At 32.1% G+C, this 288,358-nt stretch overlaps 7 protein-coding genes and 1 long non-coding RNA gene across 10 annotated transcripts in view; all 8 read left to right on the top strand.

The window, feature by feature from the left end:
• LOC143077031 (microfibril-associated glycoprotein 4-like) overlaps nt 1–3,853 on the top strand; it is a 17,363-nt gene extending 13,510 nt beyond the window's left edge. Inside the window, exons 4-5 of the mRNA XM_076252918.1 lie at nt 29–193; nt 3,594–3,853. Coding sequence (XP_076109033.1) covers nt 29–193; nt 3,594–3,853 — 425 coding nt within the window. The remainder of the gene's footprint in view (nt 1–28; nt 194–3,593) is intronic.
• An 11,734-nt stretch (nt 3,854–15,587) lies between these two features.
• LOC143075391 (microfibril-associated glycoprotein 4-like) lies at nt 15,588–36,496 on the top strand. Its single transcript, XM_076250784.1, has 5 exons — nt 15,588–16,053; nt 19,062–19,213; nt 23,748–23,844; nt 27,989–28,153; nt 35,500–36,496. Exons 1-5 carry the CDS (start codon nt 15,624–15,626, stop codon nt 35,781–35,783), a joined length of 1,128 nt encoding a protein of 375 aa, XP_076106899.1. The 5' UTR covers nt 15,588–15,623; the 3' UTR covers nt 35,784–36,496.
• Nucleotides 36,497–45,251: 8,755 nt separating this feature from the next.
• Nucleotides 45,252–64,489, top strand: LOC143075389 (microfibril-associated glycoprotein 4-like). Its single transcript, XM_076250781.1, has 5 exons — nt 45,252–45,896; nt 47,948–48,096; nt 49,540–49,636; nt 51,093–51,257; nt 64,165–64,489. Exons 1-5 carry the CDS (start codon nt 45,344–45,346, stop codon nt 64,422–64,424), a joined length of 1,224 nt encoding a protein of 407 aa, XP_076106896.1. The 5' UTR covers nt 45,252–45,343; the 3' UTR covers nt 64,425–64,489.
• A 28,881-nt stretch (nt 64,490–93,370) lies between these two features.
• LOC143075393 (microfibril-associated glycoprotein 4-like) lies at nt 93,371–120,644 on the top strand. The gene is made up of 6 exons (XM_076250786.1): nt 93,371–93,481; nt 93,684–93,803; nt 94,815–94,960; nt 104,816–104,912; nt 110,244–110,408; nt 120,325–120,644. The coding sequence occupies exons 1-6, from the start codon at nt 93,400–93,402 to the stop codon at nt 120,609–120,611; spliced, it is 897 nt and encodes a 298-aa protein (XP_076106901.1). The 5' UTR covers nt 93,371–93,399; the 3' UTR covers nt 120,612–120,644.
• Nucleotides 120,645–128,066: 7,422 nt separating this feature from the next.
• On the top strand, nt 128,067–249,787 carry LOC143075388 (microfibril-associated glycoprotein 4-like). Of its 3 annotated transcripts, none has more exons than XM_076250780.1 (5): nt 128,067–128,719; nt 130,634–130,791; nt 132,368–132,464; nt 133,924–134,088; nt 248,306–249,787. In XM_076250780.1, exons 1-5 carry the CDS (start codon nt 128,167–128,169, stop codon nt 248,563–248,565), a joined length of 1,233 nt encoding a protein of 410 aa, XP_076106895.1. In that variant the 5' UTR covers nt 128,067–128,166; the 3' UTR covers nt 248,566–249,787. The 3 variants fall into 3 exon arrangements, with proteins under 3 accessions (XP_076106895.1, XP_076106894.1, XP_076106892.1); XM_076250779.1 differs by lacking the exon at nt 248,306–249,787 and adding an exon at nt 197,328–198,171 and having other exon boundaries at nt 128,080–128,719; XM_076250777.1 differs by lacking the exon at nt 248,306–249,787 and adding an exon at nt 163,128–163,441 and having other exon boundaries at nt 128,088–128,719.
• Nucleotides 166,362–171,282, top strand: LOC143075397 (uncharacterized). Its single transcript, XR_012978303.1, has 3 exons — nt 166,362–166,506; nt 169,725–169,821; nt 171,124–171,282. It is a non-coding gene; the product is annotated as an uncharacterized LOC143075397 (long non-coding RNA).
• Nucleotides 210,968–227,089, top strand: LOC143075392 (microfibril-associated glycoprotein 4-like). The gene is made up of 5 exons (XM_076250785.1): nt 210,968–211,443; nt 218,098–218,246; nt 219,660–219,756; nt 225,449–225,613; nt 226,782–227,089. The coding sequence occupies exons 1-5, from the start codon at nt 211,080–211,082 to the stop codon at nt 227,027–227,029; spliced, it is 1,023 nt and encodes a 340-aa protein (XP_076106900.1). The 5' UTR covers nt 210,968–211,079; the 3' UTR covers nt 227,030–227,089.
• A 15,090-nt stretch (nt 249,788–264,877) lies between the features above and the next one.
• LOC143075395 (microfibril-associated glycoprotein 4-like) lies at nt 264,878–280,007 on the top strand. The gene is made up of 6 exons (XM_076250788.1): nt 264,878–264,985; nt 265,203–265,322; nt 268,520–268,665; nt 270,204–270,300; nt 275,742–275,906; nt 279,688–280,007. The coding sequence occupies exons 1-6, from the start codon at nt 264,907–264,909 to the stop codon at nt 279,945–279,947; spliced, it is 867 nt and encodes a 288-aa protein (XP_076106903.1). The 5' UTR covers nt 264,878–264,906; the 3' UTR covers nt 279,948–280,007.
• Nucleotides 280,008–288,358: the final 8,351 nt, after the last annotated feature.

Raw genomic sequence — 288,358 nt, 5'->3', positions numbered from 1 at the left:
ACAACTCTCATTTAGTGATCTGTTTTAGGCAACCAAAAGATACATACATTGACTAAGCAGGCCAATTATGAACTAAGAGTAGACATATCCGATTTTGATGGTTACAAAGCTTATGCCAGATATGTAACGTTTTCTATTGGTGATGCCTCCACCAACTATAGACTAACTGTTTCTGGTTACAGTGGGAATGCTGGTAAGTAATGATTTATTACGAAAAAATAGCAATAAAAAAAAATTCAAAATGGATTACCCGGAACCGCCATGACAACATCCTTATGTGCTTAACCAAAGATACATTTTTATTTCAATGTGTACGAAGTACATAAAAATGTGTAAAATATACAGTGTAAGCTATTCATTTGTTATCAAACATTTTGTGAGTTGAAATTACCCCAATTTGGCTACTACTTAAAATTGATAGTCCCTATAATACAAATAGATCGTATTTGTGTTTTGCATCAATTCTATGAACCATTATTTTTATTATCGATGCCTGTGCAAAATTCATGTTTTCCCTTAGTGGTCGTTATCAGGTATGCTCAGGTAAACAGGTAAGAGTAGCCATTCACGTAGTGGTTTGTAAAATCAAATGTAAATGAGAATTTTGTCTGCAGTTTGATAATGTTAAGTGGAACCGTGTGAGTAATTTCTACTTCTGCCATGCAGCTACGATTTTTGGCGATAGTTTGAAATTTTAAAATACTCATTTTACACTATATTTGTATTATTTGTGTACAATTGTTTGTCTGTTTGTCTTTTTCCTTTTTAGCAATGGCTTTGTCAGTTTACTTTCAATGTAAGAAATGCAATGTCCCTCTGGTTATTTTCGCTCCTCTTTTACAACACTCATTTTACACGGACACACTGTGTATGTCTTCTAATAAAGCGAAACCTCTTATATTTTATCTTAAATTTGATTTGTGTTTTCTGGCGTGTCAGCAATATTTACATCTGCCGTGTATCGACTTCCTGTTTGCTGAAATTTGACACAACACTTTGTACATGGACTTGATTTCCGACAACTATTCTTTGATTATGATAAGGGCGAAAACTTTTAAATTTGATCTGAAGCTTGTTAAATATAGATTCTTATATTGATACCAGTGGATTATCGGATTTATCCAATCGAGATTGTTTAAATATCTATTTTAAAGTCCGAGCCTCGGCGAGGACTTTAAGATTTATGATTTAACTATCGAGAATGGATAAATCCGATAATCCACGAGTAACTATGTAAGAATCTGTTTCTCTAATGATTAAAAATGAATTTTCTTTTTTTGTTAAAGGAAAATCCCATTCGAGTGCTTTTCACATTCCACAAAGTTATCAATTTCATTAACACCTGTAAGAATATTTTGATTCATCCAGGTAGCTAAAAAGTTTATGACCCTTAAAATCATCCAATGATCTTTTGAGATCACCGGCAACCACTCGTTGATTATTTGTTTTATACAATGGGTTTGGAAAGGGATTAAGTTCGGTAAGCGCCATATTGGCCCCAATTATAAAGTTCATGGTTACAAGACAATAATTGTTTTAAGGTGCCTTAGAGACATGTGAGAAAGTTAAACAGAGCTGTTTTTGTCAAAGTTTAATTCTAACACGTTGATTTTTACATCCCAAAAAGATCAAGATAAGGGATTTTGGTGAAATTTGACAAAATCAGCTGGATTTCAACCAAATAAAGGACCAGGAAACATAGAGCGCAGGCGTCGACAAGCTTAATATTCAAATAAAACATGTTAAATGTCTTCACAAACATTATTTTAAAAGATCTTTGTTGTCGACGTATGCGCTCTGTGTTTCCTGTCAAATAATCTTTGGAAATTTACCCATTTTCATTGATTTTTTCGTGAAAAATCAATATGAGTACAACTTGTGACGTCATAATGAAACGCAGAGACGTAAAATTTTCAACAAAATGGCTTATATCCTATCTAGTCAATGTATTAGCTATAATTTATCGTGATATTGGTCAATAAATTCGAATTTGAAATTTACGCTAAAAAAGGGGGCCATTTTAGGACCTTATCGAACATACTCTTTTCCATAGAATTAGAGAAATTGAGTTTATATGGTCATAGTGTTTATGCATTTTTAAATCCGCCATGCATCTACTGCACGTTTGTCTATAGTTCTTTAACACTCTTTGCGCGAGGAAAATGTGGCAAAGTTTTTTTTTGTCTTCAATAAAAGGGCAAGATTGATATTTAGACTAAAGCTTGATGATGTGTTACCTTATAACATGACCTTTGACCCACAATGCCGTTAGGCGAACTACATTTTATTCAATTTGACTTATGATTAGGTATATTTAAACTTATAACATTATTTCTTCAAAAACACGGCATGTACATGTATACATATCATAAAACTAGCAAGATGCCATACAGTTGGAAAACAAGTTGCCGTACTGTAAATATGTCAACAGTAGCAAGTTGCCTTACCCTATGTTTGATTCATTTTTACCGATATTCTTTAGAAAACGTCTTTTTGAGAGCAATTTTTAGTAATATGAAGTCACATTACCATAATAAAAAGATTTGTCAGGAAAAAGAATGAAAATCTGTGGAGCAATTTGCAGGAGGGCGATTGAAATCTTATTGTACCAAGTGCACCGTTTCGGAGTATTACACAAAAACTTGTCTTTGTTTGCTACTTGTTCACTGGTATGAAAAATTAAAGCTTTATACATCAGTAAATCGTTTCAGAAGCGATAACGATAGAAATGGTCTAAACTAAAGGAATTCTCTATTTGTTTATTGATTTGTTTCTTCCTCTCCGCTTCGTTGGTACCCAATTTCCGGTGGCAATGATATACACAGTGACTAACATTTATTATTTTACACAGCTCACCATGTTTGCATTTATTTATTCTGAAAATAGACGCACTCGATTCGTTATTTTACTGGAAAATATCCATTGATTAGATTCTTCAAATATCTATGTAACTTATTTTTATATCTTCATGTTAAAATAATAATTGGTTAAAGTCAGATACTAAGTATCAGAAATTTTTATTTCTGTTTATATTTATCTTGTTTACGTATGTATTTGTGAAGACGTTACTAAATTGAAAAACTTGTGTTTATAGATATAGGAAGATGTGGTGTGAGTGCCAATGAGACAACTCTCCATACAAATAACAATTTAAAAAATAAACCATTATAGGTTAAAGTACGGCCTTCAACACGGAGCCTTAGCTCACACCGAACAACAAACTATAAAGGGCCCCAAAATTACTAGTGTAAAACCATAAGTTCATTTGTCCTTTTTGAACAATTAAATACGTTTAAACGAATTTAAAGAGCAATCAGTGAATATTAATGTAACCCTCTTTGATGAAATATAATAAAACTCTTCTTTAGATACACTCTGGAAACGAAGGGTAATATGATTAATTCGTAAAATCCAAAAATGTTTTGTTCACGACGATAACATGATGCTTTTGTCATATTTCATTTCATCTAATATGAAAATACTATACCATGTTTAGCTATTTCAAAACTTTAATCTGAAGAAATGATTTACAGTTTTGTCTGACCTTATTGAAGTAATGTATTATTTATATCTGGTTCTTATAATTACAACAGGAGATAGCCTCGATTACCAAAATGGTCAAGCTTTTACTACCAAAGATAGGGACAATGATCCATGGACAGATATCAGTTACAAAAATAATTGTGGAATATACAAACAGGGCGGTTGGTGGTATAACACATGTGCACAATCCAACCTGAATGGGGTATACATGGAAGGAGGAAAGATTAGTCATAGTGGAATGCATTGGTCTCATTGGAAGAATAAGCAATATTCACTGAAATCTTCTTCAATGATGATTAGGAGACTGTAATAGCATAATTAACGTAAAATAGTATTTATGTTATTAAAAAAAATCTTTGAAATAGTTCATATTGCATTAAATGATCTTTTTTTGTTACTTAACAGGATATCATTGCAACTTCTTTGCATTTTGAGTATAAATTTGTCTATTTTGACGATCTTAATTCCAGTAAGAAATTTCCTAATTGTCTCGTTCATGTTATATTACGTAATACATGCCAAATCTGTCAAAACAGTATCATCTTGATATCTTGTCATATATATTTAGATATGAGCAATCACGTTTCCGTAAAAGGTTTATGGTACAAAATGTATTCCACAAATATATGATTTGTGTAATGTATTTTTAGGTGAACGCTGTTGCCCATATACATGTTGAAAACAATTGTATGTTAACTAGATGGTTAAGGTAAATTATGTACATTTGGACGTGTATGCCGTCAAATTGACATCACACGTGATCCTTTTGGAGTGAAGTGTCCAAACATGTTCATTTATCAATACCACTGAAATAATTTTTGCCAAATTTTTAAACTACTTTTTAATTTCATAGACAAAAATGGCGGTTCTAGTACCTTTTCGATTTTTTAATAAAAAGGGCACATTTTTTCGTCTATAGGGTTTTTGTGTCATAGCTGATGACCATAAAAGGTCTAAATACAGTGGCTATATTTGATAATTGAAAGTTGTGGTCACGGGTGTTTTTTTTTACATTCGTTTAGTGTTACAAAGGGTGCTGTTACATATCTGTAATAGCTGTATGTTGATTACGTGTCAAAGAGGGACGAACGCGAACGATACCATAGGGACAGTCAAACTCATAGATCGAAAATTATCTGACAACGCCATGGCTAAAAATGAAAAAAAGACATACAGACAAATAATAGTACACATGACACAACATAGAAAACTAAAGACTAAGCAAAATGAACACCACCAAGAACTGGGGGTGATGTCAGGTGCTCCGGAAGGGTAAGCACATCCTGCTCCACATGTGGCACCCGTCGTTATGCTCATGTTATTACAAAACCGGTAAATATTCAGTAGGTCACATTTATGAAAGGGAAGGGGATTGTAGTTACGACGTAAGGAACATATCCGATATCATTAATGGAACGGTTATTCAATAACGGTCAACCAACTCGTGATGGCTTCCGTACCATTTACGAAGGGATGATTTCAACATCACCATTTGGAACTCTTGGTTTAAAAGCTTCCTTGAGCAGCATCCCTCTATCAGGAAAATCATAAAAGGAAATACAAGCACGGCAATATCTTATAAATTAGAAGATATTTACTCCGTATGCAGGTGCTACTGCAGTTGCTACTTATAAACGGAAAGTTCACAATAGGGAAGCTGTAATCATCTCTTTTGTCGTTAAGTTTTGCTTCAACCGACCCTCATTGTCAATTTCTAGATGTAAGTCAAGATATGAGGCCGACTTAACTGTATCTGTTGTATCCTTTATCTCTAGTGCGATGGTATAGATGCGTTCAACATAGTCACAAAATTTTGAATTATTTAGTGAGAGAATATCATCTATATAGCGGAAAGTAAAGTAAAAGGATATTGCTAACTTTTTATTTTTCTTCCTAAGAAGTTCCTGTATGAAGTCAGCCTCATTATAATAAAGGAAGAAGGCGGCAAGAAGAGTGGGACAATTGGTTCCCATTGGAATGCCGACGGTCTGTTGAAAAATACGTCCTCCAAACGTAACAAATATGTTGTCAATCAAGAAAATCAACCTGTCTGTGGTCTTGGCTTTGTTTCCTATAAATATGTTGAGTACAGGATGCAGCTTGAGGATATTTTCAAAGGGATATTGCGTAAATTATAATGTTAGATCATTACAAGTCGCTCTACTCGCATATGCTGGAATAACAAAAAAGAAAGGATATGAGGCATTTATGCATAACACAAAATCAGTTAACGCACAACAAAAAACTCATAAAAACCCCAACAACGCTTATATTTCTGTTCTTCATCACAAAGTATAATCTGGTATGGCTGTAAATTCAGGCGTCTGAAGTAAATTTTTTGATTGAAACTTTATAAGGAACGCTCATAAACAAATATTTAAAAAAGTGAAGGATGTACAAATAGTTGACAACCTAGGGTTTTACCAAACGTATTAGTAATTGATACATAAAACAAGTGTAGCAAAATGTATTTTAAATAAACCTTTTTCTTTTATTTTAATGACCTAGAAATGCCTAAAAAGGTGAATGGGCTTTTTCAGAAAAGTATGTTCAAATTCAAGTAAATGATTGACTTTGTATCGGCTAGCAAAGTTAGGTCTGGTGTCACACTTGAACTGATTTGGTCGTCAATGTTGAATATGAAATATGTTTTGTTTGTTTCTTCGACTGTATGTTTCAGTTCTGAATTCGAAACTGTCTTCTCCTTTGCACTTCTGCACCTTTTTCTACCGTATATGATACAATTCCAGTCAATTAAAATATTGACCGAAATCAATTTTATACATACCGATAAAATATTGTCAACCGTTTCAAGTTCAATTCACACGCTTGAACGTTATGAAGTTACGTATTTCTTTCCGTGTCAATTTCGGTTAACGCAATGTAAAATTGAGTCTCCAGGAGCTTATAAATTTTATTAGTAATTAAATACAGTGCGTTACAGTATATTATAGTAAGTATGTCTTTGCAAACGTTTAGGAATCTTTTCTTCTAAAAGGCAAAGTTTGTTTGAATAAGTAAACAAATAGCGTTCAAAGGGTCAATTACATGGAAACAAGTGTTGTGTTGTTGATTATGATGAACACCAGTAATGTCCATGATATTCCTAAATTTTCATGATGCTAAGTTGTAATATGTAGACCACTGTCAGTGGGATACTCAATGTCTTGTATATTTAGCTGTTGACATGTGAATCACCTCGGGTCATTTTGTCATTACAATCACACTAATAGAAAACAGGGGGCATCTTTCCCCATTCCTAACCTAACAGAGACATGTAAGATCTTTGATAATATAATCACGTTGCTCTTTGCCTTTCTTGGTAAAGTACAAAAAAGTCATTCCAACAATCTCTGGAATTCTTTCGTTGTATTAGATTAACCGGTGTTATTAAGGATTTTTGTCGAGAGGTTTCTTATATATTTTTATCTGATTCAGCATAATTTGTTTTATTGACTGCTGTTTGACATTTTATCTCTAAATCAACGATAATATTGTCTCGCAATTTTATAATCTTGTTTGTGTTAGGGTTTATTTATAAACAATATCTGACGTTGTTCCCCGTTTTACTATGATAAATGCCAAATGTAGTCTTTGTATTTCTTCAAATAAATGCAATGCAATTTATGTATCCTTTTACTTTTCCCCTGCGTGGTTAAAAGTGGACAAAATTTCCTAACATATTTGTGACTTGTACCTATACATATATCAAAATTGTGCGAATTTTACCCTACTTATATCTATGACTTTAAATGTTTCTTTTAATCCTCTGAATATAATTAATGTATTTAGTTTTAGTAACAAATCATTGAAAATTTAATCGAAATATTTCTACTTTGTTAAATTGATTGAATTTAAAACAATATACCATGAATCAGATATTTAGGATTTTTTAAATTCACAACGCTAAAGAATGACACGGAATCTTTTTCTTTTGTTTATCTATAGAATTTTAGGAAAATTTTCAAACTTAGAGGATATAAAATTGAGAATGGAAAAGGGGAATGTGTCAAAGAGACAACAACCCGACCAAATAAAAAACAACAGCAGAGATTCACCAACAGGTCTTCAATGTAGCGAGAAATCCCCGCACCTGGAGGCGTCCTTCAGCTGGCCCCTGAACAAATATATACTAGTCCAGTGATAATGAACGCCATACTAATTTGCAAATTGTACACAAGAAACTAAAATTAAAATAATACAAGACTAACAAAGGCCAGAGGCTCCTGACTTGGGACAGGCGCAAAAATGCGGCGGGGTTAAACATGTTTGAGAGATCTCAACCCTCCCCCTATACCTATAACCAATGTAGAAAAGTAAACGTATAACAATACGCACATTAAAATTCAGTTCAAAAGAAGTCCGAGTCTGATGTCAGAAGATGTAACCAAAGAAAATAAACAAAATGACAATAATACATAAATAACAACAGACTACTAGCAGTTAACTGACATGCCAGCTCCAGACTTCAATTAAACTGACTGAAAGATTATGATTTCATCATATGAACATCAGGCACAATCCTTCCCGTTAGGGGTTTAGTATTATACCATCATAACATATATGAGAAGAACATAACCCGTGTCATGCCAACAACTGTTTTTAGAATAAATGTGTTTAGTTCCGATGCAAAGACCTTATCAGTGATTCAATATTAACGCCAAAATATGCAATCTTTAATGACTTGACAACAGTATCGTAATTATATCCCTTCTTAATAAGTCTATTCAAAGGTTTTGTAAGTTTCTGAGGTGAATACTGACACCTTTGTGCTTTATAAAGAATATTTCCATAAAAAATTGGATGTGAAATACCTGAACGTATTAGAAGTCTGCATGTTGAACTATATTTACGAATGATGTCTTTATACAGATGATAAAATTTAGTAAATGTTTTGACTAGTTTGTGATATCGAAAACCCTGATGTAATAATTTTTCAGTAATACATAAATTTCTCTAGTTAAAATCTAAAACATTGTTACATACACGAGCGAATCGTACAAGTTGAGATTAAAACACCGTAAGATGGTGGCAAGGGAACGTCACCATCTAAAAACGGATAATTAACGATAGGAAATGAAAAATCATCCCTTTTATCATAAATTTTAGTATTCAGCTTTCCATTAGAGAAAAGGGCAGTGGTCATTGTTAGTATTAGCTTTATTTAAAGTAAGTTCAACAGGATAAATTTCATTAATATACATACTGAAGTCGTCATTATTGAGAGCCAAAATATCATCCAAATATCTAAAAGTATTATTAAATTTGTTTATCAGATGTTGTTTCGATGGGTCTTTGCTTATTTTTGTAATAAATTGTAACTCATAACAATACAAAAACAGGTCCGCAATAAGTGGTGCACAGTTAGTCCCCATTGGAATTCCGATAATCTGACGATATACGGAATCCCCAAATCGAACAAAAATGTTATCTAGTAAAAATTCAAGGGCATATATAGTATCAAAGCATGTCCAATTAACATAGTTTTTTTTGTTTATTGCTACTAAAAAATGAGTTTGAACATATATATTCACATTCTGATTTTTTGAATGCCCATTTAATTAGGTGTGTGAATTTTTTCTTAATGAGAATGTGAGGCAATGTGGTATACAGGGTAGAAAAATCAAAACTTTGAACAGATTCAAAATCACCAATATAAGCATGCAATTTATCAAGTTCTTCCAACGAGTTCTTGACACTCCAAAAGTAATTTATTCCACTATTTTCGAAGGCCTTATTTGAACAATTTATTATCAGGTTTTTAATTGTACCAAGTGTGCTGGTAAGAAGAATAGACAATTTAGTAGTTGAACAATTGCTTGAAGGCGAAATAAATCTATATTTGTAAGGGGTTTTGTGTAGCTTCGGAAGCCAATACATAGTTGGGACTTTCATTGTATTTGGCTCTGCTTGTAAAGCGGTGGCTAAAAGTTTATGTTTGTTACAGATTTCGTTTTCTGAAAATGGAGTCAGTTGGAATGTTGGTGAATTGGTGATTTCCTTTTTCAGAACCTCAATGTAAAATTTACGTCAAACAATAATAATATTATTAGCAGCTTTATCGGCCGGGACAAAAACAAATTCCTTGGCTAGTTCTTTTAGTTTATGTTGGATACGAGAAATAGGTTTATTGTGGTTATTGTTTATAGTAAAATGTTCTTTAAAATGTTGAATACGTATATCAACTATCTTCATTACTGAATTAAAAAAAGAGTCCAAAGATTTTTTGTCAGCTTTTTCCCGTTTTATCTATTTCATACAGTAAGTATGGAGTGAGTCGTGGATGATATTACGACACTCATTCCAATTAATAATTGACGGGGGACGATATTTAGGTCCTTTACTAAGGAATGATTTTAACTCTCGGTCTTGAACGATGTTAAGATCTCCTGTTATAACATGGGAAATGGGTCCATAAATATATTCGGATATACCTTGAATACTATATAAATAAACGTTGTTTAATTATAAGTATGCATAAAAATGGAAATGCATTATTTGGATTATGTTGTTATCCTCTTACGTTATAACTTTATATAACATAATGAAAAACTATATGTCTCTGACCAAATCGAAATATTTAAGACTTATGTTAAGATATGTAATGAGTGAACGTGAAGATTTTGTATGACATTATAAACGAATAACATCTTGAATTAACTTGATTTTTTTTTTAAAGATTTATGTATAATTGAAATAATTTGATTAAAATCTAAGTTGATTTGAAAAAGATGAAAAAATTGTTAAAGGTGACTATCTGCATTTAGTCTGAACTGGAATTTAAGCTTTATTTTACCTAACAATCAAAAAATATAATTTTTGAAAGAAATAAATCAAACTACCAAACAACCTAGCATTCTGTAAGATCAATGAGATTATTCTATAATTTATGAAAATTCAAGTTGATTTTGAATAATTATAACAATAATTAAAGGTGATTATCTGAATTTGGTCCGAACTGAAAATTCTATCATATTTGCCTTATCAATTGAATCATTAAATTTGACAGCAATATCCCCAAACGAGCAAATAATCTGGCAATCTGCAAGTTGAATACATAATTGAGATAGCTCTATAGTTTTATGAAAATCCAAATATTGGGAAAAGTTATCAATAAACTAAAGGTGACCGTCAGCTGAATTTAGTCTGAACTGAAATTCTAGCTTCTTTTTTTTACATATTACTTAAAGCCTAAAATTTGACAGCAATAACTCAAATTACCAAACAACTTTGCATTATCTAAACTGAGATAGCTGTAATGTTTAAAACATCCAAGTTGATTGACAAAAAAAGAAATAGTTAAAATTGACTATCTGAATTTAATTATACTGAAAAATTCTAGTTTTTGTACGCATTAATAAATCCTTTAATTTGACAGCAATGAATAAAACTACAAAATAACCTTGAATTTTGAAAGATCAATATATAATTGTGTTAGTTCAGACTGAGTCGAGACTAATTGAGACAATTTCAGACTTTATCATGATAATGAAGTACTAAATCAGACATGTCAAGACAAAAGTCGAGTACAGTTAAGTACTGTCGATATTACGTCGAGTCGTATTAAGTAAAATTGATCTATTTTAATGGTCGAGCACAAAATATGATCTTTTCAGACTCTGAGCTGGTTATAGTGTATATAATTTGTCATATTACTCATTATCCCGAATCTACGAAAGTAAAAAAATCAAAAAAATCCGGACTATCAACGAGATATGTATTTCGCTCCCCTGCCAATATAGATACATATCTTTTGCTGACCTGTTTGAAAAATGTAAATGATTTCGCAAACATGATGTCATAATAAAGAATTCAAACATATATGCAGTAATTTCTAAGTCTAATAGATATAAGAAGATGTGGTATGATTTCCAATAAGACAACTGTGCATCCAAGTCACCATCTGTAAAAATAAACAGTATACATGGTATAGTTCAAAGTACGGCCTTCAACACGGAGCATTGGCTGCGTTAAAACATCAAGATATAAAAGGCCCAACAAATGTCTAGTATAAAACCATTCAAACTGGAAAACAAACGGTATAACGTAACATAATAAACAAGAAACAAGAAACGAAAAAACTTATGAACCAAATCAACAACCGACAACCATAAGAAAATAGGTTCCTGACTAAGGACAGGTGATACAAATGCAGCGGGTTTAAAGCCTTGAACAGGCGGACCATGCACCCTAACGTGAAATAATAGATGTGTAACATCACAACATATAAAGACAAACAATAAAATATCAATTGAAATGGTTAGATTTGATAAAAAGACAAGAAAATCTACACTAAACGAATAAAATAATATAAACGTGTACATAAAAGTAATGTTGTTGTAAGGAGTACATGGAATACTAAATATCTTGTACAAAATATGCTAGAACTGATATATCAGAACTGTGAAATCTGCTACTGCTTTTCGAAAAGAAAAAAAAAAGAAACAGGGATATTCAAACATCAAACAGGGTCTTTCAGGTAAAGAACTTTCTCAATTCATAACACTTTTTATAGGTGAGGGAACAATATATTTTAGTTGCTATCACCGTTGAATAAGCAATCATTACTTCTCGCCTCTGTCATACAAGCGATAAAAAAAGTCTTCGTATTAGGGATCCAGCGGGACTAGCTCACAAGTGAAACCGTTAACTGGTACACCATGTATATTCTATATGAATTAAAGTAAATTAAAAGAAAACATCAATTATTGAAATACAATTAGATGTGAACATTCATAAAAATTTATACGTATATTTAAACAAAATATATAGTAAGGTTTCCAGACAATAGACAATTGACAAACATGTACATAGTATATTGAAGCCAGATAAGTTGGTTGCATGATAATCATCAATTGAATTGGTTTGAAAACTTGACTTTCAGGCGCGTAGCTACGTTTACGTCAAAACGCCCGGGCGTACACTTGAATTTTGATAACAAAAAAATGTAATCTAAAGAAAAAAAAAACTTGTAAGAAGCACATCAGCTTTATAATTGTTTCTTCATTGGCTTGTAATTGCGGATCTAATTGACGAAATTTATGTTTCACCAAATTAGTATCATATTATTCATTTGTTCATTTTCTGTCAAGTCTGAATCTATTCTGTGAGTTCTATACTCACTTCCCATTTGTTTAAAGCAATTCATTATCTGCTGAGATTGGTTTTGTGGTTTACAGTTTTGTCGAGCCGGTGACATATCTATAACGCCATAGCGAGACATTGCAATCCTATGTTTCGTCGGCGGCATATAACGTTCAGTATGTTGTTCAACTTTTTTTTTAAATAACAATAACTTTGCCAAACCTTTGTGAAATTTTATGGATGTTGAACTGAAACTGTTTTTAAGTCAAAAGAGTAAACTGACTGAGAGCATAATATTGAAACTGTATGCAGTTAGTTTTCCCCATGTTTTACGGACAAAATTATAAACAGGACTGGTACTAATAGATACAGTTTGCATGGGGTTTACATTTTTTACACAACAATTTCTTTATCAAAATTTCATCGAATTGAATGAAACGTTAGCAGAATCCAAGCAATTTTTACATTTTTCGTCTGAAGCAAAATTTTGAAACTAAAATTGAGAATGGTAATGGGGTATGTGTTAAAGAGACAACAACCCGACCTAAGAGCAGACAACAGCCGAAGGCCACCAATAGGTCTTCAATGCAGCGAGAAACTCCCGAACCCGAAAAATGTATACTACCTCAGTGATAATGGACGTCATACTAAACTCCGAAATATACACAAGAAACTAATTTAAATTAAAATCATGCAAGACTAATAAAGGCCAGAGGCTCCTGACTTGGGACCAATCTGTTTGTTCATTTTTCAGTATTAAACTAACAAACTGTATGGCTTTAAATAATTAATGCATAAAGCTTCATAGATTGTCATGAATATTTGGCCGAAATTAATATTCCAGATCAAGGAAAAATATCTTAAGAAAATGTTTTTTTTTTCAATTCCTGTAATGGACTGGTAAATGGATTCACTTAGTGCGGGGGAAATCTTAGAATAGAACCAGGGTTTCACCGAACAATTTACGATATTTAATATTGCACCTGAACATCTCTAAAGATTAATTATTTCATGTTCATTTACGAAATTTGGACATAAAAAAGGATTTTTTGTTGGTTGAGTGCCCCCACGGCTCTCTATAAGCATATTCTAAAGTTACTGGTTTTGACATTTTCTCTAAATACAATGACCATTATATTTCAAATTAACAAAATGAATAATTTAATATAACAAATAAACAATTTAGATTCTAAAGTATGTTGCAACTGATAATTCTTTAAGGACAGGAATGGTATTCATTCTCGATAACTCGTAAACTTCCGGGGTTCGCTCCATAGCTCTAACCCATCACCAGCAATTGTTTGACATGGACCCGTTTGGGGTCCTTGAGCCCCTCGCTAAGCCATGATTCGGGCGTACACGTAAACATGACCTAGCTACGCCACTGACTTTTACATGGACAGTTATCTTTATAACCATAGGAAGATTGGTATAACTGCAATATACAGAAATATTGAAATACCACATCCCAGTCTTTAAACTTTAGTGTAGTCAATGCAGAAAAAAGGAATGAGTTTATGTATAACTTGTATAAAATACATAAGATTCTCAAAACAAGCCGATGTATTTGAGACTTACGATTTTCTACTCACACACCGTCAGATGTCCTATATTTACTACATAAATGACACGAATCAAATTGAAAATTTAAATTATTTTCCTGTGACTTTATTTTCTTTTCACCAGAGATAACAGTCACATATATATTATATATTTTTAATTGTAAATGTTGTTGTAACTAGTACACTTAAAATAGATATTTACGAGTTTTTTACACATCTGTTTCCTAGTAGACGAATATTGCACTTATTGAGCAAAACATAAATACATATATATGCTTGTAAATCAAAACCATGGAAAATATTTTGATCTTAAATGGAAAGCGTTATTAATTTGGCAAATTCAAATGACCATGAAATAGTACGGAGATGTAATATAAATATTAAGAACAGCACACAAATAATTATTAAAGAATTTTTATCAAGTCATGTTGCCTTTGCCATGCTGGAATGGACTTGAAACGCATCGGAAACACAAATTTAACAGATTTGTATTTTATCCGTATTTACCTTCAGTACTGCATTTGAATAAAAAAATGTCATTTTTTTATTAAGCTGCCCTGATAATGAACATTCATTATTCTTCTTTGCCATATGATAAACAAGGTAAGTAGTGGTCAATAATCTATGCAGAAATGGGAAGTGATAATTTTTACTTTCGTTAAACTTTGAAAAAAATGTTGCACTTAAATCGATTCTGCATTGGCGCTAAAACTTCAATTGTTTCCTCTTTGAAATATCCCCAACAGAGTATTTGAAGGCACATTTGAATAAACTTACTACTTAACTGATGTAAAACAAATGCATATTAAGTGCGTCATTTACCATGATATGATTCCTACCCAGATATAATTTCTTAAAATAGCTAAAACATGTGCAAATTAAAAACAAATATTACTCGATTCTATTTTTAAAAAATTATCTCAAACTCACTGAAATTCAGATGATACAAATGTAAATGACAACTTTATATGTAATGAAAAAAAGCTATTACTAATTTCATATAACTTCAGATGATAGAAGGTACTGGTCAAAAATATTTCTATTGATGTCTTATAATTATTTGATTTGTTTGATTGATTTCCCTTTGATGTGTACCACATAATCCGTTTCAAACATAAATTAGCATTCGAGTATCATTAAAATATTAATTAAAAAAGGAAAACGTTATTCACATCATAAACTATATCAAATAATTTCATCTTCCTGTTCAAAATTCAAAAGTTTAAACGACACATTAGATGCCTAGTATCTATGTAAAAGGAAATAGTCTATTGAAATTACAGCTGGCTTTAATAAAAGTACGTACAAAGAAAAACTTGACATACTTACAAAACTTGAGGTTTGAGAATAAATATAAGTATATGACGTAGATATTGTCAAAGCTAGGATATCAGTCACTTGGACTACATTTAATTTTACCAAGGGAAAATAAAAATGTTTAAATCATTGAGTAATGTATTCAGATTGTTTGCGCTGGTATCAACGGCTACATTGAATTCTAGTGATCAGCATGTAGAGGTTCGGTTACTTGATAATCAAAATGCTCCTTTATTAGCTACCCTGGACATGTCGAATGCAAACGAACGTGTGAAGCAGTTTGTAAGTGACACAATTGAAGAAAAAATGAAAACCATAAAGGAGTCTGTGCAATCCAAGTTATTTGTTGATGATGCAATTGAAGCAAAAATGAAAAACATAGAAGAAACTGTGAAATCTAAGCAATTTGTAAGTGATGCACTTGATACAAAAATTAAAGTTGTGGAAGTAAATTTAAAATCACAAATTGCTAATTTTGAACAGAACTTGACTGATCAGTTAACCAATTATATTTATGAAATGGTCGGCAAGTTATATGAAGAAAACGGTAAGAAATATACATTTATTGTCAAGGTGTTTGTCCTCAAGCATTTTATTACATATTTTTGTCAAAAAAAACTCCTAATTGATGCACATTATGAAATTAAATGTGAGGTATAAATCAGTGCAAAGGCAACCCAACAACAAACATTTAACAACAGTCATCTAAATGGTCGTATAAGTTCTCACAATGAAGCTAGGCGACCAATATTTTTAAATGGGTAAGATGAAATCAACCCTTTGTTAATTCTATTGACGCCATGACGAGTTGGTTGACCTTTTTGGAATATCCGTTTAACAGATGACAACGGATATGTACCAATTGTCGTCATTACAATCTCGTCCCCTTTTCTTTAAACGTAACCTAAGATACCTTCATCGGGTCTCTGGTAACTTGTATAACACGACGGATGACACATTTTAACAGGATCTACTAACGCTTCCGGAACACCTGAGATAATCCGTAGTTTTTCTGTTTAAGCCATGGCGTTGTTAGTTATTTTCTCGACTTTGAATTTCCCTTTGGTATTTTTCGCCTCTCTTCAACATAGGGTACTGAAATTTTATTGTAATCACTCTGTTGGATCTTCTTGTAAATAAAATGATTACACAAAACGTATTTATTATTTAAACATAACATAACAAGAGTTGTCATTTATTTGATTGACTTTCGACTCCAAGCATCTGTCAGAAACTACTGGCTATATCCATTTTTTTTTGGAAATACAAATTGACCAAAATCTTAGATTTTTGTTTCATAACTGAATTGAGTGATAATAAGGCTACTATTGTATGCAGGAAGCGAGTTGTGTGCTCGTACAAGGGCCGACTCTCTACTTTTTAATTGCAAGGGGTCACCTACTTCAATTCTTAAGGTGCAAGGAGCTTGGCATTATCCCTTCATGATGCATAACATTTGTGCCGAAATTTTGAAAGGAATGTTTGATCTGAAACATGTGAAATTATAATTAAGACGTGTTTCGTGCAGTAGGTCCAAATCTTTGCCGTGACACAAACTCAAGTCGAAGTTACACCCAATTGTTTATTGAGCGATCAAATAGCTTAACATCCCCAATGTGTATCTTTTAATCAAAAACATTCACCTTTAGTCAATTCTGCTGTCAGATAATAACTCAAATTTAGCTGGAAATCGTGTTAATGATACAGGAAAAAGTCAAAATATGTATTGATGTTCATGATTGGTTTTTAAAGGAGACAACTGATAGGCTAATGAAGATGATATCATGTGTATTTAACAAAGAATTTTAAACAAATTACAATATTCCAATATGTAAAGTAATTATATATGTACAGTCATACACCAAAAGCCGTTGAGAGTGAACATTGATATCTTTTCTCAGTTTATAAGATGGCAAACTAAAGTTATAAATCTGGCACATGATCTGATTTAGCGCCAGGTTATCTTATGTTCAAATTAAAAAAGAAAACATTATATTCTCAATTTTATACTGATTTTCACTCGCAGACAGAAAAACATCTACATAAGCTGATAAGACAACTTATATAGGTCATTTCAGACAAAAACCTTACTCACTATTTACCAATGAACAATTGAAATGAGTTATTATTAGTCATGTAACATAACTTTTGGTGACTGGCTGACCATTTATACCGCAAATTGGTGTATAGACCATGCAAAACTTGTTTTTTAAGGTGAATTATTTATCGAGAAATCTCAAAACAAACTAACTGGAATGCACGCTTTGTCGAGCTTACACTATTCTCACTAGACTAAAGGAAGAGTAGTGATAAGTGATGTAATTGTTATCAACGTTGCAAAAGTGTTCTGTCGCTGTTATTACAAACGGGAATCGGACAATATTTATGTTAAGTAGGTGTCCAGTGAGTGCAGATCACAAGTAACACCCACAAAGGGACACGTAATGCAAATCCTTGATATACTAAGGAATATTAAAAATTTAATTTAAAGAAAATGAAATAAGTGTGAACAGTTATGGTAAATATAACTTAATCATTACAATCAAATTAATGTGCATAGTATCAGTTTATGATGAAGTTGGTAATCACTGAAGACAAAGTTTGCAACCCCAAAATAATTTTGAAAAATACACTAATTGTGTTATATAATATGTATAATGTATATGGAAAAAAGTATGAAAAAAGGTTCATCTTTTTTAGATTTAAAATTTTGGACAAAGAAAAATATAAACGTGCATTATACTGTATTTTGACTGCTTCATAATAGAGATGTTATAAAATACCAATTATTTTGCAACATGAATTTTCTAAATTTTTAGATATTCATTACATCCTCAAGGTTATCCCATTTAAGGTAGCACAATACAAAGATTTTTCATCCCCAATCAGACATCTTTAAACTGATGTAATTCCACTCATCCTTCTTTCAATTTAATAAATGAGGTACCAAAAGAAAGAAGAATGATTAATCTTTCAAATTGTGATAATTTCATTATGACATAATTATTACATAATTAATTGTTATGTAATAAGTTGCTATATTGTGATGTACATACTTGAATGAATTTAGCTTCTTTGTAAAAAATATTTTATAGATTCTTACACAACACAGCTTGACCTCCAAAACTGTCTCTCAGATTTTTTTCCTATTGTATTTTATTCTCTCATAAATCTTCAATGAAGTTTGCAACATCAATTCATAAGAGATCACTAAATTCAATGTGGTATAAAATTTGTACCTATTGATGTTTTTGGAAATCTGAGACACAGTTTTGGAGGTCAAGCTGTGTTGTGCAAGAATCTATAAAATATTTTTAGTGAAAAAAGAAATTCTGCATATACTTTCATTGACATAGTAAATGATCACTTCCTGTTCTAAAGTCTTATCAGATTAAACAACACATATATATAAATATAAGCAATGTGTTGATTTGGAAGATTTTTTTCTCACTTTTTTCATTGATATAATAACGAGAGGGGGTATATATCTAAAGTTGTTATTATTCGAAAGAGGATAAAAAAAAACTCCAATACAATCATTATTTTTGCCTCCAGAAAAACCACAGGAGCCAAAACCACGTCCGATTGATTGCGAACATGTCAAAACCAAAAGAAAAAGAAACGGAATCTACAAGATATATCCCAAACATTCAGTCATTGGATTTGACGTCTACTGTGACTTTGAGATTGACAACACCGGATGGACGGTAATTATTATCATTGAGAGTTTAATCTAGTTTTGAACTCAAAATGTTTTACTTAATAATAACACATTTTTAGATGTATGATTTACTTAGTTGTTCTTGTCTTTGAACTACTAGTAGCTGTCAGTATCTGTAATTACTGTCAGATCTGTATTAAGTGTCTTTTTGATGTTTGAATGTATAAGAACCCGTCCACTTCCACTCTGTTAAACTATGTGTATCCGTTTGATGAGTGAAGCCTTTTTCTACTGTTAGCATGTATAGTTAGTTCTTATGTTATTCTTTTACACCACTGTTTCAGGTTAGGGTAAAGTAAGCGCCTTCAACCCTTTAACCCTGCTATATTTTATATGTATCTGTTAAAAGTTAGGAATTGAGTTGTTGTTGGTGTTGTTGTTTATTGCTGTTTAACGTATTTGCTTTTCTTTTAATGTTTTGGATACTGTGGTCTTACGACGCTGTTCAAGATTAGGGGGAGAGTTTTGCTGCATCTAACTAGTTTAACCTCTCTCTGTTTCTTGGCAGGAGCCCGTTATACAGTGGTTGTCGTTTGTTGCTGTGTTACATATCTGTCTTTGGTGCAGTATGTTTACATAGACTAGATCATTAGTTTTTTCTCGTTTGAATTGTGTTTTTTAAAATTTTTTAATTTTGGGGCCTCTTAAAGCTGACTTTGCGGTATGGATTTTGTTGATTGTTTGAGACCGAACAGTGACCTATAGCGGTTAATTTCTGTGTCATTTGGTCTTCTGTTGAGAGTTGCCTAATTGACAATCATACCATATATATATATATATATAATGTTATAAAACCCCTCACTCAGGCTCGTTCGGAAAGAATACACAAGAAAATAGTACATATTTTTAACAAATACAGCCTACGAATAGCTATAATGTTGTCAATACGTGAGATATAAGGGGAAATTGTTTGTATCGAACGAAAGCTAAAGGTTTGGTTCACTGAGTAGAACCATTGTTGAATAATCCAAAAAATAAAAATAATTATTATAGGAGAATGGAAATGAGCAATGTGTCAAAGTTGTTTATAGAAGAGTACATTTACTATGTTGTTCAGGTCAGACGTACCAGTGTTTGCACTTTTAAACTTCCGGGAACCAGTGTGGTCTAATGTGCAACTAATAAGGGTATTATGCTTTTTTCTACACCAGTCAGGATAAGCTACAGTTTTGATATGATTTGAACTGAGAAAGAGTAGCCATGAAGGCCTCATATTGCAGAATTCAACAGAGTATGAAAACGAAGAGTCAATGGTTCAAGTCATTAAACTTGGCATTGATAAGTGTATGACTCAACGAGCTGAATACAAATATCCGTATTTGACCATGTAATACATGTAATAAGAATCGAAATAGGTCCACTTACTTCGATAATTTTGAAGGGGTTAGCTGCATGAATACGTCGCTATTTCATGCTTGATAAAATAGGACAGATAACTGAAGATACACAACAGCTTTAGATGAATATTTCAGTTGCTCGGCCCTACCACAGAATAACTGGAGTGTCCTTTCTCTCATGAATGATAAGAGGTTATTTGTATGACTTGTTTCCTAATTAAGGGACAATAATCTCTGTAACGATGTAGCTATATAAGAAGGAAAAAACTTGTGTGTTATATTTTAGTTTTTAGCTTTTTTTCATCTAATTTAATTTTTGTATAGAGTTCACATTTTAAATACAAATAATTCAAAACCGGGGTGGGAGGGAGGGAGTGGAGCGGTATTTATTATCATAGATATTTTTGTTTCTTAACCTACTGGTTCTTACATATGATCTCTATGTGTTTCATCTCATAGAGAAATAGTTTGGAATTCCTCCAGTTTTAATAACGTGGATAAAGAAAAAAATAAATTATGATGCAGATCAAAATTCATAGTGAAAATAGGGGTAGTACATACTTTCAGTATAAGTATAAACTCTTACTAGTTTCAGGCATATAAATGTTGAAAATATCATTATGTTTTGACCTTTAAAATCAAAATAGTACATTTGATCATTCCATTCAGGATATGTTTTTAACAAAATTGAGTTCATAGTAAATAAAGGCAACTGTAGTATACTGCTGCTCGAAATTCATTAATCGATTGAGAAAAAAACAAATCCGGGTAACAAAATAAAACTGAGGGAAACACATCAAATATAAGAGAACTACTACACAACAGAAAAACAACATTAAAATGTAACACAAACTTAAACGAAATATAATATAACAATGACCATTTTCCTGACTTGGTACAGGACATTTTGATTAAAAAAAATGGTGGACTGAACCTGGTTATGTGGCATGCCAAACCTCCCGCTTTTATGGCAATGTTAAATATAACATTAAATTGACATCATTACATGATAGGACTGCAATACAAATAAATGGGAAAACATGAGAGACAGAGAAACACACGAATAATAGCTAACAAAAGGTGCCAGGTTTAAAATTTAATACGCAAGACGGGCGTTTAGTCCACACAAAACTAACCAGTGACGCTCTAATGAAAAAACTTCGAAAGTCAAAACAAAGGTACAAAGCTGAAGAGCATTGAGGACCAAAAGTTCCAAAAAGCTGTGCACAATACGACCAGGGTTTTCTGCCTGGGATAAGAACATCCTTATTATTCAGAATAAATCATACTTTTCCAAACAGTAAACTTTTATGAAATGACTAATAATATATAATAGATATATTTATATTGATAAAACCAGTGGCTTTTGACTTTTGACTTTTGAATTTCTAAAAATTTCCCAAAAATAAGATAGAATTAGGAGAGAATTCAAGATTAGGTTTGTAGTATTGATATAACATTTATTATTAACAATGAAAATGACAATACTAATTATTATCATATACTTAGACTAAATAACATATGATTTTTACCGTATGATAAAAGCATTAAATTAAAGTATTTTCCATATTTTTCGAATTGGTGCTTAGCGGGCTGATATGAAAAGTTTATCACATGCTTCGATTGTTATCACATGCCTTTCCGTAACGTTATCACATGGCATTCCGGTGATACTCGGCAAATTCCGGAAATTACACCTCAATGCTACGTTTTCAGTGAAAAACATTACAAAGTAGTGTACAAAACAATTATTTGAATACTAGAAAGTGTATTGTATAAAATAATTAAATTAAATAAAAAAAAAATTATTAAATAAATGCATTTTTTAAGTTTGTCTGAAACATAATTTAGAAAGTTCGGTTTAAAAAGTTGAATTTTCCAAACAATGTTCATTATGTATATTGTTGAATTATTTTTTTTTGTCGATTCGTCCATATATTAAAATGTGTTTTTTTTTCTCTGTTGAGGCATATGATAGAAAGATTTCATATTGAATGCATTAAATTTGGGGTCCGACGTCCGTGAACTTTTTACTCTTTCAACTTCTTTTCGGGAACCACGTAAAAGGATCAATATATGAATCTATTATTTTTCTCTACTGTTGAAGCATATGATAAAAAGATCATAACATGTCATTTTTCATATCGCATGTATTATCAGCCCTCGGTCAATATCAGCCCTCGAGCCATGCGGCTCTTGGGCTGATATTGAACCTAGGGCTGATAATACATGCGATATGAAAAATGCCATGTAATAATCTGATAATATCAAATTGTGGAAGTAATAAGATAATTATTTTTTATCTTGCTATGTCGGTATTTCTTCTAAATCAAACTGTTAACCGAATGTATCGTATCAATTTAGTAGAACCATACTAAAATCTAATAAATGAAATGGATGATTAATTATCTATACCACAACACACGAATACAACAGACTATAAGATATATAACTACAAACGATAAGACATTTGACAAAATCGAATTAGAATAACAAATATTACATCAAAACAAAAAACATGAATTTCGGATATAAAACTACCGTAACACGTCTAATAGCAATGCCAATTCACAATCTGCAAAACAGTCACAATCGGGAATAAGTCACGGTCGGTAATTAAAAGATCAGACGACGTTATGACAAACCACAATTAAACACGTTGTAAAAATTAACTTAGTTAGTGTGGACAAAGACTCATCGTATGGATCAACCAAAGTGGCACGGTTTTAGGCTTTAAAAAAGATTATATTGGGGATTGCATTGTCTAATTTTACAGAAGTGCAACCTTTGTAAAAATTTAAACAACATAAGATGTCGAATGCAGTCACTTATTTTTTTGTTTAAATGATAATACAGACTAAGAATTAGTTAATGACTTTAACATGTGTGTACCCTGTATATTAAGTATGTTATGTGTGTACCCTGTAAATTAAGTATGTTATGTGTGTACCCTGTGTTCTATCCAATTTGATAAACAGAGATCGTATAATGCGGATTACAACTATAAATGTTGATTAGTTTTATATTGCAAATAATGATGAATAACTTACACAACAACAAGAAATTACTTACCGTTTAACTTTTCTGAGATTAGTTTTGAAACACATTTGTTCTCTGTGTTTATCGTATGCATTTTTTTAAAAAGACGATTCTTACTGTTTTCATAATATTCTGTTTTGTTAGGTTATTCAGAGAAGATTTAACGGGAAGACAGATTTTTACAGAGGTTGGGAAACGTATGAAATTGGATTTGGAAATTTGGAAGCGGAATTTTGGTTAGGTACATATGTTTTCAATTTTTATAACTATGAATGACTTACAAAAATTGGAAAATAAGGTTAAGGAGTAACATATTAAACATATTGTTGTGTCAACAGCTTAAATATATATAAGAATATGTGGTATAAAAATAAAATCATAGATACCAGGATTGAGTTTTGTATTTGCGCCAGACGCGCGTTTCGTCTACAAACGACTGAGTGTCAATGAGACAACTCTCCATAAAAGTCTCAAAAATCGTTTTAGGTGAAAGTACGTTCTTCAACACTGAGCCTTGGGTCACACAGAACAGTAAGATGTAAAGGGCCCCAAAAAATACTAGTGTAAAACCATTCAAACGGGAAAATCAACGGTCTATATAAAAAAAAAAAGAGAAACGAAAAACACTTATGAACCACATCAACAAACGACTACTTCTGAAAAAAAGGTCCCTGACTTAGGACGGTTGCAAACAAATGTAGCGGGTTTTAAAGTTTTGATAGGTACGAACCTTTACCCTTACCTGAAATAAAAGTGTAACATCACAACATAGAAAGACACTATGAAATATCAATTGAAAGACATATAAAGACAAGGGAACATTCACTGAACGAGTAAATTGAATATATGACAATATGTAAATACAAAATCAATAAAATAAGGGGTGAATGAATAAAGACAACAGTTGTATACAACTTTGAAATGTTAAATAATTACAGAAAGTAAACTATAACCTTGAACAAATAACCTTACCGCCAAATAGCATCCTATAAACAGGTAAAATAAAATTAATTTTGTTGTAAGGTGCACAGTATAAATAGAGAATGGAAATAGTTTTTACAAAATGAATAATTTTGTTATTCATAGTACGAACACAGAAGTGAAAATTTATAGTAATACTAAACACTTATCAAAGCTGGTATATATTTAAAAAGAGATACATTAAATAACAAAAAAACATTTACAATTTTATCAACAGGTCAAATTAATATGAGAGTACGATTTGAGAGTACTCGCAGTTACTAAAACCTAGTTATAATACAAAGTCAATTTATAATAGATAAAAAAAAAATAATATACCAGAGACTAAAATCAACTAAAACACATCCTAGGGATTTAGTATTTTAACGTCATGGACAGTCAAAGATGACATGACTTGTGCAATGCCAAACATCAGAGTTGTTGATATGAAGCATGCAGTACTGTCCTGAGATTAAAACTTTTCATATTACTCAGGTCGCGTCATTGTCTTTTATCAAATAAAATCCAGTGATTAATGTCATGGAAAACTATCCTGGACTCTTTAAATGAAGAAAACATGACAAGTTAGGTACTTGATTTTAATTCAGAAATAAACTTTATGGTTAAGTATCCCCGGACAGAATCTTAACAGGATAATATGGAGAACATTATGAACAATTTTATATTGTAATAGACAAAATGTGAATACTTATATTGAATAAATATATTTGGGGCATTTTCATCCTTATTATCATTTTCATATATATATATATATATATATATATATATATATATATATATATATATATATATATATATATATATATATAGAATTAAAGGACTTTAAGAGCATCTTGAAATTTAATTTTATATATATATATATGCGAAAGCAAATTTACAGATCTAACATTGTTGGGTTGATGTTTAGACGAGTTGTATATACATTATGTACACAGCCATGTATCACCATCATTGATGGCGATCCGATGGATACATCTGTTGTAGGGTTGTCACTGACTCAGATGTACTTATGAATATAATTATTTTCTGTGACTGTATCTTACATTAATTTGTAGGATCCTTTACTATAGATAATTTAGCTGATCTGTAACCATAACATCTTCATGCCTTATATATCATGTACTGTAGTACGCCGCTAGATTAAAACTGACGTGGAAAGGTAACACATGGCCAGCGAAAGCTCTTTTTTTGAGAGCCCAGGTGGTCGTGTGGTCTAGCGGGACGGCTGCAGTGCAGGCGATTTGGTGTCACGATATCACAGTAGCATGGGTTCGAATCCCGGCGAGGGAAGAACCAAAAATTTGCGAAAGCAAATTTACAGATCTAACATTGTTGGGTTGATGTTTAGACGAGTTGTATATATATATCGCCGGGATTCGAATATATACTCGCTCGGGAAAGATTTTGGATAAGAAAATAAACAACTTTGGCACCAAATGGGATAAATGAAAAGATGTAGTTCGACTCCGTGTAGTGCTTCACATTTAGGTTATATTACTTATTATTACAGTCTCTGTTTCTTTTTTTTAACCTTTTTCATTTATTAAATAAATTTGTTGAAGATACCAATTTAAATTGCTTAATTTTTTTAGGAAGTATAAGTACCAAGCCACGTTCTTCTAGTTATACTTAGTCAAAAATTATCATTACATTTTAACGGCCGTTTGTTCGCCATGTTTAAATATTCAGACTATGTTGTAGCTACTTTACTCTGTCAATTTCAAATATTTAGATCGTTCAGTGCTGTCTATTTGGTAATTTTACAGACGTTATCATGCTTATACATGTTATACCATCATAATTGTCGTCCTGATAAAGTTTTTGGAATTGTGCTAGTTCAAATCGCACATTAGTATTTATATTTAAAGCATATATGTGAGCTCTCTGTTGTTATAAGCCATATAACCTATGTCATGTTTAACATTTTTTTAGAATGGTGCAAGCGTCTTAACTGATGTTCGGTTTGACTTTTTTATTGTATAAATTTCAAGATTTAGTAAAAGTTTAATCTAAGAAGACTTAAAGATGATTCATTTAACATCAGAATCTGACTGACGAAGGATATCTGTTATCCGAAATATTTATAAATAATTACATTTATATTTACCGTTTTTTGTATTTGGAGTTGTTGTGTACACTTTTTTAGGCGTTTATATAATTTATTTATTGTGTACAGGTATCGTTACTCGTAACGATCCAGCGCCCTCGTGGGGAAAATCGTTGATTTCTATTTAGACGTTATATATATCATTATACAACTCGTCTAAACATCAACCCAACAATGTTATAACATCTTCATGCCTTATATATCATGTACTGTAGTACGCCGCTAGATTTAAACTGACGAGGAAAGGTAACACACGGCCAGCGAAAGCTCTTCTTTATATTTATAAGTACGTCTGAGTCAGTGACAACTCTACAACAGATGTATCCATCGGATCGCCATCAATGATGGTGATACATGGCTGTGTACATAATGTATATACAACTCGTCTAAACATCAACCCAACAATGTTAGATCTGTAAATTTGCTTTTGCAAATATTTGGTTCTTCCCTCGCCGGGATTTGAACCCATGTTACTGTGATATCGTGACACCAAATCGCCTGCACTGCAGCCGTCCCGCTAGACCACACGACCACCTGGGCTCTCAAAAAAAGAGCTTTCGCTGGCCGTGTGTTACCTTTCCTCGTCAGTTTTAATCTAGCAGCGTACTACAGTACATGATATATAAGGCATGAAGATGTTATTGTTACAGATCAGCTAAAATATCTATAGTAAAGGATCCTATAAATTAATGTAATATACAGTCACAGAAAATAATTATATTTATAAGTACGTCTGAGTCAGTGATAACTCTACAACAGATGTATCCATCGGATCGCCATCAATGCTGGTGATACATGGCTGTGTACATAATGTATATACAACTCGTCTAAACATCAACCCAACAATGTTAGATCTGTAAATTTGCTTATACATATCTGTCTCTGTTGCAATTGTTAATCAGGAAAAAAATATAAATTCTACTGGTGGCAACCCTGGCCTGCCAACTTTGGGGAAATGAGTTGGACCGCCTCCTCAAAGTGAGTTGGGTTTGACTCGGATCATAATTGACAAGAAATGCCAGTTTTCCTAGCTGCCAAAGTAAATGGTGTTCTAACAGGATACATCCGCTTATATCACCAATAGAATTTTGAAAGTGTTAGATCAATCAGTGGTGCTCTGGTAAAAAAATTTAAACGACCAAATATAGGACGATCTTCTAGAGCATTTGAAATGAAAACCATCTAAAATAATATATGAACCAGGCCTGCCTATGCTGTAGTGTTTCTTACTTTTCAGTTCAAAATGTATACATCACATATATTGCAATCATATTTATAAATCTATTTTTTCTTTTAGGTAATCAAAATATACATACAATAACTAAGCAGGGAACCTACGAATTAAGAGTGGACATATCAGATTTTAATGGTGCTAAAGCTTATGCAAGGTATTCAACATTTTCCGTTGGTGATTCCTCTACAAACTATAGACTTAATGTTGCTGGTTACAGTGGGAATGCTGGTGAGTTAAACAATAACAATAGAAAAGTCCTTAGTTTATTTTAAACTTTGAATTGGGAAACAAGTTATTGCAAAACATTAATCCCTTTCCATGTTGCGGGTGCGAGTGCTGCCTTGTAGCGGCAATAGCCTGTTCTTTTTCGAGATCTTCAAAGGTGTTTTTACGTGCAAGAGATATGGCTCTCTCTTAACACGGGTCAGCCATTTATCATCCCCTTCCAATGGACTGTCATCGTTTTCTCAAGACGATACTCACAAATGGTGTCAATGAAGAGCCAAAAATTCACTCCCTGAAATTTTCACCCTGAAACGGGGATCGAATCATGAACCTTTGTGTTAGTAGTACGATTCGCTCACCACTTCACCACGGCTCTAGAAAATCCCTTACAGAACACATATGAAAATGAATTACCCGGAACCTTCATCATAACGATATTATTGATTGTAACGTTAACGGTTTATATTTTGGAATTCCTTAACATTATGGCTGTTTATTTGTATAAAGAGTCATTTGTTTCTGAATGTGAAACAATCGCAAAAAAATGTGAAACAATCGCATAAAATGTGAAACAATCGCATCAAAATGTGCACCATATACAGTGTAAACTTAATGTTTTGAAATAGGCATATTCCTCATTGTGTTAATTACACATGTACCTGAGTTTTGTATTCGTTTCATGTTTTTTTTCATTTACTGTCAGAACAAATAATATATTTCATACTAATCATCTGGTATCTTCTGGAGCAAGCTTAACGATGAAAATTTCGACAAGAAAAGCTTTATGGGAAATTAGGGAATGTTTGTTTAGTGGTACACAGCTACTTTTGCATAGGTACTATTTCTGTTCTGATAATCTGTAGTACTGAAAATTTACTTTTGATATTTAGTACTATGTCTGTACTTTAGAATTATTGTACTATATACGTACCTGTATTTTACAGTACTTGATTGTACTTGAAATTATGGTACAGAAATAATACAAAAAGCGACCACAATATTCCATGTTTGAAAATCATAATTTTTAAAGATTTGAAATAGACATTCTTTCAAAATGCTGAAAATGTAACGTTGTAACCAAAATTATGTAGTACTTAAATATTCAAGTACAAATTAAGTACTGAGAAATACAGGTACCTAAATATAACAATAATTTTGAAGTAACAAAATAGTACTGAATATTAAAAGTAGATTTCCAGTACTACAGATTTTTGGTGCAGAAATAGTACCTACAGTACGGGTAAGGACTTATTTTTATGGATGTCTTAATGCGTCTAGGCGGATATGAATAATCCGACATTTTTATGGTAGGTAGTATGGTCATTAATCAACAGATCCAGGTTTGAATGGTCCTTTCATCTTAATCCGTGTTGCTAGAATTACGGTTCACTGATTTCAGAATCAGGTTACCTGTAATTTTAACCTCTCAGTAACTTTATTGATTATATTAGTTCTACATCGTATTTGACATAAAATATTTTTACAGGTGAAGTACTGGAGAAAACTTTGTTTTAATAAACGACCAAATATAGGACGATCTTCTAGAGGGTGACTGGGGTATAGAAATATGGTCACTTGGTCTTCTCCCGACCGGCAGTAAAACGCTTGCCGAAGTGGGGCGTCCGTTTGGCTGTGCGGGATGTATCAAGTTCGCAGTCACGTCCGGTCAGAAGGGGGACGTTAAATCCGATGCCTCGTGTAAGGAGAGTGCCACGCTCTTTGCACGTTAAGAACCCTTGCAACAACTCTTTGAGGGGTCCGTAGGTGGCCTGTTGCAAGGCAAAATTTCTGTCCCTATCCAATATACCCTCCTTTTCCGGTGGCAGTCCAAATTTCCCCGACCATCATACCAGATGGCCTCTATTTTACAACCTACCTATTGTATTTATTGTGAACTTGTTCTCGTCCTGAATATGCATGAAATATTTGCCACTGGACGTTAAGCAACCAACAATCAATCATCAATGTTTTAATAAAAATAGCCTATTTTTGTTAATTATGGTTTTTATATTTCAACTGCTATTTATTTTCTTTGTTCCTAAAAATTATTTTTATTTTATGTTCCTTTTCGTTTGGTTTTTTTTTTTTTGTATCTTTTTCTTATTTGATTGCATACATTTTTTAAACATATATATTTTTACATGTATTCTATTTCTTGAAGTTTACGGTTATTTTTTTTTTTACTGATTTATTTTCCACGTAAATCCATTGATTAGCAGAATGCTGTCTCAAGTGCTGCTGCATACGTTTTAGTTTGACGCGGTCACATGCAAAATATTTCTATAATTTGTATTTAATATTCAGTCTGTGTTGGGTCAGTTCCGAGATAAAAATAATTACAGTGAGCAATACTTGTATATTATTAGTAGCTTGATGATTCTTTGTAGTTTTTACTTTTTACTGTAAACAAATATTGTCCGAAAGTTGGAGATGTATAACTAAAATAGAACGCAAATAATTACACTAGAAGAAAATATTGATTCTTCCAGGGCATATTAAGTTTATTTTAAGATTTCCGTGTTTGTTCATAATGCTAAATTAATATAATTGATCTGCATTTGGGGGTAGGGGGTAAAAGTGGTCCGGATCTCGAAATCCCGGGCTTAAAAATTAAAAACACGAAGTCCCAAGGTCCCGAATTTAAATAAATCTAAATCCCGACATCGCGAAAAAAAGAATTCCCAGATCCCGAAAGGGTTAGTCCCAAAATCCCGAACTTAATTGCATAATATTAATTTACGCACAATCCATGTAAAAAAGGAATTAAACTTGTATGTTATATTTTTTATAGCAATCTAAAAGAAAAAATTGCCGTGAAAAGACAATTCCATGATACACATATTAGTGATCAACAGCGTGTGCACGTGGTTGAACTTTAACTTGACTCCACTCACAATAATACTGAATGCTAAGAAAAGATATTAAAGATCGATTTTGTCCACTGCACGAAATTTTTATATGGCGGGAAATGTTGTAACAGTAAACAGAGGTGACCTTACTGAACGACCGTGGGAAAATCCATTCATGATTAAATTTGATGTGGAATGATTGACAGTATTGTGCTTTAGTTTTGAGGCTCTTGATCGATTTACCAGAATAGAAATTTAATCGATTTACATACATGTATAATCAAAACACGATTTAGTCTTCTTTAACTTTTTTTTGTTTTATTTTTATCAGTCATTTCCCGGATTCCCATTTAAATAATCTATTTGGAGACCTCCTTTAAACTTCGGAAATAATACAACATCGATTTAAAAAATCATACTGACTGCACGAGTTTAGAATGACTAGAAGTACGACGAAAAATTAAAGACAGCTGATCACGACTAGTACGACTAGCCTTCAACCCAATTGGGGTATAAATGTGCATTTATTCAATAAACTATATAAAGTTAAACTATGATATCGTGTATCGATTTGATACAATTTGTAAAATATATTTATAACACCGGCGATTTTCATAAAAAATTTCAGACATGAAAATAGAAAGGCATTATCTCGAGTGTCAACAATTTTTACAAAAATTTAAAAAGATAGGAATCGAAATATGATCTCGGCGTTATACATATTGTATTAAAAGAAACCAATTGTTTGACTTTCAAAGAGATTAACGGGAAATATGTCAAAATAGAAAGCACGAGTGATCTGTCTGACCATAATGTTTCACTTGCGAGAAATGATTGACAGGTGTGAATAGATGTAGAGGCTCCGACTGGGAAAGTTGTATCAAAAGGAAAAAAACTTAATTCACAATGCCTATACATATTTTATAAATACTATATGTTGGCCTTATACTTAAAATTGAGTTTCTAATAATAACATATAAAGGAACAGGAACTTAAAAGGGGGAAATAATATAACCATCAACGAAAACTCGTATAATTTACGGGATTGAAGTCTCAACAATTTGATTTAAACTTCTATTGAAAACAGTCTTGGTTGTTATTAGGCTTATTATTTTGAATTAGATGAAATATTTACGGTTTACAAATACAAATACAAAATAGTTTATTGGCACAAAACTATTGAAATAATTGGCAACACAATGTATAGTTAAAAATCGTCTTTATTTCATTTTCAAATTATAAAAAAAAAAAAATTATATTTAATTTTAATTTTAATTTTTATATTTAATTTTAATTTTATTTCTTATATTTAATTTTAATTTTAATTCTTTCTCTTTGAATACAAAACACTATTTTACATTTATCTATCCTCCATAAATACTAATATATCTGTACAGGTAAAATTTAATTCTAATCAAGCTGGTACAGATTGATTTACGACCTTCCACTTGGATATTGCACAGCAGGTGTTTATTACACTGGGACAACTGTCCGACCAGTCTGACATCTAGACGGATTAAGACATCCATAAAAATAAGTCCCTACCCGTACTGTATGCAAAAGTAGCTGTGTAAGTAATATTAACACAGGAGCCTATTTCCGTCCGAATTTCATTATTGTTTCAAGTTCTCATTTTCAGATTTGGTTGGGTAAAACAGTTTAAGGAGCCAAATGCAAAGAAGTTCATTATCATAAAATTCATATTTTTTTACTTCTGAGTTTGAACTTCCTTCGGGTATCCTACGCCTCTCTCTTCAGATAAAAAATAAGGCACTTTACCCTACGAATCTAAAAAAAATGATAACAGTTGCATTTGATAATTTTTTTTAAATTTCAAAGATATATTCCAAGATCTGCACATTGTGTATCCAAGTGGAGGATATAGAAATAATAAAACTTCATTCAAAGGATCTAGTGCATTTGAAATACAAAGATTTGCTTCAAATGCAAACAATACAAATGAATGTTTGATTCCAGATTTTTTGTGGATTATTTCAATTCTATTGAAGGATAATCTAATAACTTGGACCTTATGAACGTTTTTGCTGGGCTATTGATATCAATGATTATTAACTAGCAAAAGGACAACAGCCCATGTTTAGACCTGATGACAAAATGTTTATGATCAATTTAGCGTTGTATCGTTCTCATATAGAACGCACGTACTCCCCCATCTATCCGTTAAGACCCTTCGTGAAATAATTACCCCGTTTTACCATCATCTTACATGTAATACATGAAAATGTGTTTTTTTTTTCAAATAATAAAGCAAATATTTAAACCAAACATTGATTTTCATTTTTAACCGTACAAAAGATGCAACATGTGATGTGTTCATTGATGGAATAATTTTTAAACATTTTGAGAATATTTTAAAACAGTGTGGATTGATATCATCTCCCATTTCATTTTTCCCCCAAACGTGTTAGATTTGTACCTCTTAAAACTCAAAAAGGTGATATCAAATTTTAATTTGAGAAATTTGTAAATTTTATAAGCAATAAGAGTCCAAGAACCTTACATTTAGTTATGAAAGCGGTGTAATAAAAACATCTAAGTATATCTGTTAAAGTTTCTAGAGCATTAGAATTAAAAAGATGTACTTCAAATGAAAACTCTAATACAATTAATCAATATTGAATAGATGAAGATCATGCTTCATGCTAATAATTGGCACCCTAATACATGTACTATAATCATCGTCATTTTAAAGTTTTGATTAGTCCGAAACAAAAAGTAAATAAGTCACACATTCCGATTGAAACATATCAAACTGTTTTATATCAGAAATTTATTTTTATATGTATAATCAGTGTAATTGAACAAATTAAAAAAACTAAACATTCGTTAAAAAAATACTAAAGACGATATTGTAAAAACTAGTTCATATTGCAATTAAGTAGATCGATCATTTATATAAAACATTTATTATATATCGGAAATTGACAATACGGACAACATTTCCATATACAATGTTGCAGTCTGATTAAAACCAAACCTCTCAGCGCTCCCGTTTTCTGATATGGTAGCCCATTAAAAGCGTCGTAGTGTTATATGTCCACTTTTGATAAAAACAAAAAGCGATAGCTGTATATTGGATATTCAGGTGCAATGGTCTAATTCCTTATTCAACTATAAACTTGTAAAATACGAGATTTCTAAACGTTGCACTCATTCTATGCGTAATTCTAAGCAAAGCTACACGTATAAGATGTCGATAAAACGCAAACGCGTGAATAACAATTTTGTCATCAGGTACAAAAATTTTCATAAGTTGCAAGCTATTAGAGTGTCCATCAATAACATTGAAAAATTCCACACCAATTCTTGAATTAAACAATCAGATATTTCAAAACTTTAACCATTTTATTGAATTGATCTTTTTGTTACTTTTGTAATGATAATCAAATTGGTCGGTTTTAAGACCTCGATTATGGCACAATCGGAATAAGAAATCGAGAGGCAAAAGCAAAAAAGCCTTATAGAAACTAACTATGGAATCCTGGAAAGATCAAGTGCATGTTAGGGTCTTGCCTGATGATTATTATCTTTATCACCATCGATGTGATGATTTCAAATCAGATATAACAGTAGAAAACAATCGTAGCCACTGAAATACAGGGTCCCCAATTTTGACAGGCGCATACACAAGACACAATGCGCCTGGATCAAATATGGGTTTGTGAGCATTCGATCATCCCCTTACCTTGACCAATGATGTTATAACATACATGTGAACTGACCCGTATCCAATTAGAAATTGCTAGGCTTTTCAAATCGGCATTAAGTATAAAAGCATCTAGCATAAAAACAAGCAACACATAGGTACTGATCTAAAAGAACATGGTTACTGAATGGTAGTGAAAAGACGTCATCTACAGTCCGAGAAAAGCATTGCTTTGTGCAATATCAAAATATAAGTTCATGAAATCGACAGGGTTAAGGACCTTAGCTTTTCATAAATTTAAAGCAATGCATATTTAGTTATATTCTATTATTTGACCACAAAGACACTCATCAAAATCGATACTTGTACAAATAAAATCATGTCCAATTATCTTTATACGGTGTTAAAATGATATTTTCAAAGAATTAAGTTTAATCAAAGGATACATACGTTTACATATATATCTTATTATAATGTACGTACTTTATGAACATCATTACCGTAAAATTTGGATGTGATATCCCGATATTTTTTTAAAGAATTAAATAGACACACGCGACCTTCAAAACAAAATCTCTGTATAGGAATACGCTTTTCAAATTTGAAACGTGCTAGCTCACAATATTTAACCCGCTGTTTATCGTTCAATCAAACAAACAAATTGTCTCCGTGATACATAGAGCGTACTTGAAACCAACAACAAGTTTGACAAAAATAAAATATTGTACCCTTCTTGTATTTCAATCAGTGTTAGATCACATTTTAGTTAAAGTAAGTTTTACAGTTTTACCTTACCCCATTTATAGTAATGTTTGAAATCTTCATTGTTATAGGAGATAGCCTGGATTACCATAATGGTCAAGCGTTTACTACCAAAGACAGGGACAACGATCAATTGAAAAGCGTTAAACTGAAAAATAATTGTGGAATATACAGACAGGGGGCTGGGTGGTATAAAGCTTGTGCATATTCCAACCTGAATGGTTTATATATTGAAGGAGGACAGGAGAATAATGTAAAAGAAATTGTTTGGAATCAGTGGAAGGGAAGCCAATATTCAATGAAGTCTTCTTCAATGATGATCAGGAGACTGTTATTGCATAAGTCAGTCATATAATATTACATGTACTGCTATAATGAAAGACTTATTTTGAAACATTTCGTTTTGCATTGTATGATTTTATTGACTTAGCAGGATATCATTGCAAGTTCGTTGAATTTTAGTATGAATTTGTCTATTTTGACGATCTTAATTTTTGTATGAAACTTGCTCATGTTACATCTTATAATGTCTTTTAGTAACACAGTATTTCTTCTAATTCAAAATCAAAATCATTCACAATCTTTATCACAATCAACTTGTGTTGCCTTCATTACTTAATATTTTCCCTATAAGGAGGTACAGTACAAGTTGCTACTATCGATACTTGCAATAGGACTAGTAGTCCAGCTAAGTCCAATATTTTGGGACAATTGATCACTTTATGGTAAAAGCATGAAAATTTGCACAGTGTTAGTAATGATGCTTATAAACATTTTTGGATATGGAGCCATCAAAAAAAAATTCCACAATGTCCGCCAATTTCAAAATGGCCGCCAACAGTCATGAACAAATATAGTACAATTTATCATTTGAAAAAAAAGCACAAAACTTTGCATACTTCTGGTAATGACAGTAATTAATATTTTCTGAATATGGAAAAAATAAAAAATAATTCCTTAATGGCCGCCAATTTCAAAATGGCCGCCCACAGTCATGAGGCAGAGTCCAAAAATAAGGTATAATAAATCAATTGAAAATGAAAGCACAACACTTTGCATATTGCAAGTTATGATACTTACTAGTCTTTTATGAATATCGATCAATCAAAAACAATTCCATAATGGCTGACAAATTCAAAATGGCCGCCAACAGTCATGAGGATGAGTCCAAAAAAAATGGTATAATTGATCATTTGAAAATATAACCACAAAACTTTGCCTCTTGCTAGTTATGATGCTAAATAAACTTTTCGGAATATGGAACAATTAAAAATAATTCCATAATGGCCGACAAATTCAAAATGGCCGCCAAAAGTCTTATTTTCAGAAACTATATCGTGTATATCCAGAAATCTATTAACAATCAAAACATATTTGTGCTTTGCAAAACTTTCAGGATTTTAGGTTATCACATCTTCAATAACATACTTTTTGTTTGTCTTTTAATCTTTTTCGATTCAAGCGTCACTTATACGTCATTTGTAGACGAAACACGCGTCTGCCATACAGAAGTTATCCACAAGGAATATATATACCAACTTACGATCTTAGTTCTTACAACATGGCTACTGAAAAGACGTTCAGGGTATCAAGTGTAGAATATTACTAACCAAATAAATCAAACAATATTGATTGGACAAATTGCGTCCTATGCCAAGAAATTATAGATGAAAAACGTATATGCTCATTAGATTCTAAACGTCTCAATGTTGGGGCTGGTTATCAATCTTTAGCTGACAATATTAAGAAGTTTCATGGATTACGATTGATGCCTTAATGTGTACATTGAAAACTTAGATGAGGGATCTGGAATAGCACAGTCTTTCATTGACCAAAAAGCATGTTGGCACACATCTTGCAACTTAAAACTGAACAGGACAAAGTTGAATAGAGCAGAGAAACGAACATCGAATGAGAGAATAAATGATAAAGCAACCATATCTAAAAATAAATCTAGACATAGCTTTTCCGTCAAGTTCACTAGTAACCCGTCTGTGTGCTTTTTCTGTAATGAAAATGGCCAAGAAGCACTTCACGAGTCCTCAATGTTTGGACAAGATACACGTGTGAGAGAATGTGTGGTAAAATTAAATGGCACATTATTGCTTGCAAAATTAAGCGCTAGTGATCTAATTACATAGGAAGCAAAGTACCACTCTTAATTTTTAGTTTCCTTATATATGATAATCGTGCATCTCGAATTGAAATGAAAAATGATAAAGTTGAATCTAAGAAGGAAAGGCAAATCCATGGGATTGCATTTTCAGAACTAGTCTCTTATATAAATAAAACAAGATAAGACCATAAGTGTTTACAAATTGTCAGATCTATGTAAACTTTATACGGAAAGAATAACATATCGAGGTGCATCTCGAGTTAATAGTTCACGACTAAATGACAGATATGTATCTAATTTCCCTGACTTGGATGCTAACAAACAAGGCCGTGAAAACATTCTTGCTTTCAAAGATAACATTGGTCCTGCATTGAAGAGATTCTGCTTAGAAGACTTTGATAATGAGTTTTCCAACATATCAACAGCAGTTACGTTTGTTATTAAAGATATTTTCGCATCAAATTCAGAATTTAAAAGAACCTTCCCAAATGGGTGTCAGGAAGCTTCTATACCCCAGTCATTGCTTTTTTTGGTCAGTATGATTCAGTTTGGACCCAACATTCAGTTTGTTTCTATTTTAGTTGACATTAACAATAGCACAGCTTCTGATGTATAGTTGTACACATAATCTATCCAACCGTCACATGAAATAGCATGAACCTCCAGTGTGTGCTTATTTGGGAATCATGATCCACTGTTTGACTAGAAAACGTGATCTAGTAGATACTTTCTTCAAACTTGGAATGTCTGTCTCCTACGACCGAATGTTAGAAATTTTTACTTCCATGGCCAATGATTCTTGTCGTCGTTTTGTCCAAGAAGATATTGTTTGCCCTACCAATTTACTGCAACATGTATTTACTTCATCTGCAGTAAACAACATTGATCACAATCCAAGCAGTATATCGTCAAAAGATTCATTCATTGGTACAGGTATATCTTTATTCCAACATATTTCAGATGATGTTCAAGGCATTGTTCAAACATTTGACTAATCTGAACCTATGTTGAAATGCCAGGCAAAGAGTACTAAGATTCAACGAACCAGATATCCCATTAGTTGAAGGAGAACTTTCAATTGATATGTTCTCATTCCCAGCTGCATTAAAAGGGGAATTCAAATGTCTTAAACATGTTGCAGATAATTCAAGTGTTAGGGTTAAAGTGGGTACAAGTATTTCATGGTCCGCCTATCATGCTGCAGTACTGCCAGATGGGAATAAATTACCAGCAGTGTCTGCCCTTCAACCTTTGTTTCCTGAGCAAGCAAAATCTGTTGCAATGATACGACACTAATTGAATATTATTCGTAGCGCTGTAAGAAATCTAAATCCAGGCCAAACTCCAGCTGTTGCTTTTGACCAACCCCTTTTTACAGTAGCAAAACTAATACAAGTGGACTCGCCTCAGAAGTATGGTGAGGATCACTTTTTTTTTATGGCGGCCTACACATAGAACTGGCTGCGTTCAAAGCACTTGGTAGTTGGCTTGAAGATAGTGGATCCATGTTCCATGCCTTTACCGGTTGTGACACAGTCACAGCTTTATCTAGGAAAGGTAAGAAATCAGTTTGGACACATGGTCCGTATATGAGGAGCCATCAGATGCATTTTTGCAGATTATTGAGAATACAAATGAAGCGAAAATTTTAAAAATGTTAAAAGTAATAGAACGGTATGTTGTGCTTTTGTATGATCGGTCTATTACAGCTGATAAGGCGAATGAGTTGAGAAAACAGTTATTCACACAAAAGACAAGAACAATTGAGAATATTTCTCCAACCCGAGATGCACTTCTTCAACATACGAAACGTGCAGCTTACCAAGGTAGTGTTATTTGGGGGAAATTATTCAGTTGAAAATCCAAGTATGCCATCACCAGATTTATTTGGTTGACGAAAACTTGATGGTTCTTGGTACAAATCTGGTCTGTGATTGCTGATGCTTTAATGTCAAGCCAATAGCTCATCCACTATGGCTGTAAGAAAGGATGTCGAGGAGCATATAAATGCTTGAGAGCAGCATTTAAATGCACAGCATTGTGCAACTGCTAGACGAACTGTGAAAGAGAAACTGATTGAGACTGTGTTTTATTTTGATTTTTCTGCATTTGGATCATATTTTAATTATAATTTAAATCTGTTGTTATATGTTAAGTAGTTACTTGTGAGTTTTTTTTTAAATTTTATTTCTTACCTAATTTCTAAAAAGAAATACTCTTTGTACGATTTGATACTGCATATGTTTTGGTCTTTCATTTCAGGAAAATTGTGAAATTTTCTAAGGTAAAAAATAAGAACTCGTCAAAGACGCCATTTTGAGTTGTGTCGGATATTTTTATTTCATAGTTAATGTCACCTGCTGCATTAACAAATAATAAGTTTGTATATACGTGCTTGTATTGAAATAAAGTATCCATTATGTTTTAATCATTTTTATACCATATTAAAAAACAAAGTCAAATTTTCACATGTTAAACGGCGCCATTTTGAATATTGCCGCCATTTTGAAAATATCATTAATGTACCTAGGTATTAATTATACATTTTAGGCTTTTGTCTATATCAATTGATCAGTTTCACAGCTTTAGTAACTTGCTATCACACAATGGTGGTGTATACATACGAATACTCTCAAACTTAGACATTTTGACGCGCCATTTTGAAGTTGGACGCCATTTTGATGATTTCTGTACTATAAGGTTCAAAAAAATAATAAATGACATATATCTTAATTGTATTTCCTTACGTTTGTGATATCTTCTGAACTCATTAGAATTGGCAGACTTCATCAAGTGAATGATGTTATACTTGTGTCGGCCATCTTGAATTTGTCGGCCATATTCGATTTTTTTTCGAGGCTCCATATCTGAATTTTGTCTTTACCCTTTAATCTTTCACTATGCCAAGTTGCATGCTTTGACCATAAAATGATCAATTATTCTGATATCCGCTGGACTATAGGAATACACAAACAGATGACCAATTCTTACGTCAAAATGGTTTAAATTGTTAAAATAAAAACGCTTGGTAGTGTTATGAGGAAAACTTGAAATTTGTGTCTTTAAATTTGATATCAGTGGTCTGTCCTCAAAAGCTTGACATATATTCCTCATAACAAAAGAAGGATACTCAATGTACATGTACTAACGTTGGTTCAATCGGAACATGATTAAGAAAAATGAACCAGTCCATTCTCCATTTGAGATAAAAAAAAAAAAAAAAAAAAAAAATCACAGCAAAGCTACATATTCTAGAACAAGTTTAATGTGGATATTATTAATTTTTCCTGCCAATAGGCGCTATACAAAACAATTCTTACAAATAGAATACTAATTAACGTAAACATGTAATATACACGTTCACACATTGTTCTGATCCCCGCACATATATCTACATTCACAGATGATGCGTACTTGTTTATGTCATACCAATGTTGGAGATCAAGTTTAAGAAAGTGATAGAGAATTTTAAGTGTTATGTATGAAGCCTATACGACAATTATTCAATAAACAAATGATAAACACGTTGTTTAAGTTTTGATGAATATACACATTACAATAAGTACCCCTTTATGTCAGAACCTCACAAATAAACTGAGCGTAGACATCCAAGGTCTGCCGATAGATGACGGTCAGGACATGTTCTGTACACATCTAGATCTTTTTTCCATATTCTTTATATTTTTGCTCCATCATTCTCTATTCTTTATATTTTATGTCAATTTTATTCTTTATTTGTTTTTGTCCTTTATTTTGCACTTTTTTTACTATTCTTTGTTCTGTAAACCCCACTTAGACCCTTATACATGTAGATTCACATGATAAATATACGCATTGGTTCAATAAAATAACGATAGAAAATTATACAAAACACGACGTGATAATTCAAGGAATATAAAACAAATAACTCAGTTGAACTTGTTAGAAATCAATTTACTAATTGAATGATTGTACGTGTTTGCAAAATCATATCTGGCCTTTTTTTTTAAGAAGAATAAAACTGAAGTTTCCTGTAAGAACGACCAACCATCGTCCAAAAGTGAAATACCAAATGAATAATACATAAATCGGTACGAGCAAGGTTCTATCTCACAACCCCTGTGTTAGTGATCAATGAAGATAAACTACGGCTGATGAAAAATCAACGAGAAATAGTTTAATATTTCATCGTTTAATTTCTTTGCTTAAATCCAATCTTTCGAAAAATGCAGAATTACTAGAAAGAAAATTAGCTAAAAAGATGAGTGGACACATTGCTCATAATATACCGAAAAAGAATTCTCAAATGAATCTAAAATCAAATTTTTCTGAAGGAGTTGTAACCTTAGATTCCTTGTAATTTTTAAATGTACAGACGTAGAATTTCAGAAAAGTTTGTTATAAATTTTTTCAACTGAAACATTCAAATGTGTTGACATTGTGTGTTATCGTGTTACAATTGAATTAAGGTAATCGATGTTGAATCAACACATGTTTTGTTCGGTTATTCGCCTTTGTCCTATTTCAAAAGAGGGACGAAAGATACCAAAGGGACAGTCAAACTCATGAATCTTAAATAAACTGACAACGCCATGGCTTAAAATGAAAAAGACAAACAATAGTACACATGACATAACATAGAACACTAAAGAATAAACAACACCAACCCCACCAAAAAATAGGGGTGATCTCAGATGCTCCGGAAGGGTAAGCAGATCCTGCTCCACATGTGGCACCCGTCGTCTTGCTTATATGATAACCGGTTAAATCCGGTAAATAGTCGGTAGCTCACATTCATGAAAGGGAAGGGGATTGTAGTTACGACGTAAGGAACATATCCAATATCATTTGTGAAACGGTTATTCCATAACGGTCAACCAACTCGTGATGGCGTCCGTAAAATTTACGAAGGGGTAGTTTTAACTTCACCATCTGGAACTCTTGGTTTAATAGCTTCCTTGTGAGCAGCAACCCTATATCAAGAAAATCATGATAGGAAATGCAAAATGCATTCATATATCTTCTCCTTTAAATTTTCGCAGTCCAGTAGTCAGCACTTCTATGTTGACTTGAGTTATCATTGATTTGTTCATTATTATGAATTAACTGTTAACAAAACTTTGAATTTTTTAAAAACTAACTAAAGGCTTTTATTCCTCAGGAATAGATTACCTTACCTGTTTTGGCAAAATTTTTATGAGTTTTTGAAAAACTAAGGCTTTTATTTCTCAGGAATAGATTACCTTACCTGTTTTTGGTAAAGTTTTATGAATTTTTGGTCCTCAATGGTCTTAAACATCAGGCTTTATTTGGCCTTTGTCACAGCTTTTATTCGAGTGTCACTGATGATTCTTGTGTAGTCAAAACGCGCGTCTGGCGTCAATATAAAATTTCAGTCCTGGTATCAATTTTTTGAAATTTTTGAAATTTTTACCGGAGCAATCTTAATACATTACTATAACATTAAGCCCGTAATATTAATTTCAATTTATTTACTATAACATAAAGCCCGTATTATTAATTTCAATTTATTTTTGTATAACTCATTATAATTGAGTCTGTGGAACCCTTCTCAGGAACAACACTACTGGCAATTAATTTGTAATTGAATGCAGTGCATTACAGCGTACTAGCATGAAATTTATGATAATTGTTGAGGAATCCATTTGTTGAAGAACGCATAAATTGGTATACACAAATCGTACAACTGGTCAGTTACAAGAAAGAAGGTATACATTTGTTTTATGGGACATGTGTGGTTTACACCAATAATGTCCATGCAATTCTGGAATTATGCTGATGTACAGATGTTGAGTGTAGTTCTTTGTCTGTGTGGTATCCATTTCTAGAAACAGTACGTAATACATCAATGTGAATTACCCGGGGGTCATTTTGACATCACAATTACACCGATTAAAACCTGGATCTTTGGAATAATCGTACAACATCGGGAGTCTAATGTTCAGTGGTTGTCTTTGTTGTTGTTTGCTATAGTTGATTTTCAGTTATTGTTTTAAGCATAAAATTTTCTTATTAATTGTTTCATTTTTGGCATGCCGGGGTAATATGACACTTTTCACACTGTATTGGTTTTACTTGTTTAAGACCGTATGGTATAGTTGTTTCCATTTTCGTCATTTGATTTCAGATAGCTATTTTTCAAATTGGCCGTGATATCACATCTATAAATGTTCAGAAATCACAGTATAAGACTGGAAGGAATAAAGGCAACAGTGGTATTCCGCTGTTCGAAATTCATAAATCGATTGAGAAAAAAACAAATCAGGGTTACAATGTACAAACTAAACCTGAGGGAAACACATCAAATAAAAGAGGAGACGTACGACAGAAAAACAACATTAAAATGTAACACGCACAGACACGAACTATAATATAACGATTGCCATGTTCATGACTTGGTACAGGACATTTTAAGAAAAAAACGGTGGGTTGAACCTGGTTTTTAGGAAACGTCAATTATGAATTTTGTCAACTTTATGAAATCTAAGCTATAGAAATATGTGTAATATACATAAACCTTTATTAAAGTCAATTATGATATTTGACAAATATAACAAATAACTAAAAAGAAATATTATTGTGTTTTCAACATATCTAGAGTACATTTTTCGTGACAATACCTTTTCTCCCTTTCTTTCTTTTTTTTTATATAAATGCACTCGTTTTAAAAATTTCAAAATTTCTTGGCAATTTTGTCATTATTTTTTGGAAACATCACAATATAAACACAGATATAGATTACATCATCAGACAAGGTAAAATGAACAGGAGTTTATAAGTGATAGAATTGAAATACAAATGAAAAAATTAGAAATAATAAGAAAATCTTTATGCTAATGATGCAATCAAAACAAATTTGAAAATATAGAAGATACTGTGCAATCTAAGTAGTTTTTAAGTGATGAGCTTAATGCGATAAAGAGAGAACAAGAAGTGAATTTGAAATGAATAGAGACACATTAATAAATTGATAAATTCTCATTTTGATAAAATGGGCAACAAATTTGACAAAAAATCGGTCACTGACTCACACATTTTTTGAAAAGAAAAAATTCCACTCTGTCAGAGAACATTTAAGCAAATTGCTCAATTATTTCCAAATAAATGTTTGTTACTCAATTCTTTTTTGGAACATGACTCTTCATAACTTTAACGGTACACATTTTGCATTTAGACAATACATCTATTTAAGTTGATGATCTTGACTAATATATTTAAAAATCCATATTGTGTTAATATTAAGATATGTATGTGCTTTTAAAAAAAGAGATTAAAGTAAAGCCAAATTATGCTAACTGAAATTTCTATGTCTTTGTGTTGAAGGATGGCAAGAACTGATGACATATACATATAACCTCAGATGACATATAGGCTGTGACATAATTTCTTTTGATTATTTTTGTCGTTAGGTTGCTTCCTCGTTTACGTATACCTTTCATCCTTTTTATTCATCATCAAGCATTTTGTCGTAAAAGGAATACAAATATTATTAAATTATAAATATTATTGAAGGTAAAAGAAAGATACTTTACTAAAACCTTTAATAAATACTTTATTCTTCCGACACAAGTAAGAAAAAAACATAAAGTACAAGCATATCACAAGCACCTATCGCTGGAAAAGTAAACATTATATTACAAAAAAAACAGCTGGTTGTAGTTATCTATGAAAAAAAACAAAGTACTTGACATACTTACAAAACGTGAGATTTTAGAATAAACATAATTATAAGAAGTAGATATTTCAATGCTAGGATAACTCACATGTGACACTTGTAACTTCACGGAGGAGAAGTAACAATGTTTAAAATTTGGATACATGGATTCTTATTGTTTGTGCTAGCATCAACGACTACATCAAACTCTAGTGAGGACGTAGAGGTTCGGTTACTTGACAATCAAAATGCTCCTTTAGTGGCCACTCTTGACATGTCAAAAGCAGACGAACGTATTAAGAAATTTGTTAGTCATGCAATTGAAGCAAAAATTAAAAGCATAGAAGAAACAGTAAAATCTAAGAAACTTGTAAGTGATGCACTGGAAGTTAGAATGAGAAATATAGAGGAGACTGTGAAATCTAAGCAGTTTGTGAGTGATGCAATTGAAGTAAGAATGAAAAATATAGAAGACACGGTTAAATCTAAGCAGTTTCTTAATGATGATATTGAAGCAAAAATGAAAAATATAGAGGATACTGTGCAATCTATGCAATTTATAAGTGACTCACTCGATACAAAAATAAAAGATCTGGAAGTTAATTTGAAATCACAAATTGCTAATTTTGAAAGGAACTTGACAGATCAGTTAACTGATAACATTAATGAAACGGTCTGCAAGAAAGCAGAAGAAAACGGTAAGACATGTACATCCATTTTCAAGATGTTTCTCTTTACGCATTTTATCGATATATGTTGTGTCGATTAAAGGTCACAATTTATTCACATACACCAATCACTCACAAGTATACCCGTACCAATCCTCGGACACAATTATATTTTTAGTTATAAGTGATATTCCCACAGTTCGTCCAATGCAAAATCAAAGAAATTATTATAAAACAAATAAATATTTCATCAAATAAATATAATATGATGTGAATGATCATAATTACAATAATTTTAATCTGTAAACATTATATGAGGTGCATCATGTCAGTATATGATTAAAATTTTGAGAAATTTATAATTAATTCTAATTATAGGATTAATTCTAATTATAGGATTAGGGGAGAATATTGGATACAAAATTTAAAGTCGCCTATGCAAGTTTTTTTCTCTCGATATGTTCGGTTAAAGAAAACAAATAGGTGCAGAACGCACAGAAAACAAATCATTTGGAAATGCAAAATTTCTTTAATTATCATGACAGTTCCATAAATTCTATGCGGTGTAAATGTTGGTATGTATGTGTGTATGACCGACAATTGCCCATCTATATTTAATTCATAATGATAATTTCAAAATGAAGAAAGTAAATTAATATAAGAATAGAAAAACTACCGTGCAGAATTGTCACATGTTATTTCTGCATCTTTGGATATTAATTAACTGAACCCTAAACATGTCTCATAAATTGCCTATCAAACTGTACATTAAGCATTCAGATGATTGATGGTTTTAGCTTGCTAAATTTACATTGAAAAAATATTCATGCATTTTTTTAATTGATAACAAATTATCACTTTAATATAATATAGATAGATAGTGTTACTATGGATAGGAAAGCAATATGGACAGCCAATGGAAAATTCATGTAAATTGGAAACATTGATTAGAACAAAGAATATGCATGACAAACTTTGTGTTTGCAAATACATGTATATGTAAATTTTTAACTACTTAAACATGTTTGTCTAATTTTCACTTTCAATGTCTTATCCTTTTTTATAATCAACGTATAACCATAAATCAGTTACATTGAGGTATTTTCAAGATTATTTTCAATATTAGGCTTTCCAAGCCGGATCGTAACGTTACATCGAAAAGAAACACACAAATTATATATGTATGAAAATAAAAATAGAAAGCAAAACCAACAAATTAAAGTAAATTAGGGATTTTGCAGTTGGAATATTAATGGAATGTTTTTAATCACATTGGAAGATGAAGAAAAATGTGACTGAATCATGAAAAGAAATTTCGAGGTTAATACAAACAGTTTGTTTTAAGAAACCATAAATTTAAAGTTATAAAAATATATTCTGATTGCAATGAAATAATAACGATCTACTACTTTTAGACATATTAAAGGCACAAAGAAATTGCATAATGAAATAGAAACATGTCGTAATACAAAAGTAATCATATTTACTATGTACACTCTGGTTTATGAAACTGTAATGTGTAATGAGTTGTGTTGTAATGAACAGCTTTAATTTTTCAACTTAACGTCAGCTGATAACATAAGATAAAAATAGGTTTGTCCTCTAAACATAAGTATAGGGTTGTTACGAAATGTATTATCATGACTTGGTTAATTTTACTACCTACGATAAAGAAGCATGTGTGCATAATACAAATGTAAAAATTATTTATTATGTTTTTAAACTTCATATAAATAGTTGTGTCCTCTAAAACATATAAGTATAGGTTTGATAATAAATGTGTTATAAATAGACTTGGTTAATGATAATTTCTTGAATTACATTCAGATTAATTACCAAAATTTCTAGATATTGTAAGTGTCTTTGATATTCCGAACTCTGATACCCGAGATTGTTCTTGTTAAACATTTCTGAAGGGTACGATCGTTTCGCGACAATATTGACCGTAATGACAATTTTAACACTTAACATTTGTATATACACATTTTTTTTATCAATATGAACTGTGATGCATGTAGATAGTTGATATTTTTCGAAAATGGAAAAAACAACTTTAATGAAATTATTGCTTTTATTCCCAGAAAAAACAGAAAAGCCTAATCAACGCCCAATTGATTGCAAAGATGTCAAATTGCATAAAGGAAACGGAGTTTATAAGATATATCCTGATCCTTTAGAACCAGGATTTGATGTCTATTGTGACTTTGAAACTGACAATGGCGGATGGACGGTAATTAATTTTATTGAGAGTTCATTCAATTTAATACCAAATATATATTAAGTTAAATGATGATGATACCTTGGTGTTATACATTCAGTGTCAATGAGAATATATGAGTTTGATATAATTGAATAATATGAAAGATGACCCCGGTTTGAGTCATTGGTCATGCAGTTTTTATACCTATTCATAGTTCAATTTAGCCTTGATTCAAGGCATGTCGTAGTTAAACATGGCATTTGCATATGTTGAATCTAAGATAAAAAGCGAGAATTGATTTGTGATAAAATACTTAATAAGAATATGACGGCTTCAAAGTCGATTTCGTCACCCCTAGCGCAAAGTCTACTTTTCAAATCCGTTACTGACCTATCATTAACAATGCACTTACATTAGTTGTTTTCCTTAACTTAGGATGAAATAAATTTGCATTGACTATGTAGAGCTAACGGAAAAGAGCAAATTTGTCAGTGCGTAATGTTTGTTATCTTCGATTTGTTTTTTTAAATTACATTCGGAAACGTTTAATATCGGTATTTTTTTTTATATCATATATGATTAAAATGCCTATATATAATGTGCAACTTATCATGCTTTGCATGGACAGCGGCCAATTTTGTCTGCTTTAAACCTGTCTGACAATTGTCCTGATAGTTAAAAACTCTGCTCTAGTCGGACTTTCTTATGAATGCAGATATGTCATTGTATTGTAAAATTCCGCTGAGTGCCTTCAAAAGGGCTTAAATGCATTGGAATCATATTGTGATACCTGGTGCTCAAATGTTATCTTAAAAAAAAAATAAAGTTTTAATTTTTGATAAAAGTGGACGTCACATAAAAGAACCATTCTATTTTAAGAATGAATGAATTTAAACTGTTTTCAAATATAAATACCTTGGAGTTATATTCTAGTCAAGTGGCATGTTCAATTATGCAAAAGAGATATATTGCATAAATCTTTAAAAGCTTCAAATGAACTTAATAGATATTTGTCTGGCTCATCTGCTAGTACTAAAACAAATTTACTTCTGTTAAACCATGCCTATAATTCTATCATTTTGTATGGCTCAGAGATATGGTGAATATTCAAAACTGACTTGCATCTTGCAAAAACAGATGCTACAAATAAACTTGAAAAAATATACCAGAATAATGTTGCTTATAACATTTGTATAAAATGAACTTAAAGTTATGTAATCATATTAAAGTACACATGTTGCTGTACAGGGTTATGAAGATTATCTATATATCTATGATAACCTATTCGCAAAGATTGCATCATTTTTACTCATAATTTTTGAAAGAAGCCTGTATATGTATCCAGAATATGCTGGAAGATAGCACTATGACATGGTATTCCTGTATTGAATTCATACTAAAAAAAACTTGAATCGAAAGACACAAATTGTATTGATTATTCAATTGATAGATTAAAACAATTTATTATTTCAGGTGTTTCAGAGAAGATTAAACGGACAGACAGATTTTTACAGAGGATGGGAAGCTTATAAAATTGGATTTGGAGATTTAGAGGCGGAGTTTTGGTTAGGTAGATATGTTTAAAATTTGTAAATACTAAGTATGACTTACTATAATTGGTTTTCAAAATAAAGAAAGCAGTCTCACGTAGAAACGAATGGATTGATATAAAATAATTAATCTGTTCAGTTACGATCAATGCTTTATGGACGTAAAAAAAAGAGATATTAGAACATTTAGCTTATTTGACTAAATCAAGTAAAAAAGAATTCGTTTAAAAATTTATTATGCTAGTATTCCCTTTTCATTTATATCAATGATTAGTTTAGTACATATTTATAAATATTTGTTAATTTATGAGTAAATATTTACAAGCATATTAATGCCAACAATTTTTGATACAGATAATTCATATGAATAATCAATAATATGTTATAAAGCATTTATTGACATGGTTAATGTAATAAAACATCGTTCGATTACTATTGTACATCTTCGCTAGCCAAGGGTTACGATACAATTCTCTCCTCTTTACACTTTGCTGATAAAGAGAGAACTTCGGAGACACAAGATAATGATTTGCATTGGTTGCAGTCGTATCTAGCTGCATACAATCAAAGAGCACATACAACATAAACACGTGTTAATGTAGAAAATGTAGGTAAAAAATTGACATGTGCAGATTGTGCAACAAGTCTTTACACCACAAAACATACAACGATATTTAGTGACAATTTAAATGTTCTTAATCAACTAATAGAAGTTCCTTTGTATGATTCTTGCACCAATGTTGAAATGTCACCGTATATTTTCGTTTCGGAATTGACGTGACTTTAATCAACCGATAGATGACGCAACATTGTTATCACAAATGTTGGCTTAATTTGCCAAAGATGGAGAGGGGATGGATCGTAAGCCTTGGCTATCGTAGATGACGATTGCAATAATGATCAATTTCAATATTAACAAATGCGAGTCGAACATTCAAAAGTTATCCGAGTTTGTGTTCTTTTTCTGCATCTTGTTTAACAAACAGATAAAAAGACAAATTACCAAGTTCTTTACTGGTTTTAGACTACGAAATAATAACTGAAGACAAATATGGCCGGAGAGAAATTTGATCCATCACTGTTTCTTAATGTTAGTGAAAACAAGTATTTTAATCAGCGAGTTTCAGATAATCGAAATGGGTAATAAGCTTATGTTAAAGTTCCGTAAAACAGAACGTTGTTGACGTCTTAAATGTTTCCATCAAAGACTCAACTTAAATTATGACAACGCTGACGCAGACAACAGCATGTAGGATAGCTAGTTCTTTAATGCTTTCGTCGTGGGTAAGACAATAACGCACTGTTGAATATCTGATAACGCAATATCCAAAGCATTTATTTAACTAACAATCTGATTCAAATAACATGCAAACAAATGCTTATCTCTATACTAAAATAAGGCAAGTAATTTACTTCATGTAATACATTAAATATGTTTCGAGAAAATTTATTAATCTTATCTGGAAATCTTATTAGGTAACCAACGGATACATACATTGACTGCAGCTGGAAAAAGCGAATTAAGAGTAGATATGTCACACTTTGATGGTAACAGGGCTTACGCAAAATATTCAACGTTCGCTGTTGGTGATGCGGTGACTAACTATAAACTAACTGTTGCTGGCTACAGTGGGAATGCTGGTGAGTTATAATCTATATAAACAGAAAAAAAAAATGGCTAAAAAAGAAAAAAACAGACAAATAATAGACCACATTACACACCATACAAAACTAACTATAAATCTTGATATGGAAATATACAAAAAGGAAACCACAAAGATAACTTATGGCAGAGAATTCATTTACGGTTTAAAGTTTCTGATTCAAGAGTATTATGCATTGTGTTTGACATTTCTTTGCGTATCAAGTGCATTAACTTATGTAAAATATACTATGCAGGCGTAAAATAATATTTTAGAAAGTGGTCAATCCCATCAAGATTACTACTGGAGTTTCGTAAATTATTACTCGCTGAAATAGAAATTAATCTTAAATTTTTATTGCAGCGATTAGTGATCTATTACTAATATTAGACTTTTTACTTTATGAACATAATAAATGATTTCATACTACCAATCTGGCCTCACCATGAGCATGTTAAATAAGAAACATTCAGACAAATAATGCCTTTTTGGTAACTAAGTTCAGGTTTTGCCAGTGATTTTTAATAATAAATCAGGACATTGCTGTAAGTGCGAATGTCCTGTTTATTCAAATACTGAGATGTTCTAGGGTAGAACAGCTTGAGTGGACAAATGTTTATTAGATTTTAAACATAAATTCACAGGGAAGGTTCTCCAGAAAAATGGAATGATTTCATATTTGGTCTGTTGCTTGATGTTTATAATTTTATTTTGTTGCGTGTAATGAATTGTACATACGTGCCATACAGCAACGTTCTGTTTGTCGATAGTTTGAAATTATACAATAGATATAGAAAGATGTGGTATGAGTGCCAATGAGATAACTCTCTATCCAAGTCACAATTATAAAAGTAAACTATTATCGGTCAAGGTACGGTCTGCTTTTACACAGAAACTTTCTGTTAAACTTTTCCTGGCTTCCATGGATAGGAATAGGTTTATATTTGGACTGATTCTTGAGTTGTTAGTAATATTACCATCTGCCGTTCATCAATTTCTTGTTTGATGATATGTTGATATTTTACACTTCTCATTGTAGACGGAATTGTTTTCTTGACATCTATGGATATAGTTGATTTTATGTTTGTTCTGACGATTGATGATTTAAGTTTTCAAGGTTGTATCGTATAAATGTTTACAACCGCCCCGAATCTACTTCCTATGTGTCGATAGTTAGATTTTTCAATTACAAACACGTTTTGCATGATCTCAATATTGACGACTTCAAGTCTAAACCTCCCGATTGCACTTGTGCTAGTTCCCAATTCACATATAATCTGGCTTGGCACGTTATTATCGTTGACCTCGATATTGTAAATAACACTTCTCTGCGAAATGTGTTATCGAAAGGTCCGAAATATCGTGAGCCTAAATCCATCAATTGGAAATACAACCTTAAAATTTTGATGGATTCAGTCGAGGATTATGCCAGGCAATGGGCTAAGCGCGAGAGGGAAGACGTAAACACTCTTTCCGAATGGATCAAGGCGGTGAGGTCGTTGATACAAATCAGAATTAAGAAACTGAATGGGTCTATCAATGCCCATGCTACGTCAGTCTTTAAAGACCAAAATGTTGCAAAACACTTATCTTACCTCCATGACAAATATGTTGTTGTCCCCGCAGATAAAGCCCCAAACAACATCGTTTTTGTGTGTAAAACTCATTACATTAACTGCTTGATAAACGAATTAGGTATTGACAATTCACTTGGAAACTCAACATATACCCTCACGACACTTACCAAAGAGGAAATACTGGATAGTTATAGGTCTGTTCTATGTTCCTTTGGAATTTCAACCAATGTTGAAGAACTGGATCTTCCATCACTGTATTGGATACCTAAACTACATAAGTGTCCTTACAAACAACGGTATATTGCTGGGTCTTCCAAGTGCTCCACGAAACCTATTTCAAAATTATTAACATCTATTTTATCAGCAATCAAAGACGGGCTTCAAAGTAATTGTGAAACTGCTTATTCTAGAGGTGGCGTGAATCAGATGTGGATACTTAAAAATTCCAAAGATCTTTTAGAGTACATACAATCTAACTCACTTTTATCTTGCAATAGTATTAAAACATTTGACTTTTCTACACTTTACAACTTTACACAAGTATTCCACATTCAAAACTAAAAAGACAAATTGAAAGAGTTGGTATTGCTTTGATTCATAAAAAAAAGGATGGCCAACGTAGATACAAGTATCTTGTCTTAGGGAGGGATACATCCTACTTTGTAAAGGATCACCCTGATTCAAACAAAAAATTCTTTAAAACTGACATTATCAAGATGCTTGATTTTTTTATTCATTCATTCATATCTTTATTTCCTCTTTATAGAGATTACATGCATTAAATTATCATGAACAATACATTAATACATTAATAACAGAAAATAGAATAATAAAGTTATGAACAATGCGTAGTATTTACATATAAATGAAAATGTTAATATATATTGCAAGCCTTACTGTAAAAGAGTTTATGTTGCGAGCTGTTGATATTACATGTGCTAACACTATACTATATAGTTCAATTGCTGATTGTATTCGGATGCAGATTTTATTACATGGACGTAGCAATGTCGCTTAAATGAATCTAAGTCGGAGTCACTGAGCGCAGTTGAAGGGTCTTTTCCTAGACAAATTATGAATAACGATTCATCACTACATTCACTGAGTTCAACATAGAGATCGAGAGAAAAGTTTTCTATTATCAAGTCTAGCCCAAGTACTGTACATATTTGATGTGCACGTACAGCCAAAGAATGCATGTACAAAAACGTCAGTGAATAGACGGTCGCAAATTTCACAAGATTTGGAATCGTGGTTTGGAGCGGTATATATAAGTTTTCCGATAAACAGTGCAGTGCGAATTTCGAAGTTGTTCGTCGGGAATTTCCATACATGAGCTACAGATATGGATTAATGTATATATTTGAACCTCTTGAAGTCATTGTCCGAATTAATGCGAATTAGCCAGTCATTATCATGTTTTGATTCAACTTCATTCACAACAATACGTTTCCATTGAAGCTTTTCAGGAAAGTTGCAATCACTAATGTAGGTAATAAGAAATTCATTCAGTTTGTATTTACTTAGAATGTCCAATATGTCATGAATGAATCCAAGAAGTTAGCAATATCCTTATACTCTACTTTCCGCTATATAGATGACGTTCTTTCACTAAATAATTCAAAATTTGGTGACTATGTTGAACGCATCAATCCCATCGAACTAGAGAAAAAGGATACAACAGATACAGTTGAGTCGTCCTCATATCTGGACTTAAATCTAGAAATTGACAATGAGGGTTGGTTTAAAACAAAACTTTACGACAAAAGAGATGATTTCAGCTTTCCAATTGAGAACTTGCCATTTCTAAGTAGCAACATTCCAGCATACTTGCATAAGGGGAATATATCTCCCAATTGATACGATATTCCCGTGCTTGTATTTCCTATCATGATTTTCTTGATAGAGGGTTGTTGCTCACAAGGAAGCTATTAAACTAAGAGTTTTAAATGGTGAAGTTGAAATCATCCCTTCGTAAATTTTACGGACGCCATCACGAGTTGATTGACCGTTATGGAATAACCGTTTCACAAATGATATCGGATATGTTCCTTACGTCGTTACAACAATACCATTTCCTTTCATGAATGTGACGTACCGAAGTAGACTATTTACCGGATTTGTTATAACATAAGCAACACGACGGGTTCAACATGTGGAGCAGGATCTGCTTACCCTTCCGGGCCACCTGAGATCACCCCTAGTTTTTGGTGGGGTTCGTGTTGCTTATTCTTTAGTTCACTCTGTTGTGTCATGTGTTCTATTGTTTGTCCGTTTGTCTTTTTCATTTTTAGACAGGCGTTGTCAGTTTATTTTCGATTTATGAGTTTGACTGTCCCTCTGGTATCTTTCGTCCCTCTTTTAGAAATTCTATAACTCTGGTAATTTGTCAAAGTATTCTTGGTTTAAATGAAAGAGAATAATTTTTATTGGGACTGCAGCTGGATAACTTACTTCCTCAATTTTTTTTTTGCAGTAACGCAGAGCAATATCTTGTATTGGTTTTGTTCAGTATGTTAAGGTATACTTGGAAAAGCATTAACGACAGTTTTATTAATTATTTAAACTAATGTCGGTTGATGAAATTTTATTGGAATCTCGTAAGAAGGTTGATAATATGTTACTACTATCATTTGCCTGCAACAATGCACGTTTAGACCAGGTATCGATCTTGTTTCACTATGTTGAGGTACATTTGGAAAAGTTATAATGACGGAGTACTTTGTTACTGATGCAGACAAGTGCAAGTTGCTACTTTCATATTTATCGGATTTTGTATTAAGGTTTTCAGTTGTTAACCTCCAGCTGCTATTTTGTTTTGCTGTAGTATGATTAATATTACGTGTATCGCTACAAAGCATCAGGAACTTGCAAGTCCTGTGAATTTGATCTTACTAATTTTATTGATTCCAATTGTTTCTTTAAACTGTAAATTTTAATCTGAAAGGGCCAGAAAGGACGATTTCTTACAACAATTTTACTATCTAAAGGCATGTGGTTGATAACCAGCTGCAGTCCACATGAAACTTTTAAAACTGTTTTACCCTTTTTGTTAAAAATAAACCGCGAAAGCACTTATCTTGGATTGATTTGGACTTATTCCAAAGTATATCTCTGACTCAAACAAACATTCAGTTTTAACTCTGCGATAAAATATGTTAAAATGATATATAAACCTTCAATTTATTGATTAAATGTTTACAATGCAACACAACATTTAAAAATCAATCCTTTAAGAAAGCTCAATCTCATATATAGAAAATCTCACCAATCCTAAAAATACAAAACATGCCCAAAACGTTGCTTGAAAATTCATTGAACGCAAGTTGATTAAACCAAACAATAAGTTTATTGAAGTAAACTCAAATCAATGATTTGTTGTAAATCAGAATTTTACTCTATAAATACTGAGTCGTGGAAATTTACTACCTTAAGTCAAGTATGACGTTCTGACAAATTACTTTCCATGAAGAACGTGATATTCTATTCAGTGAAATATTTTAGAAACAAGTGCAATTAGGTTAATAATAATAGGGATATCTTAAGTTTCATATACCATTCTAGCACGCCTATTGCAAAAGTTCATTTTAATAATATCATGAGATAAGCTTTTTTTTTTTTTAACTTAGGCGATATCATATCTGTCTTTTTGCTTGAAATCGGAAGTCAAGCATGTATGGTGTTTCATAATAAAATTCAAACACAAGACTGAGTAGTCATTAGGCCAAAATTAATCATTTTTTGGAATTTGAAAACTCAACTTAAGATTATTTGTGTTAAAATTAAGCGATCGTGAATATTGAAAACAAACGATTTACTGTTTCCATTGACAGTTCTCATCATTGTAATCAACTGTCACACTTTTAATCAACAATTATTAAAAGTCCATTTCCTCAGACTTTTTACTTTGGTTGCGTTTCCATATGGTTTTCTGGTTCAGAGCCTGTTAGTATGTATACTTATTGACTGAGTATGACTTGAATTGTAAGTTTAGTGTCTTCGAGGTGCAACTATTGTTCTAATGCGTACTATTTCACGAATATCCATCCAGTAAGTGTTTATTATATCGAAAAAGACACCAGAGAATATGGCGGTGATTAATCAACTATCTAGCTACATATTGAATTAAAAAGCAGAAACCCTACCATAATGTTTACCAAAATAAATATTTTGAAATGCTAAGGCTACGTTTTGCACTGACGTCAATCCTAGATAAAATAGATAAAACGCGACGTCGTTACTCCCGCGGTAATTTCAAAATCCTCAAATTTCGTAGCTGCATTGAAATTTTCCGTGAAAAACAATGACGCTTGTGGTCAAATAGTTTCATCGAAGTCCAATAATTCAACGCTTGCAATTTGAAAAAAAAATGGTAAAAATATTGTGTACTTATTTTATATAGAAAATGTTAAGTGAGGCATACTAATTATATTTGTTATATTAATACCACTGGCAGTTAAGCAGCCATCAAGTAATATTTTTTATTCAAACTATTTGTGACTACCGACTTGCATATTCTGTACCTTGACATCAAATTCTACTATTTTTTAACTCGCAAAATGGAGAGAAAATACTATGATTTTACTTTTCGTAACTCTTTAATAAGTTCAACGCCGTTGTGTGCATATTTCAGGAGAACTTAATTCGTTAAAAATATCTTTTAAGATTGAGTTGAAGAATATGTAAAAGATTAAAAATGACACTTTATAAATGTTTTGCACCCGAAATGCTTTTTCTTTGGATAATAGATGAATCAATTTTTCGTTTTTTTCTGAGCAATTTCTTTTTTCAGTAATAACTAAACCCAACAGATTAGCTATGTACAACCCAGTTAATAACGTAATCATCACTAATACATTTGATCTAGTGATGCTTGCATTTTAGCTGGTCTAATTGGCTCATGTTTTATATTCATTTCACGTATGGCTTGTTGCTTAAGTTTCATTAAATGTATCTTATAATTGAGTTCCATCTTTTTTCATATGTGAAGAATCGGTATTTTATTCAGCACAAACGTGATCATTGACTTGCAATATTCTGGGTTTTTGAGCATTCTTGTGAAGAACATCGCCAAATGATGACAGCGTTTTTTTCATCATGTATATTTAATATTGAAAATAAACCATTTTCCAAAAAGAAATTAATTTGAATCTGAGTGAAAATCTAGAGACAACTTCCCTTAAACTATAATACTATGATACTGGTAATTATTGTCAATTTCAAAAGAATTTGGGATTAAGGACGTCTTCATCTAGTTGTAATTGGTCCCATAAACATTCGATTACCTCATGCGATGGTATTCTTACATGTATGAAAAAATATTAGATTATGACCACAAATAATAAAAGGGATATCACAATTGATTTCGAGGGTACCAAGTCAAAATTCCTTGTAAATTTTGCTTAAAATAGGTATCCCTATTTAAAATCAAATATTTCATAATATTACATGTCGTGGAGCATTCTCCGGTTTTCATTTGATACTACAATTACGTGTTTCAAATAATATTTCATGTATCGGTTTCTATTTATACGTATACTGACGGTCAATATTTTAAATCTGTGACGTCACACATAACGATTCTGGCAGAGTACGAAAATAAAAAAAAAGACTGATTTGTGTAATTTTTTTTTGCTAAAAATAGAAAAAAAAACAATGTTGTGTTTTTGTTTACAATTAAAACAAGTTAATCTTATTTTTTAAAAGTTCAATAGCATGCTAAAAATCTTGCAAAATCAAATTTAAAACTACACAAAAAAAAACACACATTGATTTTCATTTTTCTACTACATCATTTACATATGTAATATATGAATAAATGACTTTAATTAGTCAATACTTCGTTCTCGGTCATTTTAATCTTTACAGGTCTATATATAACTTATTGACCTCGTCCAAATAAAGGCAACAGTAGTATACCGCTGTTCAAAACTCATGAATCCATGGACAAAACACTAAATCGGGGTAACAAACTGAAACTGATGGAAACTCATTAAATATAAGAGGAGAACAACGAAACAACATTAAAATGTAACACACACAGAAACGAACTAAGCAAAGTCCATAATTTATTAATATATAACAACATAACCTTACCTAACAAAATGTGTTAACATATAACAAAAAGGAACATCTGAATAAATGTTGAAGTAATTAGTTTTTGGGTAGTTACTAAAGTCTCTAAAATAGAGTTGTGTACGACAATAGTACTGTCCGAAATAATAGCCAGAAAAAACCCACAAGAACACGGTACAGTAAAAGGGCTATGCGACCGACAGAGTTGCATTCATTCATTTTTTTAATCATTCAAATATTACTGATTCAGTTCTTTAAAAAAAAAAGTGAACATTTGAATAGAAAACATTTCACTTTTATAAATTGTGACTTGTACGGAGATTTGTCTCATTGACACTAATACCCCATCTTATTATATCTACATAAAATTGGCTAAACTCTTTTTTAATTGGTCTAAAAGTCATCACATCAATAGATGTTCCTTGTAAAAAGTAGACGTTGTTGATACATAGATTTCCGTCATATTGATGTAAAATTACAATCAGGTCATCGATTTAATTTTTACGGTTAAATTTATTCAAAGTTGTGTTGAAAGAAAAAAAAAACGTCGAAATAAGTGTTACGTTCTCGCGTTGTAAGCCGAAATATAGCTGGTCTAAATACATTGTTTTGGTACGTTTTTACAGTACAGATGGATGCAGTCCTAACCTGTACAGCAAGTTAACTTGATAACCAGTCATTTGGACTGGTCAAAGTTAACCTGTGACCGGACTTAGGACTGCTCTGACCAGTCCTAGGACCAAAATCTAGTTAACTTGAAAAGCGGACTTGGTCCTAGGACTGTTTTTATATCTGCCAAAAAGTTAACTTCGAAACAGGTCCGCTATTGATATAAGTTAACTTCGAACCAGTCCTGCCGTAAAGTTAACATAAGTTAACTTCAAAACCAGTCCTGCCATAAAGTTAACATAAGTTAACTTCGAGACCAGTCCTGCCACAAAGTTAACATAAGTTAACTTTTGCTTTGACAAATCCGATCGAAACCAGACCTGTTCCCGAGTTAACTTTTGACTGGTCTGCTCAACACTAAGTTAACTTGTAACCAGGACCGCTCTACATCGATTTTTTAAAAATATTTTTTAAAATCTTTGTTTCGTAGTATAAACATCGAAAATAAAGTAAAACTAATACTTCCGTTATATAAACAAATACAAATATTTGAAAATAAAGTACGCATAAAACGTTGCTTGTAACACAAATTTATCTGTGATCTGCGATTTATAAATTAAAAAACGATCTTGGTTACAATGATAACGGGCACTGAATATATATTGCAATACCTATCAAATTCAACCATATTTGCACTTTATTTATATGTATATCTATGAAAGGACGTAATTTACAGGAAAGCATCATTTTAACACATGACTACATATTTTTGTTCGCATAAATTTAAGGTGCCAGCATGTCCTCCTTTTATTCAAATTATTAATGCGTAAAAAAATTTAGGTACATTTTGATACCTCATGCTGACTTGTACAACAAAATTATTTGACCGCGTTGACCAAAACTGACCATGTGTGCACTTTTATTTATGAATCTATATACCTGCATAGTAAATCAGCCATATTTTTTCAAATTTTTGGTCGCATAAATTTAGGGTACCAGCATGTCCTCCTTTGATTAAAAATTTTGATACATAACAAAATTTCAGTAGTTTTGATACCTCATACTGACTTGTACAACAAAATTATTTGACTGCATCAACTAAAACTGACCATATGCAATATGTGCACTTTAATTTGTAAATCTATATACCAGCTGCATAGTAAATCAGCCATATTTGTTATTTCAGGATTCAATGTATATTACAATGGACAGCTATATTGCAATACAATAACAACATGAACAACACATTTTTGTTCGCATAAATTTAGGGTGCCAGCATGTCCTCCTTTTATTCAAAATATTGATACGTATCCAAATTTCAGTAGTTTTGATAATTTAAAATGCAATTTTTTTTCTGCATACATCATGTACATTGAGAATGTCAGCGCTTCATCTCTGTATTCATAATATTGAACAGTCACTAGGGTGTGTAAAACGAAACTATTAGGCCGCATCATCCAAGTACATGTACCAACACTGACATGTCTGAATTCATTTGTGCTTTTTAATAAAAAATGTGTTTGAGGTTCTCTTCTGGTAATAGTATACTGTTAATCTGTTATGTCGGTTGATTGATTTTGTTTGTAGTTAAACGTCAAGTGATACATTGAGAATGTCAGCGTTTCATCTCTGTATTCATAATATTGAACAGTCACTAGGGTGTGTAAAACGAAACTATTAGGCCGCATCATCCAAGTACATGTACCAACACTGACATGTCTGAATTCATTTGTGCTTTTTAATAAAAAATGTGTTTGAGGTTCTCTTCTGGTAATAGTATACTGTTAATCTGTTATGTCGGTTGATTGATTTTGTTTGTAGTTAAACGTCAAGTGACAACTATTTCATTCATGTGCACAAATCTCTCGACAAATCTGACGAATTTGACGAGATTGTTGGTAGTTTTACCACATCGTACATATCCGGACACTGTACAATTTTCGTTAGAATATTCTGCGGAAAAAGAATAGTAAATCCAATCCAAACAAGTAGAATAACAATGAAATATCCATGCATGTATAAATGCGCAAAGTAAAAATTATGAAGGGACAGGTAAAAAACGGGGAACGAAGTAACGTCGACAAAGATGTTGATATCCCATGATATACGAATGTTGTTCCGATGCGTTGGATAACCCTAATTTCTATCCGCCTTCTAATTAAAAAAATATGATAGCTCTATGTAATTGACTAATGTTTATAAGAATATATAAAATAAAAAAAAAGAAAGAATTGTGTTGTTATGAATAATGTCTAGAAGAGTATAGCGAGTAAAGAAATTTGCTATCAGAGGCCTTCTTGGGAAGAACAATGCGAATTTTGTTTGTACATATTTTAATAAAGCTCAAGTCTGATATGAAAAGTCGCAAAAACGATAACATTTCATAAGCAGACATGTCCCCAGGTCTGGTCAATAGCAGACTTGTCCACAGGTCTGGTCAAAAGCAGACCTGTCCACAGGTCTGGTCAGGAGCAGACCTGTCCAGAGGTCTGGTCAGGAGCAGACCTGTCCACAGGTCTGGTCTGGGGCAGTCCTGTCCCCAGGACTGGTCAAAAGCAGACTTGTCCACAGGTCTGGTCTGGAACAGACCCGTCGATAGGTCTGCAGCAGTCATAAAAAAGCGGACCGTAGGTCTGGTCCACCGTAGACGAAGTTAACTTGCTGGTCTGCTTAAAAATTCTCAAGTTAACTTAAAAAGCAGTCAACAAGTTAACTCTAAGTTAACTTTTGTCAAGGTTAGGACCGCACCCATCTGTACCTACTATTTTATCACATTGGCTAATACACCAACAGTGAAGTGACAATATAATATCATTACAGCAGATTGTATGACGACGGACTTGGAATTTTGGATTTGATTATTTTAAGAAAAAATGAAGAACGAATTACGCAGATTTATATGCTTTCGATAAACATGTTGAACATATTTTGAAACAAGTCAATCAGGAAGGAGAAATGTCAAGAAACAACTTTCGATCAGTTTATTTACTGGCATTATTTTATTATTGATTTTCTCGAGTTTTCTATAATACAAGCGAATTTTCTATTTAACTCATTCACTAGATATCTAACCGACCCGCTGTTACTCAAATTTTAAGATTTAAAAAGCAATAATTAAATGAGTCAACAATAAAGCAATGTATGATAGCCATTTTAAATCAATGTGTTTATATGATATGGGTAATATATGTGTATCACCTGAATTTCATTAGTTATTTCAGAAATTAAAATAATTGATTGAGATGGCAACCAAATAGATTTATACGTAAATCGATATCCTTTTGACTTATGTTTATTCTATAGTGTGTGATAACATTGTGTGAGGGAATTCGACGTTTGTTGTACCACTGTTCACTCCAGCGCAATTTATGACAATACCACTGTATTAATCAGAATTATTTTTTTTGCAGTGTTTTAAGAAATGATTTTACTTTGATGTCGCGTATTATTTGTGATACATTCAATGTTTTAAAAAGGCGAATTTTCTGTATAAAGTCAATGATTATGTTGACTTTTGAAGGCCAAACTTTTTACAGCCTTAAATACGCAAATAAAAGATCCAAAAACTATACCAATACAGAATGACATGTTTATGAAATTATAGCAAATCTATTGGATAACAAATTTTTATTCGTTGTTGCAAAATAATGAACTTAAAATATCTGACATTTTCTCCCTACCCAGTTTACCCCTATACATTTTTATGATGTGGACTGGTCATTGTTATTGAATCGTAGGCAATTTGATTGGATTAAGTTGTTATTAGTTTACCTACAAACTTGTTTATGCTTTTCATACATGACTATTGATTAATTAGAACGTGCATGAATGTGTACGGTAACTAAAATGACCTTCAAACTGGACACTGGACGAGTCAATATTATCTTTTATCAATGAAAGTTAAGGTATGAAAGGTAAGAATTGCCACTTCTTCTATTTTCACAAAATTTTCTGAATACACAGTTGAAAGATTATTTTTTAAAAGCCTATTGTGGAGATAAAAGAGAAAGTTTACAAATAAGACGTTTTGTTCCATTAAACAAGTCATTTTTTAAGAGAAATGCCCAAATATATTTTACGCACGACTACGGCAGGTAAAATTATTATTTATCATAACAAAAAAAAAGCATTTTTCAGTCTCATTGGAATATGTTAATTACAATTAATCACAAACTTAAGAAGTAAGTAAATAAAGTCAAAATATGTCCGATCTGCCTATTTCTGGACATCAAAAGTCAATACGATCGTTTTAAAGTCAATTTCGTCTACCTCACAAAATCTTGTTAGGCACTATAGTGGTAAATATGTTTGTCGGTCGCTAAATAAAGAAAAATATGTGTTAAAACATTAATATCACCTTATCTAATAACATATAAAAAAATCTTTATTCTCATATACCCGCCTTAAACGAAGGGGAACGCGATGGATTAAATAATTTATTAGTAATTAATGTCCCTCGGTAAATAAATAATGTATGTTTGTTCACGACAGTCACATGGTACATATGTCATAAACTATATTTATTAATCTTATATTTAAAAGCCCATTATGTTTTGCGATTTCAAATTATTAATCTAGGAAAAGTTTGATCTGAAGTTGTTAAAATAATGTTTTTGTAACGTCTGGTTCTTATACATATAACAGGAGATAGCCTTGATTACAGTAATGGTCAAGCGTTTACTACCAAAGACAGGGACAATGATCCATGGACATCCAGCAATTTCAAAAATAATTGTGGAAAATATCACCAGGGCGCTTGGTGGTATCGACAATGTGCACTTTCCAACCTGAATGGGTTATATATTGAAGGAGGAAAAACAAGAAGGGAAGGAATGTTTTGGTTTCATTGGAAGAATAGCCGGTATTCAATGAAGTCTTCTTCAATGATGATTAGGAGACTGTAATATCATAAGCAAGTCAATTAATATTACAGCTACGTTTGTGTAAATTAAAAGATTATTGCATTGTATGATAATTTTTGTTCCTGCATTTCCTGTATGAATTTGTCTATTTTGATGATCTTTTTTCTAGTATGTAACTTGCTGTGAAAATTCCTAAACCTCGTGCTCATACTATATACATGTATCTTATAATATAACATATGGTGTAGCATTCTCCTGTTTTCAATGGATATAATGATCATCTGTTTTAAAGTTTATTTTATGTATCCGTATCCTTGTTTATTGACGATAAGATTCTATTTATATATATATATTGATGGTCAATATACAAAATCTTGCTAAATTTAAATTTATGACGTCATTACCGTCACACATAATACACATACAAAACGCGCAGCAGCAGACGAAAAATAATTTGCAAGTATATCAGAATTTCATGTAAAATGCAGAAGCCAGTCAATAGGTGATATATGGACCTGTTAGATTATATTGACACTCAGATTTCGTCCTCGGTCAATATAATTTGAACAGGTCTGCATATAGCGTATTGACCTCGTCAAAAGTACATATATGATATATGTCTGTAAGTTACACACCAGTTTAAACTAAGCTTGCATATTATCTTACTCAGCTAGTAAATGTTAAAATAAATATTGTGTAACATATCTTTTCGGGTAAAGCTATTGCTCACATATTTTTGACCGTGGAGAATGGCTACTAAATTTGAACGTTTATAACATCAAAATCACATGAAAATGGATCTTTCTGCACTGACGTGGGCACAACTATTCATTTGTTGAAAATATTAACATTATTTTGAAAGATTTGAATAAGTTTACTATATTGCAATTGTATGGGCAAAATATGTAGCACTTTTTCTTACCTCCGTTTCGATTTTTAAACAATTTATTGCTTAATTGTCGTCAAAAGGGTTTTATACGTCCAAAATGAGAATCTCAATAAGAAGGCTATTCTTGATAGAGAAAAAATGCCAATCACGAACGTGGAGGTATAATGTAAATAAGTATGGTGTACTCTGTTCGTATATGCTAGTATGGCTGCTTCTTTGGATATTCATATGTCGGATAGTCTGTAAAAAAAGGCCGGTTAAATTATTCTTCAAAAATTTGTGTATTGTCTGTCAACATTAATATAACTACTCATAATTTTCTAAAATGTTTACTTTCATGAAATACATCAAATTTCCATTTGTTCAATCAATAAAGGCAACAGTATTATATAAACTCAGCATAGATTCCAGGATTAAATTTTGTATTTACGCCAGATGCGCGTTTCATCAGTGACGCTCGAATCCAAAAAAGACAAAAATTCTTACTCAAGTACGAAGTTGAAGAGCATTGAGTACCAAAATTCCTAAAAGTTTTGCCGAACACAGCTAAGGTAATCTATTCCTGAGGTATACAGCCTTAGTATTTCAAGACCTCAAAAGTTTTGTGAACAGTTAACTTATAAATATGACCATATCAATGATAATTCATATCATCACAGATGTAAGCACATACCTGTGTTCAAAAGTCATAAATCGATTGAGAGAAAACAAATCCGGATTATCAACCAGAACCGAGGGTAACACATCAACTATAAGAGTAAAACATAGGGACAACAGGATCAACGAAGTACAACAAAACAAACGCCACCCATATAGAAACAAACTATTTGATAACAACTGCCATATTCCTGTCTTGTTACAGGACATTTTAAGAAAAGAATGATGGGTGGAACCTGATTTAATGGCTAGCCAAACCTTCGGCTTTATGACAATGCTAAAAACTATCTCTAAAATTACAACCCTTAATGTAAATATGAAAGATATATAGCACAAAAACACACAAGAACTTTCATTACAGAGAAACGCACAAACGAATAGCAGAAGATTTGACACAATATGCAAACTGCAGAACAACAACGAACATATCCCAGTAACGACAAACACTACAGCATACCGTGACAATAGTGTTATGGAAAGGCAGTTTAATAAGTATTTGGACTACGAAAAATAAAACATAACAGATTATCTAACCGAAACCATATAATGAAACATCAAACATAAATACATGAATACAATGTATTGGATGTACAAAATACCGAACACGTGCATCATTGCAAATTGACACTCGGTATAACAGTCATATTCTGGAATATGATAATGATTGTATTGAAAGACAATTTTACAATTATTTGTACAACAAACGATAAGACCTAAAACATTATTCAAACGAAACCATTACAGAAACATCAAAAACACAATGCATGAATGTTTTCTCTTATTTTTGAGATATTGAGATCAGACGTGGCACGATACTTGTCTATCCCTAATTCATGTATTTGGTTTTCATGTTATATTTGTTATTCTCGTGGTGTTTTGTCTGATGCTTGGTCCGTTTCTGTGTGTGTTACGTTTCGGTGTTATGTCGTTGTTCTCCTCTTATATTTAATGCGTTTCCCTCGGTTTTAGTTTGTTACCCCGATTTTGTTTTTTGTCCCTGGATTTATGAGTTTTGAACAGCGGTATACTACTGTTGCCTTTATTTGGATATATAATATATACAAAATAAATCATTTCTTATAACATAAAGTCCATTATCAATTACAAAAGTAGCAATCAATAAAAGTTTCTCGTCAGTATCATCCGGACGAAAATTTATAGTTTCTTACATCTTGAATATCTTGTTTGACCTTTTGCTTAAATGTTTGATAATCAGAATTAGTTGGTCGAACTTCTTCCACTTTGTCACTTTGTTTCGCAATAAATTTATCGTGCAACAGTCTACTTTTCTTGATCACCGTTTTCGAAATAATTTCATCAACTGCGACTAGTTTTTTCACTATCATCCTCCTCCTCCTCTACCTCATCATCATCATCATTTTCATCATCATCACTATCATCATTACTGTTTTTGTGTTTCTTTGTTACATATTTCTTTGCTTTTATAGAAATTAAGATTATTACACAATGTTCAACTGAGTTCACTTTTTGACATATTTACCTGTTATGTATGTTTGTTTTGTTCACACATCGTGATCAATATACTGCATCGTAATGCGATTGTCAAGTGAGAGGTTTAGCTATCCAAATAAAAAACAGGTTTTATCCACCATTTTCTACATAAAAAATCACCAAGTCAGAAATACGACATTTGTCATCCATTCGTTTGATGTGTTTGAGCTTTAATCTTGCCATTTGAATATGGACTTTCTGTTTAAGTCCGGCTAATTGGTGCAGATATGGAGCAGATTTGCTCACTTAATGAGGAAAGCATGAGCTTTTGCACAGTAGTTCTTGGTTGTATACCCTTTGATATCAGCTATTGACCCACTCAGAAAAATCCAATATGGCTGTTATTTTCAAGATGTCGGAAAACCGTTATATATACCACGATTGTTGGAAGGTATTCTAAATATTTTCGGAAATGAAAGTAATGATTCTTCAAAAATAGTCTTCATGTTCTTGAATTTGTTATCAATTAATTTTGAAATATAAATAAAATAGTTTGGTTATTTGTAGAGCGCATACATTTGCAAATATGACTGCATATACAAAAACAAATAGTGAAAATCAAAATGTTAATCAATATGTAGCATGTTATTGTAATTGTTCTTTAATCGCTTTCCGTTTTAATGGTTGGAATGAAATAGGTTGAAGTGAGCCGATTGAACGTTGATATAGGTCGGTTAAATGTGGTGGCATGTAAGGTAACTTATCAGAACTTTTAGGCAGTGCCGAGGGCACATTGTCTCGTTTCTCTTTAATGCCATGTCTTACGTCACTTATCGGGTTTTCATCTGCCGTACCCACTATATCGTCAAAATATTATATGTAACCAAGATAGGTGTACCTTTCTTCGGGCATGGTTCTTAAATGAACTCCTGGTCAGCACTTTTATTAGTTTTAATGGTAATTGTCATTTCAGAGTTTGGCGGAACTGTGATTGTTTGTTTTATGCAAACTTAATTGCTGATTTGAATTCTCACATCCACTAGTGACTGTTGTTTGAAATAACCGAGATGTCTGGAGTTTGTCTGAGCAGATGCTGACCGTTGTCCTTAGGGACCATATCATCTCTGGCTTGGTGGGGTCTTGCTGGTCGATAGGCATTACACTTGGATGTTTCTATTTGGCGATCTACCGCGATTATATTGCAATGGGGATCTTCCACGTGTATAATGATCAGGTGATCTTCCATTGATCTGGTGATCTTCCACGATTTTATTGATCAGAAGGCCCAATGTTATATTGATCGGCAAATCCACGGTTACGCTGATTACTTGAAAGCATAACACTAGCTACATGTAGTTTTGTGACAATTCGAGTGAGGATTCGCACCTCATTTTCCAAAGGACTGCTCATATTCCCGTTATAGGTCGGTGATACTGCCCCATTAGCAAAGAAAACTTGCCGAGGGGCATAATTGGCACTTTTTGATCCATAGATCGCCATCTGGTTGGCTATTGAGGTTTTCAATTGTTTTAACGCCTTGTTGATCGTTTTTGGGTTCCTCTTTATTACATGCCTTGTAGAATCTTTATCTTTATGCAAATGTAGATCTAAAAAGTTCGTTCTAGTCTTATGCTGAAGCAGCTTCTCCTAGGGACCAATCGTCAAATGACCAGTCGGTAAGTGAAGTTGAACTAATCTTCATCTTGGAACAAGACTTATTTGGGACTAGTAACTCCTCACCAGATCAGTACCTCACTCATCTCGAGCTATACAGAGCTATTGAACATCTTGTAGGCCCCAGTCACTTGAAAGCTTTACAAAGGGTTAGGGGATTATGGAGATTATATTTTGACAATCATGAAGATCGGGATAAAACACTTACAAATGGTATTGTTATTAGAAAAAAGCTTATACAAACATATGCTAGAAATCCAAAAACTGCTGAAAATGAAAATCCTAACACTGTTCGTGTAAGAATAAAAAATATACCTTGCTCAGCAGATGACGGTCAAATTCAAAGAGCCCTTGAGGTTAGTCACTGTGTTGTACATACATTATTTCGTGAAAGGCTATGAATTGATGGACGTGTGACAAATTGTCAGACTGGCGATCGCATTTCGATATGCGACCCAATACCAAATCCTTTGCCAAAAACTTTATTTATAGGTAAATACAAAGCAGTAGTACTCCATCGAGGTCAGGTTGATATCCGTACAAACATTACATGTAATAAATGGCTACAAGAGGGACATAAATCTTATGAATGCCCAAATGATTGGGTGTGTTGAATATGGGGTGGCAGCAGTCATAAAGCAAGCTATTGCACTACTTGCCCAGGTGATTGGGTATGTCAGACATGCGGGAAATCTGGTCATACGGCAAAATACTGCTATGCAGACTCTGAATACTTTAGTGAAGATAGCCAATCAGAATCAGAGTCAGATTCAGACATTTCCACCCATCCAGAAAGCTGTCAAAAGGATGTGTCAAAAACAACCCAAGCAGCTGATGCAGAACATAAAATGCCAAGCTTCACCTTCAAATGTAAAACAGTTCAAACGAAAAAAAATAACGGCTTAATAAATGTACAACAAAATGAACTAAAAACAAATATGTAACACCAAAAACAACAACCTCTCAACTACAGGAACACACATACAGAATGTAGCGGGATTAATCATGTAAGCGGGATCCCACCCCTCCCCTCTAACCTCTGACATTGATGTAACAGTACAACAGTGGTAAAATTAGTTAAAAAATATCTTAACTCATCAAATAAAAATACATCTAACGAAAATACAGAGTAACTGTTCTGTCCGATCCCAGGGGTGACAGTTAGTTTAACCGGTTGATTCCAAATATGCATAGAAAAAGCACAAAGTTCTTCAATCACATCTTTATTGGATGTCAAAAGGTAAAAACTACAAAAGATAAAATAAAAACAACCTTAAGTAATTTTACAAACAGATACGTAGTCAAAAATACAATGTCAAAAAATTGTTTACAAATATTTATGACACAAATGGCGTTCCATACAAAAATTTAATCGAAAAGGGGGACACTTTACAAAGCAAAAAATACAAATTTTAGAGGGCGATACAGGCCAAATACTTACACAAAAAGGGGATTGGACTACTATAAAATGTATTTAACTTTCTTAAATGCCCGAAAAATGATACAATGTATGATAATCAAATCTGATGTTTGCAAAGGCTTTTACGTGAAATTACTTCAAATCGTCATAGAAATCATTATGGAACTAGCGGTACATATAAAAATATACATAATAATACAAAAATAGCATAACTTACAGTGTGGTGGATAATAATACGCCAAAAATTGATTCAAAGTTCTGAAGCGACCATACACGAGTTGTGTTGATAAAAGGAGATAATCACATAAAAGTATCTATAGAAAGCATGTAAAAATGTTACAGAACACTCCTCACCTGATATTAATATATAATATCACTATATTAAACATATACTAATCAAAAGGTTATGAACTATGAATGAACAAACATCTTATCCCTAGCATATTTTGCAAATGGACAACAGAATAATGTTTGATAAAGTCATTGTTCAAAGTCTACACTCTCAGCAACAGCACCATTTCGGAAATAGGTCTGGTGTAAGTTGAACCATTTCTTGAGACTCGGACTTCTGCCTTTCTAACTCGTCCATCATGACCTGGTAGAGGATTAACGATAATGCATGTTGTCCACGCATTTCTCGAAACGTTTTTGTCCTTAATTAACACTATATCTCCTTGTTTCACATTCGGAGAAGAATCTGTCCATTTACGACGTGTTTGTAGAGTTTGAAGATACTTTTTGTTCCATCGTTGCCAGAAAATATCTGCCAAATGTTGCACTCGTTTCCATTGTGCTTTATACAGATCCTTTGTATCAAATGTTCCAATAGGTGCAGGGTAACAACCGGCTTTCTGAGTGAGTAACATTGCCGGACTAAGTATTAAAGGCGATTCCGGGTCAGAAGATACCGGAACGATCGGTCTACCATTTACAATGGCGCACACCTCTGCCAAAAAGGTAGTTAACACTTAATGTGTTAGATTTTTCGATTGTACTTCCAAAATCATAGAATCCAGAATTTTTCGGGTTATGCCAATCATGCGTTCCCACACTCCTCCCATATGTGAGGAATGTGGGGGTTGAAAATCCATACTGTCTGTTTATCTTCAAGACATTTATGAACTGGCCCTTCTTCTACATTAATTGAAGCAATGTTCAAATTGACTACTGAACCCACAAAATTGGCTCCTCGGTCTGAGCGAATTTCCTTAATACTTCCTCGTAAGGCAATGAATCTACGTAGAGCATTAATGAATGATGACAAACTTAGTTCTTCGATAACTTCGATGTGTATAGCCCTTGTTGACAAACACGTGAATAATAAAGCCCAACGTTTACTGTTGGCTTGACCACCTCTTGTTTTTCTTGTCACTATCGACCACGGTCCGAATGTATCTATTCCCACTGATGAGAACGGTGGACTTTGAGATCTGCAGGTAAATCAGATATCAGTTGTTGTTCCTGTTTGCCACGTAACTTACGGCAAATAACGCACTTATGTAGCAGTTATTTCCTGGAATAATAAGAGGATGTTTTAGTTTGAAATCAATGTCTGCTTTACTAATTCGACCACCCAAACGCAACATTCCAATATCATCGATGAACGGATTTAAGTTTCGAATACGGCTAGTCTTCGGTAAAGGTAACTTGTTCCTAATGCAATTAATTTCTATCGAAAACACTTCGCTCTGGATATTACTTATAACAAAGTTTTCGGTAGCATTGTATGATGTTGATAAATCATCGGTTTTGTCTTTCTGAAATGTCTTAGCAAAGATTTTCAAACGTCTGAATGTGTTAACTAGAATTTTCCAAACAGAAAACCTCTCAATACGATAAGTAAGTGCAAGCTTACTCTCCTGTAGACCTGTTTTCATAACTTGTACGTTCGGTCGAATTTCTTTGTCCTGCTCTGTGTTCAATAACGGAAAGTCGGTATCAACTAAATCCTTTGATGTTTCATTAAGCGTCGGTGGACCATTTAACCACATGCTGTCTTGTAGTTTGTCTGGCGGAACGGATCTGGTAGCTGCATCTGCAGGATTTAATTCAGTAGGTATGTATGACCACTGGTTGGGTTTTGACAACTTCCTTATTCTTGACACACGGTTCGTAACATACATATAGAACCTCCTCGTAGTAATGTGAATGTAACCAAGCACCACTTTGCTATCGCTGACGAAACGAAACAAATTCCTATCAATATCTAGCTCAGTACACACAGTTTCAGATATATGAACCGCAAACACGGCAGCACAAAGTTCCAATCTGGGAATACTATGTCCGTGCAATGGTGCAACCTTAGCCTTGCCCATGATATATCCAACGCGAACCTTACCTTCTGAGTCTGTAGCTTAAGAAAGGCAACAGTAGCGATTGCTTTCTCCGATGCATCACAATAAACGTATACTTCTCTTTGACTCATGTCTCTCCATGAAAAAGTTGCATAAGAGCGTGGAATTGACAACTGATGTAGTCCTTGTAAAGAATCTTTCCAGCGTTCCCATTTATCACGCATAAGTTCTGGAAGAGGCTCGTCCCAATTCTTTGTACTTGTCATTAATTCACGAAGGAGTAACTTTCCCAAAATCACAACTGGAGCAATGAAACCTAACGGATCATAGAGGCTGTTAACGACGGATAAGATTCCTCGCTTGCTGAACGGCTTCTCCTCTAAAGACACACGGTAGGTAAATGAGTCATTTTGCAAGTTCCAGTACAGCCTAGACTACGCTGCATAGGAGCCTCAGAAACACCAAGATCAATGTCCTTTAAATGGCTTGCTATGTCATCCTGAGAAAAGGCATCCATGACGTCCTGATTGTTAGATGCTATTTTATGTAATCGCAAGTTTCCTTCTTTCATCAATGTTTCCTGTTTTCTTTTTATGAGATCAATAGCTTCAGAAGCTGTCGGTAGTGACATAAGTCCATCATCAACATAGAAATTTCTGTTAACGAAATCTAAAACATCGGATCCATAAATTTCTTCACCAGATTGTGCGGTTTTCCTTAGTCCGTATGAAGCTACTGCCGGGGATGGACTGTTCCCAAAGACGTGCACTCGCATACGATATTCGATAAGTTCATTTTGTGGGTCGTTATCCTTATACCAAAAGAAACGCAAGAAATTACTGTGTTTTTCACTCACAACAAAGCAATAGAACATCTGCTGGATATCAGCGGTGATAGCAACAAGATCTTTGCGGAAACGTAACAGAACACCCACAAGACTGTTAACTAAATCTGGACCAGTAATGAGAACATCGTTCAATGAAGTATTGTCATATTTGGCCGATGAATCGAAAACTACTCTGATTTGTGTGGGTTTCTTGGGATGATATGCCCCGAAAATAGGTAAGTACCAGCTTTCTTCTCCATCTGACAAGGCAGGCGCGATTTCAGCATGGTTGTTGTCGAAGATCTTTTTCATGAATACTAAAAAGTGTTCTCTTTTAACATCATTCTTTCGAAGTGTGAAGTCTAGGGACTTTGCTCGTCGCAGCACTTGAAGTCGATTATTCGGAAGCTTCGGCTTTGGTGAACGAAAAGGTAGGGGTGCTTCCCAATAACCTTGTGCATCTTTAGAAACGGTTTGATCCATAATTTGTAGAAATTCCTTATCTTCGATAGACATTCCAATGGTATCATCATCATTCGTCCTTGCGAATATTTCTGACTCTGACTCGGAGATGTAACAATTTGTGTCAAATGAATCTGCTGATAAGTTCTCCTTAATTTCAAAATTATTTGGACACGGCTTACAAATTGACGATCTACCATTGCGTAACAGGTAAGTTAATTAACGGTAACTGTATCAGGACGATGAAACTGGTTAAGACATGTTTCACCAACTATCACCCATCCTAAACGTAGTTTCTGTGCGTAGGGAGAGTAAGTAGGACCTGTAAGCTGCTCTATCACATGATGTGCTTCTGGTAAGTCACGACCAATCAATAGTAAGATAGGAGCGGTGTCATCAATTTCAGGTATGTAATCGGCGATTCCCCGGAGGTGATCGTGGTGCCGTGCTACAGCTGGAGATGGGATCTCCTCTCTGATGTTCGGTATGTCGCTTTCAATCAAAGTTGGAAGCTGAAGGCTTGTGCTCCCATCTAATGATTCTATAACTAGGCCAGTTGCCCGTCTACCAAACGTGTTTATAGTTCCTGCACAAGATGTAAGTTTATATTCTGACGAGTTTCCTTTCAAGTGTAACAATGAGAATAGTTCAGGTCCTGCTAATGACCTATTACTTTGATCATCAAGAATAATGTAGGCCATAATCGCCTTGCCCGGGTGATTCTGTTTATACACCTTAGCAAGAATGGTCTTTGAACATGACTTGCCGTTGAAGTCCACTACACATACTTTAGTACAAATACTTGAAACTTCAGGTGTATGGTTCTCCTCACCGTTATTTGTCGGGTTACTTTGTTTAACTAAATGCAATGCAGACGGATGAGAATCACTTCCACATTCACCACACACAATTTTCTCCTTACAGTCTCTAATCTTGTGATCGGTTGAAGAGCAACAACGGAAGCATAGTGCATTATCTCGGATAAATTTCCTACGTTCGTCTAGCGGTTTTGATCTGAAAGCTCTGCAGTTGTTCAAGCTGTGATTAGTCTTGTGTAAAGGACAACGATTATCTTGCGATGCTTTCGAGTCATTGTTCGGTTTAAACTCGGTTTTCTTAGCTGAAATTCCGGGTTAATTCCAGTTATCACGGTTACCAAAATTCTTTGAGAATGACTTTGATGATGTATTTGCTGACGGTGTCTCGTACAAGAAGCTCGGATCATTCTTGACACGACTGACTTCACGGATGAACTCAACGAAACAGCTGAAAGGAGGAAATGTAACATCGTGTTGTTTCTTGTACTTCACGGCATGATTTGTCCATTTCTCCTGAATACCATGTGGTAGTTTCTTAACAATTGGTAGTATGCCAGATGATGAATCGTAGAATGATAAAAGTTGCTGAAATTGCAGATCTTCTTTTATTGCCTCGATTTCATACAGAATGTCACATAGCTCATAGAGTTTTTTTATTGTCTTTAACTGTCAGTTTAGGAAAGTTTTCAATTTTATTCCGAAGTGCTGCGTCTATCATTTCCGGACAACCATACCTCTCAAACAATTTTTCCAAAAGTCTAGAGAGTCCCTTAGTAGGAGTATATGCGTTTGCTGATCTTATACTGTGTGTATACGAAGATGATTCCGGACCTAAGTATTTCACTAAGAGATCAAGTTCCTCGGAAGGATTAACTTCGAGCTCTGACATTATGCTTTTGAAACAAGCCTTCCAGCTGCAGAAAGACTCCGGATTATCGTTAAATACGGTAAGTCTTGAAAGACGCAAATTTTTCTTCAAAAAAAAAAAACGGGTTAAGTCTGAGGCAAAGTTTTGCGACGGTTGATTTTCTGGTTTATTTGTTTTACTAGGATCGAATGGCGCTGTTGTAGGATTTAACGTGTGCACATTCATGTTGATCTGAGGTTTTACAGGGCCCTGCTGTTTTACCTCCTCTATATTACTTGTATCCTTCAATTGCCATTGTTGATTTACAAATTTTTGCCGTTTTTTCCACAAGATCTATTTTTCCATTTAGCTTTAATTTCTCTGGGGTAAGATCAGACTCATCAGATTCAGTGTCTATTTCACTTTCTAAAACTCTATATTTTGCCTCAGTCACTTCCGCCTCTTTCTGATGTTGTAAAAGTTTAATGTTTGCCTCTGTTTCAACCTTCTTACGTTCTAACGAAGCGTTTGCTTTAGCATTAACGAGCTTTTGTTCTTCTTCCAATAGAGCATTTTGTTTTGCGTAACTCTGACTCTTTTTGTGCAAATTCCATGCAAACTCTAGCTGCTGCAGCTTTTGCTTTTAATTTCAAAACTTCAGATGATATAGAATCGTAACTAGAATGAGTTCTCACTGTTCCTTTAGAAGACGAAGATCCGATAATACTGCGAGATTTAGACTTTTTCTTAATTTTAGCACTTTGATGAGATTCAGATTCTAGTAATGACTGTTCAATGGAATCAATATTTGCGAATGTGTCCTTTACCGCTTTGACCCGTTGGTCAATAATAAGTCCAAGCTTATCAAAGTCTTCTTTACTTTGTGCAGTGTTTGTTCTTACAATGAAGTCTGAAATTTTATACAATATCTCATATTGTCTAGAAAGTTCTTTTCTTGCGTTAGAAATGTCCTTCTGTTCATTTTTCTGTAAAGCGGTATTCATACTGTTGTCTACACGCTTCCATGAATCTTCGAGAGAAATGATGTACTTATCTCGTGTTGTTTCGTACATTTCTGCTCCCTGTTTTGTATGAGTCCGGAGACGTTTTCCCGAATCAGCCATGTCGATGTATTTTATCGTCACACTTTTTTACTGTTCTGTCCCATCCCAGGGGTGACAGTTAGTTTAAACGGTTGATTCCAAATATGCATAGAAAAAGCACAAAGTTCTTCAATCACATCTTTATTGGATGTCAAAAGGTAAAAACTACAAAATAAAATAAAAACAACCTTAAATAATTTTACAAACAGATACGTAGTCAAAAATACAATTTTCAATACAATGTCAAAAAATTGTTTACAAATATTTATGACACAAATGGCGTTCCATACAAAAATTTAATCGAAAAGGGGGACACTTTACAAAGCAAAATTTACAAATTTTAGAGGACGATACAGGCCAAATACTTACACAAAAAGGGGATTGGACTACTATAAAATGTATTTAACTTTCTTAAATGCCCGAAAAAAGATACAATGTATGATAATCAAATCTGATGTTTGCAAAGGCTTTTACGTGAAATTACTTCAAATCGTCATAGAAATCATTATGGAACTAGCGGTACATATAAAAATATACATAATAATACAAAAATAGCATAACTTACAGTGTGGTGGACAATAATACGCCAAAAATTGATTCAAAGTTCTGAAGCGACCATACACGAGTTGTGTTGATAAAGGGAGAAAATCACATAAAAGTATCTATAGAAAGCATGTAAAAATGTTACAGAACAGTAACCGTGGCCGGATACTTGATCAACCTAACAACAAAAAAGACATTAAGTACAGATCTGAGAGTACACACAGTCACTGACAGCTAGTTTAATAACAACTAATAAAAAGAATCATGCATCTTAGATATTGAATTATGTAAAGGTTTCCTTTAGTTATACAACTGTTAAATTTATATTATAATCTTTGGCTCTGGTCATTCCTTGCGAAAGGAAGACGCTTCGAACGCAAACAACATTTAAAATGGCTTTTTGTTGTTTTAAAGCATTGCATATCAAAAGAAGGAGCAGTGATTTGTTTAAACTTTGAACTTAATATTTGAATAGTGTCACAGTCAATTGGATTTTGACGATTTCATATTTCCATTTGATCTCTAGAAGTGACTTTTCCAGCAATTCAAAGATAATTTTATATCATCATCATCAAGAGCTTACGTTTGCGCTCTTTTTTTACATTGATTTTTTGTTTGAATTTTACAATATCTTTCAATTTGTGATAGTTATCATTAAATTTAGAAGCAACAATTGTAACTGGCAATGCGATTAATAGAAGACCACACACATCGTATGCGACTACTATCACTTTTCCTCATGGTAACAACAGACCACCATAGACCAGAAAACGCTGACGGAAATGTGGTTGGGTCTTTGTAATCCGCATGGAATATTCAACTTGCTATCAGTGTAGCCAAAAGTATGAAGCTGACAAATAAAAGCAAAATCTGCTGCTCTGTTTCAAGGTCAGAAGGAGGATGCGTAGCTCTGAATACTAACTATTTACACGCAGGAATCGAATAATTTTTAACAAAACCATACAATAGGATGAGACCCAAACCCAAATTATCACGTCATAGGATGTCGTAAACATCTTTCATAAGTTCTTTTTTTAAGTTCTATATCAAATCTTATCCACATTGATATATTTAAAACAACATCCAAAATATTTAACCGACATTTGGCGAATGTCTGTTTTGATGGACAGAATATGAATCGCAGAAAAAATTCTAATGTAAAAAATCCCTATAAGGCAAAATCTAACTGATACCACCACTTTGGCATTCTCGTTGTTGTAAATAAAACTTCTTTGGAACTGTTCGCGTTGAAAGCTTCTTCAGCAAAGGTTGATTTTGATTCGTGGATTAGTGTATCAAGATCAAAAACCTTTTCCAGGATCTCATGAACGGTATACAAAAAGTCATGACAACTGAAAGTAGAACTATTAGCAAGTACACTATACTGTAAGCCTGAAATAAAAAAAAAATGTATTTATATCAAAACATCTTATATATTTAATATTTTAGTTACCTTCATTGTAAAAGTTTTATAGTAGACTTATACATTTCTATTCGTCTTCATATGAACAACGATGACGTTTAATTGTAAAACTGTCTAGGGCTGTTTCTTGCTCTATGGTCGAATTGTTGTCTCTTTGATACATTCCTCGTTTCCATTCTCAATTTTTTCTAGAAACAAAATCATTGTAACTAGTTTATAATGCATTTTGATAGACAAATAATGAATTCTGCTTACTATGTATTTCAATTTCTGAAAATTATCTGAAAAATCAGAAATTACACTGTTTATAATACTCTCCTTTGCAAGCAGTTTGAGATATCGACCTCGTTCTATTATAAATTAGAAAGTACTTTGAACGACAAACGACAAAATTATTTTATTAGCGTAGTGGTATTAACCAATTGTGGATTCTTAGAAATTCTGAAGAACTTGTGGACAATTTTTAATCTCGGTCTATTAACCCTGAATGCCAACATTCCCCATGTGAAATTATAAAATTGTTTTGTATTAACATTGAACGACAAAATTTCTTCCTATGTGACGTATAAATTTTCTGACGTCAGACACGCGAAGCAATGAATGTGTTTTTAATTTGATAGATGCTTTTGTGCTTTTTTGTAAAATTGTTTGTTTTAAAATTGTAACACAGGGATGACTGCTGTGCCCATATTTTTACTATTTTATTTATTATGTCTGTTTTGTTTACGCATCGTTGTAAATATAACGGAATTTAAAGAGAATGTCGTACAAGTGAGAGGTTTAGCGCTATAAAACCAGGTTCAATCCACCATTTTCTACATTTGAAATTGCCTGTACCAAGTCAGGAATATGACAGTTGTTGTCCACTCGTTTGATGTGTTTTGTCATTTGATTTTGCCATGTGATAAGGGACTTTCCGATCTAATTTTCTTTGGAGTTCAGTATTTATGTGATTTTACTTTTTCATTATACAGATTACTATTATTAATTCTTATTTTAACAAATGTAAATTGTTTGTCAATATCTGTTAATAAACATTTTTCTCTGAAAAAGCTTATTTTACAATTACGGACACTTTCATAAACGACTCAAATAGTACTGCTTTGTTTTGCTGCGGATCATTGTCTTTTGAACTACCATGTTGAAACCCGACGTGAGGGGCTAATACATAGCAAGGTTCATATCTATATGATATTAACATTTTCTCGTCCTCGGTGATAAAATTGAGAAATTGGAATGGGGAATGTGTCAAAGAGACAACAACCTGGCCAAAGAGTTAAAAAAAACCAACGAAGGCAACCAATAGGTTTTCAACACAGCGATAAGAATATGCATGTAGTACTAGCTATTCAACATTGAAGAAGCATAGATCCGTCTTTTCTTACCTTCAGAGAACACGTTGAAGCCATTATTATAGGTAACATATCTTACCTTGGCAGCTCTAGATGACAACGGTTCATTACACAACAACCACACTTTTTGTAGACCACACTGTGTGTAACTGTTCGTATTATCCTCTTTCAGAGTGTTATTGTCAGTTCCGAATACTTAATGTATCTTCCAAGACGTCTCGAGTTCATTATCGGAATTCAGAAACTAAGATCTGCAACATTCAGCTATATGTAGGCATGGAATCCTCCAGAATTCTAGCTCTGCTTGAATAAGGGCACTACAAAGACAAGAAGATATATAGGTGAACGGTATCTTTTCGGTAAAAATCTAGTATTATATTGAATAGTTCAGGATTTCTCTCAAAATAAAAGAATCCTCTTTCCACAAAGTATTCTTCAGATTGGAAATTGAGTAATCCAAGCCGTGTTTCTGGATATTTTTTTAGAATGGACTTTCGGACCAAAACTGTCGTACGTCCTATGTTTATTTCTAATAAATTATACATACTAAATGATAGAAATTGTGTTTGTTAATGTTGAAATTTCTTTGCTTGCTATTTATAAATGCAGGTAATAAACTACTTGATACCATGTTCTTGTTCACGAGTAGATATAATACCTGCATATGTACATAATAAGTACCAAATACTTTATAATATGTAAAAATCTCTTTAGTTATTAGTTAATATTGGAAATACAAATGAAACATACTGAAAAATCAGATAAAAGAAATTAAATTGCTATCGTCTATTGTGACATAATCATGCTTTTAAATTTAATGCACACGTGAGAATTATCCCATCATGATTTAACAATTCATATTGTTTTGATATAGAACGTATTTGTGCTGATCAATTTGGTTTACTTACAAAAGGTATTAAAAAAATCATCATCAAATAAACAATTCCAAAACGATAATTTTTTCATTGTATCTTGTTTATTGGTTTGTATAAAAATTTGCCCTTTATTCTAAAATATGTCATTAGTATAAAATTTTACGTAAAACTTTTTTTGAAAATAGATAAAGGCAATAGTAGTATACCGCTGTTCAAAAGTAATAAATTGAGAAATTTATGTATTACTGAAAAATTATTACACCAGGGTTTTCGATATCACAAACTAGTCAAAACATTTACTAAATTTTATCATCGGTATAAAGACATCATTCGTAAATATAGCTCAACATGCAGACTTCTAATACGTTCAGGTATTTCACATCCAATGTTTTATGGAAATATTCTTTATAAAGCACAAAGGTGTCAGTATTCACCTCAGGAACTTACAAAACCTTTGAATAGACTTATTAAGAAGGGATATAATTACGATACTGTTGTCAAGTCATTAAAGATTGCATATTTTGGCGTTAATATTGAGTCACTGATAAGGTCTTTGCATCGGAACTAAACACATTTATTCTAAAAACAGTTGTTGGCATGACACAGGTTATGTTCTTCTCATATATGTTATGATGGTATGATACTAAACCCCTAACGGGAAGGATTGTGCCTGATGTTCATATGATGAAATCATAATCTTTTAGTCAGTTTAATTGAAGTCTGGAGCTGGCATGTCAGTTAACTGCTAGTAGTCTGTTGTTATTTATTTTATTTTTTATTTTTGTTATTTATGTATTATTGTCATTTTGTTTATTTTCTTTGGTTACATCTTCTGACATCAGACTCGGACTTCTCTTGAACTGAATTTTAATGTGCGTATTGTTATGCGTTTACTTTTCTACATTGGTTAGAGGTATAGGGGGAGGGTTGAGATCTCACAAACATGTTTAACCCCGCCGCATTTTTGCGCCTGTCCCAAGTCAGGAGCCTCTGGCCTTTGTTAGTCTTGTATTATTTTAATTTTAGTTTCTTGTGTACAATTTGGAAATTAGTATGGCGTTCATTATCACTGGACTAGTATATATTTGTTTAGGGGCCAGCTGAAGGACGCCTCCGGGTGCGGGAATTTCTCGCTACATTGAAGACCTGTTGGTGACCCTCTGCTGTTGTTTTTTATTTGGTCGGGTTGTTGTCTCTTTGACACATTCCCCATTTTCAATTTTATTGAGAGAAAACAAATCCGGGTTACAAACTAAAACTGAGGGAAACACATCAAATATAAGAGGAAATCAACGAAACAACAGAAACACTAAAGTGCAATAGAAAACCAAACGATATTGCAACACACACACACACACAGAAACGACCTATAAGATAACAATTGCCATTTTCCTGACTTGGTACAGGATATTTGAGAAAAACATAACGGGTTTTAACACTCAAATGACAACATTACATGACAAGAATACAGAAGAAAGAATATAATTGATATATGTCAATACCGAAGTGGTGACTAACTACAAAATGAAAACTAACACGTAAAACAACCTAGATCAGCACATAAAACAGCACTGCCGAAACACACATTGTATGTCACCCGACTAGATCGACGCACAAAAGTGACATCACAGATTCAAATCAATTCCCCAAAATAAGTTCAAGATTAGGTTTGTAATAATGAAATTCGATGTATTTAAAAACAATGGAAATGACAATACTGTTAATATAAAATCGTGTTAGTAATTACATAATTTTAAAATTGCATTATGTAGCTTTGGCGGTATTTGTTCTAAATCAAATTTTAAACCAAATACATCGTGTAAGTTTAATTGCCACAAATTAAGATCTTATGAATTAACTTGGAGATTAATTATCTCTACCCTCACACACGAACAGAACATAAAAAAGTTGGGACTACGACTACAAACGATAAGACATTTAACAATATCCGATCAGTAAACAAATACAACATCAAAACTAAAAACATGAATGTTGGATAACAAAATACAGTGATAGGTCTAAAAGCAATGCAAATTCACACTCATCAAAACAGTTACAATCGGGAATAGGCCATGTTCGGTACTCAAAAGACCAAACGACTTAACAGCAAACCACAATCTAAGATATGGTAAAAATGTCCTTAGTTAGTTTAAAAAAAGACACATTGTATGGATCAACCAATTCGTGATGGTGTCTATAAAATTTACGGACTATTTTATCTTTCCTCCTCATATATTTGTTGGAGCAGTTTCTGGGTAGGAGCACACTCCTATATATGAAGTCTGTATAGTGTGAGCATACACGAGCGTGACGTATCAACTGAGATATGTTAACACCATACGAAGGGGAGGATGGTATGTTACTACTGAGAAATGGGAAATTGATAATTGGAAGTTGAAAAATATAGAAAATTCTTAAGTAGAATAACTGAAACAATACAAATCTATTTGTAATGCGTTTACTTTTCTACATTAACCAGATGTATAGGGGGAGAGTTGAGATCTAAAAAAAAAACAGTTTAACCCCGCCGCATTTTTGCGCCTGTCCATAGTCAGGCGCCTCTGACCTTTAATAGTCTGGTATGATTTTTAATTTTAGTTTTATGTGTATAATTTGGACTTTAGTATGGCGTCCATTAGCACTGAACTAGTATAAATATTTGTTTAGAGGCTAGCCGAAAGACAGCTCCGGGTGCGGGAGTTTCATGCTGCATTGAAGACCTATTGGTGATCTTCTGCTGTTGTCTGTTCTATGGTCGGGTTGTTGTCGCTTTGACACTTTCCCATTTCCATTCTCAATTATATGTACAATAAGAAATAATTTGGCTCCTGCATTGGAAGAAATTTGATTATTGGTTGACTCAGATAATCCTGCATGAACAATTGCAATGTACTCGTATAAACCATTTTAATTTTGCTATAACGTATACACTCATCACACAAAGATATAACGACAATAAATTTTGAATCAAAAAAAAAAAAAGAGGCGAATTCAGGTTTTAATATTTAATATCAAAGTACCAAAGTACTGAACATCAGATGACCGCAAATTCTTATGAATGGTCATAAGCACTGGCCTCAGAAAACAAATTCACATCTCACACCTGAAAGTGACGTTAATGTACAGAGATATGTTTTTTTCTGAGACCAGTTCTTGCATGGATGATGAATTGCATTTTGTAATGTGAGAGAATTTAGCCTCACTGTAATAACTATTATATTTAGTGATACGAATCAGTATAATCTGTTGTATTTTATATTAATATTTGTGTATAACAGTAACATATATATATATATATATATATATATATATATATATAATTTTCATCCATTTATATCATTATATTCTACTATTTTAATAATAGTGCATGGTGGACACTCTTCTGTAATAATTCGACTTTTACATCGCGATGACCGATATATTGTTGCCGACGAGATTGTTTTCTTCTGTAACTTATGTGTTTATCTGGTAACCGATCTATTTACGCAGACATTATCAAATAGCATTCACTATCGTTTGTTACCTTATCCGTATTTGGCACAACTTTTTGGAATTTTGGATCCTCAATGCTCTTCAACTTTGTACTTGTTTGGTTATATAAATATTTAGATATGAGCGTCACTGATGAGTCTTATGTAGACGAAACGCGCGTCTGGCGTACTAAATTATAATCCTGGTACCTTTGATAACTATAAATTTAACTAATTTCTTCAATTAATACTCATAAAATATTTTTGTTTAGAACATAAATTAAAAATGAAAAATGTTTTGTCATTAGAAGTATATTCATAAGTAAAAATATAATTGATAATATTCATGCACACGTACAGATAAATTGTATTAACGCTTACGGAAGAATATCTGTTCTGTTTTGTTCATGTGAGACAATATCTGCAAAAGTCTAATTTCCATGTCCCGCACTTCACCAGCTATTATTTTTTTATCCAACCATGTTTTTTGAAACTTTTAAGTTTCAGTATATCAAACTAAATTATATAATGCACCAACTCCTGCCAATTAAACACTTCGTTCTTATATTTCTTCCAATAAAATATTGTAATCTAAATGTTCAACCCCCCTAAAATCATGTTGTCCCCTGTGTTTTTCTGAAAACTAAATCATTCAAATGATATCCAAATTAATTAAACAGGCGTCCGATTCTCATATATATGATATATCATATAATAAACTTGCCCCTAATTTGTCTTTTTATATTATAACTATAGCATGTAATAAAATTTTGCAAATTTTAAGAGAAAAAAAAATTGTCCCCAGGGGTCATTTCCTTACTGTTACCGCTGTTTTTTTACCTGTGGAAACATTTACAAGACCAAGAGTTATTTCCCATTATGTATTGCGAAGAACATCGTTTCCTGAATGCATTAGTACAAAGAAATAGTCGGAAAGGCGACCAGGTTTGAAAATTCAAGCCCATCCAAGGTAGGAATTTATAGAAAAATACTTATTGGTGTTCTATCCTGTTACAGCCTTTTCTTACACTTTCTGAGAATATTTTTAAGTGTGCACCACAACTTAGTGTGTTTTTATATCATTCTTTTAAAAGTTATATGTCACAAGAAATACACTTACATTTAATGTGATAAAAAGGACAAAAACTATCGCGTAATTCCTTTCTGTTACATTCTGTCATGTTACCTGATGAAAAGTAACAGCATAACCATCATCAGTAACAGGAAGGATATTCAAGACAATTTCAATGAAAAATCGAAAAGTTAATCTTCTATATGCCAACCATTTCCTTTAATATAAGTTGTCACCACCATATCAAATACATTTCAAAACTTTAGTAACATACAGTATATTGAATGAAAAAATAGGTTTGTTGCTTTTGATAACAGCAGAGAACATTGTACAATTCTAGTATTGTAGATAGTTACAGAAAGGAATTTATTTTAGAATTTTTCATTACCTAGGCATATTTTTCATCTTCCAAATACAGTTTCAAGGGATATATGACATTGTTTGCTGTTATCTTCCAATTGTGACCAATCTAAAATGATGTATTTTTCTTAAACTTTAAAATAAAGCAGAAAAATCCTTTGCTGTTACCAACTCTGTCCTGTTACCGTTGTTCTGTTACTCAAAATTCTTTCATGTTACCGACGTACCTGACTATTTTAAGTATATTTCTAAACCTTTTGTATTGCAAATGGTAAAATCAATAATTGGCATTTGATAAACTATTGCAGGATATACTAGTAAACCACAAATAGTGTCTTAAACTTATTCCTTATTCCCATTACAAACTGTTTAAAATTGATTCACTTTGGTAACAGGAAAGAACTGGATTTTTTTTTGTACCATTTTAAAAATTTCCTTATTAAACAATTGTTTGAATTACACACAACAGTTCCTAGATCCCCAATGTGTGTTCTTTGATTTGTGCTCTTAAAATACCGGGTTGAAAGAATTTTTATTTAGTTCTTATTGCAAAAAATTAGACTTTTTCAGATATTGTCTCATGTATTTACCTCCGTTAATATTCAGGGCACTCGACTTATCGGATGAGCAATTTAAAAATTATCATTTACTTAACCGAAAAAGTGGATATTTTTATATTTGCCAGTGTTGGTCTTCGACTGTTGTATGCTCTTTGGTCGGGTTGTTGTCTTTTTGAAACAGTTCCATTTTTCATTCACAATTTTACTTGTCGACAAAACACAGCATGGAAAAACTTGAAATCTCGGTAACGCTACCCTTAACAAATAATGAGGCAATCTCATTTATTTCAGAAGGTTAAACTGATCTTGCACAAACGATGGCACTAGTTTATAATAACACATTTTTTCTCTAATTATGTGATTTGACATACGGTTCGACAGATAATATTTGTAAACACATCTTAATAAATGTAAAAATAAAACAATTTTCTATGTTAAACGTCTTCTGATTGACTGAAAGTTTTTTTTATTATCAGCTCATAGACATAAAAAGTAAAATCACAAAACAAACTGAACTCTGAGGACAATTCAAAACGGAAAGTCCCTAATCAAATGGCAAAATCAAATGATAAAACACATCAAACGGATGGACAACATATTCCTGACTTGGTACAGGCATTTTTTAAATGTAGAAAATTGTGGTCATTGAATCAATATTCCAAAAGATGTTTCTTTGCGTTGAAAGTACATACAATCTTGACTTAATTATCGACCATTATGATCAAATGGAAAGGTAATGTTAATGTGGCAACCCTTGAAACAAAATAAAATTCAAATCAAAGAACAGTCGCGTGCATTTACCTAGATATAAAATGATGTACATGTGATGGCTTACACTGAGCAGCAAGTTATAAAAGTCCCCCAAAATGACTAGTGCAAAACCGTACAAACAGTAAAACATTATTATCTATATAAAAAGGAGATACGAAAAACACTTATGATTCACATCACCAAGGGCAACCACTGAACATCAGGTTGCTGACTTAGGATAGGTTCAAACACATTCAGCGGGTTTAAACGTTTTAATAGGCACCAACCTCCCCTAACCTGGAAAAAAATAGTGTAACGTCACAACATAGAAAGACACAGTATAAATAAATAGCAACTGTAGTATACCGGTGTTCAAAAGTTAAAAATCGATTGCGAGAAAACAAATTGGGTTACCAGCAAAAACTGACAGAAACCTATCAACAATAAGTGGAAATCTTTCATTGTTTTTGTCGAAATGCGTACTATCTGGCGCAGTCAAATTTGTACTGTTGATATTTTTTCTTCTACTAGGCCGATACCTTTACTGGAAGACTGTTAGTCCCTAGTGGTATAATTAAACTGGTCCCACAGTACGGAAATTGTGTTACTGAAATTTGTTGTTACAATATTTTGAAAAATATTTTAAATTAAGGAGTGTATCTACAGCAGGTCTAGTTCCTTGTACGGCTTCGGTTATACTGTTTGTCGGAGTTTAATTTAAAAAGGTTTTCAATTTATAAATATGTCTGCGTGTTTTATAAATTTGGATCAAGTACCTTAAATGACAGAGGAAAAATGTAAAATGTTCAAAGTTATAAAGAGGTAAAGCTTAAGAACGGTGCTGACATTCTGCCCAAATTTAAACTTAAAGTTTGTCTGTGTGTTGTGGTTTTTGGCATTGCGTACATGTATGACCTTTTTGAAGATTTGAATGAGAAAATCATAAGTTAGAGTGCGGAAACTGAAAAATATTGCTATTTGTTTTAAAATGCATAACTTTAGACAAGAACGATAAATGGCTAACGGCTCAAAATGATAATCTGTCTGCGTATTGTTGTTCTTAACTATGCGTTTAATTTTTATAAAATATGTAACTAAAGAGAGAGTGCGGAAAATAAGGCATTAGCAAATTGTTAAGTTATAATGGTTGAAAATATACTACCAAAACTAAACTCTGTCTGCTAAAAGACGAACAGGGTAACAGCCATTTATTGTCTCTATACATCGGAAATCAGTTCATTTTATACAAAAGAGCAAGTATGTTAAGCTTAGTTTTACTTATGTCAGTTGATCTTACTTTAACATGTACCAGAATTTCTACCTGCATAGAAGGTAAAATTTCGAAATAGATTTATTCCCAAGTCACAAGTCGATAGTATAAAAATGGTCAATTTATTTAGTTTATTGAGTTCGCAAACTCTTACAACAAAGGAAATTTCAGGATTTACGTGAATTTAATTAGCGTTTGTTTACTGTTCCAGATAGATATTGTACATTTTTGCTTTAGGGTAAGCGGTACTCGATGAAGTGCCCACAAATATTCTTCTTTCGAAAGCATCTAAACTTAAAGGTCTAACAATACCAAATGTGTTAACAGTATCTATAAACGAAATGAGTTCTCCTTTATGATTTAGAATATGTAAGCTGTTGTTAAGTGGATCGTATGCAATTAAGTTTCCCCAAATTATTTCTGTGACATCAGTCGGCGAGAACGTCCTCTCTTGACTCTCTGTTCCCGTTCGTCCTCCATAGTACTATTGCAGTTCACTATTTGGATCAGATTTAACGGCACAAATACACCCTTCAGTATCGTCTTCCCTATCCCTTTTCATTACAACTGTAACATTTCCTCTTGAGCATGCTATAGCCTTAACTGGCACGAAGGATGTCTCCAAATGAATTTCTGCAACGAGAAGTATTTCTAGAGGTTTCGTGTCAGTAAGTACAGAGATCCTATTTATTCTGTTGCCATCGATTTTTTGTGTGGTTGCAATATAAATATTTCCGTAAACCTTCGACGTGTGAAGCGCAGTGGGAATCTGAGAATCGCAAAAAGTAAAGATATTTTTAATTTTCCATGACTTGGATATCTTCAAAGTGTCGACAACTTTTAGTGAATAAATATTACAGTCTCCCTCTGCTATTGCAAGTATACGTCCCGCGTTGACCATTGCAAGCAAAAGTATTCTTTTCCCGGGTAAATCTTTAATCTTTCTGCTCTTTCCATCTCCATAATACTTCATTATACTGTTTTCAGATGAGGAAACTACATAAAAACTTGATTTTTCATCTTTACTGTCATAGACAATCGATGTTACTGAACATAAGGAAGTTTGAATTGTATCAATTATTTCAAATGATATTTTATTTTTAGAGGAGTTGATAGAACCTGCGTTTTCCCTTTCTTCGCGGGAATGCAGAAAAGACTGTTGACAAGGATGCGCATATTCCAAATTTCCGACTAAATCAGATGTGATCTCGTGTGCAACATATTCTGGTAAAGAAGCTGTAAGCGATGCATGCTCATTTGTAATACTTTCAGTGATAGTCAGGCCTACTACATGAGCAGTTTCACATATTTCTACAATATCACTTTTATGCAACACGTCCTCAATATTTTCCTTTATTTGTACCATTTCAGATCTTTTATGTGTAAGTCTTGATGTTAAATTTGAAGTTTCCTCTTGAATTGCTCCCCAATTTTGTTGCAAGTCTGACTCGATGCCGTCAATCTTCTGTATCAGTGTATTCTTAAATGATGCAATCTTTCTTTTTTGTTTGGTGAATTGTTCCTGTCTAATAGCAAGTGTATTTTGAAGTTCATTTTCTTTTGTAACCAGGTGATTAATATTGTCGTCGTAAGGCCTACAGTATGTTTCAAGTTCATCTCTTTTGTCTGACATTGCTGAAGTAAGCGTTATAAATCGGTGTCCTTTGTGTTCCTCTTGCAAGCATACCTGACAAACTAGTTCTTGGCATCCTTGACAATAAAGACGACAACGGTCATTGTTATGGTTTCTGCAAAAAGCATACGTATCGGTCATTTCTGATGATCTCTAATATATCTTTTCAAATCAACTTGAATATCAATCATTACAGTCCTATCCTTTTAGGAGAGACAGGGAACTGTCTCACGGTTAAGGAACTATTTTAGTTCTTGCTTTGACATTAAGTTCATGTGAAATATTATAATCCTTGTCCATAAAACAAATCAATTGCGTAATAAGCATGGTAAAACCAAAAAGAGTTCCTTATGATACTCGTTTAATATATTAAAACGATAATAAATTCGAGATGGCAAACCATAAATAATGTATGAACTGTCTTTAAAAAGTATGAAGTATTCTTAAGTGCAATAAATGACTAAAATGATATAATTATGATTTTATTGAAACTTCACCGTACTAGTATATAATTTATTGTCTTAAATTATGCTATTTTATTTGTTGATGGCTCCCTTTTTTTGCAACGATCGTTTTTATTGTGAGTTCAATAATCATATAGAACCGAAATCAAACTCCTGTTTTCTCAAGTTGACAACGTCGTCACATTGTCCTATAAAATAAACAAAAAATATATTGTCATACAATCGTCGGAGCAAAACTAATAAATACAGCTAAACAAAAGTTTTACCCTCCTTTAAAAACAATGAACAATAATTCAGGTTGCTCATAGTAAAAAACAGCTGATTCACAAACCAAGCCCCTTTTGGGGATATTTAATATTTATAGATATGTTAATCTACCAGTTCACAGATATAATCGCAATGTTTCAGCTCTTGGAGACACATTTCGGAATTTTACCAATAGAAATTCGTACGGATAGCGGACAGTTAAATTCTCGGGAAGACTCAAAGTAAGAGAAGGGTAGTACATATGTTTTCACCATTTAGAAGTTCAAGTCATATTCATGTTGAAGACATGCTTCACAAAACTATGTTTTGACATTTTCCAAAAAAATTGTGCATATGAATCTTCATTTTAGGATATGATTTTTTCATGCAACTTCATATTAAAAGAGGTATAGCTTGCGTCATTAAAAGGGTTCCTATAGGAAATTGCATTGTATTTATTCGCAAAAATGAAACCTCTATTGGCTGAAAAAAGGGAATATGTAGAGTCTTACCGAATCAGTTTTATTTTAAGAGAGTTAATCAGATCTTATATTTGATGTGTTTCCCACAGTTTTAGTTTGTTTTTATGACTTTCGATTATGACTAGAGACAGTGTACGATTACATAATTTATATAAACTAAAAATTTCAGAGTCTTATGTAGACGAAACGCGCGTCTGGCGTACTAAATTATAATCCTGGTACCTTTCATAATTTTAAACATGATAAAGCCAAGAACGTATAAATAAGGGTGCTTAATTTTCATTGCATATCAGCACATTCAAAAAATATTGAGAAGTACTTTCAAATTTGTAAATAAAAAGCTCCTAACATTTTTAGGTATTTATACGTTCATGGTTATAGCTATAGTTATCAAAGGTACCAGGATTATGATTTAGTACGCCAGACGCGCGTTTCGTCTACATAAGACTCCCCCTATATAGGATTATACTTAATATTAAAACACAGGGTGCTTTAATTTTTATTGACTACTGGGCTGGTGATACCCTCAGGAGTTATGTTTATGAGTTCCTGATAAATATGAATTAGAAGGGCGCATCAGATGCACTTAACGTATTATTTGTTGTTTTCATAAACTGCCAAGTTGTTGATTTTGTTTTACATTTATATGTATGTTCATCTTTTACATTTATTCTCCCATTATTCAAATATCGTATAAATAGTTTCAATGGAGGTATACAATGTGTATATAACCTATCATTTTTCAATTAATAGGAACATGAAATTTCAAATACTTTAAATGCGCGCGAAATTACATTAATAAAAATCGACGAAACATTCATATATAACTAATTGTTTTATATGTGTAGTCAAATGTGTAGGTTTAATGAAGTTAATGCATATTATATAGTGATATATCATATACATTATAATATCACCGTATTTTACTGCATGTACAATAAAATGTAAAGGAAAATTCATATTCTATCATCTCTGTCTTGGTGATTTGATATTTTTTTGAACATTTAATTGTGACAAACAAAAAAGACATAGGTTGCTGTCTTCCATATCTATATATCGTTTATTGTTTTAAAGAAAAATCAGGCCGTCGCCTTTTGCTTTTGAATCATTTCAGATTTCATCATGCTGGAATGTTTTATAGCTAAATTTATGGTAATCGTTTTACTCATTGTCGAAGGTACCAGTCTTGTAATACAACGCCAGTTTCCGGTGCATGTCAAAACATGAAGGGAAACAAAATAGTGCATTTTTTCTGAATTGTTTTCTGAACTCAATTTTTTTCTGTTTGATTATAGGTTAATGCTGAATTGAAACATATATATATAGACTTTAACAAAATATTGCATATTTTGGGGGATATCAATCCAGGAAAGAGGAAGGATATCATGTATACTGGAAGTGGTGCGGCCTAGTAAAAACAGTAAACAGAAAGTAGAAAATAAATGTTTTGACTTCAGGTTTACGTAACTTTTTATTATTCGTGGAATGACCCACTTTTTTCTCGATTAAATCACAATTTCCCATTAGTACATACATGATATGAACATGAAAACAAAATTCTTTTGTAGCATTTTTTTTTTATTTTCAAAAATCAGCTGTTTTGCATGTAAGCCTATGGAGCAGTCAATTATAAGACTGCAACCTGAAGGTTTAACAGAGGCCCATATTTGTTTATATTCCCGCAGATTTGTCCCAATTGCAAAGGAAGTGTTTTGTTCTCGTCATTCTATATTATCTGCGTAACATTATTTATTTGATTGATATTTCAAAGGTATAATTCATCATACTCACATGAATTTACATTTCACATTGATTAAATACAATATTATGAATTTCATTTTAATATTCTCTTGTTGGTTTGAAGAATTTTGATAATCATGCATTATAAGCACTCTAGTAAACAACAACAGCAGCTTACACGATCAAATTTGAAAGTTTATATGACACAATAAAAAAACACCAAAACGTCACGCTATTTTGTTGTTACCTTGTAAATAATAATTGAAATATCAATTTTTATATATAAATTAATATCAATACATGTTAGCCAAGTCAAAGTTATCTGAAATAGTATCATGTTCAAATCACAGGTTCTGCTTAATTTGTCTGTTATAATATTTTTTGTATTTGCAGAAAAAATACAGGTGGCAGAAAAAAGTAAGTAAACAAATTTGAATATTTGATATGGAAATATGTGTGTCGATTATTTTGAATTTTTATGTCATGTTACATATACGCAGTTGAGCAAATTATGTTAATGCATACTGACTTCTAAAATTCCTTTTTATTATATCAATGTCTTAAATGTGTCATAACTCTGGTATTCAATATAATTAGCATGTGCTATTTTATTGTCTAGGTGTTTGTTTTCATGGTGAAAAAGCCGACTGGATTTTAAAACTTGTTGGTGAAAAGAAAGCACACACAAGCTGTTGTGAAAAGTTACACAACGCAGAGAAGGAATTGAAAACATGTAAAGGTATAATAATATTTATGTCAGTAAATGAACGTGTGAAAGCATGACAATGTATCATTCATAAGAAGTTCCTATGTACTTTGGTAATTTAATACCATTTTTTTTTTCGATTTGTGCTTAACTCTCAATTTTTTTTAACAATTATACAGACATAGGATTGTTAGCTTTTAAATTGAAGGTCGACAGATTTCACCGGGTACTCCAGCTTCCTTCAACAATAAAAAGTGACCGCTACGAAATAGCCATATAGACGGAGCTTGAAAGTGGTGTTAAAACACAGACGTTGAATCAAACTATACATAGTGATCGAACTATCGATATATTTAATACTAGCAGCTTCGATCTACTGTGTATGAACTAGTAAGTTAATATATGTGATTGTTGTAGAAAAAATGATACTATTAGAAGATAAAGGACCAAAAGAAAGATTTTCGTCCTTAAAAGTAAAATTAACAATCAGGAATAAACAATCTGCATAGAGTTTCCCTTGTGAAAAAGAAATATTTAAATCTAAAGAGTTCAATTATTGCTGTTTACAATAGCTATCCATTGGTAAGTGTTCTGAAATTAACTATTACTATTTCTTGCATTAAATTGTAGTAAGAACCATTTCGAAATGTAAATGATGCTTCAAATACGATTGTTTGGTCTACCAATGATTCCTATAATATATTCGATATCGTCATTTATACGAATATATATAGTTATAAAAAGGTACCATATATCATAAATACCCCAGACGCGGGTTTCGTCTACACAAGACTTACCAGTGACGCTCAGATAAAAATAATCATATAGTCAAACAAGTACAAAGTTAAAGAAAATCTAAGACCCGAAATTCCAAAAAGTTATGACATAAACGGCTAAGATAATCTATACTTGGGATAAAGGAATCCGGGGGGTTTATATTTGGTTTGCATCATGTAGTACTTTTTATTCACAAATACTGCACATCACAACGACTTTGCATAGATTGATGATTTCTATTGTAATTTTGTTTTTATGTTTGTGCAGAAAACGAGAAAAAGCCAAAGCAACGTCCTATCGATTGCAAAGATATCAAATCGAAAAGAGGAAACGGCATTTATAAGATCTATCCAAAACACTCTCAAGGATTTGATGTTTATTGTGATTTCGAGACCGACAAGGGAGGATGGACGGTAATTAAATGTACTGATAATTAACTTAACTAAAAATACAGCAGTAAAAGTTATTAGAAAACATATATTCATTTATATTAAAAGATACCAGTCATAATCGAATTGAGAACATGCAACTCTTCACTTGATTTAAACCATCTCCTCATCAGGAATCGTTCGTTTGCAAATTATTGCTAAATCAAAAGATAGCTACTATCAATCTTGATTATGGTTGCTTTGAATCCTGGAAATGTGTCCAGTTTTAAACTATTCAATCTATTAATTTACAAACTACTAGAGCACACCCGCGAAATTGCGGGCATATACAGCTTGTGAACTGTTGAAGAATGATGTTTTGTAAAAGAAATTATGTATGGAGAATTTGATAAAAGGTAGCCCTCTCCCTTTTTCCAAAGTCTGATTTTTGTTTCCTTTCTGTTAAATTCAATTATTTTCGTGTTTCTGGCCTTATACCACAATTATTCTTCTCCTTTGCTACAATGCATCTTTTGGTAAAAGTCAAATTAATTAAAAATTTTGCACCGCTTCAAACGTGAAATAAATGTAACTGCTTATATATAGACCATTATTAGTCTAATCAAATATGCTTCTAGGACAACCCATCAGTGCTTTTTCTTTTGAGAGCCTTATTAGCATGCCAATGGTAGTATATGAATCTTGTATAAATGACTAAGATCGACTAAGGCTAATTTGAGGGGTCTCTGGTCCTAATCCCGAAATCCCGGGCTTAAAAGCATGAAATACCGAGATGGAGAATTTAAAGAAATTTATATCCCGGAACCGAAAAATATTCCCGGATCCCGTAAGGATCAATCCCCAAAACCCGAGTTTAAAAACACCCGAACCCTACGTCCCGAAAAAGGTCCTGCCTCCCTCTTATCTCTACCCTTCTTAAAAAGATGGAAACTAGAAAACATCATGCCCAATAAATGGATTTTAGTCAAATCACTTCTTTCATTTTCAACAATAAACCTGTATGCCCCATTCATGGGCATGATGTTTTCTAGTTTGTGCATCCGTTCCTTCGTTCGTTCGTTCGTCCGTCTGTCCCGCTTCAGGTTAAAAGTTTTTGGTCGAGGTAGTTTTTGATGAACTTAAAGTCCAATCAACTCGAAACTTAGTAAATACAGTGCCGATGTGGCATCCGTGTACTAGGACATTTTCTTGTTTCCACATGTTTTACTTATTTTAATATACATATGCAACTGGTATGACCCCTTAAATAGTAAACATTTCAAAGAAAACAGTAGACAGAATACAAAGAGTCTCTATATATTAAAGTAGTATAATCGTAATTTACATGTAGATAAACGCGAAAAATAATTGTCCTCTCTAAGGAGGTATAATAGTTCTGGTTCTTGCGATTTAAACACCATGATATGGAGAATGCTCTGATTGGCTTATTTATTTTTCATTTTTGTTATCTATCATACGATTGGTTGTACTTCTGCATGTTTCAAACCGGAAGTCTTATCTATGACTAAAAGTCAGTCTGATGACGGAATCAATATCCGGACTCCTTTTTTGTCGTTTTTCTCCAAAAATAATTCAATCTGAATAATCATAAGAATGGATGACAAATGCGACTATGCATGTTACCTATAGAACACAGATGCATGATGATTAATTTATCGTGGAGAGAAGAGAAGCGACACACAAAATGAGGTCTTCTCGTTTAATTGTATAGATACCATGCAAACGATATATGATTTTCTTGCGTAAAAATTAAGCAATGACTATGTGGTGTTTGCTTTGCTTTGTATTGTCTATAAAAAATTTACATGCACACCTATAGTGAAGTAGAGAAGAAAATACTGTATAGGAGATTTCCAAAAAAAAGCAGGTTATAAAAATGATGATATTTTTTGCATTTGTCACTAAGTACTCAACATCATAGGTTGAAATAACCATCATTCCGAATTAACAATGAACACAATTGTGTTATGGTATATAGATATAGGAAGATGTGGTGTGAGTGCCAATGAGACAGCTCTCCATCCAAATAATTTATAGAAGTAATATGCCTTTTTTTGCCTCTTTGTTACATATTTGTTCATTTTAATGGTGATTCAGATTATAGCAGAATGTTTGTTGACTGCTGTACCCCCTTTTTTTTACACTTTAACCTAATATGTCTGTTTGTTTTGTTCACACATCGTTGTCAATATTAGTGAATTTGAAAAGACTGTCAAACAAGTAAGAGGTTGAGCTACCTATAAAACCAGGTTTATATCACATTTTCTTCATAAGAACTTGCATGTCCAAATCAGAAATATGACGGTTGTTATTAATTTTGTTTGATGTGTTTGAGCTTTGAAATTGCCATTTGATTAAAGACTTTCCTTATTGAAACTCATCAGAGATGAGTATTTTAGTGATTTTACTTTTGAGTCCATAAATTACAAATATATTAAAATAATTCAATCCCTTTGAAATTATGTTAGTGTTGTTGACAACTTGACAGATTGCTAAAATCTGGACTCTTTAGTGCACTAAAACTGCTTGTAATGTCTCCATGCATGTTTTCAAAAATATTTCTTAATTGACATATTTGCACTAATTAGAAAAGTCATGTGCAAATAGTGTTTATGGACTATTTCAAAGAAAGATATGAGCCCATGCCTTACCCAAGAAGATACTTTATACACATTTGTTCCTTTATTTAATACATAATAAAATATCTAAACATGAATGAAAAGATTTCCAAATGTTTTTTTGCTTTTCTATAGTTTTTCACTGAATTCCAGAAGTGTAAAGCCTGAATGCAAATACATAATATGTAAACCACACTTTAAACATGTATGTACATGTATGTGCCTGTCCCAATTCAGGAGCCTATAATTCAGTGGTTGTTGTTTGTTTCTGTGTTACATAATTTTTTTTCTTTCATTTTTTGTACATAAATAAGGCCGTTAGTTTTCTCGCTTGAATTGTTTTTACATTGTCATTTCGGGCCCTTCTATACTGACTATGCGGTATGGGCTTTTCTCATTGTTGAAAGCCGAACGATGACCAATAGTTGTTTTAAATGTCTGTGCCATTGTAGTCTCTTGTGGAGAGTTGTCTCATTGGCAATCATATCACATCTTCTTTTTATATATTCAAAGTATAGATATTGATGTCGGACAGACTATTGTCTTTTGAAGATGCGACGGATATTATTTGAAGATTCCCTTGTTTTCGAATTCAAAGCAATGAAAACAATATTTTATAATACCTTATCAATATCGACATACAGAAAAATAAAATTCTTCCATTATCTTCAGAACAACAATCATAGAGTACTAACAATGTTAACAGAAGCGCACATGGTTAAACATATCATACTTTCCTGAGGTATCGCATTGTGAAGAAATTGCATTTGTTTCTTTCTCTAGAATTAGAGGGATAGTAATTACACTTTTCATTTGCTGTCGCATTTAGCTTTGACCTATACTGAATCGTGTAAGCATATTATTGTAAACTTTTCAAAAAGTTGTGTCCTATTCACGGTGGGTATGGTTGTCCTGCGAGAGAACGTTCTGTGCTGGTGATTTGGTCCTGTCAGGTGCTGGTGGGTCCCGATTCTGTGCTGGTGGGTTTGTTTACATTGTATCAGAACGGCAATAAAACGACTGCTTTGTTGCTTAATTTTTCTCTGATGCGTCATAAGTACCATGCAAAGTATATTACAACAATATTATATTGCAAAAGTCATGCAAGTTCGTTAAACGGAATAGTCCTGACGCTGTGCTGGTGATAAGAAAAACGGTCCTGGTTCTGTGCTCCTATGCCCTGGTTCTGTGCCTTTATATTTTAGTTAAAAGTGGCATATATTCAAGATCATTGATGCTGTACTGTTATTGACTAATTAACTGTTGTCTGCTTTCTTGAAATTGACATTGTTGTGAATCTGTTTACTGTTATTATGAGAGAAAAAATACCCCTATTTTTTTATTTTTTTTAAAATTAACTGTAATCTTATTTATTGGCCTGTTAATGGAACCCTTTTGCCCCCTTTTAAGATAAGAAAATATGTTTACGATTTTCGGGATTACGATCATTTTGCAAGATCACCAAAATACGTTGTAATTTATACAATACTTATATAAAGTAGATGATGTGGTATGTTTGTTGTCAATGGACAAATTTTCATAAGAAACCAAAGGAAGTATGTGTTAACAACCAGACGTCGTCTTCGTACGACTTTCAACAATAACCCATAAAAATAAAAATGTAAAAGGTTTTGCATAAAAATGGAGAGCAAAAATATAGAACAAAGGACTTTCTAAGCGTTTGAATCATATGTCTTTAGCAGCTTAAAACACACTTGTTTGTGAATTTGAGTGCTGACTATAAGAATGACAATAGTATTGCGGGTTTGTTTGTTTGGGTTTTTTTGGGGGGGGAGGGGGGTGGGGGTAAGTTAGAGCGAGGTTACAGTGAAAGTTTTAAGCTTGGAATAGTTTCCCGTAAGATTTAAAAGTTGTATTTTAAAAGAAAAATGTATCTTATAGCTATTAAGAATCACTTGCTGTATCTGTAAGATTTTTTCAACATATTTTTTTTGTCTGAACGGTTATCAGGTATTTTTTTTTCGAAAGTTCGATAGAACACTAAAAAAAAATCACTATTTTATGAAAGGGCAGACTAGAATATGTCAGAGAATGAAGACCAGATAACCTAGAGAACACTAACAAAACTAAGATTTCTTAGCTTTTTCATTTCAAATTCCAAAATAAATAAATATTTTTGATAAAGAATTACGGGGGAGGAAGTGAACAATGTGTCCTACTTTTCTATTTTTAAATGTTTTTATGAATAAAAATCAAATGTGCCTTAATTATAATTGAAAATGAGTAAATGGAAAAAATACCCAACTAAAATACACTTTTATTTTAATATTGATAATATCACTAAGCTTTTAAGTTTTGTGTGTCAAACACACCATCTCTGTAGTAATGACTCCTTACTAAGATATTTCACTTCATCCATTTTTTTTTCTGCATGTTTTTATATTGTGAATTCTAAGTATTATTATATTAAAATGTAGCCTTAATTTATATTTAAAAAAACTGAATCTAAAGCCATATATATCAAACATTTTTGTTTCCATCTATCCGTTTTCAGGACTTTAACAATCAACGTAAACACACCTGAAAAGTAAAATGCGTACTCGGCTGTCTGTAATCGACCATTTTTAGACACCCTCCTAAAAAAACAAGCCGGGGATGGGGGTTCAGAGATGTAAATTAAGTACTTAGATCAATATTTTATCCCTTGACGCCATTGGCGAGTATGGTCTTGAGGAAACGATGATAGTCCGTCGGAAGGGGACGATAAATGGCTGACCCGTGTTAAGAGAGAGCCACATCTCTTGCACGTTAAAGACACCCTTGTAGATTTCGAAAAAGAGTAGGCTAATGCCGCTACAAGGCAGCACTCGCACCCGCCAAGTGGAAAGGGATTAATATAAGTTGCAAAACTTGTTTCCCAATCCACTATGAATAAATATGTTTAAACTAATATTTTATCTTTTTGTGTATGGTTTATGACCCCTTCTGTGGCCTGAACAGTTTAAAACAATACAAATCTACACACACAAAAAACTGGCTTAATTTCAACTAGTTATCAACCCGAATCGCTATAAGATCATATATAAGCTCACCTGTGTCGAGGGGTCGTGTGAGGTTCATTTATTGTCTTGGCGTCAGCAATTACAAAAAGATCTTTTCTGAAATTACTTGACCAAATGTTACCAAATGATTTATCAAGAGTGAATCTAGGAAATACAATATTCATCAACAAACATGACCACTGTCTGTTAAAATGTATTCGAGTTTTTAGTTACAGCCGATTCCATTGAGTATGTAGGCAAAGGTAATATCTTTGGTTAGCTTGCTTGTTAGCTAAACCATGAAGTCATTGTTAGGTAAGGTATACTACCCTCCTTTCGAAGTAGCCTGGTCCTACAGATAGAATTAAAGATGTGTCATTTGTCGGACTAGTCTACTCTTAAAGTAGGGTAGTTTACATAACCTAACAATGACTTTTCTGTTCAGCAAGCAAGATAACCAAAGATATTCCCTTCGTCTTCACACTCATTGAAATCGGCTTTAATATTGCAAAAGTTCAAGCAATTAGGGCAAAACTTACCGAGTAAAAAAAATCAAAATGTCTTTCTACCTTGCACATTTCAGAAAATTCAGATCAGATAACGAAACTGGGTCCAGCAACATTTATAAGCAATTTAAGATTTTGACCCTCACAGTTTCCATTCACCACAAATATTCTCGTTACAACGAATCATTTTTTAAAAATACAAAAATACCAGCTGCAGCCTTTTGTTTATCTATTAATATATGTATACGGATAAAGTTATGAAAAGCAGGGTCACCAGGGTGAGGAGTCCATGTCATCTGAAATAAATGCTAAGCATAGATCTAGAAAGCGACAGATAATCATGACATTAAAAAAACTTTCTTCTTTTCGACTTTTTTCGAACAAATTGACACATAAAATGAATTATATGGTATTGTGGAATTTTTAACTTGTGTTCAATTCATTGTGTTGAAAATGCGGCTTTGAACTAGCTTTCAGTACCTGCGAGCATTCGTTGTTCAATAATGTGTGTCTTTGAGTTATTATTTTATGTGATAAATTGTTGTGTTAGTACACTACTGTAACAATGAAGGAGGAAATGAGAAGGGTTGGTTGGGTAAAAGTGGGGAGGGGTATGCGGAGCGCTAACAAACATGTCTATGCGGCATGGGCTTTGATCATTGTTGAAGCATCAATGTAAGGGCATTTAATATCTTAATAAAACTATTCTTATTTTAGATACTGTCATGTTGTAAAAATGCATGAAATTGTGAAATTTTGCATTTGATTCTTTTTAAGTCATGTTTGGTATCAAAAGTCAATATTTCTTATGAGTAATTCAGTTTCAATGTTTTTATTACGCTAGAAGTGCATTTTATTCAGAAAACAAGATTTTGAACTTTTTTTCAATAATTTTATAAAAGACATGTATTAGTCGTGTTAGCGTTACTATAAAATATTTATGGATTAAGATTAAGATTATGTCGTGAGAATACTTTTTGACAACAATGGTCATCAATGTAATTTATTTGTCAACACCTAAACTGTATATAGAGTGAATAATGTCAATTAACACTAAGTCTTAATTTAATCTGCTTTTAAAATGTTTCATTGTTTGGAAACTATTTGTTTATTAATACCTTTTTCTATTTTCATTGGTCAAAACGTTTCCATGATCATGTTTTATAAAAGTGACTTTTTAAACGAAAAAGAAAAAAAGATAGAGAGAACCATGTGACGCTCCGGTTCGCCCCGCTCTCGATCTACGAGCAGCGGCGGGTAAATGTATTTTGCCATGATTACTGTTTTGTAAATATTGTTTATGAACTGTGACTGTATATATGTTGGATGGAAAAAATAAAGTATGTGAACGTTCATGTATCCAGTATCGTGTATTGGTTTATAACAACTTTCCAGGATGGACCTTCTATCATCAAAAACCGGGCCTAAATTGTTTGGATTGTAAAATACTGTTATTCATTTCCGACGGACTATAGAGTTAACAAAAACGAAACACACCAACAAAACAACCACATGTACAATCGACAATTCAAATTATGACAAACTAGGATTTTCTATCACGTCAAATAATAAGGAAATTCTAAATGTGTCAAATTCAAAATCTTGTTTTCTGAATAAAATGCACTTCTAGCGTAATAAAAACATTGAAACTGAATTACTCATAAGAAATATTGACTTTTGATACCAAACATGACTTAAAAAGAATCAAATGCAAAATTTCACAATTTCATGCATTTTTACAACATGACAACTCTTCCAACATCCTTCTAGCTTCGGACCCCGAAGCTGCATGTATAAATTTTGACATCAATATCTATACATATATATGACATGAACCTCTCTAAATTTTCAGAATTTTGCGTATTAATTTTGAAAAAAAATTATATATCATTCGGACGAACCTCTACTTCGTAAAGGTACATTCGGACGAACCTCTACTTCGTAAACGTAAGTGAAAACCATTTACACGAAAATAAAAACCAAGTAATATACAACAATAAAACATCGTCTATTTAATGCTAGTTTCTGGTCCGTTGAGGTTCGAAATTCATCTAAGGCAGGCCCCTTATAACCTCCTTAAAATTTCAACCCGGACAGAATATCGGTTGTACTTTCAATAGAACAATATCTTGGTCAAAGTTACCAGAATGCCTTCCTTAGCTTTCGATAACCTGTCAATTGCCTTAATTAGCTTTGTGACAAATACCAACGATATCCAGTTTTTTGTTTTTGTAAATTACAAGGTGTGTGACCATGGGTTTTAAATCGCTCGTCTTCATGAATTAAAATTAAAAAAATATAAGTTGCTTTCACAATTCTGTTGATTTTGACTGAGCTTTCAAAATTCTTGTAGTTGTTCCGACTACGTTTAGCACTACAAACATCAACATCCGCAACAAACAAGCGAAATTCACACTCTGTCAATACTATATATTGTTATCTGATATTGCACGAAAGATGTTGCCCTTTTATGTAATTATGTAATACAAGTTACGATCATTTGAAAACATATACTAAACAGCCAAATGAATGCACAAGAGCTAAAATAGGAGTCATAGATCCTATTGACAACAATTATCTGCCCAATTTTATTGATTTTGTAACATTTGTTTCAAATATGACCAACTTCTTATCCAAAATCACCAGCACCATATCAGGACCCACCAGCACAATGACAGGACCCACCAGCACAGTATCAGGACATGAATAAATTGAGAAAATGCTGAATTTTAATAAATTGCAATGTTTTTTCACAAAATAGTTTTGTCGTGTGGATTGCGGTATAGAAAGCGGACTCTATGAGCATTTTTGTTTAATTTTTTCAGTTCGAGATTATATGAAAATGAGCATTTTTGTGTTACGCTTACTGAAACAGTTTAGAGGGTCAACTTTTTAATGGTTTACATAGGAACCCATAAGAAACAAAATTGAAAAATCTCAACTGTTTTCTTCCATTTGTTATGAGTGAAAACGTCAAAAATCATCATTTTCGTCTTTGTTTACATTTTTTCATTGATCACCAGCACCCGTCAGGACCGAATCACCAGCACAGAACGTTCTCTCGCAGGACAACCATACCCACCATTTGTGATTACTCTAACTCACTTAAAATTTCTTGAAATTCTACTGAACTTTTTGGTTGGGCAGGGTACAGTTATCTTCTCTCTCTGTACATAGACTGTCTTATGGACTTCAAGTAATTTTTCTGTAGATGTTCCTCATCATGATGGAATAGCTCCGAACATATGATCTTAGCTGGTCTTTCGGATATATTTTCTTTAATATGTACGATCAATATGTGTTCAGGTAAATTGGCGCAAATGAGTTCCGAAAACTGGCGCAATTGATACATTTGAAGAAAAAAAATTAGGCGCAAATGATACCCCTGAAAAACAGTAATTGGCGCAAAAGGAGTGTTGCCGTGAATAGTACCCGATATCAGAGAAAATTCTTTATTTTGATTTAGATATGAACAAACAAAATCGAAAAAAATCTTAAACTTCTGTAACCTTCATATGATTTTTACCTTTTTGATACGCAATTCGAGGAATTGTGATATTTGTATTAATTAATGATGTAATATTTTGTGTCAACATTTTAATTTAAAAAAAATCCGAATGAAGTTGTTCCTCAACCCCGACCCAATAATCTTACCCTTTTCATTGCTTATCTATTATTGCTTTTAAGCTGATGGTCTCTATGCATTGCCACATTTAAATAAATATTTTGACGTATAATCATTTATATATTCAGGTGTTTCAGAGAAGAATAAACGGTAAGACTGACTTTTACAGAGGTTGGGAAGCGTATAAAAATGGATTTGGAAATTTAGAGGCCGAATTCTGGTTAGGTAAATATATCTTATTCATGTCATTTTCTTTATAATCAACTACAACGAATTTCTAAATCATGACAAGCAGTAGAGTAAAGGAGTAATACTACGAAAAGAGGATGTATAATATGAGGCAGGCATTACCTGTGAATGGGGACGAAGTATGTATGAATTAATTTTTTTGTAACTAAATATTTGTTAAAAAAAAGAAACGGAAATACGTAACGTAACGTTTCCGATTTTGGTTGTGTTGTTAGGGATGTACTTGTGACGTTATTTAAGTTATGACGTCATGTTCAATGTTAACAAAGAAACACAATGCATCAGGTAACGTTTATTCATATCAAAGACAAAGAATTATTAAAAATGAAATATTAGTATTGTGTTTTTTTTCCCGTTAATTTCTTTTTTTTTGTGCTGCACCTCTACCTATGTCCTTAATTACGAGACAACGAGTTTGGGCGTCCGTGTTTATGTTGAACCTCGCCACATTGAGTCCCAAGTCAGGATCCTGTAATTCATCGTTAGTTTTATAGTTTGAAATTTGTTTACATTTGTAATATCGGGGCTTTTAATAGCTAGCTATGCAATATGGTTTTTGCTCATTATTGAATGCTGCATGATGAGCTACGTAACTTCTACTTGATTGGTTTCCGATTGGAAGTTGTCTCCTAGGCAATCATTCCACATTTTCCATTTTCATAAAAAGTCATTCGTTGTCCCTTGAAATTTAGTATTCTTTTTATTTTGTAGCGAGTAACTTTAAGTTCTTCGATTATTGTAAATAATTCATACCTGTGATCTGTGACTTTGTTATCATGGTTATGGGATCGCAGGCAGACTGTGTTTTTATTTTCATTCAACTTATGAGTTGTGTATGTTCCATTTGTATCTACCGCCTTTTCAAAAATAACTTTGAATCAGTATAGTCACTGAAGTAAATAAACATCTAAGTGCTTTTCATTTCTAACAAGACTTCTTTACTATTGATTTCTGATAGTAGGGATTTCCACCAAACGTTTCTAGAAATTTGGAAATATTTTAAATTAAGTTAGCCAGACGCTCGTCTTAATATGTATCATTATTACGCTATTAGTAGTCCAAGTCGTGATATAATCGTAAAAAATAATAAAATTCGTGTTACTAATTTAACCATGAAAGAACGACTGTACGACTGTTTAGAACTGTATCTTTTGTACATTTATTCCTTCCAATTGAGCATGTCATTGTTTAAATTTGTAACGTCTTTCGTCATTTTCAGCAAAGTTTCAAATTTGGAAGGGCAGTTCGTGTGTATATATTGGTTCTGATTTTAAAACATATTGCAATTAAAAAGTGAAATAAAAGGATGATTCTGATTGGCTGAAATTCTTATTATCAACCTCTAGTCGAATTATTTCTCCTAGTTATCAAAACTGAAACTGGATATCTATTCATTGATTATCTTTTGGACTTTAAGATTTTCACTTTTACGCCCTTTTTTATCACATAAATCTTAAACTTTCGGTTTTATTTATATATAATCGGATTTTAAATATTTTGGCTTTGAGTTCCCGATTAAAGTTAATCTAGAAAATTTTAAACCTTGGACGCATGATATTTATAACGTGTTGATTTAATTGTTTTAATGAAATATTTGTCAGGTCCATTCGGCAATTGTGTTTCTAACCTAGTTATTCCCTTGTAAAAAGAGTTTTTGTAATATAACCACGCTACACGAAAAAAACGAATATCAGCTTTTGAATAATAGGATATAGGTTGCAATTCTGTAAATATTGACTAGCCATTTTTAATAAGAACTCCCTTTGCGGCTAAATCTGTTGCACTTTTACCATGAAGTTTTGAGAAAAATTATATCCCAGAACGGAAATTTATATGCACAGCACAGCAAAAAGCAAATTGCACGGTTATTTTAAGAATATCTAAAAACCGACATAATTTGTGACGTCATGTAATGAATTTCATGATATTGTTGAAAGTTTTATCCAACAAAATTTATGATCGATATAAAAAAAATCTTCAAATACATAAGGTGTAAAAAAAAAGTATTAGAATGTAAATGAAATAACAACAAATATATTTTGTTTATGTTTGTTATTGTCTAGGGGACAATATGATATCTATAAAATTCCAACAACATCAAATGATACCAATTATAACCTATTTATGAGGTCAAAACAGGATATATCGACCTAAAAAAGTATATCGACCTCGGACTTTGTCGTCAGTCAATATACTTCTTTCAATCCAATATATCCTTGTATCGACCTCATACAAAGGCTACAATTGTATACTATTTTCTTCAAAGGTCAAAACCTAGGGCTCTGCGGATTAATTTGAACATTTATATGCCCTGATTTTTTAAAACTTTAAACTTATACTATTATCCTATACTACCTCTACCTCAACCTAAGGACCTCGTAAGAATTACATTTTTAGAATGGTTTATATACTGGTAACATTCTCAAGTTACTAGTATGACTCTATGAGAAGAAATACAGAGATTGTATCTTGGAACCAGTACGTTCACAAAATAATATATCTATGAATATTACATATCTCCCAAAAAGAGGCGTGGCTTGTGAAACAGATTTATTTGCAAAGTGCAACCTATAAGATTTTTTTTATAATAAGAATGTTCTTATCCCAAGCCGAAAACCTTAGCCGTATTGGTCACAAATTTTTGGAACTTTTTGGTCCTCAATGCTCTTCAATTGTTTACTTTTTTGGCTTTCTAACTTTTTCATCTAAGCTTCAGTCGTTAGTCTTGTGTGGACGAAACACACGTCTGGCGTATTAATTTGTTTACCTGGTACCTTTTGTTAACTATTGGTCGTGTGTTTTTCTGTCCTATATGTTCTTCCAATAATTTGAATTGTAGTCTCATCATGTAATGTTGTAATTTAATGTTATATTTAACATTGCGATAAAAGCGGGAGGTATGATATGCTACAAAACTAGGTTCAACCCACCATTGTTGTCTTAACATGCCTTTTACCAAGTCAGAAAAATTGCCATTGTTATATTATAGTTTGTTTCTGTGTATATTTCATTTTAATGTTGTATTTCTGTTGTGTCGTAGTTCTCTTAAATTTGATGCGTCTCCCTCAGTTTCAATTTGTATATCGGATTTGTTCTTTTTCTCAATCAAATTATGAATTTCGAACAGCGGTATACTACAGTTGCCTTTATTTTGTAGTGCATATACACTTATCATATACATTTTATGATCTACTGTTTAGTGTTATCCTACAGTCCATTTTAACACGCAGTGCATTGATTAAAGAATGTTTTTCTACAGTCATAAAGTGTGTATTGACATTCAAATAGGTAGAAGAAAGTGTCCATGTGATCTTTTAGAATGCTTACTCGTTGGGTCTATATAGAGGAGTGGGACCTTACCTATTTTATGTTATACATTGTTGCACACATTTCACATCCATTCTAATATATGTACTTGTTGCTAATGTAAAGCCTCGGTCACACCTTACCGGATAGCACGAACGAACGCCTATAGCTAACGGATGAAAATAAAAGTTGTCCGTTGACAAAATTGTTATCCGTTGGGAGTCCGTTGATGTACTGATTAAATGAAACAGACGCATAACGAATGCATAACAGACATACACCGGATAAGCAACGTTCGAGAAACGGAAACGTACCGGACATAACGGACGTCGAACGTACATCTAACGGATGAATACTGCATAAAACGGACAACTATCGGAAGCGTACCGGATGAAACGGATGAACATGATAAACGAAAAAATTAAAGGAGAAAATAATAATACATGTAAATCGCGTAAACATTCAAAAGTTTCTGTGTAACTGGTTTTTGTTTGTTCTTCAAAATGCCACCAAAGGGCAATGTCTGGCCTGAATAAGAGCTGCTTAATTGTGAAAAACGTGCCCTGTTCATTCGTTTTTGATGTGTTTTGTCATTTGATTATGCCCTGAGGTTATGGACTTTCCGATTTGATTTTCCTCTGAGTTCAGAATTTTTGTGATTTTTCTTTTTACGCATGGTTACAGTAGTGAAATGTAAAGCATTTTCTGTATAAGACGAGTCATGCAAAAAGTAAAATAACTAGAGGCTCTAAAGAGCCTGTGTCGTTCACCTTGGTCTATGTGCATATCATAAACGAAGGACACAGATGGATTCATGACAAAATTGTGTTCTAGTGATGGTGATGTGTTTGTAGATCTTACTGTACTGAACATTCTTGCTGCTTACAATTATCTCTATCTATAACAAACTTGGCTCAGTAGTTAAAACATTCTGTAGAAATTTACAAAATTTACAAAATTTATGAAAATTGTTAAAAAAATACTATAAAGGGCAATGACTCCTTCAGGGGTCAATTGGACCTTTTGCTAATGTTAACTTTTTTGTAGTTTGCTGAACATTACTGATGTTTACAGTTTATCTATATCTATAATAATATTCAAGATAATAACCAAAAGCGGCAACATTTTCTAAAAAAAATACTAATTCAGGGGCAGCCACCCTACAACGGGTTATCCGATTCATCTAAAAATTTCAGGGCAGATAGATCTTGACCTAATAAACCATTTTACTTCGTGTCAGATTTGCTCTAAATGACTTGGTTTCAAAGATATGAGCCAAAATCTACATTTTACCCCTATGTTCCATTTTAAGCCTTGACGGCCTTCTTGGTTGGTTGGAAGGGTAACCGGACACACTTTTTAAACTAGATACCCCAATGGTGATTGTGGCCAAATTTGTTTAAATTTGTTTAAATTTGGCCCAGTAGTTTCAGAGGAGAATATTTTTGTAAAAGTTAAAGACGACGGACTACGGTCGACGGACGACGGACACCAAGTGATGAGAAAAAGCTCATTTCGCCCTTTTACCAGGTGAGCTAACAAAAATACCGAACTCCGAGGAAACTTGTAAACGGAGAGTTAATTAACAAATGGCGATTTCAAAAACCTGAATATATCAAACGAATGCATAACAACTATCATATTCCTGACTTGACACAGACAGTTTCTTATGTAGAAAATGATAATTAAACATCTTTACTAAGCTAGCTAAACATCTTACTAATATGACTGTAGCATACACATCCATTATATTGTCAACAATGTTTGAACCAAACAAACAGACATAATAGGTAAAAAATAGAAAAATAGGGATACAGCAGTTATTTTCTTAATCACGACAAAAACAGGCAAATATGTGAACAATAACAAACAACTGATTATTTAGATCAGTGATTTATTTGTGTTTTGGATCATTATTTTTTCTTTTAAAAACATTATTAAAAAAGGCCCATGATATTTGTTGACAATACATTTATTAAGTTTTAGAATTATAAATTGTAGGTAATCGAAGAATAAATAAACTGACTGCACAGGGAAAGTACGAATTAAGAGTTGACATATCCGATTTCAATGGTAACAAAGCTTATGCCGAATATTCAAAATTCGCTGTTGGTGATGCGTCTACCAACTATAGACTAACTGTTGCTGGTTACAGTGGGAATGCAGGTAAGTTATAATTAATTGATATCAAATAAATAATAAATAACTTCAAGAAAATGCCAGCAAAAGAGGAATGAAGTTATTTACCTCTAAAACAAAAGTAATGTGGGTAAACACCACAAATAACAATCCCGTGAAGTTAAATGAGAAAGACCTAGAGTATGTTGATACCTTTACTTACCTGGGAGGAATTATAACAACAAAAGGTTGCTGTGACAATGAAAAGGACAACAGATTGAAGAAAGCTTAAAGACAATTTAGCAGGCTTAGAAAAATATGGAGATCATTGGTACTGTTATTTAAAACACAGGTCGGGTTATTTTACAGCTATGTTATATCAGTCCTACTGTATGGATGTAAAACCTGAAAAACAAAAAGAAAAAGAGTGACTTCCGGTCCCAAGATGGCGGCATAATGATGAAAATGTCAATTTTATCATTTCTATTAACTTAACAAGAGATATTACTGACTTTTTTAAAGTTCAAACGCATATATAGTTTGTTTAGAAAGACAGGTGTCTTATCTTATAATTATCTGACAGTTACCAATATACAAACATGTACACGGAAGGCCTGAACGGTAGCATTTATAGTTATCAACACAGCTGAATTTCTGGCATCCGCATTTAAAAAACTCATGACACGAGGATCAGCGGCCAGCAAAGAAGTCCATTTTGGTTTCCAATTATCATTGTTTTTTTTCTTTAACCCAACTCCTGTGGTCATGACTTGGTACATGAACCTGTCGAAATGCATAAATAGTTATCAAAGGTACCAGGATTGTAATTTAGTACGCAAGACGCGCGTTTCGTCTACATAAGACTCATCAGTGACGCTCAAATCAAAATATTTATAAAACCAAACAAGTACAAAGTTGAAGAGCATTGAGGATCCAAAATTCCAAAAAGTTGTGCCAAATACGGCTAAGGTAATCTATGCCTGGGATAAGAAAATCCTTAGTTTTTCGAAAAATTGAAAGTTTTGTAAACAGGAAATTTATAAAAATGACCACATTATTGATATTCATGTCAACACCGAAGTATCCAGACGAGGCCAAACATGTCCACCTTGATATATGTTTCTCCTTTGATGTGCAACAGAAGATTAAAATCGTTTGCAAGGAAGCAGCGGCCTTATGATGCAATTCCGCCTACCACAGGTAATGATAATAATTGTATGGTAGGCGGAATAGCATAATAAGGCCGCTGCTTACTTGCAAATGATTTTAATCGTACCTCCTTAACAGCAAACGGTGATGATTCCGTACATGATGCAAACAAATACTTCCTGTCGATGTCTGTGTCTTCATACAAAATCGGGCAAACATGTCTGTTACATCTGAGAATACTTCCAATGTCTGCCAAGCTGACCTTTTCACTTTTCGATGAAATGCTTACTCAGTGTCACACCCAGTAAATGCATGGAAGCGAGGAAAAGCTGCTACACGAGGACCAAACGCATTTGGTATGACATGTACAGGAAGCAGTCGAAAGTATTTATTCCTTCAAAAACCTATCCAACATTTTTCCACATCTAATCTTGCGAGCACTGCAATTCCTAATACTACGACATATATGTCAGTAAACAACAAATCGATGTCTACTCTTGGATACTTATCGAAGGAAGATTTATGTAAGGCAGTATGATATCATTTACATAATCATCAGATATGTTTGCCCCAAGTGGTGACAATAAATTAACCATTGCTGCCCAACCAACGATAAATGCGTCATAATTTGGATCATGCAGTTGATGGCAAATCGCAGAATGTTTCGAGTATACCAATTTGATGCGATTTAATACCCCATCCTGCCACATAGACGGAGGAGCAGTTTGATTTTAATGGCTAAAGAAGAAATAAAAGATCTAGAAAAGAGATCGCAATCAGTGTTCAGGTTCTCTAGCTTTGTTTTTTGACAAAGAAGTTTTCAGTTTCCTTTTACTGCTCTTATATGAAAATATTCTTTTTCATCCTGTTAAAAAAAGCAGATTCTCTTTCGTTTCGCAAAAGATCAAAAGATCGTGCTGTTTGAATCTAATATCTTGGAGTTTATATACATATCTTAACTACTTCTGAATCAATAACTTCCTTAAAAGAGCAAAATTTGTACAAATCTCACGACTCTTCTAGAAATGGATTTTTAAACTTGTTCATCACTTTAGAAAGCCTTTAACGTTTTCCGAAGAAATCCTTTTGTGTTTTCGTAGAGTCTTCATGACGTCGTTCTTCTGTTGTAGAATGACTCAAACCACTAAATCTTTCAAATTCATCTACCAGTCTACTGACTTCTGGTTCAGCTACCATCTATCGTCTCGAAGGGATCTTCGATTAAACGTATGGTACCAACATCGCCGTTCACCACTTATTATTCTGTGTTTGTGTCTGATCAATTGTAATATAAGAAATCAACTTGTTGGTCTTACGTACAGTTAAAATTACTATTTGCAAATTTCATTGCCACGTGTGGATGATGTTGTTGAAGGGAAACCATATCTTGGAGATGGATGGGTAACCATCGAGCATGATTTACACGATCAAGACAAACATTGGTAGCATGCTTGATATGGTCTGTTTGTAATTTAGATATTTGATTTGTGAAATGAGCGTACTGCCAGAAATTAAACCGTGGTCGATATGACTATCTTTCCTTACACCCGTTGATCACAGTCATACTTGAACGTCACAGAGTCATGAACTATATGTTCTGTGTTAACGATTTCATAACGACTGGCATTATCAATATAAGAAAACCACATACTAGTATGCAGTTATCTGATGCGCTTGTCTATTCCTAATTATATTTGAACATACATGAAAAGCATCTGGTATTCTAGGTGTTGCCTTATCGGCTTCAGTGGAACACATGTCTATCCACTATCACGCAATATATCACTCAGAATTTTAAAATAGTCACCAAAGGCACCAGAATTATTATTTTATACGCCAAACAAGCCATTTTAATGTACAATCCACAAAACATGACGATAAACGTACGTTCTTTGTACAAGTCTGGCCATTCCAACTGTTTGCCTGATATTTAGAAAGTTAACCACCTTTTTCATCTTATCCATCGAATGCTTGATCATTGCAACTGAAAGGGCGTGTTTTCAAACAGTGGCATTAAAAGCAACATTTTTTACTCAAATAGAACCTAGATGCTTAGAGGAATGAAGGACGATCAAAATATGTTTAAGGAATTCAAATCCTCATCTGTTAGATGAACTACGATTTCCATCATTGTGCCTTTGCAGTGCGTGTAATTCGTACTTTACTAATAAATAGTTTGTGCATGCGCAAAATTGTTAAACGTAGGTGTATCATAACCTTAAAAAATGTCATCAAACAAGTTCATAACATCATCAAAATTTAAAAAACGGTAATCATGTAATAAATAATCCAAACGTTTGTGTGTGAATTTCGTAACATTTTCACGCATGCGCGAACCAAGAAAATGTCAAACATTTATTTCTAGTATAAATGTCACATGTTAAGAAGGTTTCAACCAAACCTGGTAATATTTTGTACTCAGAAAAGATCAACTAAAACGTTTTCCAGAAAAACAAGTATTTAAATCTTGAAAAAATCAGCCATTTTAGAAAAGGTGGTGGCCGTCTTGAAAAAATGAAATTTTCTTATGGCCAACAGTTTTTTCTTAAAAAGGATATAATAATGATGCTTCGTGCTAATTTTCATGCTTGTATCATCATTTGCACAATTCCCTTGATTTTGCTTGCTAATATCTTCTCCACTATATAAACAATACATATGTAAACCAACATTCTTCAAATATACCATTTCGATCCGTAATAGATCTAGAACACGATTGGAAACATTTGGTAGCAAATGCAAAATAGTTTGTAAACATTAAATTTAGATGAAAAGTTTTTTGTGAAAGGGAATGATTTCATATTTGGCCTGCAACTTGATAATTGTGAGTGAGCTGTAGGTGTTACATCTGCCAAACAGTACCATCCTGTTTGCCAAGCAGATATATAAATTTTACAAAACAATTCATAGTTTCTGACTCACATATTCTAAGCCTTAACATATACATTCTATTACTTTCTGAACTCATAAACGACAGAGAAAGGAAATATAATTTTCCTTCTAGTAACTCTTAAATAAAGTTCAAAGTCATTTCATTTCAGAAAAAAAATTGCACATATAAGTATTTTGTTAAAAATGGTTCTTAGAAATTGAGCTCAAAAATTTGTAAAAGATTGAAAATAACACTGTAAATTTATTGCATCTGAATAGCGTTTCATTATAGGTAAAGAATGAACATATACTGTCCCTTTCTCAGCAATTTTTTTTTCTCGATGATATTTTAAATTAACCCATAAGCTGCGTACAAACCAGTGAATATAACAGATTGTGACTAAAACTGGGCTTTTAAATGCTTACTCAAAAGTTAAATTTTCAAGTATACTTATTGGTTGACATTTACTTACGTATGGCTTGTACCTCAAGTTACATAGAATGTATTAACATTCCCGCATTTAATTGAGTAACACTATTTTTGCATATGTGAGGCTTCTGGTTATTTATTCAGCGCATTAGTGATAATCAAGTACATATTTTGTATGTTTGAACATGTCATATGCATTATTGGCTTACAACTTCGTATGTTTTGAACGTCCTTGATGAAGGCAAATCAGGAAATGTTCATGGTTAGCAAAACATTAATTTGTATTCGGGTGACAAAATGAAGTTTAATATACTTTTGTTTTGTTGATAAATTCAATACTAGTAGTTTTCATAGATTACATTACATTACATATATGTTGAAAATATATGAATATATGGTAAGACATTACGAAGGGACGGTCCCTGTTGATATTGAGGTTACCAAGTCAATGGTCCTGGTTAAAATTACTAAAATAGGTCTCCTGATGCAAAATCATGCTCTTTTTTCAAGGATTACAACCTCACCTAACCTAAATAACATAAATTGTTCAAAAACATATGCGTATTTCGACAGGGCTATGAATCAATCAAATTAAGGTCATCACTCAAGAAATTTTACGGTCGCCATCATGAGCTGATTGGCCATTATGAAAAAAAGTGTAGAAAAAATCATATCTGATATTTGCCCTCAGTCATAATAACCTTCAATCATTACCGAACTGAACAAAGAAATAACATGACGGGTGCCGTATACGGTGCAGGAAATGCTTACCATTCCAGAGCACCTGATTTTACTTCCGGTTTTTAGTGGAGTTCTTGTTGTTTCTTATTTATTATTTATAACTGTTCGTGTAAATGTTCTTTGGTTTTTGTAGTCTTTGTTTACTCCTTGGTTTTGATTGTTATTATCTTCGACAATTAATGTACGTCTTCAGTAATGCTCACAAAATATTTGAAAATTCAAAGCTTATCTAATAGATGAAAGGCTATCAACCAAAATGGACAAAAAAAGAACTGACAAAGACGGGCTTTGCAAGAGGGAAATATAGTCCCTAAAATGATTTAAAAAATTTTTGTAACAGCAAATTTTAATTGCACAAAATTCGTATTTTTATATCACAACTTTGCTGGCTTCTTGGCTGGTGATACCCTCGTGAACTACAAGTCCACTAGCAGGGGCATCGACCTAGTGATAGTAATACCCTAGCCCAAAATATTTGAAAATCCAAAGCCTATGAAGATGAAACCATGAAAAAAAAATCATTGACTGAATGTGTTCACACTCAAAAATGAGAAAATGAAAAACAGAAAAAGGGGTATGTCAAAAATGTGGCTCTCAAATAATAAAAATAAAAATCGAAAAATTACGCATTTATTTAATTTTTTTTTATACACTGAAATATTAATGATTTTTTTCTTTCAAAAAAGATGTTCGTTTGTATAACGTATGTATATGAAATCGATGGAAAACGACCTAAACTTTGTCTACAAAACAAATACAAAAGGTCGGAAGAAGCTTAAACTCATACGTTGTTTTTGTATGTTTTGCGAAAGTATAAACATAAGGTTATTTGATTCCACTTAAGCGGAAATGTATATATCAATATACATGCAGTTTCAAAATCATCTACGAATTTGGGATTTGATTGTTTTAAGACAAATCGAAGAGTTTATAGCAGATTTATGTGCTTTCTATACAAATGTGGAACCTATTTTAAAAAAGTTCAATCAGCAATCAGTTTTGAGAAACAACTTTTAATCAGAGTTGTCACCGGCATTGTTTTAGTACTGAATTTTCCACTGTTCGCATTCAGTAGATGTCCAACTGACCCACTTTAAATTAAATATAATGACTTTAAGGATTCTACTTTGTAAATACAGCTGTTTCGTAAACCAGGACTCTTTTGGGGAGATATAAAATATTCATAGAAAATTAATTATGTTTACGTACTAATTCCCTTACATGCTCTATATGTTTCATCTCGTAGAGACATAATTTGGAAATGTTACCAGTAAATATGCATTTGCATTTTTGTCAAATTGAAATCCATGGGAACCATTTTAGGTAAGGGTAGGACATGATTTAAGTGTAAGTTTAAACTCCTAGAAGTTCAGGGCATAGACATGTTGAAAATATGTCACACAGCACTATCGGAAAAAATAGTAGTGTATGTGAATTTTCCATTCTAGGATATAATTTTTTTTAAAACTTCATAGAAAAGTGGTACAATTTGAGCCTTAAAAGAAATTCCTATGGGAAATTGCATTGTCGATATAAACAGAAATGCAACCTAAAGGCGATAATTGAATGGATCAAAAATGAATAAGTGTTTTGTAGCCATTTAAATCGATTTATGTTAGCGTGAATATTTGAAATTAAACATAAAGCTTAATTTCTAGGCAACAAACTAATGACTAGGGATTACGTTATTGCCCAAAATTTCCAGGCATATAGTTTTTGTCCTGAATTTGATGATGATTATTCAGCCTATTGCCGGACATAATTTTAGGCAATAAGTAAACTCTGGAATTTTTGCATATTTGGTGATAGAGTCTTCATATTAAGTCGGATCTTATTTATATTTCTAATATTACATAACATAAATTCTTTTGACAAATCTTCAAATTTAGAAAGTTTATTTTGTAATTATAGCTGTTAAAAAAACCCAGAATTCATGTTTTCAAATATTACAAAATATTTCAAAGTTAAAAAAAGATGTTATTGTGTCCATTTTAAAAAAAGGGGGAGATTCTATAGAATAATTATAATATTCATTTGAAAATTTGTACATTTTCACTAGTCGAACCCTTAAAATTAAGACATGATTTTTTGCTCACAACATTTTCCAATTTTTGTTAATGAATAAGTAAATTTTCTTGGTTGTAAATTCCACTTGTGATAAAAAAAATGATTTAAACACACATTTATATCCAGTTTTAATGTTTTAAAATTATTATTTGATGCCTTCACATTCTTATATAAAAAACATATTTCATTAATGATTTTATTTCCGGTCTCTTGATCTTCTTTTTTTATATTTAGGTTGAAACTAGGCCTTGAGTTTTGCATCGGATTCAGCTCTTTCAAAGCATATAATGATTTTATCGATTATATATTTAATGTAACCTATTTACAATTCTAACATGACGTCCTTCAAATGCTTTGAGTACACACTCGTGGTAAAATATGAATATATTGTCAGGGCTGTTCCAATCGTACTCCCACGTTATATGATTTTTATGAATGAGATATCGCTCAGGGTAAAATATGTGACATAAAGGGCCAACCCGTGGTAAAATCACGATATATTCAAGCCCCCATGAATTATTTCTTAATGAGTTTGTTTAATTCTAATATAAAACGTAGTTACTGTTTATGCCCCACCTACGATAGTAGAGGGGCATTATGTTTTCTGGTCTGTGGTTCCGTTCGTCTGTGCGTCCGTCCGTTCAGGTTAAAGTTTTTGGTCAAGGTAGTTTTTGATGAAGCTGAAGTCCAATCAACTTGAAACTTAGTAAACTTGTTGCTTATGATAACCCCAATTTCACGGTCCACTGAACATAGAAAATGAAAGTGGGAGTTTCAGGTTAAAGTTTTTAGTCAAGGTAGTTTTTGATGAAGCTGAAGTCCAATCAACTTGAAACGTAGTAAACTTGTTGCTTATGATATAATCTTTTTAATTTTGAAGCCAAATTAGACTTTTGACCCCCATTTCACGGTCTACTAAACATAGAAAATGAAAGTGGGAGTTTCAGGTTAAAGTTTTTGGTCAAGGTAGTTTTTGATAAAATTGAAGCCCAATCAACTTGAAACTTAGTACATATGTTCCCTATAGTATAATCTTTCAAATTTTAATACCAAATTAGATTATTGCCCAATTTCACGGTCCATGAAACATGGAAAAGGATAGTGCGAGTGGGGCATCCGTGTACTTTGGACACATTCTTGTTTACTTATGTTTTGTTTCAAAGAGTTTAATGTGCAATTATTAAATCAAAATTATTTATTACTCTTTAATTTAAAACTAATAATTATTTTTTAATAATTAATCGGGTTTAAAGTTAAGGTTGTTGGTTAAATTTGATACAATATTTAATTTTTTCATTTGCTATTTCCTTGTACTCCAATACTTAGGACAGTAGTTATGACATCCTAGCTAAGGTAATCATATGATAGCTTAAATGGGCTTGCTGAGACATGTCGTAAGTCGGTCCCAACTTTATCATAATTACTGTCCTAAGAATATATTATAGGACCAATCTTTGGACAGTTTTGATAAACAGGCTCCAGTTGTCATAATGTTATTATGTAACAAATATTTTTATATTTGAATGAATAAATGTCTTTTATTTACTCGCATATATATATTTTAGGCATTAAGCTTAATACCAACACATATTCTTCAGGATTTAACCTTAAATGCCTAATTTAACTAACTGCTGCTAACATATATTTATTACATATGGTTAGTATCTACAGCTCACATGAATTTAGCCAATACTTCAAATGTCATTGTTTATTTCAGAAATAATCATAATATTATTTGATTGATATTTAAACCAAAAAGAATGATATATAAATTGATATCCATTTTTTTTATTTATTTATTCTAGTGAAAAGAATATGAATATATTCATTAGAAACATAATTAAGAAAGATAAGTTAATATTAACATCATCCCATTTGGGAACAGATTACAAAATCTTTATCTTTCGATATACGCCGTAAACGAAGGGCAACAATATATAAATAACACATAGCTGAGAGGGTGATAGAGCAGATTGGTATCCAGAGAAAACATTGTCAACCGCGGCGAAGCCAAGGTTGACAATGCTTTTTTCGAGGGGTGCCAATCTGCTCTATCACCCTCTCAGCGATGTGTTATTTTATTTATAATACTTTATTTTCTGTTATTACTGTCGATTAAATTTCAAATTCAAAGTAATATACTATGACGTCTTGTACATTACAACCATCCGTATTTAATAAAGCGAACACTTGAGCAAGCGTCTCCGTGAAGGGTAATAGAGTATTTGCCATCGGATAGAGTCGTATTTAATAAAGCGCAAACTTGATCAAGCCTCTCCGTGAAGGGTAATAGAGTATTTGCCATCGGATAGAGTCGTATTTAATAAAGCGCAAACTTGATCAAGCCTCTCCGTGAAGGGTTATAGAGTATTTGCCATAGGATAGAGTCGTATTTAATAAAGCGCACACTTGATTAATGTCTCCATGAAGCTTAAGGGTAATAGAGTACATTAACACCCTTGTATTGCCAATCAAAATCTGGCATTTTGACATGAAGTATAATAATATCAATTAAATGAAATGATTATTTAATTAAGACAATTGAAATACAATGTTTACTCACGATAACAATATGATTAAGTCGTTTCATCTTACGTAAAATGCTTTTATATTTCAAAACTTTATTCTTATGTAAAAAAAAATCAGTTTTATCTGACACCGTTAAAATAATATTTTTCTAATGACTAGTTCTTCTACTTATAACAGGAAATAGCCTTGATTATCATAATGGTCAAGCTTTTACTACCATGGACAGGGACAACGATCCATGGACAAGCACTAAATACAAAAATAATTGTGGAACATACACCCATGGTGCTTGGTGGTATAAAACATGTGCATATTCCAACTTGAATGGGTTATATATGGGAGAAGGACAGACAAGTGCACAAGCAATATTTTGGTATTTTTTTAAAGAGAAGAACAACCTATATTCCCTGAAGTCTTCTTCAATGATGATAAGGAGACTGCAATATCATAAGCATGTAAAATAATAGTACTGCTATGATAAAAGATTACTTTTCAAACATTTCGTTTTGCATTGCATGATTTTATTTTCTTACCATTGCAAGTTATTTGAACTTTGAGTAGAAATCGTCTATTTTGACGATCTTAATTCTAGTATGAATGTTGTTAATCGTCTCATGCATGTTACATCTGATAACGCCTTTTAATCGCATATTATTTTGAATATAGTTTGCTTTTTATCTCACACAGCTAGTTATATAAAAAAAAAACGAATTGGTATTTAACAAGAATCATAGACTTATAAATATCGATAGTAAAGATAAGTTATCGTAAAATAGTGATGATATCAATTACCATGTAATGAGATGGAAGGTATAATAAGGCCACGATTAAAATCACCATCAATTGTTTATACGACACTTGTCTGTCAGATATTGATATTCATAATTGTGAATTCTACCTTACATAAGGGCTTCAAATTTTTTCAATTTGGTGCAAAATCTACTATACTAGCCTCATTTACCAATCTTACAGGTAGAGTCTTTTGCGTAAAAACATTTTTGACAAAGATACCAGTGATAATCTGTGTAAAATATCTTTTCGGGTAAAACTGTTGCTCATATATATATATATTGATAAAAATGCTATTCATATCCTGGCTACTTATGTTTATGACAATAAAGTGACATCACAAGGGATCTTTCTACACTAAGTGACCAAACTAGTTCATTTAACATAGATTCAAACAAATTTTGAGAGCTTTGCATATGCTTACTATGGCCAAACAATGGCTCTTATCTAACTTAAAAAAAAAAGATTTTATAGCAACTAAAGGTCCATTTGTCGTCAATCGTGTTTTATATTTTACAGCTGATGGCCAGATTGTGAGATTAAGATAAGATAGCTATATTTGATAGAAAAAACTGGCATGTCACGAATGTGTTTTCTACGTTGACATATGTTAGTATTTTAAGGTGTGTTTTGTCAGGAAAAGATATCTGTTTTTTTTTTCAAATTGATACTGTACGAAGTATAATGTTAGATTATAACGGTTTGCACTGCTCGTATATTCTTGTATGACTGTTGCCATGGACATGTGTTTTGTTTTGTGTTGTTCAGCTATACAAAATAACAGGTTTAATCATTCTCCAATATTTATTTTTAATGTTTGTCGTCTGTCCTATATTTCTGTTCAATTTCCTTTAATGAAATATCAATTTCTTCAATCAACATGATCCCGTTAACATTGTTTCTTATTTGCTGAAAATGTTGTGTCATTAGCAAATACTTCATATCTTTATAGTTTTATATAGGTAGCTGTTATTCGACTTCTTATTCCCGAATGTCTATTTAGTATTTGTTTCCCTTTTTTATATGTTCATTATACTATTTCTTCCAATTCAAAATCAAAATCATTCACAATCTTTATCACAATCAATTTGTGTTGCCTTCATTACTTCATATTTTCCATATAAGGAGGTACAGTACAAGTTGCTACTATCGATACTTGCAATAGGACTAGGAATACACAAACAGATGACAAATTCTTACGTCAAAATGGTTTAAATTGTTAAAATAAAAACGCTTGATAGTGTTATGAGAAACACTTGAAATTTGTGTCTTTAACTTTGATATCAGTGGTCTGTCCTCAAAAGCTTGACATATATTCCTCATAACGAAAGAAGGATACTCAATGTACATGTACTAACGATGGTTCAAACTAAATATGATTCAGAAAAATGAACCAGTCCATTCTCCATTTGAGATAAAAAAAAAAAAATAAAAAAATCGCAGCAAAGCTACATATTCTAGAACAAGTGCAATGTGGATATTATTATTTTTTCCAAAAGACCCTGCCCATAGGTGCCATACAAAATAATTCTTACAAAAAATACTAATTATCATAAACATGTAAAATACACGTTCACATTGTTCTGATCCCCGCACAGATATCTACATTCACAGATGATGCGTACTTGTTTATGTCATACCAATGTTTGTAATCAATTTTTATAAAGTGCTAGAGGAATTTTTAAGTGTTATGTATGCAGCCTATACGACAATAATTAAATAAACACGTTGTTTAAGTTTTGATGAATATACACATTACAATAAGTACCTCTTGATGTCAGAACCTCACAAATAAAATGAGCGTAGACATCCAAGGTCTGCCGATAGATGACGGTCAGGACATGTTCTGTACATATCTAGATCTTTTTTCCATATTCTTTATATTTTTGTTCCATCATTCTCTATTCTTTATACTTTATGTCAATTTTATTCTTTATTTGTTTTTGTCCTTTATTTTGCACGTTTTGACTATTCTTTGTTCTGTAAACCCCACTCAGACCCTTATACATGTAGATTCACATGATAAATATACGCATTGGTTCGATAAAATAACGATAGAAAATTATACAAAACACGACGCGATAATTTAAGAAATATAAAACGAAATAACTCAGTAGAACTTGTAGAAATCAATTTACTAATTGATTGATTGTCCGTGTTAGTAAAATCATGTCTGCATTTTATTTTTAAGGAGAATAAAACTGAAGTTTCCTGTAAGAACGACCAACCATCGTCCAAAAGTGAAACATTATATGAATAATACATAAATTGGTACGAGCAAGGTTCCATCTCACAACCCCTGTGTTAGTGATCAATGAAGATATACAACGGCTAATGAAAAATCAACGAGAAATCGTTTAAGTTCTTTGCTTAAATCCAATCTTTCAAAAATGAAGAATTACTAGAAAGAAAATTAGCTGAATACATGAGTGGACACATTGCTCATAATATACCGAAAAAGAATTCTCAAATGAATATAAGATCATATTTTTCTGAAGGAGTTGTAACCTTAGATTCCTAGTTATTTTCAAATGTACAGACGTAGAATTTCAAAACAGTTTGTTATACATTTTGTCAACTGAAAACTTCAAATGAGTTGACATTGTGTGTAATCGTGTAACAATTGAATTAAGGTAGTCCATGTTGAATTAAAACATGTTTTGTTCTTTTATTCGCCTTTGTCTGAATTCAAAATGCATTCAAATATCTTCTCCTTTGAATTATTGCAGCCCAGTAGTCAGCACTTCTGTGTTGACTTAAGTTATCATTGATTTGTTCATTATTATAAATTAACTTTAAATTTTTAAAATACTAAGGCTTTTCTTCCTCAGGAATATATTACCTTACCTGTTTTTGGCAACATTTTTGTGATTTTTTGGTCCTCAATGTTCTTCAACATCGGGCGTTACTTGGCCTTTGTAACAAATTTTATTCGAGTGTCACTGATGAGTCTTATTTAATATAAAATGTTAGTCCTGATATCTATGATGAGTTTACTTGCAACACTAAAGGATATCAATCCAGATTTTGACATTTTTACCCGAGCAATCTTAAAACATTACTATAACATAAAGCCCGTATTATAAATTTCAATTTATATTCGTATAAATCATTATAATTGAGTCTGTAGAAGCCTTCTTATGAACAACACTACTGACATTCAATTTGTAATTGAATGCAGTGCATTACAGCGTACTAGCATAAATTTCATAATAATAATTGTCGAGGAATCAATTTGTATAACAAGGCAGGCATGAATGGGTATACACATATCGTGCAAATGGTCAATTACAAGGAAGAAGGTATAAATTTATTGTATGTGGTTTACACCAATAATGTCAATGAGGTTCAGGAATTCTGGTGATGTGAAAATGTTGAGTGTAGATCATTATTTGTGTGGTATTCAAGTCAACTAAAGTACTTAATACATCAATGTGAAACACCGGTGGTCATTTAGACAACGCAATTATCACACCGATTAAAACCTGGATCTTTGTAATGATCGTAAAATATTGGGAGTCTATTGATCAGTGGTTGTCTTTGTTGCTGTCTGCAATTGTTGATTTTCATTTATTGTTTTGAGTATAAACCAAATTGTCGGATTTTTCTTATTAAATTTTTTCACGTTTTGGCAAGCCAAGGTAATATGACACTTTTCAAACTGTATTGAATTTTAAGTATGGTTTTAGTCCGTACGGTATAGTTTTTTTTTATTCTCGTCATTTGGTTTCTGGTGAATATTTTTCAAATTGGCAGTGATACCACATCTCCCTATTCATGTAATTTTTAAATAAACAAGCTTCTTTGACTAAATATCACCGTTCAAGGTACTTTCGTTGAACGATTTAGCACAAGTTTCTCATTTGTGCGATTTTTCCTAACATTAGAGATATGATAGCAGATTCGACACGTTTACAATAGAGGGTATCTAAACATAAGAAACATAGTATGGATATGTTAAATATGTTATCATTTGTAAATTACAAATCATACAGATTTTTTTTCCATTTACTAATTAAGCTTATTGCCCTTTAATTTTCGTTCCAAAACAAAGAAATTTCAATGTTATCTTTCCAATGAATTTAGACCAAGAATCGAAGCTATTTTCCTTATTGGGTAGACGGATGATGGTGTTAGCTTGTGCCGCACTAATTCCTATCTGACTAAAACAAATGAATTGTCATACATAAGGGAAGGAAATCCTAAGATGTTGGATAAGACAGTATTAATGGTTGAAATTAAAAAGATTAAAAGATTTATACTGCTTCTTATCTTGGTAGACTATCTTAAATCTCAGATCGGGAAATCGTCAAACAAATCTATCTCGGTCTATTATGATGTGAAAATATGGCAGCTAATTAATTGTCGTGTTTTGAAGCCGTAGTTTACCGATTGTCCCATTAGTAAACAATCAACAAAGGAACATGTATAATGAGCACGTGTATAACATGTACAATAAGATAAACGGACTGATCCATGCGTCACATTTGCCAGATTTTTACGAGAAAGTTCATGTTGAGTTAATCGGCGAATTGGTTACTGGAATCAAAATATTAAAAAAATGGTAAATTTCTTCTTCATTTGGACAAATTATAGAAATTTCTTGAGAAAAACGTATATAAGCATATCTTTTATAATAAAAACTAGCCATTTAATTATAAAAAAAAACATATGCATAATGTTTTAAATGTGAAGTTTCGTATGATATTTGAGGAACATTGTCTATCGTTATATGTTCCTCATCTTTTATTTCGTTTGAAAAGGCATGGCCATTTATGTTCTACAGTGGATAATATAATGAGATGAAGGTAGGTTATGTTACTCTAATTAACACATCTCTCGACATTTCCGTGAAATTTTGTTTCTACAGCTCTATACAAAATTTCTAAAGGTACAAGCATAGTCAGATATATTTATTTTTTCTTCGAGTTAATACAATTTCATTTGAGACAATTTCTGTCTTTTGTTTTCAAATACATTTGATTTGCAAATAATAACACATTGTGAAATGCAGAATATTGTTGGTATTTAATAAAGCATTATGTAAACCTTAAATAGATAATACAGTGTGCCCAAACTTTGAAACATTATACAACAATTTTGTGAAAATATCAATATATACAAAGAAATCTTTGAAAAAACTTATTAGGAAAAATGCTTGAACAAACTTAAACAACATCATCAGAATATACACAAGTTTTATCAAAGAAAAATATGTAGCATCTACAAATCTAGATCTATTGTGATAGTTCATACATTTGATACCAATAAAAACACAAATTACTATGCATTACAAACTTCTGTAGTTCTATGCACATAATAGATGGAAAAACAATTTGAATATATGTTCATAATGTGAGTTATACTAGTTCCTACGTTTTACGATTTGGCACGATTGTTAATTGGGATCCCTGGCTTCCATTACTAGAATCATGTACACTTGAGCAACTTAGCATTACCCTATTTAATGTTACTTTGTACATTGTTTTAGCCTCCTCTACACCACCATATATATGTTTTATATAATATACTGTTATATGTTGTTTATTGTTTTTTGCTCTTGTTTTGTGCCTAAAATAGCATGTAAATTTGTTAATATCTGTTTTGTGTTTCTTTGAATTTTTTACAATGGAAAAGCAACTTCGCCAAATTTTATTCAATGTTGTATGTTAAGACAAAAATACTGCTGCCAAAAAATGCACATTTCAAAGATTTATCTCCTTATTTTTTATGGTTTTTTTTGTTATTTTTTTGTTTTTTGTTTGTTTGTTTGTTTGTTTGTTTGTTTTTTATTTATTGATTATTTTCCCTTCTCTTCTCTTCTCTCTTTCTCCTTGAAATAAAATTCTCCGTTTTTTTTAACAATATGGAAATAATGGACACATAATAATATATTGTAAATATGTTATGATTTAAAATACTAACAATTACTAACTAGTTTTCTATATAGATATATAATCTAATGATTTATAAGGCCGGGATAAGGTACCGGTACTTTCTCAAGCAAACTAACAAATGTGAAAGTTTTCAATAAAGTATGTATAATTAAAAAAATAATAAAAAACAAAATAAAACAATAAAAACAAAATACATTATTAACTAAAATGATTTCAACAAAAGTTTTCATGCTATAGTTAATGACGACTAATAACACAAAAAGCATTTTGAAAAGGGACCAATGAGGACCTCTATCTTCAAGGTCCACCATTTAAAACAAATCTAAAACTAAGTAACCCCATCCAGCTACCACTGATATTCATTTTTTTAATGTTATAGAAGATGTGGATGAAGCAATGAACAAAGAAGTACAATGTATTGTAATGGTAAATCAGGTTATAATTCAGATGAAAAACCAAAAGTAAAAGGTATCTATTTGCAAATTTACAAATATTTTACTGAACTCTATTTAAAATATTCATATACACATCATTAAATGAAATGCAAAAAAAAAAATGAAAAATAATCAGAGGGAAATTCAAACTCATCATTCGAAAATAAACTGACAACGCCATGGATAAAACGACACACAGACAAACAATAGTTCACAAAACACAACATAGAAATCTAAAGATTGAGAAACACTAACCCTACCATTAACTTGGGTTGATACCAATGGTATTGCATCAGATGTTTATCTCGACATACATATCCCTTCATTGATGCGAGAGGCCAAACTATTGGAAAAACCAAAACTTATTCAAACAACTAAGAGCTTATAAAGGACTAAAACTATAGTCAAATTCAGCTGATTGCAATTCAGGAGAACACGTCAAATTTTAGTAGGAGAAGTCAGGTACTGATTAAATATCACTTCGGATAATAAAAGCCACAAACACACGTCCTGCTTGTGTCGATTTATTATTTTTGTTGTTGGGTTGTTTAACCTTTTGACGAATAACAAACATCTCATGTTTTCATAGATTAAAAGATGGATACTTATATCAATTAACTTCAAATATATATACATGAAAGAAGAGAGAAATACTTTTACTAAAAACTTTGATACGAAACATTAACTTAATTCATATTAGAACTATTCATATCAGAGAAAATAAACATTCGATTGAAAAAGACAGCTGGCTTTCACTACGCTATGAAACATGAATAAGAACGTACTTGGCAAACCTACAAAAAGATTTGAGAAGAAATATAAGAAGAAGAAGTAGATATTTTCAATGATAAAAATTCAGTTCTATTTGCTGCGTGCAACTTAACCAAGGAGAAATAATAATGTTCAAAATTTGGATATATGGATTCTCATTTTTTGTGCTAGCATCAACGACCACATCTAATTCTAGTAAGGAGGTAGAGGTTCGGTTACTTGACAATCAAAATGCTCCATTAGTGGCCACTCTTGACATGTCGAAGGCAGACGAACGTATTAAGCAGTTTGTAAGTGATGCAATTGAAGAAAAAATGAAAACTTTAGAAGAAACTCTGAAATCAAAGCAGCTGTTAAGTGGTGCACTAGAAGTAAGAATGAGAAATATAGAGAAGACTGTGATATCTAAGAAGTTTGAAAGTGATACAATTGAAACAAAATTGAAAAATATAGAGGAAACTGTGAATTCTAAGCAGTTTCTTAATGATGCAGTTGAAGCAAAAATCAAAAATATAGAAGATACTGTGCAATCTATGCAATTTGTAAGTGACTCACTCGATACAAAAATAAAAGATCTGGAAGATATTTTGAAATCCCAAATTGCTAATTTTGAAAGGAACTTGACAGATCAGTTAACTGATTACATTAATGAAATGGTCGGCAAGATAGCAGAAGAAAACGGTAAGACATGTACATTCATTTTCAAGATGTTTCTCTTTACGCATTCTATTAATATTTGTTGTGTCGATTAAAGGTCAGAATTAATTCACAAACACCAATCACTCACAAGTATACCCGTACCAATCCTTGATCCATTATATTTTAATTATAAGTGACACCCCCACAGTTCGTCCAATGGAAAATCAATGAAATTATTATAAAATAAATAAATATTTAATCAAATAAATAAAATAGGATGTGAATGATCATAATTACAATAATTTTAATCTATAAACATAATATAAGGTGCATCATGTTAGTATATGTTCGGTTAAAGAAAACAAATAGGTGCAGAATGCACAGAAAACAAATCATTTGGAAATGCAAAATTTCTTTATTTATCATGACAGTTCCATAAATTCTATGCGGTGTAAATGTTGGTATGTATGTGTGTATGACCGACAATTGCCCATCTATATTTAATTGACAATGATGGTTTCAAAATGAAGAAAGTAAGTTAATATAAGAATAGAAAAACTACCATTTAGAATTGTCACATGTTATTTCTGCATCTTTGGATATTAATTAACTTAACCCTAAACATGTCTCATAAATTACCTATCAAACTGTACATTAAGCATTCAGATGATTGATGGTTTTTGCTTGCTTAATTTACATTGAAAAAATGTTCATGCTTTTTTTTAATTGATAATGAATTATCAATTTAATATTATACAGATAGATAGTGTTACTATGGATAGGAAAGCAATTAGGACAGCCAATGCAAAATTCTTGTAAATTGGAAACATTGATTAGAACAAAGAATATGCATGACAAACTTTTTGTTTGCTAATACATGTACATGAAAATTTTTAACTACTTTAACATGTTTATCTAATTTCCCCTTTAATATCTTATCCTTCGTTTTATAATCCACGTAGAACCATAAATCAGTTACATTGAGGTACTTTCAAGTTTATTTTCCATATTAGGCTTTCCAAGCCGGATCGTAACGTTACATCGAAAAGAAACACACACATTATATATATATATATATGAAAATACAAATAGAAAGCAAAACCAACGAATTAAAGTATATTAGGGATTTTGCAGTTGTAATAGTAATGGAATGTTTTTAATCACATTGGAAGATGTAGAAAATTTTACTGAATCATGAAAAGAAATTTCGAGGTAGATACAAACAGTTTGTTTTAAGAAAACATAAATTAAAAGTTAGAAAAATATATTCTGATTGCAATGAAATAATAACGATCTACTACCTTTAGACATAAAAGCACCAATCAATTGCACAATGAAATAGAAACATGTCGTAATGCAAAAGTAATCATATTTACTATGTAAACTCTGGTTTATAAAACTGTAATGTGTAATGAGTTGTGTTGTTATGAACAGCTTTAATTTTTCAACTTAACGTCAGCTGATAACATAAGATATAAATAGCTGTGTCCTCTAAACATAAGTATAGGGTTGTTACGAACTGTATTATCATTGACTTGGTTAATTTTACTACCTACGATAAAGAAGCATGTGAGCATAATGCAAATGTTAAAATTATTTATTATGTTTTTAAACTTCATATAAATAGTTGTGTCCTCTAAAACATATAAGTATAGGTCTGATAATAAATGTGTTATGATAGACTTTGTTAATGATAATTTCTTGAATTACATTCGGATTAATTGTATTGTAAGTGTCTTTGATATTCCGAACTCTGATACCCGAGATTGTTCTTGTTAAACATTTCTGAAGGGTACGATCGTTTTGCGACAATATTGACCGTAATGACAATTTTAACACTCAACATTTGTATATACACATTTTTTTTATCAATATGAACTGTGATGCATGTAGATAGTTGATATTTTTCGAAAATGGAAAAAACAACTTTAATGAAATTATTGCTTTTATTCCCAGAAAAAACAGAAGAGCCTAATCAACGTCCAATTGATTGCAAAGATGTCAAATTGCATAAAGCATGTAAAGGAAACGGAGTTTATAAGATATATCCTGATCCTTTAGAACCAGGATTTGATGTCTATTGTGACTTTGAAACTGACAATGGTGGATGGACGGTAATTAATTTTATTGAGAGTTCATTCAATTTGATACCAAATATATATTAAGTTAAATGATGATGATACCTTGGTGTTATACATTCAGTGTCAATGAGAATATATGAGTTTGATATAATTATGAAAGATGACCCCGGTTTGAGTCATTTTCTAAAGCGGTCATGCAGTTTTTATACCTATTCGTAGTTCAATTTAGCCTTGGTTCAATGCATGTCGTAGTTAAACATGGCATTTGCATATGTTTGATCTAAGATAAAAAGCGAGAATTGTTTTGTGATAAAATACTTAATAAGAATATGACGGCTTCAAAGTCGATTTCGTCACCCCTAGCGCAAAGTCTATTTTTCAAATCCGTTACTGACCTATCATTAACAATGCACTTACATTAGTTGTTTTACTTAACTTAGGATGAAATAAATTTGCATTGACAATGTAGAGCTAACGGGAAAGAGCAAATTTGTCAGTGCGTAATGTTTGTAATCTTCAATATTTTTTAAATTACATTCGGAAACGTTTAATATCGGTATTTTTTTTATACATTAAATATGATTAAAATGCCTATATATCATGTGCAACTTATCATGCTTTGCATGGACAGCGGCCAATTTTGTCTGCTTTAAACCTGTCTGACAACTGTCCTGATAGTTTAAAATTCTTCACTAGTCGCATTGACTTTCTTATGAATGCAGATGATGTCATTGTATTGTCAAATTCCGCTGAGTGCCTTCAAAAGGGGTTAAATGCATTGGAATCATATTGTGATTACTGGTGCTCAAATGTTATCTTAAACAAAAATAAAGTTTTAATTTTTGATAAAAGTAGACGTCACATAAAAGAACCATTCTTTTTTAAGAATGAATGAATTGAAACTGTTTTCAAATATAAATACTTTGGAGTTATATGATAGTCAAGTGGCATGTTCAATTATGCAAAAAGAGATATATTTAATAAATCTTTAAAAGCTTCAAATGAACTTAATAGATATTTTTCTGGCTCATCTGCTAGTACTAAAACAAACTTACCTCTGTTAAACCATGCCTATAATTCTATCATTTTGTATGGCTCAGAGATATGGTGAATATTCAAAACTGACTTTGCATCTTGCAAAAACAGATGCTACAAATAAACTTGAAAAAACATACCAGACTAATGTTGCTTATAACATTTGTATAAAATGAACTTAAAGTTATGTAATCATATCAAAGTACACATGTTGCTGTACCATCAGGGTTATGAAGATTATCTATATATCTATGATAACCTATTCGCAAAGATTGCTTCATTTTTACTCATTATTTTTGAAAGAAGCCTGTATATGTATCCAGAATATGCTGGAAGATAGCACTATGACATGGTATTCCTGTATTGAATTCATACTAAAAAAAACTTGAATCGAAAGACACAAATTGTATTGATTATTCAATTGATAGATTAAAACAATTTATTATGAAAGATTTAAAGACATTGATTTTGATTGTGTAAGCATGGTACAATGGTACAGATAATGGTACTGGAAAGCTGATACATATTTTTTCAAAGACTATTCTACTGTTTTCATAATAATTGTTTGTTTCAGGTGTTTCAGAGAAGATTAAACGGACAGACAGATTTTTACAGAGGATGGGAAGCTTATAAAATTGGATTTGGAGATTTAGAGGCGGAGTTTTGGTTAGGTAGATATGTTTAAAATTTGTAAATACTAAGTATGACTTACTATAATTGATTTTCAAAATAAAGAAAGCAGTCTCACGTAGAAACGAATGGATTGATATAAAATAATTAATCTGTTGTTCAGTTACGATCAATGCTTTATGGACGTAAGAAAAAGAGATATTAGAACATTTAGCTTATTTGACTAAATCAAGTAAAAAAGAATTCGTTTAAAAAATTATTATGCTAGTATTCCCTTTTCATTTATATCAATGACTAGTTTAGTACATATTTATAAATATTTGTTAATTTATGAGTAAATATTTACAAGCATATTAATGCCAACAATTATTGATACAGATAATTCATATGAATAATCAATAATATGTTATAAAGCATTTATTGACATGGTTAATGTAATAAAACATCGTTCGATTACTAATGTACATCTTCGCTAGCCAAGGGTTACGATACAATTCTCTCCTCTCTACACTTTGCTGATTAAGAAAGAACTTCGGAGACACAAGATAATGATTTGCATTGGTTGCAGTCGTATCTAGCTGCATACAACCAAAGAGGACATACAACATAAACACGTGTTAATGTAGAAAATGTAGGTAAACAATTGACACGTGCTGATTGTGCAACAAGTCTTTACACCACAAAACATACAACGATATTTAGTGACAATTTAAATGTTCTTAATCAACTAATAGAAGTTCCTGTGTATGATTCTTGCACCAATGTTGAAATGTCACCGTATATTTTCGTTTCGGAATGGACGTGACTTTAATCAACCGATAGATGACGCAACATTGTTATCACAAATGTTGGCTTAATTTGCCAAAGATGGAGAGGGGATGGATCGTAAGCCTTGGCTATCGTAGATGACTATTGCAATAATGATCAATTTCAATATTAACAAATGCGAGTCGAACATTCAAAAATTATCCCAGTTTGTGTTCTTTTTCTGCAACTTGTTTAACAAACAGATAAAAAGACAAATTACCAAGTTCTTTCCTGGTTTTAGACTACGAAATAATAACTGAAGAGAAATATGGCCGGAGAGAAATTTGATCCATCACTGTTTCGTAATGTTAGTGAAAACAAGTCTTTTAATCAGCGAGTTTCAGATAATCGAAATGGGTAACAAGCTTATGTTAAAGTTCCGTAAAACAGAACGTTGGTGACGTCTTAAATGTTTCCATCAAAGACTCAACTTAAATTATGACAACGCTGACGTAGACAACAGCATGTAGGATAGCTAGTTCTTTAATGCTTTCGTCGTGGGTAAGACAATAACGCACTGTTGAATATCTGATAACGCAATATCCAAAGCATTTATTTAACTAACAATCTGATTCAAATAACATGCAAACAAATGCTTATCTCTATACTAAAATAAGGCAAGTAATTTACTTCATGTAATACATTAAATATTTTTAGAGAAAATCTATTAATCTTATCTGGAAATCTTATTAGGTAACCAACGGATACATACATTGACTGCAGCTGGAAAAAGCGAATTAAGAGTAGATATGTCCGACTTTTATGGTAACAGGGCTTACGCAAAATATTCCACGTTCGCTGTTGGTGATGTGGTGACTAACTATAAACTAACTGTTGCTGGCTACAGTGGGAATGCTGGTGAGTTATAATTTATAGAAACAGAAAAGCAATAACAAAAAAAAAAGAGGAGCGAAAGATACCAGATGGACAGTCAACTCATATATCGGAACTAACTGACAACGCCATGGCTAAAAAAGAGAAAGACACGCAGATAAATAATACACACCATAGAAAGCTAAAAATAAATCATGATATGGAATTATCAAAAAAAGGGAACCACAAAGATAACTTATGGAATAGAATTCGTTTTCGGTTTAAAGATTCTGATTCCCGAATATTATGCATTGTGTTTGAAATTTTTTGACATTTGTAACATATCCTATTCATGCGTAAAATAACATTTTATAAAGTAGTCAATCCAATCATGATTACTACTGGAGTTTTGTTATTTGCGACTAGCTGAAATACAAAATAATCTTATTGTTTATTGTAGACATTTAATATAGAAGTGCTTGGGTGGCAAAATGCGTAATAGTTTGTTTACATAAATTCACAGCTTGATAATTTAATATGGCGTTGGCTTTGGTTACATAGAAATGTGTAACAATAATAAAAAAAGGGTTACATTGGAGACTAATTGCCGGAATGCAGGGTTGGGTAAGGAACTAAATAAATTCAAATGTAATGATAATATTTGTGTCATTGTTATGCTAATGCATTTCAGTGCGTTCTTGCACTAGTAATATTTATGGAAATATAACATGAAAAGTTTAATTGGAATTTACCAATATTGCATACAATTTTTATTTTTTTCCATTTACAATAAACGTTTTGAAACATCCAGTATGTTGTTTTGGGAGCAGGTTTAAGTCAAACAAAATTTTTGTGATACCACTCTATGCAGACTCAAAAACGATTAATGCAGTAAGGGTTATGTCGGTTCTACAGACTTAACAATTAAACTCCTTTTTTGAAGTTCTAGAAAATTTCAATGTCAACATCATATAAATGGCTTTCAACTTCGGGTGAAAAATCATTTTTCACTCTTGCAGTATGTTTATATTTTCTACCAAAATTTTTGTTGGAAATATGTCGGCGAAAAACTTTCTTAAACTTCTCTAAAAGTCATTAAATCAAATCAATAGATTTTCCTTGTAAAAACTACATATTTTTGATACATAGATTTCCGTCATCATGATGTTGATATAGATTAAAATAAACAATTAATTTCCCCATAGGCGACAATGGTAGCCTTTTTCGAGATACAGACTTTAGAAAGTTGATTTTCTTAACGAAACCTTGCCAGAATCAAAGAAAAATTATTAGGACAGTATTTTTTGGTCCAAAAAATATAGGTTCGCGTTGCTTTTCTTAGCGTATTTTGTACTTATCTCCCATGCCTATTAATTTTGCCCTTAAAAATATGTGTCTTGTCCTAGCGTTGAAAAGTCATCTCAGTGCCTTTAGGGCTACGGAATAATTTTTATTTTGCCTTTTGTATAAAGCAGAGTGCACGAAGTCTCTAATAATAAAAAATAACGGGCGCACATATCGACCAATCAGGATTAGCCATACTCTTAATTCTGAATACCATGTTATGCTCATAAAATGGCTGCGCCCATAAAATTTAATGGTGTATTGTAACCTATACGGTATTTAATACTTTCTTGTATCGTGCAATTCATAGTGCGTTAGATGCACAAATATATATGCCACAAATAAATCATCTTTAAAACATTCTGGCAATCTTCTCTGAATTTTCACAATTTTTTATCGGAGGTGACCCCAGTCGAAAAATGTGAAGAAAAAAAATCTCTTTTTTTGAGTAAATGCGGTACTGCTAAAAAGGGCCTGAAGATTATGCCTACTTTCTCCAATGATTCTTTATATATCATCAAGTACTGATTATATTGATACCAAAACCAATCCAATATGTAACTACTACGGTGAATTTCGAACAACAGTTTTAAATGAAACCATTTTCGGAAAAAAGTACATTTTTGAAACAGACTATAGCATTTCAAAATATGGAATATGTGTAAAAATTTGTGTTTTAACATCGATAACTGTTTGTTAACTACAATATGGCATGCCTATTCTTATTCTTTTATTTGTTATTCGTGTGAACATTTCAATGTTCGAAGGGGATCATTTCCGTACATTTTCGCTGAATTTGGTAATTTCGATAACAGCATTTGGGTCGAGATTGTTATGTTTAAAAATCGATTTATATTCGCAAACTCTAGATGTGTACTTGCTCTTTTCGAACAAATCAACAGAACTTCAAAAAATGACATATTCGCTCCACAGTAAGTCAAAAGTCGAGCCCACCCTTGTTTCTAAGGTAAAACGCAATACAAATATGAAACAGACTATAGCTTAAAAACAAGATAATGAATATTTCATTTGTCACCAAAAAATACGGTTTCACATCAAATGTCAAGTAATATGGCTGTTTTTGACACTTTTTGAGCACTATGATAAAGAAATGTCGATGCTGTATACGGTATTTAATACTTTCTTGTATCGTGCAATTCATAGTGCGTTAGATGCACAAATATATATGCCACAAATAAATCATCTTTAAAACATTCTGGCAATCTTCTCTGAATTTTCACAATTTTTTATCGGAGGTGACCCCAGTCGAAAAATGTGAAGAAAAAAAATCTCTTTTTTTGAGTAAATGCGGTACTGCTAAAAAGGGCCTGAAGATTATGCCTACTTTCTCCAATGATTCTTTATATATCATCAAGTACTGATTATATTGATACCAAAACCAATCCAATATGTAACTACTACGGTGAATTTCGAACAACAGTTTTAAATGAAACCATTTTCGGAAAAAAGTACATTTTTGAAACAGACTATAGCATTTCAAAATATGGAATATGTGTAAAAATTTGTGTTTTAACATCGATAACTGTTTGTTAACTACAATATGGCATGCCTATTCTTATTCTTTTATTTGTTATTCGTGTGAACATTTCAATGTTCGAAGGGGATCATTTCCGTACATTTTCGCTGAATTTGGTAATTTCGATAACAGCATTTGGGTCGAGATTGTTATGTTTAAAAATCGATTTATATTCGCAAACTCTAGATGTGTACTTGCTCTTTTCGAACAAATCAACAGAACTTCAAAAAATGACATATTCGCTCCACAGTAAGTCAAAAGTCGAGCCCACCCTTGTTTCTAAGGTAAAACGCAATACAAATATGAAACAGACTATAGCTGAAAAACAAGATAAAGAATATTTCATTTGTCACCAAAAAATACGGTTTCACATCAAATGTCAAGTAATATGGCTGTTTTTGACACTTTTTGAGCACTATGATAAAGAAATGTCGATGCTGTATACGGTATTTAATACTTTCTTGTATCGTGCAATTCATAGTGCGTTAGATGCACAAATATATATGCCACAAATAAATCATCTTTAAAACATTCTGGCAATCTTCTCTGAATTTTCACAATTTTTTATCGGAGGTGACCCCAGTCGAAAAATGTGAAGAAAAAAAATCTCTTTTTTTGAGTAAATGCGGTACTGCTAAAAAGGGCCTGAAGATTATGCCTACTTTCTCCAATGATTCTTTATATATCATCAAGTACTGATTATATTGATACCAAAACCAATCCAATATGTAACTACTACGGTGAATTTCGAACAACAGTTTTAAATGAAACCATTTTCGGAAAAAAGTACATTTTTGAAACAGACTATAGCATTTCAAAATATGGAATATGTGTAAAAATTTGTGTTTTAACATCGATAACTGTTTGTTAACTACAATATGGCATGCCTATTCTTATTCTTTTATTTGTTATTCGTGTGAACATTTCAATGTTCGAAGGGGATCATTTCCGTACATTTTCGCTGAATTTGGTAATTTCGATAACAGCATTTGGGTCGAGATTGTTATGTTTAAAAATCGATTTATATTCGCAAACTCTAGATGTGTACTTGCTCTTTTCGAACAAATCAACAGAACTTAAAAAAATGACATATTCGCTCCACAGTAAGTCAAAAGTCGAGCCCACCCTTGTTTCTAAGGTAAAACGCAATACAAATATGAAACAGACTATAGCTTAAAAACAAGATAATGAATATTTCATTTGTCACCAAAAAATACGGTTTCACATCAAATGTCAAGTAATATGGCTGTTTTTGACACTTTTTGAGCACTATGATAAAGAAATGTCGATGCTGTATAGATTAAAATAAACAATTAATTTCCCCATAGGCGACAATGGTAGCCTTTTTCGAGATACAGACTTTAGAAAGTTGATTTTCTTAACGAAACCTTGCCAGAATCAAAGAAAAATTATTAGGACAGTATTTTTTGGTCCAAAAAATATAGGTTCGCGTTGCTTTTCTTAGCGTATTTTGTACTTATCTCCCATGCCTATTAATTTTGCCCTTAAAAATATGTGTCTTGTCCTAGCGTTGAAAAGTCATCTCAGTGCCTTTAGGGCTACGGAATAATTTTTATTTTGCCTTTTGTATAAAGCAGAGTGCACGAAGTCTCTAATAATAAAAAATAACGGGCGCACATATCGACCAATCAGGATTAGCCATACTCTTAATTCTGAATACCATGTTATGCTCATAAAATGGCTGCGCCCATAAAATTTAATGGTGTATTGTAACCTATACGGTATTTAATACTTTCTTGTATCGTGCAATTCATAGTGCGTTAGATGCACAAATATATATGCCACAAATAAATCATCTTTAAAACATTCTGGCAATCTTCTCTGAATTTTCACAATTTTTTATCGGAGGTGACCCCAGTCGAAAAATGTGAAGAAAAAAAATCTCTTTTTTTGAGTAAATGCGGTACTGCTAAAAAGGGCCTGAAGATTATGCCTACTTTCTCCAATGATTCTTTATATATCATCAAGTACTGATTATATTAATACAAAAACCAATCCAATATGTAACTACTACGGTGAATTTCGAACAACAGTTTTAAATGAAACCATTTTCGGAAAAAAGTACATTTTTGAAACAGACTATAGCATTTCAAAATATGGAATATGTGTAAAAATTTGTGTTTTAACATCGATAACTGTTTGTTAACTACAATATGGCATGCCTATTCTTATTCTTTTATTTGTTATTCGTGTGAACATTTCAATGTTCGAAGGGGATCATTTCCGTACATTTTCGCTGAATTTGGTAATTTCGATAACAGCATTTGGGTCGAGATTGTTATGTTTAAAAATCGATTTATATTCGCAAACTCTAGATGTGTACTTGCTCTTTTCGAACAAATCAACAGAACTTCAAAAAATGACATATTCGCTCCACAGTAAGTCAAAAGTCGAGCCCACCCTTGTTTCTAAGGTAAAACGCAATACAAATATGAAACAGACTATAGCTTAAAAACAAGATAATGAATATTTCATTTGTCACCAAAAAATACGGTTTCACATCAAATGTCAAGTAATATGGCTGTTTTTGACACTTTTTGAGCACTATGATAAAGAAATGTCGATGCTGTATACGGTATTTAATACTTTCTTGTATCGTGCAATTCATAGTGCGTTAGATGCACAAATATATATGCCACAAATAAATCATCTTTAAAACATTCTGGCAATCTTCTCTGAATTTTCACAATTTTTTATCGGAGGTGACCCCAGTCGAAAAATGTGAAGAAAAAAAATCTCTTTTTTTGAGTAAATGCGGTACTGCTAAAAAGGGCCTGAAGATTATGCCTACTTTCTCCAATGATTCTTTATATATCATCAAGTACTGATTATATTGATACCAAAACCAATCCAATATGTAACTACTACGGTGAATTTCGAACAACAGTTTTAAATGAAACCATTTTCGGAAAAAAGTACATTTTTGAAACAGACTATAGCATTTCAAAATATGGAATATGTGTAAAAATTTGTGTTTTAACATCGATAACTGTTTGTTAACTACAATATGGCATGCCTATTCTTATTCTTTTATTTGTTATTCGTGTGAACATTTCAATGTTCGAAGGGGATCATTTCCGTACATTTTCGCTGAATTTGGTAATTTCGATAACAGCATTTGGGTCGAGATTGTTATGTTTAAAAATCGATTTATATTCGCAAACTCTAGATGTGTACTTGCTCTTTTCGAACAAATCAACAGAACTTCAAAAAATGACATATTCGCTCCACAGTAAGTCAAAAGTCGAGCCCACCCTTGTTTCTAAGGTAAAACGCAATACAAATATGAAACAGACTATAGCTTAAAAACAAGATAATGAATATTTCATTTGTCACCAAAAAATACGGTTTCACATCAAATGTCAAGTAATATGGCTGTTTTTGACACTTTTTGAGCACTATGATAAAGAAATGTCGATGCTGTATAGATTAAAATAAACAATTAATTTCCCCATAGGCGACAATGGTAGCCTTTTTCGAGATACAGACTTTAGAAAGTTGATTTTCTTAACGAAACCTTGCCAGAATCAAAGAAAAATTATTAGGACAGTATTTTTTGGTCCAAAAAATATAGGTTCGCGTTGCTTTTCTTAGCGTATTTTGTACTTATCTCCCATGCCTATTAATTTTGCCCTTAAAAATATGTGTCTTGTCCTAGCGTTGAAAAGTCATCTCAGTGCCTTTAGGGCTACGGAATAATTTTTATTTTGCCTTTTGTATAAAGCAGAGTGCACGAAGTCTCTAATAATAAAAAATAACGGGCGCACATATCGACCAATCAGGATTAGCCATACTCTTAATTCTGAATACCATGTTATGCTCATAAAATGGCTGCGCCCATAAAATTTAATGGTGTATTGTAACCTATACGGTATTTAATACTTTCTTGTATCGTGCAATTCATAGTGCGTTAGATGCACAAATATATATGCCACAAATAAATCATCTTTAAAACATTCTGGCAATCTTCTCTGAATTTTCACAATTTTTTATCGGAGGTGACCCCAGTCGAAAAATGTGAAGAAAAAAAATCTCTTTTTTTGAGTAAATGCGGTACTGCTAAAAAGGGCCTGAAGATTATGCCTACTTTCTCCAATGATTCTTTATATATCATCAAGTACTGATTATATTGATACCAAAACCAATCCAATATGTAACTACTACGGTGAATTTCGAACAACAGTTTTAAATGAAACCATTTTCGGAAAAAAGTACATTTTTGAAACAGACTATAGCATTTCAAAATATGGAATATGTGTAAAAATTTGTGTTTTAACATCGATAACTGTTTGTTAACTACAATATGGCATGCCTATTCTTATTCTTTTATTTGTTATTCGTGTGAACATTTCAATGTTCGAAGGGGATCATTTCCGTACATTTTCGCTGAATTTGGTAATTTCGATAACAGCATTTGGGTCGAGATTGTTATGTTTAAAAATCGATTTATATTCGCAAACTCTAGATGTGTACTTGCTCTTTTCGAACAAATCAACAGAACTTCAAAAAATGACATATTCGCTCCACAGTAAGTCAAAAGTCGAGCCCACCCTTGTTTCTAAGGTAAAACGCAATACAAATATGAAACAGACTATAGCTTAAAAACAAGATAATGAATATTTCATTTGTCACCAAAAAATACGGTTTCACATCAAATGTCAAGTAATATGGCTGTTTTTGACACTTTTTGAGCACTATGATAAAGAAATGTCGATGCTGTATACGGTATTTAATACTTTCTTGTATCGTGCAATTCATAGTGCGTTAGATGCACAAATATATATGCCACAAATAAATCATCTTTAAAACATTCTGGCAATCTTCTCTGAATTTTCACAATTTTTTATCGGAGGTGACCCCAGTCGAAAAATGTGAAGAAAAAAAATCTCTTTTTTTGAGTAAATGCGGTACTGCTAAAAAGGGCCTGAAGATTATGCCTACTTTCTCCAATGATTCTTTATATATCATCAAGTACTGATTATATTGATACCAAAACCAATCCAATATGTAACTACTACGGTGAATTTCGAACAACAGTTTTAAATGAAACCATTTTCGGAAAAAAGTACATTTTTGAAACAGACTATAGCATTTCAAAATATGGAATATGTGTAAAAATTTGTGTTTTAACATCGATAACTGTTTGTTAACTACAATATGGCATGCCTATTCTTATTCTTTTATTTGTTATTCGTGTGAACATTTCAATGTTCGAAGGGGATCATTTCCGTACATTTTCGCTGAATTTGGTAATTTCGATAACAGCATTTGGGTCGAGATTGTTATGTTTAAAAATCGATTTATATTCGCAAACTCTAGATGTGTACTTGCTCTTTTCGAACAAATCAACAGAACTTCAAAAAATGACATATTCGCTCCACAGTAAGTCAAAAGTCGAGCCCACCCTTGTTTCTAAGGTAAAACGCAATACAAATATGAAACAGACTATAGCTTAAAAACAAGATAATGAATATTTCATTTGTCACCAAAAAATACGGTTTCACATCAAATGTCAAGTAATATGGCTGTTTTTGACACTTTTTGAGCACTATGATAAAGAAATGTCGATGCTGTATACGGTATTTAATACTTTCTTGTATCGTGCAATTCATAGTGCGTTAGATGCACAAATATATATGCCACAAATAAATCATCTTTAAAACATTCTGGCAATCTTCTCTGAATTTTCACAATTTTTTATCGGAGGTGACCCCAGTCGAAAAATGTGAAGAAAAAAAATCTCTTTTTTTGAGTAAATGCGGTACTGCTAAAAAGGGCCTGAAGATTATGCCTACTTTCTCCAATGATTCTTTATATATCATCAAGTACTGATTATATTGATACCAAAACCAATCCAATATGTAACTACTACGGTGAATTTCGAACAACAGTTTTAAATGAAACCATTTTCGGAAAAAAGTACATTTTTGAAACAGACTATAGCATTTCAAAATATGGAATATGTGTAAAAATTTGTGTTTTAACATCGATAACTGTTTGTTAACTACAATATGGCATGCCTATTCTTATTCTTTTATTTGTTATTCGTGTGAACATTTCAATGTTCGAAGGGGATCATTTCCGTACATTTTCGCTGAATTTGGTAATTTCGATAACAGCATTTGGGTCGAGATTGTTAAGTTTAAAAATCGATTTATATTCGCAAACTCTAGATGTGTACTTGCTCTTTTCGAACAAATCAACAGAACTTCAACAAATGACATATTCGCTCCACAGTAAGTCAAAAGTCGAGCCCACCCTTGTTTCTAAGGTAAAACGCAATACAAATATGAAACAGACTATAGCTTAAAAACAAGATAATGAATATTTCATTTGTCACCAAAAAATACGGTTTCACATCAAATGTCAAGTAATATGGCTGTTTTTGACACTTTTTGAGCACTATGATAAAGAAATGTCGATGCTGTATAGATTAAAATAAACAATTAATTTCCCCATAGGCGACAATGGTAGCCTTTTTCGAGATACAGACTTTAGAAAGTTGATTTTCTTAACGAAACCTTGCCAGAATCAAAGAAAAATTATTAGGACAGTATTTTTTGGTCCAAAAAATATAGGTTCGCGTTGCTTTTCTTAGCGTATTTTGTACTTATCTCCCATGCCTATTAATTTTGCCCTTAAAAATATGTGTCTTGTCCTAGCGTTGAAAAGTCATCTCAGTGCCTTTAGGGCTACGGAATAATTTTTATTTTGCCTTTTGTATAAAGCAGAGTGCACGAAGTCTCTAATAATAAAAAATAACGGGCGCACATATCGACCAATCAGGATTAGCCATACTCTTAATTCTGAATACCATGTTATGCTCATAAAATGGCTGCGCCCATAAAATTTAATGGTGTATTGTAACCTATACGGTATTTAATACTTTCTTGTATCGTGCAATTCATAGTGCGTTAGATGCACAAATATATATGCCACAAATAAATCATCTTTAAAACATTCTGGCAATCTTCTCTGAATTTTCACAATTTTTTATCGGAGGTGACCCCAGTCGAAAAATGTGAAGAAAAAAAATCTCTTTTTTTGAGTAAATGCGGTACTGCTAAAAAGGGCCTGAAGATTATGCCTACTTTCTCCAATGATTCTTTATATATCATCAAGTACTGATTATATTGATACCAAAACCAATCCAATATGTAACTACTACGGTGAATTTCGAACAACAGTTTTAAATGAAACCATTTTCGGAAAAAAGTACATTTTTGAAACAGACTATAGCATTTCAAAATATGGAATATGTGTAAAAATTTGTGTTTTAACATCGATAACTGTTTGTTAACTACAATATGGCATGCCTATTCTTATTCTTTTATTTGTTATTCGTGTGAACATTTCAATGTTCGAAGGGGATCATTTCCGTACATTTTCGCTGAATTTGGTAATTTCGATAACAGCATTTGGGTCGAGATTGTTATGTTTAAAAATCGATTTATATTCGCAAACTCTAGATGTGTACTTGCTCTTTTCGAACAAATCAACAGAACTTCAAAAAATGACATATTCGCTCCACAGTAAGTCAAAAGTCGAGCCCACCCTTGTTTCTAAGGTAAAACGCAATACAAATATGAAACAGACTATAGCTTAAAAACAAGATAATGAATATTTCATTTGTCACCAAAAAATACGGTTTCACATCAAATGTCAAGTAATATGGCTGTTTTTGACACTTTTTGAGCACTATGATAAAGAAATGTCGATGCTGTATACGGTATTTAATACTTTCTTGTATCGTGCAATTCATAGTGCGTTAGATGCACAAATATATATGCCACAAATAAATCATCTTTAAAACATTCTGGCAATCTTCTCTGAATTTTCACAATTTTTTATCGGAGGTGACCCCAGTCGAAAAATGTGAAGAAAAAAAATCTCTTTTTTTGAGTAAATGCGGTACTGCTAAAAAGGGCCTGAAGATTATGCCTACTTTCTCCAATGATTCTTTATATATCATCAAGTACTGATTATATTGATACCAAAACCAATCCAATATGTAACTACTACGGTGAATTTCGAACAACAGTTTTAAATGAAACCATTTTCGGAAAAAAGTACATTTTTGAAACAGACTATAGCATTTCAAAATATGGAATATGTGTAAAAATTTGTGTTTTAACATCGATAACTGTTTGTTAACTACAATATGGCATGCCTATTCTTATTCTTTTATTTGTTATTCGTGTGAACATTTCAATGTTCGAAGGGGATCATTTCCGTACATTTTCGCTGAATTTGGTAATTTCGATAACAGCATTTGGGTCGAGATTGTTAAGTTTAAAAATCGATTTATATTCGCAAACTCTAGATGTGTACTTGCTCTTTTCGAACAAATCAACAGAACTTCAAAAAATGAAATATTCGCTCCACAGTAAGTCAAAAGTCGAGCCCACCCTTGTTTCTAAGGTAAAACGCAATACAAATATGAAACAGACTATAGCTTAAAAACAAGATAATGAATATTTCATTTGTCACCAAAAAATACGGTTTCACATCAAATGTCAAGTAATATGGCTGTTTTTGACACTTTTTGAGCACTATGATAAAGAAATGTCGATGCTGTATACGGTATTTAATACTTTCTTGTATCGTGCAATTCATAGTGCGTTAGATGCACAAATATATATGCCACAAATAAATCATCTTTAAAACATTCTGGCAATCTTCTCTGAATTTTCACAATTTTTTATCGGAGGTGACCCCAGTCGAAAAATGTGAAGAAAAAAAATCTCTTTTTTTGAGTAAATGCGGTACTGCTAAAAAGGGCCTGAAGATTATGCCTACTTTCTCCAATGATTCTTTATATATCATCAAGTACTGATTATATTGATACCAAAACCAATCCAATATGTAACTACTACGGTGAATTTCGAACAACAGTTTTAAATGAAACCATTTTCGGAAAAAAGTACATTTTTGAAACAGACTATAGCATTTCAAAATATGGAATATGTGTAAAAATTTGTGTTTTAACATCGATAACTGTTTGTTAACTACAATATGGCATGCCTATTCTTATTCTTTTATTTGTTATTCGTGTGAACATTTCAATGTTCGAAGGGGATCATTTCCGTACATTTTCGCTGAATTTGGTAATTTCGATAACAGCATTTGGGTCGAGATTGTTATGTTTAAAAATCGATTTATATTCGCAAACTCTAGATGTGTACTTGCTCTTTTCGAACAAATCAACAGAACTTCAAAAAATGACATATTCGCTCCACAGTAAGTCAAAAGTCGAGCCCACCCTTGTTTCTAAGGTAAAACGCAATACAAATATGAAACAGACTATAGCTTAAAAACAAGATAATGAATATTTCATTTGTCACCAAAAAATACGGTTTCACATCAAATGTCAAGTAATATGGCTGTTTTTGACACTTTTTGAGCACTATGATAAAGAAATGTCGATGCTGTATACGGTATTTAATACTTTCTTGTATCGTGCAATTCATAGTGCGTTAGATGCACAAATATATATGCCACAAATAAATCATCTTTAAAACATTCTGGCAATCTTCTCTGAATTTTCACAATTTTTTATCGGAGGTGACCCCAGTCGAAAAATGTGAAGAAAAAAAATCTCTTTTTTTGAGTAAATGCGGTACTGCTAAAAAGGGCCTGAAGATTATGCCTACTTTCTCCAATGATTCTTTATATATCATCAAGTACTGATTATATTGATACCAAAACCAATCCAATATGTAACTACTACGGTGAATTTCGAACAACAGTTTTAAATGAAACCATTTTCGGAAAAAAGTACATTTTTGAAACAGACTATAGCATTTCAAAATATGGAATATGTGTAAAAATTTGTGTTTTAACATCGATAACTGTTTGTTAACTACAATATGGCATGCCTATTCTTATTCTTTTATTTGTTATTCGTGTGAACATTTCAATGTTCGAAGGGGATCATTTCCGTACATTTTCGCTGAATTTGGTAATTTCGATAACAGCATTTGGGTCGAGATTGTTATGTTTAAAAATCGATTTATATTCGCAAACTCTAGATGTGTACTTGCTCTTTTCGAACAAATCAACAGAACTTCAAAAAATGACATATTCGCTCCACAGTAAGTCAAAAGTCGAGCCCACCCTTGTTTCTAAGGTAAAACGCAATACAAATATGAAACAGACTATAGCTGAAAAACAAGATAATGAATATTTCATTTGTCACCAAAAAATACGGTTTCACATCAAATGTCAAGTAATATGGCTGTTTTTGACACTTTTTGAGCACTATGATAAAGAAATGTCGATGCTGTATACGGTATTTAATACTTTCTTGTATCGTGCAATTCATAGTGCGTTAGATGCACAAATATATATGCCACAAATAAATCATCTTTAAAACATTCTGGCAATCTTCTCTGAATTTTCACAATTTTTTATCGGAGGTGACCCCAGTCGAAAAATGTGAAGAAAAAAAATCTCTTTTTTTGAGTAAATGCGGTACTGCTAAAAAGGGCCTGAAGATTATGCCTACTTTCTCCAATGATTCTTTATATATCATCAAGTACTGATTATATTGATACCAAAACCAATCCAATATGTAACTACTACGGTGAATTTCGAACAACAGTTTTAAATGAAACCATTTTCGGAAAAAAGTACATTTTTGAAACAGACTATAGCATTTCAAAATATGGAATATGTGTAAAAATTTGTGTTTTAACATCGATAACTGTTTGTTAACTACAATATGGCATGCCTATTCTTATTCTTTTATTTGTTATTCGTGTGAACATTTCAATGTTCGAAGGGGATCATTTCCGTACATTTTCGCTGAATTTGGTAATTTCGATAACAGCATTTGGGTCGAGATTGTTATGTTTAAAAATCGATTTATATTCGCAAACTCTAGATGTGTACTTGCTCTTTTCGAACAAATCAACAGAACTTCAAAAAATGACATATTCGCTCCACAGTAAGTCAAAAGTCGAGCCCACCCTTGTTTCTAAGGTAAAACGCAATACAAATATGAAACAGACTATAGCTTAAAAACAAGATAATGAATATTTCATTTGTCACCAAAAAATACGGTTTCACATCAAATGTCAAGTAATATGGCTGTTTTTGACACTTTTTGAGCACTATGATAAAGAAATGTCGATGCTGTATAGATTAAAATAAACAATTAATTTCCCCATAGGCGACAATGGTAGCCTTTTTCGAGATACAGACTTTAGAAAGTTGATTTTCTTAACGAAACCTTGCCAGAATCAAAGAAAAATTATTAGGACAGTATTTTTTGGTCCAAAAAATATAGGTTCGCGTTGCTTTTCTTAGCGTATTTTGTACTTATCTCCCATGCCTATTAATTTTGCCCTTAAAAATATGTGTCTTGTCCTAGCGTTGAAAAGTCATCTCAGTGCCTTTAGGGCTACGGAATAATTTTTATTTTGCCTTTTGTATAAAGCAGAGTGCACGAAGTCTCTAATAATAAAAAATAACGGGCGCACATATCGACCAATCAGGATTAGCCATACTCTTAATTCTGAATACCATGTTATGCTCATAAAATGGCTGCGCCCATAAAATTTAATGGTGTATTGTAACCTATACGGTATTTAATACTTTCTTGTATCGTGCAATTCATAGTGCGTTAGATGCACAAATATATATGCCACAAATAAATCATCTTTAAAACATTCTGGCAATCTTCTCTGAATTTTCACAATTTTTTATCGGAGGTGACCCCAGTCGAAAAATGTGAAGAAAAAAAATCTCTTTTTTTGAGTAAATGCGGTACTGCTAAAAAGGGCCTGAAGATTATGCCTACTTTCTCCAATGATTCTTTATATATCATCAAGTACTGATTATATTAATACAAAAACCAATCCAATATGTAACTACTACGGTGAATTTCGAACAACAGTTTTAAATGAAACCATTTTCGGAAAAAAGTACATTTTTGAAACAGACTATAGCATTTCAAAATATGGAATATGTGTAAAAATTTGTGTTTTAACATCGATAACTGTTTGTTAACTACAATATGGCATGCCTATTCTTATTCTTTTATTTGTTATTCGTGTGAACATTTCAATGTTCGAAGGGGATCATTTCCGTACATTTTCGCTGAATTTGGTAATTTCGATAACAGCATTTGGGTCGAGATTGTTATGTTTAAAAATCGATTTGTATTCGCAAACTCTAGATGTGTACTTGCTCTTTTCGAACAAATCAACAGAACTTCAAAAAATGACATATTCGCTCCACAGTAAGTCAAAAGTCGAGCCCACCCTTGTTTCTAAGGTAAAACGCAATACAAATATGAAACAGACTATAGCTGAAAAACAAGATAATGAATATTTCATTTGTCACCAAAAAATACGGTTTCACATCAAATGTCAAGTAATATGGCTGTTTTTGACACTTTTTGAGCACTATGATAAAGAAATGTCGATGCTGTATACGGTATTTAATACTTTCTTGTATCGTGCAATTCATAGTGCGTTAGATGCACAAATATATATGCCACAAATAAATCATCTTTAAAACATTCTGGCAATCTTCTCTGAATTTTCACAATTTTTTATCGGAGGTGACCCCAGTCGAAAAATGTGAAGAAAAAAAATCTCTTTTTTTGAGTAAATGCGGTACTGCTAAAAAGGGCCTGAAGATTATGCCTACTTTCTCCAATGATTCTTTATATATCATCAAGTACTGATTATATTGATACCAAAACCAATCCAATATGTAACTACTACGGTGAATTTCGAACAACAGTTTTAAATGAAACCATTTTCGGAAAAAAGTACATTTTTGAAACAGACTATAGCATTTCAAAATATGGAATATGTGTAAAAATTTGTGTTTTAACATCGATAACTGTTTGTTAACTACAATATGGCATGCCTATTCTTATTCTTTTATTTGTTATTCGTGTGAACATTTCAATGTTCGAAGGGGATCATTTCCGTACATTTTCGCTGAATTTGGTAATTTCGATAACAGCATTTGGGTCGAGATTGTTATGTTTAAAAATCGATTTATATTCGCAAACTCTAGATGTGTACTTGCTCTTTTCGAACAAATCAACAGAACTTCAAAAAATGACATATTCGCTCCACAGTAAGTCAAAAGTCGAGCCCACCCTTGTTTCTAAGGTAAAACGCAATACAAATATGAAACAGACTATAGCTTAAAAACAAGATAATGAATATTTCATTTGTCACCAAAAAATACGGTTTCACATCAAATGTCAAGTAATATGGCTGTTTTTGACACTTTTTGAGCACTATGATAAAGAAATGTCGATGCTGTATAGATTAAAATAAACAATTAATTTCCCCATAGGCGACAATGGTAGCCTTTTTCGAGATACAGACTTTAGAAAGTTGATTTTCTTAACGAAACCTTGCCAGAATCAAAGAAAAATTATTAGGACAGTATTTTTTGGTCCAAAAAATATAGGTTCGCGTTGCTTTTCTTAGCGTATTTTGTACTTATCTCCCATGCCTATTAATTTTGCCCTTAAAAATATGTGTCTTGTCCTAGCGTTGAAAAGTCATCTCAGTGCCTTTAGGGCTACGGAATAATTTTTATTTTGCCTTTTGTATAAAGCAGAGTGCACGAAGTCTCTAATAATAAAAAATAACGGGCGCACATATCGACCAATCAGGATTAGCCATACTCTTAATTCTGAATACCATGTTATGCTCATAAAATGGCTGCGCCCATAAAATTTAATGGTGTATTGTAACCTATACGGTATTTAATACTTTCTTGTATCGTGCAATTCATAGTGCGTTAGATGCACAAATATATATGCCACAAATAAATCATCTTTAAAACATTCTGGCAATCTTCTCTGAATTTTCACAATTTTTTATCGGAGGTGACCCCAGTCGAAAAATGTGAAGAAAAAAAATCTCTTTTTTTGAGTAAATGCGGTACTGCTAAAAAGGGCCTGAAGATTATGCCTACTTTCTCCAATGATTCTTTATATATCATCAAGTACTGATTATATTGATACCAAAACCAATCCAATATGTAACTACTACGGTGAATTTCGAACAACAGTTTTAAATGAAACCATTTTCGGAAAAAAGTACATTTTTGAAACAGACTATAGCATTTCAAAATATGGAATATGTGTAAAAATTTGTGTTTTAACATCGATAACTGTTTGTTAACTACAATATGGCATGCCTATTCTTATTCTTTTATTTGTTATTCGTGTGAACATTTCAATGTTCGAAGGGGATCATTTCCGTACATTTTCGCTGAATTTGGTAATTTCGATAACAGCATTTGGGTCGAGATTGTTATGTTTAAAAATCGATTTATATTCGCAAACTCTAGATGTGTACTTGCTCTTTTCGAACAAATCAACAGAACTTCAAAAAATGACATATTCGCTCCACAGTAAGTCAAAAGTCGAGCCCACCCTTGTTTCTAAGGTAAAACGCAATACAAATATGAAACAGACTATAGCTTAAAAACAAGATAATGAATATTTCATTTGTCACCAAAAAATACGGTTTCACATCAAATGTCAAGTAATATGGCTGTTTTTGACACTTTTTGAGCACTATGATAAAGAAATGTCGATGCTGTATAGATTAAAATAAACAATTAATTTCCCCATAGGCGACAATGGTAGCCTTTTTCGAGATACAGACTTTAGAAAGTTGATTTTCTTAACGAAACCTTGCCAGAATCAAAGAAAAATTATTAGGACAGTATTTTTTGGTCCAAAAAATATAGGTTCGCGTTGCTTTTCTTAGCGTATTTTGTACTTATCTCCCATGCCTATTAATTTTGCCCTTAAAAATATGTGTCTTGTCCTAGCGTTGAAAAGTCATCTCAGTGCCTTTAGGGCTACGGAATAATTTTTATTTTGCCTTTTGTATAAAGCAGAGTGCACGAAGTCTCTAATAATAAAAAATAACGGGCGCACATATCGACCAATCAGGATTAGCCATACTCTTAATTCTGAATACCATGTTATGCTCATAAAATGGCTGCGCCCATAAAATTTAATGGTGTATTGTAACCTATACGGTATTTAATACTTTCTTGTATCGTGCAATTCATAGTGCGTTAGATGCACAAATATATATGCCACAAATAAATCATCTTTAAAACATTCTGGCAATCTTCTCTGAATTTTCACAATTTTTTATCGGAGGTGACCCCAGTCGAAAAATGTGAAGAAAAAAAATCTCTTTTTTTGAGTAAATGCGGTACTGCTAAAAAGGGCCTGAAGATTATGCCTACTTTCTCCAATGATTCTTTATATATCATCAAGTACTGATTATATTGATACCAAAACCAATCCAATATGTAACTACTACGGTGAATTTCGAACAACAGTTTTAAATGAAACCATTTTCGGAAAAAAGTACATTTTTGAAACAGACTATAGCATTTCAAAATATGGAATATGTGTAAAAATTTGTGTTTTAACATCGATAACTGTTTGTTAACTACAATATGGCATGCCTATTCTTATTCTTTTATTTGTTATTCGTGTGAACATTTCAATGTTCGAAGGGGATCATTTCCGTACATTTTCGCTGAATTTGGTAATTTCGATAACAGCATTTGGGTCGAGATTGTTATGTTTAAAAATCGATTTATATTCGCAAACTCTAGATGTGTACTTGCTCTTTTCGAACAAATCAACAGAACTTCAAAAAATGACATATTCGCTCCACAGTAAGTCAAAAGTCGAGCCCACCCTTGTTTCTAAGGTAAAACGCAATACAAATATGAAACAGACTATAGCTTAAAAACAAGATAATGAATATTTCATTTGTCACCAAAAAATACGGTTTCACATCAAATGTCAAGTAATATGGCTGTTTTTGACACTTTTTGAGCACTATGATAAAGAAATGTCGATGCTGTATAGATTAAAATAAACAATTAATTTCCCCATAGGCGACAATGGTAGCCTTTTTCGAGATACAGACTTTAGAAAGTTGATTTTCTTAACGAAACCTTGCCAGAATCAAAGAAAAATTATTAGGACAGTATTTTTTGGTCCAAAAAATATAGGTTCGCGTTGCTTTTCTTAGCGTATTTTGTACTTATCTCCCATGCCTATTAATTTTGCCCTTAAAAATATGTGTCTTGTCCTAGCGTTGAAAAGTCATCTCAGTGCCTTTAGGGCTACGGAATAATTTTTATTTTGCCTTTTGTATAAAGCAGAGTGCACGAAGTCTCTAATAATAAAAAATAACGGGCGCACATATCGACCAATCAGGATTAGCCATACTCTTAATTCTGAATACCATGTTATGCTCATAAAATGGCTGCGCCCATAAAATTTAATGGTGTATTGTAACCTATACGGTATTTAATACTTTCTTGTATCGTGCAATTCATAGTGCGTTAGATGCACAAATATATATGCCACAAATAAATCATCTTTAAAACATTCTGGCAATCTTCTCTGAATTTTCACAATTTTTTATCGGAGGTGACCCCAGTCGAAAAATGTGAAGAAAAAAAATCTCTTTTTTTGAGTAAATGCGGTACTGCTAAAAAGGGCCTGAAGATTATGCCTACTTTCTCCAATGATTCTTTATATATCATCAAGTACTGATTATATTGATACCAAAACCAATCCAATATGTAACTACTACGGTGAATTTCGAACAACAGTTTTAAATGAAACCATTTTCGGAAAAAAGTACATTTTTGAAACAGACTATAGCATTTCAAAATATGGAATATGTGTAAAAATTTGTGTTTTAACATCGATAACTGTTTGTTAACTACAATATGGCATGCCTATTCTTATTCTTTTATTTGTTATTCGTGTGAACATTTCAATGTTCGAAGGGGATCATTTCCGTACATTTTCGCTGAATTTGGTAATTTCGATAACAGCATTTGGGTCGAGATTGTTATGTTTAAAAATCGATTTATATTCGCAAACTCTAGATGTGTACTTGCTCTTTTCGAACAAATCAACAGAACTTCAAAAAATGACATATTCGCTCCACAGTAAGTCAAAAGTCGAGCCCACCCTTGTTTCTAAGGTAAAACGCAATACAAATATGAAACAGACTATAGCTTAAAAACAAGATAATGAATATTTCATTTGTCACCAAAAAATACGGTTTCACATCAAATGTCAAGTAATATGGCTGTTTTTGACACTTTTTGAGCACTATGATAAAGAAATGTCGATGCTGTATACGGTATTTAATACTTTCTTGTATCGTGCAATTCATAGTGCGTTAGATGCACAAATATATATGCCACAAATAAATCATCTTTAAAACATTCTGGCAATCTTCTCTGAATTTTCACAATTTTTTATCGGAGGTGACCCCAGTCGAAAAATGTGAAGAAAAAAAATCTCTTTTTTTGAGTAAATGCGGTACTGCTAAAAAGGGCCTGAAGATTATGCCTACTTTCTCCAATGATTCTTTATATATCATCAAGTACTGATTATATTGATACCAAAACCAATCCAATATGTAACTACTACGGTGAATTTCGAACAACAGTTTTAAATGAAACCATTTTCGGAAAAAAGTACATTTTTGAAACAGACTATAGCATTTCAAAATATGGAATATGTGTAAAAATTTGTGTTTTAACATCGATAACTGTTTGTTAACTACAATATGGCATGCCTATTCTTATTCTTTTATTTGTTATTCGTGTGAACATTTCAATGTTCGAAGGGGATCATTTCCGTACATTTTCGCTGAATTTGGTAATTTCGATAACAGCATTTGGGTCGAGATTGTTAAGTTTAAAAATCGATTTATATTCGCAAACTCTAGATGTGTACTTGCTCTTTTCGAACAAATCAACAGAACTTCAAAAAATGACATATTCGCTCCACAGTAAGTCAAAAGTCGAGCCCACCCTTGTTTCTAAGGTAAAACGCAATACAAATATGAAACAGACTATAGCTTAAAAACAAGATAATGAATATTTCATTTGTCACCAAAAAATACGGTTTCACATCAAATGTCAAGTAATATGGCTGTTTTTGACACTTTTTGAGCACTATGATAAAGAAATGTCGATGCTGTATAGATTAAAATAAACAATTAATTTCCCCATAGGCGACAATGGTAGCCTTTTTCGAGATACAGACTTTAGAAAGTTGATTTTCTTAACGAAACCTTGCCAGAATCAAAGAAAAATTATTAGGACAGTATTTTTTGGTCCAAAAAATATAGGTTCGCGTTGCTTTTCTTAGCGTATTTTGTACTTATCTCCCATGCCTATTAATTTTGCCCTTAAAAATATGTGTCTTGTCCTAGCGTTGAAAAGTCATCTCAGTGCCTTTAGGGCTACGGAATAATTTTTATTTTGCCTTTTGTATAAAGCAGAGTGCACGAAGTCTCTAATAATAAAAAATAACGGGCGCACATATCGACCAATCAGGATTAGCCATACTCTTAATTCTGAATACCATGTTATGCTCATAAAATGGCTGCGCCCATAAAATTTAATGGTGTATTGTAACCTATACGGTATTTAATACTTTCTTGTATCGTGCAATTCATAGTGCGTTAGATGCACAAATATATATGCCACAAATAAATCATCTTTAAAACATTCTGGCAATCTTCTCTGAATTTTCACAATTTTTTATCGGAGGTGACCCCAGTCGAAAAATGTGAAGAAAAAAAATCTCTTTTTTTGAGTAAATGCGGTACTGCTAAAAAGGGCCTGAAGATTATGCCTACTTTCTCCAATGATTCTTTATATATCATCAAGTACTGATTATATTGATACCAAAACCAATCCAATATGTAACTACTACGGTGAATTTCGAACAACAGTTTTAAATGAAACCATTTTCGGAAAAAAGTACATTTTTGAAACAGACTATAGCATTTCAAAATATGGAATATGTGTAAAAATTTGTGTTTTAACATCGATAACTGTTTGTTAACTACAATATGGCATGCCTATTCTTATTCTTTTATTTGTTATTCGTGTGAACATTTCAATGTTCGAAGGGGATCATTTCCGTACATTTTCGCTGAATTTGGTAATTTCGATAACAGCATTTGGGTCGAGATTGTTATGTTTAAAAATCGATTTATATTCGCAAACTCTAGATGTGTACTTGCTCTTTTCGAACAAATCAACAGAACTTCAAAAAATGACATATTCGCTCCACAGTAAGTCAAAAGTCGAGCCCACCCTTGTTTCTAAGGTAAAACGCAATACAAATATGAAACAGACTATAGCTTAAAAACAAGATAATGAATATTTCATTTGTCACCAAAAAATACGGTTTCACATCAAATGTCAAGTAATATGGCTGTTTTTGACACTTTTTGAGCACTATGATAAAGAAATGTCGATGCTGTATACGGTATTTAATACTTTCTTGTATCGTGCAATTCATAGTGCGTTAGATGCACAAATATATATGCCACAAATAAATCATCTTTAAAACATTCTGGCAATCTTCTCTGAATTTTCACAATTTTTTATCGGAGGTGACCCCAGTCGAAAAATGTGAAGAAAAAAAATCTCTTTTTTTGAGTAAATGCGGTACTGCTAAAAAGGGCCTGAAGATTATGCCTACTTTCTCCAATGATTCTTTATATATCATCAAGTACTGATTATATTGATACCAAAACCAATCCAATATGTAACTACTACGGTGAATTTCGAACAACAGTTTTAAATGAAACCATTTTCGGAAAAAAGTACATTTTTGAAACAGACTATAGCATTTCAAAATATGGAATATGTGTAAAAATTTGTGTTTTAACATCGATAACTGTTTGTTAACTACAATATGGCATGCCTATTCTTATTCTTTTATTTGTTATTCGTGTGAACATTTCAATGTTCGAAGGGGATCATTTCCGTACATTTTCGCTGAATTTGGTAATTTCGATAACAGCATTTGGGTCGAGATTGTTAAGTTTAAAAATCGATTTATATTCGCAAACTCTAGATGTGTACTTGCTCTTTTCGAACAAATCAACAGAACTTCAAAAAATGACATATTCGCTCCACAGTAAGTCAAAAGTCGAGCCCACCCTTGTTTCTAAGGTAAAACGCAATACAAATATGAAACAGACTATAGCTTAAAAACAAGATAATGAATATTTCATTTGTCACCAAAAAATACGGTTTCACATCAAATGTCAAGTAATATGGCTGTTTTTGACACTTTTTGAGCACTATGATAAAGAAATGTCGATGCTGTATAGATTAAAATAAACAATTAATTTCCCCATAGGCGACAATGGTAGCCTTTTTCGAGATACAGACTTTAGAAAGTTGATTTTCTTAACGAAACCTTGCCAGAATCAAAGAAAAATTATTAGGACAGTATTTTTTGGTCCAAAAAATATAGGTTCGCGTTGCTTTTCTTAGCGTATTTTGTACTTATCTCCCATGCCTATTAATTTTGCCCTTAAAAATATGTGTCTTGTCCTAGCGTTGAAAAGTCATCTCAGTGCCTTTAGGGCTACGGAATAATTTTTATTTTGCCTTTTGTATAAAGCAGAGTGCACGAAGTCTCTAATAATAAAAAATAACGGGCGCACATATCGACCAATCAGGATTAGCCATACTCTTAATTCTGAATACCATGTTATGCTCATAAAATGGCTGCGCCCATAAAATTTAATGGTGTATTGTAACCTATACGGTATTTAATACTTTCTTGTATCGTGCAATTCATAGTGCGTTAGATGCACAAATATATATGCCACAAATAAATCATCTTTAAAACATTCTGGCAATCTTCTCTGAATTTTCACAATTTTTTATCGGAGGTGACCCCAGTCGAAAAATGTGAAGAAAAAAAATCTCTTTTTTTGAGTAAATGCGGTACTGCTAAAAAGGGCCTGAAGATTATGCCTACTTTCTCCAATGATTCTTTATATATCATCAAGTACTGATTATATTGATACCAAAACCAATCCAATATGTAACTACTACGGTGAATTTCGAACAACAGTTTTAAATGAAACCATTTTCGGAAAAAAGTACATTTTTGAAACAGACTATAGCATTTCAAAATATGGAATATGTGTAAAAATTTGTGTTTTAACATCGATAACTGTTTGTTAACTACAATATGGCATGCCTATTCTTATTCTTTTATTTGTTATTCGTGTGAACATTTCAATGTTCGAAGGGGATCATTTCCGTACATTTTCGCTGAATTTGGTAATTTCGATAACAGCATTTGGGTCGAGATTGTTATGTTTAAAAATCGATTTATATTCGCAAACTCTAGATGTGTACTTGCTCTTTTCGAACAAATCAACAGAACTTCAAAAAATGACATATTCGCTCCACAGTAAGTCAAAAGTCGAGCCCACCCTTGTTTCTAAGGTAAAACGCAATACAAATATGAAACAGACTATAGCTTAAAAACAAGATAATGAATATTTCATTTGTCACCAAAAAATACGGTTTCACATCAAATGTCAAGTAATATGGCTGTTTTTGACACTTTTTGAGCACTATGATAAAGAAATGTCGATGCTGTATAGATTAAAATAAACAATTAATTTCCCCATAGGCGACAATGGTAGCCTTTTTCGAGATACAGACTTTAGAAAGTTGATTTTCTTAACGAAACCTTGCCAGAATCAAAGAAAAATTATTAGGACAGTATTTTTTGGTCCAAAAAATATAGGTTCGCGTTGCTTTTCTTAGCGTATTTTGTACTTATCTCCCATGCCTATTAATTTTGCCCTTAAAAATATGTGTCTTGTCCTAGCGTTGAAAAGTCATCTCAGTGCCTTTAGGGCTACGGAATAATTTTTATTTTGCCTTTTGTATAAAGCAGAGTGCACGAAGTCTCTAATAATAAAAAATAACGGGCGCACATATCGACCAATCAGGATTAGCCATACTCTTAATTTTAATACCATGTTATGCTCATAAAATGGCTGCGCCCATAAAATTTAATGGTGTATTGTAACCTATACGGTATTTAATACTTTCTTGTATCGTGCAATTCATAGTGCGTTAGATGCACAAATATATATGCCACAAATAAATCATCTTTAAAACATTCTGGCATCTTCTCTGAATTTTCACAATTTTTTATCGGAGGTGACCCCAGTCGAAAAATGTGAAGAAAAAAAATCTCTTTTTTTGAGTAAATGCGGTACTGCTAAAAAGGGCCTGAAGATTATGCCTACTTTCTCCAATGATTCTTTATATATCATCAAGTACTGATTATATTGATACCAAAACCAATCCAATATGTAACTACTACGGTGAATTTCGAACAACAGTTTTAAATGAAACCATTTTCGGAAAAAAGTACATTTTTGAAACAGACTATAGCATTTCAAAATATGGAATATGTGTAAAAATTTGTGTTTTAACATCGATAACTGTTTGTTAACTACAATATGGCATGCCTATTCTTATTCTTTTATTTGTTATTCGTGTGAACATTTCAATGTTCGAAGGGGATCATTTCCGTACATTTTCGCTGAATTTGGTAATTTCGATAACAGCATTTGGGTCGAGATTGTTATGTTTAAAAATCGATTTATATTCGCAAACTCTAGATGTGTACTTGCTCTTTTCGAACAAATCAACAGAACTTCAAAAAATGACATATTCGCTCCACAGTAAGTCAAAAGTCGAGCCCACCCTTGTTTCTAAGGTAAAACGCAATACAAATATGAAACAGACTATAGCTTAAAAACAAGATAATGAATATTTCATTTGTCACCAAAAAATACGGTTTCACATCAAATGTCAAGTAATATGGCTGTTTTTGACACTTTTTGAGCACTATGATAAAGAAATGTCGATGCTGTATAGATTAAAATAAACAATTAATTTCCCCATAGGCGACAATGGTAGCCTTTTTCGAGATACAGACTTTAGAAAGTTGATTTTCTTAACGAAACCTTGCCAGAATCAAAGAAAAATTATTAGGACAGTATTTTTTGGTCCAAAAAATATAGGTTCGCGTTGCTTTTCTTAGCGTATTTTGTACTTATCTCCCATGCCTATTAATTTTGCCCTTAAAAATATGTGTCTTGTCCTAGCGTTGAAAAGTCATCTCAGTGCCTTTAGGGCTACGGAATAATTTTTATTTTGCCTTTTGTATAAAGCAGAGTGCACGAAGTCTCTAATAATAAAAAATAACGGGCGCACATATCGACCAATCAGGATTAGCCATACTCTTAATTCTGAATACCATGTTATGCTCATAAAATGGCTGCGCCCATAAAATTTAATGGTGTATTGTAACCTATAGATTCCATCACTACAGCAAATGTGTTACGATATTTCTCCACTAGAGACAGTTAAATTTTAATATTAAAAGCTCGAGGCTTAAAATAATTAAAATTTAACTGGTGAGATCGAAAACATATTGTGATACACGAGTAATAGTAGTGGAGTGTTTTTAAAATGATACTTATCATTCTTTTTTAAAGATTTTCGAAAAAATTGTGTTCTGTATGTGTGACGTAATCAGGCACCGACGCCTTTTTAATGACGTCACAATAGCAAACTCAGATGAAATTAAGAAAATTTTCGGGAAAGCCACAAAACCAGGTTAAACCCACCATTTTTCTTAAAATGTCCTGTACCAAGTGAGGAAAATGGCAGTTGTTATCTTATAGTTCGTTTTTGAATGTGTTACATTGTATTGTTTTTCTTGTTGCACTTTAGTGTTTCTGTTGTTTTGTTGTTTCCTCTTAAAGGTGATGTGTTTCTCTCGGTTTAAGTTTGTAATCCGAATTTGTTTTCTCTTAATCGATTTATGACCTTCGAACAGCGGTATACTACTGTTGCCTTTATTCAATGTCATTATTAACTTCGACCAATCATTTGCTGGGAACAGATATTTCACATGTGATGTGAAGTATTTTTCTTACACAGCTCAAAAAAATGTGAAAATAGCACAACATTAGAGAAAATATTAAACGGTTAACTTTTTTAAAAGTGGTGTTGAAAAAAAAAAACATTAAGGCGTAACGTTTTAGCGTTGTAAGCCGAAAAAATCTTTTTGGTACGTTTTTACAGGACCTACTAGTTAACAGATTGGCTAATACACAAAAAGCGAAGTCGGTGAACATATGATATTCAATGTCATTACAACAAAAATAGATGTCGACAGATATGAGATATGAGATTTGAGATTTGATTACTTTATGACAAATCGATTAATGTACTTTCTATACAAATTTTGAACATCCTCGAGCAAAGTTGACTTTAGATTAATTTGGCTATTTATTTGAAGTACTTGTGACGTATAGCGCTTCAACGGTTTCGGTACTTATACATCATCGGATTTTAAATGTTTGGCTTTGAGCGTTCCTGATGAAGGTAAATCCAGAAAAGCGCTTCGGACGCATGCAATTATTAAACGTGTTGTTTTCAATTTTGAAACTATTTTTAAAGAATTAAATCAGTAATGAGAATTGTTACGAAAGAACTTTTGATTAGTGTCTCTTTTGGCCATGATTTTATAAAAATATTGATTTTCTCGACTTTTTCACACACGAATAAATTTTCTAATGAACTCATTCACTAGATGTCCAACTGTAAAACTGTAATTTTAGGGCGACAATTGGATGTGCCAAACATGTAGGAATATCTCATAGCCATTTTAAATAATAGTTTATAAGAGATGGTTAATACATGTAGCTATAGATCACCTGAATTAAGCATATACTGCAATTTTTATTGATTATCTCTAAAGTTTATATATTTGATTGATATGGCAACCAAATAGGTTCATACTTAAATCGATATTCATTTTTTTTCTCATAGTGAAAAAGATATAAATATGCGTTTACTTTTCTATATTGGCTAGAGGTATAGGGGAGGGTAGAGATCTCATAAACATGTTTAACCCCGCCGCATTTTTGCGCCTGTCCCAAGTCAGGAGCCTCTGGCCTTTGTTAGTATTATTTTAATTTTGGTTTCTTGTGTACAATTTGGAAATTAGTATGGCGTTCATTGTCACTGAACTAGTATATATTTGTTTGGGGGCCAGCAGAAGGACGCCTCCGGGTGCGGGAATTTCTCGCTACATTGAAGACCTGTTGGTGACCTTATGCTGTTGTTTTTTCTATGGTCGGGTTGTTGTCTCTTTGTCACATTTCCCATTTCCATTTTCAATTTTATTATAAGTCACTAAATACAAAAATCAAAATTGATATCACCTTATTTAATAACCCATCGCCGTAAATGAAGGGCAACGCGATTGATTGAATAATTGATTAGTAGTGACCATCGAATTTATGTTTGTTCACGACGGTTACCTGACGCTTATGTCAAAAGGTATATTTACTACATCGAATATTGAAATAATCATGTTTTCCACCATTTTCCACCATGTTTTCCTAGTTCAAAACATTAATCTTAAGGATGTATTCTTCTGACTTTTCAGTCTCGTTAAGTCTCGTTGAAATCTCGTTCTTTAATTATTTCCAAAACATGATACAAGTTGAAAATATCAATGAATTTTAAAAATATTATAATCAAAGATAACTCGGTGAAAAAACTGTATTTACAATGAATGGTTTTTGAGTAATCCAGTTTTCAAATTTTACGACCAATCAAGTCAGTATTTTAAGCCAAAATTTTGAGAAAATGGTTGAGGGATACAAAAAACTATTTTACAAGAATCGTGTACATCCCATATCATTTCGGTCTTTTCAAATTACTTAGATATGTATTTTTTCAATCATTTTTAACCAAAAAAAAAATGAAATAATATGCATTTTGTTCTTAAAACTTCGAAAAATCACAAAAATACAAAATTGACAGCATGGTAAATTTTACACAAAAAAGCGTCAAAATATGATACAACTTTCTTATATTAACACCTACCTTTTTAAGTAAAATTTATTCAGATTGGTCCACTTCATCTTTATAGAAAGTATGAAAAAAAGTTTAATTGTGGAACTGTTATTTTGTTCAAGATAATAACCCAAAAATAGGTAAAAATCGATGAAAACTATAAAAATCATCAAAATTGGACATTTTCAAAGGGCCGTAGCAAAAAAAAGTGCACCACCATATGAGTTTTTCTTCACCAATCATTTTGTTACAGTCTTATAAACTCAAAAATCAGGTAAAGAAAACAGTTTAATTCTTGAAATTTTTGGCTCCTCAGAGGTGTACATCCTTAAGAAAGGTTTTACAGTTTTACCTGACACCGTTAAACTAATCTTTTTTTAATTTTTGTATCTTATACTTATAACAGGAGAGAGCCTGAATTACCAAAATGGTCAAGCATTTACTACCAAAGACAAGGACAACGATCCATGGACAAACGGTAAATACGAAAACAATTGTGGAATTTTAAGGCATGGTGCTTGGTGGTATAAAGATTGTACATATTCTAACCTAAATGGGTTATATATTGAAGGAGGAAAGATCAATCAGAGCGGAATGTATTGGTATCGTTGGAAATATAACCACTATTCAGTGAAGTCTTCTTCAATGATGATAAGAAGATTGTAATAACATACGTATGTCAATTATTATTACTGCTTTAAATAAAGAATTAGTCTAAAACATTTCGTTTTGCATTGTATGATTTTATTTAATTAGCAGGATATCATTGCAAGTTTTTGATGCATTTTGAATAAGAATTTGTCTATTTTACCGATCTAAGTTTTAGTATCCAACTTGCTGTGGAAATTCCTAATCGTCTCGCTCACGTAATATCTAACAATGTCTTTTAGTAACAAACAGTTTGAATATAGCTTGCATTTTAACTCACTCAGCTAGTAAAAGTAAGTTTGTATTTAACAAGGATCATAGACATACATGTATAGATATCGATAGAAAAGATGGATTATAGTAAAACAGGTGATGATATCAATTATCAAGTAATACAGAAATACATTTGACCATTCCACGTTTTTCGCCCAATTAATTTGCATTTAAAAAAATTTAAGTATTACAAACCGCCAGATAACCTACTTCAAATGTTTACAAGACATTTGTCTGTTGGATGTTAGTATTTGTTTTATTTATTTTTTTATTATCTTTTATATTAGCATAAGCGCTTCAAACTTAATTACGTGCTAGATACCAAAATCTGTAAAAACAGTCTCATTTTAATATCAAGTCATTGATATTCAGATATGAGCAACAACATCGCAGTAAAAATATGTGTTACAAAATGTATTTCACAAAGATGTCAGCATGATTTGTTAAAAATATACTATCGCTATTTTGTTCATTTTTCCTTTGATATTTTATTGTGAAAATTTTTCATATCATGCTACTCGCTGCACATGGAAAATTATCGCTAGAAACTAAGGAGGCACGTGGTGTTGCTAATGAAATAAACATACACATCTTTTCAGGGATGCTCGAGGTACAACTATCTGAAAAACCAAGACTTGTTAAACAATATAAACCTTATTATTTGAATACTAATATAGTCAAATTAAGTTTATTGAGATTCAGGAAATAAATAAAACCTGTTTGTTGTAAGGAAATTAGCAGGGGGTGTACTAATTAGATATTACTTCGGATTATAAAAAAGCCCCCAAACATACTTATTAGGTCACATTGATGTCTTTTTGTATTTTTTGTTGTTGGTTATTTTACCCACCATTTTTTCATAAAATGCCCTGAACCAAGTTAGGAAAATGGCCATGGTTACATTATAGTTCGTTTCTGTGTGTGTTACATTTCGGTGTTGTATCTCTGTTGTGTCGTAGTTCTCTTATATTTGATACGTTTTCCTCAGTTTTAGTTTGTAACCCAGATTTGTGTTTTCTCTATCGATTTATGAATTTTAAACAGCGGTATACTACTGTTGTCTTTATTTACCTATGACGTATAACTCACATTCTATGCATGTATAGATTAAAAAATGGAAACACATATAATTTAACTCCAAATATACACGAAGAAGGAGAAACATACTTTACCATAAAGTTTGAAAAATACTTTATTGTTCCGATCCATACTTAAGAAATTTAAACGAAACATAAACTGCATTTACATCACAACTATTTATAACAGAGAAAGTACATATTGGATTGAAAAAGACAGCTGACTTTAATAACGCTATGAAACTAGAAAAAGAAGTACTCTGCAAATTTACAAACATATTTGGAATGAAACTAAGGAATAAGAAATATATAGTATCAATGCTAAAAATCCCGTAAAATTTACCGCAAGCAACACAACCAAGAAAAAATTATATTGTTGAAAGTCTTTATTTATGCATTTTCAGTGTTTGTGTTGTGCCATCAACAACTACATCTTACTGTAATGATGATGTAGAGGTTCGATTGCTTGATAATCAAAATGCTCGACTAGTAGCGACCTCTGACGTGTCGAAAGCAAACAAACGTGTTAAGCAGTTTGTAAGTAATAGAATTGAAGCACAAATGAAAAAAAGTAGAGAATATTATGAAATCTTAATGTAAATGGTGCAATTAAAGCAAACTTAAAAAATATAGAAGATACTGTGCAATCGAAGTAGTTGTTAAGTGATGCACTTAAAGCGACAAAGAGAGAACAAGAAGTGAATTTGAAATGAAAAGTGACACATTTATAAATTGATAAACTTTCATTTTGATAAAATGGACCACAATTTTGCAACAAAATAGGTCACTGACTCACAAACTTTACATATCAGCACTGTGGACTTTCAATAAGAGTTTGAGTTAGTCGCCCTTTGTTTACATATTAATAACCGCAAAAATAAAATGTGTTTAATCAGACATTATGTGTGTGTATAAAACAAAAATCCACGCAGAGAACATTTCAGCAAATTTCTCAATTATTTGCAATTAAACGATTGGCACTCCGTTTTTTAACGTTCTTCTTCATAACATTAACTGTACAACTTCCTTTGCTCTAGGCTAATATACTTGAAGATCTTAATTTTGTTAAGATAAGATTTAATGCAATTATAAAGAAAAAAAAGAAGATAAAAGTATAGCAAAATTATGCTAACTGAAATTCCTATGTCTTTATGTTGAAAGAAGGCAAGAACTGCTGACATATAACCTCAGATTATATATAGGCTGTGACATAATGTCTTTTGATTGTTTTTGTCGTTAGGTTGCTTTCCGTTGACATTTACCTTACATTCTGTTTTATTCATCATCAAGCATTTTGTGATAGAAGGAATACAAATATTATTAAATTATAAATATTCTTACAGGAAAAAGAAAGATCTTTTACTAAACACTTTGATAAAAACTTTATTCTTCCGACACAAGTAAGAAAGAAAACATAAACTGCAAGCATATCACAAGTATCTATCGCTGAGAAAGTAAACATTATATTATAAAAAAGTGTAGATAAGCTAGGACACAAAAACAAAGTACTTGACATACCTACAAAACGTGAGATTTTAGAATAAATATAAGTATAAGAAGTAGATATTTCAATGCTAGGATAACATTCACAATTGCCACATGCAACTTAAAGAAGGAGAAATAATAATGTTCAAAATGTGGATTTATGTACTCATTTTGTTTGTGCTGACATCAACGGCCACATCAAATTCTGCTGAGAATGTAGAGGTTCGGTTACTTGATAATCAGAATGCTCCATTAGTGGCCACCTTAGACATGACAAAAGCAGACGAACGTATTAAGCAGTTTGTAAGTGATGCAATTGAAGCAAAAATGAAAAAGTTGGAAGTAAACAGGAATAATTTGAAATCACAAATGGCTTATTTTGAAACGAACTTGACAGATCAGTCAACTGATTACATTAATGAAATGGTCGGCAAGGTGGCAAAACAACGGGGTAAGCGATGTACATTCATTTGAAAATATGTTTTCCTAATCCAAGCATTCTAGTTATACGTGTTTTGTCGATTAAAGATCACAGTTCATTCACAAATGATACCCACGGGTCCTCCAATACAAAATTCTGATATCATTGAGAAAACAAATAATAAATTCATTAAACAAATATGATAGGATGTAAATTATGATAATTACAATAATCTATAAACATAATATGATGATATGATATGCATCATGTCAGTATATGATTAAAATCCTTGGAAATGTTTTATGCATTCTAATTATAGGGTTGAGGAAGAATATTGGATAACAAATTTGTAGTCGACTATGCGGGAGTTTATTTCGATATTTTCGGTTAAAGAAACCAAATTGGTGCATATGAATCATTTTGAAATGTAACATTTCGTTAACCAAGATCATGAAAGTTTCATCAATTTTATACGTTGCCAAATGTTGATACCTATTGGCGTATGACCGTTGGATAATAGTTCATGCATTTTCTTGATTGATAACAAATAATCAATTTATTTAAAAAAAAGATATATATGGTGTTAGTATAGATAGGCAAACAATTTGGACAGCAACTTAACAGTTCGTGTATAGTCGAAACATAGATTGAAACTAATAAAATGCATGATAAACTTTAACCTAAATAGTACATATTAGTTTTAAATTACGTATACATATTTGTCTAATTTGCACCTTCAATATCTTATCCTTTGTTTTTTTTTTATTCATGGATAACCATAAATCGGTTACATTTAGGTATTTTGGAGTAAATTTTGCGTATTAGGTTTTCCAAGCCGGATCGTAACCAAATATCGAAGAAAAACGTCCACATCATATAGGTGAATACAAAAGGGAAAGCAAAACCAACGAATAAAAAGATAAAAAGACACCCCTTCCATACAATGAAAAAATAATTCTGAAAACCACTGAGGAAAATAATGATTTTTGAAGATGGAATTGTTCTTTCCCAGATTAAAAGGTAATCATTTTCTCAATCAAGAAAAGAAATGTCGACGTTGATACAAACAGTTTGTTATAAGAAGTTATTAATTAATAGTTAGACAAATATATTCTGATCGAAAAGAAGTTATTTTTAAGGCTGAGAACATATATGCGACACGGTGAGTGAATGCGTTTTCAACTATCATCCAGTCCCCCGTTGAAAACAAAAACGATGCATCTGTCCTCGTCGACTTGTTTGCATTTACATGAGGCAACCGTAATTGGAGCAGTGGTGTCATGTTAACGAAAGAACTATCCACTTTGGTTCATAAACTGTAACGTGTAATGCGTTGCATTTTATAAAAAGCTTTACTTCTTCAACGTAACGAAAGCTCACTTCATATAATTCATTTATTATGTTTTTAAACTGCATTTAGATAGTTGTGTCCTCTAAAACATAGAGGTATAGGGTTTTTATTAAATGTGTTATTATTGATTTGATTAATGATAATTTCTTTAATTTATACACTCAGATCAATAACAAAAATGACTAATTAATGTAAATATATTAAATATTCCGTAAACTTACACCCGCGAATGGGTTTGTTAAAAAATTACGAGGGGTGCAAAAAGAGGGACGAAAGATACCAAAGGGACGGTCAATCGTTTCGCGACAATATTGACTGTAATGACAATTTAAAAACATTTTTACATACATTTTGTTGAATGTTATGAACAAGGACGCATGTAGATTGTTGATATTTTTCAAAAATGATAAAAAGAACCCTTTATTCGGATTATTGCGTTTATTTCAAGAAAAACAGTAGATCCCAATCAACGTTCAATTGATTGCAAAGATTTCAAATTGCATAAAAGAAACGGAGTTTATAAGATATATCCCAAACATTTAGAACCTGGATTTGATGTATATTGTGACTTTGAAACCGACAACGGCGGATGGACGGTAATGATCTTATTGAGAGTTCGGTTAAATTAACACGAAAAACATATTTAGTTAGATAGTGATAATATCTTGGTGTTAAACTTACATTGTCAATAACATATCAACGGAGAATATATTAGTGCGATATCAACATGAAAACTGATCCTGGTTTTAGTCAGTTTCCTAAGCATAAAAAAAGAGTGGGTAAATGTTATATATTTTTTATTGTTCTACTTAGATGTTTGGGATTCTTTAGCCTTACATCAATTCCAGGCATGTGGTGCGTAAAGCATGGCATTTTTGTTAAATTAATAACGTGAATTGGTTTGTGATACAATAATAAATAAGCATATGACACCTTCAACTTCGACCTGTCACCCATAGCAACAAGTTTGATTTGTCCAATCAGCTAACCTGTCATTATTTATGCATATCTAACCTTAGGATAAACAAAATTTGCAACACAAGGACAATATAGAACTAACAGTAAAATAGCAAAATAATCAGTGCATAATATGTGTTATCTGTTTTTTTTCTATTTCATTCAAAAACTTTCAATATCGATAGTTATTTTTTAAAAAGAAAAACAACTCGTGTAAAAAGTGTAAAAAACAATATCAAATTGGTAATTGGCAAATTGAGAGTCTTGTGTGAAGGACATTGTGGAAAAAATCCATGGATAAAAGTACTTTATAGTTTCAAAAGAATTATAATTTGCCTGACATTTGGATTTTTTTAACAATGTTAACACAGGCTGGGTTTTTTAAAAAGAATTGTTTCCAAATTATTTATCCTAGTAATGATTGTTCGATTATTTATGCAAAATGAGCTGTTGAACGGTAGATATTATTCTTAGACATTTATCAAGTGAGCAAAGTAGCAACTGAAAGATTACTTAAAAATGGGTGTACCGAGTGTGTGATGTTTCCCTTTAATCTTATGATATTGGGAAAGACGGATAAAAAAAAAATTCAGTTGTTTATTGCAAAATGTTTCCTTCTAATTTGTAGAATTAACCTTTTTTCACACACACAATTTTTTTTCATCAAATTGCTGTTTTATAAACAATTAAGATGATCTGAAAACGATTTTGATACGTAATAATTCTCTATTAATATGTACATTATATCATACAAATTATTCTACTGTTTTCATAATATATTTGTGTTTTTAGGTGTTTCAGAAAAGATTAAATGGAAAGACAGATTTTTACAGAGGATGGGAGGCGTATGAGAATGGATTTGGGAGTTTTGAGGCTGAATTTTGGTTAGGTAAATGCTCTAAATTTGTTAAAATACAAAGTATAACTTACCATAATTGAAGTATTCCAAAATAGTGAGAGCAGGCTTACGACGGATTGATACAAACAATAATCCTTTTTTCACTTACGGTAATTGTTATTTACGTACATCGAAATGGAACAGTACAAAATTTACAACCCTTTATCATCAGAGATCATTTGAATATGACGAGAAAGTCGAATTGTAATAAATCATGTTATGAGAATCCATTTGAAAATTTATAATACTAGTAGTCCTAATTTCATTCATACCATTTATTATTTAATTTCGTTTTTATCATTATTTTTCTCTATTGCTTAAACGATTTATCATTTCCTGACCTGCAGATGACTTTAGTTTAAACATCGCGTGGTTCGTTTGATATTGATTCTTCAGTGGTCAAAACTCAATCATGACACAACATTTTCTTGATTCCTCTGAAATTTTATATTGTCATAAGATATGCAACCATGTCTGTTGCGTCATATACAAAGAACACATATTTTTGCAGATCATGTGAAAAGAAGGATTTAACTTGTCTGAATATCGTTTAAAAATAATAAGAGAAACAGATTACCCCACCAAATATTGTGAAACATGATATGTATCCACTCTCGACAGGTAAATTGTAAACCCCTGAAATACTCGGCGAGCATTGCATTTTAAATTTGAAGAATAAACTGTCTCGAATGTATGAATATCGTATCATATTCGATACTACGAAGTTTTTAACTACCAAACTACCTTGATTTGCTATACATACCTTGTATGGTCGGTAGTCAATACTGGTTTGATTCTCTCGGTTAAATATTCAGTATGTCTTCGAAATCTGCAAATAATAAGTTTGTCAATTACGACCGGGTACAAGTCTAACTCGATACAGTGGTAGAATCGATATGTATTTACATGTGAGTAAATATTTATAAGCATATTGATTGAACAAAATATTGATATCAATAATTCATTCGAATACTTTATAACATTCAACACAACTTTGCATTTGTGTATTTGTCTAACACACAGGTTTACAGAAAAAAACTAGTACTGTTTCTTAATGTAAATGACATAAATTAAATCGATCAGAAAGATTTTGGAAATCGGAATTGTCGCTGCGTATTGGTCATGAACAAGCTTATGTTAAAATTCGATGACCTTTAGTCAAATGTTTGACTCAATTGACATGCAAAAAAATGCATATCGTTTTACTTAAATAAGGAAAGTACTTCAGTTCAAAATACATACATCAAATGTGTTTCGAGCAAATTTATTAATCTTATCTAGGAATCATTATAGGTAACCAACGGATACATACATTGACTGCAGCTGGAAAAGGCGAATTACGAATAGATATAACCGACTTTTATGGTGACAAGGCTTACGCAGAATATTCCACATTCGCTATTGGTGGTGCCTCTACTATCTATAGACTAACTGCTGCTGGATACAGCGGAAATGCTGTTGAGTTGTAATTTATAAAAAAGAAAAGCAATTACAAATAAATCATAACATGAAAAATATGAAAAAGCGGAAACCGGAACCACCAAGATAACTTATGAAATAAGATTCGTTAACGGTTAAAAGTTTCTGATTCCCGAATATTATGCATTGTGTTTGACATTTCTTTGAAATCATGTGCGTTGACATTTGTATCATATACTATTCATTTTTTTTTAAACGTATCGATATCTTTATTGCATATTTGCTGTAAAAATTTACTAATTAGTTTACAGCTGATAACTTAGTATCCCTCATGTTAGATTACCTAATAGTTTAGGGAAGCACTATTTGGTAAGATATAACTGATTCATAATATTAGTATCAATAATATATACTAAAAAGGGCATCTTCAGGCAAAATCGTGTTTCATATTATATCACCTTACCTAACTGAATGTTTTTACATATAACGGAATCAATTTTGAAGTCCTTAGTTTTTAGGTCGTGACTAATTTCTCTAAAATAGAGTTGGTTGGGCACGACAATATTACTGTCTGAAATCATAGCCAAAAAAAAACATATCTCAAGATCAAAGTTAGGAAGTTCTAAATAAATTAAGAAAAGTTAACGTCATAATTAACTTCGACCAATCATTTGCGTGGGAATAGAATTTTCACTGATGATTTGAGGCATTTTCATTACACCACTAAAGAAATGTGAAAATAGAACAAAAGAAGAGAAAATAATAATAAAGTCATCAATTTGGTTTTTACGTTCTAAAATAATTCTAAAAGTCACCAAATCAATAGATTTTTGTTGGTAAAAACTAGATGGTGTTGATACATAAATTTCGGTCATTATGATGTAAAATTATAATAAGGTCATCGATATGGGTTTTTCCGGTTAACTTTATTCAAATTGGTGTTGAAAATTAAAAAAAAAACGCATCCCAAACGTCGAAATAGGCGTAAAGTTTTCGCGTTGCAAGCCAAAAACGTCGTTTTGATACGATTTGGTTGTTTTACTTATAACAGGGAATAGCCTAGATTACCAAAATGGACAAGCCTTAACTTTTTGGAATTTTGGATCCTCAATGCTCTTCAACTTTGTACTTCTTTGGCTTTATAAATATTTTGATATGAGCGTCACTGATGAGTCTTATGTAGACGAGGCGCGCGTCTGGCGTGCTAAATTATAATCCTGGTACATTTGATGACTCTTTACTACCAATGACAGAGATAATGATCCATGGACACATAGCAGTTACAAAAAAAATGTGGAATACTCAAACAGGGTGCTTGGTGGTATACCAATTGTGGACTTTCCAACCTGAATGGTTTATATATAGTAGGAGGAAAGATTAGTGAAAAAGGCGTTTATTGGTATCATTGGAAAAATAAACTGTATTCAATAAAGTCTTCTTCAATGATGCTTAGGAGACTGTAATTGCATAAGTAAGCCAATTGATATTACTGCTATAATAAAAGATTAATTTGAGTCATTTTATATTGCGTTGTATGATCCTGTTTTGCTACAGGATATCATTGCAAGTTCGTTGAATTTTGTGTATGAATTTGCCTTTTTTGACGATCTTAATGTTAGTATGAAACTTGCTAATCGTCTCGTCTCGCTCATGTTACATCTTGTAAGTCTTTTAGTGACACATCAGTTTAAAGCTAGCTTGCATTTCATCTCACTCAGCTAGTCATATTAAAAAAAACTAATTTGTATTTAACAAGAATCATAGACATATAAATATCGGGTAATAAGGGAGGAGCTTTGACCAGTCGACGTTTTTGGCCCTAGTCTAAATAACCTACTACAGATGTTCATATGACAATAGTCTATTACATATTAGTCATGTTAGTATTTCATTTTTTTATGTAAGCATTGGGGCTTCAAACTTCTAAAATTACGTGTTAAATGCCAAATCTAATTGTAATATCTCGTTATTGATATCTAGATATAAACAAAGCTTTACCGTTAAAGGTCTATGGTACAAAATTTATTTGACAAAAATATGATTTATGTAAAATGTATTTCTAGGTGAAAGCTGCTTCCAATATATATTTTGAAATTATATTAATTAAACGTGTTTTGCCGTCAAAGTGACATCATGAGTGCTCTTTTTGCAGTTATGTGTCCAAACCTGTTCATTTTTAAATACAATTAAGATAAATTTGACAGTTTGCATAAGTTAACTATTTTGCAATTTCATAGATTAAAATGGCTGTTAAATTACCTCTATTTCGATTGTTTTAATGTCGCCATCATGAGCTGATTGGCCATTATGACAAAAACGTGTCAGAAATCATATCTGATATTCTTCCTCAGTCATAAAAACCTTCCATCATTACCGAACTGAACAAAGAAATAACACAACGGGTGCCGTATACGGCGCAGCAAATGCTTACCTTTCCGAAGCACTTATTTCACTCCCGGTTTGTATTGGAATTCGTGTTGTTTCTTATTTATTATTTATACCTGTTGATGGAAATGTCCTTTAATTTTGTGAGTCTTTGTTTACTCCTTGGTTTTGATTGTTTTTGTCGTTTAATATATAAGGCCAATTTAGTAGGTAGCTAAACTTGATAAGAGGAAATATGCGGTCACAAGTGTGATTCTTGAAGATGACATTAGTTTAGTGTTATAAAGGGTGTAATAAAATACTGATAAGAGCTGTATGTTGATAAATGGGTCAACATGTCTGTGAATTTGTTTTTTTCACTCTTACTTGTGTTGAATGAAGGATGCAGCTTGAGGACACTTACAAAGTGAAATTGCCTAAAGTACAATGTTAGATTATTACGAATTGCTCTGCTATATATGCTGGTATAGCAGAAAAGAAATTATATGGGATATCAATATATGACAACAACTCAGTATGTGCACTGCATATCACAACAAAAAAAAACCCAAAGAAACATAGCTTGTATTACTGTTTGTCATCTTAGAGTATCAATTGATATGATTATTTTATGGACATGCATTTTGTCTTTGGTTCATCTATATTTAACCTATTTCTCTGACGTCAGTTTAGTGTTCTTACAGTTGATTATTTTTTAATAATCCACTGACCACAGTATTAACTTAAGATGACTTATATATCATAATTTTAAACCCTTAACTTACGATTTGCTATCCGCTCAAAAACGAGTGACAGATGAAAGGTTTAACTCGAGCGTATTTTTGTCCGTAAAGTCTGCAGTCTATGCATAATACCACTAGACCACGAGTGCTGACCTGATTTAATATTAACATTACACTCTTAAAAAGTATTTCTGCCAATACATGTAACAAAATAGATTTTTTTATCAAATAGAATATGTAAACACTATAGAATCAAGGAATTGTATATATTACTTATTAGTACAATTCCTTGATAAAATCAACATTCATATACACATATCACATGTCACTTATAACGTTGAAGGACTTTTTCTTTTCATCATGACAAATGCTTACTTTTGATTTTAGGATTAAAATGATATCATACAATCAATATGTTTTTTTGTTTGGTTATATATGGTCCAAATATACATCGACATTGAACGGACTTTAATTTGAATAAACTGTGATAAGCTACGAATGTCGAACTACTTCATTGAATGTAAAACCAGAAAAAAAATCATCAACTTTTAAAGAACAATGAAATACAAAAAACATGTATGTAATACCTCTAATATTAAAACACTATTTTGGTCGAGAAAAAAAAATACATTAAAAAAATCATTCCGGCTACTGAGTTTGAACTTGGCACTGTTAATATCACAGCCAATTCTTTCGGTGCTAACGACAAGACGATCGCGGCTATAAAAAGCTTGCATGTAAAACATAAAAATGGACATAATTATATATTGCACATTTGTATGAAGATCAAGATTCACAACGTGTACCACAAATAATACTAGTTTATTGACTGATTGATAATGGATATCAAATGTAATAACGTTAAAATAATCTTAGCATAATGAATGTAAAACAGTTTACACAAAATGTATGTATATTTGTTCAAATAGAGCAATAGTTTTATTTATTTCATCATCAACTGGAGCTTAATGAAATGGTTGTATTGAGGCATTTACACTTCATTACTTTGAAAGACTAAGTATTTTTCATCATTGTATATATCTTGTACAACAAACAATATTTTTTATCTTGTACAGACAATTTTTTTGTATATCATTATTGTACAGACAAATGAATTGAAGTGTTTATGACCTTCACTGGGCTTTACAGCCGTTGTACGGTCATATGTTAAAGTCATAAGAAACCTCAAATTAAAAACAAATATGCATATGTTTTTTTATAACTAAATGGATAGTTTTCATTATACAACCTATGTACATATACTTTTTTCTGAGGAACATTCTTTAATTTGTCCACATTTAGAAGAAGTTTACTTATTTTCAATTGCTTCCTTCCAGGAAGCAATTCGCCGACATATTTTCCGTATGTATAGTGAGTGACCTGAGCGTATTCCTCCTCGTAAAAATCCGGTGGTCGCAATACGCATGGATCAGTCATTAAAATAAACAATTTTCTGATTGTACATGTTAAACACGTGCTCAATACCCATGCTTGTTGTTATTTGTTCACTATAAGGTGACAATAGGTAAACTACGGCTTCAAAACACGGCATTTAATGAGCAGCCATATTTGTTAAATCAAAACATATAGAAAAAAAAATTGACGATTAAACGATATATTTGCGTAAAAAATGAGAAATTCGTGCACAGAGGTCTAAGTTAATGATATATATGTTACAGTAAATAGGTGAAATTAGGAATTACACGTAATTACTAAACATTTCAGTAAATACCTGTATTTACTAGCCAATTTAGTAAATACATGTATTTACTAGTTGTTTCAGGGATTACTGGTAATTACTGATTTTTTTTGTCATTTTTACAGCTATTTACTAACTTGATGTTTTTGTTTTAAAATGAAAAACATAATTCAAGATACCAAATAAGAAAGTAAAGGGTAGGGATTTTAAGGGAGCTTACTTAAGGATGTAGGAATATAAGGCACATCAAAAGTGCATACTCTTTAGTGTTTGTGAATTGAATCTGGAAAATGGTTGTTTTATAGGTCTTGTAACTACGTCACTATATGCATTTATATATGCAAGACAATGATATCAATCCAAAATTGATTTTATAATTTTGTTAAACTAAAATCTCAATCATGTACTGTAGTTTAAAACTTTAAAATAACTTTCTCCAAATATCCTGGATTTCTACCCAATTTTGACAGAAGCTTCTTATAGTACTTAAGTCAAAAGATAGTATCTAGAGGAAAATTTTAATATTTTTTCCTCATTTCTGTTGAGCCTGCGATTAACAACAAAAGTAGGCGAGACTATTTGTTCTGCAAAACTCTTACAATTGTAATAGCTTAATACATCGATAACCCATCTCCAGCTAGGGGTTGAATTGAAGGTCACATGAATACGTATTCAATGAGGTCCAAATATTCACTAGCAAGTGCACAACTCATCAACCTTGTTTCGCAGCTAATTTAACAAAATAGAACCAGATTGGCTGCTAACAGTGAATTATAATTTCACTATATCATTTTTATTAATGATTTAACAATAAAACAAGAATGTGTCCATAGTACACGGATGTCCCACTCGCACTATAATTTTCCATGTTCAGTGGACCGTGAAATTGGGATAAAAACTTTAATTTGGAATTAAAATTAGAAAGATCATATCATAAGGAACATGTGTACTAATTTTCAAGTAGTTGTGACTCTAACTTCATCAAAAACTACCTTGACCAAAAACTTTAACCTGAACTTCGCTCTTTCATTTTCTATGTTCAGTTGACCATGAAATGGGGGTCAAAACTATAATTTGGCATTAAAATTAGAAAGATCATATCATGGGGAACATGTGTACTAAGTTTCAAGTGGATTGGACTTCAACTTCATCAAAAACTACCTTGACCAAAAACTTTAACCTGAAGTCGGACGAACGAACGAACGAACGGACGAACGAACGGAGGCACAGACCAGAAAACATAATGCCCCTCTACTATCGTAGGTGGGGCATAACAATATATATATATATTTTTATATCTGGAAGCTAATGCACATAACAGTTCATTCCAGTTCTTAACCTACATAACGTTATCTTATCTTTATAAGTTAATAAGTCTAAATATTCTAAATTTAAAAAAAAGTTAAAACATAATGCTTTTGGAGAATTTTCCATTTCTGATTTCCATGTCTGCTGAAATTGGTAAAAAATTCTCTGTTTAATGCTCATCTTTAACCATTTTGGATTAAAACTAAAGCTACTCTGATTTAACCAAATATTTGAAAGTCCATATTTATTCAAGATATTTTTAATACAAATCAACTATTCAATATTTTAAACGTACTAACTGATCTTCTAGTTAGTATTACCATATAACTTTTGATCATCTGACCATAATACAACATTGTTTTAACAGTCAGTAAATAGGTGTAATAATTCATTTTAAAATTAGTAATTACTGGTAATAACTGGGCCGTTTAAGGAATTACTTGTATTAACTAAGTGCATCGGGAATTACCTGTAATTCCTAAATTTTAGTAATTACATGTAATTCCTAATTTCACCTATTTACTGTAACATATACATGCATTGGTTCAAGAATTGGATAAAAAAAATTTCACCACTCACTCGTTTCATATGACTTTAAATTTTGGTAATTAAATTTTTGTTACTTTAGAAAAAAAAAAGATAAAAAATTCTATATATCAATCATGTCAATTAATGTCTTTTTGAATAAATCATAAATACCAAAATCTATTTAATTTATATAATTTGTGATGATTAAACATTAAATAAAGTATTTATATACAAATATAAAATGTAGCATCAAAAAGGGGAAATAACAACCTATTAAAGTTAAATTGAACTTATGTTAAGTTTAATATGAATGTGAACTGTGTGGATCTAAGCATTTCCAGTTATTATAGAATACAAATAGACAAAAAACGAAATTATTTTCATTAAATTCCGTTGATTCATTGTCAAATCATTAAACAGATTAATAGTCTTTTTACTAGAAATGGGTTAAGCTAGAGTATTGATATGAAGTTGTGGATTTGTAATCGATAATCAACTCGAGACTAAAGTCGCTCCGATGATTTTCGTTTACGAATCCACTACTACAGAATGACAGATATAAGCATTTTTATTGTCTGTTACCTGTGATTTCACTCTATCAAATTTTGCTTTCATACATAAATCCGAGTTTGCAGAAGCCGGTTATAATACCACCAAAATTATATAAGTGATTGATTGCAGTGCGTTACATTGTACTCGTTAGAATTTCATACTTGTTCATGTTGTTAAAGAGTCAATATGTCTAGCACACGAAGCTTGTTTGAATGGGTATACACACAATGTTTAACTGGTCAATTACAAGGAGGAAGGTCTACGTGTATTTAGTGTGTTATACACCAATGATGTCTGTGAAACTAATGAATTTTGTGAAATAAAGATGTAAAGTTTGAACATTGTCAATGTGATACTCCACTTTAACTATAGTACGTAATAGGTCAATGTGAATTGGTCATTTTGACATCGTAATCATACCGACTAAAACATGGATACTATGATCGATCATGCAAAAGCAGACGCCCTTTATCAGAGGTTGTCGTTTGTTTTCTGCCACAGTTATTGGTTTTCTCTGATGAATTGTTTTACATTTGCATCATGAAGCTTTCCACATGGTAACGTATTGGTTTTAATTATTGTTTAGGGACGTACGATACTCAAACGTTGTTTAGCGCTTCGGATGCTTGAAATGTATACAACGTTTTGTATTCATTTATTACATCACTGGATCGATAACTGTGCTGGAAGACTATCAGCTACCGCGGGTATCATCATTTTAGTAATCAGTTCTAAAGTTGTCCGTTTATAAATTGTTAAAAAACCTAAGGTTTGAATTACGTCAGGCAGTTGGCCTCACATGGATTTGGATATTTTATGAGTTACGTTTGGTCATATAACTCTTCAATTGTTAAGATTCTTATAAATCTTAGGCTTAAAAATATTTTGTTTCAGCGTTCCATTGATTGAGGTAAATTCAGAAAAGCGCTTCAAACGCATACAATTTATTCAAAGTGTTGTTTTCATTGTTTACATTCTCGTCTTTAGTTTCCGGTAAATATGTTTTTTTTTCAAATTGAAAATTATACCACATCCCCTTAGTTTTAGATGAACAGGTTTATTTTGCCAAAACCTCACCGTTTATTGTAATCTTCTAATATTACCCTAAAAAAGTGTCTTGTTTTAACGGTTCGTCTTAACGTTTGAGATGATGAAGCAGACAAGGTTTGCTAGATCTAGTAGTAATGTTTAATACATATATATCAACAATAAACAATAGTGGGTCTCACATCACCTAGTATGAACAGTTTTAATATATTGTAATCTGTATTGACAAATCAAACAGAAAAAAATGTATTTACTAGTTAAGTTGTTTCACTTTATATTTCCTGCCAAAACATGATGAAAATGCATAACACTGGTAATGAAAGTCATTCTTTCCACTCACGACTATATCGTAGAGGTCAGTGTTTTTGATGGCAGAAGCTGGATTACCTTGTTAAAATCACTGTCAATCGCCAGAAAGACTGAAAATCATAGTCAATTAAAATCGAAATCACCTGGGTTGAGCTAGGGGTTTAACTCATAACCCCAGTGTTGATATTCTAGAGATGAACTATGTAGACCATTGCGCTACGGATGCACCTAGAACACTATTATAAGGAAAGCTGAAGGGATGTAAGAAAAGGTCAGCCCTCTGAATATTTATTTTCTTTACACTATATCAATTTAAATCTTTAAAAACACTTCCCTTTTCCCTTTGAAAATGCTCCATCCCTACGCATCTTTTAAACGTTTTCTAAATGAGGGAGGCTAACCATCTTTCATGAAGTGCAAACAAACGTATTTATTTCCGCTTCAAACCATTGTTTCACTACTAAATGGTCTGTTCTTCTTACTAGTACACTTGGTACAATCAAAAACCTGATAATAAATTGTTCAAATAAGGCCTTTGAAAATAGAAGGATTAATTACTTTTAAAGTGTCAAAAACTCGTTGGAAGTACTTGATAAATTGCATGCATAAATTGGTGTTTTTGAATCTGTTTAAAGTTTTTATTTTCTACCATAAATACCACTTTACCCCACATTCTCATAAAAGAACAAATCACACCCCTAATTAAATGGGAAGTTGGAAAGTCAGTATGCGAATACATATCTTCAAACTCGTTTAGGTATTTTTTTAGTAGCAATAAACAAAAGAACTATGTCAATTAGACGTGCTTTGATACTATATCTGCCCTTGAATATTTAATAGATAACATTTTTGTTCGCTTTGGAAATTCCGTATATCGTCAATATACAGCATTCGTAAATATAACTCAACATGCAGACATCTTATACGTTCAGGTATTTCACATCCAATATTTTATGGTAATATGCTTTACAAAGCACAAAAATGTCAGTATTCACCTCAGAACCTAACAAAACCTTGCCTTTTAACAGACTTATTAAGGATATAGTTATGATACTGTTGTCAGGTCATTTAAGATTGCATATTTTGGCTTTAACATTGATTCACCTATAGGGTCTTTGCATCGGAATTAAACACATTTATTTTAAAACCAGTTGTTGGCATGACACGAATTATGTTCTTCTCATATATAATATAATGGTACTTACTAACTTACTAACGGGTTGGATTGTGCCTGATATTCAAATGATGAAGATATGCTTTTTCAATCAGTTTAATGGAGGTCTGTAGTCTGTTATTTATGTATTATTGTCATTTTGTTTATTTTCTTTTGTTGCCTCTTCTGTCAACGGACTCGGACTTCTCTTGAACTGAGTTTTACTGTGCGTATTGTTATGCGTGTATTTTTCTACATTATCTAGAGGTTTAGGGGGAGGGTTGAGATCTCAAAAAACATGTTTAGCCCCGCCGCATTTTTTGCGCCTATCCCAAGTCCGGAGCCTCTTGCCTTTGTTAGTTTTGTTTTATTTTTAAATTTAGTTTCTTTCATATAATTCGGAAATTAGTATGACGTCCATTATCACTTAGCTGGTGTAGATATTTGTTTAGGGGCCAGCTAAAGAACACCGCCGGGTGCGGGAGTTTCTCGCTATATTAAAGACCCATTGGTGACCTTCTGCTGTTCTATGTCTATGGTCGGGTTGTTGTCTCTTTGACACATTCCCCATTTTCATTCTTAATTTTAATTTTACATTTAAACAAAATCTATTTATGGAACTATAAATGTTCAGAAATTACAGAATTATACTAGAAGTAGAGTACAATGCAAATTATGTATTTTGTCAATTACTAGAGGAAAGCTAAGCCCAATAAATTAATATAACATACATATACAACGGTTAAAGTTCAAGTGAAATAAGAATGAAATTTGAAATATAACCAATAATTGAAGAAAAAAAACATTATTCTGTTATGGAACTATAAATGTTCAGAAATTACAGAATTATACTAGAAGTAGAGTGCAATGCAAATTATGTATTTTGTCAATTACTAGAGGAAAGCTAAGCCCAATAAATTAATATAACATACATATACAACGGTTAAAGTTCAAGTGAAATAAGAATGAAATTTGAAATATAACCAATAATTGAAGAAAAAAAACATTATTCTGTTTTCCACATCTCTAGAGAACCTTTGTTATGATATGTTTTATAACTTTCTAGTTTTTAATATTATTGCACTCGTTTTAATGTGTTTTTATGTGAATTTTATCGTTATTTTTGAACATCATAAAATCAATTCAAAAGGTCAAGTAGATATTAAAATGTTTTACCATAACAATTAGTTATAACAAAGCAGTGAACGAAGCGCCTAGCAATACCTAAACCTTGAATACATAAAAATACAATGATCCCAAACTTTGGAAAATAATACAAAAATTTGTTAAATCAAAAAATAGAAATTTATACAAAGAAATCTTTAAGATCAAAACTAATCAAGAAAACATGCTTTGACAAACTAAACATTCATTAACTGAATTACCTATACAATAGATACACGTTTTATTTAATAAACATGTGTAGCATCTACAAATCTATTGTGATAATTTATATATTGGAAAACAGTAATAACTCAATTAATTTTTCATCATACAATTCTTCTGTCCAATACACATTACAGATCAATAAAATTTTAAAATGTGAAAAAAGTTTGAATAATCTGAGTTATATTAAGACCTACGTTTTCTGATTTGGCAAAATTGTCAATTAAAGTGATTTTTAATCCTGGTATCTGTGATGAGTTTATTTGTCGTAGAATATTCTTCGAGCATTAGTTAATAAAGACACATAACCCAAAACGTATTTTGTAAAAGGGATTAAAAAGGACCTTTATCTTCGATGTTCAATATTTTAACAAATTTAAAACTTAGTACTCCATGTTTAAATGTTTTACGAGAAGATGTGGCTAATGCATTGAACAAAGAAAAACCTCTTTTTGTAATGGAAAATCAATTGATCATTCAGATGAAAAAAACATAATTAAATGGTAAATGTTATATGTTTGCAAATTTACAAATTTGTACTGAACTCTATTTGAAACATTCATATAAACATCATTAAATGAAGGACAACAGATACCAGAAGGAAATTCAAATTCATCAATCGAAAATAAACTCACAATGCCATGGCTAAAACGGACAAACAGACGAACAAAAGTACACAAAACACAACAAAGAACATTAAAGCTTAAGCAACACGAACCCTACTAAAAACTGAGGATGATACCAAATGTATTGCACCAGATGCGTATTTCGACATACATATCCCTTCATTGATGCTCGAGGCCAAACTATTTGACAAACCAAAATGTTTTAAAACAACAATGAACTTATAAAGGACTTTAACTATAATTAAATTCAGCTGATTGCAATTCAGGAGAAAAACGTCAACATTCAGTAGGAGAAGACAGTTACAGATAAAATATAACTTCGGATAACAAAAAGCCCCAAACATACGTCCTGTTTGTTTCGTTTCATTATTTTTGTTGTTGGGTTGTTTTACCTTTGACAAATAACTCACATCTAATGTGTTCATAGATTAAAAGACGGATACTTATATCAATTAACTTCAAATATATATACCTGAAAGAAGAGAGAAATAATTTTACTAGAAACTTTGATAATTCCTTATTTTCTTATCCATGATTTAGAACTTAGAACGAGACAAAAACTTCATTCATATCAGAACTATTTATATCAGAGAAAATAAACATTCGATTGAAAAAAGACAGCTGGCGTTAACTACGCTTTGAAACATGAAAAAGAACGTAGTTGGCAAACCTACAAAAAGATTTGAGAAGAAATATAAGTAGAAGAAGAAGATATTATCAATGATAAAAATTCAGTTAAATTTGCCGCATGCAACTTAACCAGGGAGAAATAATAATGTTCAAAATTTGGATATATGGATTCTCATGTTTTGTGCTGGCATCAACGACCACATCTAATTCTAATAAGGATGTAGAGGTTCGGTTACTTGACAATCAAAATGCTCCTTTAGTGGCCACTCTTGACATGTCGAAAGCAGACGAACGTATTAAGGAGTTTGTAGGTGATGCAATTGAAGAAAAAATGAAAACTATAGAAGAAACTGTAAAATCCAAGCAATTTTTAAGTGATGCACTTAAGGCGATAATGAGAGAGCAGAAAGGGAATTTTAAATCACAAATTTCTGACTTTGAAAGGAACTTGACTGATCAGTTAACAGATTACATTGATGAAAAAGTCGGCAAGATAAACAAAGAAAATGGTAAGAAAAATACTGTTATTTTCTTTAAATCTTTCTATTACATTTTTTCGTCGACAAAGATTCCCCATTTATTCACATTCCATGAACACACAAGAAAAACAGTCCCAATCGTAGGCCACACGTTAAGTTTTGTATAAATAAAAAGTGATGTGAGTTATACGTTACTGCGAATGCTACCAAACAATAAATGTAAAAACAGAATTCTAAACGGAAATACATGTATCGTATTTACAAATAAACTGCTTACAGCTTTTCAGGACATTTGAAAGAAACGGGCAGAAGTTTCGTACACTTCCAATTTTTGCCTTTTAAAAGTAATGATTCAACAAGCAAAATACCCACGGGGACCCCATTCAAAATGCATGACATATTAATAAAAAAAATAGAGAAAAAAAAATCATATGAGAAAATAAACTAAGATATGGACCATCATAATAGGCATCATTGGTGCCTAATACAAATTTTGCTGGATATATAATATGAAGATATCATTAAAATCATATGAATGTTGTAAAATACTTTCAATGGTACCCACAAATACGAAAATGTACTGTTATTCTCTAAGATATACTACGATATTGTTTGCTTAAATGGTAGTTTTTTTTATTTTTAAGACACATAGTACATGTAGTACATTGTATTAAGAAATTCCACAGTGATAAAACATCTCAATGCTTCTTTTATTTCGATTGACGGCCTCCTTTCGCAGAAATCATCATTGTCAATTCTTTGTAAAATATAAAATTTCATAATCTTCAAAACAAGACTGAAAAGATAATTTTGTGTTTGTTTCAACTTTACAAATATTATAAGATGGTCTTGATGTATAGATTATAGGTGCTGAAGAAAGAATCTTATTGTTTTACTTTTTATTTTTGTCGTTCTATTTTTGTCATGACTCGGTATTTTTTCATTTCCCCCTAATTGTATCTTTTTATCTTTTGACATTTCTGATGTGCATTTTAGACAAACCCGCCTCCTGTTTGTTTCCCCTTTTTTTACATTTACTTCATTTTAACTCTATCGAGAATTTGTTCATCATATACGGCACTTACTATAAACACTTTTTTGTGACGTCATTGTTTTTGATGAGTCTTTTAGTGCCGAAACTAGAGTCTGGTGTACACACGTTTTGTCCTGTAATCTATGATGAGATATTTACTCAACCATAATTATTGGCATCTTTATATGTCTGTTATGTATGTTTACAAAGTTTTGACTTCTGGATACAAACAATTGTCATATTAACCTTGCATGTCTGTTATGGAATTATAGAAGAAAATGTTATACTAGTTTAGCTATCTATAAAACAAGGTTTAACCTTCCCTTTTCCTCAATACATCGCGGAATAAAGTCAAGAAAATTGCAGTAACTGTCAGTTGACATTCATTACATTGATTGATATCGTTTGATTTTGTCTGTTTTGATTAGACTCCCGTTTTGAAAATATGACTTGGCGTTTAGTATTTTTGTACACTATTCAGTTACTCGATTGCATATGAAACATTTATCTAAATAGCAATAACGGGTCACTTTTTGACGGAATATGTTTTTTCAGTGATGCTCAAGTCAAACATGTTTGAAGAACCAAAACTAATCCAAAACATATAAAAATTATAAACCATTAACAACTAAAAAAATAGGTAAATTCAGCCAATTGAAATTCATAAGATAGATGATAACTTTTTTGTGTTGAACATGTTGCAAAAATGCAGATATTTCTAAACATGTTAGATACGTTATGTATTCATGAAAGAGATGAGTAATACTTTACTAAAACTTTGATTAATACTTCCCAAAATTTAGATATCACTGACAAACTTCAATTAATTGTATATCATGCATATCAAACGTATCTATCACTCTGAAAGATATGATAGAAAAAGGCAGCTGGCTTTAATTTTGCTATAAAACAGGAACAACAAAGTACTTAAAATATATAACATAAGAGATAAGGAATAACATTTAAAGAGGTTAGGCATTCAGATACATAAATTACTTAATGCATCAATTATCATAAAAAAATGTGTTCTGCCTTTTAGTAGTTTTAGAGAAAATACATACAAGTGACAGACCGATCAATTCACATTACGATTTATTTTCGACTTCCTTCTATAAAATAAAGTGGTTCAAGTCATAAGAAATAGACTAGTTACACTGTCAACTGTAATTTGTCTTAATCTTTGAATATCTTTGATCCCTTAAATTCATGCCATTAAAATGTTTATTCAACATCCTATTCAGCAATCAGAACATTGATAATTAAAACTTTAATGCAATAGATAAATACGGTGATATGAAAAAATAGTAAACCATTTGGACAGCAACTGGAAATATGGAAATATATTTGACAAATTGTTTTAAAAAAATACAATGCTAGATACTCTGACAAATTCATGAAAGTTTTGAATTAATAGCGCATGTTAGTATTTTTTACCCTCTTGGTATCTTTTGGCTTTTGACATTTTTTTATATATCTATTTTACACCACACATCTTTAACTAAAGGTATTTTTCAGGATTAAGGTGCTTATAATGCTTACCAAGTAGGATGGGGATCATAATTTCTTGGCCAACTTGATAAACAATATTCGAGCATTACAAAAGAAGAATAACAAAAACAAAATGAAATATTTCACGTCAACTTTTTTTTCGGACTATTTGCCACTGGACGTTAAGCAACCAACAATCAATCAATCATTTTTTTTGGACTAGAAACCATCGTTGGTGTACATTAGTTCTTTGATAGATTGAAAGTTCAACGATTTATATGTACCATTGAGTATATTTGGAGGATTATCAAATTTCGTGGTACTTAGCATCCTTAATTGATATCATTGAAAATGTTTCTTTCTGTAAAAATATTACCCATCCTACTTTACAAAGTTATTGACAAAATTATTTGAAATCCATTTAATATTACAACATTAAATTTGTTCCAACAGAAAAAAAACTTAGCAACCATACCACCTAAAAACACACAAACCCATACGTATCTCTTTTATTTTGTTTTTTTGCTATTCTTCGTTTTAAATGTAGGATATTGGTTTGATAGAAATAGACAAGTATCTTACTTACATGAAAGTCAGTATATGTAAGTCACATAAAGGTCTTCAACAGTGAGCACAACTCATACCGTGATATTAGCGAAAAAAGGCCCCAACACGATAACCTGTGAATATTGCAAACAGAAAACCAACGATCTGATTTACCATACACCATTGAACAAACATATTTATATATGCTTATCGTCTGAACCAGAGGTAAATCTACGACATATTCTATCCGTCCGTGATGTCGATGGTGAAACAAAGCTAAATAAAGGCAACAGTAGTATACCGCTGTTCAAAACTCGTAAATCTATGGACAAAAAACAAAATCGGGGTAACAAACTAAAACTGAGGGAAACACATTAAACATAAGAAGAGAACAACGACGCAACATTAAAATGTAACAGACATAGAAACGGACTATGCATTATACAAAATCTGATGAGAATATCAAATATAACATCAAAACCAAATACATGAATTTGGGATAGAAAAGTACCGTGACACGTATTATAGTAATGTGAATTCACACTCAAATATAAGAGAAAATAAACGACACAACGGAAACACAACGTTTAAATGTTACACACACAGAAACGAACTATAATATAACAATGGCAATTTTCCTGACTTAGTACAGGACATTTTTAAAGAAAAAAAAGTTTAAAGAAAAAAAAAACACATTCTGTATATATTATTCGTCGAAATAACAGACCAACAATCGTAAATTTGCAGCGGCCATTTGTTTTCTTCCCTGGCCGGGATTTGAACTCATGCAACTGAGATATCATTGATATCGTGGCACCAAATCGCTTTCACTATGCCCTGCGTGCTAGACCATACACTCGACCACATATATACTCGACAAAATTCAAGCTTTTGGTGTTCGGGTGTTACATTTCCACCTCAGTTTTATCCTGCTAACTGCACCGTTATAACGATATTTTTAAAATAACTATAAGGCCAAACAAAACAAAGTATGCCATTCATATATTGGGGGTGGGGTTGGGGTTGGAACTAAATCTATGATTGATAGTTTTCTAGTTGTCTAAAGAAGAAGAAAAAAGATTTCCTACATAAATCTTGGTTTTTTTTTTCTCTCAGAAAAAACAGGTGACCCCAAACAACGTCTGATTGATTGCGGGGATGTCGACTCGAATAAGGGAAGCGGAATTTTCAAGATATACCCAAAACATTCAAACCTTGGATTTGACGTCTACTGTGACTTTCAGATTGACAACACCGGATGGACAGTAGGTACTTTTATTGAAAATAAAATCAAGTTGACTAAAGCAATATTTTCTAACCTTTACAACAAATGTTAATAACTATATAAAAAGATTTATGTGATATGAGAATGTAAGCTGATTCCAGTTTAACTTATTTCTAAAATCAACAAAGGAGGGAATGAGATATGCAGTTTTTGAAATTGTTATCGCTCAACCGAAATGTGTGCTGAGATTTTATTCAAACAATTTCTTCAAAGCAGTGTAATGCAAGTTTTACGTTATAAAGACATGACATAAATTAGCGTGCTTTTGTTACAAAAAAAGTGAATAATATCAGTTTCATTTTAACTGTTTAAAATTTCTAAAATTGGACAAAAGAAAGCATTATATGCAATTTAAAAGTACCAAAAATAAATGAAATCCACTACGGAACATACAGAATTTGGTAGCTTGTTATAAGCAGAGTTTATTCTTTACAAATGTTGTAAAGTCATAACTAGCTATGACCGTTGATAATCCTGATTAAAAATGTCGTTACCCAAATAAAGATTTGCATTAACATTGGCTTAAATCAACTATAATGATCAATATTTCATTCCTTTAACGCGAACAGTTACTAACAATTGCGATTCTAAGAATAACAGTTAACTTGGTAAGCTCAGTTTGTGGTGAAATTAGTGAAAAGAGAGCGTTTGTCCACCCTATTAGATAAATCCATCAGCTAGAACTAAATAAGGAAGATCAACATTTTTTGGTTAAGAAAAATTTATACGCTGAAATAGGTCAATACTATTGATAGTATTAACTTTGAATGCTTATATGAAAGTCAGTAACTGTCCAGGTACAATAAAGCATTCAGGTAAAATATTGAATCAGGTTATTCTTTAAATGTGTATTTCATCATCTATTTTGCATCTGTTGTAACTCTTTATCATGTAGTTCAGTATTTTTGGGAATTTACTTTTTACTTGATAATTTGTCTATATCAGGAATGTTTAGTACTGTTAGTACTGGCTGTTTTATTTCTGCAATATAACAAAAACAAATAGGTTATCAAGGAAATATACAACTTTAGTTTTCTCTGTAGCAATTATTTAAAAGTTAACTTTTTTATATTTCGATTCAATTTTCTATACTTTTTAATTTACTTTTATTTCCATGAAAACCGACTTCCTTGCATAATACCAAATGTGTCAATATAATAACCAGTTCATTGATATATATTATGCAATTTATATTTGAAAATAGCACGATATGAACAATATCAATATTTCAATCGACAAAAATTCAGTCATTGTTTGTATAAACTTCAAACTGATTTAGATACGTTAAAACATGTAAAAATACTTGTCAGAAGGAAAGTTTACTTGTCGTTAAATTGTTCTACACGTAGAAGCTGATAAAAAATAATGAAATAAAAAGTCTAATTTATGAAGCCTTTTACTTTTGGCACAGTGGATACACCTACTATGGTATAACAGGAATAAAAAAAATGTAAATTTGACTATTATGTCGCTTTTATGCTCATTTGAAATACACATTTTGATTCTGAAATTGACTTTGTCTTAGTTAAAGTTAAATGATCAGAGAACAGTTTAAATGCACGTATGTACTCTATAAGTCAGCTACATTATATTACAAAGACAATGTAACTGTTTATAATGAAATGTTTTGTTAGGTATTTCAGAGAAGAATAAACGGGAAGACAGATTTTTACAGAGGATGGGAAACGTACGAAAATGGATTTGGAGATTTGGAGGCGGAATTTTGGTTAGGTAGATATGTTCTCTTATTTTTATAACTAAGAATGACTGACATTAGATTCTGAACTTAGTATAAACAGTAGCATATCACAAATAATGGTTTGTAAACGGCTCAAGACCAAGTTGTATGATCATATGCTATCTGTCACCATGTCCTGTTTCTGATATTTCTTTAGTACCATACAGGTTCTCTAGAAAAGCTTTTCTATTTGAGTGTGAATTCACATTACTATAAGACGTGTCACGGTACTTTTCTATGCTAAATTAATGTATTTAGTTTTGATGTTATATCTGTTATTCTCATCGGATTTTGTCTAATGCTTAGTCCGTTTCTGTGTGTGTTACATTTTAATGTTGAGTCGTTGTTCTCCTCTTATTTTTAATGCGTTTCCCTCAGTTTTAGTTTGTAACCCGGATTTGTTTTTTTCGAACAACGGTATACTACATGTACTACCGTTGCCTTTATTTATTAATTTCGATATTTCCCTAATCATTAATCTTTAGTTATCAACCTTTATTTTTATATTTTTTAGTCCTCGATACGTTATATTTGTATTGTTTTCTGATAAAGTCATGTTGATTATAAAGAAAGAAAATCACACGTTATAAATTTCAGGCAGCATTCTATATTTACCTTCATCACACTCAAAGCATATATTTGAAAGACAAGGTTGTATGAGAACCAAAATGTATGAGGTGCACATATTTCTCGGCTTTCAGAGTCGTTCTTGTTATCTTACTTCAACCAGAAATATCATGTGCCAATATTAGTATAGATATTTAATAGGTTACGGAAATTGATTACATGTTACGCCAGTGAATCGCCCACATAATGTATTCGTATTACCATGACTTAAAGTTATCAACAGCATTTTATGGCGTCCTATTTCATAAAAGATATCAGCGTTTTTATACATTAGAATAAGTAGAAAACGTTTACCTCTTACCAAAAGTGACACTTTACAAACGAAATTTTGAAGATTGATATAAGGCCAAGAGCAATACATAAGTAAAAATTGAAATGAAATCATTCTTTTAATATGTGAACGGCCATCGAATTACCATGCAAAAATCTAAAATACTTCGAAAAAAGTCGTTAGAAATACTGGTATTTGACATGTCATGCAAATAAGAAAATGATTTGCGTACTAAAGAGTAAGTTGCCATTTAAATATTTGGCGTCAAAATCACTTACAAGAACGAGAAGGGCTTATCAAAAGTAGACAATAAATACATGATATCAATTTGAAAATAATCTTGTATCATTATACGTTCAAACTAGGTGATGGGAGGGTTTAGTGCTTTCGTTTCAACCATAACGCATATTTTCTGTGTCTGTTCTTGACCACTAGTTTACTACCAAGTGCTTGCATTGAATGTTGTCTGTCAAAAATTTGTTCTTGTATTATTTAAGTATAAAAAAAATCAACACAGACCAAAGCATTAGGTTTGCCAGACGCGCGCTTCAATTATATAAAAATTATCAGTTTCGCTCTGATAAAAAGAGTTGAAAGACAAAATCAAGGATGAAGATCATGAGCATTTTAAATTAAAATAAATCCCCAAATATAAATCAGGCGTTACTTTCGTGTGATGATTTTTTCTATTCGGTTCAACATATATCCATACAAATGTCCAATCAATTTTGTAATTATCATCTGGTATTTATTTAGGTAACCAAAAAATACATACGATCACTGAGCAAGGAAACTACGAACTAAGAGTAGACATCTCCGACTTTGAAGGCAACAAAGCGTATGCAAGATATGTAACATTTTCTGTTAGTGATGCCTCTACCAACTATAGACTAACTGTTTCCGGCTACAGTGGGAATGCTGGTGAGTTAGAATTCATTAAAACAGAAAAACAAATAAAAACAACGGTCCAAATGGATTATCCGGAACAGCCATGGACGCCACCTTATTGAATGTAAATGTTTATAGTTGCAGATTCGAAAATATAATGGCCATATGCTCAACTTTAAAGACAGGTTTTGCTGTATTTCATCCAATATATATAGAAAAATAGTAAAAGATGTGATATGATTGCCAATGAAACATCTTTCCACAAGAGACAAAATGATTCAAGAAAAAACAGCTATAAGTTACCAAATGGTTTTCAACGATGAAAAATCCCGTATCACAAAGTCAGCCATAAACAATCCCAAGATGACAAATGTCAAACGGGAATATAACGGCCTTATTTATTTATAAATTAATAATAAAAACAAAAACAAAATATAAAACTCAGGAACAAACGACAACCATTGATTTACAGGCTTAGGATAGGCACATACATAATATCAGTCCCGCTATTGGTCGATTGGTGACAAAGCATGCGATACGGATGTTGTCATGTAATATTCTGTTTATCATATATTTAACTAGAATTAGATTTATGCGACATACTTTATTTTTTAAATCGTTCGAAAACATAACCAAGAAAAGAAAAAGGACCTATTTTTTTTTTAGAGACTTCCTAATATGTCTAATATTCACATCAACACACAGGGGATTTCTATATACACAGTTATTGGACAAAAATGAGTTTCCACGTTATTTATCAGATCGAAGGACCGTTGCAAAATGGGGCGGGGCAATCACTGTTTTTATGTTAATACTTGGATGGGCGAGATCTTTTTTTAATATGTATAGTTGATGGGCCAGAACTTATTTTATAGGAAAAATATTGCTATAATTTTGTCGGTGTGTAGGATATTTTTTTTGCGGGCACATAAAACACCAGAAAAACAAAAGTAATGAATGTAAAGTATCAAATCATGTAACATGACACAACAACATTTTAGAAATAATTAAATCATTTAACATGATAAAACGATATTTTAGAAATAATTAAATCATATCACAGAAAAAAAAAACCCATTTAAGATATAATTAAATCATGTAACAAAACAAAAAAAAAAAAACAGTTGAGAAGTAATTAAATCAGGTAACAGAAAAATAAAAAAAACATTTAATACAAATAATTTAATGGCACCTTATTTAATCATGCAACATGAAAACACAACATTTTAAAACTTTGAACAGCCAACAATTCTCACATGATTGGAGTTATCTCCCACGTATCAAAAGTTGTATTTTTCAAAGAACACTTTTTTGTTGAATATATTGAATGTGACTTTTTTCCATGGTAAAATCTTGTTATTTCAAACATCCCTGTCCAGTTTTGAAATAATCGATTCAATAGTTTGTGAGAAAAATATAGTATAATTCAAAACATCTAAAGCGATTCGATCAAAATTTCTTAGAAAATCCTAACCAAGACTCATCATGGTAGAATATAGAATGGACCAATAAATGATCAAATATTTATCTCATCTGCCTACAAACTGTTGAATATGATACAGAAGATGATTCAATGATAATGAATACCACTAATGGACGACCTCTTTGTCATCCTTATAACGTCTCTTTTGGTCCATTTATAGCTCTCATTTCCTCACGATTTCATTTTTTTAGGTCAAATAATTAAAACTCTATGGGTAACGTTCACTCATGTATGACAGAAATGTTGCAATACAGTCCCTACATATAACTTATGTGTAAACCGTGTCCAAAAGAGAGACATAACAACTTCCTCTTTTTTGTGAATACTTTGTTCTTACTGCTTTAAAAATAATTTCTATTTGCAATGAAATGTAGGATCAATTACCTACAACTGTCATATATTCAAGTGATAATTTTTTTGACCTATTTCGAATTTGACGTACTATGATTTGATGGTCTTTCGCCTAAAATTATACTTGTTTGTTAAATTCAGATTATATCTTCTGAACAATGCTTAATAATATAAAACAGCTATAGAAATAGATTTGCATACTGATTTATATTCACTTATTTCAAAATGACAGTATAACTTCGAGAGCACCTGTATCTAAAAAAAAAAAGGCAAATTATACCATAGGCTGTCCTTTATAACAGGATTCAATGATAGATAATTTTATATTATGGATAATATTCTATATTAATCTTTAAAATAGATGCATGTATATATAGCATGATTACACCTTATGTAAGAATGCTGTCTTTTGATTGGTTGAGAACCAGTGTATTTTTTGCACATTCTAACTTTTATTCCTCATTTAAAAAGAATTTGCCTTTTGTTCACCACTGCTGGTGAATTTGCCTCAAATACCATGGTATTTGCCATTTTGGATATTCCTTTTTTACCCTCGCAAGCCTGTTCCCGCCATAATTATTCGGAACCTTTCTCAATTATCCCGATTGATAAGACAACTTGGTTAAACACTATTGATTTAGTTAAATCGAAAACTGTATGACATATATACATATAAAGAGGGAAAAAATATGTCTGTACAAATGAACAATTTAATGATGGAATAACAATGACATTTACACATATAGATACCATGACGTTACAAAAAAAACCAGCACTAACATACATGTATAATTCCCGCGGTACTACGAATACCATTCACATGTACAAACAGTATCAATCAAAATATATTCGGTGTAATACAAAAAAGATATATCATGTTATGGAGGTTTTTTTTGCGAAAAAGACCAGTCTTGGGACCAAATTTCCCTCCCTTGACTGGTATTTTTCGCAAATACTCCTCCATAACATGATATATCTGTTCAATATTTTGTTCCATTATATTTCAAGGACCAAGCAGGATATAATTAAGGTACCTGTATTAAAGGAACAACCGAAAGGTTTTTATTAAATAATTGTTGTGGTGCAATTAAACGATATGCAGATTATTATTATGACTTCCATTATCACTAAACTAGTATACATATTTGTTCAGGGACGGCCAGGGCCAGCTGAAGGACGCCTCCGTGTGGGTGAGTTTCACGCTACGTTGAAGACCTATTGATTGCCTTCGCCTGTTGTCTGCTCTTTGGTCGGGTTGTTGTCGCTTTGACACATTCTCTATTTCTATTCTCAATTTTATGTTTAACTCCTATGTTGTGAATTGACTTGATTAGAAATGTAAAATGGCATATGAATTCAACAAAAACTGTTAGAAAAGGGGATATAACTATTGATTAGCAATATAATTTACTATCATTTTAAGAAAAGATCATTGATGAGTTTCACATGTTTTAGACTTATACTACGTTCTGAATTCAACTTGATATTGATAGATGAAACAATCTACGCACATTGAATCTAGCACAATACATAACATATACACAGCTTTTAATGTATATGAAGATGTGAATCAGAAATGTTTGCTCTTAAAAAGGGGAAATAACTCCTGCTATCTAATGTTTTCCAAATATACATGACTAAACCAGGTATGATATATTACAGACATTGCTACTTTAAAATGATAGTTAAGCATTTAAGCATTTAAGACCTGTTGGTGACCTTCTGCTGTTGTCTGCTCTATGGTCGGGTTGTTGTCTCTTTGCACATTCCCCATTTCCATTCTCAATTTTAACATTAAAAACTACCACTTATTCAATTATTTAAATGAAACAGAGACTTAAAAAGAGTTACATTAAACTGTTTTGAATTGAATAAGATCTGAGATTTTAGAATAAATATAAACTTAGTACATGTAAAATAATGGTTAATATTTCTTCATATGTGCATAAATTGTTTGAATATTATTATTAAAGGCTGGATGCTATAGTGTTCTATAACTTTTGTAATTGTAATGATTATAAGTATATTGTATCAGGCTGTACTTCAGATAAAATCAAATCTATACATCTATATTCATATTGGATTTAAACAACAATTTATGTAATTAACTAGCACATTTTGTATTTAGTATTACAACAAAGTCTATTCATTGATTTTTTTTAACAAAAAGGTAGATGGGCAAGAAATTTTTTGCACAATTGAAAAGGATAGGCATTAATCTTTTTAATGAAACAATATTTAGAAAGTCCCGGTCTATCCCCCTGAATAATATCGAACGGTCCCTAAAAGACTTTTTGTATCTGTTTTATAAAAATCGCTCATAAAGTTACTGGGTATTTTTTTTTTAAACATAAAGTTTAGTTGAAATGATAGAATATTTTTTAGGTGGGAACTCACTTTTTTCCCATGCCAGGAAATACAGCAACTGACGTTATAGCTAAAAAGTTGACGCCATTTGATTTATGACGTTACGCCAGGTATGCGATACGGATTCAGACATGCGATAATGGGTATTCGATACAGGTTTAGCTATGCGATACAAGGGAGCAAATGTATGCGACACAGGGTACATGTAGTTGATACAGACTAGAAAAAGAACCCTTATTAGATATACATAATTGCTGTATTTTGTAATAAAAAATATAATAAATGTAAATTATAACATGGTATTTTTAATATCATACCACTTATTAGTCATAGGTTATGATATTAGCCGAGAGCCGACCATGGGCTGATAAGAGGTCTGATATAAATAATGTTATGTTCTTTTATCATATGTTTCATCAGAAGTCATACAGACAACAACAATTTGTTAAGCTCTGAACAAATGTATTTGTTTTGTTTTTTTATAACAATATTTTCCTGATTCCTATTAATTTTTATCCAACTTTGCTATATTTCACACAAAAAAACGTATTATTTAGGTGTATTTTCTGGAATGTGCCGAATGACGTCGAAATGTCATTCTACAATAACCGGAAGCAGTCAATATAAGACGGAATATATGTACATCTCCGTACCATTATACAATTATTTTATATAAGTATATTTTAAATGAATTTATATAACAGTAACAAAAGAGATTGATACGTCAAAACTAACGGTTATAATACATGTATGCATGTTCAGGACGATAACGTGATGCTTATGTCATATAATATAGATCCGGTCGTTTCGTATTGAAATATTGTTCCAATGTTTGCATCGTTGTCAATATGATGGAATTTGATGCGACTGTCATAAAAGTGAGAGGTTTTGCTAGCTTAAAACAACGTTTAATCCACCATTTTCTACTAAAGAAAATGCATGTTCCAAGTCAGGAATATAACAGTTGTTATCAATTCGTTTGATTGTTTGTGCTTTTGATTTTGTCATTTGATTAGGGACTTTCTTTTTGAATTTTCCTCGGAGTTCAGTATTTTTGTGATTTTACTTTTTATTATATCAAAACTTAATTCTTAAGTAAAGTCAATTGTACAGGCTTGTGGAAACATGTTTAAAAATGATGTTCCTTTCTGATGTCTTGATTTTATAATCTTAACAGGAGATAGCCTGGCAAACCATAATGGTCAAGCGTTTACTACCAAAGACAGGGACAACGATCCATGGACAAACAAACAATACAAAAATAATTGTGGAATACTAAGACAGGGTGCATGGTGGTATAAGAATTGTGGATATTCTGACCTGAATGGGTTATATATTGAAGGAGGAAAGACAAGTGTCAACAGAATATCTTGGTACTATTGGAAGAATAACTGGTATTCAATGAAGTCGTCTTCAATGATGATTAGGAGACTGTAATTGCATACGCATGTAAATTAATATGTGTTATAATAAAAGATTTATTTGAAACATTTTATATTACATTGTATAATTTGTTTGTTATTGAGCAGGAAATAATTGAACGTCCTTTGCATTTTATGTATGCTTTTGGTATTTTTGACGATCTAAATTCTAGTATGAAACTTGCTTTGATACTTGCTAATCGTCTCGCTCATGTTACATCTTGTTAAGTCTTTAGGTAAAACATTAGTTTAAAGATAACTTACATTTTATCGCACTCAGCTAGTAAACGTCTCATTTTAATATCTTGTCATTGCTGTTTTGATATGAGCAACAACTTCACCTATGATTCAAAATGTATTTTACAAAAATATAATTTGTGTAAAATTTATTTCTAGGTGAAAACTGTTACCAATATATATTTTGACAAACAATTATATATTAAATAGCTGCTAAAGGTATGTTATGTAAATGTGAACGTGCATGACGTCAAATGTGACTTCACAAGTGATCTTTATGCTGTAATGTGTCCAAACATGTTCATTTTTAAATACAATTAATATAAATTTGACAACTTTGCATATTTTTTCTCTGTTGCAATGTCATAAACTAAAATGGCTGTTATTGTACCTCCTTTTCGTTTTTTGAATGAATAAGGCCACTTTTGTCGTCAAATAGGGTTTTTGTGACACAGTTGATGACTAAAATGAGAGATCTCAATACGGTGGCTATATTTGATGGTTGAAATTTGCGGCAACAATTAGTTTAGTGTTTTAAAGGGTGTTATAACAAACCGATAAGAGCTGTATGTTGATTACGTGTCAACCTACCTGTGATCTTGGTTTGTTTCTTATGATTAACTTAAAAACATTTATAAAGGGATATTGCGTAAAGTATAATCCAAGTTTACGACGAATTGTTCTGCTTAAATATGCTGGTATAACAAAAAAAGAAGGATTATCAATCTAATGACACTACATTTAACTCGGTATGTGCACATCAAAAACAAAACAAGAACAACAAAGAAACAAAGCTTTTATTACTGTTCCTCTTCTTAAAGTATCATCTGGATGGTTGTTTCCATGGACATACATTTTGTTTCCGGTTCATCTATATAAAATGGCAGATAGACGCAGATAGACGCATTCTTTTTTATTTCTTGCTATTGTCTGTCAACTGTTAGTTGACTCAACTTTAAGTATATTGTTTTCTTCCATATAAACATCCGGTCGATGACATTTTGCTGTTGTCTGCCTCTGATTTTCAGTTATTTATTGGTTAATTCTTATGCATTGTTTTACGTTTTGGACTGCCGGGGTAATATGACCCTTTCCACACTGTATTGGTTGTCACTTATTGTTTTAGTCCGAACGGTATAGTTTTTTCATTCTCGTCATTTAGTCTATTGTCTTATTTTAAAAATTGGTAGTGATACCACATCTCCATGTTAATGTAATTTTTAAATAAACAAGTATCGTCGACACAGCATCGTCATTCCAAGTACTTAAGAGAAGGATTTATCACAAATGTCTCTTTTTTATGTTTTTTTTTTCTAGCGTTAAAATGATAAGGCAAATTCCACACGTTTGCTTGATATAGTAAAAAATGTTCCATAGTTAGGTTCAACACATAAATATCTTCAATAGTTAATAGTCTATAAGCATCAAAAACATAGTATGAATAAAGAAAAGCAACAGTAGTATACCGCTGTTCAAAGTCATAAAACCGAGGAAAACACATCAACTATAAGAGGAAAATAACAAAACAACAGAAACACTGAAGTGCAACAATAAACTAACGACAATGCAACACAGACAGAAAAGAGCTATAAGAAAACATCTGCCATTTTCCTGACTTAGTACATGACATTGTGAGAAAAATGGTGAGTTGAACCCGAGTTTGATAGCCAAACCTCGCCCTCTTTTGGGAATGTTAAATATACAGTGCAATCTGGTTCCTAGTGTGTCGGATTACACATGTTACACTGTAACACCAAAAAAAACAACATTAAAAGAGGGACGAAAGATACCAAAGGGACAGCCAAACTCATAAATCTAAAACAAACTGACAACGCCATGGCTAAAAATGAAAAGGACAAACATCACACACGGCACAACATAGAAAACTAAAGAATAAACAACACGAACCCCACCAAAAAATTAGGGGTGATCTCAGGTGCTCCGGAAGGGTAAGCAGATCCTGCTCCACATGTGGCACCCGTCGTGTTGCTTATGTGATAACAAATCCGGTAAGTAGTCTAATTCGGTAGGTCACATTCAATTGTGGGATACAGTAAAAACAATGAATGCAGGAACGTTTAGAACAGAGAACGTTTAGGACAGAGAATGTTTTCCTCTTATATTTAATGCGTTTCCCTCAGTTTTAGTTTGTTACCCCGATTTTGGTTTTTTTCCATCGATTTACGAGTTTTGAACAGCGGTATACTACTGTTGATTTTATTCAAATACACAAATAAACAAAACAATAGTACATTTTGACATACTAACAACAGAATAAAAACGAAAACGTAAAACAACCAAGGAAAGCACACAAAAACAGCACAAGAATCCCTGGTTTTAATATATTGTCCTTTGTATTTACAAATCATACAGATCTTTTTGTCTATTTACTAATTATTTCACTATATTTTCATTCCAAAACAAGAGATTCAAATGTCATCTGTCCAATGGATTTACACCAAAAAGTGATGCTTATTTCTTATTGGGTAGAAAGAACATGTTTTAACTTGAACCGCATTAATTCCTGTCTGACTGAATACAAATAAATTGCAAAAAGGAAGGAAAGCCTAAGGTTTTGATTTTAATAGATAAGACGAAATTTACTGTTTGTTATCCCAAACAAAAATTGAAAAAGCGAAAGTTTTATACTTCTTTTTATCTATGTAAACTATCCTAATTGTGACGAACATCAGTTATCATCATATAATTTAATTTAGGATGTCACGCGTCTCCTGATTGGCTGACGTTGTTTATTTTAACATCTCATAGACATAATTTTTTCATGTGACTGTGACGTCATCGTCATTTTTTCATAGTTTACTCCGGTTTAAAATAGAATTTTGACAGATATATCATGTTATGGAGGGGTATTTGCAAAAAATACCAGTCGAGGGACTGTAAAATTACCCGAGCCGCATGGCGAGGGAAATTTGGTTCCAAGCATAACATGATATATTTGTTTAATTACACCGAATAGATTTTGATTATATCTCTCTGAACAGGTCAAAGGAAATCTTTTTTTTTTTACTAGTAGTAGTAAGCTGTCATTCATAAACATGTTTATGCATAATTAGCATTTGTGTATAAAAACAAAATCTCATTAGGAATTATACCACAAAAAAAAAGTTATGTGAATAGACTAAGTGTGCAAGATTGATAAAAAATTAATTTTGTTAAATAAAACACTATGCAAAATAAATATTTCATGTGCAATATAAACAGAATCATGAAAAAAAAACAGTGTCAACTATAAAACATGAACTTTATGAAATATTGTGAATGGTGACATAACAGTTATTCAACACAATAGGGTGCTTATTAGAAGTGAATTTCTGTTGGTTAAGTCGGAAAGAGGGTGTAATTCAGCCTCTCACTGTTGAATACTTTGAACAACATAATCATACTGAGCTTCAGATAAATCTGATTCAGTGACATCCAATACGAAATTATTTATAATTTCATTGTTATTGTTTTGCAGTGAATTTCCAACTGCATACAACGAAATTGAAGCAGACATGTCATGCTTCTGCGCAGTAGTGTCACGAATATAGTTTTGAACACTTTGCTCAATCCTATGGCATAAAATAGTAACGATATGTCTAGCTTCAAATCCAGAATCACTAAGAACATGTATACACGTTGCTCTCACACAGTGATTAGTATAAGTTTGGCAGAGATTTGCAGATTCAATAACTGTTTTCATCTTACTTCCTAAAATGTTCTTTCCAAGGGTTTTTTTTTCGTACCATATTTCGTCCTTTTCATTAAAAGAATCTCTTGGTCTTTGCCAAAATGCAGTTTGGTTTCAGGTTAAGTTTATCGAGATACTTTTTGAACATGTTGAAAGACAAAACCGGACACATTGGGGTACCTTTGTCATACATTGTGTCCCCTTCCGGATCAAACCTCCTTCTTCTACTCCTTGGTGTTTTTGTTGTCATTTCAGATGAAATCTTATGCAAGTATTCTTTCCCTTCATCATCTTCAGAAATTTGAAAGTCTTTTGGCTTTATTTCACGGAGATTTTCTTACTCCGGCGTCAAAAATATAAAAGAACCTCAAACCAAACTTAATAGTCCAGAAGGTGAATTAACATTGAATGCACGTGGAAGTTCATACAGTTTCTTGACATCACTTTTTACAAATGACTCGTTATGTTTAATTTGTCCCTTTCTTTCCTCTAACCCTTTTGACACACAGTAGTCATATACTAGTTATTAAGCAAACTCGGTTGATTTTTTTAGTGTTTTCTGCCAAACATAGTTTATTACCTTGGACAGTGATGTGACAGTACAACATAAGAACGACCTGTACAATTCAGTTGAAAAAAGTTTAACTCAACAGATGGTGTCGTAATTTCTGCTTCTTGCTATGTTTTGATATAGTTTTAAAGCCAGCAAATACGAATACTCATAAAACTAGTAAATACACGGAGTAATAAATAAATACGGACATCAAATCTGTTGTCTGTTCTCTCTCGTCATTGGTAGCGTGAATAAATGATCAATAGTAAAAATGATACTTTTATTAATAGCCGATATCTTTCCATATAAGTACAATATTCCAACAATAATATATAATAAACATACGGGACGAAACTACTAAAATAATAATCTTTCTCATGTATTTTCGTACGGGTCAACTGGGATTATCTTACATATTACAATGATAAATACGGTAAATAAATGCAAGGCATACAGCTAATGCGCTGCTTCTTACCTCTAGGACCCCCCGGGATGAGCCTTGCTGCAAGCCAAACGTAAACACAGCAAAGACTAACGAACGTGACGTTGCACTCGTATTTATTTCAAATTACCGGAAGTCAAAATTCTAAGCAGGAAGAAAAACATAACGTTAAACGCTTACATAAAATATAGGAGTCCTCGACTCAAAATGCTTGTAATAATACAATCTTATGAATAAACAAATCTAGTCATATTAATTCTTCCAGTTAAGAACTCATAAATGTACACTTTTGGGTTCACGCTTAAAATATTAACCCAACGGTAACGTTCTGAACAATACATGACAAAGTTGCGCCATATACGACGTAATCGATACAACTAATAACATAAAGTAAAACATACGTTAATTACTCATTCGTTATACTAAACACTAGAAATAACTTCTGTAAACTTATATAAACTCTCTTATTACAATAAATAACAATATTCTTTTACTTGGAAATAACCAAAACACACATTTACAACAGATGGATACAAATAGAAATGCAACTAACAAAAACACAGATGTGGTGGGGCACTTGTATATCCCAACAACCAAAAGACACAAAAGTACGGATCGGAGAGTACTTTCTGCTACTAACAGCTAGTTCAAATCAAATTCTACCATGCATCTTAAACTAAATTATAAATGAGAACACATTTAACATCCAATGAATTTAGTGTAAAGACGTCTTTAACAGTCACAGAAAAACATGACCTTTTGCAATACCAGGGTACAGGTATTGACAAATTATAGATCCCTGAATGTACAAATGTATATAACAATAATATTTAGTTTGCTTTTTATTTACTGATAACAAAATCAATACTAATACTAATAACAAATTTTCAAAGATAGAATTACAGTGTTGAATAAGTAACCTTTTAAAATAAGTTGATCTAAAGGATCGATAAGTTGACCAGGATCGTTTCTAAAATTCCGGGAACGGTAAACAACATCTCCGTTAAAAAAGGAGGGGCTATTTTGTTTGAAATAAGTGCAATCAATCTTCAAAATCCTTTATAACTATGGAAGAATTTAGTAAAAATTTTAAGACGTTTGTGGAAGACGTTTGTGGTAATAAAATCTCTGTACTAATAATTTACCAATAATACATTATTATAGATAACTTTGAAGTCTTTGTCATATAATTGGTCGTGATATTTGCAATATACATGTAACATAACTTTGGAATATACTTTTTTCACATTACGGAATTTTGATTTTGGAGTATATAAATTTTTAAAAGGTTACCTACTCTGTTGTAGGACATTCTAGAACTCTCTCAAATAAGAGTGACTAAAAAAGTAAACGCAAGATTACCATAATGCAATAACTTGAGGAAACAGAAATAAATGTTAGTGTATAGAAAACAAAGAGCAGTTAATGTATTACCCTAAGTTGAACTGATTGTAAACTTCATTTTACTTCATTAAGTTGTTCATTCTTGACCGAGTACCAGAATATCCTACCAGAGTAGGTCACCTGATTCAAACAGCTTGAAACAGTTTTGTATTAATTTTTTCTGTGAGCATATACGAAGATCATAAGGTGCTATAAGGGGTACCTTTTCATACAAAAAAAGTTATTTCATAAAGGTCAATAGTCAAGCAACCAAACGACTAAAATAACATTTAAGAAATTTTCAATGCCGGCATGTGATTGAATTAAGGTTGGTGCTTTTAATGATTTATAAAGAAGTCAAAAAGACACAACAAATAAAGAAAGAGGAAATTCTCCAAAAACGAATACAAAAAAATTAAATCAAATAAAGAAATATTTTGTTTCCCCCACAGTATATAAAGAAATATTTATTTACGAATACGGAAAATGAGCTTGCCGCCGTTTGACCTACGATAAAAAAAAAAAAAAAGTTTTGTCCTTCGATATGAAATTTTAACATTACTATAAGACGTGTCACGGTACTTCTCTATCCCAAATTCATAATAATAAAATTGAGAATGGAAATGGGGAATGTGTCAAAGAGACAACAACCCGACCAAATAAAAAACAACAGCAGAGGGTGTTATATTTGTTATTCTCATCGGATTTTGTCTAATGCTTAGTCCGTTTCTGTATGTGTTACATTTTAATGTTGTGTCGTTGTTCTCCTCTTATTTTTAATGCGTTTCCCTCAGTTTTAGTTTGTTACTCCGATTTTGTTTTTTTGTCCATAGATTTAGGAGTTTTGAACAGCGGTATACTACTGTTGCCTTTATTTAACAGAAGCAAGTAATATTTGTAAAATTTCAATAAATCTTTTATTAAAGGGTCACTAATTCATGTTCACCGATTTGACTAAAATTCTCATATTTGTTTGAAATCAATGTACAACATTTATCTAAATTATTAATAGTCTAATATAAACAATTTACAGAGCATATGGTCGATTATATGTAGCTTCTTTTCGTTTGTATTTTAATCGTCACGCCATCTAATTAAATGTCGAGTTGACCTCGTTAAACCTCCGATTACCATATAAGGTATATAAACATAAATATAGATATAAATAGATTAAACGAAATCGTGCAATTGGAATTTTCTATGTCTATTTAATTTCATTTTATAGATTAAAGATATATGTTTATCATCGTTTTTAAGAGAAAAAAAAAGATTTTTGTCGATCAAATCAGTCAATGAAATGATTTACCTTTGTTTCATTTTCAATGTTCACAATCTTTTTTTTTTAAAAGACTGATCACGCACGATTCATATGTTATCCATCTCTAGCTAAGGGATTAAATGTAAGTTCACATGAATACGGATTCAATGAAGTCGAATTGTTCACTTGCAAGTGAATGATTAATCCTACATGTTTCTTAGCTTATTTTGTCAAATTTGAACCATATTTGCTGCTAAAAACGAATTAATATATTACTTTTACACTTTCATTAATGGTTGATTGAACAACAAAATTCTATTTTAGATTCTTTATATATCTCGTAGCTAGTGTCTCTTTAACTGAAACTTTTAGAACGGATTACCTCGATCCTACGTACATGTGTAAACAAATGAATACTTATAGTATTTAGATTCTTTCACTATTTCTATATAAACCGTATGTTTGTATTTGATCTTTACTTGCATAACGTCCAGTGACAAATATTTCATTTATTCATGACAAGAAGAAATCAACAAATTTAAAAAACAATTTATTTAAATAATTGAGGTGAATCTATCCGAATGATTGATGTTAAGTCCTGAAATTACGAAACTTGGACAGAAGCTTATCTTTATGTTAAAAATTTCAACGAAAAAAAAAATCAACGCATAAAAAGAAGAGTTATCTTTTAAATCTCTGTATTGTACCCATAAATGGACTCATGAACTTTTGCATTCAAAATGACGGTTTAACACCGACAGCAGCAATCGCAAGCGAGACATCGGTTCCATAGAAGCCTTCACGAATTGTTATAAATCCATCGCAATGCTTGGTTTATATAAAACTCGGACATTCATGGGGAACAGTTTGTTGTCTAAGAGTAGCAAACTTAGATTTTTGGTCCTTTTCAATGAGATAAAAAGTGTATATCGTATAAAGCTTCGTTTACAGAATATTGCAAAACTTTTAGGAATTTTGGTCCTCAATGCTCTTCAACTTCGTACTTTATTTTGCCTTCTTAACTTTTTTGGATTCGAGCGTCACTGATGAGTCTTTTTTTAGACAAAATGCGCGTCTGACGTAATTACAAAATGTATCTAACCTGGTATCTATGAAGAGTTTATTAGCATCTAATTATTTGTGTCAAGAACGTATTTGGAGCAAAGACATATTTTAATGGAAATAAAGTCTTCTTCCAACCGGTTCCGTTTTGGTGTGCGAGATATAAAAACAAGCAGCATCGTCCGGTCAAAATAGAGACGTTCAACTAGATGCCTTTTGTAGAGAGCGTGGCTGTCGAGAGAGTGCCACGCTCCCTGCACGCTACGAACCTTTGTGAAAACTCAGTAGCCAGGCACAATTTCTGTCTAAATCCAATATTTCTCAGTCTCAACTTTCCAGACCTTTATCGCGAAGGTCCTTTTTAATTACCTTCCTATCGTATTTATAATACATTTGTTCTCGTCCTGAAAATGCATGAAATATTTGCCAATGAATGTTAAACGATCAACAATCATTTCATCCAATCTAATAATTGCTCTCTGTGTTTTATATATTAAAGTCTCTTTTATTTGTGTTATCTTCATTACTTATAATATTATTCATATAATGCTTGAAATAAAGTTTTTGAAAGAAAAACCCGACCTATACCATACACTAAACAACACGATATTCCATTTAATAAACACAACGCTTAACGATACCATGTACCAAACCAAATATGAAACGCTAAACGGTTTCCTGTACCATACGATATATACAACGCTAAACGGTGACATTTACTATCCGATGAACGAATGATGTACGGTCGATGTCCGAACTCTATACGAACGATTCCCGAACGCTGTTCGTACGATTCCCGAATGAAGAAAGATACTATAACACATTATTCAACCGAAACCATAACAGAAATATTAGTATAAATATTTGAGGAATATTGGATGTATAAAATACCGAGACACGTCGTATAGCTTTGCAAATTCAAAATCGGTATAACAGTCATATTCAGGAATCGGTGGCGTTCGGGAGTTAGACGACAGACGATGGAATAGGTCGCGTTCGGTATTTAGACGACAGACGACAGAATAGGTCTCGTTCGGTAAGATGACAGACGAAGGAATAGGTCACGTTCGGTATTTAGACAACAGACGACGGAATAGGTCGCGTTCGGTACTAAGACGACAGACGACAGAATAGATCGCGTTTGGTACTTAGACGACAGACGACGGAATAGGTCGCGTTCGGTACTAAGACGACAGATGACGGAAAAGGTCGCGTTTGGTAATAAGACGACAGACGACTGAATAGGTCGCGTTCAGTATTGAAAAGACAGATGACGGAATAAGTCGCGTTCGGTACTAAGACGACAGATGACGGAATAGGTCGCATTTGGTACTAAGACGACAGACGACGGAATAGGTCGCGTTCGGTACTAAGACGACAGATGACGGAATAGGTCGCGTTTGGTAGGTACTAAGACGACAGACCAAGAAATAGGTTGCATTTGTTACTTAGACGACAGACGACAGACGACGGAATAGGTTGCGTTTGGTACTAAGACGACAGACGACGGAATAGGTCGCGTTTGGTACAAAGACGACAGACGACGGAATAGGTCTTGTTGTGTACTTAGACGACAGACGACGGAATATGTCGCGTTCGGTACTAAGACGACAGACGACGGAATAGGTCGCGTTCAGTATTGAGACGACAGATGACAGAATAGGTCGCGTTTGGTACTAAGACGACAGATGACGGAATAGGTCGCGTTTGGGAATAAGACGACAGACGACGGAATAGGTCGCGTTCAGTATTGAGAAGACAGATGACGGAATAAGTCGCGTTTGGTACTAAGACGACAGATGACGGAATAGGTCGCATTTGGTACTAAGACGACAGACGACGGAATAGGTCGCGTTCGGTACTAAGACGATAAACGACGGAATATGTCGCGTTCAGTAGGTACTAAGACGACAGACCAAGGAATAGGTTGCATTTGTTACTTAGACGACAGACGACGGAATAGGTTGCGTTTGGTACTTAGACGACAGACGACGGAATAGGTCGCGTTTGGTACAAAGACGACAGACGACGGAATAGGTCTTGTTGTGTACTTAGACGACAGACGACGGAATATGTCGCGTTCGGTACTAAGACGACAGATGACGGAATAGGTCGCATTTGGTACTAAGACGACAGACGACGGAATAGGTCGCGTTCGGTACTAAGACGACAAACGACGGAATATGTCGCGTTCAGTAGGTACTAAGACGACAGACCAAGGAATAGGTTGCATTTGTTACTTAGACGACAGACGACGGAATAGGTTGCGTTTGGTACTTAGACGACAGACGACGGAATAGGTCGCGTTTGGTACAAAGACGACAGACGACGGAATAGGTCTTGTTGTGTACTTAGACGACAGACGACGGAATATGTCGCGTTCGGTACTAAGACGAAAGACGACGGAATAGGTCGCGTTCAGTACTAAGTTTAAGGGTATACGATACAGTTTTGATCCCGTATTAAAATTTTGATGAAAATTTGCATGCAGGCTATTTTGTACCTGATTAAATCAAATAATTATAAAAAATATACCTTCATGTGCTGCTTTTTGAGTAAATTGAGGTTCAAATTTCAGATATTTCCTCAAAATACGGATTTGTGGACGTATTTTTCCTTTCGATAGAAATACATAGCTTTTTTGTTTTAAAAGATAAACACGATCTGTTTTTTGTTAAATTATTTGTCATTTGTGTGTTATATAAATATTGCATACATTTGTACATTTTATTTTTACAAATAACTGAAATTCATCAAATGATCGTCAATGTAGGAAATAACATCATTTTTTGCTGTATTTTTATCAAGTTTAAAAAAATTGCACTATTTACGTTTTCATGATAATTGGTACACATAATCTTCTAACGTAATCAAACCAAACTGCATTTTAAAAAAGAGGGCTCCAAAGTTAAATCAGTTTGAATGATAAAAATCAGCCGAAAACTGCATCTTTTCCCGATAAGTCACCGTTTGACGTCGCGAAAATAACAATTTACGTTAGCAACGTCATTACAACCCCTGTAACTGTATCGTATGCCCTTAAGACGACAGACGACGGAATAGGTCGCATTCGGTACTTAGACGATAGACAAATAGGTCGCGTTTGGTAAAAAGACGACAAACGACGGAATAGGTCGCGTTTTGTACTAAGACGGTATCAGGTCCGTTCGCGCCCAATATAGTTTCGCACCCTACACGTTCGCACCTCACATTTTCGCCCCCCACGTCCGTTCGCACCCTACATGTTCGCGCCCAATTTTTAATAAAATTTAAGTTAATTGTTAGAAATTATTCATATGAATATAACAAATAATTGTATTCTTTTTGAATAAAATTTGAGAATTTATTGAATAGATTTTTTTTTTTTATCAATCTGATGATTTATTATTAAATGTTGATTATGTATGATTATTGCTAATTGGTATTTATAAACAGCCTAACTTAGTGTTATTGTTTACTGTTGTTTATAAATCATGATTGTTGTTTTAAATTGCTTTGATGTAAATACTAATAAAATAAATATTAATTATAGCAATACACTTACCATGCATACCAGTTGTTCAACATGTTGTCAGATTCGCACTTAATTGACTAGAAACAGTGAAAAACAAATTATTTCAATACACTAACCAAAACACGATTAAGAATTATTCAACACACAAATGAAATAGTTGTTGTCAGAATAATATAATCTGACTTAAAAACAAGGACTTTTTTTTATAAACTTGTCATGACACAAAAAAACTTGTCAGTATCTCGAATTATTTAGAAACAATGGCATATATATTTATACCAATACACCTCCAAAAAATTGGTAAAATTGGGTGCGAACGTGTGGGGTGCGAACGAACTTTTCGCAAAATTTGGGTGCGAACATGTGGGGTGCGAAAGTGAATGGGGGCGAATGTGGAAGGGTGCGAACGTGATTGGGCGCGAACAGACCCGGATTCTACTAAGACGACAGACAACGAGATACAAATCTGTACAGATAGGTCGCGTTCGTTACTAAGACGACAGACAACGGGATAGGTTGCATTTGGTACTTATACGACAGACGACATATATCTTAAACCACAATAGGTAAAAATATATCATTAGTTCGTTTAGACACAAACACCTCGTATAAATTAACCAATGTATGATGGTGTCCATAAAATTTACGGAGTGTTATTTTCAATCGTTCCTCCTCATACATTTTATTTGTAACTCTGTTAGAGCAGTTTCTGCGTAAGAAGCACCTTCTATATATGAAGTAAGTAAAGTTTGAACATGCACGAACATAACGTATCAATTGAGATATGTAACCACAATACGACGAGGCAAAACTAAAACTTATTAAAACAATAAAGAGCTGATACAGAAAAAAGGAATTTAAATATAGACAAATCAAGCTGATTGAAATTAAGGAAATACATAACGACTTTTGTCTTTATGTTAAAAAAAAGCAGGTACTAATTACATACTACTTTAGATATAAGAAAGTCGTAAAAATATAAAATACGTCCTGATGTCTTCAGATTATTTGTCGTTTAATTCATTTACTTTGGACGTATACCCCCACTTTCAATTATCATCAATTACAAAACGAATACGAATATAATTTATTCACGTAAGAGGAGATGGGTACTTCAATAAAACTTTGATAAATACTTGATTTTCCCGATCCATAATAAGGAAGTTGGAGTGAAATATTATACTTCAAGTCTAATTAAAAGGTCCATGACTTTTATCAAGCTTCATAACATGAAAAACAAAGTGCTTGACATACATGTACTTACAAACGTATAACTTTATAGGAAATGTAAGCATAAAAACGAGATATTGTCAATGTTAGGATTACAGTCACATGTGCCACATTTAATTTAACCAAGAAGAATTAATAATGTTCAAAACTTTGATTTATGGATTCACATGGTGTGTGTTGGCTTCCACGACCACATTAAACTCTAACGAGAATGTAGAGGTTCGGTTACTTGACAATCAAAATGCTCCATTAGTGGCCACCCTTGATATGACGAAAGCAGACGAACGTATTAAGCAGTTTGTAAGTGATGCAATTGAAACAAAAATGAAAAATATAGAGAAGACTATAAAATCTAAGAAGTTTGTTAGTGATGCACTAAAAGTGATAATGACAGAGCAGGAAATGAATTTGAGATCACAAATTGCTAATTTTGAAAGAAACGTCACTGATCAGTTAACTGATTACATTGATAACAAAGTCAACAAGACAGCAGAAGAAAAAGGTAAGAAATATGAATTTATTGACGAGGTGTTGTCCTTAAAGCATTCTATTTTTTTAAGGAAATGAATGTTCACTATTCCTTCACATAAACTTCAAACCGCCGTTTCGCTTCAAAATATATACGAAAGCTGTGAATACTGATTTCTAGAAAAACACAATTGTCACCATCATATGGTGTTTGTATATCTCAACTTGTTCAATTTGCTCTTGTATGTACTAACGTAATTGATTTTAACACAAGAATTCTCTGTTTAACTGATAAAAAATCACACTAAAAACTACAAGAAATGTAGTAAAAAAATCACCAAAATTTGTCATCGGTACAAGGAAATAATTCGTATATATATATATATATATATATATATGAAAGTCTATAAAAACGACCAACCAGCAAATTTACTATGTACCGGATCGTCTAGAATAGGCGATACTATGCAGATAAGGAAAAAATTATATCAGTCTTAAGATTTGCACAACGGTACTGATATAAGATGTTATAATACGAAAATGTTGTTATTAAATCGTGCTGACAAATATTTCGGCTCAACAAATGGCCTTCTTCAAGTGTCACAAGTTTTAACAATACTGATACATAATGTATAAGGTGTAAAAATAGATCAGTAATAATACAGGTAAGTTTTGGTCGATTGATTTTAATCCAAAAGCCTGATTACATCCCAGCTCCTTTGTTCTAACTGGGGTGATCTGAGCCGGATCACCCCTATCAGATCATACCAGTTTGAGTTTCTTTGTTTTGCATGCTTTCCTTTGTTCTGTAACATTTTGGCGGGAATGTCAAATCCACTATAAAACTTATAATTAAATATACAATTAGATGGAAAAGACTATCTATCAAAATTCACGTAGAAAAAATCCAGTGTATATGCTGGGATTCGTACTCAAGACCTTTAGCATATCAAGCCACGACACAACCACTACACCAAGACGACTGGATACGAACTATTAGTAATTTAACATACTTAAAGGAAGCAAGATATTTTTTTAAGTGGAGCGAGTTGGCAGACCTTTATTCAGTGGGGTTTAAACCCTTTTCGTTAATAAGTGAGTTGTCAGTGATTGTTCAGTTTGATTTTACACTTTTTCAAAAGTGGGGCAAGTCGGTAAACAAGAGTGGGGCGATTTTTTTCATAAAGTGGCGATATGGGTTGGGCCGATTGGCCAGTGGGGCGAGTTGACATTGTTTGATATCTACTCATCGTGTTCGGGGGTCAAAAAGGGTATAAATTATATAGTAATGTAAAAAGTATATTATAATGGTTGTGTGGCGTTCTAAACAAGATTTTATGAATTGTAAATGGTTTTTCGTCTAATCTAAAACAGCTGGGATGTAAAATAGTTATCCCACTCGGACTTGGTGTGTCAGTGTTAGATCACCCTCTGGCCTCCGGCCATCGGGGTGATCTTACACTGACACACCGCGTCATCGTGGGATAACTATTAAATATCATAATATAAACAAAACACTATAAATCAATATACGTGACTGTGTATATTAACAATAAAAATGAGTGAAAAAACAAAAACGCTAGTATTTCTTATTGATGCCGTTTGGATGATGTACATTAAGTTCCTTTATCCAAAAGCTTTCCCGAACCTGTCGCTGGGCATCACTCCAGTGAATATTCTGTTCAATCACTAGAATGTTCATGCGGTTAAAGTCATCAGGTTTGTGACCCGACTGTCTGAAGTGCTGAGAAACTGGGAGAAGTGGCTTCTTAGAGATATCACTCCTATGGCCATTGAGGCGTTTGTGGAAAGGCTGCTTTGACTCACCAACATATTGGAGGCCACAAACCGAACATTCTAGTATGTAAATAACATTCATACTTTTGCAGGTAACATTGCAAAATATCTTATAGTTGTTTTCGGTTGCCTTACTGTGAAATGTTGATGAATGCTGCATCTGTAGGCAGCATTTGCAGCATTTTTCTTCACACGAACGACATTCTCCAGAAGTACTTCTATTATCAGACACTTCAGCCCGCACCAGCAGGTTCCGCAGACTACTAGGTTGCCTAAAAGCTATCATTGGAGGCTCGGGAAAAATCTTGGATAGTTTGGAATTCTTTTCAACTGATTTCCAATGCTCACGAATGACACCAAAGCTGTTTTTGAGAGATGGGTGGTAAGTAAGAACACATGGAGTCCTTTTATTTTTCTTTTTAACTTTGTATTCCAATAGTTCACTCCTGGGAATTGATTCCGCTTTCTGAAAGCTTTTTTTGATATTTCTGTGTTTGTAGCCCCTTTTCTTCAAGCGAGTTTCAAGTTGACGTAGTTGTCACTGGAGTGATGCCCAGCGACAGGTTCGGGAAAGCTTTTGGATAAAGGAACTTAATGTACATCATCCAAACGGCATCAATAAGAAATACTAGCGTTTTTGTTTTTTCACTCATTTTTATTGTTAATATACACAGTCACGTATATTGATTTATAGTGTTTTGTTATATTATGATATTTAATAGTTATCCCACGATGACGCGGTGTGTCAGTGTAAGATCACCCCGATGGCCGGAGGCCAGAGGGTGATCTAACACTGACACACCAAGTCCGAGTGGGATAACTATTTTACATCCCAGCTGTTTTAGATTAGACGAAAAACCATTTACAATTCATAAAATCTTGTTTAGAACGCCACACAACCATTATAATATACTTTTTACATTACTATATAATTTATACCCTTTTTGACCCCCGAACACGATGAGTAGATATCAAACAATGTCAACTCGCCCCACTGGCCAATCGGCCCAACCCATATCGCCACTTTATGAAAAAAATCGCCCCACTCTTGTTTACCGACTTGCCCCACTTTTGAAAAAGTGTAAAATCAAACTGAACAATCACTGACAACTCACTTATTAACGAAAAGGGTTTAAACCCCACTGAATAAAGGTCTGCCAACTCGCTCCACTTAAAAAAATATCTTGCTTCCTTTAAGTATGTTAAATTACTAATAGTTCGTATCCAGTCGTCTTGGTGTAGTGGTTGTGTCGTGGCTTGATATGCTAAAGGTCTTGAGTACGAATCCCAGCATATACACTGGATTTTTTCTACGTGAATTTTGATAGATAGTCTTTTCCATCTAATTGTATATTTAATTATAAGTTTTATAGTGGATTTGACATTCCCGCCAAAATGTTACAGAACAAAGGAAAGCATGCAAAACAAAGAAACTCAAACTGGTATGATCTGATAGGGGTGATCCGGCTCAGATCACCCCAGTTAGAACAAAGGAGCTGGGATGTAATCAGGCTTTTGGATTAAAATCAATCGACCAAAACTTACCTGTATTATTACTGATCTATTTTTACACCTTATACATTATGTATCAGTATTGTTAAAACTTGTGACACTTGAAGAAGGCCATTTGTTGAGCCGAAATATTTGTCAGCACGATTTAATAACAACATTTTCGTATTATAAAATCTTATATCAGTACCGTTGTGCAAATCTTTAGACTATATATATATATATATATATATATATATATATATATATATATATATATATATATATATATATATACTAGAAATAATATAGATCAACATGCAGACATCTTTTCCGTTCAGGTATTTCAAATACGGTCTATTACGATAATATTCTATACAAAGCACAGACATGTCGTCATTCACCTCTGAGTATAAATGTGCGTATTGCTGTGTGTTTATTTATTCTATATTAGGTAGAGGGTATAGGGATAGGGATGGAATCTGACAAAACATGTTTAACCCCGCCTCATTGTTTCTAGTCATTAGCCTGTGGTCTCTGTTAATCTAATATATTATTTCAAGTTAAGTTCATTTATATGTTTCGGAGTTACAAAATATTACAAGATTTGTTTTACATGTTTTACATGTTTTATTCAGTATTTAGTTTCAGTACTGCCTTTCAATGACCATTGCGTTTTGACATTGAGCTGTTTTGATATAAACATGCATTGTTCTACTGTTTCATATTGTAAGTGGATACAATAACAGTTAATACACTATGCTTAAGTGAATAATGATAAGTATTCTTTTCGTAAAAATTGACAAATTTTATATATTAAAATTAGTGTAATATCGGCGCTTAAATATCCACTTTTCTCCCTTATAATTTGAGCAGACTGACAAATTAAGCCATGTGAAAAAATATATTATATAATTCATCCTACATAATATCATTCCTACTCACAGAACATTTCTAAAAATAGCTCAAATATTTCGATTTTTTTTTTACTCAATTCTATTTTGTTGAAAAACTCATCTCATTAACATTAATGATACCAAATATAAAGCTTTGGATGCGCATTCGACAATGACTGTCTCCAGTGGCACACGAGTCCAAAATATTTGAGAAAACAAATTTTATCAAACGATTAAGACTGTATAAATCAAAAGAACTTAAATTAAGCAGATACAAATTCAGATGATGATTGACAACTTTTTCTTCATGTCGAAAAAATGCAGGTACTAATTACAAAAAATGCACATACTACTTTAGACAAAAGAATATGTAAAATACTTCCTCTAGTTGTGTCTGAATTAACGATGTTTTTTTGGATGTGTTTCCTTGGATATTTGCCTAACATCTCTTTTAATTCTTAAATTAAAAGACGGGTACGAATATCATTTAATTCCAAGTTTTGATGAAATATCAAAATAACTCAAAACTTTGATAAACACTGTATTCTTCTGATCTGTAAGTCAGAAGTAAGAATGAAACATAAACTGAATGCATATCACAAGTTTCTATCGCCGCCAAAGGAAACACTCTTTTAAATAAGACTGCTTGATTTAAAATATCATTAAGAAATAGCTTTTCATATTTACAAAGGGAAAAGAGAAGAAATGTAAGATTAAAAAGTAGATATTGTCATTTCTAGGACGTCAGTCACATGCAAAAGTACAAATCACGCAATAGTAAATATAAGTTTCATCATTTTCAGATTAGCGATATAGGACAAGAAGGGAATACATATATACACTTCAGCATCTGTTACAAATGTTCATGTCATTTCAAAGTACATATACAAATCCCAAATAGTTTAGAACTTATTGTAAAGTATAATTACAAATATACTGAACTCCGTGGAAAATTCAAAAGGGAAAGTCACTAATCAAATGGCAAAATTTAAAAGCCCAAAAACATCAAACGTATTTATAACTACTGTCATACTCCTGACTTGGTACAGGGAAGTATCTTTTCCGTTTTCGAATATTTCAACAGGAATATTTATCCACGTGTAACCATGAATCTTTCCAAGAGCCATGTTGATGGCATTTTCAGGCGTATTATGTATTAGGCTTACCAAGTAAGATAGTGACCAAATATTCAAAGCTATTCACATAAGCAATTTATTGTTGGGGTAGGGGAAATCAAATTTAACTCTCAAATCTGAAATACCAAGTTCTCTCGGAGTTTATGCTGTAAATTTAATGCAATTAAGAATCTTTTTTTTTGAAACAGATGGTACATTCTGTCAAAAATATCTTGACTTGTGATAAATACTAAAAAGAGATTGGCCAAACACGTGATACAATGCATCTATAAGTTATTTTCTTGAAAATGAGCATATTTGTAAAAATTAAAAGATCATAAAATGGAGTTGCCAATCTCTAGTGTTTAAGGTCTCTGAATTGACTTATAAGTCTAAAGTAACAGTTAAAGAGATCTGAACTTTATCACGAAATACAATTTCTCTTTGTCAACTTCACATTTTTTTGTGAAACAAAATCCTAGCTGTACATACATAAGGAGTGTATATTCGTAATCCGTTGGATCTATACTGAATGAAATTTTAAGCATAGGAGAACATGGTTTAATTTATCAACTGTAAATTGGTTTAAACTAACTTTGAATAACTGCGACCACCCTTAGATCAATACTTGGTTGTTTAATAAGAGGAAAGTGATTTAATGCAAATGAAATAACTATCCCAAGAGTCTAATTGACGTGAAAGAACAGAAAGAATTGTTTGTCACCCAAGTTTGTCAATATAACTGTAAAATCTCATACAAATGGCAGGTTTAGCGAGATATAAAACCGCGTTTCACCATAATGGATTTATTCGGAGAAGGCCTTTACTAATTCAGAAATATGGCAGTAGTTTTTCACTTATTCCGTCAAATGAAAGCATTTGAAATTGGCAGGTTTTATGGAACTCCTCTTTTTGAAATTGATTTGGAGTTGTTTTTTTTTTGTCTTTAACAATGAAAAACATGCATAATGTCTTGTCAGCCTTACAGCGCTAGTAACACGCAAAACAATTCAAAGGAATAAACCAAATGATCTAATTGATGACATAACAATTAACAACATCAGTAAAGAGGAAAGTGGTAGGGATAAACATGTTGTGAATACACATCCTTCACTTGCCTAAAGCAGATACAGAAACACAAATGGTTGGAAAGTGCTTATCTAAATAGATTGATTGTACGACAAAATGAATGTAAAAGTTGCCGCAATTCCGAAAATTTATTTAAGATTTCCTAATTTAAAATTGTCACAGAGTTACGCGTATATACATTGACAGTAATGACATGACATATTTTTCGCTTTGCATATTTATATGTTAGGGGGTAAATATATATAGTTAATATCAATCCAAAGAGGAAAACGAAATGCAATACAAAAATTGTTTCATTTCCAGAAAAAACGGAAGAATCCAAACAACGTCCGATTGATTGCGGTGATGTCAAAACAAAGAAAGGAAACGGAATCTACAAGATATATCCTGAACATTCAGTTATTGGATTTGACGTCTACTGTGACTTTGAGATTGACAACACCGGATGGACGGTAATTAATTTTATTGCGAGTTAAATTAAGTTAACTCAAAATTTATAATAGATTCAGTGGTGATCCATACTAGCAGATCGATAAAAGATTAATGTGATATGAATATGAAATCTAGTTTTGCTAATATGTAAAGGCAAAATAGAGGTAACCGTAATGATAAAATTTCTGAAGTGGATTATAATAGTTAAACTAAACTAAGACATGTGCTGGGCGTTCATTCAAATAACTGCTTAAAATCACGCCTAGACAAGTTATGAACACAAGTATATATCCCTGTAGAAGGATTACTAGCCAGGCTATATGTGGTAGGCTAGATTATGTCACTATTGCTAGTTTCCTTATAAAGATAAGGTTCAAAATCAGATAAAATATATGTTGCTGGTTAAATTCTAGTATATAAATGCTATTCAGATGCGATTAAAATCACTGTCGTTAATGCATCAGATTCAGAATGTTGATACATGTTTATCTCGCCATTAAGAAGCGAAATTATGAATGCTGTAGATTATGCAAAAATATACCAAAAAAGTTGTTCATCCCTACCACAAAAGGATCAAACTCATATCCAGAAAACACACTGTAATATTTTGACAATTAAGTCAGTGAATATACGCAGTAGCAATTAAAAAGAGGTACGAAAGATACCAGAGGGACAGTCAAACTCATCAATCGAAAATAAACTGACAACGCCTGGCTAAAAATGAAAGAAGACAAATAGACAAACAATAGAACACATGACACAACATAGAAAACTAAAGAATAAGGAACACAAACCCCACCAAAAACTAAGGATGATATCAGGTGCTCCGGAAGGGTAAGCTCCACATATGGCACCCGTCGTGTTGTTTATGTTATAACAAATCCGGTAAAAAGTCTAATTCGGCAGGTCACATTCATGAAGGGTGTGGGATTGTAATTACGACGTAAGGAACACATCCGATATCATTTGCGAAACGGTTATTCCATAACGGTCAACTAATTCGTGATGGCGTCCGTAAAATTTACGAAGGGATGATTTCAACTTGACCAATTGGAACTCTTGGTTTAATAGCTTCCTCGTGAGAAGCAATCCTCTATCAAGAAAAGCATGATAGGAAATGCAATATCGCATCAATTGGGAGTTATATACCCCGTATGCGGGTGCTGCTGGAATGTTGCTACTTAGAAATGGAAAACTCAAGAGTTTAATAGAATCACTCAAACATGTGTTATGTTCCATTTGATAACAATTATAAATGTTTGTTATATATTTGAAATTTTTTAGAAACTGTAAAAATAACCTTTTCCTCCAAAACAAATTATGCATTGTCTTACCAACAGTTTCGCTACACGCATATTTTCTTTTTTTGTTTAGAATCATACATTATATGAAAAAAATGATATAACTGTGTTCCTTATGATGTGTATTGTTAGGTGTTTCAGAGAAGATTAAACGGGAAAACAGATTTTTACAGAGGATGGAATTCGTATGTAAATGGATTTGGAGATTTGGAGGCCGAATTTTGGTTAGGTAGATATGTTTTTGATTTTTAAAACTAAATATGACTTATTATTTTACAATTTCGACATAAGGATACCGATTACCATGTTCTAAATAATGTTGAATATACAGCTTACAAAATATGAAATATGTTTTACTGTCATGCAGATTAAAACTTCTGATATCAGCCATGTCAAGTCATGGTGCTATAACAATCAAATCATGCAGGGTCAGAAGGGATTTAAGTCATACAAGACGATTGAGAACATTTTGAATAGGGAAATCATGACAAGTTAGTAATTATTCTAATTCAAAAATAAGGTTTGACAAAGTTATTTATCAATAAAGAAATTTAACCTTTAACTATTTATTAATGTTAGCAGAGACACATATGTTTCTGATTAAAGAGAAAAAAGTTCGCCTATCAGGATGAAAAAAAAACGGAATAAATTCTGTATCATGGTCAGTAACATAACCTGTGATCGAGACGTGTTTAACTCGATATACCGGAGATCAACCACTGTTTTGGAATCCATTCATGAGGTAGATAGGCCTATGTGTTTCAACTATTTAGAGTTTTGTAAACAGTTTATTTATAATGATGACCATATCAATAATAACTACTGTCAACACAGAAGATCTACAATTACATGTACCTCATCCGAAACAAATAGTTCGCACATAGTATTTGTCAAATAGTACATATATATATACTGTGAATGCGGTAGGCTTGGTTTTGTAAGTCTTCTTTTTTTTAATTTTAGGTCATTTATATGTTTTGGATTTAGTTCCATTTTTACTGAACTAGTACACATTATATTTAGGGGCCATGTGCGGCCAACCTCCGGGAGCGGGTTTTTCTCACTGCGTTGAAAACCCATTGGTGGCATTCGGCTGTTGTCTGCTCTTAGGTCGGAGTTCGACTTTTGTTTTCAATTTTCGATCTTTTTGTAATTTTCCATTTTACAAAGCTTAAGGTGAATCACCAAATCTTTCACAGTAGAACATATTGTATTCGTAATAATTTTACTAAAACTTCATCTATAAAATGTTTATAAAGACACCCTGCTAGAGTACGTCGGCGTTTTTGTACAGAATTGAAGTAAATGAGTACCTCTAAAGGAATATCTCAAATAGAAATTTCTGAAGATTAATACCAAGCCAATACCAGTAAATACAAATCTAAGGATAAATGAACATAATGATTGCTCTTAAAATCTCTATTATATGTGAAATGAATAAAAGAAAAATGTCATAAAACATTATCGAGTTCTACATGTAAATTTTTAGCAAAGTTTCGACATCAAGAGATGTGTGCTTGTATTATGCTTTTACACTACTGTTCCAGGTGATGGGAGGATTGAGCACTTTCAGATCATCCAAAACACATTTGACATCAATAATTTTCTACCCAGTGATTGTCGTATTTACTGTCTGTCCATGCATTTTTCGTTTCTTGTTAACATATAAGAAATAAGTCAACTAAGACTAGGCTTATTACTTTGAATTTTTCGAAAAACTAAGGATTTTCTTATCCCAGTCATAGGAAACCTTAGCCGTATTTGGCGCAATTTTTATTGGATTTTGGATCCTCAATGTTCTTCAACTTTGTACTTGTTTGGATTCATACATATTTTGATATGAGCGTCACTGATGAGTCTTATGTAGACGAAACGCGCGTCTGGCGTACTTAATTATAATCCTGGTACCTGTGATAACTGTTTAAACCACTGGTTCGCTGCCACTGCTGGTGGACGTGTCGTCCAGGAATGTATCACCACCCAAGTAGTCAACACTTCATTGTTGACATGAATATCAATAATGTGGTCTTTTTTATAAATTTCCTGTTAACAAAACTTTGAATTTTTCGAAAAACTAAGTTTCTATGGAATTTTGGATCCTCAATGCTCTTCAACTTTGTACTTGTTTGGCTTTATAAATATGTTGATTTGAGCGTCACTGATGAGTCTTATGTATACGAAACGCGCGTCTGGCGTACTAAATTATAATCCTGGTACCTTTGATAACTATTTACCATAGCCGTATTTTGCACAACCTTTTGGGATTTTGGGTCCTTGAACTGTTTACTTTTTTGGCTTTATAACTATTTTGATTTGACCGTCACTGAGAAGTCTGATAAGAGAACTTTAAGTTTGATATGAAACTTACGTACGTACGTTAACGCAAAGAAATGAGGCTAACAATTATACGGTCTTATATAATACATAAAGAAATAATATAAATTGTTGTTGTGCCGGTTTCGACATTTCAGATTTCAATCGGATAGTTATAATAACATTCATTTATTAGACACAGACCATTCGATTTCGGGGTTGAGGGCTGTGAATTTTAATTAAAGATATTTCTGGCCCTGATTTTTGACCGGATGAAATTGATTTAACAGTTGACCAGCACCTAAGTAAAAACAGGCCTACATTTTGCCCATTATATAATTTTCAAACCAAAATTTCAGCATCAAAATCCCCCCCCCCCCCCTCGAAAAATTAAAAGATCGATAACTGAATGAAAAATCAAACAAGTTTATGCGTTCAACATATGGTACTTCTTTATACAATCATAAATAATTGGGAGGGGTCTAGATCAAATTGAAATAAACCGGCAGGACCCTCGAATTTATGATGAAACAAATTTTGGAAAAGTATCTACAAAATAAAAATAAAATTAAACGTGTTGCTTCCTTATAAAAAAAACATATGGACATTTATTAAGATAAACGAGATATGTAAAATGTGTACAAAAATTAAAAAATAAAAAAATTACAAGAAAAAATAATTTGCCACAAACCTTGAAACATTTTGATATTTGAAAGTCAATATTTTCCATTCCTTTTTATCTGTCTTCCGTCTTCTCGGGACTGAGGGAATCTATCAACCTCACTATACCAGACAATACATAGGTTTAACTTAAGACGTTAATAGGGTATCAGGTTGACAGGTCGACAATAAGGCCATGTAAGATTTGATTTTATATCGTTCATACAAAAACCTTTTCAGTCCATTTTCAAATTACAGTACTTGCGGTAAATTAAGATTGGACGAGACATTTTCTTTTTTTTTTAATTCCAAGTCGTGTCTGTGAGTGAGACTTAAACAGACTCAACTGATACACATTACAACAAGGACTGAAATATGAAAATTTGACTGTAAAACTGTAAAATCTAACATTTTTTTCTCTCAATCATTTAACATGTTTAAGACTTTTCAGTTCGATTTGTCCGTTTAAGTCAGATAATTGGTAACTTGTGGCAAGTTTTAGCTCGTCACTACCAAAACATTTCTGTGCATCACGTTTAATTAAGAAAAGACAAGTTTAATAACCTAAACGTTTGTCTCGTGTATATGACTTGAAACACAATAATTGTTGGATTCATCGAGGTAAAAATGAGATACCGAACAATAATAAAAAAAAATTAAAAAAAATATGACTCGGAAAAGAAAATTAACTTAAAATCTAACAAAAAATGTCAAAGATCAGGGTCATCAGTTATTGAATTCTGTGCATTAATTTCAGTTGATCACAAAAAAAGTCAAATATCGTTGGTAATACTCGGTAGTTTACCTGAGGACCATTCAAGCTTACCATTTACTACAGATAAAAAGTTACAAATAATTTACTCAATGGCTGTACCAGGGAATTGGGGTCTGTGACTGGATCCTACCTTTTTTCGGATAATTAGAAAAAAATGCGTGAATATTACGGAAAAGAACAACAACGATTGTTTTTTTTTTCTTTTTTCTGGAACCCCTCTTATTGAAATGTCTGGATCCACCCCTGTTTCTTTTCAACCACTTTAGAAGCAAGGTTTTGCTATATACCCAAATTTGCTGTATTCTGAATTATCATGAACTAGATATAGTCTGATAGCTACCCGAATTAAAACACCAGAAATTAAACTCTCACTATAGGAACCGATAGAAATGTATTTACAATTGGATGAATCTTTCTTTAAGTTATTTTAAATACTTTAAATTATGAATTCTTGCTATTGATGTATTACTCTTGATTTGAAAATACTATCACATGTTTTCTTTTGATTGAAAGAATTTCAAATGCATTTATCAGAAACTAATAAAGGTAATTTCAGAGCTAGGTAAGTCTTTACTTTGGGACCTCCTTTGAGCAGACACTCGGATTTTTAACAATTCAAATATTCTGCTTCATTCAACTTTGATTGTCGCTTATGCCTAATTTGGCTCCAATATTTTACGGCAATGCAATTAGCAAAAAATTTAAAGATGACCATTTCCGAAAACCCTTCTCGGCAGGATTCGCCTGTTATAGTAATGCATTGATTTGATTGACAGTTAAGATGGTACAACATTTGCATGTGAGAGTCAACTTCTAAAGTTACACACCAAGAATTATAAAAGGGTCAAATAATCTAAGAATCAAATCACGCTTCGTTGACATGAATGGTTAAGATCTTATTACCAATTCTGCGTCATTTGATATCGTATCTCGCCTTGGATATCTTTCATGTCGCCTTAGAGTTTATTTTATGACACGATGACCTTTTCTCTTCCCGCGGCAGCAATCTTTTTTCTCAGAGTAAGAACCTTTCCCCAGCGATGCTTAGAGTGGTTATAGTAACACAATGATACCTTCAATCCCTTATCACCCCTGTTGATACTCTTGAATCTGCATCCTTTAAGAAATTCTAAACATGAAAAATTCACACCGCGACATATTTGTTTTCACTTGCCATAATGAACTTTCCAGGTAAAAATTCAAACTGCTTTTCTTGATATATTATGGCACACACGAAACAGATTATTCATGTTAAAATAAGAAAAGCTGAATTATCAATAAGACAGAAAAACAATATAACCTCCAAAATGATCTGAAAATCAAATAATCCGTGTATTTTAATATGTTTAAATATTATAACAAAACAGTAAATCTACATGTATATATTTACCTAAATTACTGAACTTGTACAAGGTTTTTAATCGTTGATCAACCTGATCCTTTTTAGAATAAATATGTTAAAAAAACTCATTTTCCCGTATACCCTTTGAACGTGGCACGCTATATTCACAAATTAGTTGAAAGGGAACTTTTTATGTACGAAAATAGGGAAAAAGTTGCTAGCTGTATATCATTCAAAATATACATGTGTCCCCTGCGGACAAAGTTTGCCTTTTTGCATGTTCAAATAATATTATAAGACAAGTGTAAACTCTCGCTCGTGGAATACGCTATTTTAAATAGACTTAAACTAAATAGAGAAAGCTTGACAAACACAATTTTACAACGACCAAGTTAAGGTGTATAACGTTCGTAAAAATATACGATTTTTGTTTAATTTACAAGTTAAATGGTCAACGAGAGATAACAATAAACATTTTTATTAACTATCAAGATATATTACGTTTGAGTACGTCAAAAACCTAAAATTCTCTAGTTAGACGAAACGCGCGTCAGGCGTTTTAAATATAATCCTGTTATTATAATATAACTATTATTATTCGCTTTTCAAAATTCGCGCTTCAATTGAAAAAAAGATGTATCAGTTGCGTTCGAAACAGACGAAAGACCAAATCAAGAAGAAGGTTCAAGAGCATTTGAAACTAAAATATTCCCCCAAAATAAATGAAACAAACCTAACTTTGTTGTAATGTTTCTAACTTTTAAATTCAACAGATGTCCATCACATGTGTTGCTATCAATTCTATATAGATCATTCGGTATTTTGTTTTAGGTAACCAAAATATACATACATTGACTAAGCACGGAAAGTACGAATTAAGAGTTGACATTTCCGATTTTAATGGTAACAAGGCCTATGCCAGATATGTAACATTTTCTGTCGGTGATTCCTCTTCCAACTATAAATTAAATGTTGCTGGCTACAGTGGGAATGCTGGTGAGTTATATTAGAATACTAAAAGAAAAGTAATTACAACAAAACAACACTTCAAAATGGATTACCTGGAACACCAATGAAAACCACCTTATTGAAAGTAATTCGATAACGGTTTCTAGTAACGGACAACATATAGTTTGGGCATGTGCTAAACTGAAGAGACAGTTTTTTTTTTTAAATATGAACTTAATGCAGCAAGGTTTTTAATATATACATGGGTTATGGAACATTTTGATAGTGGCCACTTCTATGATAGTTTCTTCGGGAGCTTTTGAAATTGTAAGTCGTTGAAGTACAAATTGATCGTATTGGTATATTGCAGCCATTTCAACATTTCAGATTTGGTCTTTTTACTCTGTGAACACATATTATAGTTTCATACTACTAATCTGGCCTTTCGTAAAGCAATGAACATTAAGACAAATAATATTTTTTTAGATAAATTCATGTTTGTTCTTTTGTAAGCAATATTTACACAGACCACTGACGTCTTTCTTTAGTATCCTCTATGACCGTTACCTGGAGTTATCGGGAAGAAAGTTTAAGGAGCAAATGCATTAAAGTTTGTAAAAATTAGTTTCTAATGAGCCTAATCATAAACACAAAACCATCTTAGGTTAACTTTGCATATGGGTGTTACAGCCTTATCATTCTCTACTGAACGTACTGGACGGATGGTATCTTCGTAGTTTAACGACAGTTTGAATTGTCTCACCTTTTTGTTTTTATAGCAAACTATACGGTATTGATTTTGGTCATTATTGAAAGCCAAACGATAACTTCTATTTGCCTAAATCAACATTCTTTATACTCTGGTAGATAGCACTGACAATCATACAGCATCTACTTATTCTAAAAATAATGCTGGTGACTTTGGCTCTCATCTGAAATGAAGTACATGCAATATAAACCAAAACAGTAAATTAAGGCTTTTTTACAAAATGATTTAACGAGGATTTGTAAATAAAGAACACATATCTTGAATTTCACATTGTTTAGGTCCAATAAGCAAAATAGATGATTGTGAAAAAAATGTTGAGAAAAAAACTTTTTTTAAATTTTATTCAGTGCTTGATTTAATTTTACTGTTACAGTTTTAGAGTTTTGCAGGTAAGTAAAATGTTTTAAAAGAAATTTGTCGAATGTCTGATTCTTACATTTATATCAGGAGATAGCCTGGTATACCATAATGGTCAAGCATTTACTACCAAAGACAGAGACAACGATAAAAAAACCAGCGGTAATTGCGGAATACAAAGAGAGGGCGCTTGGTGGTATAAGGTTTGTGCATATTCCAACCTGAATGGAGTATATATGGAAGGAGAGAAGGTCAATGCCAAAGGCATTCAATGGTATGAATGGAAAAGCAACGATTATTCAATGAAGTCTTCATCGATGAAGCTGAGGAGACTGTAAAGGCATTTATTAGTATGTCAAAAAATTATTGCTATATAATAAAATATATGTTTGAATCATTCCATGGGGTTTGGAATTATATTATTCTCTTTTAAGTAGATATGCCGGATCTTTGCAAGCATCTCTTTGATATTCATAACCTTTTTCCATATTGATTTACAGCTCGATAAAAAGATATATATATATACATACATTGCAGACACAAGTCTCTTTTTTGTTGATGTGTCATTTTGTTTGCTGTTTCATCGAAAATACACCTTGTTATGGTAGAAAAAGTAATGATTAATTACCATATGATTACTAGTTTGTTATATACATATACACATTCATGGATCTACTTTCTGTCGATACCTGTAACATAGCATTGCACAAGGTCATGTTTTTCTCTGACTGTTTATGACGTCTTTACACTAAATCCATTGGATGTTGGATGTGTACGGATGGATAGTTTAGTCTTAGATGCATAATTTTTTTTAGTTGTTAGTGCTTTGAACTGGCTGTCAGTTAATCTCGAGTACTCTCATATCTGTTCAATTGTGTCTTTTTTGTCGGGATGTACAAGTACCCGGCCACGTCCACTTGTATTTTTGTCCATCTGATGAGCCTTTTTCAACTGATTTGTATAGTTCGTTCTTATGTTGTACTGTTATACCACTGTCCCAGGTTAGTTGGAGAGTTGGGATCCCACTAACATGTTTAACCCCGCCACATTATTTGTGTATGTGACTGTCCCAAGTCAGGAGCCTGTAATTCAGTGGTTGTCGTTTGCTTATGTGTTACATAATTGTTTTTTGCTCATTTACTATATATAAGTAAGGCCGTCAGTTTTCTTCTCGTTTGAATTGTTTTACATTGTCAAATCGGGGCCTTTTCTAGCTGACTGCGGTATGGGCTTTGCTCATTGCTGAAGGCCGTACGGTGACCTATAGCTGTTTATGTCTGTGTCATTTTGGTCTCTTGTGGACAGTTGTCTCACTGGCAATCATACCACATCTTCTTTTTTAAACTAAGATGTGAATCATCGTCACATTCATGCTACGCGTCTATCAGCAATATTTTGTAATCCAGAATTTCTTAATAGTAAAAGCCTTAAACTTCTTCCAATTCAATGTTTTTAAAGTATGCAGGAATGGTTGTCACTATAGTTCTTGTACATCAATATATGCTATAATTTGATTGGATCGTACACAAAGAACAACAACACGTTCGGAAAAGTACAAATTTAATAAATGTTTATCTAAGTAAATGTATTTCGCCAATGTTTTTTAACTAAAAATTGAATTGGCTCAGTGAAATAGAAAAACTGTGTTTAAAGTCCTCTGCCAAGAAATATCCGGTATGAACTACATAATGACATAGAAAGGTTATATTTATTGTCGACCAATTTATGCGATGTTTTGATAGGACAATATGCTATGATTTGATAGGATCGTAGTATCCGGTATAGAATACTAAATGAATTATTGTATTTATCTGCATGGACCGAAAGAATTGGGTAACGTAAAAATAAAAGGACCTGTTTTTGTCAATGTATAAGACGCGGCCGTTTACTCGGTTTTGTCCAAGTAAATAATGCACTATCGCAAGATGTAAATTAAAACCCGTGGTTCCACATTCCTGTAATAGCTAATAAGTAATTTATTTTTTAAGAGGCCATCTTACTATGTACTTGAATCTTAAACGCTTGTATTCAGGCTTAATTTTGATTGTTTTTCTCAATATTTCATTTTATGCAAATGATCACTTAAACGAAGAAATAGAATTAATAGAGATGTTAACGCAAACTTATCGATATGAATTATATACAACATATGACGCCAGTCGTGTTAAAGCGTCGTTCATGTAAGTACGAAATCGATGATATGTGTAATTCGGAGGATCAGATTCTGGGGAAAGAGGGTCAGATTTTAGTTACGACATGGAACATATCTGTCGTCATTTGCAAAACAGATATTCCATAAAAGGTTAACCAATTGTTAAGGCGTCCGTTAAATGTAAGAAGGGATGATTTCAACTTCCCCACTTGAACTCTTGATTTGATAGTTTCTATGTGTACTGAGCAGTTGGAAAGCTAAAATTATCTCTTTTGTCGTAAGTCTCTTTTTAAACCGATCCTCGTTGTCAATTCCTAAATGTAAGTCAAGATATAAGGCAGACTTAATTGTATATTATCCTTCATATAAAGGTCGATGAGGTAGATGCGTTTAAAATAGTTCGAGTCATTTAGTGAGGGACATCATCTATATAACACCAAGTATAGTAAAATGACACCGCTAACTATTTTCTTTCTTCGTAAGAAGTTCCTGTATGAACATATTTTAGTTACTTATAATTGTCAGTATTATATTGTAGACCATCTGCAAACGTTTTTAAGAACCGACAAACGATAGACATATCTGAAAATTGGGTATGCAGGTGAATGTGATTATCATTTTTAAAGGAAGCAATGTCTTTTCAGTGATGCTCGAGACCAAAATATTTCTAAATTCAATACTTATTGAAAAAAGAAGAGGTAATAAACCAAAAAGGACAAACCATTTAGCTAAACTAAGCTAGTTGAAATTATGATGATAATTGACAACTTTGTTTTTATGTTGCAAAAACGCTAGGTTCTAGTTGCATATTACTTTGGATAATAGGACGTCCCTGAAGAACTGTCTTTTGGTTATTTTTGTCCTTCAGTAGTTTTCCCTTTGATATATATCCCTTATGTCATTTCTTCATAAATTAAACGACAGGAATATCAATACATTCCAAATATTCATGAAAGAAGAAAGAGAAACTTTACTTGAAACTTTGATAAGAACTTTATTGTTCCGACAACCCATGATATAGATGTTAGAATGAATCATAAACTGCATGCATATTACAAGTGTCTACCGCTAGGAAAATTAATATATATTATAAAAGGCAGCTGATTTTAATTAAGCTTTGAAATTTGTTTAATAAGGTACTTGACATACTCATAAAAATATTTGAGAAGAAAAGTTATGGATTCACATTGTTTACGTTATGGATTCACATTGTTTACGTTATGGATTATCATTGTTTACGTTATGAATTCATATTGTTAACGTTATGGATTCACATAGTTTACGTTATGGATTCACGTTGTTTACGTTATGGATTCACATTGTTTACGTTATGGATTATCATTGTTTACGTTATAGATTCACATTGTTTACGTTATGGATTCACATTGTTTACGTTATATATTCACATTGTTTACGTTATGGATTTTACGTTATGGATTCACAATCTTTACGTTATGGATTATCATTGCTTACGTTATGGATTATCATTGTTTACGTTATGGATTTACATTGATTACGTTATGGATTCACATTGTTTACGCTGGCATCAGCTGCAACATTGAACTCAAATGATGATGTACAGGTTCGGTTACTTTAAAATGTTCAATTAGTAGCGACCCTTGGCATGTCGAAAGCAAACAAACGTGATAAGCAGTTTGTAAGGGATAGAATTGAAGCACAAATGAAAAAAGTAGAGAAAATTATGAATTCTTAATGCTAATGATGCAATTGAAGCAAATTTGAAAAATATAGAAGATACTGTGCAATCTAAGTAGTTTTTAAGTGATGCACTTAAAGCGGTAAAGAGAGAACAAGAAGTGAATTTGAAATGAAAAATTGATAAATTTTCATTTTGATGAAATGGATCACAATTGTGCAACAAAATTGGTCACTGACTCACAAACTTTACTTAACAGTACTGCGGACTTTCAATATGCGTTTGAGTTAGTCGCCCCTCTTTACATATCAACAACCACAAAATAAAGATTAATCAAACATGATGTGTTTATATAAGAAACAATTTCACGCAGAGAAAATTTCAGAAAATTGCTCAATTATTTTCAAATAAACGATTGGCACTGAGTTTTTTAAACGTTCTTCATAACATTAACTGTACAAATTCCTGTCCCTTAGGTGTGCATTTTCACAATACATCTATTGAAAAAAGTAAAAAAATATAGCCAAAATATGGTAACTGAAATTTCTATGTCTTTGTGATGAAAGAAGGCAAGAACTGATGACATATATATATAACCTCAGATATGATAGTCTGTGACATGATGTCTTTTGATTGTTTTTGTCGTTACTTTGCTTTCTGTTGACTTATACCTTACATCCAGTTTTATTCATTACAAGCATTTTGTGAGAGAAGGAATACAAATATTATTAAATTATAAATAGTCTTAAATGACAATGATAGATACTTTACTAAAAACTTTAATAAACACTTTATTCTTCCGACACAAGTAAGAAAGAAACATAAACTGTATGTATATCACAAGTATCTATCGATGACAAAGTAAACATTATGTAAGAAAGAACAGCAGATTTTAATTTAGCTTTGAAACAAACACAAAGTACTTGACATACTTACAAAACTTGAGATTTGAGAATAAATTTAAGTTAAAGAAGTAGCTATTTCAATGCTAGGAAAACAGTCACATGTGCCACATGTAACTCCACGGAGGAGAAATATTAATGTTTAAAATTTATATTTTTGGATTCTCATTGTTTGTGCTGGCATCAACGACCGCATCAAACTCTACTGAGGATGTAGAGGTTCGGTTACTAGACAATCAAAATGCTCCATTAGTGGCAACCTTAGATTTGTCGAAAGCGGACGAACGTATACAGCAGTTTGAAAGCGATGCACTTGAAGCAAAAGTGAAAAGGTTGGAAGTAAATATGAATAATTTGAAATCACAAATGGCTAATTTTGAAAAGAACTTAACAAATCAGTTAACTGATTATATTAATGGAACGGTCGGAAAGATAGCAGAAGAAAACGGTAAGAAATTTATTTTATTGAAAAGATATATATTGAATGTCTTACTTAGGCAGTCTATTACGATTTGTTGTGTCGTATAAAGGTCACAGTTCATCCACATTCACCAAACACACAAGTATACCTGTTCTATCATCGGACACCGTGGTCCAGCGATTAAAGCTCACAAGTGATAACCCCACGGGTCACCTAATGCAAAATCTTTGATGTTATTAAGAAATCAATCGATTAATTCATCAAATAAATATAATAGAATGCGAATTATCATTATTACAATTTATATACCTATATGGAGTTATTTTCTTTTAGAACGACAGGTTATTCTTTTTCAGAATCAACCCGGACGATACCATGTTTCAATGAAATATGCTCAAAGGCATAAAATAATGACCTGTGTGAGGTCATTATTTTCCTTGATTAAAATGCAATCTATAATTTACTTCAAAATTTTATTCGTCTGATAGTTTTTTGTTGCCGATTTCGAAATTTATATTTTAAAGTTCAATCGATAAGAGATGTAAAAGAAATCTTCATTGCCCGCATTTTAATTTTAGAAACAAATAACGTGAAGTTTTGTTAATTCATCGCTACAATAAAGAAACATTATCATATATGTGAGATGAATTTTAATATAGACTTTCATAAATAAAAAGCCAGATTTAACATATTCGTGTGTTAGATTTTGAAAATCTTATTGAGTCACACTGAATATGTTGGTTGATTTTTGGTTGTTTGCTTAACGTCCAGTGGCAAATATTTCATGCATGTTACGGTCGGTCATTCATTTGATCAATCCTGACACCCCGAGGTGTGTTCTACGACAAGAAAAACCTTAAAATATGCATTATCTATAACATATTTTTATCTATAAACATATTATGAGGTGCACCTTGTGAGAATATGATTAAAATCCTTGGAAAATTTATGATGAATCATAATTATAGGATTAAGGACAAATATTGGATTCCAAATTTGTTATCGCCTATGGGAGAGTTCATTTCAATTTTTTTGGTTAAGGAAACCAAATGGGTGCAGATAGCACAACCTGCAAACATTATGTTTGGAAATGCACAATTTAGAAAGTCATCAAGAAAGTTTCATAAAATTCGATGCGGGGGTAAATGTTGATACATATGTGCAGTATATTATCCTTGGTTTTTCAGGCCACGTATAACCATACATCAGTGACATTTAGAGTTTATTTTGCGTATTAGGCTGACCAATTCGGATCGAAATGGAACATCGAAGAAAAACACACAAAGTATACATATGAAAATAAAAAATGGAAAGTAAAACCAACAAATAAAAAACGAAAAGCCCCCCCCCCCCCCCCCTTAAAAAAAGAAAACCGAAACAAAATCCTGAAAACCTCTTAGTTCTATTAGGGATTTTGCAGTTTGAATCGTAATAGAATGTTTTCACTCACATTGGAAGTTATAGTAACATTTTATTCAATAATGAACAGAAATGTCGAGGTTGAAACAAACAGTTTGTTTAAATAAAATAAAATATCTAATGTTGGAAAAATATATCCTGATTAAACTGAAATAATAAAGAAAACCTGTTAAAACTGGTTTAACACAGCAGATTAGTTTTGCGACTAGAGGCAATTCCTTTATAGCGGTTAATAAGTACTAATTTGTAAAATATTATATATACCGATTACATAAACATTTAAATAAATGGTTTAATTAGTCATTTCAATAAATAAAGACACGGTCTACTACCTGTAGGCATATGAGCATAGATTAATTATACAATGACATAGAAGCATATGGTAATGCAAAAATAATAATATTTACTATGTTGACTCTGGTTTATAAAACTGTAACGTGTAATGAGTTGAGTTGTAATGAACAGTCTTAATGTTTCAGCGTAACTTCAGCTGATTACATAAGATATAAATAGGTGTGTCCTCTAAAACATATTAGTAGAGGGGTTTCACTAATCATACAAAATGTGTAATCATTGATTTGTTTGATTGTACTACCTACGAAAAAGAAGCATTTCAAAATGCAAATGTATAACTTATTTATTATGTTTTTAAACTTCATATGAATAAGTGTGTCCTCTAAACATAAGTACAGTGTTGTTACTGAAGTGGTAATCATTGACTTGGTTAATGATAATGTCTTGAATAAAGTTCAGACAAATTACCAAAAGTACTCGATATTGTAAGTCACTTTGATATTCCGAACTCTTATACCCAAGGATGTTCTTGTTAACAATATCTGAAGGGAACGATCGTTTCGCGACAGCAATGATCGTAAAGACAATTTAAACACCTTTTCGTATACATATTTTGTTTTTCAATGTGAACTGGGGTGCATGTAGATAGTTGATATTTTGCAAAAATGAAAAAGAAAACAACTCTAATACAATTATTGCTTTTATTTCCAGAAAAATCAGAAAAGGCTTAACAACGTCCAATTGATTGCAAAGATGTCAAAATTCGTAAAGGAAACGGAGTTTATAAGATATATCCCGATCCTTTAGAACCAGGATTTGATGTCTATTGTGACTTTGAAACCGACAACGGTGGATGGACGGTAATTAATGTTATTGAGAGTTCATTTAAATTATCTCGAAATACATATTTAGTTAGATAATGATTATATCTTGGTCTTAAACATACATTGTCAATAACATATCAAGACGAGAATATATTAGTGTGATGTATAACATTAAAGCCGATCCTGGTTTTAGTCAGTTTCGTAAACAGCAATAGAGGCCGGATAATTTTTATATCTTTTTATGGTTTAACTAAGATGTGTGGGTTTCTTGCAGCATATGGCTTTAAATCAATTGTAAGCATGCTAAGCGTTAAACATGGCATTTGCTTATGTTTGTTCGAAGAAAAAAGCGAAATTGTGTCTGATAAAGTACTTAATAACATTATGAAGTCTTCAAAGTAGGACGCCTCCCGGAGCGGGAGTTTCTCGCTGCATTGAAGACCTATTGGTGACCTTCTGCTGTTGTCTGTTCTATGGTCGCATTGTTGTCTCGTTGACACATTTCTCATTACCATTCTAAATTTTATCAATCTCATCACACCTAGCACCAAGTCTATTTGTGAAAACAGTAACTGACCTATAATTAACAATGTACTTGCATGAGTTGTTTTTTTAAACTTTAGACATGTATATCATCATGCTTTGCATGGACAGCGGCCAATGTTGCCTGCTTAAAACCAGTCTACACCTCCCATGGAAAACAACTAGTGTATATAATAACTCAATCTAATCAGTAATTGGTAAACTGAAAGTCTTGTGTAAAATGCACAATGCAAAAATGTCTACATACTATATGTTTAAACTAACTTTATAATTTCAAAAGGATGGTAATTTGACTGACATTTGAATTTATTTTAAACATTTGGTACACAGGCTGCTTGCTTTTAAAGATTTATAACCGAATTGTTTAATCTTGTATGGATATTTAAACATCTATACGAATAAGCCGTTGAACGCACGAAATTATGCTTTGTTTTTTATATTGAAATGTGTGTACCGTGTGTGTGATTTCCCCCTGTAATATTATGATATCGGGATATGCGGATAACAAGTTTAATTAATATTTAGATGTTTCTTGCAAAATATATTTTTTCTCTGATTTAAAGCAGGAGACACAAACATTAATCATGTTTCTTAAACATGCTGTTTTACTAACAATTTCGTAGATTTGAAAACAGTTTGGATACATACTGACTCTCCTTAAATTAAATACTGAAGACTGTTCTACTGATTTCATAAGAATTGTTTTATCAGGTGTTTCAGAGAAGAATAAACGGACAGACAGATTTTTATAGGAATTGGGAAGCTTATACAAATGGATTTGGAGATATGGAGGCAGAATTTTGGTTAGGTAGATATGTTTTAAATTTGTAATTACTACTATCATTGATTTTTTTTTAAGTCACCAATTATTTTAGTTATTTTAACTTATGAGTAAATATTAATGAGCAGTTTGAAGCCAAAAAATGAATGATATTAATAACTCATACAATCAATCAATCATTCAATCAATAACATGTTCTAAAGCATTTATGGACATGGTACATGTAATAAAACATCGCTCCATTACTATTGCAATTATAATCAAATTTTAGTATCAAACAAATTTGAGTTGAATATTAAAAAAACCATGTACATGAACTTCATACTTTGACATACATAACGTATATTGAAAAAAAAACTGCAGTAGACGTCCATGAACGCTGTAAAAATGTTATCATAAGTTTTATTTTCATGTGACAACGGTGTGTTTTTACATATCTTATCCTATTGTTATGTTCTCTTTCTGCAATTTGTTTAACAAACGGATAAAAAGACAAATTACAAGTTCTTTACTTGTTTTAAATTATTATATAATTGGAGATAAAAATTATCCAAGTGAAATTTAATCCATCACTGTTTCTTAATGTAAGTGAAAAAAGTCATGTGATCAGCGAGATTTAAAAAATCGGAATGGGTGCTGCCTCTTGATCATGAACAAGCTGTAGGATACATGTAGCTAGTTCTTTAATACTTTTGTCGCAGGTTGAATATCTGATAACGCAATATCCAAAGCATTTATTTTACTAACACTCTGACTCAAATAACAAACAAACAAATACGTATCCCTATACTAAAAAAAGGAAAGTAATTCACTTCATGTAATGCATCAAATATGATTCGAGCAAATCTATTAATCGTATCTTGAATTCATAATAGGTAACCAACTGATACATACACTGACTGCAGCTGGAAAAAGCGAATTAAGAGTAGATATATTCGACTTTGATGGTAACAGGGCTTACGCAAAATATTCCACATTCGATGTAGGTGATGCTGTGACAAACTATAAACTTACTGTTGGTGGTTACAGTGGGAATGCTGGTGAGTTGTAATTTATAAAAGAGAAAAACAATTACAAATAAATCATGAGATGAAAATATGAAAAAGGGTAACCCGTTTCTGATTCCCGAATATTATGCATTGTGTTTAACAATTCTTTGAAATCAAGTGTATTGACATTTGTAACATATACTATTCATGCAGTCTTGGAAGTGGTCAAACCCATCATAATATGATAACTAGATGAGATTGTTTTGTAATTGATACAAATTATTCTTATTGTTTATTGCTGCCATTGTTGATCTTATTTGTCTTTTTACTATTAGAACAAACAAAACAATTTCATACTACTAATCTGACCTCTCCGTGAGCATGTTAAATGAGAAACATTGAGACAAATTAAAAAACCAATTGTTCAAAGAACAATTGAAGGTCTTTCCACAAGTAAAGATCTATTTTATTATCAAAATATTAAAAATCAATCTAAAATGTTTATTCCTATGACTTTATAATGTATAAGTATGAATTTAAAGCAAACGTCAAAATCTAAAACGTCCTATTAACCTTTGACCTTGACCTCAATTTCTAGGTCATCAACCAAGGACCTCAAATAAAAAGACCCTAGGTCTGTAATATGTATGGTTAAAGAGTTATATCACTTTAGGCATGATTTTAAATATAAGATGGGCGAAAACTCTCATTTCTTGTTTACGCACCCTTCCAACCAAAATTTATAAGTTACAACATGTCGCAACCCACAATTTAGTAAAAATAATTTGTCAATATCTTTCACGGTTATTGGAAATAAGAGAAAATAAGCCAAACTAAAAATTTAGAATATGACCTTGACCCTTGACCTTGACCTTATTTTCATTTTTTTGGACCGAGGAACTTAAATCCAAAGACTCTAGGCCTATATCGCTGATGGTTTACCAGTAAGAAACGCATATCATTTATATCAAATGCATAAGGGGAAATAACTCTCACATGGAGTCTCCGGATAGCTTCGGTCCAAATGAATATCCTAATGCTGAAAAAGTAACGAGCAATTTGGTAAAATAAATTTGTCATAATCTTTTACGGTTGCGAAGGAGTAGTGGCCACAAGAAAAACAGTGTTCGGGGAGATAACTCATACAACGTAAAGTATTTTGTTACGCGGTTGTAAATTTTTTAAGCGTATGACCTATACAATATCATATTCCAAATATCTAAGCGACAACTTATTAAACAACAATACTACGCAAGACAAAAAATTAGGCGGAAGAAAATAAATAATAATTAAAAACCAATTGTTCAGAGAACAATTGAAGGTCTTTCCATCAAAACAATGTATTTTGATATGAAAGTTGTGAAAATAAGTTTAAAATGTCATTTCAATCGTCAAATGATAGCTTCTAGTACGCTGATTCCAAAAATATTTGGTTTCCATACATTTTTTTAAATAAGGGAGATAATTTGTTACTTCCGGTTTGAAAAATGTTACTTACGATTATATTTGAATATTTACTTGACACTGATTCCAAAAATATCTGGTTCTATATACTTTTATATTAATAAAGTACAAAAAATAGCTACTTCCGGTTTACAAAAGGTCACTTCCGGTTGTTTCTTTCAAGGTTAAATGGTTTGATACCTTTTTCCAAAAATTTCATAGCTTTATCATGTATACATATAAAATAAAAGCAAAGGTCAAAATCTAGAACGTCAAATTAAGCTATGACCTTGAGATCAATTTCAAGGTCATGAACTAAGGACCTCAAATCAAAAGACCATAGGTCTTAATTATATTTGGTTAATGACTTATATCACCAAACACGTATTTTTAAATACAAGAGGGGAGAAAACTCCCTTTTACGTTCATCGTGCCCTTGCAATAAAAATTTATGTGTTACGACATGTCGCAACTAACAATTTAGTAAAAATAATTTGTTGATATCTTATATGGTCTTTGGATATAAGTGAAAATAAGCCAAATTCAAATATTAGAATATGACCTTGACCTTTGACCTTGACCTAATTTTCATTTTTTTGGACCAAGGACCTCAAATCAAAAGATCCTAGGTCTCTATCACTTATGGTTTATAAGATAGAAATGCATATCACTATTATCAGATGCATAAGGGGAAATAACTCTCATATGGAGCGGTCATATTGCTTCGGTCGAAATAGGACAAATCATGCAAAGGATATAACGAGCAATTTTGTAAAATAAATTTGTCTTTATCTTTTACGGTTGTGAGCACAAGGAAAACAGTGTTTGGGGAGATAACTCCTACAAAGAAAAGTATTCGGTTACTCAGGGTAAATTTCAAAAGCGCATAAACTGTTCGATATCATATACCAAATATCAAAGCAAAATATTGCGAAACAAATGTTTATCGCAAGAACAAAATTAGGCGGAAGAAAAAAAAATAAATTAAAAACCAATTGTTCAGAGAACAACTGAAGGTCTTTCCACCAGTTAATATCTATTTTGATATTAAAATATTAAAAATCAGTCTAAAATGTCAGTTCATATGGCTTTATGATGTATAGATATGAATTTAAAGCAAAGGTCAAAATCTAGAACGTCAAATTAACCTATGACCTTGACCTCAATTTCAAGGTCACAAATTGAGGATCTCAAATCAAAACACCCTAGGTCTCTTATATGTATGGTTAATAAGTTATATCACTTTACACATAATTTTAGATATGATAGGGGCAAAAACTCCCATTCATTGTCTATGCACCCTTTCAACTAAAATTATTAAGTTACGACATGTCGCAACTAACAATTTAGTCAAAATAATTTGTGGATATCTAATACGGTTTTTGGAAATGAGTGGAAATAAGCCTAATTCAAAAGTTAGAATATGACCTTGACCTTTGACCTTGACCTTATTTTCATTTTTTTGGACCAAGGACCTCAAATCAAAAGATCCTAGGTCTCTATCACTTATGGTGTTCCAGTTTAAAATACATTTCAAAATTTCAAATACAAAAAGGGAAATAACTCTCATATGGAGCGTTCATATTGCTTCGGTCGAAATTGGATAAATCATGCAAAGGATTTAACGAGCAATTTTATAAAATAAATTTGTCGTAATCTTTTACGGTTGCGAAGGAGTTGTGATCACAAGGAAAACAGTGTTTGGGGAGATAACTCCTACAAAGAAAAGAATTCGGTTACGCAGGGTAAATTTCAAAAGCGCATAAACTTCGATATCATATACCAAATATCTAAGCGACATATTGCGAAACAAATATTTATCGCAAGAACAAAATAAGGCGGAAGAAAAAAAAAAAATTAAAAACCAATTGTTCAGAGAACAATTGAAGGTCTTTCCACATCAAAGAAACTTTGAAAAGAAGCTAGTTTCTTCAGACTGATGCAATAAATAATGGTTTTTATATATTTGAAAGTGAACTTAAGTAGATAATATGCTACTTCCGGTTCAGTAAATGTTACTTTTGGTCTCATATGATAGGTTCTTTCACACTGATTCCAAAAATATATGGTTTCTATATACTTTTGCCTGTAAACCGGGATATAATTGACCACTTCCGGTTTACAGAAAGACACTCCTAGTCTTTAGTGATTAGTAAATGTATTTAAATTACAAAATATATGGATTCTGAGTACTTTGATATGAAAAGAGTGCAAAAATAGCTACTTCCGGTTTTCTCAAGGTCACTTCCGGTTGTCATTTATCAAGGTCAAATATCACCTAACTTTTTGTACAATATCATATGGCTTTATAAGGAACATAGTTGAAGTTATAATCAAATAACTTTATATTAAGACATTTCAGGGGCACTAACTCCTATAAGATGCCATTAAAATGTATCAGACCAAATATAACATATCTTCATTACAATTAAGCAAACCATTTTGCACTTGTTTTTTTTATATGTATCTTTCAAATTGTCGGAGAAAATGCAAAAACTTACAAAAGTCACAATTTAGAACTTGACCTTGACCTTTGACCTTGACCTAATTTTCATTTTTTTGGACCAAGGACCTCAAATCAAAAGATCCTAGGTCTCTATCACTTATGGTGTTCCAGTTTAAAATACATTTCAAAATTTCAAATACAAAAAGGGAAATAACTCTCATATGGAGCGTTCATATTGCTTCGGTCGAAATTGGATAAATCATGCAAAGGATTGAACGAGCAATTTTATAAAATAAATTTGTCGTAATCTTTTACGGTTGCGAAGGAGTTGTGATCACAAGGAAAACAGTGTTTGGGGAGATAACTCCTACAAAGAAAAGTATTCTGTTACGCAGGGTAAATTTCAAAAGCGCATAAACTGTTCGATATCATATATCAAATATCTAAGCGACATTTTGCGAAACAAATGTTTATCGCAAGAACAAAATTTGGCGGAAGAAAAAAAAAATAATCAAAAGAAAAACAATAGGTCTTTCCACAGAAAAGTGGAAAGACCTAATAATCAGAAGAAAACAATAGGTCTTTCCACAGAAAAGTGGAAAGACCTAATTAAAAACCAATTATTCAGAGAACAATTGAAGGTCTTTCCACAAGTAAAGATCTATTTTTATATGAAAATATGAAAAAAACAGTTTAAAATGTTAGTTCTTTTTGCTTTATGATGTATTAATATGAATTTGAAGCAAAGGTCAAAATCTAGAACGTCCAATTAGCCTATGTCCCTGACCTAAATTTCAAAGTCACTAACAAAGGACCTTAAATCAAAAGACTCTAGGTCTTAAATATGTATGGTTAATGAGTTATATAGCTTTACAAGTAATTTCAAATAAAGGATGGGTGAAAATTCCCATTAATTGTCTACGTATCCATTCAACCAAAAAAGAAATAACGACATGTCACAACTAAAATTTATTTGTCGATATGTCATACGGTATTTGAAAATAAGTGAAAATAAGCCAAAATCAAAATTTAGAAGATGACCTTGACCTTTGACCTTGACCTCATTTTCATTTTTTTTAACCAACGACCTGAAATCAAAAGACCCTAGGTCTCTATCACGTATGGTTTACCAGTTAGAAACGCATTACACTTATATCAAATACATAAGGGAGGGGCCTGATGGGGGGGGGGTCTCATCACGATTCACGAGTTGATTTTTTGTCAATCACGAGTCACAGAAAATAAATTTCCATGATCACGGATCACGAAAATATAAAAAGAGTATCACCAATCAATCTCGATAATAGAGATTCAGAAGCTGGTTGTTTGGTGCAATTAAGCTACAATCAAATACATTACTGGCTCATTACTTGTTTACATGTTGAATTCTCCAAGGTTCTAAATTAAATCGTTAAAAACAGTTACATTCTGACTTCTTTTATTGTATAATAATAATATTTCATAGAAATGTTTTACTGGCGTAAATACCACGGAACCACATCTGTGTTTTATCTTGAGGCTAAACTAAGAGATTATAAAGTATATATATTTATTTTGTCAATAAAATTTACTGCTGAGCCTGATTGTTCTCCCACTCCTGCTGGTTGTCCCTTGAAGAAAACTAAGACATTCTGGGGTGTCAATAACATTGTCCGTTTCTTCAGTGTAGTCCACATCTGATTCTGAATCATATTCAGAAACTTGATCATAGTCCGTGTTACCTTCTTCAGCTATTGAAGGAAATGTGATTTTTTCACTTGTGGTACTGTAAGTTGCATTTTTGTACATATTAAGTGGTAATGTGCCAGTGTTGTACATTGTCGTTTGCTGTCGTACTGATCTTTGTCGAACACACTTTCCGAAGTCCTGGGCCCACTCACGCATTTTTCGTTCCTGGTCCTTTGACAGCAGGGCTTTTGGTTTCAAGTGCTCCATAGCATGTCATTTTTTTTCAGGAATAGGGTAATAAGAGGAGAGATGCGTAAAGTAGTAGGCAGCCCACAGGACACTCCTTTTTATTCCCTCATACACCGTATTGCTTAAGTTCCGGGCATGTTCTAACATAGTTGGTAATTGGCATTTGAAATGTCCAAGAGCATGTAAGTTTTCAACGCATACAATGAGACAAGACAACATGTTAATGAGTATTGACGAATTAATTGACGTTATTTGACTTTGCAAATAACTCAGTTCACTATTGATCATGTCTACGGACTTCAAAGTTTTCGATGATATGGTTCCATCTGGCCCATTAAGTTGTCTGTCTGTGTCTAGAATAACTTGAACGCTTCGCACAGTTTCATGGAGATAGTCCGATAACCGTCGAACCAGGTCTTTTGCTCCCTCAAGATTAGCCCTTTCGACATTTTGATGTTTGAAATGTACCCCAAAAGCTTCAAATGTGTCAAAAACCTGACAGAACCTTTCATGTCTGTAATAACCTTCACACAACCGGTTTGGGCATCGCAAACAAATATGTTTTTCATTTCAGTACAGAGGGAGAAAAGCTGAGAAAATGATGCTTTGTCACAAGGTCCATTATCATTACCTATTTGTCCAGTACCAGCTACAACTGTAACCGATGGTCCAATAATTTCTTTGACTTGATTGCATCCCGAATCACAGAAAATAACGGTTTCGTCATATCCAGATACACTTGAACATAAAGTACACTCCCCAGTACCATTAGTTAGTTTTCTTACTGCTACGCCGGTTGCCATATCAAGTGTAACTAAGCCTCCTGGGTTTCCGTTGTGCACCATGTATGCTTGGTTTTCATGCAAAGCCATGCATGTAACTTCTCTAACGTAAGTTGGATAATTTGCAATATGATTTACAACTCCCTTCATAATAACACCATCAGAGTTAATATCTACTGTGCTAAGCATTCTTTCGATATCAGAACTTACTAAAAGCATTTGTGCTGCTGCTTTGGAAATGCACGATGGTAAATAATCTGCTATATCAACAGTGTCAATCTTTATCCGTCTCTCCTTGTAAGTCTTTTCCAGGCTTTGTAGATAGTTTGTTAGTCTGTTTTTCAAATCTGCAACTGTTCCATTAGTTGGGATATCTCGTTTTCTAGCTTCTTCAATAAGTTCGCCTTTTTTTAGGTTTTTCATGTTCAATTTTCCTGTGTTTTTTGGGTAAACTGAAATTGTTTTGTTGTGTTCACAAATGTACACTGTACCCTCAATATATGCTAGACTTCTTGCATCACTGTATTCTCCAACAATTTTAACTTCGGCTGGGACATGCTGTCTTATCTCGAGTAATCTTGAAGAAGAAGTTTTCGGATTGTGATCTATAACGTATAGGGTCCCTAGGTTTGCAGCAGTAATGGCAATCGGATGTGGATACAGTCCAACCTTGTTACTTGCGCTTATTTTGTATTTATCAGGGATTATTGTGTGTACTATACATGCACGGATTCAAGAAATGTAGGAACAGACGATTTTGTCAAATGAAGTATACAATTGATATCCATTCCATCCTTGTGAGTGACCGAATCCCTAGGTAAAATTCGTTTCAATTCTGCATGTGCATCTCTAACAGTGTGTACACGTGGTAGACATGATCGTTGCGTATCCAACAAAATGGACCAGTTCGCAAAGCTTGCTTTCAAACTTTTGCCAACATGCACTGCATCAGGAAGAACAGCAAATATGTACTTTGATTCCACTATACCAGCCTCTCGGTCAGATATCAACAATTCGAATGCCGTTTTGTTGCCCTGTTCACAATCTGCCGTGATGACCAGAACAGCACCCCTTTTACATTGAACACCGTTTTCAATACACCTATTGCATGCACGAATTGAGGGAATATGGCTCAAATGGTTTTTTGTTTTTACAGGCGTCACATAGTTTGCCTTGTTCAGTGCATTCACTGCAGCTGCTATTACAATTAGAAACACTGTCCTTGTGTAGGATATGTCGCATACTAGTCGCTTGTTGCAAACACCTAAGACATGTTTGAACTATACAAACTTCGTAGAGAAACTGGGATTTAATGTCTTCCCCTGTTTTACCAGATTTTGGTTTGTATGTCACTGCAACAGGGAGACTTATATTATTGTCAATTGTTGAAATGTAAGTGATGTTTGCATCTGTTACAACATTCTGTCTAAGGAAATCAGGATCCGAATTCGAATTTTTTCGAACAAAGTCGAAACTAGCCGTGTCCTTAAGACCAATATTGACCTTTTGGTGTTCATCATGAAGTATGCTAGGTTTGAGAGCAGTCCCATCATTTGGGGGAATAGCTTTGATTAAAATTAAAATCTTAATCCTGAAGATGTAACGAGTAATTTAGTAAAATAAATTTGTCGTAATCTTTTATGGTTGTGAAGGAGTGGTGGCAGCAAGAAAAACAGTGTTTGGGGAGATTACTCTTACAACGTAAAGTATTTGGTTACGCCTTTGTCAATTTTTAAAGCATATAACCTATAGGATATTATATTCAAAATATCTAAGAGACATCTTTAGAAACACCTATACTAGCAAGAAAAACATTAGGCGGAAGAAAGAATAAATAAATATAAAAAAGTATATAAAATATATAAAATATATAAAAAAGCAATTGTGAACGGTCTTTCCCCCTTTTGAAACATGATTGATGGTGTGTGTGTGTGTGTGTGTGTTTGTGTGTGTTTGTGTGTGTGTGTGTATGTGTGTGTGTGTGTGTGTGTATGTGTGTGTGTGTGTGTGTGTGTGTGTGTGTGTGTGTGTGTGTGTGTGTGTTTGTTTGTTTGTTTTTTTGTTTGTTTGTTTGTTTGTGTAAGGGGTCTATATTATTGTTTTACCGCAGAGGTTTCATGTTTAGTTTGGAAAGTTTTCATTTTATTTCAGGTCCAGCGCGCGCCAGATTGAGGAAACATCACGTGACGCGGGTTTATAATAACGAAAACTTAGTATATTTATTCCTTTTTAGGTGTATAGAGATGGAATGTATACAATGTATTTCTTTTGTCATTGTAGGAAATTGACATTTTTGATCAAAGTTCACCAGCAGTGCATGATTTGGATTTAATTGATCCGGTGTAACTTTAAAACACATTTAAGGATTATTTTCTGATAATGTACATTTTTCAGCACCTGTTTGTAACACAGATAAGAATTTCAATCTAGGAGCAGACATTTTATTATGGGATTTCACTGAGATTTACGGACCAAGCTTGCCATTTCTTTTCTCTAGGAAAAGTCTTGAAAGATATCTGCACCACGTTGTTTTATGAACTTTAAGTACATGTATGCCCTGCTGATTGCAAATTTTGGGATGGATTAGACTTGTAGTTTCAGAGAATAACTGATAACAAACATGTGTATTTTTTTTCGAGAAGAGATGTAAAGAACAATATTAAAATTCAATTCTTCTTGAATAATTGAGAGTTTATTCCTTCCATATTGTTTTAAATAAACTGTCATACATATTGATTGGTTGGTTGGTTGGTTACTGATGCGATAAATTATAGTTTAATTATATTAATGAGTGATATAAGGGAGATAATATGCTACTTCCGGTGAAATGAATGTCACTTCCGGTCTCATATGATAGCTTCTTTCACACTCATTCCAAAAATATATAGTTTCCATATACTTTTGTATGTAGAATAGGAGATCATTGGCTACTTCCGGTTTGTTGGAAGTCTTTATAGTCTTCAGTAATCAGTTTATGTATCTATATGACAAAATATATGGATTCTGAGTACTTTTCCATGAAATAACTGCAAAAAAGGCTACTTCCAGTTTTCTCAAGGTCACTTCCGGTAGTAATTTGTCAAGGTCATTTGTCACCTAACCTTTTGTACAAGGTCAAACGCCTTTATATGAACTAAGTTCTGATAATAGCTTGATATTTTACACTACTCATTGTAGACGGAATATTTTCTTGACTTCTATGGATATAGTTGATTTTTATATTTGGTCTGAGGATTGATATATTGAGTTTAATGGTTGTAGCGTAGAAATGTTTACATCCGCACTGCATCCACTTCCTATTTGTCGATAGTTTGAAATTATATAACACTGTTTATAGAGAATAATTTTTCAAAGTTTTCTTGGTTTACATGAAAGAGAATGATTTTTATTGGGACTGCAGATGGATAAATTGCTACTTCAATCTTGCTTGCACCAAGGCAGGGACATATCTGGTATCGGTATTGTTTCTCAATGTTGAGGTATACTTGGAAAAGCATTAACAACGGTGTACTTTAGAACTGATGCCGGTTGATTTAATTAGTTACTATCATTTTGATTGGAATCTAGTAGTAAGGTTGATACTTTGTTACCTCTATCAGTTGCTTGTAACAATGCACGTCTAGCCCGGGTATCGATCGTTACATGCACCCCTATGTTGAGATACATATGGAAAATAATAACGACGGTGTACTTTGGAACTATGCTACGGATTTGGTAAACGTTTGCTTACAACTTTTGCTGGTTAAACAACAAATGAACATTGATTATTTTTAGCTTTTTTAATTCATTCACATAGTACTGATTGAGTTCTTTCAAAATAGTTGAACATTTGAATAGAAAGTGCTTTTCTTTTACAAATTATGAATTGGATGGAGAGTTGTCTAGATGGCCTCATAGCACATCTTCTTATAACCACATAACATCGTCTCAAAACTTTCTTAAATATTACTTAAAGTCATCAAATCAATAGATTTTTGCTTGTAAAAAGTAAATGTTGTTGATACATAGATTTCCGTCATAATGATGTAAAATTTAAATAAGGTCATAGTTTTTGTTTTTATGGTTAACTTTATTCAAAGTGGTGTTGAAATTAAAACAAAAATGCCCCAAACGTCGAAAAAAATGTAACCTTATCGCGTTGTAAGCCGAACAACTTCGTGTTTATAGTACAAAATGTACGTACTAGTAAACAGATTAGCTAATACACAAAAAGCAAAGTCAGTGACAATATGATATTCAATATGATTACAGAAAAAATGTATGTGAACGGATTTCAGATTTATGTGCTCTCTATAGAAATGATGAACCTATTTTGAAAGAATTCAATCAGTAATGAGAATTGTTAAGAAACAACTTTCGATCAATATCTTCACTGGCATTGTTTAATTATTGATTTTCCCGAGTTTCCCATAAGAAGAGTGATTTTTCTATTGAACTCATTCACTTCATATCCAACCGACTCTCTGTTATTCAAAAAGTAAGATTTTAAAAGCGATAATTGAATGAGCAAAAAATACAGAAATGCATGATAGCCTTTTTTAAATCAATGTTTTATTAGATATAGTTAATATTATTAGATCACCTGAATTGCATTGGTTATTTCAGAAGATAAAATACTTTATTGATATGACAACCAAATAGGCTCATATGTAAATCGATATCCATTTGATGTTGTTTTAATTCTAATGAAAAAGATATAAATATGTTTATCTTTCACTAAATACAGAAAAATAAGTAAAAATTAATATCTCTTTATTTAATAACTTATCAAATAAATCTTTATGTTTAAATACACATTGCAAACGATAGGCAACGCGATTGATTAAATAATTGAATAGTAATGTCCATCGGTAAACAATGGATGTATGTTTGTTCACTTCAGTCACATGATACTTATGTCATAAGATATATTAATTAATCTGATATTGAAAAGTCTACTATGTTTTGCGATTTCATAACATTAATCTTAAGAAAATTTTTATAGCTTTATCTGACACTGTTAAAATAATGTTTTTGTAATGTTTTGTTCTTATACTAATAACAGGAAACAGCCTGGAGTACCATAAAGGTCAAGCTTTTACTACCAAAGACAGGGACAATGATCCATGGACATATAGCACTTTCAAAAATAATTGTGGAAAATATCACCAGGGCGCTTGGTGGTATCAACAATGTGCACATTCCAACCTAAATGGATTATATATTGAAGGAGGAAAGATTAGTAGGGGAGGAATGTTTTGGTCTCATTGGAAAAATAACCAGTATTCAATGAAGTCTTCGTCAATGATGATCAGGAGACTGTAATATCATAAGCAAGTCAATTAATATTACAGCTAAATTTGTATATAGAAAAAGATTTATTTGTACCATTTCATATTGCATTGTATGATCATTGTAAGTTCTTACATTTCCAGGATGAATTTGTCTATTTTGATGATCTTACTTATAGTATGTAATTTGCTGTAAAAATTTCTTATCCTCGTGCTCATAGTATATACATGTATCTAATAATATAATATATAGCGTAGTATTCTCCTGTTTTCCTTGGATATATTGATCACCTGTTTCAACGGTTATTTTATTTTTCCGAAGCTCTGTTTCTTTTTTTTAAGTATATTGACGTTGTTTTTTTATGTATATATTGATGGTCAATATACAAATTCTTGCTAAATTTAGATATATGACGTCATTAACGTCACCCATAACACACATAGAAGAAGCGCAGCAGCAGACGAAAGATTATTTGCAAGTATTATGAAGTATATCATGATTTTATGTAAAATGCAGAAGCATATATATAGCTTATTGACCTCGTCAAAAGTCCATAATTGATGCTTGCCTGTTAGTTATACACCAGTTTAACCTAAGCTTGCATATAATCTTACTCAGCTAGTAAAAATAGATATTGTGTAAAATATCTTTTCGGGTAAAGTTTTTGCTCACATATATTTTGACCGTGGAGAATGGCTACTGCATTTATACGTTTATGACATCAAAATTACATAAAATTGGATCTTTCTGCACTTAAATGGTCACAACTATTCATTTGTCAAAAAATATAAACCCTTTTTTAAAGCTTTGAATAAGTTTACTATTATATTGCAATTTAATGGGCCAAATATTTACCTCCCTTTCAATTTTTAATAAACTACATGCTTAATTATCGTCAATAGGGTTTTATACGTCCAAAATGAGAGATCTCAATAAGGAGGCTGTACTTGATAGAGGAAGATTGCCAATCACGAACGTGGAAGTATAATGTTAAATTATTATGGTGTACTCTGCTCATATATGCTTGTATGGCTGCTTCAGTGGACATGTATTTTGTAGTAGGTCAATCTGTCAAAAATGGCAGGTTTAAGCATTTTTCTATATTTCAGTTTATTGTCTGTCAACAGTCATATAGCTACAAATAATTTTCCATAATGTTTACTATCATGAAAAATATCAGATTTCCAGTTGTTCAATCAATAAAGGTAACGGTATTATATAAACTCAGAATAGATACCAGGATTTAATTTTGTATTTACGCCAAACACGCCTTTTGTTTACAAAAGATTCATCAGTGACGCTCGAATAAAAACAAGTCAAAACTTCTGAATAAAGTACGAAGTTGAAGAGCATTGAGGACCAAAATTCCTATTTTTTAGCCAAAGACAGCTAAGGCAATGTATTTTCGAGGTATAAAAGCCTTTATATTTTCTGAAAAAAATGATTAATTGATCCTGGTTTAATGGCTAACCAAACCTTCTGCTTGATGACAAGGCTAAAACTATCGCTAAGATTGCAACCCTATATGAAAAATGAAAGATATACAACACAAACACACATTACAGAGAAACGCACAAACGATAGCAGAACATTGACACAACATGCAAACTGCAGAACAACAACGAGCATATCCTAGTTAGGAAAACCACTACAGCATACCGTGACAATGGTATATGGAAAGGCAGTTTAATATATACTTGGACTACAAACGGTTATCTAAACGAAACCATATAATGCAACATTAAACATAAATACATGAACATTGGATGTACAAATACCGAACACGAACAGCAATGCAAATTGACAGTCGGTATAACAGTCATATTCGGAATACGATATTGATGGTATTGAAAGATTAAACAAGTATATGAATTTTTTGGACAACAAACGATACGGCATAAAATATTATTCAAACGAAACCATAACAGAAACATCAAAAACAAAATCAAAAACAAAATACATGAATGTTGGACATATTATATATACAAAATGAATCATTTCAAATGAACATAAAGTACATTATCAATTACAAAAGTATCAATCAATAAAAGTTTCTCGTCATTATCATCCGAACGAAAATTTATAGTTTCTAACATCTTGAAAATCTTGTTCAACGTTTTGCTTAAATGTTAAATATTTCTTTGCTTTTATAGAAATTAAAATTATTACACAATGTTGAAGTGTGTACACCTATATTTGACATATTTACCTCTTATGTATGTTTGTTTTGTTCACACATCATGATCAATATACTGCAACGTAATATTGCGATTTTAACACAAGTGAGAGGTTTAGTTGTCCAAAAAAAGGTTTAATCCATCATTTTCTTCATAAAAAATCACCGAGTCAGAAATACGACATTTGTCATCCATTCATTTGATGTGTTTGAGCTTTTAATCTTGCCATTTGAATATTGACTTTCTGTTTTGAATTTTCCTTGTAGTTCGGTATTTATGTTATTTTTACTTTTTGTTCGTACAGAATTGCTAGCTTTCTAAGATAACACCCTGGTTATAGTGCGATTCGGGTTGTTACTTTTTTTAAATTTCTATGGGGCGTTTGGTAACTATAGTTTGTATTTATAATAGTTTTCTGTTTTGCTATGATATGAATTGTATCGTTTGAATTGTTCTCGCTTTATAATTGTAAGGCCTTTTTTAGCTTGCTATGCGGAATTGTTCTACAGAGGGACATTTTTCAATTGGTAATAATACCATAACTTCATTTTATTTACATGGGCGGTGCTTCTTCGACTAATGATCCATGATTGTCCCTTTGCTTTTCGTACCCTCAACTTCTATTTTTGAGATTCGTATTAGAAAATATTCACATTCTCAGACAGATATTGCTGCCTACATCAATTCATATTCATATATATGAACCAACAGACTACCAGTTGCTGCTATAGTCCTTTGGCATAGAAAGGCAAATACTAGACCAATTTTGACGTTAACACGGTCCAAATTGTTTACACGAAAGAGCTTGGTAGTGTTTGGGGAAACTGGACTTTACCTAGATATCAATATTTTGTACTCCAAAACTTGATATATATATTACTCATTACAGAAGAAATGTACATCCATTAGAGAGGTTCAATCTAAATATGATTCAGAAAATAGAACCTCATCATTCTTCATTTGATATAAAAAAAAAACCAGCAAAGCTACATATTCCAAAGCCATGGGTCATACAAAAAATATCACACAAAATTTGCATGTTCTTACAATAAAAGGTATAAAAGGTATAATAGTAACTCAATAACTCTACAACACTAAGTTTAGATCTCAGCTCAAATATCAATACCCACAGAAGATGTTTGATTGTTAATTTCTTACCCTCTTGTAGTTAAACATGACAAACATTTGCGGTGTGTCAATTACATTACGAAAAAGACATGCAGAACACGACTTACGATTTCTTTTAATTATTGAAGAAATGTTATTGACATTACTTTAATTGTCAGACAATAAAATGGTTCAACTTATAGGAATCAATTAAATAACTAATTCACCGTATGTGTGTAACGCTATATTCTGCAAACTTTGCGATATCATGAGTGAATCTGTTTCCTTGAAGAAAGCCGTAGTGCCTTTCGAACTCCATGTCTTACAAATATAGTACGAAAACATCAATTGCATGTTTAGCTGTTGACATGTGAATCACCTTGGGTCATTTTGGCATTACGACAATACTAATGAAAAACAACGGTCCTACTAGTGGTCCTCAAACAAATACTGCAACCAAAAAAGGGGACTTTTTTTCTCTATGCTTAACCTAACAGGGGCAGTGTTTCGATCTTTAAAATATAATCTGATTGTTTTTTACGCTTTCCTGGTCAAGTATTAAAGTCATATGAAACCTCAAATTAAAAAGAAAACGATGCCTATGTTTTTTTTATTACAACATCGATAGTTTTCATTATTCAACTTATGTACATTATACTTTATGAAGAAAATTATTTAATTGTCTACATGTAGAAGAAGATTACTTTTTTTTAATTGCTTACTTCGAGGTAGCAATTCGCCGACATATTTTCCGTATGCAATTAACCTTAGCGTGACCCGTCTCGTAAAAATCCGGTGATCACAATACGCATGGATCTGTCACTAGAGTAAACTATTATCTGATTGTACATATAATACACGTGCTCAATATCCATGCTCCTTTTTGTTGTTGTTTATTATAAGGTAGCAATCTGTAAACTACGGCTTCAAAACACGACATTAAATGAGCTGCTATATTTTCAAATCATAACAGTCCCACAGAGAAAAAATAGAATGATAAACTCGTACACAGAAGACTAAGTTTATGATAGATACATGCATTGGTTCAAGAATTGGATACACTTTATTTCTCACCAGTCTCTCGTTTCCTATGACTTTAAATAGTCATTATAATAGTCTCTGGAATCCTATCTCCTCAATTTTTAAACTTTCGTTGTTTTAGATTTTACCGATGTAATTAAATAAAGGTAACAGTAGTATACCGCTGTTCGAAAGATTCCAAGTGAATAATTCATTATTAATGGGTTTTTTTTAGCTTATTTTGACAAAATTGAACCATATTGGCTGCTAAAAGCGAATTATTACTTCACTATTTGCTCTTTATTAATAGTTGAGCCAAAAAATTAATATATTAGATTTTTAATACATATCGTAGCTAGTATCCTTTTAATAAATATTTTTCTCTGAAGAAGTTTCTTTTAAAATTACGGACACTTTCATGTACGATTCAAATAATACTGCTTTGTTTTGCTGTGGATCATTGGTTTTTAAACTAGCATGTTAAAAACCGACGTGCGGGGCTAGTACATAGCAGAATTCATATCTATATAATTTTACCATTTTCTCGTTCTCGATGATAGAATTGAGAAATGGGAACAGGAAATGTGTCAAAGAGACAACAACCCGACCAAAGAGTAAAAACAACCGAAGGCCACTAGTATGTTTTTGAGGAAGTATTTGCCATTTACATTGATGAAGCATACATTCATCTGTTCTAACCTTCAGAGAACACGTTGAAGCCGTTATTTTAGGTAATATTGTTTACCTTGGCCGGTCTAGGTGACAACGGTTCATTACACAACAACCACACCTTTTGTAGACCACACTGTGCGTAACTGCTCGTATTATCCTGTTTCAGAGGGTTATTGTTAGTTCCGAATGCATGATGTATCTTTCGAGACGTTTCTAGTTCATTATCGGAGTTCAGAAACTGAGATATGCAACATTCAGCTATATAGGTAGGCATGGAATCCTCCAGAAATCTAGCTCCACTTGAATAAGGGCACTGCAAACACTAGAGGATAGTTGAACGGTGTCATTTCGGTAAAAATCAAGTATCTTATTAAAGGGTGCCGGATTTTTATCAAAATAAAAGAATCCTCTTTCCACAAAGTACTCTTCAGATTGGATGTTGAGTAATCCAAGCCGTGTTTCTGGATATTATTTTAGAATGGACTTTACTACCAGAAATGTCGTGCCTCCAATGTTTATTTCTAATAAATTATCCATACTAAATGATAGCAATTGTGTTCGTTAATGTTGAAATTACTTTGCTTGCTACTTATAAATGCAAGTTAAAACCTAGTTATTACGATTTCCTTGGTCACGTGTATCTCAAATACCTGTACATAATAAGTACCAAATACTATAATATAAGTAAAAATCACTTTACTTGGGGGTGTTTCCATGTGGTATTAAATAAACATTTCTAATATTGGAAAAAAGAATGAAACATACTGCAAAATCAGATAAAATAAATTAAATTGCTATCATCTGTTGTGACATTATCCTGCTTTTAAATTTAATGCACGCGTGAGAATTATCCAATCACGATTTAACAATTGATATTGTTTTGATGTAGAACGTCTTTGTGCTGATTAATTTGGTTTATTTGCCAAAGGTATTGAAAAAAATTCATATTCAAATAAACAATTCCAAACGATAATTGTTACATTGTATATTGTTTATTGGTTTGCATAAACATTTTTCCTATATTTAAAAATATGTCATCCTTAACAAAATAGTACGTAAAGCCTACTTTGGAAAATATAGAAAATTATAAAGTAGGAAGAAATTAATCAATACAAATCAAATAAGAAACAATCTGGCTCCTGCAATGGAGGAAATTTGATTTTTGGTTGACTCAGATGATCCTGCATGAATAATTGCAATGCACTCTACGAAACCATTTGAATTTTGATAAAAAGTATACATTTTTTCACACAAATATGTACGGACAATAAATTTTGATTTAAAAAAAGTGAATTCGGGTTTTAATATGGATCAAATAACTAAAGTATATGAACATCGGATGACCGCAAGTTTTTGTGAATGATCACACGCACTTGTATTAGAAAACAAATTCACATTTGTACAACTGAAAGTGAGGTTAATGTATAGAGATATGGTTTTTTTTCTGAGACAAGTTCATGCGTGAATGATGAATAAATGTCGGGGAATTCAGCGTCACTGTTATATTTTAGTGATACAACTCAGTATAATCTGGTTTTTTTTTTTTGTTATACTATATTATATTAATATTTGTATATACCAGTAACATGTATATATAATTTTCATCCATTTATATATCATTCTATTCTACTTTTCTGATAAAAGTGCAGTGCAAGTGCATGGTGGACACTCTTCTGTAATAATTCGACTTTTACATTGCGATGAACGTGAGGGCATTCCGATGTATTTTTGCCGAAGAGATTTCTTCTAATATAACTTTCGTGTTTATCTAGTAACCGATCTTCATATGGTGCAGGAAATGAGTACCCTTCAGGAGCACCTGATTTCACTCCCGGTTTCAAGTCGAGTTCGTGTTGTTTCTCATTCATTATTTATAACTGTTGATGTAAATGTCTTTTAGTTTTGTGAGTCTTTGTTTACTCCTTGGCTTTGATTGGTATTGTCTTACGCGGACATTATCGAATGCAAAATAACATTCCCTATCGCTTGTCATAATTTCATTTCTTCAATTAATACTCATGAAAATATTTTTGTTCAGAACATAAATTAATAAAAATGAAAATGTTTTGTCGTTAGAAATATATATATAAGTAAAAAAAAAATCATATATATTATCTATGCACACGTACAGATTAATTGTGTTAACGATTACGGAAAAATAGCTGTTCTGTTAGGTTCTGTCCATACATGTATATGTGCCTCCGTTTATATTCGGAGCACTCCACTTATCGGTTGAGCAATTTAAAAACTATATTTACTTTACCGAAAGAGAGGATATCTTTATATTTGCCACTGGTGGGCTTCGGCTGTCGTCTGCTCTTTGGTCGGGTTGTTGTCTTTTTGACATATTTCCCATTTCCATTCACAATTTTACTTGTCTACAATTCACAACATAGAAAAACTTAAAAACTTTGTAACAATTTTGCCATGTGATTATGGACTTTCCGATTGGATTTTCCTATAAAATCAGTTTTTTTGTGATTTTACTTTTAAGCAACGTTTCCCTTAACAAAATATGAGGCAATCTCATTTATTTCAGAAGGGTAAACAGATCTTACACAAACGATTGCACCAGTATATAGTAACACTATTTTTCTCTAATCTTGTGAATTGGCATACGTTTCGACAGAATTTTTTTTTTTAAAACACATCTTAAATATTGTTAAAAAAAAATTAAAAAAAAACATCGATGTAATACGTCTTCTGTTTTACTGAAGGAAAATTCAAAACGGAAAGTCCCTAATCAAACGGCAAATCCAAAAGATAAAACACATCAAAAGAATGGACAACAACTGTCATATTCCTTACTTGGTACAGGCATTTTCAAATGTAGAAAATGGTGGTCATGGAATGAATCGCTTAAAAAATGTCCGTTTGCGTTGAAAAAAAATACAATCTACGTAAACCGTTCATGAAATTGTCTAAAATGCATCAAACCTCGTTGACCAATGCCAAGGTTTTTCTTTAAAATTCAATGTAATTGTTTATTTAATTCGAAACAATAAGTGAAAAAGTTATTTCATTTTGTTTATCGAAAACGTTGGCTGCTTATCAACTTTCAAGTTTGGAATTTGAATTTTATGGTGATATTGACCATGACAAACATCCAAGACAGAATGACAGATATTGTATGTAGCACGCGTATTATGCGGAATGGAATAACAGTGGCGGATCCAGAAATTTTCATAAGTGGGGGCCCACTGACTAACCTCAGAGGGGGCCCGCTCCAGTCACGCTTCAGTGATTCCCTATATAAGCAACCAATTCTTTTCCCAAAAAGGGGGGGGGGGCGGGCCCCCTGAACCCCCCTAAATCCGCCTCTGAAAAAGGAAAATTGAAAATAATAATCCAAAAGCAGTTGTTTTTCTGAGGCTTTTGAGAAAATAGAGATAATTTTGTTTTAAAAGTAAGTATATGTATACATGTGTTACAATAGAAAATAAACACTGACCTATACAAACATAATCATGGTTTTGTTACAATTTGAAGGATCACATGACTTAATTATCGACCAGTATAATCCAATGGAAAGGTAATGTTGATGTGGCAACCCTTGATACAAAATAAAATTCGAATTGAAGGAAAAAAAATGCATTTACCTAGATATAACATGATGTACATGTGATGGCTTACACCAAACAGCAAGCTATAAAAGTCCCCCAAAATGACAATTGCAAAACCATTTAAACACGTTAACCAACAGTCTAATCTATATGAAAAAGAGAAACGAAATACATGTTTGATTCACATCAGTAAGGCCAACCACTTAACATCAGATGCCTGACTCAGGGCAGGTGCAAACACATCCAGCGGGTTTAAACGTTTTAATAGGCACCAACCTCCCCTAACCTGAAAAAATAGTGTAACAACACAACATAGAAAGACACAGTATAAATAAATATCAACTGTAGTATACCGATGTTCAAAAGTCAAAAATCGATTGAGAGAAAACAAATTGGGTTACCAGCTAAAACTGACAGAAACACATCAACAAGAGTGGAAATCTTTCATTGTTTTTGTCGAAATGCGTACTATCTGGCGCAGTCAAATTTGTACTGTTGATATTATTTCTTCTACTAGGCCGATACCTTTACTGAAAGACTGTTAGTCCCTAGTGGTATCATTAGCCAAGTAAACTGGTCTTAAAGTACGGAAATTGTGTTACTGAAATTTGCTGTTACAATATTTTGGAAAATATTTTAGATTGAGGAGTATATCTACAGCAGGTCTAGTTCCTTGTACGGCTTCGGTTATACTTTTTGTCGGATTTTAATTTAATAAGGTTTTCAATTTCTAAATATGTCTGCGTGTTTTATAAATTTGGATCATGTTCCTTAAATAAGAGAGGAAAAATATAAAATGTTCAAAGTTATAAAGGGGTAAAGCTTAAGAACGGTGCTGACATTCTGCCCAAATTTAAACTTAAAGTTTGTCTGTGTGTTGTGGTTTTTGGCAATGTATATATGTATGATTTTTTTGAAGATTTGAATGAGAAAATCATAAGTTGAGTGTGAAAACTGAAAAATTGCAATTTTCAAAGTTTTAAAGTGACATAACTTTAGACTAGAACGATAAATGGGTAACGGCTCAAATTTATAATCTGTCTGCGTATTGTGGTTCTTAACATTGCGTTTAATTTTCATAAAATATGTAACTAAAGAAAGAGTGCGGAAAATGAGGAATTAGTAAATTGTAAAGTTATAATGGTTGAAAAGGTATCCGGTTGTTGCGGCCCCAGAGCGATCCGGCCCCAAGTCAATCCGGCCCCAAGTCGATCCTGCCCAAGTCGATCCGGCCCACGTCGATCCGGCCCCAAGTCGATCCGGCCCGATCATAAAATATGAAATAACTATATTGATTTTGGAGAAATTTGTGACACATTTTAACAGTATAAATGAAATTTGCAAAAAGTGTCCCATGATGGATGACAACAGGTAAGTAAAGTATTGGAGTACCAGTTAAAGAACTGTTTTAAATCGATACGAAAATGAGTGTGATTGTGTCGCTGGTTGTCAGCTTCAACATATTTTGAAATATGAAGTTATTTTCCATGATAACTTTAACTTTGAATGTCATTGCGTTTTTATTTTTATTAGTTCATACACAGAATATCTAAACATATTTACAGTCCACTGGAACCTATAAAATATAACTCATCATAATGACTTGATTAATCAAATCATTAGTCGTTTGTTTATTCAACAATTGTCTGATGATGGTGAACTAAGGTAATGCCACTCGTAATCACTTAATTAAATCAAATCCTGATTAATTAAAGTTACGTAATCAACAAGGTCTTGTTTGGTGTATATAATAATAATTAATTGTATTTGTTTCAGGTAACATCATAGGCTTCTATAATACTTAGTTTTTATTTTTTTAATATTGAATATAGTCAATTATACCTTTGGGTTCCCGTTTGAATGGTTTAACACAAGTAAATTTCGGACCCTTTTTAGCTTGTTGTTCGATGTGAGCCAAGGCTCCATGTTGAAGGCCGTACATTGACACTCACACCACATCTTCCTATATAAATATATTTTTTCATAAATTTGACAATATTTTGAATAGTTGTGTGTAGAAAAAAAAGTTGTATGAGTATCCATTATTCTTTATTGCAAGAAAAAACAAAACAATGACACAGAATACACGTTTTCACTCTCTAAAATATAATATCAGCACTACTAAAATATAACAATGAAATCATACATACATGTACTAACAAACACACTATCTCTGACACTCACATAAATATATATAACTTTTAAATTATTTACACTAACAGTTTTACACTGTCACTTACCTAAAGGGGTCACACTTGCAGCACTACAATAACATGATATACAGCAATTTTCATACGCCGTATATGTATAATATTTGTTCGTCAAAAAACAAATGCACTATATCATATTACATGTATAATATTTGCTCATCAAGAATAATAAATAAATGTTATAAAAACATATAGATTGTAGTCACATAATACAATACACTTCATACAGTTCAAACAAATGTTAATGTAACGTACACCTTTTACATTATAATAAAATTCATAAACATTTATGAATTACATTAATATACATCTTTATTTTTATTCCTTTTAAATATATTTTTTATTGGGGCCGGATCGACTTTACATATGGGCCGGATCGACGTGGGACGGATCGACTTGGGCCAAATCGACGTGGGGCCGGATCGACCAGAAGGCGTTGAAAATATACTACCAAAACTAAACTTTGCATGCGAAAAGACGAACAGGGTAACACTTTATGTCAAATTGCTTACTGCGAGGGGTTAGAAATTGAAAAGCTTAGTAAATACAAAACAACAAAAAAGTATAACCGATGCCGCACAAGTAACTGGACTTGGAAGAGATATACTCCTTAATCTAAAATAATTTTCTACATTGTGTAACAGCAAATTTCAGTAACACGATTACGTATTTTGAGGCCAGGCTACTTGGCTGGCTATAACCCATAGGGACTTACATTCAACCAGGAAAGGTAAAAACCAAGTGGTAGAAATAATACTGGGTATTTCGGTACTGTTATGGTTTAATATTAACAGTACCAATTTGACTGCATCAGAAGTGCATTTCAACAATAAACGTCTCTTCAGTGATTTATTCATGTGCGACACAAGTTCAAACCTTAGAGGCTATTTATTGTCTCTATACATCGGAAATCAGTTCATTTTATACTCAAGAGCAATAACTTAAGCTTGGTTTAACTTTTGTCAGTTGATATTACTTTAACAAGTACCAGAATGTCTTACCGCATAGTAGGAAACATGTCGAAAATGATTTATTCCCAAGTCAAAAGTCGATAACATGAAAATCGTAAATTTCAAATACGAAAACATAAACAAAAAAAAACTATTTGTGTATTCAACTCGCAAACTCTAACAACGAACGAAATTTCTGGATTGACGTGAATATGATTAGCGTTTGTTTACTGTTCCTGATAGATACTATAAATTTTCGCTTTAGGTGAAACAGTACTCGATGAAGAGCCCACAAATACTCTTCTTTCGAAAACATCCAAACTTAATGGTCTAACAATTCCAAATGTGTTAGTAGTATCTACTTATGATATGAGTTCTCCTTTATGATTCATAATATGGAAGGTGTTGTTAAGTGGATCGCATGCAATTAAGTTTCCACGATTTATTTCTGTGACATCAGTTGGCGAGAACATCCTCTCCTGACTCTCTGTTTCTCCACCATAGTACCATTGCGATTCACTGTTTAGGTCTAATTTAACGGCATAAATACACCCTTCGGCATCCTCTTCCTTACCCTTTTTCATTACAACCGTAACATTTCCTCTGGAACATGCTATAGCCTTAACTGGCACGAAGGATGTCTCCAAATTAATTTCTGCAACGAGATGTATTTCAAGAGGTTTCTTGTCAGTAATTACAGAGATCCTATTTATTCTGTTGCCATTGGTTTTTTTTTTGGGTGGTTGCAATATATTAACGTACACCTTCGACGTGTGGAGTGCAGTGGGAATCTGAGAATCGCTAAAAGTAAAGAATGTTTTAATTTTCCATGACGTTGATATTTTCAAAGTGTCGAGAACTTTTAGTGAATAAATAGTACAGTCCCCCTCTGCTATTGCAAGTATACGCCTAACCACTGCAATCGATAGTATTCTTTTCCCGGGTAGATCTTTAATCTTTCTGCTCTTTCCATCTCCATAATACTTCATGACAACATTTCAGATGACGAAACTACATAAAAGCTTGACTTTTCATCTTTACTGTCATGGGCAATCGATGTTATTGAACATAATGAAGTCTGAGTAGATCAATTATTTCAAAGGATATTTTTAGTTGAGTTGATCGAACTAGCGTTTTCTCCATCTACGCGAGAATACAGAAAAGACTGTTGACAAGAATGCGCATGTTCCAATTTTCCGACTAGATCAGATGTAATCTCGGGGGCAAAATAAACTGGTAAATTGGCTGTAAGAGATGTATGTTCATTTGTGAAATTTTCAGTGATGGTCATACTACATGAGCAGTTTCGCACATTTCCACAATATCACGTTTTTGCAGGACGTCCTCCATATTTTCTTTTATTTGTTTCATTTCAGATCTTTTATGTGTAAGTCGTAATGTTAGATTTGAAGTCTCCTCCTGAACTGCTCCCCATTTTTGTTGTAAATCTGACTCGATGTCTCAATGTTTTGTATCAGCGTGTCTTTAAATGACGCAATCTTTTTTTTTGTTCTTTGAATTGTTCCTGTCTAGTAGCAAGTGATTTTGAAGTTCACTTTCTTTTGTAATTAGGTGATTAATATTGTCGTCGTATAACCTACAATATGTTTCAAGTTCATCTCTTTTATCTGTCATCGCTGTAGTGAGTGTTATAAATCGATGCCCTTTGTGCTCCTCCTGCAAGCATACCTGACAAACTAGTTCTTGGTATCCTTGACAATAAAGACGACAACGCTCATTGTTATGATTTCTACATAAAACAGACGTATCTGCCATTTCTGGTGATGCCCGCGTTTTAATTTGTCTTTTTCAACTAATTAGAATTTCAACCATTACAATCCTATCCATTTTGGAATAACAGGGAAATGTCTCACGATGAAAACAATATTGTAGTCCTTGCTTTGACATTTAGTTCATGTGAAATGTTATAATCCTAATCAATTATAACAAATCAATTGCGTAATAATCTTGGTAAAACCAAAAAAGAGTTCCTTATGATACTCATTTAATATATAAAAACGATAATAAATTCGAGGTGGCAAACCATAAATAATGCATATATTGTCTTTAAAACGTATTAAGTATTCTTAAGTGCAATAAATGACTAAAATGATATAATTATGATTTTATTGAAACTTCACCGTACTAGTATATAATTTATTGTCTTAAATTATGCTATTTTATTTGTTGATGGCTCCGTTTTTTTGCAAAGATCGTTTTTATTGTAAGTTCAATAATCATATAGAACCTAAATCAAACTCCTGTTTTCTCAAGTTGACAACGTCGTCACATTGTCCTATAAAGTAAACAAACAATATCTTGTCATATAATCGTCGGAGCAAAACTAATAAATACAGCTAAACAAAAGTTTTACCCTCCTGAAAAAAACCATGAACAATAATTCAGGTTGCTCATAGTAAAAGAACAGCTGATTCACAAACCAAGCCCCTTTTGGGGATATCTAATATTCAAATTAATATGTTAACCTACCATTTCACAGATATAATCGCAATGTTTCAGCTCTTGGAGACACATTTCGGAATTTGACCAATAGAAATACTTACGGATAGCGGAGAGTTAAATTCTGATGAAGACTCAAAGAAAGGAAGGGTAGCACAGACTTTAGATATAAGTTTATACCTCTTAGAAGTTGAAGGCTTATGCTTATAGCAGTGCATATGAACGTTTCATTTTAGGATATGATTTTTATGCATCTTCATAGCAAAGGTAGCACAGTTTGTGTCGTTAAAGGGGTTTCTAAAGACAATTGCCTTGTCTATATTTGCAGGAGTGCAACCTCTTTTGGATGAAAAAAAAAGCATCATGTAGAGTTTTTACCGAATCTATTTTATTTCCAGATATTTAATAAGATCACATAGTTGATGTGTTTCCCTCAGTTTTAGTTTGTAACCAAGAATTTTTTTTTCTCAATCAATTTATGACTTTCGATGATGACTGGGGACAGTGTGTAAGAGTAAATAATTTATATTAAAATGATTAATTATTAAATTTTAAATCTATAGTATACCAAAATTGTATATCAGAGTAGGTTAATACTTTATATTAGAATACAGGGTGCTGTACCGTAATCAACACATTAAAAATATTGAGTAATACTTTTGTAAAACAAAACCTCCTAACATTTTTAGGTATTTATACATTCTTGGCTTTATCATGTTTAGATTTGTAAGCTCCTGCTAAATTTTAATCGAAAGGGCGCATCAGATGCACAAAACGTGATATTTGTTATTTTCATATACTGCCGAGTTGTTGATTTTGTTTTACATTATTTAAGATCGTTTATTGCACCAATATTCAAATATCTTACAAAACATTACACCAGAAGTATACAATGTGTATATAACCTTTTATTTGTCAATAATTATGAACATTCAGTTCCAAATACTGCAGTTGCGTGATAATTTTCATTAAATGAAAACCGCGAAAACATTGATATATAACCAATTTTGTATATGTGTAGTCACATGTGTAAATTTACTGAGGCTCATACACATTATATTGTGAGAAGTCCTATACATTATAATATCATCGCGTTTTACTGCCTGTAGATTGCACTTTGTAAATACAGTTGTTTCTCAAACTACACCTCTTTTGGAGAGATATAGAATATTCATAGATAATTAATTTTGTTTACATACTGGTTCCCGGATACGATCTCTATGTTTCATTTCATAGCGACATACCTTGGGAATATTACCAGTAAATATACATATGCATATGGTATTGGTTATTTTGAAGGTTGGGATAGTGAAGAAATTTAGTGCTAGTTGAAACTCTCAGAAGTTCGGGGCATATAAACGTTGAAAATATGCCGTTCAGCCCTATATTTTGAACTTTGAAAAAAATTGTAGTGCATATTAACTTTCCAATTCTAGGATATGATTTTTATTCAAAACTTCATAGTAAAAGTGGTTCAGTTTTAGCCGTAAAAGGAGTTCCTATGGGAAATTGTATTGTCAATATTTGCAGAAACGCAACATGTTCAATATAAAGCAGAGAGATATTCATATTCAATAACCTCTGCACAGATTTTTTGATTGTTTTGTCATGATTTTTTTTATTTTGTCCAACAACAAAGACTTACATTGATGTCTTCCATATATTTTTTTTGTTTATAGTTTTTGCAAAAAAAAACAGGCTGTTGGCTTTTTTCTTTTTAATTGGGACAAATTTCACCATGCCGACATGTCTAATAGCTCAAAATGCTGTATTCATTTTGCTAATTGTTACGATGACCCATTGTTGTTTATATCCACATAATTTGGTCTCCATTAAAAAGGAAAGGTTTTGTTCTCGTATTTCTATATTATTTGCGTAACCTTTTTATTTGATGAATATTTCAACGGTCAAAATTCATCATATTAACAGGGCATTACATTGTGTATTGATTAAATATAATTTGATATGTTTCATTTTGATATAATCATGTTGTTTTCTAGAATTTTGATAATCATGCATTACTAGCACTGGATTAAAACACAACAGCAGCTTACGCGATCACATTTGATAGTTTATATGACACAAAAAACCAACAACACCTAAACTGTCACGCTATTCTGTTATTACTTTGTACATAATAATTGAAATATCAATTTTCATATATAAATTAATATCAATAAATGTTTGCCAAGTCAAAGTTTTTTGAAATAGTATAATGTTCAAATCACATATTCTGCTTTTATCTGTTCTTATATTTTATGTATTTGCAGAAAAATTACAGGTGGCAGAAAAAAGTAAGTAAACACAAGTTGAATATTCGACAAAAAACATGTGTGTTGATCACTTTGAATATTTTATGTCATTTAATATAAACGCAATTGTAAAAAATGTTTAATCCATACTGACTTTTTCGAATATACCTTCTAATGGAACTTGTTGAATACATATTTTAACTGGGTAATTTTACACAACTCTTGTATTGAAATATCATGTGCTACTTTATTTTTCTAGGTGTTTGTTTTCATGGGGAAAAAGCCGACTGGATTTTAAAACTTGGTGGTGAAGAGAAGGCTCATACCAGCTGCTGTGAAAAACTACACAATGCAGAGAAAGAAAAGAAAATATGTAAAGGTATAATGATATCCATATCAGCATGACAATATTTGATTTATTAGAAATTTCGCATCTAGTTTAGTTTCTTTATGTATGCTAAACATTAATTATTTGGATAAATCTGTAAATATTTCTATACTTAACAATATGTGTAATACTATCAGCTTCAGTCTACTGTGTATGAGTATGTGCAATATTTTCTGTAATGGTTGAAGAAATAATATATTATTAGAAAGGACCTAAAGGAAGATCGCTATCAAAAATTTAACAAAAGGGAATAAACAAATCTTCGTTGATATTTCTGTAAAGTTTCCCTCGTAAAAAAGAAATATTCAAATCTAATGAGTTCAAATATTTAGTTGCTGTTCACAATTGCTTTACATTGTTTAGCGTTCTGATTTTAAAAATTTCCTGAATTTAAACTTCAGTTAGAACCATTCCGAAATGTAAATGAGGCTTCAATTACGATTATTGGGTTGTATTATCTACCCAGAAGGTTCCTATAATCCGTTCGATATCTTCATTTCTACGTAGTTGATTTGTAGTAACTTTAATGCATTTATCACAAATTCTACATACGAGTATAAACAGATAGATGGTATCGTTCGTATGAGTAAAATAAAATTTTGTTAATTTTGCAAGAAAACGGTTGTTGGGAAAGTCATGTGAACTATATTATTGATAAAGCTACGCCTCGCTTAAATCTTATGAGGAGTTTAAAGTTTAAGCTATCGCGTAATAATCTACAAGTTATATATATATCAGTTTTATCAGGCCTATTCTTGAATATGCGGATACTGTGTGGGATAATATACCAATTTATTTAAAGGATAAACTAGAGAGCATTCAAATAGAAGCGGCTCGTATAGTCACATGTCCCACTAAGCTTTGCCCTAAATCTCATCTCTATAATGATACTGGTTGGGTATCTCTGAGTGAGAGAAGATCTAGACATACAATTATTAAAGTTCACGAAATGTTTCATGACCAAGCTCCTAATTATCTTTGTAGTCTCGTACCTCAACAACTTTATCAAGTCTATAACTGTAATACTAGAAGGGCATTTAATGTTCAAAATATGAACTGTAGAACTACCTTTTATCAAAATTCTTTCCTACCATCACTTATTCGTGAATGGAACAGGCTTCCACAAGATGTTAGATGTAATAACTTAAAAATTATTTAAATCAAGATCCTAAGAAAGTCCCTACATATTATAATACTGATTGTAGAAAAGGCCAAATACTTCACGCCAGACTCCGGTTGAACTGCAGTGGCTTAAATGAATACCTTTTCCAGAAAAATATTGTTAGTTCCAGCCTCTGTAAATGTGGACAAGTTAAGAGCAGCAAACACTATCTGCTAGAATGTCATAATTATAGACTCATTAGGACACACACCATTTCTACACTACCAATTTATAATGTAAAAACATTTGTATCAGGTAGAAAACTCATCAGGGATGAGGAAATACGAAAATATTTTTAAAGTTGTACAAAGATTTATTTTAGAAACAGGGAGATTTGGTCCATAACAATTATCCTTATGTCTATGTCGATTTAGATGTTGAAACTTTGATTTGATGTTACCGTATTTCCTAAACATTTACATATTTCTAAGATACACGAACCATAATTGTAAAAAAAATTGAGTTGATCACATTTTTCGATCAAACTGACTTCTGAGTAACGGGCAAACCACAGAATAAACATGTTAAATGTGAATTGAAAATTAGATTATACGAGTTTCTGATATACTATGTTCCTAATTTTGTCATTTATTTAAAGGGAGACGGATTTATATAAGTTTTTCTTGTTTCCGAATCCCTGTATTTATATTGTACTAGAACACACCCGTGATATCGCAGGTTCGTGACTGAATTAAAGTATGTAATTATGCGCAAGCCTTATTTTAGTATTAGTATTTTCATCTGATAAAGTCATGCCGATTATAAGATACACAGTTCATATGATGAAATCATAATCTTTCAGTCAGTTTAATTGAAGTCTGGAGCTGGCATGTCAGTTAACTGCTAGTAGTCTGTTGTTATTTATGTATTATTGTCATTCTGTTTATTTTCTTTGGTTACATCTTCTGACATCAGACTCGGACTTCTCTTGAACTGAATTTTAATGTACGTATTGTTATGCGTTTACTTTTCTACATTGGCTAGAGGTATAGGGGGAGGGTTGAGATCTCACAAACATGTTTAATCCCGCCGCATTTTTGCGCCTGTCCAAAGTCAGGAGCCTCTGGCCTTTGTTAGTCTTGTATTATTTTAATTTTAGTTTCTTGTGTACAATTTGGAAATTAGTATGGCGTTCATTATCACTGAACTAGTATATATTTGTTTAGGGGCCAGTTGAAGGACGCCTCCGGGTGCGGGAATTTCTCGCTACATTGAAGACCTGTTGGTGACCTTCTGCTGTTGTTTTTTTTTCTATGGTCGGATTGTTGTCTCTTTGGCACATTCCCCATTTCCATTCTCAATTTTATTCTCTGCTTTCACATCTTTGTTTGAACCCGTCGAACTAGAACTTATCAATTATTAGTAATATTAATTATTTGGAAAACAAAAGGTCCTGGAATGGAGTATTTTTTAATCAACAGCATTGTCCTATATTAGTTATAGATAAAGTTGAATTCTTTGATTCGCTGTTTTACGTCATGCCCGCTAACAAATTGAAAACTGTACATATACGCCTTATTTTTAGTCCAGATTTTTAGTATTCGTATTGTTATCTTAGAAAGTCTTACTGATTAAAATACTACAATAGGTAACAATTTGACAATGATTGAATTTAGTAGTGTCAACCCTGTTATTATGACCCGTGTATATAGCATAATCCTAAATACACCGTTTGGTGGTGCGCCTGTCAGATGTGGAACGTACATATAAGGTAATATGTAACAGGTGAAGATACTATTGGTATCGGTATCGGACTCGACCCGGAATTTCTTAATTATTGGCAATATTAATTATGTGCAAAACAAAAGGGCCTGGATTGGTGTAATTTTTAATCTACACCTTTGTACTATATTAGTTATAAATAAAGTTGTATTCTTTGATTCGTTGTTTTTACGTGATGAAGGCTGAAAAATTGGACCTCGTTATTTTAGTATTATAGATAATTATATTTCATGCACTTTTTGATTTAAATATTGTTTAAACTAATTTGAAATTTTAATTTTAATTGTATTTTTTTTGTGTGTAGAAAAACAGGAAAAACCAAACCTACGTCCCATCGATTGCACAGATGTCAAATCAAAAAGAGGAAACGGAATATATAAGATCTATCCAAAATATTCTAAAGGATTTGATGTTTATTGTGATTTAGAGACCGACAATGGCGGATGGACGGTAATTAAATGTTCTGATAATTAACTTAACCAAACATACTTGGTAGTCATAAAGAAGTTAAAGTTATTAGAAAACATATATTCATTTATTTACGATACTAGTTATAATCGAATTAAAAACATGCAACTTTACACTTCATTTTAAACATCTTCTCATCAGGAATCGTTCGTTTGTAAATTATTTCTAGATCAAAAGATAGCTACTATCATTCTTGATTATGGTTGCTTTGAATCCAGGTAATCTGTTCAGTTTCAAAATATACAATCTATAATTTGAAAACTATAACAAGCAAAAGATATATAAGTTTCTTGATTTAGATTAAAAAAAACTATGTGGTGTTAGCTTTGCTTTGCTTTGCTTTGCCCATAAAAAAATACATGCATACTAGGTTGTCTCATTGGCACTCACACCACATCTTCCTATATCTATAGTGAGGTAGAGAGAAAAATAGAATATAAACTGTATAGCTGTTTTCCAAATAAAAGTAGGTTATAAAAATGATGATATTTTTGCATTTGTCACTAAGCACACAATATCAAAGGTTGAAATAATCATCATTGCGAATTAACAATGAACAACATTGTGCTATGGTACAATTTGTTTTTCGTTCATTTTTTGTACAAAAATAAGGCCGTAAGTTTTCTCGTTTGAATTGTTTATCATTGTAGTATCGGCGCCTTCTATAGCTGACTATGCGGTATGGGCTTTGCTCATTGTTGAAAGCAGTACGGTGACCTGTAGTTGTTAATGTCTGTGTCATTTTGGTCTCTTGTGGAGAGTTGTCTCATTGGCAATCATACCTCATCTTCTTTTTTTTTTATATTTAAAGTATGGATATTGATGTCGGACAGACTATTGTCTTTTGAAGATGCGACGGATGTTATTTTGAGATTCCTTAGTTTTCGAATTCAAAGTAGTGAAAACAATATTTTATAATACCTTATTAATATCGAAATACAGAAAAATAAAATTCCTCAATTATCTCCTAACCATGTTAACAGAAGCGCACATGATTAAACATTAAAGATTTTCCTGAGGTATCGCATTGTGATACAATCGCCTTTTTTTCTTTCTATAGAATAAGAAGGGTAGTAATTACACTTTTAATTTGCTGTCGCATTAAGCTTTCATCTATACTAAATCGTGAGATAGCAAATAATTGTAACCTTTTCCAAAAGTTTTGTCAAATAGTACCCGCTGAGTCAGAGAAAAATCGTTAGTTTGATTTAAATATGAACACTCAAAATCGAAAAAAAATAATCTTAAACTTCTGTACCCTCCATAATATTTTCCCTTTATTTATGTAATTCGAGGAATTTTCATATTTGAATTAGTTAATGGAAATAATATTTTGTGTCAACATTCCAATTTGAAAAAAAATAAATCATAATGAAGTGTTCCCTCATTCCTGACGCAAAACTCTTACCATTTGTATTGCTTCGCTATCATTGCCTTTAAGCAGAGAATATGCTGATGTTCTCTATGCATTATCCAATGTAAATAACTATGTTAACGTATAACAATTATATATTTGTCAGGTGTTTCAGAGTAGAAGAAACGGGAAGACAGACTTTTACAGAGGTTGGGAAGCGTATGAAAATGGATTTGGAAATTTGGAGGCCGAATTCTGGTTAGGTAAATATATCTTATTTTCTTTATTATCAACTACTATGAATTTTAAAATCATGACAACCAGTATGGTAAAGTAGTGATAAGACAAAATGTTTCTATAGCTATATCTTGTTGTTTTACCTTTTAAAAAGGGAATTGTGAAAGAGAGGATGTTTGTTAACATGTTTAACACCTGGAAAGATCTGTATGCTTTTTATAAGTCTGGAGCCTGTAATTGAGTTGGTGTTGTTTGGTTGATGGTTGTTTGTTTTCCGTTAAATGATTTGTAAAAATTTTCTGGTGATGTACTGCTGTACCACTGTCCTAAGTTGTGGGAAGTTGCGTCCGCTTATATGTTAAAACCCGCGACATTTTGTTTATGGCTGTCCCAAGTCTGTTATTCAGTGGTTGTCGTTATTTTTCAAGTTTAAATTTCTTTTCATTTGTCATTTCGGGACCTTTTATAGTTCGCTATGCATTATGGATTTTTTTTCATTGTTGAAGGCTGTACGGTGAGCTTCGTAAAATCTACCTTTTGGGGTTTCTGATTGAGAATTATCTCACAACTAATCTTACAAAATTTTCTATTTTTTTGTGAGAGTCATTTGTTGTCTCTTGAAATTGCAAAAATCATAAATTATCTAAGTCTGCAAAAATAATACAAATTTTCATTAATGAAGGAACAAGTTGAAATGATTTATCTGCACACTGGAGAGAAAAAAAAAAGAAAAATTTCCAAAAAAAAACATTTTTAAATATTCATGTCAAAATGTCAAAATGAGGTAATTAAATCCAACTTTTATGAATGAACTGCACATTAACTTTCAGATGATATTTACGAGTAGCACGTGACAAAAGATCACTTGACCAGAAATTTAACGTAATAGAAATTAACATAACAAAATAACGGATTAAAGTTCTCTAAAATTGAAACTGATAATTATAGGTAGCTCTTGTCAAAAAAAAAAATTAAAGATAGAACAAATACTTTATTCAAATGATTATATATGGTGTGATGTATAAATATATAGATAGATGATGATTACATGTACATTTGTGCAAAGATAGAGTATATTTATAAAGAGGGATGTTAATTATTGATAATGGGAGTTTTTGTTTTTTTATATGTTTTTCCGACGACAAATGAGACTGTAAAAACAGGGTCCCTCTGTCGTTTCCATGTGTAACTTAGGGTTGATTTAACAGGTGATTAGTGATTATAGTTATCAAATCTACCAGGATGATAGTCCGTCGATAGGGGACGATAAATGGCTGACCCGTGTTAAGAGAGAGCCATATCTCTTGCACGTAAATGACACCCTTGTAGATTTCGAAAAAGAGTAGGCTTATGCCGCTACAAGGCAGCTCTCGCACCCGCTAAATGGAAAGGGATTACCACAAATGGAATTTTTCAACGACCTTGACTGGCTATACAGCCCTTTCCAATCCCCTAAAAATATATTTTTTTAAACTAAACTAAAGGTACAAGGATTATTATTTAATACGCAAGACGCACGTTTCGTCTACAAACCACTCATCAGTGACGCTCAGATCAGAATAGTTATAAAACAACTTGAATTTTTACTAGATAACATTTTTGTTCGCTTTGGGGATTCCGTATATCGTCAGATTATCGGAATTCCAATGGGGACTAACTGTGCACCACTTATTGCGGACCTGTTTTTGTATTGTTATGAGTTACAATTTATGACAAAAATAAGCAAAGACCCATCAAAACAATATCTGATAAACAAATTTAATAATACTTTTAGATATTTGGCTCTCAATAATGACGACTTCAGTATGTATATTAATGAAATTTATCCTGTTGAACTTACTTTAAATAAATCTAATACTAACAATGACCACTGCCCTGTTCTCGATCTTGATATCTATATCACTAATGGAAAGCTGAATACTAAAATTTATGATAAAAGGGATGATTTTTCATTTCCTATCGTTAATTATCCGTTTTTAGAAGGTGACGTTCCCTTGTCACCATCTTACGGTGTTTATATATCTCAACTTGTACGATTCGCTCGTGTATGTAACAATGTTTTAGATTTTAACGAGAGAAATTTATGTATTACTGAAAAATTATTACACCAGGGTTTTCGATATCACAAACTAGTCAAAACATTTACTAAATTTTATTATCGGTATAAAGACATCATTCGTAAATATAGCTCAACATGCAGACTTCTAATACGTTCAGGTATTTCACATCCAATTTTTTATGGAAATATTCTTTATAAAGCACAAAGGTGTCAGTATTCACCTCAGAAACTTACAAAACCTTTGAATAGACTTATTAAGAAGGGATATAATTACGATACTGTTGTCAAGTCATTAAAGATTGCATATTTTGGCGTTAATATTGAGTCACTGATAAGGTCTTTGCATCGGAACTAAACACATTATTCTAAAACCAGTTGTTGGCATGACACGGGTTATGTTCTTCTCATATATGTTATGATGGTATGATACTAAACCCCTAACGGGAAGGATTGTGCCTGATGTTCATATGATGAAATCATAATCTTTCAGTCAGTTTAATTGAAGTCTGGAGCTGGCATGTCAGTAAACTGCTAGTAGTCTGTTGTTATTTATGTATTATTGTCATTTTGTTTATTTTCTTTGGTTACATCTTCTGACATCAGACTCGGACTTCTCTTGATTTAAATGTTAATGTGCGTATTGTTATGCGTTTACTTTTCTACATTGGTGATAGGTATAGGGGGAGGGTTGAGATCTCACAAACATGTTTAACCCCACGGCATTTTTGCGCCTGTCCCAAGTCAGGAGCCTCTGGCCTTTGTTAGTCTTGTATTATTTTAATTTTAGTTTCTTGTGTACAATTTGGAAATTAGTATGGCGTTCATTATCACTGGACTAGTATATATTTGTTTAGGGGCCAGCTGAAGGACGCCTCCAGGTGCGGGAATTTCTCGCTACATTGAAGACCTGTTGGTGACCCTCTGCTGTTGTTTTTTATTTGGTCGGGTTGTTGTCTCTTTGACACATTCCCCATTTCCATTCTCAATTTTAAGTATAAAGATAAAATATGTTTAAAAATTAAAAAAAAATGAGGTTATTCTGTAAGTGTTTTTTGCAATTTTTCAATAAGTTAGAAACTAAAATGCTAGTATATTTTAGAAAATAAAAAAAAAACATAATTTTTATTCATAATTGACAAATTACCGTCCAATGAACACATGAAGGAATTGAGGATTTATAACACTTTGTCCGATTAGGATTAAGTTCAGCGATTTTGATATAATTCATAGCTGTGACTTACTTATATGATCGTAAAACGACTGCGTCAGTTGCTTTGAAGGTAGTTAATATCATATAACACTTTAAACATTAAAATGAACACTTGTGTTACGTATATCTTAAATCAACCAACAGTGGCTATCTATGAACCTATCCTACCGCAATGACTAAAGCCCCGAACTCTATAATTTTTGCTTGTTGACTGTATAGGAACAACTGTTGTAAACAAATAATTATGCATTGACATTTCACTTTGAAGCAGGATTTTGTTATGATATTATAAATTATATTGACTGAATGATATTTGGTTGCTTACAGGCCAACGGGAAAAATTTCATACATGTTCAAGACGGACGAAATAAAAATAACATTTGATGACAATCGGAAAAAATCAGAAACATTTTAACTGCCACTGGCAAATGAGGGTATATGGGAGAGGGATTGCATTGTAAATACGATGCCTCGTGTAGAGAGACCGCCACGTTCTCTGCACTTTAACAACCATTGTAACAAACCTTTCAGGGGTCTTGAATGATATATTGCAAATTTAATGGACACTTCGTAAATTGTATGGACGCCATCATAAATTTGTTGATCCATACGATGTGTCTGTTTCTTAACTAACAATCGATACCGCGTCTTAGATTGTGGTTCACCATTTACGTTTTTTAAGTACCAAAAACATGATCTTTTCACGAATACAACTGTTTTGCTGAGTGTAATTTTGAAATGATATTAGACGTATCCAACATTTTTCTATGCAATGATGATGTTGGTGTTGTAATTCGGATCGCATATTGGTGTATTTTATATCTTTTGTAGTTGTAATTCATTTTTTTTTAAATTTTCTATTAGTATGTGAAAGTAAAGATAAATAATCACCCACTTCATTACTATGATTTAAGATAAAAGCAACTATGTCTTACAATCTATTTGTTTTACAGTTTGATTTTTAAGAAATACCAACATAACTTGTTTATACAATTAATTATTTAATTTATAACGCAATTGTATACTAACATTCTTGTAATTGTTATCCAAACATCAAACAACATAAATACAAACCTAATATTGATTTATATTTAATTTTAAGAAATTTACCTGTGACGTCACTTTTGTTTGCGTTGAAACATTCGTGTGACGGGCAGTTTGTAATTCTGTTATGCTATTATTGTGAGATAATACTGTCTCAAAGTATTTTGCGTGTTCGTTGTAATTATGTGATTAACATGTCGAGATGAAATAATATATTATTTTTTTTTATGGATTTCTCTTATCTGAATATTCGTGCATTTATTTGTCATGTAATGTTGTCATTTTAGTGGTATATTTAACATTGTCATACAAGCGCGAGATTTGGCTAGTCACTTGCACACAACTAGGTTCAACCCACCATTTTGTCTTAAAATGTCCTGTTCCAAGTCAGGAAAATGACAGTTGATATTTTACATTTGGTTTCTATGTGTGTTGTTGCATTGTCGTTTGTTTGTTGTTGCACTTAAATGTATCTGTTGTTTCGTTATTTTCCTCTTATTGTTGATGTGTTTCCCTGAGTTTGAGTTTGTAACCCGGATTTGTTCTTCTCAATCGATTTATGACTTTTGAACAGCAGTATACATTTGCCACACTCACTCTTGTATGGATTTATTTGTTTCTTTAATAACTGAGACATCTTTGATTAAAAACCTTTAAAATATTTTTGTAGTATGAATAAGACTAGCATATCATCCAACTGGGTCATGTGTTCATTTACATATCAACGAAACGAGTACATCATGAGTATTAAAACTGTCAGGATTTCTTTTTATCTAAGCTAATAATATGCATCTGCTGATTAGAATAAACATTAATAATGGTTTGAAATATAAGGAAATGTCTGTAGAAGATGAATTCTGCAAAAAGCAAAATTACAAAATTACTGAGCTCCAAGTAAATTTCAAAACGGACATTATCTAATCAAATGACAAATCAAAAGCCTAAACACATCAAATGAATGGATTACAATTGTTATATTCCTGAATTGGTACAGACATTTCTGATGTCGAAAATAGTGGATTAACCCTGATTTTAAAGCTGACTAAACCTCTCACTTGTACGACAGTCGCATAAAATTTCATATATCAAAAACGAAGTTTGAACAAAACAAACAGACATTTTAAGTAAAAATGTCAACGTATCATGTGTTTTAGGGAACCGAAGAATGAATAAACTGACTTCACAGGGAAAGTATGAATTAAGAGTTGACATATCCGATTTCAATGGTAACCAAGCTTATGCCAAATATTCAACATTTGTCGTCGGTGATGCCTCTACAAACTATAAACTAACTGTTGCTGGGTACAGTGGGAATGCTGGTGAGTTATAATTTAGTTACTACAAATGAATCATGACATAAAAAAAAATCCAAGAATGGATTACCCCAAAACACCATGAGAACCTTATTGAATGTAATTTGTTAACGGTTTATAGTTTAGGACTACAATGTTTACCAAGCGCATCAATATTTGTAACATATACAATATAAGCAATACAACAAAATTTCTTCTTTACCGATTGTATCTTGAGTAATAGAACAACATGAGTGTTGTCTGTCCTTCTAAAATTTCAGTTATCATGTATGATTAGATAGAAACGTTTGAGTAGCCAAATGCAAAGTTATGCAGGGTATTACAAAGTAATGCCAAAAAACATTAAATAGAGATGGACAGTTTTTTATGAAAGGGGATAATTTGAGATTTGGTCAGCAGCTTAATGATTTTTAGTTGAAGCGTGTAATCTATTTTACATCTGCCATTCAGTAACGTCCTGTTTGCTAATAGGTTTTTTTATTTTGGACTGAAGCTTCATAATGTGTCACTTCAATGTTGCCTGCAGCAACGCAGGGCAATACCTGGTAATGGTTTTGTTTCACTATGTTAAGGGTATTCTTGGAAAAGTAATAAAGACGGTATACTTTGGAAATGATGCAGACTGATGTTTATTGTTACTATCATTTTTATCGGAATTTTGTAGAAAGTTTGTAATTTGTTTACCTCCAACTGATAATTTTGGTTGAGCATCATTCCACCGGAAACGTTCAAATTGCTTGTATAGCCTTATGAGAGGTTCAATTTCGACTCTGAAATATATAATGCATTGTAACACCAAATAAATCAACATAAAAAGCAATGTTTACAAATCTTTTATCCTTTTTTGTGTAAAGAATGAACAACACGAAGTCGAATTCCAAAATTGGTGGCTTTAATTCCTTATTAGAAATTATGTTATCAACTTAAGTTTATACAAGAGTCCAGTTTAAACCTGTGTTAAATTATCTTTAAAAAGCTTCTTTTAATCGTCGATGTATTGATAAAATGTCTCCGATGCAACACACATGATTTTAAAGTCAATCCTAAGGGAACTTTATAAGAAAAAAGTCGAAAGATAAGTTCAATCACATCGAAAGTCTCATTAATTCTAAACATACAAATCATGGTCTAAATGCGGTGTAAAGTTGACAATTACTTGAACACAAGTTGGGTGAACAAAAAAAAAAAACAATCAGTGTATTGAAGTCAGAAAATTCAGTGTTGAAAATCACTATTCAATTATTAAGTACTTGAGTTGTGAGAACTAACTATATAAAGTCGTAGCAAGGATAAGATTAAACAAACTATTCTCTATACAGTATCTAATTTGATTTTAGTGACATATTTTTGAAACAACTTCAGTCGGAGCTAAAAAATATAAACTCTGGTTGTGTGATTTAAACTTAGACTACACACATGTTTGGTGTTTCACTATATATAGTAAAACGCAAGACTATATTGTTTATTGTTGCCAAATAATAATTCATGGGAAAATGAAAACCGAATTAAAGTCAGATCGCGAATAGTGAAAATATCATGTTTACGGTTACCTGTGATAGCTCTTATCACTGCACACTTTTTATGAACAATAATGTAAAGTCCATTTGCTGCATACTGTTGCCTTTGGTTGAAGTTAGCTTGTAAGTAATCCAACTCAACATGGTGATTTTGTTCAGGGCATGGTATTTGCATACTTGTTATGTGAATGCCACTGGACGTCCAGCAGCAATCAAGCAACATTGTTTTAATCAAACTATTTGTCGTTACTGACTCACATATTTTGAGCCTTGACATTAAAATTCTATTATTTTTTGAACTCATAAAAGACAGAGAAAAAGTACATAATTTTCCTTCTAGTAACTCAAAGTTCAAAGCCATTTGATGCATATTTCAGAAAAAACAACTACACATATAATTGTTTCGTTAAAACTAGTCCTGAGAGATTGAGTTGACGAATTCGTAAAAGACTGAAAATAATACTCTGTAAATTTAATGCATCCGAATCGCTTTCCGTTGTTGGTAATGGATGAACATATTTTTCGTCAATTTCTCAGCAAATCTTTTCTCGACAATATCTTAAACCAATCCATAAGCTGCGTACAAATCAGTAAATAATGCAATTGTGACTATTACTTGATTATTTGAGGCTAAGACAAATGTTCAATTTTGACTAATTTGCTTATATTTATTTTGCGCACGACTGTTGCTCAAGATGCATACACTGTACATACTGTATCAACCCTTCCTTTTATAGTTAAGCAGCATTTGTTTTTCATATATAAGGAGTCTAGTAATTTTATTCAACGCAATAGTGATGCAATATTGCATATTTTGTATGTTTAAACATGTCGTATACAATATTGGCTTTCAGTTGTTCTCGGTTTTGAGACTTCTTGATGATGTTAAATCAGAAAACGTGCTTTGTTAGCACATAATTTTAAAGTGTTAAATTTACTATTAGACATTCCGTTAAATCAATTGTTTTGTATCCGAGCGACACTATGTAGGCCAACTTACAAAGAATATAATATAAAACTCGACACTAGTTATTTTCATATATTTTTGCATCTTTACACATATGTTGAAGATAAACATAAACTGACAATGCCATGGCTTAAAAAGGAAAACAACAAACCAACCGACCCTCTCTGACTTAGGTTTTAAAAATTTTGAATAATAGAATGAGCGAAAAGTGAAGAAATGCTTGATAGCCATTTTCAATCTATGTATTTATTAGATATGGTTAATATTTTTAGATCATCCGAATTCCATTGTTTTCTATTCAGAAATTGATTAATTGTTTGAGATGGCAACCAAATAGGTTTATATGTAAATCGAAATTCTTTTGATTTTTTTTTTCATTCTAGTGAAAAATAAATAAATATGTTTATTCCATATTGATAGAATTATATTATATTAGTGTATTATAACGGTACTATGTATGATGTTTAGTTGGTTTTGGTAAATAATTGTTATTTTCTACATTTTTCCTCCCTCGAAACATGCATGGAATAAATCAATTACTGTCATTTGATTCGGTAAAATATGTGGTTTAATATTTGAACTCAGTGAATATCTGTTTTTCAAAAGTCAATAAAACCACACATTTACCCCACCAAAAGACAGTTATTGTATATTATTAGTCACAAAATAAGGAAATTATGTGAAAATTAATATAACCTTATTTAATAACTTATCAATTAAGTCTTTATGTTAAAATATACATTGTTAACGATTGACAACGCGATTCTTATGTCATAAAATGAAATAATTAACTTCTATTCGTTTGATGTGTTTTATCATTTGATTTTTCTATTTGAATAAGGACTTTCCGTTTTGAATTTTCCTCGTTCAGTATTTTTGTGATTGTACTCCTTTTATATTGAAAAGTCTATTATGTTTTGCGATTTCATGACATTTATCTTAAGAAAAGTTTGATAACTTTATCTGAAACTAGTAAACAATGTTTTTTATGCCCCAATGATTGGCATTATGTTTTCTCGTCTGTGCGTCTGTTGGTCTGTCCATTCGTCCGTTCGTCCGTCCGTTCGTTCCACTTCAGGTTAGAAATTTTGGTCGGGGTAGTTTCAGATGAAGTTGAAGTCCAATCAACTTGAAACTTAGTAAACATGTTCCCTATGATATGATCTTTCTAATTTTAATGCTGAATTAGAGAGTTTATCCCATTTACACGGTCCACTGAACATAGAAAATGATAGTGCGGATGTGGCCTCCGTGTACTTGGGAAATATTCTGGTTTAATGTCTGATTCTTATACTTATTACAGGAGACAGCCTGTATTATAGTAATGGGCAAGCGTTTACTACCAAAGACAAGGACAACGATCCATGGACAAACAGACGTTACAACGGTAATTGTGGAATACTAAGATCGGGTTCTTGGTGGTATAATAATTGTGGCGATTCCGGCCTGAATGGGTTATACACAGAAGGAGGAAAAGGAAGTTATAAAGGCATTTATTGGTATCACTGGAAGAATAACACCTATTCAATGAAGTCTTCGTCAATGATGATTAGGAGACTGTAATGTTATATGCATCTTAATTGATATATGTTATAATAAAAAAGATTTATTTGAAATACTTCATATTGCATTGTATTAATTTTTTTGTTACAGAAACTCGTTGCAATTCTTTGTATTTAAAGTATGCATTTGCTGATTTTGACGATCTTAATTCTAGTATCCAACTTGCTGTGAATTTTCCTGATCGTCTCGCTCATGGTATATCCAATAATGTCTTTTAGCAATACATCGGTTTCAAAGATAGCTTGCATTTAATCTAACTCAACTAATGATAGTAAAAGGAAATTTGCATTTAACAAGAATCATTGGCATAAAAATATCTATACAGTTATAGTAAAATAGTGATAAATAGAGATTAATACATGGCCTTTTCCATATCGGCCCGGAAATCATCTCGAGACCCCCATATCAGCCCGGGACATAGTCGATAGGCTGATATGGGTCAAGGCCATGTATAAAACTCCTTATCATATACTTTCGACAGTTGTTTTATGTAAGTCAAATAAACAAATGAAATAACTAAAACAGTCAATTTTTTTTTAAAGAAGTTAAATCATGAATCCAACAAATAGAATAAAATAGTCCAACAATAGCTTCCCTACCTCCATATATATTACGGTACCACTTCCTATAAAGGCATTATGAAACATTTAAATTTGGAAGCTGAAAGCACGGAGGAAGTATTTACAGTTTTATGATAATTATTGCTTCATGTTGTATCATATGAGATGATTCATAATTGTCAATGTCATTTGTTATCAAGTACTAATTGTAAACTTGCATCATTTCGAAAATCTATATTATTGGATTTATCCATGTTAACATCTGTTTTTTTCAATAACAGCTGGTTCTGCACAAACAGATTTACCACTGGATTCAAAAAATAAAATCTTATCGATATTTGTCCGCCATTACTGGACATTACAAAAGTTCCCGTAAAATTTTGACGTCATGATAAAAAATATCTGACTCCACAATTGAAAAGTAAACAGACGATACCGAAAATACCGGAAGTAACTTGCACGAGACGGCATGTTATGTTTTTTTTGCACGAGACACCCCTGATATGGGTTATCAGCCCGGGTGGTAAATTATGGATTGTGTACTTCCGTTCATTGCACATACCAAAAGCTATCATATTAATGATAAGTATGTGATGATATCAATTATCAGGTAATAAAGGAGGAGGTTTGACCAAACGACGTGCTTGATCAATACATGTGCATTTACAATGGTATCATAAACCTACGAATCAACGTCCTTCATCGGTTCATACAATGCACGACTTTTTTTTGTGTATTATATCTTTTAAATTTTATCTTTCATATTACCGTAAGTCTCCAAACTTCTAAAACTACGTGTTAAATGCCAAATGCCAAGACAGTCTAATTTTAGTTTCCTCTCATTGATATTCAGATATGAGCAACGGCTTCACAGTAAAAGTCTATGTTATAAAATGTTTTTTACAAAGATGTCAGCATGATTTGTGTAAAATATATTTCTTAGTGGAAAATGCTGCTTATATATATTTAGACCAATGTTTATGTGTAAAATTTAACTAAAGATTGACTATGTAAATTTTGACATTATGACATCAAAATGGCATTTGAAATGATCTTTTGCGATTGAAGTATCCAAAAATGTTCATTTGTCAATACAATAGGGAAACATTTTAAGGCTTTGCATAAATTCGTTTTTGGAATAAGTAAGGCAAATGATTTCGTCAAACCGGGTTTTCGTGTCACAGCTGATGACCAAAATGAGAAATCTCATATTTGATAGTTGAAAATTTCGGTCAATGAGTGTTTTTTTTAAGTGGATATCAGTTTAGTGTTTTATAGGGTGTTGCTAGATATCGTTAATGGCTGTATGTTGATTATGTTTCAACCTGTCTGTGATTTTGGTTTTGTGGTTTATAGTTATGTTGAATGATAGATGCAGCTTGATGACATTTACAAAGTGAAATTGCGTAAATTATAATGGTAAATCAGTACGGATTGATTTGCTCGTATATGCTGATATAACAAAAAAGAAAGGACACACAATCAATAAGCGCACAACTGAAAACACAAAAAAAAAAAAAAACCACCGAACACGCTTTCATTTTTTTTTTATCATCACATGTACATGTTTTAATGAACCTTTATAATTAGTGCTGAAAACCGAATATGAAAAGTTATAAGATGTACAAATAGTTAAAAATCTGACATGTAGCAACGTGATATTCCGAAATTTTCATGATGCTACGATGTACATGTAATATGTAGACCATTGTCTGTGCGGTACGCAGTGTCTTGCATATACAGTACGTAAAACATCAATTGTATATTTAGCTGTTGACATGTGAATCATCTAAGACCATTTTGTCAATACAATCACACTAATTAAAAAGAGAAGGGCATTTTCCCCATCCTAACCTAACAGAGGCAATGTAAGATCTTTGATAATATAATCACGTTCCTCTTTTCCTTTGCTGATAAAGTACAAAATAGTCACTCCAACAGGCTCTTGAATTCTTTCGTTGTCTTAGATTTACCGGTGTTATTAAGGACTTTTGTCGCGAGTTTTCTTATACATTTTTATCTGATTCAGCTTAATTTGTTTTATTGACAACTGTTCGACATTTTATCTTTAAATAAACAATAATATTGTCTCGCAATTTTATAATCTTGTTTGTGTTAGGGTTTATTTATAAACAATATCTGACGTTGTTTCCCGTTTTACTATGATAAATGCCAAATGTAGTTTTTGTATGTCTTCAAATAAATGCAAGTAATTTATGTATCCTTTTACTTTTCCCCTGGCTGTATAAAAATGCACAAAATTTCCTAACATATTTGTGACTTGTACCTCTACATATATCAAAATTGTGCGAATTTTACCCTACATATATATGAATGACTTTGTGTCTTTTAATCTTCTGAATATACTTAATATATTTAGTTTTAGTAACAAATCACTGAAAATTTTATCGAAATATTTCTACTTTGTTAAATATTTTGCCTTTAAAACAATACATCATGAATCAGATATTTAGGATTGTTTACAAACGTTAAATAATGACACGAAATCTTTTTTTTTTGTTTATCTAAAAGTTTCATGAAAATGTTCAAACTTAGAGGATAGACCTTGAATACTATATAAATAAGCGTTGTATAATAATAAGTATGCATAAAAATGGAAATGCATTGTTTGGATTATGTTGTTGTCCTCTTATGTTATAATTTTATATAACATAATGAAAAATTATATGTCTTTAACCAAATCGAAATATTTATAATAAGACAGTTAATGAGTGAACGTGAAGATTTCGTATGACATGATAAACGAATAACATTCTAAATTAGCTTGTTTTTTTTTAAAGATTTATGTATAATTGAAATAGTTTGATGAAAATCTAAGTTGATTTGAAAAAGTTGAAGAAATTGTTAAAGGTGACTATCTGTAATAAGTCTGAACTGGAATTTAAGCTTTTTTTAACTACACATTAAAAAATAGAATTTTTGAAAGAATAAACCAAACTACATGTACCAAACAACCTAGCATTCTATAAGATCAATGAGATTATTCTATAGTTTATGAAAATCTAAGTTGATTTGGAATAGTTATACAAATAATTAAAGGTGACTGTATGAACTTAGTCCTTACTGAAAACTGTAGCTTATTTGTCCTATCAATTAAAAAAATCCTTCAATTTGACAGCAATACCCCAAAATGACCAAACAACCTGGCATTGTGTAAGATGCATATATAATTGTGATAACTCTATAATTTTATGAAAATCCAAGTTTATTTGGAAAAGTTATAAATAAATTAAAGGTGACCGTCAGCTGAAATAGTCCGAACTGAAATTCTAGCTTTTTTTACCTATTGATAAAGGCCTTAAATTTGACAGCAATAAATTAAAGTACCAAACAACTTGGAATTACCGAAGCTTAATGTATACTTGAGCTACCTGTAAAATTTGATAATTTTAAGTTGATTTAAAAACAAATGTAGAAATAGTTAAAGTTGACTATCTGAATTTAATCATACTTAAAATTCTAGCTTTTGTACGTATTAATAAATCCTTAAATTTGACAGCAATGAATTAAACTACAATATAACCTGGATTTTTGAAGATCAATAAATTATTGAGTTAGTTCAGACTAAGTCGAGACTGGTCGAGACAATTTCAGACTTCATCAAGATAATCAAGTACTGAATCAAACTTGTAGAGACAAAGGTCGAGTACAGTTAAGTACTGTCGAGATAACGTTGAGTCGTATTAAGTAAAATTGTGCTCAACTTTACTTAGTTGTTGATAGTGTATATAGTTTGTCATATTACTCATTGTCCTGAGTCTAAGAAAGTAAAAAACAAATCAAATCCGGACTATCAACGAGATATGTATTCATCTCCCAAGCCAATATAGATACATATCTTTCGCCGACTCGTTTAAAATGTAATGATTTTGCAAAATATGATGTCACAATAAAGAACTCAAACATATATGCAGTAATTTCTAAGTCTAATAGATATAAGAAGATGTGGTATGATTTCCAATAAGACAACTGTGCATCCAAGTCACCATTTGTAAAAATAAACAGTATACATGGTATAGTTCAAAGTACGGCCTTCAACACGGAGCATTGGCTGCGTCAAAACATCAAGATATAAAAGGCCCATCAAATGTCTAGCATAAAACCATTCAAACTGGAAAACCAACGGTATAACGTAACATAATAAACAAGAAACAAGAAACGAAAAAAACTTATGAACCACATCAACAACCGACAACCATAAGAAAATAGGTTCCTGACTAAGGACAGGTGATACAAATGCAGCGGGTTTAAAGTCTTGAACAGGCGTACCATGCACTCTAACGTGAAATAATAGATGTGTAACATCACAACATATAAAGACAAACAATAAAATATCAATTGAAATGGTTAGATTCGATAAAAAGACAAGGAAATCTACACTAAACGAATAAAATAATATAAACGTGTACATAAAAGTAATGTTGTTGTAAGGAGTACATGGAATACTAAATATCTTGTACAAAATATGCTAGAACTGATATATCAGAACTGTGAAATCTGCTACTGCTTCTCGAAAAGAAAAAAAAAATAAACAGGGATATTCAAACATCAAACAGGGTCTTCCAGGTAAAGAACTTTCTCAATTCATAACACTTTGTTTTATAGGTGAGGGAACAATATATTTTAGTTGCTATCACCGTTGAATAAGCAATCATTACTTCTCGCCTGTCATACAAGCGATAAAAAAAGTCTTCGTATTAGGGATCCAGCGAGACTAGCTCACAAGTGAAACCGTTAATTGGTACACCATGTATATTCTATATGAATTAAAGTAAATTAAAAGAAAACATCAATTATTGAAATAAAATTAGATGTGAACAATCATAAAAATTTATACGTATATTTAAACAAAATATATAGTAAGGTTTCCAGACAATAGACAATTGACAAACATGTACATAGTATATTGAAGCCAGATAAGTTGGTTGCATGATAATCATCGGTTGAATTGGTTTGAAAACTTGACTTTCAGGCGCGTAGCTACGTTTACGTCAAAACGCCCGGGCGTACACTTGAATTTCGATCACAAAAAAATGTAATCAAAAGAAAATAAAAAAAACTTGTTAGAAGCACATCAGCTTTATAATTCTTTCTTCATTGGCTTGTAATTGCGGATCTAATTGAAGAAATTTATGTTTCACCAAATTAGTATCATATTATTCATTTGTTCATTTTCTGTCAAGTCTGAATCTATTCTGTGAGTTCTATACCCACTTCCCATTTGTTTAAAGCAATTCATTATCTGCTGAGATTGGTTTTGTGGTTTACAGTTTTGTCGAGCCGGTGACATATTTATAACGCCATAGCGAGACATTGCAATCCTATGTTTCATCGGCGGCCTATAACGTTCAGTATGTTGTTCAACTTTTTTTTTAAATAACAATAACTTTGCCAAACCTTTATGAAATTTTACGGGTGTTGAACTGAAACTGTTTTTAAGTCAAAAGAGTATACTGACTGAGAGCATAATATTGAAACTGTATGCAGTTAGTTTTCCCCGTGTTTCACGGACAAAATTATAAACAGGACTGGTACTTATAGATACAGTATGCATGGGGTTTACATTTTTTACACAACAATTTTTTTATCAAAATTTCATCGAATTGAATGAAACGTTAGCAGAATCCAAGCAATTTTTACATTTTTCGTCTGAAGCAAAATTTTGAAACTAAAATTGAGAATGGTAATGGAGAATGTGTCAAAGAGACAACAACCCGACCAAAGAGCAGACAACAGCCGAAGGCCACCAATAGGTCTTCAATGCAGCGAGAAACTCCCGAACCCGGAGGCGTGCTTCAGCTCGCAACTATTCAAAAATGTATACTATCTCAGTGATAATGGACATCATACTAAACTCCGAAATATACACAAGAAACTAATTTAAATTAAAATCACGCAAGACTAATAAAGGCCAGAGGCTCCTGACTTGGGACCAGTCTGTTTGTTCATTTTTCAGTATTAAACTAACAAACTGTATGGCTTTAAATAATTAATGCATAAAGCTTCATAGATTGTCATGAATATTTGGCCGAAATTAATATTCCAGATCAAGGAAAAATATCTAAAGAAAATGTTGTTTTTTTCAATTCCTGTAATGGACTGGTAAATGGATTCACTTAGTGCGGGGGAAATCTTAGAAGAGAACCAGGGTTCCATCGAACAATTTACGATATTTAATATTGCACCTGAACATCTCTAAAGATTAAGTATTTCATGTTCATTTACGAAATTTGGACATAAAAAGGAGTTTTTGTTGGTTGAGTGCCCCCACGGCTCTCTATAAGCATATTCTAAAGTTACTGGTTTTGACATTTTCTCTAAATACAATGACCATTATATTTCAAATTAACAAAATGAATAATTTAACATAACAAATAAACAATTTAGATTCTAAAGTATGTTGCAACTGATAATTCTTTAAAGACAGGAATGGTATTCATTCTCGATAACTCGTAAACTTCCGGGGTTTCGCTCCATAGCTCTAACCCATCACCAGCAATTGTTTGACATGGACCCGTTTGGGGTCCTCGAGCCCCTCGCTAAGCCATGATTCGGGCGTACACGTGAACATGACCTAGCTACGCCACTGACTTTTACATGGACAGTTATCTTTAAAACCATAGGAAGATTGGTATAACTGCAATATACAGAAATATTGAAATACCACATCCCAGTCTTTAAACTTTATTGTAGTCAATGCAGAAAAAAGGAATGAGTTTATGTATAACTTGTATAAAATACATAAAATTCTCAAAACAAGCCGATGTATTCGAGACTTACGATTTTCTACTCACACACCATCCGATGTCCTATATTTACTACATAAATGACACGAATCAAATTGAAATTTTAAATTATTTTCCTGTGACTTTATTTTCTTTTCACCAGAGATAACAGTCACATATATATGATATATTTCTAATTGTAAATGTTGTTGTACACTTAAAATAGATATTTAAGAATTTTTTTACACATCTGTTTCCTAGTAGACGAATATTGCACTTATTGAGCAAAACATAAATACATATATATGCTTGTAAATCAAAACTATGGAAAATATTTTGATCTTAAATGGAAAGCGTTATTAATTTTGCAAATTCAAATGACCATGAAATAGTACGGAGATGTAATATAAATATTAAGAACAGCACACAAATAATTATTAAAGAATTTTTATCAAGTCATGTTGCCTTTGCCATGCTGGAATGGACTTGAAACGCATCGGAAACACAAATTTAACAGATTTGTATTTTATCCGTATTTACCTTCAGTACTGCATTTGAATGAAAAAATGTCATTTTTATATTAAGCTGCCCTGATAATTAACATTCATTGTTCTTCTTTGCCATATGATAAACAAGGCAAGTAGTGGTCAATAATCTATGCAGAAATGGGAAGTGATTATTTTTACTTTCGTTAAACTTTGAAAAAAAAATATTGCACTTAAATCGATTCTGCATTGGCGCTAAAACTTCAATTGTTTCCTCTTTGAAATATCCCCAACAGAGTATTTGAAGGCACATTTGAATAAACTTACTACTTAACTGATGTTAAACAAATTCATATTAAGTGCGTCATTTACCATGATATGATTCCTACCCTGGCCAGATATAATTTCTGAAAATAGCTAAAACATGTGCAAATTAAAAATAAATATTACTCGATTCTATTTTAAAAAAATTATCTCAAACTCACTGAAATTCAGATGATACAAATGTAAATGACAACTTTATATATAATTAAAAAAAGCTATTACTAATTTCATATTACTTCAGATGTTAGAAGGAACTGGTCAAAAATATTTCTATTGATGTCTTATAATTATTTGAT

The sequence above is a fragment of the Mytilus galloprovincialis genome, chromosome 5, assembly GCF_965363235.1.
Source record: "Mytilus galloprovincialis chromosome 5, xbMytGall1.hap1.1, whole genome shotgun sequence".
Taxonomy (NCBI): Eukaryota; Metazoa; Mollusca; class Bivalvia; order Mytilida; family Mytilidae; genus Mytilus; species Mytilus galloprovincialis.
The sequence above is the reverse complement of the archived record's forward strand: the minus strand, read 5'-3'. Positions and strand labels throughout refer to the sequence as shown.

Excerpts from the sequence above, each read along its gene's own strand:
- LOC143075391 (XM_076250784.1), top strand. The coding sequence starts at position 15,624 with ATGTTTAAATCATTGAGTAATGTATTCAGATTGTTTGCGCTGGTATCA. Across the intron at positions 19,214-23,747 it reads TTGACAACACCGGATGGACG|GTTATTCAGAGAAGATTTAA; the intron begins GTAATTATTATC and ends CTGTTTTGTTAG. Across the intron at positions 28,154-35,499 it reads TGGTTACAGTGGGAATGCTG|GAGATAGCCTGGATTACCAT; the intron begins GTGAGTTAAACA and ends TCATTGTTATAG.
- LOC143075389 (XM_076250781.1), top strand. The coding sequence starts at position 45,344 with ATGTTTAAAATTTGGATACATGGATTCTTATTGTTTGTGCTAGCATCA. Across the intron at positions 48,097-49,539 it reads CTGACAATGGCGGATGGACG|GTGTTTCAGAGAAGATTAAA; the intron begins GTAATTAATTTT and ends TTATTATTTCAG. Across the intron at positions 51,258-64,164 it reads TGGCTACAGTGGGAATGCTG|GAGATAGCCTTGATTACAGT; the intron begins GTGAGTTATAAT and ends TACATATAACAG.
- LOC143075393 (XM_076250786.1), top strand. The coding sequence starts at position 93,400 with ATGTTCAAATCACAGGTTCTGCTTAATTTGTCTGTTATAATATTTTTT. Across the intron at positions 104,913-110,243 it reads AGAGGCCGAATTCTGGTTAG|GTAATCGAAGAATAAATAAA; the intron begins GTAAATATATCT and ends TATAAATTGTAG. Across the intron at positions 110,409-120,324 it reads TGGTTACAGTGGGAATGCAG|GAAATAGCCTTGATTATCAT; the intron begins GTAAGTTATAAT and ends TACTTATAACAG.
- LOC143075388 (XM_076250780.1), top strand. The coding sequence starts at position 128,167 with ATGTTCAAAATTTGGATATATGGATTCTCATTTTTTGTGCTAGCATCA. Across the intron at positions 132,465-133,923 it reads AGAGGCGGAGTTTTGGTTAG|GTAACCAACGGATACATACA; the intron begins GTAGATATGTTT and ends AAATCTTATTAG. Across the intron at positions 134,089-248,305 it reads TGGCTACAGTGGGAATGCTG|GAAACAGCCTGGAGTACCAT; the intron begins GTGAGTTATAAT and ends TACTAATAACAG.
- LOC143075392 (XM_076250785.1), top strand. The coding sequence starts at position 211,080 with ATGTTCAAAACTTTGATTTATGGATTCACATGGTGTGTGTTGGCTTCC. Across the intron at positions 218,247-219,659 it reads TTGACAACACCGGATGGACG|GTGTTTCAGAGAAGATTAAA; the intron begins GTAATTAATTTT and ends GTGTATTGTTAG. Across the intron at positions 219,757-225,448 it reads GGAGGCCGAATTTTGGTTAG|GTAACCAAAATATACATACA; the intron begins GTAGATATGTTT and ends ATTTTGTTTTAG.
- LOC143075395 (XM_076250788.1), top strand. The coding sequence starts at position 264,907 with ATGTTCAAATCACATATTCTGCTTTTATCTGTTCTTATATTTTATGTA. Across the intron at positions 264,986-265,202 it reads ATTACAGGTGGCAGAAAAAA|GTGTTTGTTTTCATGGGGAA; the intron begins GTAAGTAAACAC and ends TTATTTTTCTAG. Across the intron at positions 265,323-268,519 it reads AGAAAAGAAAATATGTAAAG|AAAAACAGGAAAAACCAAAC; the intron begins GTATAATGATAT and ends TTTTGTGTGTAG.